A 288,358-nucleotide genomic window follows, 5' to 3' on the forward strand; every position below is an offset into this window, starting at 1 on the left:
ATCTCTGTTGATTATCTGTTCTCCTAAAAATTGGGCCACGTTCTCCTGTTTTGTTGTGTAATTTTGGATTTTACCCTGGATGTTGTGAATGTTATATCATGGAGACTCTGGATTCTGCTATGGTCTCCTGAAGAGTTGATTTTGATATTTTGCTTGTTTGTTTGTTTTTAAGTCGGGTATGTCATTTGGTTGGTTTCAGACTTCATGGTCTGAATCTCCTGAGGTGGCACCATCTCAGATTTCAGCTCTCTTAGATTTAGCTCTTTTAATTTGAGCCTACCCTAGCACCTGTGCAGTTCAGGGGTCAGCCACAGAACTGAGCAAAATTTGTAGAGAGAAATCGATGCACCCCCCCCTTGTCTCCTTTATTTTTTATTTTATTTTTTTTAACATCTTTATTGGAGTATAATTGCTTTACAATGGTGTGCCAGTTTCTGCTTTATAACAAAGTGAATCAGTTATACATATACATATGTTCCCATATCTCTTCCCCCTTGCATCTCCCTCCCTCCCACCCTCCCTATCCCACCCCTCTAGGTGGTCACAAAGCACCGAGCTGATCTCCCTGTGCTATGCGGCTGCTTCCCACTAGCTATCTATTTTACGTTTGGTAGTGTATATATGTCCATGACACTCTCTCACCCTGTCACATCTCACCCCTCCCCCTCCCCATATCCTCAAGTCCATTCTCTAGCAGGTCTGTGTCTTTATTCCCGTCTTGCCACTAGATTCTTCATGACCTTTTTTTTCCCCTTAGATTCCATATATATGTGTTAGCATACTGTATTTGTTTTTCTCTTTCTGACTTACTTCACTCTGTAGGACAGACTCTGACTCCATCCACCTCACTACAAATAACTCAATTTCGTTTCTTTTTCTCCTTTACATTGTCACCCCCTTGCTTTCCAGTGGCTGTGGTTGCCCTGGATTCTATCCTCTATTTCTTCAGGCCAGAAATTCTGCAGATTTTCTGAGTTTTAGCCACTCCAGGTAGAGATATCTTTGTTTTTGCCTCAGTCTAACGGATGGAAAACTGGTACTGTGCTCTGTTCCTTCTTCCGAGTTTCGAATTCCCTCCAAGATCTACTGTTTTTGTTTATTCTCCTATGCCTCCCAGTCACTGTTTGTTTTATATTATTTTTGGTATTTTTTTTCCAGCATCTTAAATTGTTTCCTGTGGCAGGGTTGGATCTAGTAGAGCTACTCAGCTGTACTAATAGCAAAACTGATAGCTCTATGTGATTTCAAATATGACAACTATAAAATGAACTTTGTGACTGTAAAAGTTTCTATGGTGTTTTCGCTAGTGGGATATTATAATAAAAATAATCGGCCTGGCTATTAAAAGTGAGCCTACCAAATATAACTTTTCCATAAGCTATTTAAATATTTTAAAAAGAGAATTTTCAAAAGACAGTAAAATAAAAATAAGAAGTAAATAGATCAATAATTACTTGGAAATTCATATTATAAATTAAGGATATTTGAAGGAAGAATAAGTGACATTACAGAAGACATAAGGTGAGAAGTAAACACAAAGGCTGTGACCTTGATTCTAAGTCATTATAGATAAAGACATTGGACTTCAGTATAGGTTTTCTCCCTCAAAGTCTGATGTGGGTTGGCAGGGGCTCTCGTCCATTTAGTGACTCAGGGATCCGGGTTCCCACCATCTTGTGATGTTGCCATGTAAACACGTGGCTTGCATGACCTCTGCTATAGGGAGAGAAAGAGCCAGAGAGTCGCTTGCACACAGGCTTTTTATGGCCGGACTTGGAAATGGCGTGCCATTTTTGTCTACATTCCATTGGCAAGAACTCAGTGAAATGCTCCCAATCCATCTGCAAGGGAGGTTGGGAATGTTGTCTTTCTGTGTGTCCAAGAAGAGGAAATGGTACGGTGAACACATGGCACCGTACGTGCAACGCTCTCCTTCTAATCTAGGCTACAAGAGGGAAAAAAACGATATGGTTTTTAGTCCACATTTCTCTTCTTAATGGGGAAGAAAGTTGCTACTTCTTGCATATTACAAGAATACTGATAGGATCAAGATTACCTCAGAAAAGTATTTATGCAGTTGATCCAAAAGGAGCAAAGGGGCCCACTTACAGTAAAGAGTGATACCTTTAGTTATAGACAGACTGGTATTTGCGTGCGGGGGCGGTGTTTTATAAGATGTTCTCTCTGCTCCCTTTTCTCAGTAGTTTTAGCAACCTGCTCTATATTATAAGGGCAATACGGAGTCTGTAGTTCTTGTACAATAAGAGATATAGGATATGTAGCTTTTATATACAAGAAGGTAGTCTACAGCCTATATGGAGGGTAGGAGCACTGAGAGCTTGCCACTGAGGGTTGGCGCAGCTGGGGCTACCCTCATGCTGATTGTCCTTCAACCCCAGGGAGGCTGGTGGGCTGGGCTTTGACCTTTCTCTCGTGGGGCTCTCTGCCCTGACATGTGGGAGTGGCCTACATGTAACCCATTCAGGAATCCCAAAGCTTGAAAAGTTCTCCATTGATTACTGATTGTCCCTTCAAAAGTATTCCCTACGTCAGATTTGGGACTTACTGTGCATGGTTTGTTTTATTGTTACAGTTGGGTTTTAATTTTTTTTTTAACTTAGACTATCTTAGCTGATCTTTCATAGTTTCTCTGGTGGGGTTCTTTGTATTATTGTAACGAACTTTAACCTCTTTCCTCAGTTTTACTGAGTAAATGTTTGACACAGTTTTTTTTAGCTCCTTTCATACCTATATACAGACAGGGAGAGAAGTGGAGCGAGAAGCCAAAAGATATAGGAATAGATGGCAATTTCTGTATACGATACAGGATTTTTGTGCAGAAATGATCAAAAACTATTTTCTGAAAGAGCCAATATCTCTGTCACAATCACTTCGTGAAGAAATTATTTTATTATTTTAATACAGTACATAATATTTTCTGGAATTTATAATATATATTATAATAATATATTTCTAGAATTATAATACGTTAATATATTATTGTATATTAGTATATTATATATCATATTTTCTAGAATTTATACAATATAAAGTATACGGAAAATGCCCCAAAAGATCAAAAAGAAAAACACTGCTCACAGTCCCATCATTCAGTCACTGTTTACAATTTAGAAAATGCATGCACTGAAAACTTGATGATATTTGTAAGGAGATAGGGGGCAAACCCGTTACAAAATCATGAACAGCTGGTTAACTGAGGAGGCAGTCTGTAGACATGGAGAGAATGGAAGATTTGAGACAGTGATATTAGAAGAGCATGAAGCAACTAAATGAATGAAGAGGCGTCAGAGAGGAAAAATTTTTCCTCTACCCTTCTGAGTTCTTCTGGCTGGTCTAAGAATTATCTGACATGAGACAGGTTAGCAGCAGAAAATCAAACAAAAATTGAGTAACATGTAGACATGGGAGAGACCCAGGAAAATTGAGTAACTTGCCGAAATGTTTGAAGCCCTCACCTTAACTACCATCTTCAGCTAAAGACAAAAGAGGATGTTGGGGGCAGTGGTTTGGAACTTCAACGGGGAGGAAGGCAATTCACACAGGGATGCAGAAGCAAATGTTTGCTCAACAAATGTTTGCTGGGCCTTGCAGAGATGATGCAGAAACAGAGTGGACCCTGATCTCTAGGCCCTGCTGAGTTTCCCCACTACATCTAGCCTGTGTTCTTTAGATATCTCTAGTGATAGCTCTATTCTGGGAACAGGACTTCTGTCTAAATTCTTTTAGGCAGTGAGGTGGAAGGTCAAAGATTCTTCCAGAGTCTTTTGGGTCTTGATGGTTTTCAGCTTGAAATAATCCGCATGTCAAAGAGACACATTTTGGTGTGGTGGATTTTGTTCCCCTATAGAGTAAAAGTGTTAAAAAGGTATAGTGTTAATATTTTTAAGGGAAAGAAAGCAAGTGATAAGCCATAAGCAAAAATCTCTTAGATCAAGAAAAATCCCTAATGCTAGTTCCCTGATAGAAAAAAAAGCTAGAGATAGCTCATAAGCCCCCAATGTAGAAAAACTAATGTCACCCCAAAGACTGATAACATTAGCCCTAAAAGCCCTGTGGGACTTCAGAGTAGCCAAAATGCTCCAGAAATAAACAGGATGAGGTCAAACTAATTAATCTAATGTATGGCCCACGTTGGGAAAGAGCAATCTGGCAACTTCCTCACTGGATGCAAGAAAAATAAATTATTCTGTTTATATTTATTTTGGTTATATATTTTATATGTAAGTCTAGCATCTTTTTTCAAGTAAGTACTGCCCTTCCATTTAGGACTGATAACAGAGAAAGTCAAGCTGGGGCTTTATTTCTTATTGAGTTCAAAACTGAACAAGAAATGACTATAAAAGCTCAAGAACTTACAGTATAGACTCATGAAATAAGTTACAGAGGCGTGTAACTGAGAAAAGGAAGGGGAGAAGAGTGAGAAGAAGATAAGAGCAAGGAGGGAAAGAGGGAAGGCAGAAGAGAGGGAGGATTTTTTTCTTAGGTTTAAATAGATTTTGTTTTTAAAAGAAATGAGCCACATATGCTACAAGTTCTCGAGTTCAATCTGAGAGTCTCCATTACCAAAATTCTTAAATTGCTTTTAAAAGTTAAATTAACTGTTTAATTCTTCACAGTTTAGGCGTTCTAGGCATCCCTGTGGAGAACATTGACCTGATTAGTTCTTCAGTTTACTTTTGGAAATTAGTTCTTTAGTCTGTAATTAAGCCACGTGTCGTAGACTGAATAATGAACCCCAAAGATATTCACGTCGCAATCCCTGGAACCCGTGAACATATGACCTAACATAGTGAAAGGGTCTTCGCAGATGTGATTACTTTCAGGGCCTTGAGGAGGGGACGTGAGCCTGCGTTATTTAAGTGGGGCCTTAAATGTGATCGCAAGGGTTCTTACGGGGGAGAGGCGGCGGGAGATGTGGCAACAGAAGAGGGAAGGCAACAATGGAAGCAAAAGGTTGGAGTGATGTGAGGAAGGGGATGAAAGGGACCACTAGCCAAGTGATACAGGAGACGTCTGAAGATTGGAGAAGGCAAGGAGACAAATTCTCCCCTGAAGTCTCCAGAAAGAACACACCCTTGCCAACACCTTGAGTTTAGACTTTTGCAGATTTTAGACATTTCTGATCTCCAGAACTATAAGAAAATAAGTATATGTTGTTTTCAGTCAGTAAATTGTGGTACTTTGTTACAGCAACAATAGGAAACTAATATAGCAAGCTGGTTTGAATGGATCTGAAAGTAAAAAACAAAACAAAAAAAAACAAGGCTCTATATAATGTATATATATGTGTGTGCGTGTATACATGCATATATATGTTCATATTCATATATACGTATATAAACTTACATATTAAAAAGCTATTGATATATATCCATATATAAAAGGCTATTCATACACACACACACACACACACACACACACACACATATATGTATGAAATCAAGTATCTGACATGTTAGACTTTTAATAAAAATGGAAAATACAACACATTCCTCTGGAATCATGTGAAGGTGATGTGCATAATCACTGTACCACTTTTACTACACTTCATCTCAGCCAAACAACCGAGAAGCAATGACTATACTGCTTGTGACTGTAGTGAAACACAGATGAGATTTAAATATGGCAGAAACTCTCTTCACTGACCTCCTCCCGAAGGAGTTGTGGATGAATTGATGACCATTTTAACTGTAAAACGTACTAACCCATGTCCACAGCACAATGAATACTCTTGGGCAATAATACTCATGCCTACTTCTATCCCACCAGTTAAGTGGTCTGCTCTTCGTTGGGTTTGTTCCCAAACCTATTTATTTCAAGTACAGATCCGTAACTTGATCCCAAGTATTGTAATTCTGTATGTACAATTTAAATTCCAGAATTTGACTAAACATTTCATAAAACGGATGAAATATAAATTGGAATTCATGAAATTCCAATTGTTGTTTTCATGAAAATACTTTGGAAAGATTTAATGCAGATGAAGAGCTCATAAAATTGCTGTTAAAATATGCATGGGGGAGACAACTTAAAAGTTTTGGATAAAAATCATAAACGTCTAGGATTCTGTACTTAGACTGCTTCACAAATGCCTTTAGTTTCTTAAAAGCTCTTCTCTAAGGACACCCAGAAGTGGAAATTAGAGATGATGTTGTGCTGGTTAAGAGTGTAAACTTGGAAGACAGACAACATGTGTTTTAATCTCATCTCCACCGTTTACTGACTGCGTAATCTTAGGCAAGTTTCTTAACCTCAAATGTAAAATGAGGATGATAATAATTGCTACCTCAAAAAGATACTGGGAGGACTAAAAGTACATGACACGTTGTAAGTGCTCAAATGTTATTATTAATACTGTTACTGCTACTATGTATATGGTCTATTCAAAAATGACTACGGGGACCATCTATTGATGGAGCCATACTCAAAGAAGACCCCTGGGCTTTAAGTCAAAAGACTGATAAATAAATGTACATATAGCTGTATGTTAAAATGAAGTTTTCGGTTCTCCACTTTAGCCAGCTTTGCCAATTACCAAACCAATTCCAATCCTGATTGCTTTTGATGAGGGAATTCTCCTACAAGTTGGTTTCTTTGTCTGCAAGTTATTAGCTTAAAAACACAAAAATAAGACCCAAATCCTATGAAAATACAAAGCTCCCATGACAGATAAGTATCACTTCACTCAACCCTTCCTTCCATAGTTTTTTAAAGATTAAGAGTTTAAAACAGTAAAGCCGTGTGCCTGTGGCCCGTGGCATCCTGTACCAGTCCGGCTCCACCCTTCTGTCCCTATGCAACATTCATCTTATAAAACAAGGGCCAAGGTCTTTTCAAGCTGAGGTTGCCTTCTGTAGCTGGTGCAGGATTCCCGTTGCACCTTGCTTTCAAACATTTCAATGTTGCATCTCTCTTGTTATCTTACCTTAAAAACTCATATTGAAGTAAATGGTGTCGGAACTATCCTGAGACCTAGCCTGTTGTATTGCCCTAGGTCACCCAGAGGGGTCTACCCACGAGAAATGAGGGAAATTAATCACTACCTCCCGGCAAAATAGACAGAATTTCCTTTTTCTCGTTCAAGATCATAATAATAACTACTTCTGGTTAGACTATAAAGGGCTCAAGTGAAGAGGGCAATGGAATCCCAGGTTGCTTCTGATAGAATCATCTCAATGTTTTAGTAATTAGCAATTGGGCTTTTCTCAAATGTCTTGTATGGAAAATTTGTAATTATTTGGGGGAAAAATGTTCCCTATTTTGGGGGTCAGATTGGGAAAAGATACCCCAAAGTCTACAGCTATTGATCCAAAGGGAAGACAAATAAGAAGGAAGCAAATATCATCCAGTAATATTTATTAAGGTAGGGCTCTGTTGGGCTTCTTCCCAAAGGTAAAAAGAGACTCGGCCCCTCTTCTCCCGGTGATAATAGATTTAAGAAAATCAACTCAGATTGTGATGAATTAAAAGACGTATTAGAGCTGAAGACAAAATGGCCAGCAAACACTCAGACCAAACAGAGAGCAAATACAGAATCACTGAATGTTGTATGGATTTTTCTGTCTGAAAGCTGGATATATGTTTGACTATAGGGTTTCAGAATTCAATCAAACGTCTTAGATTAAGAATCGTAACTTTTAGCCTTAAAAGGGATACTCATGATTTAGAGGCAAGAGCACAAAATGAGGTTTCAGAAGACCTGAATTCTAGTCCCAAGTCCATTCTGTATTTAGGTGAAGACACTTAACCTCTCAGAGCTGAGTGAATTAAGATCAGACACTTATTGGATTCTAGTCTAGTCCTTGACCCTTAGCAGCCATGACCTTGGGCACAGTGCTTAACCTTCCCTAGCCTTGGATGGGCTATTTGCAAAACAGGGATAATAATAGAACTACACTGTAGTAGGTAGAAGTGATGATTATGTGGAATAAACATATGTAAAGAGCATAGCACTGTGGCCAGCATAAAAGTGCTCAACAAGTATTAGCTGGGATTTACTTATTCACTTGTCTGGGAGGTGGTTAGAGAGACTGGCAGGAAGGAATGAGTGTCAGAATCGGGGGCGTTAGCTCATTGAAAGGGAGCTGTTTTTTTTTTTTAATTATTTACAATTTTTCAGCCTCTAAAGAAATGCTGGTACCCTAAGGCATAGTCCTGGGTGACCACACCCTAGTCACATCTCTCATAACAGATCTTGCTCTTTTGCATGAAGATCCAGGGTCTGTGAATGCCTTCTGTGCAGTACTCATTCTGTTTAACCAGAAACTAGACAATTAGCCTGGGGAATAAAAGAGTATGCAGAAGTACAATTTATATTTATAGTAATTATTTTAGCTCTTATTCCAGTATTGACAATGCCATATTAATAGTATCCTTTTCCAACAATTGAGAACTGTTTAGCCACCAAAAAGATGATCCAAATTTAATGCACTTAGGGCTTAGAGAGTGCCTGTTTGAGACCTCCAGGAAGTCAACTCTGAGACAATCAGGATTAAAAGAGGTATGGGGGAAGGATGGAGAAGTAACATCTCTGAAAGGCAAATGGCGGGGGAAGGCTTGGGCAGAGAAAACCTTGATCCTGAGATGCTGATTTGACACTTCTGAAAGGAAAGCGAGGAGCTTCAGACCAAAATGCAGATGTGATCAAGTTTCAGCCAACCCAAGAGGGAGCTCCAGAACAAAGATTGCTCCTTAGAGGAGTCCCACGTTGGGCAGGAAGGGCCAGGTACCAGTGACCCACCATGCTCATTCACATGGTGGGGATTGCCCATCAAGCATGCATAGCCTCTGCCCCCACCTCCAAAGTTGAGGCGCATCCTGAAGGTGATATAGCTGGAGGCTGCCCGCTAAGCCTACTGTTTGTAGCTGAGCAACAATTTTCTTTCTTGAAGGAAGATCTGAGAGGCATACCTGAATGGCTGCCAAAGAGAGTTCCCATAATATACACTCCCTCAATATATTTTATTAGAATACAAATTTTTCCTATTTTTATACCTTACATCATTTAATGTTTTGTAATTTAAATCTTTATATTTTTTCTTGAAAAATTTTTACCAAATTCTTGAGTAGTTAAATTGAAATAGCAAATTACAAATTATAGTAAAGGACTTTAAAATACATATTTAAAAATTGATTTATTTTATTTTTAGAGGCAACTAAGTCCATATTCATTCCTGTGTTCCCAAGTATACCGATAAAGTTGGCATTTAAAATGCTGAGGTACCTAACCATAAAATTCCATTTATATTTTGTATTGAATTAAAATGTATACTTTTGAAGTCATATTTTTGATATTGCAAGCACATGTTAGATGCAAAAACAGCATTCTCTTTTAGTTTTCAGGTTCTTTGAGGATAGGCATTGTATCCATATTGCCAAGTATTTTCCAAGAGGTTCTGTAGCCCAATTATAATGAACAGAGAATCACCTCATTTCTTGAATGGGATGAAGGATTATTTAAAATAGACCTTTAACATTAGTGAGATATATAAAACATTCATTGAAAATGAAATATGTTTTTTACGTAACCTTACCTTTTACTGAATTCAGGAGGATGATAGACTATGCTTTTGGATTACTCTGTGATATAATGAAAGTTGTAAACAAAATGAGCCATGGACATTAGAAATGAAAAGCTGTACTCTCTCCATCATGACAGTAAACCAGAGGATATTCTTTCACATATATTTTTACAGGCATGTATGGACAGACAGATTGAATTCTGTAGATATACATTGGAATTTCCAATGTACGTTAAGACCTTTTAAAAAATGTGAATATTGGCTCCCTGGATTATCTAAAGATTTAAATAAGTTACCCTGCACATACATGGCAGTCATAGTTATTATGTAACTAACTTTTGTATTCTGCAGCCAAAAGAAATTCCTGTATTCTGATGAGACTCAGTCAATATGGATAGAAAAAAATGTTTATTTAACATCTCCTAATTATATCACATTTTGCTGAGTATTTTTCCAATATTTTACTATAAAAATTTTCAATGATACAGAAAAGTGGGAAGGATTGTACAGTGAACACTCACCAAATAGATTCTACAAATAACATTTAACTTTACTTGCGTTTATCTGTCCATCTATCCATTACTTCATCCTTGCATCAGTCCAAATGATTTTCAACACATTTGAAAGTAGATCGTACACATCAGTATATTCCCCCTAAAATAAATTAGAATTCATTAGAGTTTAATATTTGGTTGTATTTTTTTCTTTTGAGGTAAAATTTCGATACAATGTAATGCAAATGTCTTGAGTGTGCCATTCAGTGAGGTTCCACAGATGCACAGATCTGTGCACCCAGAATACAGAATGTTAATATCATCCCATAAAGTTTTCTCATGCCCGCGTACCACTTCCCAGTCAATCTCCCAACACCCCACAGGGAAATACCATTGCCTTTTTTTTCCACCATAGATGAGTTTTGCCTGCTCTAGAAATTCATGTAAATGGTATCATACACATTCTTTCTTTTCTTTTCTTTTCTTTTTCTTTTTTTGGTTTGGTTTTGGTTTTGGTTTTGTATTTTTTAAATTAATTTTTATTGGAGTATAGTTGATTTACAATGTTGTGTTTGTTTCTGCTGTACAGCAAAGTGAATCAGTTATACATACACATGTATTCACTCTATTTTTAGATTTTATTCCCCTATAGGTCATTACAGAGTATTGAGTAGAGTTCCCTGTGCTATACAATAGGTTCTTATTAGTTTTCTATTTTATATATAGTAGTGTATATATGTCAATCCCAGTCTCCCAATTGATCCACCCCCCCCCTTCCCCCTTGGTAACCATAAGTTTGTTTTCTACATCTGTGACTATTTCTGTTTTGTAAATAAGTACGTTTGTACCGTGTTTTTAGATTCCACATGTAAGCAATATCATATGATATTTGTCTTTCTCTGTCTGACTTACTTCACTCAGTATGATAATCTCCAGGTCCATCCATGTTGCTGCAAATGGCATTATTTCATTCTTTTTAATGGCTGAGTAATATTCCATTGTATATATGTATATATGAGGAGTACAGGGTGGCAGTGCTGACCTTCTGTGCAGGTTACTCTCTGTTTTGCCTTCCGCAAACCAGTTGCTGTACTCTCCTCCTAGGCTCTGAAGCTCCCCCTCTGTCTAGGCTGATCTCTCTGCTGGTGAGGAGACTTCCCAGAGTGCAGGAACCTTTCCTCCTTCACAGCTCCCTCCCTGGGGCACAGGGCCCATCCCAATTCCTTTATTTTTCTTTTTCCTTTGTCCTACCCAGTTACGTGGAGGTTTTCTTGCCCTTTCAGAAGTCTGAGGTCTTCTGTCGGCATTCAGTAGATGTTCTGTGTGAATCGTTCTACTTGTAGATGTATTTTTAATGTTTTTGTAGGAGAAGGTGAGTTCCACATCCTACTCCTCCACCATCTTGATCCCCTTCAGCATTAATTTTTTAAATGTCTGGTAAAATTCAAATGTGAAGCCATCTCATCCTGGGCTTTTCTTCTTTGGGAGATTTTTGATTACTGATCCAGTCTCCTTACTAGTAATTGGATTGTTCAGTTTCTATTTTCTTCCTGATTCAGTCATGGTAGATTTTATTTTTCCAAGAATTTTTCCGTTTCTTCTAGGTTGTCCTGTTTGTTGGCATAAGTTACAGTAGCTTCTTAACATTCTTTGTATTTCTGTGGTATCTGTTGTAATGTCTCCATTTTCATTTATAATTTTGTTGATTTGGATCTCCTCTCTTTTTTCCTTGTTTAGTCCAGCTAAAGGTATGCCAATTTTGTTTATACTTTAAAAAAAACTACTCTTAGTTTGCTTAATTGTTTGTATTGTTTTCCTGTTCTTAATTTCATTTATTTCTGCTCTAATATTATTTTCCATTGTCTGCAAACTTTGGGCTTAGCTTTCTTCTTTTTCTAGTTCCTTAAGGCATAGAGTTAGGTTGTTTATTTGAAATTTTTCTAGTTTCTTAATGTAGGTATTTATTGCTATGAACATCCTCTTAGAACTGCTTTTGCTATATTCTGCAAATTTTGATATGCTGTGTTTCCATTTTCATTTGTCTCAAGTTACTTTTTATTTCCTCTGCAATTTCTTTGATCCGTTGGATGTTCAGGAAAGTGTTTTTAAATTTCCATGTATTTGTGAATTTTCCAGTTTTCCTCCTGTTATTAATTTCTAGTTTCGTACAGTTGTGGTCAGAGAAGATATTTGGTATGATTTCAATCTTCTTGAATTTTCTAAGACAGCTAAACATATGGTATGTCCTAGAAAATGTTCCATGCATGCTTGAGAAGAATGTGTATTCTGCTGTTGTCAGATAGAATGTTCTGTTTTTATCTGTTAGGTTCATTTGCTGTATGCTGTTCTCATCCACTGGTTCCTTATTGATTCTCTGTTTGGACGATCTATCCATTGTTGAGAGTGGATAATTAAAGTCGCAATTATTATATTGTTGTTTATTTCTTCTTTTAACTCTGTTAGTTCTTGCTTTACATACTTGGGTACACCAATGTTGGATGTATAAATATTTAAAATTGTTATATGTTCTTTGTGTCTTTTTACCATTTTTAGTGTAAAGTCAATTAGGTATTCCTGCTTTTTCTGGATACCATTTGCTGAAATATCTTCTTCTATCCCTTCACTCTTTGTTTGTAAGGCTAAACTGAGTCTCTTGTAAGCAGCATATCACTGGATCTTGTTTTTCTTTTTATCGTTCTATGTATTTTTTTTTAATTTTAACATCTTTATTAGAGTATAATTGCTTTACAATGGTGTGTCAGTTTCTACTTTATAAAAAAGTGAATCAGTTATACATATACATATGTGGCCATATCTCTTCCCTCTTGCATCGCCCTCCCTCCCACCCTCCCTATCCCACCCCTCTAGGTGGTCACAAAGCACCGAGCTGATCTCCCTGTGCTATGCGGCTGCTTCCCACTAGCTACCTGTTTTACGTTTGGTAGTGTGTATATGTCCATGCCACTCTCTCACTTTGTGCCTGCTTACCCTTCCCCCTCCCCGTATCCTCAAGTCCATTCTCTAGTAGGTCTGCATCTTTATTCCCGTCTTGCCCCTACGTTCTTCTGACCATTTGCTTTTTTTCTTTCTTTTTTTTTTTTTTTTAGATTCCATATATATGTGTTAGCATACGGTATTTGTTTTTCTCTTTGTGACTTACTTCACTCTGTATGATAGTCTCTAGGTCCATCCACCTCACTACAAATAACTCAGTTTTGTTCCTTTTTATGGCTAATATTCCATTGTATATATGTGCCACATCTTCTTTATCCATTCATCTGTCGATGGACACTTAGGTTGCTTCCATGTCCTGGCTATTGTAAATAGAGCTGCAATGAACATTGTGGTACATGACTCTGTTTGAATTATGGTTTTCTCAGGGTATATGCCCAGTAATGGGATTGCTGGGTCCTATGGTAGTTCTATTTTTAGTTTTCTAAGGAACCTCCATACTGTTCTCCATAGTGGCTGTATCCGTTTACATTCCCACCAACAGTGCAAGAGGGTTCCCTTTTCTCCACACCCTCTCCAGCATTTATTGTTTGTAGATTTTTTGATGCTGGCCATTCTGACTGGTGTGAGATAATATCTATAATATTAATAATGTCTATTTAGGTCTTCTGCCCATTTTTGGATTGGGTTGTTTGTTTTTTTGATATTGAGCTGCATGAGTTGCTTGTATGTTTTGGAGATTAATCCTTTGTCAGTTGCTTCATTTGCAAATATTTTCTCCCATTCTGAGGGTTGTCTTTTCGTCTTGTTTATGGTTTCCTTTGCTGTGCAAAAGCTTTTAAGTTTCATTAGGTCCCATTTGTTTATTTTTGTTTTTATTTCCATTTCTCTAGGAGGTGGGTCAAAAACAATCTTGCTGTGATTTATGTCATAGAGTGTTCTGCCTATGTTTTCCTCTAACAGTTTGATGGTGTCTGGACTTACATTTAGGTCTTTAATCCACTCTGAGTTTATTTTTGTGTATGGTGTTAGGGAGTGTTCTAATTTCATTCTTTTACATGTAGCTGTCCAGTTTTCCCAGCACCACTTATTGAAGAGGCTGTCTTTTCTCCACTGTATATTCTTGCCTCCTTTATCAAAGATGAGGTGATCATAGGTGCGTGGGTTTATCTCTGGGCTTTCTATCCTGTTCCATTGATCTATATTTCTTTTTCTGTGCCAGTACCATATTGTCTTGATTACTGTAGCTCTGTAGTATAGTCTGAAGTCAGGGAGCCTGATGCCTCGAGCTCCATTTTTCTTTTTCAAGATTGCTTTGGCTATTTGGGGTCTTTTGTGTTTCCATACAAATTGTGAAATTTTTTGTTCTAGTTCTGTGAAAAATGCCATTAGTAGTTTGATAGGGATTGCATTGAATCTATAGATTGCTTTGGATAGTAGAGTCATTTTCACAATGTTGATTCTTCCAATCCAAGAACATGGTATATCTCTCCATCTATTTGTATCATCTTTAATTTCTTTCATCAGTGTCTTATAATTTTCTGCATAGAGGTCTTTTGTCTCCTTAGGTAGGTTTATTCCTAGATATTTTATTCTTTTTGTTGCAGTGGTAAATGGGAGTGTTTCCTTAATTTCTCTTTCAGATTTTTCATCATTAGTGTGTAGGAATGCAAGAGATTTCTGTGCATTAATTTTGTATCCTGCTACTTTACCAAATTCATTGATTAGCTCTAGTAGTTTTCTGGTAGCATCTTTAGGATTCTCTGTGTATAGCATCATGTCATCTGCAAACAGTGACAGCTTTACTTCTTCTTTTCCGATTGGGATTCCTTTTATTTCTTTTTCTTCTCTGATTGCTGTGGCTAAAACTTCCAAAACTAGGTTGAATAATAGTGGTGAGAGTGGGGAACCTTGTCTTGTTCCTGATCTTAGTGGAAATGGTTTCAGTTTTACACCATTGAGGACCATGTTGGCTGTGGGTTTGTCATATATGGCCTTTATTATGTTGAGGAAAGTTCCCTCTCTGCCTACTTTCTGGAGGGTTTTTATCATAAATGGGTGTTGAATTTTGTCGAAAGCTTTCTCTGCATCTATTGAGATGATCATATGGTTTTTATTCTTCAATTTATTAATATGGTGTATCACGTTGATTGATTTGCGTATATTGAAGAATCCTTGCATTCCTGGAATAAACCCCACTTGATCATGGTGTATGATCGTTTTAATGTGCTGTTGGATTCTGTTTGCTAGTATTTTGTTGAGGATCTTTGCATCTATGTTCATCAGTGATATTGGCCTGTAGTTTTCTTTCTTTGTGACATCTTTGTCTGGTTTTGGTATCAGAGTGATGGTGGCCTGGTAGAATGAGTTTTGGAGTGTTCCTCCCTCTGCTATATTGTGGAAGAGTTTGAGAAGGATAGGTGTTAGCTCTTCTCTAAATGTTTGATAGAATTCGCCTGTGAAGCCATCTGGTCCTGGGCTTTTGTTTGTTGGAAGATTTTTAATCACAGTTTCAATGTCAGTGTTTGTGATTGGTCTGTTCATATTTTCTATTTCTTCCTGGTTCAGTCTCGGAAGGTTGTGCATTTCTAAGAATTTGTCCATTTCTTCCAGGTTGTCCATTTTATTGGCATATAGTTGCTTGTAGTAATCTCTCATGATCCTTTGTATTTCTGCAGTGTCAGTTGTTACTTCTCCTTTTTCATTTCTAATTCTATTGATTTGAGTCTTCTCCCTTTTTTTCTTGATAAGTCTGGCCAGTGGTTTTTCAATTTTGTTTATCTTCTCAAAGAACCAGCTTTTAGTTTTATTTATCTTTGCTATCGTTCCTTCATTTCTTTTTCATTTATTTCTGATCTGATCTTTATGATTTCTTTCCTTCTGCTAACTTTAGGTTTTTTTTTGTTCTTCTTTCTCTAATTGCTTTAGGTGTAAGGTTAGGTTGTTTATTGGAGATGTTTCTTGCTTCTTAAGGTAGGCTTGTATAGCTATAAACTTCCCTCTTAGAACTGCTTTTGCTGCATCCCATAGGTTTTGGGTCATTGTGTTTTCATTGTCATTTGTTTCTAGGTATTTTTTGATTTACTCTTTGATTTCTTCAGTGATCTCTTGGTTATTAAGTAGTGTGTTGTTTAGCCTCCATGTGTTTGTATTTCTTACCGATTTTTTCCTGTAATTGATATCTAGTCTCATAGCGTTGTGGTCGGAAAAGACACTTGATAAGATTTCAGTTTTCTTAAGTTTACCAAGGCTTGATTTGTGACCCAAGATATGCTCTGTCCTGGAGAATGTTCCATGAGCACTTGGGAAGAAAGTGTATTATGTTATTTTTGCATGGAATGCCCTATAAATATCCATTAAGTCCGTCTTGTTTAATGTATCATTTAAAGCTTGTGTTTCCTTATTTATTTTCATTTTGGATGATCTGTCCATTGGTGAAAGTGGGGTGTTAAAGTCCCCTACTATGATTGTGTTACTGTCAATTTCCCCTTTTATGGCTGTTAATATTTGCCTTATGTATTGAGGTGCTCCTATGTTGGGTGCATAAATATTTACAATTGTTATATCTTCTTCTTGGATTGATCCCTTGATCATTATGCAGTGTCCTTCTTTGTCTCTTGTAATAGTCTTTGTTTTAAAGTCTATTTCGTCTGTTATGAGAATTGCTGCTCCAGCTTTCTTTGATTTCCATTTGCATGGAATATCTTTTTCCATCCCCTGACTTTCAGTCTGTATGTGTCCCTAGGTCTGAAGTGGGTCTCTCCTAGACCGCATATATACGGGTCTTGTTTTTGTATCCATTCAGCCAGTCTGTGTCTTTTGGTTGGAGCATTTAATCCATTTACATTTAAGGTAGTTATCGATATGTATGTTCCTATTCCCATTTTCTTAATTGTTTTGGGTTTGTTATTGTACGTCTTTTCCTTCTCCTGTGTTTCCTGCCTAGAGAAGTTCCTTTAGCATTTGTTGTAAAGCTGGTTTGGTGGTGCTGAACTCTCTCAGCTTTTGCTTGTCTGTAAAGGTTTTAATTTCTCCATCAAATCTGAATGAGATCCTTGCTGGGTAGAGTAATCTTGGTTGTAGGTTTTTCTCTTTCATCACTTTAAATATGTCCTGCCACTTCCTTCTGGCTTGCAGAGTTTCTGCTGAAAGATCAGCTGTTAATCTTATGGGGATTCCCTTGTGTGTTATTTGTTGTTTTTCCCTTGCTGCTTTTAATATGTTTTCTTTATATTTAATTTTTGATAGTTTGATTAATATGTGTCTTGTTGTGTTTCTCCTTGGATTTATCCTGTATGGAACTCTCTGTGCTTCCAGGACTTGATTAACTATTTCCTTTCCCATATTAGGGAAGTTTTCAACTATAATCTCTTGAAATATTTTTTCAGTCCCTTTCTTTTTCTCTCCTTCTTCTGGGACCCCTATAATTCGAATGTTGGTGCGTTTAATGTTGTCCCAGAGGTCTCTGAGACTGTCCTCAATTCTTTTCATTCTTTTTTCTTTATTCTGCTCTGCAGTAGTTATTTCCACTATTTTATCTTCCAGGTCACTTATCCGTTCTTCTACCTCAGTTATTCTGCTATTGATCCCTTCTAGAGAATTTTTAATTTCATTTATTGTGTTGTTCATCTGTGTTTGTTTGCTCTTTAGTTCTTCTAGGTCCTTGTTAAACGTTTGTTGTATTTTCTCCATTCTATTTCCAAGATTTTGGATCATCTTTACTATCATTTTTCTGAATTCTTTTTCAGGTAGACTGCCTATTTCCTCTTCATTTGTTAGGTCTGGTGGGTTTTTGCCTTGCTTCTTCATCTGCTGTGTGTTTCTCTGTCTTCTCATTTTGCTTAACTTACTGTGTTTGGGGTATCCTTTTCGTAGGCTGCAGGTTCATAGTTTCCATTGTTTTTGGTGTCTGTCCCCAGGGGCTAAGGTTGGCTCAGTGGGTTGTGTAGGCTTCCTGGTGGAGGGGGCTAGTGCCTGTGTTCTGGTGGATGAGGCTGGATCTTGTCTTTCTGGTGGGCAGGTCCACTTCTGGTGGTGTGTTTTGGGGTGTCTGTGGCTTTATTATGATTTTAGGCAGCCTCTGTGCTAATGGATGGGGTTGTGTTCCTGTCTTGTTAGTTGTTTGGCATAGGGTGTCCTTCCCTGTAGCTTGCTGGTCGTTGAGTAGAGCTGGGTCTTGGCATTGAGATGGACATCTCTGGGAGATTTTCACCATTTGATATTACATGGAGCTGGGAGGTCTCTTGTGGACCAGTGTCCTGAACTTGGCTCTCCCACCTCAGTGGCACAGCCCTGACACCTGGCTGGAGCACCAAGAGCCTGTCCTCCACACGGCTCAGAATAAAAGGGAGAAAAAAAAGAAAGAAAGAAAGAGGAAGATAAAGTAAAATAAAGTAAAATAAAATAAAGTTATAAAAATAAAAAATAATTATTAAGAAAAAATTTTTTTCAAGTAATAAAAAAAAAAAAAACAGAACCCTAGGACAAATGGTAAAAGCAAAGCTATACAGGCAAAATCACACACGGAAGCATACACATACACACTCACAAAAAGAAAAGAAGGGGAAAATATATATATATCGTTGCTCCCAAAGTTCACCTCCTCAATTTGCGATGATTCGTTGTCTATTCAGGTATTCCACAGATGCAGGGTACATCAAGTCGATTGTGGAGATTTAATCCGCTGCTCCTGGGGCTGCTGGGAGAGATTTTCCTTTCTCTTCTTTGTTCACACAGCTCCTGGGGTTCACCTTTGGATTTGGACCCGCCTCTGCGTGTAGGTCGCCTGAGGGCATCTGTTCTTCACTCAGACAGGACGGGGTTAAAGGAGCAGCTGATTGGGGGGCTCTGGCTCACTCAGGCTGGGGGGGAGGGAGGGGTACGGATTCGGGGCGAGCCTGCGGTGGCAGAGGCCGGCATGACGTTGCACCAGCCTGAGGCGCGCCGTGCGTTCTCCCGGGGAAGTTGTCCCTGGATCACAGGACCCTGGCAGTGGCGGCCTGCACAGGCTCCCAGGAGGGGAGGTGTGGATAGTGACCTGTGCTTGCACACAGGCTTCTTGGTGGCGGCAGCAGCAGCCTTAGCGTCTCATGCCTGTCTCCGGGGTCCACGCTGATAGCCGTGGCTCACGCCCATCTCTGGAGCTCCTTTAAGCGGCACTCTTAATCCCCTCTCCTCATGCACCAGGAAACAACGAGGCAAGAAAAAGTCTGTTGTCTCTTTGGCAGTTCCAGACTTTTTCCCGGACTTCCTTCCGGTTAGCTGTGGTGCACTAGCCCCCTTCAGGCTGTGTTCACGCAGCCAACCCCAGTCCTCTCCCTGGGATCCGACTGCAGCCCGAGCCTCAGCTCCCAGCCCCCGCCCGCCCCGGCCGGGGAGCAGACAAGCCTCTCGGGCTGGTGAGTGCTGGTCGGCACCGATCCTCTGTGCGGGAATCTCTCCACTTTGCCCTCCGCATCCCTGTTGCTGCACTCTCCTCCGTGGCTCTGAAGCTCCCCTCTCCACCCCCCGCAGTTTCCGCCCGTGAAGGGGGTTCCTTGTTTGTGGAAACCTTTCCTCCTTCACGGCTCCCTCCCACTGATGCACATCACGTCCCTATTCTTTGCCTCTGTTTTTTCTTTTTTCTTTTACCCTACCGGGGTACGTGGGGAGTTTCTTGCCTTTTGGGAGGTCTGAGGTCTTCTGCCAGCGTTCAGTAGGTGTTCTGTAGGAGTTGTTCCACATGTAGATGTACTTCTGATGTATTTGTGGGGAGGAAGGTGATCTCCACGTCTTACTCTTCTGCTATCTTGAAGCTCCTCTCTGGATCTTGTTTTTTAATCCATTCATTTATTTTATGTCTTGTGATTGGAGAATTTAATCCATTTACATTTAAAGTAATTATTGATAGGTAAAGACTTGCTATTGTCATTTTTTTTAATTGTTTTCTGGCTGTTATGTAGATCCATTGTTCCTGCTGTCTTTGTGCGTGTGTGTGTTTTGATGTCTTTTGGTATCTGTATGCTTTGAATTCTTTATCATGTTCTTTTGTATAACTCTAAAGGTTTTTTCCTTGTCACCATGAGGCTCACATGAAATAGCTTAAAATTATAACACCCTGTGTTACACTGATAACAACTTAACTTCAACTGAATTTCTAAGCTTTACATTTTTACTTCTCCTTCCTCTCACATTTTTGGTTATTGATATTACAGTTTACATATTATTGTATAAGTAATAACAGAGTATTATAGTTATGGTAATTTTTACATTTGTTTTTTAACTTTTAAACTAGAGTTGTAAGTGAATTATGCACCACCATTATCATATTAAAGGGTCTAACTTTGACTATATATTTACCATGATCAGTGAGTTTTACTCTACCTTCTTACGTTTTTATGATGTTTATTATTGTCCTTTTACTTTCACTCAGAGAACTCCCTTTAGCATTTCTTGTAAGGCAGGTCTAGTGGTGATGAACTCCCTCAGCTTTTGTTTGTTTGAGAAAGTCTTTATCCCTCCTTCATTTCTGAAGGACAGCTTTGCTGGGTATAGGAATCTTGGTTAACAGGTATTTTTTTTCCTTACAATATTTTGAATATATCATGCTATTCTCTCCTGACCTGAAACGTTTCTGTTGAGAAATCCATTGATAGTGTTATGGGGGTTCCCTTGTACATAACTTCTCTTCTTTTGCTGCTTTCAAAATTCCGCCTTTGTGTTTGACGTTTGACAATTTAATTATAAGGTATTTTGGAGTAGCTCTCTTTGAGTTCAACCTGTTTGGGATCCTTTAAAGACTCATGGATCTGGATGTCCATTTCTCTCCCCTGGTTTGGGAATTTTTTCAGCCATTATTGCTTTAAATATACTTTCTGGCCCTTTGTCTTTTTCTTCCCCTTCTGGAATTCCTATAATGTGGATATTGTTTCTTTTCATTGTGTCCCATATGTCCCATCAACTTTCTTTACTCTTTTTATTCTTTTTTCTCCTCTGACTGGATAATTTCAATACTCCTGTCTTCTCAGTCACTGATTCCTTCTTTGGTATGGTTGAGTCTGCTTTTGAAGCTCCCTACTGAATTCTTCAGTTTATTCATTATATTTTTATATCTTTTTGCTCTAGGATTTGTTTTTATTTTTTGTTTTTGATGGTTTTTATTTCTTTGAAGTTTTATTTTTGTTCATGTATTGTTTTACTGATTTCATTGAGTTGTCTGTGTGTTCTTGTAGTTCACTAAACTTCTTTGAAAGGATTATTCTGAATTCTTTGTCTGACAGTTCGTAATTTATATTTCTTTAGGGTTAGTAATTGGAGTTTTCTTAGTTTCCTTTGGTTTCATATTTACTTGGTTTTTTATGATCTTTGATTCCTTACATTGGTTTCTGCACATTTGAGTAAGTGGTTTCCTCTTCCAGACTTAACAGGTTTACTTTGTCAGAGACAGTTCTTCACCAGTCAGCTGTTGGGTTCCTGTACATGTGTGCTGGTAACATCCTTGGGCCACTGGGGCTTGCTGGGTCTATTTTGGGGTGAGGCCACTACATGAGCTCCAAGGTTGGGGGTGTGTGTTGCTGGCTGAGAACTGTTGGATAGGACTGTTGGCTTTGTACCCTGCCCACATGAGGCTGTAGGATGGGCTCCACAGTTGCCTGAGTTTTCTCGTCAGGCTTCCTAGATGGTGGGGACTGGGTACTATACTGAGCAGTAAGGTGGAGCTATGAATTAATATTAAAGGATAGCAACTCTGGAAATCAGATTCTTCCCCCTCCTCAGGGTTTGTTTTTGCTACTTGTTTTAGTTGTTGTTTGTTGTTTTAGTAACATTTTAAACTCATTTTGTAAAGTCTGTATTCTTTGTCATATGTGGTTGAAGTCGTATGTGGCTGAAGTCTGTACTCTTTGTCATGTGATAGAAGTCTCATTTCTGTTATTGTAGTGGTCAGCTAGTGACTTGACAGAGTTCCCTAAATGCCTAGAATGCCCCCCCACCAAAAAAAAGTGTCCTAGTTTTGGCAGATGGGCTCTTTGTGTTGGAGGAAACCTTCAACTGTCAGCCAAATAATATACAACTCTATCATAACCTTCACTTCTTGCTTATGGAGAACCTGAAGATCAGACAAAGGTGAGAGTTTAAAGCCTCTCAGATTTTGTTTTAATTGATTGATTGATTGATTGATTTTTGGCTGTGTTGGGTCTTTGTTGCTGTGCGCGGGCTTTCTTTAGTTGTGGTGAGTGGGGGCCACTCTGTTGCAGTGCGCGGGCTTCTCATTGCGGTGGCTTCTCTTGTTGCGGAGCACAGGCTCTAGGTGCGCGGGCTTCAGTAGTTGTGGCATGTGGGCTCAGTAGTGGTGGCTCGCGGGCTCTAGAGCACAGGCTCAGTAGTTGTGGCACATGGGCTTAGTTGCTCTGCGGCATGTGGGATCTTCCTGGACCAGGGCTCGAACCCGTGTCCCCTGCATTGGCAGGCGGATTCTTAACCACTGAGCCACCAGGGAAGCCCTAGCCTCTCAGATTTTTTAGAGCATGTACCCAGCTTTGGATATGTGCTTGGCCTTCTATTAATAGATTCCTAAGACTATGTGGGAGTTTTTCAAAGTCCTTATTCTCTTCATTCCCTAGCCTTTCCTCCCAAGTTTTTCAGTTTGTCTCTTGTTTATCCCAACTGTTACTCCTTGTCCAGCAGGTAGCAGCTAATGCTTTTACCTTTTAAGTATTTTTGAATGTCCCCACCCCACCCTGGTAGCTGCCTCCATCTTGGGAAAGTTCCAAATGAGGTGAAATAAACATAAGCCCTTTGAGCTGGTACTTCAGGAAGCCAAAATAAAGGGCTAAACAACCAACCTCAATTCTTTGAGAATAAGGTTCATTTTTCTCCTTCTGGTACTAGGAACCTATACCTGGAATGTGAGCTGTTGTCTTCCAAGATGCCACTGAGAAGGGAAGCAGGGGATAAGGGCAGGGTAAGTTAAAGTTTTTTTCTTGATTGGTTGCTATAAACTTATTTCCAGAGTTCTAATGAAGTTGATTCTGACAGTTTTTGGCAGTTTATTTGCTGCTTTTGTGGAAGAACAGGCTTTTGGAGTACCCTGTCCATACTATTTTCATTGACATTACTCTATGCTTATTTTAAAATATGGTCTGTGGATACAATCAAACTGTCATTTCCACAAATGCAAAAGGACTGAGTATTGAAAATGTAGCAAAAAGTATGGTGATGATGGAAATGATGTAACCAAAGAATCAGAACTATTAACATTACATGGTGCTCTCCTCTGACAAAATTTTGATAGTGTTTGTTGGTGGCCAGTGCAGTATGCTAGGAACAGTTGGACCAGAAAGAACATTTTGAACCCTAAGCACTGTGTTAGTGGAGGAGATTCTGTAGATTGCTTTTTTGCGTGTGTGGAAAAATGAGGGACTAAGAAATTGGACATCAATAGGAGACGTTATAGTGGTTTTCCAAGGAGATGTTATAGTGGTTTTCCAGTTATGTTCATCAAATTCTAATGTTTGCAGAGGGAACTTGGACTGACTTGAAGTAAGGGGGATTGACAAGGAAGGTCACAGATGGTGAGGTTCCAAGCTTCCCACTTCTGTAGTCAACCACAATAGTCTCATCTGTTTAATATATTAGGGCTCTATGAAAAAAAATTTCAAACTTAGTTTCCATTGTTAAAAACTTATAAAAATCACAACATAGCCTGATATAAAGGAATACATGATAAAGATGACTGATTATAAATACCATAGAACTTTGGGCAAAAAGAACCTCTGTGAGATGGGGTAGAATTAGGGTTGCACTAAATTAGAAGATTAGAAAGTTATCCCAGTCTAATCCCCAGGGAGAAGGGCTATAGGCACCATTGCCTTCTAATCCCATTAGTGTCTAACACAAGGTAGGTACTTTTGTAAATATCTATCATCTGAGCTATGGAAGGAAATAAGGTTGGATAAGCCTGTGGGGCCAGTTTATAGCAGGTTTTGATCTAAAGGAAAAAAAAGTAGTAGATAAAGTAAATAAAATTCCTGAGAACAAAATGTCATCATACAAAGTTTAAGGAAATGGCATGTGATAAGAATTTTAGGACGAAGACAAGCATTAAGGGGACCAGCCAGAAAGGTACTGATGGTTTGGTCAATTTATAGTGTTAGAAGAGTCCTCACTTTTAGGTATTTGGTGTATTTGTGGAAGGGAGTTAAAAGCATTAAACATAATTTTGGCCCTCAAAGAGCTTCAGGGATGTAGAAAAGGCTTAGAATGAGTAGGTGATTTCAAGGAGGGCCGAGAGATGGAAGAGCAGCTCTGGAACTTCTAGCTTGAAGTTTTTGGAAATTCTTTAAAAAAGGAAAAGGGGCAAGTCCATATGGCCACAGACAAGTATGAAATTTTAAAAACTGATCTTTTATGATCAAAGTGAGAATAGTGTTCTCTTTGAGGAGGGGGCGGGGTAAGAGGGAGCCTTCTGGGTTGCTGGAAATGTCTTGATCCAGGTGTTGGGTTTCATGGATGTGTTAAGATGTAAGTTATGTAATTTTTAGAAATTGCTATATGTTTTTAAAAGTACCTTTCTATGACATTTTGGACAATTCTCTGAAAACTTATGCTTATAAAATGTATATTTAGGCATAATTTATACTTAAAATTCTTCCTTGGATATAAGTAAATAGTTAAAATTTTTTTATACCATAAAGCTCAAGTCATATTTACATTTGCTTGGTTAATGACATGGCACATCAGCTTTTAGTCTTTGAGGTAACTGCACTTAGGGAGATGCCCTGTGGTCACATATGTTTCTATCCTTTGCTTTCCTTTCTCATTTTCTCCTGTCAAATGCAAGCTAGTCTGCTAAGGAGGAAAAACCCAGCTCCTTTGTATCTGCAGACAACACTATTCCCAGTAATTGACAAACTACACTATAGCAGGGAACTCAGTGTATCCCTTTGGAGCAAGTGTTCCCATTTTGTATCATTCCAGCATCATTCACAACTAGTACAGATGGTTCTTTCTTATGCTGAGAACAGCCTGAAGTTTTCACCAGGTAATTTTTGATTTCTTTACTGACCAATATTCCCTAAATTCATAAGAAAAAATGTAATAATTTTACCATGTTAAAAAGATCACAATTAATAAGAGCTTGTACAGCATGTTTATCACCTAACCATAATATAGTTAACACATGGCAGAAGAAATTGCTTGGGTTTAAAAATAGCTTTATTTAGCATACCAAAAACACAGAAACATAAGAAAAACCTTACCTAGAATAAACATAAAAATAGTTAAATACCATAATTTAATGTAAACCAAGTGTGTAAAAATGTGTAATATTATAAAATACATGCTATTTACACAGAACCAAGTTAAAGCTACCTCCACAGTTAATCCTATCAGATCATCAATCTTGAAGTCATCAGTAACAATGAATCAAACACAGCATCTGTATTTGTACTGGTCAATAGGAAAACAAGAAATCATTTAATTTACTTTAAACAGATACAGTTCATTGTAACATTCAAAGCAGGGAGGCAGAAAAGTGCCAGTTCTAGGATTCCAGACACAAGCAGTGCATGTGGAGGCCTGGAAACGGGTCCACTGGAAGACCCGGAAGCCCATTCTTTCATTTAAATGCACATTGGTTGATTCAGTTTAGTTACTGCTTAAGGAAGGTACTAAATATATCTGTAAAAATAAACCTTTATTAAAAATAATCAAAGGTGAATGTAATAATCAGTCAGGTAAGAAAGGCCAAAGCATAAAAAATATGTTATTCCAGATAAGCCCCTTTAATTATAACAAATGTTAAGAAACGCAGTTTATAAAACCAGATGGGGTAGCAAAAGGGTTTCTAAAAATGTCAAACCCAAACCAATATCAAACAAAACAAAGTAACCGAAGAGACTGTTTCTTGAAGAAAGTATTTATTTTGTTTATCTTAAAAATTATCCTGTCATTATCACCTGAATGCTGCCAGGAGACCTGTGGCTGATGCCAATTATCACTGTGGAGTAGTGTGGTCTGTGACCAACAGTCTAAAAAGCTGTAGTCATTGATCAGTTTAATCATTTGGCTTTTCCTTCAAGGATCAACATTCATTCTTATACTGAAATTCGGGTATCTCTAAGAGGCAGCATTAAGTCCAATACCAGGAGTTTAGAATGTAAAATAAAATTGCAAGAATACATACTTAGTAATAGAACATCCTGCTTCTTTGTCTAATCCTGTAATTCTCAAACTTTTGGTCTCCAGACCCTTTTATACTCAACATTTGTTGGGGATCCGGACACCAAAGAGCTTTTGTTTATGGAGTTTATATCTACCAGTATTTGCCATCTAAGAAAGTAAAACTGAAAAAATTTTTAAGTATTTATTCATTTAAAAAGTAAAAAGTCCATTACATGCTAACATAAATAACACTTTAAAGAAAATAGTTATATTTTCTAAAACAAAAAAAAATTCATGGGAAGATGGCTTTTACATTTTTAACTACTTTTTGAGAGAGAGAGAGTGGAAAGACAACTAATGTCTTGGTTATTATTATGAGAATACTTTTGATCCCACAGATGCCCTCAAAGGTTCTCAAGGACACCCAGGGGTTCATTGGCCACACTTTGAAACTGCTGGTTTAATCTAAGGCCTGTTATTAATGACAAAAAAGAAGTCCACACAAAAGAAGCCTTACTTTTGCTTTAAAAATAAACCAAAATACATACCTACACACATGCACACAAATCACTGGCTCAAACACTCCCACTCTCAGCTTTAAATAGAAGCCACAGATCACCATGTACTCATGACCAAATTCAAAATAATATTGTCATTTCTGCTGAGACCAGGTTCAAGATTTATTCATTTTTAGTCCATGAAAGCTATAAAACCTATTATCTAAACATAGACATCTTAGTTCCCTTTCCAACGTTTGCTTAATCCTGTTTGTGCTGAGCTGGCAGTCGTCATTAAGTAGACCCAGCATTGGTAGAGACCAGAGAATGACAGGTGTTTAACTAAGAGCCCACACACTCAGATTAGGAGCACGTTAGCCATTTATGGAGCCGCCTACTCTACTTCCTCACTATGTGAAAACTCAGATACATTTTAGGGAAACCGGGAGAAAATTCTCCCTTCATAGGAGCAATGGGAACAATGCTATGACCTTTCACCTAGAGAGCTCTTCACGTCTTACAAATGACTTTCAGGCACACCATCTCATTAGATACTTTTAAAGCCCCAGGAGAAAGGCAGGGCACACCATACTATTGCTGTTTCAGAGGGGAGGAATTTGAGGGTCAGATGTGGGTCTTTGCCAAGGTAGCCTGGCAAGTGTATGGCAGAGCGGAATTCGAATTCAGGTCATCTGACTCCTTAGTTCAGGGTCCTCCTTCCTTTGGTTTGGGGGAGTCTGGGTGGGCTGGAGATGGAGGCAGCAGGGTATGACACTTCCGAAACCTGCATTCCTTCTGCCTGCTCAACCATTTTATCCAACACTACGCAGTCATGGGAGTGGCACAGACATTTCCCTGACCGATATAATGAATTTTCCATCAGTGCATGTATAACTTTTATTTTTCCTTTCTGAGCCAGTTTATGTTGGCAGTTCATTCACAGCCTGTTCCCCCTGCTCCAAGGGAAAAGTAAAAATCCTGAAGTTAAAAAAAAAATCTGATGAAAATACAAAATGAAATAGCAACAATGAGGTCTGTGTGCAGGCATAACTAGATTTATTGTGCACCTGGCACAGCACAGACTTTGCAATCTTCCTCCACCAACTGGAGAACAATATAAAAATCACAGTTCTTAATTTAATGGAAAATTGCCTCCTAATCATCTTGAGACAAAGGCTTCACTCTATATAAAAACATTAAGAAAATAATTTCAGGAATTTTAACTAAATTCTTAGGTGCTTGAAGATTCTGTGGTGGTAGGAGAAGGAGTAGAGTAAAGGGCAATGAAACAACGAGAAAAAAATACTGTCGCCAATGGGCAAAGGAGAAATCTGCATCTGTTCCCTGTCATTAATACGTGTATCTACTTGAGAAATTATTCTTTTGCCAGGAAATCCACTCCATCAAGATGTTAATACAAATAGCATGAGACATGCAAAGATACTGAGCAAATACTGTTTAATTTTTGCAAGGGAGGCAGTCAATAACAGCAACAAAAATCCCTCCTACGAAACCAGCCAAATGCCACTAAGGACCCATGATTTTCTTGCTGTCCACTGTTAATAAGCAAGGTATTGTTTATTGTGCCTTCCTTCTCTGTCGCCTTCTGAGATGTTCCTAAAGTCAAGATTGACTACATGCATTTTTTTTTTCCTTTTAAGGTAGTTGAAGAAGGTTAACAAAAGCCTGTAAGAATTAGAAAACATGCTAAAAGTTCATCTTATTTTCAAAATTCAACAACATGTTGCTACCTGTTACACAACTTGTTGGTGCCTTCTCCCCCACCCCGATTTTGGTGAGTAATGTTCTAACTTTACAGGTGATTTAGGTAGATGTTAATGACTTTTTAAGACAGTTGCCCATATACTGGGCTGATGTACAAACACATATATGTGCATGTACATATATACATAAACATATATGTGTACACACATGTACATCTCCTCACATGAAGACCTCCACTAGTATTTTTCCCTCAACATATTTCCATTAGCAAAAATGAGCATGGATAATGAATTTATGGTAGGAAACAAAACTAATGAAAATCAAATCAGAGGATGTGAAGTGGTATGCTGTCAGAATCCAATAAGTCAAATGCACATTTATGTAGTGGTAAAGTGCTAGAAAGTTCTTTCATTAGTATTTTAAAAATGATTATAATAAAAAGAAGTGTGCAGTTTCATTTGATGGTGGTGACCACAGGCACCATAGCAATGGCACTGGCTGAGTTGGAGTTGATGATGTCCTCATACTCCGGGGGTGGATCTAAATGAGGTTCTGTTTCACTCCTCCGCAGGTTCACCTGACCAGTGGCTTCCTCGTAGGTCGGTGGGGGATCGCAGTTGGACAGGCGAGTGGAGACGGAATCTGAGCGCCCAACTACATATTCCAGAAAGCCTGGCGACAATCCGCTGCTATCAAAGACTTCATCTGGTGGGGGAGGCGGAGTGATAATATTGAGGTGCTGAGGGAAAGGAATATGGCCTTCAGTCACCGTCTGTCTGCGAGTTTTGTTTCTTAGGAAGCATCTCCAGATGAGGAAAATGACAAGGAGGATAATGAAGAGGCCAAAGATTAATGGAAAGGTAAGGTAAAACTGAAACCAGTCACTTCCTCTGTTACTCTCTCCTTGTTGTGCTTTTGTGTAAGTGTTCCAAAACTCCTTCTGAAAATACAAGACGAAATGAATTGAAAATCAGTGTAATCAAAAGATAGGCGATAGATAGCAAATGAACACATATCTGGGTTCTATTAACATGATGAAAACAAAACCCAAAACCAGACTCGCTAGTTCAGATGACCTACAGCCTATATTTTCCCTGACAAGAAATTACAAATCATGGTGCTCACTCTGGATCCTCCCCTAAAATGGTCAGTCAGAACCAAAAGTCTTCAAGACTTGGTGTTATTTGTATTTTCAGTTATGACATATTAGAAGGGGAAAAAAAGCATAAGGGATTTTCCTTTTTCCAAATATACCACATAATCTTCCCTTTAAAATATAAGTTAAATACCATTTTCCATGTCCAATTACGAGGTTCTCATTCACGGATCCCATCATCATTGTGCTATTTCAGGCTGTTGTAGGCTCTTAGTGTTCAAATGCTTCACAGATGAATGCCTTGTTTTCTAATGGTTCTGTTTGTTTGGGATCCTCTTCTACCAGATATTCCTCCCCAGCCCCAAAGTACACAGCTCTAATGCATCTAAGTAAGTCCCTAGCGTATAAACATTCAATAAGTAGTAGTGATTATAATGAATTCTTGTATATCATAATCAAGCCTCTGCTTCAAATTGACTGATTGATTAATCTATATCCCAAACCTTGGTACAAACACCACCCCCAGTGCTACTGACTTTGTTTTCAAGGCTTAAACTTAGCCAGTAATAGCTTTTTTTTTTGTTAAACAATATTTGCAGGCACTACAGGTCACTGATACTATTTAAATATCTGGCAGAAAGTAAGACGGTGGCCACTATAAAGCTGCTTGTTTTATAGTACTATATTTTATTAGTCATAAAGGCTTTTAAAATACTCTGTGGGTATAACAAATGACCCACAGTCATCAATGTTCCACCCCTAAACTCAGTCTCCTATAAGGTACATTATTATTCCAACATTCTGTGATTCTAAGATAAAATATGCTATAAGAAATATGGTATTTACTAAAGGCTATGTACAGATGAAAATACACAAGGTGCAATATTAAAACAAGCCAAGAGTAGAGGCAGTATAATCCCAAATCATACAGCATTTATTTTTATTAGTGAAACAATCACTTGATAATCACAGGTTGAAAACTCATGAAACACAGATACATGAAGCTTTTTTAAACAATAAAACTGTACACTATTAACTTTTTGTATAACTGTTACTTTTAGGATTGCCAACTTTATTACAGAAAATATATATTACGTAAAAATTTACTAATGCAGAAACATCTAAAAAAGAAAACCAGTCATCTGCAATTAATTACATTGCAAAGATATAATCACTATTAACATTTTTGGTTTACATCTACTCTTACTTCCAACTCACATTCGAATCCTTACACACACACTTTAGAAATTTGGAATCAAACTGTACTAAACCACAATAAACTTTTTAATAATGTACTTATAGAGACCTACCAAGTATCTGATCTGTAGTCGATTTTCTTTACCTATATAGATGAGGATTTCTCCTCTCTTCCTAATCTCTCAGATAACCATCTCCTTCCCCCCCCACCCCCGTGCCCTGCATTTAATCTTAACCACAAAACACAATAAATATGTGATTTCAGATAATTATCTAATGCTAATCTTAGATAAACACAATAAAATGTGGCTTTTTAATCTTGTCCAGTCACTTTGGGATAATCAAGCATCAATGATGCACATGAAAATGATTCTTTTTTTTCATGCTTGGCTTGTGTGATTCAATTTCTGTGGTTTCTTTGGCATGCTCAGAAATCTACAGACTAGTAATTTTTTTTCTTTGGGAGAAAAAAACTTTAAAACAAAGTCACACTTTTATTTTCCAGGGTTAAAAATAAAGCTTAGTCAAAAATGGAATTACAACAACACTGATTTTTACTTTACCTATAGCAACTCAGTTCTTAAGCCACACCCAATAATGAAGGTATAATTATCATCCCTACTTGCAGATGAGGAAATGGAGGCTCAGAGATGTTACCGAATAATAAAACCAAGGTCATTTAACACACAAATGTTGGGGCTGGGATTTGAATGCCACAGGCCTGGTGACAGAGCAAACCAAAAAGCAATCTGCCCTGATGTATAAGGTATTTTAAACCTGGACACTTTCCTAGTAAATTCAATCTTCGCATCATGTTAAATGTGGAGTTGAAAGCAAGTAACATTGATCTGAATAAAAGGTACTGACAGATTTATTTCTTGGGAAACTAGCCTTACTTTGTCTTTGAGGCAAGAGAATTGGAGAAATAGTCACATGGAATCAAGTAAAATACTATAACTGCCATTCAAACAAATAAACCCAGTTTATGTCTTTCTAAGCTCTTTAGATTAGATTATTCTCTATCTTACTGAAAACAGCCAGAAGATATTCAGAAAGAGCAAATAAATGATTTCAAGACTTGGTAAAAACCCTTAATCTTTACTGCAGAAGGTATTCACATGGATTAAGACTTGCCCACCAGGTGAGTGGCAAACAGCCTGCTTTACGAAGAAGATATTATTGATCTCCAACGTGAGGTAACACAGGTTTTGTTGTTACTGATGCTTCTGTTTTGTTTTGTTCCTTCTTTCCATGATGGCTTTTACTTTTGTCATGTCTTAACCCTGGGTCTGGATCGTTCAGATTACATGTAAGGATCAAATTTAACTTGCATGGAAAATAATTTATAACTAAATGTAATATAATAATAATGATATAATATATTACAATGTGATATTATAACTAATAAAAATATTATAATATAAAAAAGACTTGGTAAAACAGTGCTTTAGAGGGAATGAAAATTTGTTTGTTTAATGAAGAAAAAATTTTAATGAAAAAGATTAAAGGGATTCAGTAGTTTTAGATAAGGCTAAAATTACACAGATGATAATAAATGTAATCTGAAGGGACCAGACAGGTCTGACAATCATTTCAGATATGGAAAAACCCTTGCATCCCTGGGATAAATCCCACTTGATGGTGGTGTATGATCCTTTTAATGTATTGTTGGACTCAGTTTGCCAGTATTTTGTTGAGGATTTTTGCATCTATGTTCATCAGTGACACTGGCCTGTAATTTTCTTTTTTTGTAGTATCTTTGTCTGGTTTTGGTATCAGGGTGATGGTGGCCTCATAGAATGAGTTTGGGAGTGTTCCTTCCTCTGCAATTTTTGGGAACAGTTTCAGAAGGATAGGTGTTAACTCTTCTCTAAATGTTTGATTGATAGAAGTTGACTGTGAAGCCATCTGGTCCTGGACTTTTGTTTCTTGGGAGTTTTAAAATCACAGTTTCAATTTCAGTACTTATGATTGATTGGTCTGTTCGTATTTTCTACTTCTTCCTGGTTCAGTCATGGGAGATTGTGCCTTTCTAAGAATCTGTCCATCTTATTGGCATAGAGTTGCTTGTAGTAATCTTTCATGATCCTTTGTATTTCTGTGGCATGTGCTGTAACTTCTCCTTTTTCATTTCTAATTTTATTGATTTGAGCCCTCTCCCTTTTTTTCTTGATGAATCTGGCTAAAGGTTTATCAGTTTTGTTTGTCTTCTCAAAGAACCAGTTTTAGTTTCATTGATCTTTTCTTGTTTTCTTCATCTCTATTTCATTTATTTCTACTCTGATATCTATGATTTCTTTCCTTCCAATAACTTTGGGTTTTGTTTCTTCTTTCTCTATTTGCTTTAGGCACAAGGTTAGGTTGTTTATTCGAGATTTTTTCCTGTTTCCTGAGGTAAGATTGTATTGCTATAAACTTCCCTCTTAGAACTGCTTTTGCTGCATCCCATAGGTTTTGGATTGTCATGCTTTCATTTGTCTCTAGGTATTGATTTCTTCAGTGATCCATTGGTTATTTAGTAGCATATTTTTTAGCCTCCATGTGCTTGTGTTTTTTTACACATTTTTCCTTGTAGTTGAGTTCTAATCTCATAGCATTGTGGTTGGAAAAGATACTTGATATGATTTCAATTTTCTTAATTTTAAACCGAGGTTTGCTTTGTGGCCCAGCACGTGATCTATTCTGGAGAATGTTCCATGTGCACTTGAGAAGAATGTGTATTCTGCTGCTTTTGGATGGAATGCTCTATAAATTTCAATTAAGTCCATCTGGTCTAGTGTGTCATTTAAGGCCTGTGTTTCCTTATTGATTTTTCTATCATCTGGATGATGTCTATTGATGAAAGTGGGGTGTTAATTTCCCCTTTTATGGCTGTTAGCATTTGCCTTATATATGGAGATGCTCCTATGTTGGATGCATATATATTTACAATTGTTATATCTTCTTCTTGGATCGATCCCTTGATCATTATGTAGTGTCCTTCTTTGTCTCTTGTAACAGTCTTTATTTTAAAGTCTATTTTGTCTGATATGAGTATTGCTACTGCAGCTGTCTTTTGACTTCCACCCCCCTCACTTTCAGTCTGAATGTGTCCCTAGATCTGAGGTGGGTCTCTTGTAGACAGCATATATACAGGTCTTGTTTTTGGATCCATTCAGCTAGTCTGTGTCTTTTGGTTGGAGCATTTAGTCCTTTACATTTAAGGTAATTATAGATCTGTATGTTCTTATTGCCATTTTGTTAATTGTTTTGGATTTTGTGGTGAAGGTCTTTTTTTCTTCCCTTCCTCTTTTGGTCTCTCCTCTTGTGATTTGATGACTATCTATCTATCTGTCTTCAGTGTTGTGTTAGGATTCCTTTTTCTTTTTTTGTGTGTGTATCTGTCTATCTCTATTGTACATTTTTGGCTTGTGGTTCCCATGAGGTTTTGATATAGCAGTCTATATATAAACAAGATTGTTTTAAAAGTTACTGGTCTTTAATTTCAAATGCATTTCCAATATCCTGCATTTGTACTCTCCTCATGATTGCTGGTTGTGATATCACATTTGTGTGGTTTGAGAGACAACCAAGAGCTAGGGCAGGGTTGAATGATAAGGTTCATCTCCTACATGAGGCTACTCCTTTCTTCAAGACTGAGAGAGGTGGTTGTTTCACCTACTATATAGAAACCAATACAAAGAGTCAAGGAAAATGAAGAAACAAACAAACAGAGGAATGTGTTGCAAATGAAACAAGATAAAACCTCAGGAAAAAAATCCTTAATGAAACTGAGGTAAGTGATGACTTACTTATCTGATAAAGAGTTCAAAATAAATAATGGTCATAAAGATGTTGCTGTAGTCAGGAACATCAGGAAAGGAATGGATAAACTCAGTGATGATAACTTCAAAAGGAAGTCAGTCACAGAGCTGCAGGATACAGTAACTGCACTGAAGAATACACTAGTGGGGTTCAACAGCAGACTAGATGAAGCAAAAAAGGTCAATGAACTCGAAGACAGGGCAGTGGAACTCAGCCAGTCAGAGCAGCAAAAAGAAAAAAAAGAATGAAGATGATAGCTTAAGGGACTGTGGGGACAACATCAAGCTGACTTAACATTCACATTTTAGGGAGGTGCCAGGAGGAGGAAAGAGAGAGAAAGGGATGGAAAGATATTTTGAAGAAATAAAGGCTCAAACTTCCCTAACCTGGGGAAGGAAACAGACATCCAGATTGGGAAGCCTAGGGAGTTCCAAACTAACAAGATGAACCCAAAGAGATGCACAACAAGACACATTATAATTAAAAAGTTAGTTAGTTAAGGAGAGACTTTTAAAAGCAGCAAGAGAGAGAAAAACAATTTGTAACATACAAGGGAACCCCCATAAGACCATCAGTAGGTTTTTTTAGCTGAAATGCTGCAGGCCAGAAGGGAGTGGCATGATATAGTCAAAGCACTGAAAGAAAAACTTCCAACCAAGAATACTCGCCCCATCTAAGTATTGATTGATAGTTATTCAGAGTTGGAGACAGAAAGAGTTTTCTGGACAAGCAAAAGGTAAAGGAGTTCATCATCAGCCTTACAAGAAATGTTAAAGGAATTTCTTTAAGCTGAAAAAAAAAAAAGGGTACTAATTAGTAACAAGAGAACATATGAAAGGATAAATCTCACTGGTAAAATATATAGTAAAATGGTGGATTAAAGCTAGTATGAATGTTAAAGGACAAAAGTAGTAAAAATAACTAACTGCAGACAGACATTATAGTTGACCCTTGAACAACACAGGGGTTAAGTGTGCTGACCCTCCTCCCACTTGAAAATTCGCATATACCAGTTCCACATCTGTGGAGTCAACCAACTGTACATTGTGTAGTACTATAGTACATATTTAGTGAAAAAAAAAATCCATGTGTAAGTAAGTGGACCTGGGCAGTTCAAACCCATGTTATTCAAGGGTCAACGGTATGTAAGGGATATACAAGATAAAGAGATGTAAAATGTGATATGAAAAACTAACGTGGAGGGGCGAGGAGTAAGAATGTAGAACTTCAGAATGTGTTCAAAGTTAAAATATAGACTGTTAAGATATTATAAGTTGATAAGTTGCTATATGTAAGCCTCATGGTAGACACAAAGCAAAAACCTATAGTAGACACACAAGATAGAGAAAAATCATCAAATCACAAAGGAAAAGAACAACAGAAGAAATGAATAGAGAACTATAAAATGGTATGAAAACAAACAATTAACAAAACAGCAATAAGTATATACCTATAATTCATTACTTTAAATGTAAATGGACTAAAGTCTGTAATCAAAAGACACAGAGTGGCTGCATGCATTAAAAAAAAAAAAAAAAGACCTATCTATATGCTGCCTTCAAGAGACTCACCTTGCATGTAAGGACACACAGACTGGTGAAGGGATGGAAAAAGATGATACTTCATGCAAATAGGAACCAAAAGAAAGCTGGGGTAGCTATACTTAAACCAGACAAAATAGACTTTAAAACAAAGACTGTAATGAGAGAGAAAGAAGGGCATTACATAAAGGGGTCAGTCCAACAAGAGTATATACCATTTGTAAATATTTATGCACCCAACATAGGAGCACCTCAATATATAAAGCAAAGATTAACAGCCCCAAAGGGAGAAATAGCAGTACAATGATAGTAGGGGACTTTTATACCTCACTTTCATCAATGGATAGATCAACCAGACAGAACATCAATAAGGAAACATCAGCCTTAAATGATACATTAGAACAGATGGACTTAAGAGATATATACATACAGATCATTCCATCCAAAAGCAATAGACTACACATTCTTGTTAAATGCACATATAATTAATTTCTTCCAGAATAGTTCATAGGTTAGGCCACAAAACAAACCTTAATATATTAAGAAGATTGAAAGCTGCTATCAAGCATCTTTTCCAACCACAGTGGGATGAAACTAGAAGTCCGTTACAAGAAGAAAACTGGAAAATTCAGAAATAGGTAGAGATTAAACATATGAACAACCAATGGGTCAATGAAGAAATCAAAGAGAAAAAAAATTCCTGGGACAAATGAAATGGTAATAAAACATACCAAAACATATGGGATGCAGCAAAAGCAGTTCTAAAGGGAAGTTCATTGCAATAAATTCCTAAATCAAGAAACAAAAATTGTAAACAATCTAATTTTATACCTCAGTGAACTAGAAAAAGAAGGAAAAACTAAGGCCAAAGTTAGTAGAAGGAAGGAAATAACAAAGATCAGAGTGGAAATATATGAAATAGGGACTAAAAAGACAATAGAAGAATCAGTGAAACTGAGAGCTGGTTCTTTGAAAAGATAAAGTTGACAAGCCTTTAGACTCACCAAGAAAAAGGGAGGACTAAAATAAAATCAGAAATGAAACAGGAAACATAACAACTGATACCACAGAAACACAAAGTATGTAAGAGACTACTATGAACAATTACCTGCCAACAAATTTGACAACCTAGAAGAAATGGATAAATTCCTAGAAACGTACAACCACCAAGACAGGATCATAAAGAAATAGAAAATCTGAACAGACCAATTACTAGTTATTAAATTAGAGATTATTAAACAAAAAACCTCCCAGCAAAAGACAAGGACCAGACAGTTTCACTGGTGACGTATACAAAACATTCAAAGAAGAGTTAGTACCAATCCTTCTCAAAGGCTTCCAAAAAAAGGAGAGGGAACACTTTCAAACTCATTTTACAAGGTGAGCGTAACCCTGACTCCAAAACCAGACAAGGATGCTACAAGAAAAGAAAGTTACAGGCCAATATCCCTGATGAACACAGATGCAAAAATCCTCAACAAAATACGAGCAAACTGATTTCAACAATATATTAAAAGGATCACACACCATGATCTAACCAACTCAGGTGGGTAACCCCATCTGAGAAAGGGCACTGCTTACCTGAGGTCTGTTGAGCTGCTATGTGCTTTCACATACTGCCTCTGTTGCATGTTGCTTGCGTATCATGGCTGCTATAATAACTCAACAATATACCCAGAGCAGTGTGATCAAGGGCATATGGTCTAATAAGGTGATTAGACCACTAATTGTAGAGCCTTTAATTGACTATGAATGTGTGTGAGGGTACTCCATACCTCAAGGCCAAGGAGAACTTAGGAAGGTGGACTGGATCACCCGGCTATTGTCACTGACCAAGGAGAGGCTCTGGGTTAAAGGCAGGATGAAAGGTTTCCTATAGGTAAGGAAGATAGGAGACTTCTTGTGAAAATTGAGTTGGTGGGTCATGCTTGGACTGTGAGCCTTAACCCAGAACAGTGAAATAGCCTCCTGACAGGAAACTGATGGCACCACAAAAGGGAAAATACAACAGAGGCCTACAGTCTCTGTGTCACTGCTTCACTCACTACTATTGCTCTTTGCCTCCCAGACCTGATGAGATAATCATCCCTGCCATGATGTTGCTAAACAATTAATGGACAAATATTTATAAATGTCCTGTCCTGAACACCTGGTGCCAGCACCTCCTAACAACTCTAAGGAGGTGTACCAGCTCCTTGATAAATGTAAAACCCCATGGAAGCTTCCAGGGCGTTACTCAGTGCCAGCATACCAACACGCCAAGATTGTGGTATTTTGCTCCAGAGGCTTTTTCCAAAGACCTTGTGCATATATTGCTAGTGGAGGCACACCCTGGAAAGGAAAGCAGCTGCCCACAAAAAGGGCTCACAGTGATGTCATTCAAAATTTTCCAATAATAATACTTAAGACTGAGGCAATAGGAAAAAATCAAGAAGTACAATAGAAACAGATCAGAAACTATACCTTAACTAAATTCAAACCTTTCTTAAAGATTTTATGCAGCAGGAAGAAGGGGAAGCTAACTGGCCATTGCAGGTTTTCGTGTTTTTTGGGGGGGAAAAGCTCTGAATTGTTACTCATGGCTGCCAAAACGTGTTAACTGGTTGGTATCTCTGAAGATCCTAAAATCTATAACCTGCTCCTCTCCTCTATGATACCACAGATCCTGAGCCCCTCAGCTTTCCCCTGAATGAGGCAGAATGGAGAAACATGCCTCATGAGACATTGCTGCCACCAAAAGAAAAGCTGACGAGATTATCAGGGCCTCTATTGAGGAGGAGGAGGGAGAAGAGAAGGCAAAGGTTCCTAGAGCCACCGATACCTGTACCAGGGCCATCCCTCTCCTTACTTGGATATTTACTGCCTAGCACCATCCCCATCCTTCCACCACAGTGATCACTGCTAAGCATCACAGTGAATGGAAAACATTAAGACGAGAACCATCTCCTGCTGCACAAAATTGGCACAGTCCAATGGGTTGATGGTTTCCATGACCACAGTGACCCAAATGACCCCTTCTTCATTTCCAACCCTGAATGGGCCCCCTTTGATCCTGAGTCCAGAGAATTCTTTTTACAGGGTGCAGCCCCCTAATTATCGGGGGGGGGGTGCCACTACCTTTTATTGGGATTCCTGAAATGATCCAAAGGGCACTAAAACTCCTAGGAGAAAACTTACAATCTTTCTCTATCCCTTGAAGATGTAAATCTTAGCTCCTGGGGAGATTATATTTCAAAGACATGGTAACTAAAACACTGCTCATAATCCCCTAAGCCAGAAAAAAAAAGAGGGTGGGGGGGATGCTTTTAATAATGCAACTGCCTTAAAAGCTCCGTTGCACAAAATCTAGTCCATAGCCTCCATAATATTACTTGTCAAGGACAAATACAAACCTTTAAAGTCTTCTCCAAAAATATTAGTAAAAAGCTTTAGCCACTGGAGCACGTAATCCTAACTTGCTCCATCTGCCAGACACAATTTGAGTTTTGTATTGTTGTATCTTATTCATGGCTAAAATTTGGGGTCTCTGTGGGTATATGTATGTCTATGGATGCATGTTATGTATATGTGACCTTTTTTCTACCTCTGGACTATATTGCCAAAATTAATTTGTTTAAAAAAGCTCTATAACATCACCTCACACTGGTCAGAATGGCCATCAAAAATCTTACAAACAGAAAAGACGAACCAAGATGGCGGAGTAGAAGGACATGCTCTCACTCCCTCTTGTGAGAACGCCAGAGTCACGGCTAGCTGCTGGACAATCATCGACAGGAAGACACCACTGGAGCCCACCAGAAAGGGTACCCCACATCCAAAGACAAAGGAGAAGCCACAATGAGATGGTAGGAGGGGCGCAGTCACAGTAAGATCAAATCCCATAGCTGCTGGGTGGGTGACACACAGACTGGAGAACACTTACACCACAGAAGTCCACCCACTGGAGTGAAGGTTCTGAGCCCCACGTCAAGCTTCCCAACCTGGGGGTCTGGCAACAGGAGGAGGAAGTCCTAGAGAATCAGACTTTGAAGCCTAGTGGGATTTGATTGCAGGACTTCGACAGGACTGGGGGAAACAGAGACTCCACTCTTGGAGGGCACACACAAAGTAGTGTGCACATCGGGACCCAGGGGAAGGAGCAGTGACCCCAGGGGAGACTGAGCCAGACCTACCTGCTAGTGTCAGAGGGTCTCCTGCAGAGGCGGGGGGTGGCTGTGGCTCACCGTGGGGACAAGGACACTGGCAGCAGAAGTTCTGGGAAGTACTCCTTGGCATGAGCCCTCCCGGAGTCGGTCATTGGCCCCACCAAAGAGCCCAGGTAGGCTCCAGTGTTGGGTCGCCTCAGGCCAAACAACCGACAGGGAGGGAACCCAGCCCCACCCATCAGCAGTCAAGTGGATTAAAGTTTTACTGAGCTCTGCCCACCAAAGCAACAGTCAGCTCTACCCACCACCAGTCCCTCCCATCAGGAAGCTTGCACAAGCCTCTTAGATAGCCTCATCCACCAGAGGGCAGACAGCAGAAGCAAGAAGAACTACAATCCTGCAGCCTGTGGAACAAAAACCACATTCACAGAAAGACAAGATGAAAAGGCAGAGGGCTATGTACCAGATGAAGGAACAAGATAAAACCCCAGAAAAACAACTAAATGAAGTGGAGATAGGCAACCTTCCAGAAAAAGAATTCAGAATAATGATAGTGAAGATGATCCAGGAACTTGGAAAAAGAATGGAGGCAAAGATTGAGAAGATGCAAGAAATGTTTAACAAAGACCTAGAAGAATTAAGGAACAAACAAACAGAGATGACCAATACAATAACTGAAATGAAAACTACACTAGAAGTAATCAATAGCAGAATAACTGAGGCAGAAGAACAGATAAGTGACCTGGAAGACAGAATGGTGGAATTCACTGCTGTGGAACAGAAGAAAGAAAAAAGAATGAAAAGAAATGAAGACAGCCTAAGAGACCACTGGGACAACATGAAACACAACAACATTCACATTATAGGGGTCCCAGGAGGAGAAGAGAGAGAGAAAGGACCAGAGAAAATATTTGAAGAGATTATAGTCGAAAACTTCCAAACATGGGAAAGGAAACAGCCACCCAAGTCCAGGAAGAGCAGCGAGTCCCATACAGGATAAACCCAAGGAGAAACACACCGAGACACACAGTAATCAAATTGGCAAACATTAAAGACAAAGAAAAATTATTGAAAGCAGCAAGGGAAAAACGACAAATAACATACAAGGGAACTCCCATAAGGTTAACAGCTGATTTCTCAGCAGAAACTCTACAAGCCAGAAGGGAGTGGCATGATATACTTAAAGTGCTGAAAGGGAAGAACCTACAACTAAGATTACTCTACCCAGCAAGGATCTCATTCAGATTCGATGGAGAAATCAAAAGCTTTACAGACAAGCAAAACCTAAGAGAATTCAGCACCACCAAACTGGCTCTACAACAAATGCTACAGGAACTTCTCTAAGTGGGAAACACAAGAGAAGAAAAGGACCTATAAAAACAAACCCAAAACAATTAAGAAAATGGTCATAGGAACATACATATTGATAATTACCTTAAACGTGAATGGATTAAATGCTCCAACCAAAAGACACAGGCTGCTGAATGGATACAAAAACAAGACCTGTATATATGCTGTTTACAAGAGACCCACTTCAGACCTAGGGACACATACAGACTGAAAGTGAGGGGATGGAAAAAGATATTCCATGCAAATGGAAATCAAAAGCTGGAGTAGCAATACTCATATCAGATAAAATAGACTTTAAAATAAAGAATGTTACAAGACACAAGGAAGGACACTACATAATGAGCAAGGGATCAATCCAAGAAGAAGATATAACAATTATAAATATATACGCACTCAACATAGGAGCACCTCAATACATAAGGCAACTGCTACCAGCTATAAAAGAGGAAATCGACAGTAACACAATAATACTGGGGGACTTGAACACCTCACTTACACCAATGGACAGATCATCCACAATGAAAAAACATAAGGAAACAGAAGCTTTAAATGACACAATAGACCAGATAGATTTAATTGCTATTTATAGGACATTCCATCCCAAAACAGCAGATTACACTTTCTTCTCAAGTGCGCACAGAACATTCTCCAGGATAGATCACATCTTGGGTCACAAATCAAGCCTCAGTAAATTTAAGAAAATTGAAATCATATCAAGCATCTTTTCTGACCACAACACTATGAGATGAGAAATGAATTACAGGGAAAAAATGTAAAAAACAAAAATATATGGAGGCTAAACAATATGTTACTAGATAACCAAGAGATCACTGAAGAAATCAAAGAGGAAATCAAAAAATACCTAGAGACAAATGACAATGAAAACACGATGATCCAAAACCTGTGGGATGCAGCAAAAGCAGTTCTAAGAGGGAAGTTTATTGCTATACAAGCCTACCTCAAGAAACAAGAAAAATCTCAAATAAACAATCTAACCTTACACCTAAAGGAACTAGAGAAAGAAGAACAAACAAAACCCAAAGTTAGCAGAAGGAAAGAAATCATAAAGATCAGAGCAGAAATAAATGAAACAGATTTAAAAAAAATAGAAAAGATTGATGAAACTAAAAGCTGGTTCTTTGAAAAGATAAACAAAATTGATAAACCTCTAGCCAGACTCATCAAGAATAACAGGGAGAGGACTCAAATCAATAAAATTAGAAATGAAAAAGGAGAAGTTACAAGAGACACCACAGAAATACAAAGCATCCTAAGAGACTACTACAAGCAACTCTATGCCAATAATGCCAATAAAATGGACAACAACGTGGAAGAAATGGACACATTCCTGGAAAGGTATAACCTTCCAAGACTGAACCAGGAAGAAATAGAAAATATGAACAGACCAATCACAAGTAATGAAATTGAAACTGTGATTAAAAATCTTCCAACAAACAAAAGTCCAGGACCAGATTTCTTCACAGGTGAATTCTATCAAACATTTAGAGACGAGCTAACACCCATCCTTCTCAAACTCTTCCAGAAAACTGCAGAGGAAGGAACACTCCCAAACTCATTCTATGAGGCCACCATCACCCTGATACCAAAACCAGACAAAGATACTACAAAAAAAGAAAATTACAGACGAATATCACTGATGAATACAGATGCAAAAACCCTCAACAAAATACTAGCAAACAAATTCCAACAACACATTAAAAGGATCATACACCATGATCAAGTGGGATTTATCCCAGGGATGCAATATATGCAATATATGCAAATATGCATATGCAATTGCAGGGATGCAATATATGCAAATCAATCAATGTGATACACCATATTAACAAATTGAAGAATAAAAACCATATGATCATCTCAATAGATGCAGAAAAAGCTTTTGACAAAAGTCAGCACCCATTTATGATAAAAACTCTCCAGAAAGTGGGCATAGAGGGAACCTACTTCAACATAATAAAGGCCATATACGACAAACCCACAGCAAACATCATTCTCAATGGTGAAAAACTGAAACCATTTCCTCTAAGATCAGGAACAAGACAAGGATGTCCACTCTCACCACTATGATTCAACATAGTTTTGGAAGTCCTAGCCACAGCAATCAGAGAAGAAAAAGAAATAAAAGGAATACAAATTGGAAAAGAAGAAGTAAAACTGTCACTGTTTGCAGATGACATGATACTATACATAGAGAATCCTAAAACTGCCACCAGAAAACTGCTAGAGCTAATTAATGAATTTGGTAAAGTTGCAGGATACAAAATTAATGCACAGAAATCTCTTGCATTCCTATACACTAATGATGAAAAATCTGAAAGAGAAATTAAGGAAACACTCCCATTTACCATTGCAACAAAAAGAACAAAATACCTAGGAATAAACCTACCTAGGGAGACAAAAGACCTGTATGCAGAAAACTATAAGACACTGATGAAAGAAATTAAAGATGATACCAACAGATGGAGAGATATACCATGTTCCTGGATTGGAAGAGTCAATATTGTGAAAATGACTATACTACCCAAAGCAATCTACAGATTCAATGCAATCCCTATCAAATTACCAATGGCATTTTTTACAGAAGTAGAACAAAAAATCTTAAAATTTGTATGGAGACACAAAAGACCCCGAATAGGCAAAGCAGTTTTGAGGGAAAAAAACGGAGCTGGAGGAATCAGACTCCCTGACTTCAGACTATACTACAAAGCTACAGTAATCAAGACAATATAGTACTGGCACAAAAACAGAAACATAGATCAATGGAACAAGATAGAAAGCCCAGAGATAAACCCACGCACCTATGGTCAACTCATCTATGACAAAGGAGGCAAGGATATACAATGGAGAAAAGACAGTCTCTTCAATAAGTGGTGCTGGGAAAAGTGGACAGCTACATGTAAAAGAATGAAATTAGAACACTCTCTAACACCAAACACAGAAATAAACTCAAAATGGATTAGAGACCTAAATGTAAGACATGTAAGACAGGACACTATAAAACTCTTAGAGGAAAACATGGGAAGAACACTCTTTGACATAAATCACAGCAAGATCTTTTTTGATTCACCTCATAGAGTAGTGGAAATAAAAACAAAAATAAACAAATGGGACCTAATGAAACTTCAAAGCTTTTGCACAGCAAAGGAAACCATAAACAAGATGAAAAGACAACCCTCAGAATGGGAGAAAATATTTGCAAACGAATCAACGGACAAAGGATTAATCTCCAAAATATATAAACAGCTCATGCAACTCAATATTAAAGAAACAAACAACCCAATCAAAAAATGCGTGGAAGACCTAAATAGACATTTCTCCAAAGAAGACATACAGATGGCCAAGAAGCACATGAAAAGCTGCTCAACATCACTAATTATTAGAGAAATGCAAATCAGAACTACAATTAGGTACCACCTCACACCAGTTAGAATGGGCATCATCAGAAAATCTACAAACAACAAATGCTGGAGAGGGTGTGGAGAAAAGGGAACCCTCTTGCACTGTTGGTGGGAATGTAAATTGATACAGCCACTATGGAGAACAGTATGGAGGTTCCTTAAAAAACTAAAAATAGAATTACCATATGATCCAGCAATCCCACTCCTGGGCATATACCCAGAGAAAACCATAATTCAAAAAGACACATGCACCCCAATGTTCATTGCAGCACTATTTACAATAGCCAGGTCATGGAAGCAACCTAAATGCCCGTCGGCAGAGAAATGGATAAAGAAGATGTGGTACATATATACAATGGAATATTACTCAGCCATAAAAAGGAACGAAATTGGGTCATTTGTTGAGACGTGGATGGATCTAGAGTCTGTCATACAGAGTGAAGTAAGTCAGAAAGAGAAAAACAAATATCGTATATTAACGCATGTATGTGGAACCTAGAAAAATGGTACAGGTGAACCGGTTTGCAGGGCAGAAGTTGAGACACGGATGTAGAGAACAAACGTATGGACACCAAGGGGGGAAAGCTGTGGTGGGGTGGGGGTGGTGGTGGTGTGATGAACTGGGCAATTGGGATCGACATGTATACACTGATGTGTATAAAACTGATGACTAATAAGAACCTACTGTATAAAAAAGTAAATACAATAAAATTCAAAAATTCAAAAAAAGAAAAATAAAAAAATCATACAAACAATAAATGCTGGAGAGGGTGTGGAGAAAAGGGAACCCTTTTACACTGTTGGTGGGAATGTAAATTGGTACAGCCACTATGGAGAAGAGTATGGAGGTTCCTTAAAAAACTAAAAGTAGAACTACCATGTGACCCAGCAATCCCACTACTGGGCATATACCCTGAGAAAACTGTAATTCAAAAAGACACATGTACCACAATGTTCACTGCAGCACTATTTACAATAGCCAGGACATGGAAGCAACCTAGGTGTCCATGGACAGAGGAACGGATAAAGAAGATGTGGTACATACATGTAACAGAATATTACTCAGCCATTAAATAGAATGAAATAACGCCATTTGCAGCAACGTGGGTGGACCTAGAGATTATCATACTAAGTGAAGTCAGTCAGACAGGGAAAGACAAATACCATATGATATATCACTCATACGTGGAGTCTAAAAAAAATGGTACAAATGAACTTATGTACAAAACAGAAACAGACTCACAGACTTTGAAAACAAAATTATGGTTACCAAAGGGGAAAGGTGGGGGGAGGGATAAATTAGGGGTCTGGGATAAATGTATACATACTGCTATATATAAAATAATTGACAACAACCTACTGTATAGCACAGGGAACTCTACTCAGTATTCTGTAATAACCTATATGGGAAAATAATCTGAAAAAGGATGGATACCTGTATATGTATAACTGATTCACTTTGCTGTACACCTGAAACTAAGACAACATTGTAAATCAACTCTACTCCAATATAAAAAAAAATTTTTTAAAGCTCACATTCTCTCTCTTAAAAATCTGTCATTATGGCTAGCTTTTTAAATGTTTCATGAAATTTTCATGAGTAATCTGAATATGATTGTTAAGAAGAGGTAAATTAGGACTTCCCTGGTGGTGCAGTGGTTAGGAATCTGCCCGCCAATGCAGGGGACGTGAGTTAGAGCCCTGGTCCGGGAAGATCCCACATGCCGTGGAGCAACTAAGCACATGTGCCACAACTACTGAGCCTGCGCTCTAGAGCCTGCTAGCCACAACTACTGAAGCCCGTGTGCCTAGAGCCCGTGCTCTGCAACAAGAGAAGCCACCGCAATGAGAAGCCCGTGCACCACAACAAAGAGTAGCCCCCGCTCACCACAACTAGAGAAAGCCCGCATGCAGCAACAAAGACCCAATGCAGCCAAAAACAAATAAATAAATAAATAAATTTATTTTAAAAAAAGAAAATAGAAAAAAATAAAAATAAATTTTAAAAAGTAAATTAAATAGACATAAGTGGGATAAACATTAAGTGAACTTTTTCTACAGTAATTATGTTTTATGGTATGTCTACTTAAAAAGTTACTCAAATCCTTTTGGAACCTGAAACCTTAGAGTTTTTCTAAGTTAAGATAAATGATGGAAATTCAATGAATATCTGCATCATTTCCAAATAAGATAAAATACTGAAAGATTAATTACCAAACATAGGTTTATTCACCCTTGACTTCTCACTACAGAGAAACTAAAGATACTTGGATCTGTCAGCAGACATGTACCACATTAAAAAAATTATACTACGAGAAAGCATATGCTTCTAGAAATTATGAAATGTATTCAGAAATTTTCCAACCTACAGAATACTTGTATAACAATTCACAATTGCTTACATCTTAGTTTTCACTAGAAGTTTAGGTTTTTAAGGGTTAAGAATTATAATTAATATATGTAATTAAAACTACTTAGAAAAACTAAGGGAAACATCACTATGCAAGGCAAGCTGGATGTTTTGGCTAAGAAAAGGTATGATGTATGGAGATGCATTTTTTAAAAGGGAAATGAAAGTAATTTTGTCCTAGAGTAGAACTGTTTTGTTTCATAATGAAACAAGAAGAATAAAGGTCAAAATGAATGGATATAGAAAGTTGGGGGCAGGGAGAGAGAACTTTACCTTGGGTAGTCAAGTTAGCTAAAAATGGGATAAATTTATCATAAGGTTTTTTTTTTTAAATAAGCTTTAGTAAGTAGTGTATGTACGTGAATCTAAAACTTAATTTTCTTTCATCTGCTAAAAGGACAAAATTTTCGTGGGCTATTAGTCTGCTCCTGATAAGACTGTAAAAGGTTTTTCTTTACCTTTTAATAAATTTGCCTAGAAAACAAAGATTGTGTGTTTTATCAAAATAATTTCCTGTGCTTCATGTTGTCTTTATCATGTCTTTGGCAACTTAAGAAAACTGAGTCTTCTCTATTAAAAGAGCTAAGTTGTTGTTTTTACAATTCTGTAACTTTCTCTATTTGCCTGCTAAGTCTTTGTCACTTTGATTAAATGGATAACTAAGTATTGTTTCAGAGAGACCTATGATCCTATTTGTTCTAATATTTTTGATATTTTTTAACAAACTTTCCAAAAATCAAATTCTAAATGACATCTTTTTGACCTTGAACTAATTTTGGGACTTTCCAGAAGGTCCCTGGAACATGTCAAAAGATTTGTTGTCTCTCCTTACAAAAAGAGAGACTTTACTTAGGTTTACTTGATATGCTAAATTACGTGGTAGACATTAATAAATAAGTAGTAATGCTTAAACCTTCCTTAGGTTATATTTGATACATATATGTTACTAATATAATAGTAACATATAAAACTTGCAGAAGTTTTATAAAATTCCTAAAAATCTGATATGTCCTAGTAGAATGTTATTAGTTGCAAATCTAATTATTATCTTAAAATGTTCTATGTGACAGGAATAACCAACTATCCATGTGAACTGCATTATAATGAACTCTCATCACATTTTTAATGATGGACATTTCTGTCTTTTTGTCATTACAGATAGTTATTGCTTATTGCTTTTGCCAGAGTATTCCTATACAAAGTGCTTCATCTTCAAGGACACTCATGGAAAGCACTCTAACTAGTAGAGGTTTCTGATAACTTTCAGGTCTTTAAAAAAAAACGGGAGGGAGGAAATCAAGATGGCAGAGTAGGAAGAGGCTGAGCTCACCTCCCCCCATGAACACCTCAAAAATACATCCATATGTGGAGCAATTCTCACTGAAAACAAACTGGAAACTGGCAGAAAGGCTCTTCTACAACCAAGGCTGTAAAAAAAGATCCACACAGAGTTGGTTAGGAACAGAGGAGAAGCAATCAGGTTGGGACCCACGTCCCTAGGAGGGAACACAGAAGGGGAGTGGAATATCATGGGATTGGAGATTCTCCCTGGGAGTGAGGGGTTTGAATCACTTATTGGGCACCCCAGCCCTGGGGTCCAACACCAGGAAGATGAGTCCCGTTAGCTGGTTTGAAAACCAGTGGGCTGTAAGAAATTGAGACTTCACTCCTGAAGAACACACGCACAAGCTTGCTTACTCCTGAAACAAGGAAGAGGAAGCAGATTGAAACTGCCTGGGGCTCTGGTCGGTTTCCTGTGACTGCCTTGGCCTGTGATGAATGCCTGCTGCAGCCGCTCTAACTCTGGTACAGCTCCCCACTAGGGCAAAGGCTGCCATTGCCGAGAAGAGTGCATACTTGTGGAGGATGGAGCCGGCTTGGACCCAGCACCGCATGTGAATGGGGTGAAAGCAGCCATTGCTGGTGCTTGGTGGAGGCAGTGGATTGGTAGCTGTCTGGAGCTCTGACTGGCATGTGGGGACCATGCCATTATGCACCCCAGCCTTCACAGAGCACCCACTCCAGCCCCTCTTGCTTCAGTGCTGCTCCCCTCTGGGGTGAAGGTGCCATTGCCAGGAGCAGGGAGAATATATACTTAGAGGGAATAGAACTAGCTTGGACCCGACCCTCAGGGCTTCTGTTCCAGCACCTCGGGACCTGCCCCCACCCCCAACAGGGCAGTTATGGCCACTGAGCTTAGGAGAAGCCCTGGCTCACACCTGGCACTGGCTCTAGCCCCTCCATCTCCAGCCCATCTCCCACCAACGTGATAACTGCCAGCACTCCATAGGCAAAGATTTGACCTGTGCTCACTTTAGATCCAGCTCTCCCACCAAAGCCACTGGGCACATGCAGACTGCATAGGGACACTGCCACACAAGGACACCCCTTTAAGACTGGGATAGGTAACTATTTCACCTAATTTCATAGAGACAGAGAAAGTTACTTCAAATGAAAGAAGGAAAAAACCATGAAAAAACAACTAGTGATAGAGAACTAATTTACAAGATAAAGAGTTCAAAGCATTAGTAATAAGACTTGCCAACTGAAATTAGGAAAGGAATAGATGACCACAGTGAGAATTTTAACAAGGAACTAGAAAATATAAAAAAGAACCAGTCCAGCTGAAGAATACAATAACTGAAATGAAAAACACTCTAGAGGAATTAACAGCAGACTGGGTGATACAGAAGAACACAGAAGTGATCTGGAAGATAGAATAATGGAAATTACTCAATTAGAACAGCAAAAAGAAAAACAAATTTTAAAAAATGAGAGTTTACGGGACCTCTTAGATAACATCAAATGTCCTAACATTGTCCTAACATTCACATTATAAGGGTCACAGGAGAAGGGAGAGAGAAAGGGGTCAGAAATGTATTTGATGATTTCATGGCTGGAAATTTCCTGAACCTGAAGATGGAAACAGATATCCAGGTATAGGAAGCACAGGGGGTTGCAAACAAGAGGAATCCAAAGAGACCCATTCCAAGACATATCATAATTAAAATGGCCAAAGTTAAAGATGAAGAGAGAATTCTAAAGGCAACAAGAGAAAAATAGGGTCATATACCCTAAGGCTATAAGCCGATTTTGGGTGGAATGACATAAGGCTATAAGCTGATTTGGGGTGGAATGACAATGTGCCCAGTTACTGGTGATAAGTCATAATTATTCTACATCAATCATGGCCGTTATGTTCTCCTTACAATAAATGGTTCTGGGAAAACTGGACCACTATCTTACACCATGCAAAAATTATCTCAAAATGGGTTAAAGACTTGAAGTATGACCTGAAACCATAAAACTCTTAGAAGAAAACATAGGTGGTAAGCTCCTTGACATCAGTTTTGGTGATGATTTTTTGGATTTGACACCAAACAATGGGCAACAAAAGCAAAAATAAACAAGTGGGACTACATCAAACTAAAAAGCTTCTGTACAACAAAGCAAGCTATCAACAAAATGAAAAGGTAACCCTACTGAATGGGAGAAAATATTTGCAAATCATATATCTGATAAGGGGTTAATATCCAAAATATTTAAGGAACTCATACAATTCAATAGCAAAAAACTACAAATCTGAAAAACCATCCAGTTAAAACATGGACGGAGGATCTGAATAGACATTATTAAAAGAAGACATAGATGCCCAACAGGTACATGAAAAGGTGCTCACCATCACTCATCAGGGAAACACAAAGCAAAACCATAAAGAGATATCACCTCACACCTGTTAGAATGGCTATTACCAAAAGGATAAGAAATAACAAGTGTTGGCAAGGATATGGAGAAAAGAGAACACTTGTGCACTGTTGGTGAGAATGTAAATTGGTGTAGCCACTATGGAAAACAGTGTGGAGGATCCTCAAAATATTAAAATTATAACTACCATATGACCCAGCAATCCCTCCACTGGGTATTTATCTAAAAGAAATGAAAACAGGATCTCAGAGAGGTATCTGCACCCCCATGTTCATCTGCAACATTATTCACAATAACTCAGATATGGAAACAGTCTAAGTGTCCATCAACAGATGAATAGATAAAGAAGATGTGGTATATATACACAATGGAACATTATCCAGCCATAGAAAAGAAGGAAATCTTGCCATTTGCGACAACATGGATGCACCTTGAGGGCATTATGCTAAGTGAAATAAGTCAGACAGAGAAAGACAAATATATGATCTCACTTATATGTGGAACCTAAACAATCAAAATAAAACAACAAATAACTGAGCTCAGAGATACAGAGAACAGATTGCTGGTTACCACAGTTGGGGAGTAGGGTGGGCAGAATGCTTAAAGGGGGTTAAATGGTACAAACTTCCAGTTATAAAATAAGTCATGGGGATGTAATGTACAACATGGTTACTATAGTTAATAATACTGTATTGTGTATTTGTAAGAGAAAAGATCTTAAAAGGTCTCATCACAGGAAAAAATATTTTGTAACTATGTATGGTGATGGATTTTTTTAAACATCTTTATTGGAGTATAATTGCTTTCATTGTTGTGTTAGTTTCTGTTGTATAACAAAGTGAATCAGCTATACGTATACATATATCCCCATATCCCCTCCCTCCCACCCTCCCTATCCCACCCCTCTAGGTGGACACAAAGCACGGAGCTGATCTCCCTGTGCTATGCGGCTGCTTCCCACTAGCTATCTATTTTACATTTGGTAGTATATATATGTCCATGCAACTCTCTCACTTCTTCCCAGCTTACCCTTCCCCCTCCCCGTGTCCTCAAGTCCATTCACTATATCTGTGTCTTTATTCCTGTCCCCTAGCGGTGGTCTTAGCTCTACTTTTTATCTCTTTTATCAATGGGAGGTAAGGAGCAGAAGTCTGTATATATACTTATAATTGTTATATCTTCTTCTTGGATTGATCCCTTGATCATTATGTAGTGTCCTTCTTTGTCTCTTGTAATAGTCTTTATTTTAAAGTCTATTTTTTCTGATATGAGAATTGTTACTCCAGCTTTCTTTTGATTTCCATTTGCATGGAATATCTTTCCCCCCCCCTCACTTTCAGTCTGTATGTGTCCCTAGGTCTGAAGTGGGTCTCTTGTAGACTGCATATATACGGGTCTTGTTTTTGTATCCATTCAGCCACTCTATGTCTTTTGGTTGGAGCATTTAATCAACTTACATTTAAGGTAATTATCAATATGTATGTTCCTATTCCCATTATTCTTAATTGTTTTGGGTTTGTTATTTTTGGTCTTTTCCTTTCTTGTGTTTCCTGCCTAGAGAAGTTCCTTTAGCATTTGTTGTAAAGCTGGTTTGGTGGTGCTGAACTCTCTTAGCTTTTGCTTGTCTGTAAAGGTTTTAATTTCTCCGTCGAATCTGAATGAGATCCTTGCTGGGTAGAGTAATCTTGGTTGTAAGTTTTCCCCTTTCATCACTGTAAATATGTCCTGCCACTCCCTTCTGGCTTGCAGAGTTTCTGCTGAAATATCAGCTGTTAACCTTATGGGGATTCCCTTGTATGTTATTTGTTGCTTTTCCCTTGCTGCTTTTAATATTTTTTCTTTGAATTTAATTTTTGATAGTTTGAATAATATGTGTCTTGGTGTGTTTCTCCTTGGATTTATCCTGTATGGGACTCTCTGTGCTTCCTGGACTTGATTGACTATTTCCTTTCCCATATTACGGAAGTGTTCAACTATAATCTCTTCAAATATTTTCTCAGTCCCTTTCTTTTTCTCTTCTTCTTCTGGGACCCCTATAATTCGAATGTTGGTGCGTTTAATGTTGTCCCAGAGGTCTCTGAGACTGTCCTCAATTCTTTTCATTCTGTTTTCTTTATTCTGCTCTGCAGTAGTTATTTCCACTATTTTATCTTCCAGGTCACTTATCCGTTCTTCTGCCTCAGTTATCCTGCTATTGATTCCTTCTAGAGAAATTTTAATTTCATTTATTGTGTTGTTCATCAGTTTGTTTGCTCTTTAGTTCTTCTAGATCCTTGTTAAACGTTTCTTGTATTTTCTCCATTCTATTTCCAAGATTTTGGATCATCTTTACTATCATTACTCTGAATTCTTTTTCAGGTAGACTGCCTATTTCCTCTTCATTTGTTTGGTCTGGTGGGTTTTTACCTTGCTCCTTCATCTGCTGTGTGTTTCTCTGTTTTCTCATTTTGCTTAACTTACTGTGTTTGGGGTACCTTTTCACAGGCGTCAGGTTCGTAGTTCCTGTTGATTTTGGCATCTGCCCCCAGTGGCTAAGATTGTTTCAGTGGGTTGTGTAGGCTTCCTGGTGGAGGGGACTAATGCCTGTGTTCTGGTGGATGAGGCTGGATCTTGTATTGCTGGTGGTATGTTTTGGGGTGTCTGTGAACTTAGTATGATTTTAGGCAGCCTCTCTGCTAGTGGGTGGGGCTGTGTTCCTGTCTTGCTAGTGGTTTGGCATAGGGTGTCCAGCACTGGAGCTTGCTGGTTGTTGAATGGAGCTGGGTCTTAGCGTTGAAACGGAGATCTCTGGGAGAGCTTCGCCAATTGATATTATGCGGGGCCAGGAAGTTTCTGGTGGTCCGATGCCCTGAACTCAGCTCTCCCACCTCAGGGGCTCAGGCCTGACACCCAGCCAGAGCACCAAGACCCTGTCAGCCACACGACTCAGAAGAAAAGCGAGAAAAAAAAGAAATAAATAAAATAAAAGTTATTAAAATAAAAAATTTAAAAAAATTGTTAAAACAAAAAAATTTTTAAAAAAAGAGCAACCAAACCAATTAACAAATCCACCAATGATAACAAGCACTAAAAACTATACTAAGATAAACATAAAAATCAGAAACTAGTCAGTCGCAGACAGCAAACCCCAAGTCTACAGTTGCTCCCAATGTCCACCGCCTAAACTTTGGGATGATTCATTGTCTATTCAGGTATTCCAGAGATGCAGGGTACATCAAGTTGATTGTGGAGATTTAATCCGCTGCTCCTGAGGCTGCTGGGAGAGATTTCCTTTCTCTCCTTTGTTCACACAGCTCCCAGGGTTCAGCTTTGGATTTGGCCCCACCTCTGCTTATAGATCGCCTGAGGGCATCTGTTCCCGCCCAGACAGGACGGGGTTAAAGGAGCAGCTGATTAGAGGTCTCTGGCTCACTCAGGCCAGGGGGAGGGAGGGGTGCGGAATGCCGGGCAAGCCTGCAGGGGCAGAGGCCGGCATGACGTTGCACCAGCCTGAGGCGCCGTGTGTTCTCCCGGGGAGGTTGTCCCTGGATCACAGGACCCTGGCAGTGGCGGTCTGCACGGGCTCCCAGGAGGGGAGTTGTGGATAGTGACCTGTGCTTGCACACAGGCTTCTTGGTGGCAGCAGCAGCAGCCTTGGCGTCCCATGCCCGTCTCTGGGGTCCGCACTGATAGCCACGGCTCGCCCGTCTCTGGAGCTCGTTTAGGCAGTGCTCTGAATCTCCTCTCCTCATACACCCCAAAACAATGGTCTCTTGCCTCTTCGGCAGCTCCAGACTTTTTCCCGGACTCCCTCCTGGCTAGCTGTGGCGCACTGCCCCCTTCAGGCTGTGTTCACGCTGCCAACCCCAGTCCTCTCCCTGGGATCCGACCTCCGAAGCCCAAGCCTCAGCTCCCAGCCCCCGCCCGCCCCCGCAGGTGAGCAGACAAGCCTCTCGGGCTGGTGAGTGCAGGTCGGCACCAGTCCTCTGTGCGGGAATCTCTCCCGCTTTGCCCTGTGCACCCCTGTTGCTGCGCTCTCCTCCGTGGCTCTGAAGCTTCCCCCCCGCCACCCCCCCGCCCGTCTCCGCCCATGAAGGGGCTTCCTGGTGTGTGGAAACCTTTCCTCCTTCACACCTCCCTCCCAGTGGTGCAGGTCCCGTCCCTATTCTTTTGTCTCTGTGTTTTCTTTTTTCTTTTGCCCTACCCAGGTACGTGGGGAGTTTCTTGCCTTTTGGGAGGTCTGAGGTCTTCTGCCAGCATTCAGCAGGTGTTCTGTAGGAGTTGTTCCACATGTAGATGTATTTCTGATGTATCTGTGGGGAGGAAGGTGATCTCCACGTCTTACTCTTCCGCCATCTTTGGTGATGGATGTTAAATAGACTTATTGTGGTGATCATTTTGCAATATATATAAATATCAAATCATATTGTATACCTGAAACTAATGAAATGTTATGCCAATTATATCTCAAATAAAAAATTCATTCTTTTATATTGTTAAGGATGGGGAAAAAATCAAGATGCAGGATCCTTTGAATTATGCTACTATTTAGGTTGGAGGGGAGGTATAAATCCTTATATGCTGAAATATACATAAAACAAATGTAAATAAGGATATTACAGAAAACTCCCAGGAAAAGCTTACCTTCAGGGGGCAGGGGAGGAACAATTGAGAGCCTAGGGATAGGAACAGGAGGAAGGCTTTCACATAAATCATTTTATATGTTTTATTTCTAAATCTTGTGGAAGTAATACTAAGAAATTCCTCCTTTTAAGAAAGTCAACAGATACAGGTAAACCTTTCTAGAAGCCTGGCTATGACTTAAAGGTTGAGGTAGCAGTTAGTTTGAGATGCAGATGAGGTTTAGGGACCTGTGTTTTTAATGAATATTGAACATTGAGGGAGAGAGAGGTCATTCAGGGCTGGGTGTGACAAGGAGAGAATGAACTCTAGGTCTGAACGCCTAGAAGGGATATGCAAACACTGCCCATAAACCAAACTGCATTACTTTTTATTTAAAAATAGAGGTAAAGCGACTCATTTCACAGGGCTACTGCTTAAATAAAATCACCTGTGTAATAAGGATCGTATAGCACAAGGAACTGAGATGATAGCAAAGTAGAAGTGATGCAAAGACATTACCCTCCCTTGAAACCAGATGATTCTGGCTCTATCACTTTGTAGGTGTGTGGTTTTAGAAAATGACATCACTCTGAACCCATTTTCTCATCAAATAAGATCCATACCAAACAGAATTGTTGTTAACAACAACACAGAAAATGTCTGGAGAGCACCTGAAACAGGTGCTGTATCTGAAACCTCACATATAACACACACTTACAATACTGCTTATTTAAAAAGGGAAGGAAAAGGTAGATTTAATTTTGAGTGAGGCTAAACAATGCCTTGCCCCTATAGTCATCTTACGTCTGTTAGATTAGCCGCAAGTAACAGAATACACACAAAGTACTTAAACAATAATGTCAATTGTGTTTTCTTATCAAGAAGCCTGGGTGATAGAAAATGCTAGGGTTGATGACTCTGGTGAAAGTATGACATGGTCTACACTGGTGTCCTGCAATTCTCTCAGCCTTTCCTCATGGTTACAAGGTGGCTCTCTCTGCTTCTGGCATAACATCCTCATACAAGCATCCCAACAAGGATGATCGGAATGGTGGCGAAATGCTTTCTTTTCTCAAAACTCTGTCTCTTTTATCAGGGGAGCAAACTTTTCCCAGGCGGCCAGAAATCATTCACATGGCTGGCCCTAGCAGCAGGAGAGAACAAAAAGCAAATACCTTGTAAGGAGAACATAAGTGCCATGATTGATATAGACTAATTATGACATCACCAGTAAATGGGGACATTGTCATTCCCCCCAAATTAGTGTCGCCTTAGCAGGGAAGGAGGAGTGAAATGGCCATTGGGTAGGTAACCAGCAATGTCTGCCATATTTCTCTTGGCTGGAGATGCTATATTAAATCATTACCCTCCTAGATTCAACGTATACAGTACATGGCTTTCCTTTCTGCCAGAGGGTGACGATTAGACTGCAATGTGAGTATGCTGGAGGTATAAAGACAGTTGAAAGTTTAAAAATATTTAGCATTTTAAATATTTTAAATATTCAGGGCCTGTGACAAGTTAGTATAAAACGGGTTGGCGAAATTTTCTGTTAAGAATGAGATAGTATTTTAGACTTTGTGGGACATACAGTCTTTGTCGTATCTACTAATTGTGTAAGCAGCTTTTGGCAGAAAAGAGCACTTTGCAGGAAAGAGCTGTCTACAGGAGGCACCTTTTGTCTTGTCACTTTAGCAAAGCTATATTTTAACTAACCTCCGGCTCAAGCACACCCTTCAAATCTTTTGATCACACAAAGCCTTGCCTAACCTGTTGGTTCCTTCCTTAGATCAAAGAAGTAGAAATGAAGAATAAGTAAATTAACAGATGACCAGGTCTCTTCCCCAGCTTCCCCTTCATTAATCTCTCAAACAAGCTGTGTGAATGAGATAGCATCTAAAGAAAGATCACAAGGAATTGACAAGCCTGCATGCAGTGGGAGATGGCGATGAGTCTGACCCCCTATCTCAATGATTAACTGAGATTACTTCCCTTTTTACCCTTTAGAAAGTTTCATGGCCGAGCAGAATCTTTAGAGTTGGTTTTGGGACACTAGTCAGCCTTCTCCCCAGATTGATGGCAACTTTTTTAAAGCAACTTTTCCGTTCCTACCAACACTTGTCTCTCATACCGACGTTCCAGTGGCAAGCAGCCGGACCTGAGTTTGCTAACAATTGTACCACTGTAGCACGAACCCAGTAACAAGCAATATGTAATCAAATGGTCATGCATTTGTTCCAATAAAACTTTATTACAAAAGTAGATGGTGGGCTGGATCTGGCTTGTATGCCACAGTTTCCAATCCATGTTTGTGATAAAACATATGGGTTGCCAACCCATTTATAAAACAGAATGCTTAAAGGTGTGTGTGTATGTGCATGTGCAAGTATGCAACATCAATGGAAATGAGAGGTTTCAAAGTCTTTTTTAATATTTGTCAATTCAACAATTGTTGAAATTACAGTAAGTTTTTAGCGTGTTTGGTCTCGTACGTGCATAAGGATATACCTGGATGAGTTGTTTAAATCTGAGCATCAGTAGATTTTCCAGCATCCCAGATTATCCCAAGGTACAGCCATCATTGAGAACTAGGATGCTAAAACAGTGCTTCAAAAACTTCAGTGTGCATATGCATTACCTGGACTCTTATTTAAATGTAGATTCTGGGACTTCCCTGGTAGCACAGTGGTTAAGAATCTGCCTGCCAATAGAGGGGACACCGGTTGGATCCCTGGTCGGGGAAGATCCCACATGCTGCGGAGCAACTAAGCCCATGCACCACAACTACTGAGCCTGCGCTCTAAAGCCCGTGCACCACAACTACTGAGCCTGTGCTCTAGAGCCCACGAGCCACAACTGCTGAAGCCCGTGCGCCCTAGAGCCCGTGCTCCGCAACGAGAAGCCACCGCAATGAGAAGCCCGCGCACTGCAACGAAGGGTAGCCCTCGCTCGCCACAACTAGAGAAAGCCCACACACAGCGACGAAGACCCAACGCAGCCAAAAATTAAAAAAAATAAAATGCAGATTGTGATTCAGTAAGTCTGGGGTAGTGCTTAAGACTACTGAGTTTCTAACAAGCTCTCAGGTGAGGTTGCTGCTGCTGCTCGACAGACCACACTTGAAGTAGCAAGGTGCTCATGCTGGTTTGACTGCCTGGGATGCCTAGGTCCCGCCCCCAGAGACTGATATAATTGGTCTGGGATGTACCCTGGAGGTAATTCTAATGTGCAACAAAGCTTGAGAACCCCCATGGCAAAGTGTGTGGTGATTTATCAATTTTAGTTATTATTTTGTTAGTAGCTCTAATGTGATCCTGTTTGCCTACTCCTCAGCCCCCCATCTGCGCCCACCCATTCCTCTCCTTTTCAGATCCCAACCTCCAGATGACAGTGGGGACTACGATTAACGATTAGCACTTCATCCTTTTGCTGTTTTCCATCTCTGAGAAGTGAGAGGTAGTTCAGGATGGAAAAAACAGACTTGGGCAACCTGGAATTGGGAAGAATAAGCAAAAAGTGTTCTACGGGGTGATTTAAAAGGGAAGCTCATTGAGACAGAATGGGGAGGATTACCAGGGAAAACTGTCATAGCAAAATTCGCCTGTAGTCTTGGGCCTGAGTTTGGGGCAGTGAAACTAGCAATCTACCCTCCTGAATCCTGGCAACACCTGACAACTAAGCAGCTACAAAGAGTTTTTCCTTCTAAATATGCAGGGTAATGAATGTTGGTCAAAATGCAAGAGACCCACCAGTGGCAAAGTACAGACATGAAATCCTCTCCCCAAAGCATAAACAGCACAAAAAAACTTAGAAGTGGGTGGACGATGAGGATGGTGATGATAAATGATGACTAACACATAATGCACCTACTATATACCAGACACTGTTCAAAATGATTTACATATAACTCATTTAATTGCAAAACCCCAATGGGATTGACACTTTTATTATCTCTATTTTACATGTGAGGAAACTGAGGCACAGAGAAGTTAAATAACTTGGCCAAGTTCACCCAAGATAAGTAAGTGGATAAACTGGGATTTGAAGCCAGGTAATCTGAGCTTAAGAAATCAGTACAGCAAACTGCCTCTCCAAATCAGGAAAATAAGGATCCTCAGTCAATTTACAGTTATAAACACAAACAGCTGCTTACACTGTGCTTCCTCATATCTAGAGGAGTACAGTTAATAGGTAGGATCTGAGTCGAGGTCAGAGAGAGGAGAGGTCCTCCAAGCAAGCAGAGAAAGAAAAGTAAAAAGACCAACTTTGACTAAGAAGAGGTAAATGACAATAGCATTTTCTGGAAACTGAACTCACAGGGCCATAATTTTCATTTTTAAAAAAAGTGTTAAAATGCAGTGATGAATTGTGGATGGTAATTACTATGTAGATAAACTTATTCACATTTTATTAGATGTTCAAAGCAATCTGCTAGCTTTAAAAAGACTCACACTATTCCTGTAACCTTGAATACTGCATACAAAAACCTGTAATTTTTAATTTTTATCTTTGTAACACACAGGCGGCTCAGAAGAAACAAAATATTTTGAGAATTTTTTTCCCAGACATGGACAACCTTAGAGTTTACATGGGTACAGATTTCATCTGGTCAAACACAGCAGACTGAGTGAGAGACTGAGGTTTTGTAAGGGAACAGAAAAAAAGATATGGAAAAGGAGATCATTTCCTTGGGGAATCTTCTTTTAACTGGGAAATAATTTCTTTCTATCCATAGCCCTGAAGACAACGTAAAGAGCTAACTCTTTTTCACATCCTGAAAGGAGAAACCAGAAGCCAGGCTGATTTGGGGACACTGGGTGTGGACACAGGTGGTCACAGTCTGGAATGAGGTTATGGTCCAGGTGGGGCCAGCAGCTCTCTAATGTTAGCTGCCCTGGGTGTGCGGCAGGCTGCACCATACTCTCTCTCCACTCTCTTTCTGGTAAGCTTCTCCAGTCCCTTGACCTCAACATCATCTCTAGCTGATGCCTCCCATATGTATATTTCAAAACAAGACCTCCTCCTGAGCTCCAGATTCATTTTTCTGGCTACCTGCATGACAATTCCACTTGGATGTCTAAATATGCATCTCAGATTTTTTTTAGATGACATGCCTTCCCCACCCTTCCACCTCCAATGTATCCCCAGCAAAAGTCCCCAGATTAATAAACAGCACTACCATCAACCCAGGTGCTCAAGTCCAAATCTCTGAATCTAGATTTTCTCCATTTCTTATTTCTCACTTCCAAATCCATGAACAAATCCTATCAGCTTATCCAAAATCCATGTGAATCTGTCTATATCTCATTTCCTTAGCCACCCCTGTTGTTCCAACTACCATGGTCTTTCACCTGGACCTCTGCAATACCTCTTACCTGGTCCTCTTGCTTCAACTCTTCCCCAAACCCAACATCCTTCACAACAGCCAGAATCATTTGCCTGCTTAAACCCCTTTACAGCCTTGCCGTTGCACTTGGAATATAATTTGGACTACTCTAATAATGCTTACAAGACCCTACATCTCCACCTTACCTTGTACAAATCCACCTCAATTCATTATGGTTCAGTGACATACACCTCCTCCTTTCTGATACCCTAACACCTAAAATGCCTTCCCTTGGCTATTATATGCTGCCTCTCACTTATCCTTTGGCCTTCAATATAACATCAACCCACAGAAGTATCCCTGATCACCTTATTCAAAATAATGTCTCCTCCAGCAATAGCTATTCTCTATCACAGTAAACTGAATATTTATCTATGGTTTTAATCCCAATTGAAATTAATCATATTTATTTACTTATTTATTTTTAGGTTTTAAGTTCCTTGAAGACAAGGGCCATTGTCTGACCATGCTATATCCTCATTGATGAGTATAGTGCGTGATACACAGTAGGCATGCAATAAATACTTGTTGAATGAATAATGAACAAAGAAATGAATGAAATTAGGGCAATTATATTCTCACTCCATATCATATACAATTAGAAATTAGCAAAAAGTGGTAATCCCAAACATCTGTTTTAAATTTTATAAACATCTTTCTAAATTTCTTGAGTTAAAGGGAAAATAAAATTTGACGTTCTAAGCTATTTAGAAATTAAAAGCAGTAAGAGAATTACATATTAAAATATGTTAGGATGGCCAAAATGGTATGTAGTGGCAATTAATATCTTGAAATCTAAGTTAGGAAGAATCTTGATAGATTGCTAAGTATAATAAATAAGATTATCTATTTTTACTTTTCATTTATTCAACAGATATTTACAAGGCATCTATTACAAGTGATTTATTATTGTGGTAGAAAACATGTAACACGATATCTACCCTCTTAATTAAAATTTAAGTGTACAATACAGTATCTTTAACTGTAATCACAATACTGTATAGCAGGATATCTAGAACTTTTTTATTGTGCATAACTGAAACTCTATACACATTGAACAGCAAATTCCCAGTTTTCCCTGCCCCCCAGCCCCTGGAAATCTCCATCCAACCTTCTTTTTATGAGCTTGACTACTTTGTATATCTTCTATTAGTGGAATAATGCAGTATGTGTCCTTCTGTGATTGGCTTATTTCACTTATCATAGTGTCCTCAAGGTTCATACATATTGTAGCATATGAGAGGATTTCTTTCTTTCCTATTTGTATTTTCTTCACTGCTTCTTCCTTATCCATTCATCCATCAAGGGACACTTGGATCATTTCCACCTCTTGGCTACTGTGAATAATGCTGCAGTGAACATGGCAGTGCAATTCTCTCTTTGAGATCCTAATTTCAGTTCTTTTGGATAAATAGAAGTGATATTCCTGGATCATATGGTAGTCCTATTTTTAAGTTTTTGAGGAATGTCCCCACAGTTTTCAATAGTGGCTGCACTATTTTACATTCCCCAAAACAGTGCACTAGGGTTCCAATTTCTCCACATTCTTACAAACACTTGTTATTTTCTGATTTTTGGATAATGGCCATCCTAACAGGTGTGAGGTGATACCTCATTGTGGTTTTGGTTTGCACTTCCCTGATGATTAGTGATATTAAACAACTTTTCATGTACCTGTTAGCCATTTGTATGTCTTCTTTGGGGAAATGTCAGTCAGTCCTTTCCACATTTTTTTAATTGGGTTATTTCTTTTTCTGCTATTGAGTTATATATGTTCCTCCTATATTTTAGATATTAACCCTTTATCTGATATATGGTTTGCAAATATTTTCTCCCATTCCATAGGTTACCTTTCCATTTTGTCGATTGTTTCTTTTGCTGTGCAGAAGCTTTTTAGTTTGATGTAGTCCCACTTGTCTATTTTTGCCTTTGTTGCCTCTGTTTTTGGTATCCAAGAAACAATTGACAAGACCAATGTCATGAAGTCTTTCCCCTATATTTTCTTCTGCAAATTTTATAGTTTCATGTCTTATGTTAAAGTCTTTAATCCATTTTGAGTTGATTTTTGCATTTTGTGTAATGTAAGGTTCCAGATTCATTCTTATGCACGTAGATATCTGCCTTTCCCAACACCATTTGGTGAACAGACTATCCATTTCCCATTTTTGGCACCCTTGTTGAAGATTATTTGACCATATATGTGTGGGCTTATTTCTGTTCAGTCCTAATGGTCTATATGTCTGTCTTTATGCCAGTACCATACTCCTTTTATTACTGTAGCTTTGTAATATTTTTCAAAATCAGGAAGTGTGAGGCCTCCAGCTCTGTTCTTTTTACTCAAGATTGTTTTGGCTATTGGAGTCCTTTGTGGTTCCATGTGAATTTAAGAAAAATTAATACTAATCCTTCTCAAACTCTTCCAAGAAACTGAAGAGGAGGAAACACTTCTAAACTCATTTTATGTGGCCAGTATTACACTACCTCCAAAGTCAGAAAAATAAATTACAAGAAAAGGAAACTACAGGCCAATATCTCTGATGAATATAGATGCAAAAAACCTCAACAAAATACTAGGCAAACGAAATTCAACAGCACATTAAAGGGATCATATATCATGACCAAGTGGGATTTATCCCTGGGATACAAGGATAGTTGAATGTATGAAAATCAATCAATGTGACACAAAACATTGCTGAAAGAAATTTAAAAAGAAACAAATAAATGAAAAGACATACCATTTCATGGATTAGAAGACTTAATATTGTTAAAATATCCATACTACCCAAAGCAATCCACAGATTCAATGCAATCCCTATCAAAATCCCAAAGGCATTTTTTTTCACAGAAATAAACGTATCTATTGTAACAAAAAAGAGAGCAAATCCAGATAATGTTAATGGGAATTCTACTAAACCTTCTAAGAACAAAAAACCTATGATACGAAAACTATTCCAAAGCATATAAAAATGGAGAAAATTTCCCAATTTGTTTTACAAGGGCAGAATAATCCTAACACCAAAGCAGGACAGGGATGTTACTCACACATATTTTTTAAAAATCTACATGTTAAAGTATGAACACAGATGAAAAATCATAAGTAGAAATATTAGCAAGAGTAATGTCAGCATCATGGTGAAATAAGAGATTTATTGTTTTCGTCCCCCCTCAACAACAATTTGGCATCCATTCACGGACAACAGTGCCTTTGTGGGAGCTGTGGGATGATGCAGCTCCATATGCTAAATGTCCCAGAAGGAGTCTCAACCACCCACACACTGGGTAAAGGGCATATTGACTTGGTCCCAGGTATGGCTCCTGGGGTAGCCTGTGAACCAGTTCCAGCTTCTCTTGGCCACAGTCCAGGAGCCCCTGGAAAACACTGTCTTAGACAATCACCCACAGATGTGAGAACCTTTGTGGAAGTCCAGGTTTCCAGAGGAAAAGTTCCAACACACCACTGGAAAAAATAATACAAATTTCAGACACATTGGAGAGGAATACTGAATTGTGAACTTCATGACTGGGGGTCAAGAAGAAGCTGAGAGAGTGGCAGATAGGCCTCTTAGAGGTATTAAAGGGACATGGATCCTAATAATTGTGTCTTGGACTCCATCAAGAAGCCTGCCCACAAGCACTGGTTATGCCTTGCTCATGGATGACCCCAATTGACCCGTGGGTACCCTCAGTACTCAGCATGTCTCCTCTACACACACACCCCCCACACTTTGGTCAGCTCCCTGTGTGTGCTCCCAGTGGTGGTGGCAGGGTGAGCTTTGGAAAATGGCTAGTGAGCACGTGTAGAAAATCGCCCAAATCTGCAGGCTAGGGAAACACCACAAACTTGAGATTTAGTGCCACTTCTTGGAAAACAAAAGTGAGACTGTCAACAACTGGACTGGTGCAGTGCAGGAACAAGAGAAGGCATAAGAGAAAGCTTAAGACTTCTGCCACAAGAGGGAGGAAGAAGTGTGGAGCAGCTATATCCATAGAAGCTATATCTGAGAAAGCCTCAGAATCACTACCAGGGCTCACAGCAGGTATATCTCTCCTGAAGGCAATTAGTAAAGACTGTAGGAGGTGACTACTGCTTCAAATGAAAAGACAGCAATGCAAAACTTCAAGGAACATGAAAAACATCAAGGAAACATGACATGACCAAAGGATCACAATAATCATCAGTAACCAACCCCAAAGACGCAAGGGAAAAACCTGTGTTAGATACAAAAAAAGATTATAATAAAGGAATCAAAGCATACCACTACAAAAAGTCATCAAATCACAAAGGAAGATGGCAAGAGAGAAAAAAAAGGAACAAAGGATGTACAAAACAGTCAGAAAACAATGAACAAAATGGCAATAGTAAGTCCTTACCTATCAATAATTATTTTAAACATAAAAGGATTAAATTCTCCAATCAAAAGACATAGGATGGCTGAATGGATAAAAAAACAAGATCCAATTAGAAGTTGCCTACAAGAGAATTACTTTAGCTTTAAGGACATACACATAGAGTGTAGGGGTGGAAAAAGGTATTTCTAGCAATTATAACCAAAAGAAAGCAGAGGTAGCTATGCATCTATCACACAAAATAGACTTAAAGCTAAATATGGCAAAAGACACAAAGTCATTATGATAAAGGAGTCAATTCATCAAGAAGATATAACAAGTGTAAATATTTAGGCACCCAACACAGAATGCCTAAGTAATATAAAGCAAATACTAAGAGAAGTAAAAGGAGAAATAAATAGCAATACAATAATAGTTGGGGCCTTTAATACTCCACTCTCAACACAGATCATCCAGACAGAAAATCAATGAGGAAAGGTTGGACTTTACTGTACTTTAGGTCAAAGGGGTCAAATAGATATATACAGATCATCCCATCCAACAGCAGGAGAATACACACATTCTTCTCAAGCACACGAGAAACATTCTCCAGGATAGATCACATGATAAGTCTCAGAAAAAGTCTTAGCAAATTTAAGAAGACTGAAATCATACCAAGTAGCTTTCCTGAGCACAATGGTATGAAACTAGAAGTCAGTAATGGAAGGAAAGCTGGAAAAATCACCAATATGTGGAAATTAAAAAAAACATACTCCTGAACAACCAAAGGGTCACAGAACAATTCAAAAGGGAAATAGAATATTATCTTGAGGCAAACAAAAATGGAAACACAGCATATGAAAACAAATGGGATGCACAAACAACAGTTCTAAGAGGGAAATGCATAGTGACAGATGCATACATCAAGAAAAAAATTAATGAAATTGACAACCTTTGGCTAGACTAAGAAAAAAAAAGACTCAAAATCAGAAATGAAAGAGGAGACATTACAACTGATACCACAGAAATACAAAGGATCATAAGAGATACTATAAACAACTATACACCAACAAATTGGAACCTAGAAGAAATGGATAAATTCTGAGAAACATGCAACTACCAAGACTTTATCAGGAAGAAACAGAAAATCTGAACAGAACAAAATGAGTAGGGTAATTGAATCACTAATGAAAAAGCTCTCCCAAAGAAAAGCCAGGACCAGATGGTTTCCCTGAATTCTACCAAACATTTAAAAAAGAATTAATACCAATCCTTCTCAAACACTTCCAAAAAATTAGAGAGGAGGGAACACTCCAAAAATCATCTTACAAGGCTAGCATTACCCTAATACCAAAGCCAGATAAGGACACTACAAGAAAAAAAACTACAGGTCAATATCCCTGTTCAGTATAGATGCAAATATCCTCAACATAACCTTTGCAAACTGAACTGAGCAGCACATTAAAAAGGTCATGTTCTATGATCAAGTGGGATTTATCACTGGGATGGAAGGATAGTTTAACATATGCAAATCAAAAAATGATCCACTACATTAATAGAATGGAAGATAAAAATCATATCACCTTGATGAAGAAAAATAATTTAATAAAATACAACATTCTTTCATCTTAAAAATTCTTAAATTGGGTATAGAGAGAAGACACCTCAACATAATACAAGCCATATAGAGCAAGTCCACAGCTAACATCATTCACAATGATGAAAAGTTGAAAGCTTTTCCTCTAAGATCAGGAACAAGACAAGAATCCCACTCTCACCACTCCTATTCAACATAGTACTGGAAGTCCCAGCCATAGCAATCAGGCAAGAAAGAGAAATAAAAGGCATCCATATTGGAAAGGAAGAAGTCAGAATGTCTTTGCAGATGATATGATTTTATATACAGTAAGTCCTAAAGACTCCACCAAAAACCTGTTATAACTAATCGAGGAATTCAGGAAAGTTGCAGGATACAAAATTAACGTAGAGTAAACAGTTGTATTTTCTGTATACTAACAAGACATCTGAAAAATAAAGAAAATAATCTTATTCACAATAAAATCAAAAGCAATAAAATACTTAAGAATAAACTGAACCAAGAAGGTGAAAGATATGTACACTGAAAATTTTAAAACTTTGATAAAAAAATGGAAGACCCAATAAAATGAAAGATATACTATGTTCACTGAGGAAAAGAATTGATATGGTTAAAAGGTCCATACTAGCCAAAGCCACCTATAGATGGAGTGCAATTCCTATCAAAATTTCAATGGGATTTTTTACAGAAATAGAAAAACAATCCTAAAATTCCTAAGGAGGCACAAAACACCCCAAATAACCAAAGGAATCTTGAGAAATAAGAACAAAGCTGGAGGCATCATACTTCCTGATTTTGAACTATAATACAAAGCTTTAGTAATCAAAACAGTATGGTACTGGCATAAAAATCACACATAGTCTGATGGAACATGATCAAGAGCTCCGATATAAACCCATACATATAGGGCAAACTAATATTTGACAAGGGAGCCAAGAATATTCAATGAGGAAAGGATAATCTCTTTGTTAAATGGTGTTGGGAAAACTAGATAACCACATTCAGAAGAATGAAACTGGACTCCTATCTTACACCCCTCAAAAAATTAACTCAAAAAGGATTAAAGACTTAAACATAAGGTCTGAAGTCATACAACTCCTAGACGATAACATAGGAGCAAACTTCTTTGACTTTGGTCCTGGCAACAATTTTGTGGATATGACACTAAACGTACAAGCAGCAAAAGCAAAAATAAGTAAGTAGGACTACATCAAACTAAAAAAAGGTCTGTATGGCAAAAGAAACGATCAATAAAGCAAACAGGTAAATCATATATCTGATAAAAATATCCTAAATATATAAAGAACTCACACAATTCACTAGCAAAAAAGCCAAATAACCTAATTAAAAAGTGGTCAAGGCACCTGAATAGACATTTTTCCAAAAAAGACATACAAATGGCCAACAGGCACATACAAAGGTGTTCAACATCACTAATTATCTGGGAAATGCGAATCAAAACCACAACGAGATATCACCTCACACCTATTAGAATGGCTATCATTAAAAATAAAAGAGATAACAAGTGTTGGTGAGGATGTAGAGAAAACAGATCCCTTGTGTACTGTTGTTGGGAATGTAAATTGATACAGCCAGTATGAAAAACAGTATGGGTGCTCCTCAAAAAATTAAAAGTAGAACTACCATATGATCTTGCAATCCCTTCTCTGGGTATTTATCTAAAAGAAATGAAAACAGGATCTCAAAGAGGTATCTGCATCTCCATGTTCAATGCAACATTATTCACAAGAGCCCACATATGAAAATAACCTAAGTGTCTATCAGTGGATGAATGGATAAAGATGATGTGATATATATATATATATATATATATATATATATAAACACACACACATACACAATGGAGTATTATTCAGCCATGGGAAAGAAGGAAATCCTGATGTTTTTAACAACTAGAATGAACCTTGAGGGTATTATGCTAAGTAAAATAAGTTAGACAAATATTGTATTCTATCACTTATATGTGGAATTTAAAAAAGCAAAACTCACAGAGTAAAATGGTGGTTACCAGAGGCTTGGGGTGGGGGAAAGGGGGTGACGTTAATTAAAGGGTACAAACTTTGGGGATCTAATGTACAGCATGGTCATTATAGTTAACAATATTGTATTATATACTTGGATGTCGCTAAGATTGTAAATCTTAAATATGCTGACTACCAAAAAGAAATGGTAATTATGTGAAGTGATGGAGGTTTCAGCTTAGGCTTTGGTGGCAATCATTTCACAATATATGTGTATCTAATCAACACATTGTACATCTTAATATTATACAATGTTATAGCTCAAAAAAATTATACTAAAACAAATCAAGCGACCAAATATCATTCCAGGAATAATAATTCCACATAGGGAGATCAATTAATGTAATTTAGAGTGTTGGTATAATTAAAGGAGAAAAATATATGATAATAGTATTTGGATGTAGTTAGCATTTTAAAAATACTTCTTGCTTATTGTGTCCTCTTCTACACAACCCTCTATTTTCTCCTTCTGAAATTTCTATTGGTGGCTATTAGTTATTGTACAAGGTTCTTCTATGACTCTTAATTATTTCTCTGACGGAGATTCAATCTACTATATATTCATTATCAAAAATTTGATGTTCAGCAACTGTGTTAAATTTTCAACCCTTGTACTGAGTAGGATTTTCTTTTTGTACTAAATTATTAGTAGAAATTGTACAAAGAAAAGAAAACAAAGGCAGAGGTTTTATAACAGCAGCATGCATGCCTGGCACTGCTAACTATATGAAGTCATACCTGTGTCTATGGAGAAGCCAGCCTAAGGCACAGTTCCCATAATCACTGACAAGGGCAAGCCTGCCACATAGGTACTCCACTATGCCAGTTTTCAAGGCCCCAGATTGTTACTGAGAAGTAATAAACATTAACACTTGCATAATTTAATAAGCTAAAATACTTCGGATAAAGTTGAAGACTCCATTTATTTAATCCCTGCCCAATCCCATTTTTCACTTCTTCCTGGGAGGCAACCGCTATGATGCATTACAGAACATGTTTTTATCCACATTTTTACCATATACATGCACCCACAGACACCAGAGCCCCAAACCACCCCTCTCACCTCACCCCACATAACCACACTGTTTATAAGGGGAAAGTAGAGGTTTTCTAAGGACAACTGCATATCCTGCATAGGGGACCAGAGGAAGTCACCCTCACATCTATGGGGAAGACAGACTAAGGCTCAGTTTCCCTTAACACTGTAGCGCAGGGTGGGCTTTTCAAAGAGGGACTCTGCCGTGTTGGCTTCCAGGGCCCCCATCTTGCTAACCCAGAATTAACCATTAACATTTCAAATAAAGTGAAGACCCCCTTTATTTCAACCCCTGCCCAATCCCATTCCCTTCACTCTTTCCCCTGATCAACCCCAATCATGATTTTCAGGCCATGTTTTTATACTTTAACTATTTAGAGACATCCACATTCACCAGGGCCCCAGGCCACCCCCACATTGTTTATTAGGGGAAGACGGATTTTGTGTTTTCCAGGGTCCCATGGAACACCTTCTCCCTCCCTCTGTGGAGATCCTGAGCTACATGTGGACCGGGCATGGGTAGCTGGAGAGACTCCTGGATACTTGTTTTAAAACTTTAAAGGTAAAAGAGTTGCACACACGAATCAACCAGGCAATTATTCTTATTTGATCCCTTCCACCCTTGATCCTTTTTCCTTTCAGTGGACTCTGTAGTAGGGATAAAGAGAAAAATGTCATTTACTACCCTAGAAGGGCTATTTACTCTACTGTAAATACAGTGGAGGCTGGTAAAAGTGTGTTGATAATAAGACATATTAGCTTAGGTTCTCTGGGTAGCAAATAACAAAAACTAAATCAAAGTTGTATATATGAAACCCAAGGGCAGAAATACAGCCAGGCTCAGGAAAGGTCTAGGAAGCAGCTATATCATTTCCAGTAATGTGATTGCCAAACTGCTTTTCAACAAAGGGCGTCTTCCTAAGCAAACATTCAGAATCTAGTTTAGAGATTCAAAATGAACTCTGCTGCTGGTTGGAATTAAAATATATATATATATATACACACACACACATACGCATGCATATATACATATGATACAAAGGAAAGAAAACATATATAAGTGGATGTTTTGTTATTACAACATGCATGCCAGGCATTGGTGACCATGGGAAGTCACCCCCGTGTTTCTGAGCAAGACAGCCTAACACTCATTTTTCCATTATCACTGTTGCCCACAGTGAACTTGTCAAAGAGATACTCCACCATTCAGACTTCCAAACCTCTCCACCCCCCATCTCGCTACTCATACTTAACCATTAGTATCTGCATAATTAATGAACATAAACGTTTCAGGTGAAACTGAAGACTCCCTTTATTTTAAACCCTGCCCAATCCCATTCCCTTCACTTCTTCCCCAGAGGCAACTGCAATCATGATTTTCAGGCTATGGTTCTATGCTTTTACTATGCACATGCACCCACATTCACCAGGGACCACTACCTCACCCCACCCCACCCCAGTCTACCCCCATATACCCACATTATTTATAAGGGGAAGATTGATTTTGTGTTTTCCAGGGCCCCATGGAACGCCTTCTCCCTCCCACTGTGGAGATCCTGAGCTGCATATGGTTGGGGTATGGCTGTGTTCAGAGACTCCTGGATACCTGTTTTAAAACTTAAAAAATGAGAGATTTGCCCACATGAACCAACCAGAGACCTTTATTTATTTATGAACCAATAACTTTATTGGAAGAAACAGAAAAACTGGAAGAAAAAAACTTAAGTGATAAAATAAAATCCAGGAAAAGAGAGTCCTGCACTTGTTGCAAAAAAAACAAACAAAAAAACTTAAGTGAACTTCTTCTGCAAGGGCACTATTGCCGTCTGCATGGCTGGCACGGTGACCAGGGCTCTGGTCACCCCGTGGCTCTGGGGAAGTCCAGGCTCAGTTCTTTTTGTCGCTGTCGCCCAGGGTGAGCTTGTCAAAGAGGTACCCTGCCAGGTCGACGTCCGGGGCCCCCATCATGCTCAGGGTGGCGACATGACCCTCCAGCTCTCTGATGAACGCCGCCTGCTGGCCGAGGCAGTGAGTTGCCAGGAAGAGACGCAGGTGGGGGTCGCTCTTGTCGGTGGCCAGCTGGTGCAGGTCGAGCAGGCTCCGGTTCACGCGCTTCTCCAGGCACAAGGTGTACCACATGGCCTTGAGGCCGCTCTTCCACTCGTCACTGACTGGCTTCCTGATGTCTTGGAAGTGGAGGCGGCCCCCGCGCTGGTTCTGCAGGCGCATCAGGCCCTGGGCCCGCTCGCTGTGCTCGTGGGAGCGGCGCAGGAAGAACCCGGTGAAGTGCTTCAAGGCGACGTCGTCGCGGTCGAAGTAAAAGGCCACGGCCAGGCACACGGAGGAGGCGTGGAGCTCCAGGGTGAAATGGCTGTTGACGGCGGCCTCGCAGTCGGGCTGGTAGTTCTGGCGCACCTGCGAGGGCGGCGCGGGCAGCATGGCGGGCGGCGCGGGCAGCATGGCGGGCAGCATGGCGGGCGGCGTGGGCAGCCTGGCGGGCGGCGCGGGCAGCCTGGCGGGCGGCGCGGGCAGCCTGGCGGGCCTGAAGGCCAAGGTGAAGGTGAAGGCGAAGCTGCAGGGCCCGCGGTAGCTGCCTCGGAGGGCTCCCATGTGGTCGAAGAGGGCGGCCGCTCTGGGATGGACCGGAAGGTGGGTCCATTACCCGGGTTTGGGAGGGGGGAGAGGAGGTTCCGGTTCCGTTACAGGGGGGATGGGAGGGTGGATGTGCACGGGGGGCGGGGCACGGACGCTGTGTCCCAGGTTCCATCCAGGCCTGGGTGAGGCAGGCCGCCTGCGCTGAGCTTCTGGCATCTATTAATCTTTAAATTTTGCAATAATATTTCTATCTTCCAAGGACTTTCTCTTGTTCTCCAATTGCTCCTTCTTATAGCACCCTCTCATTTTATAAACCCACTATCTTCCTTAAAATTCTGAGAATATGAATTTGGATTTATTCTGTTTCCTGTATTATATTTGCTTTTTCTTCAGAAATAGTTGTGTTTGTTCATCATGATCTTCTCTTTTACTTTCCTCAATGTCTGGCAAGCCTTTCTGTTCATTTAAACTTAGGAAGAAAGGACTCATTTGATTAGCCTCGGTAATTAGCATGGATCAGCTCTAGAGTTGTGACATCCATTTCACTTACAGTCTCCTCCTTGGAATGGGAGGGCAGAGCGTGTCAATTATTCAGTGGCCTCCTTTGCGGGAACATGGCATGGAGCTTTCAGGTAGGCTAGAGACCCTCACTGTTGCCAAAAGAAAGATGTAATTTCTCACATCAGAAGACAAATGTTTTTCCCTTCGAGGTAGCTGTGTCCTGATGTTTCCCTTCTGTGCAGGTCTACAGGTATCTTAAGCTCATTCACTGTCTTTGGAGTGCAGTTTTGGGAGATTAAAGGTGGTCAAGTGGCACAGGTGCTTATGCCCAATGGAAGCAGGGGTGGGGGAGGCTCAGGGCAGGATGAAACATGTACTGTTCACAGATCAGCTCTTTCATCTCACTGCTGACCTAGGACTCTGTACAATGCTTGTTTTGGTGAGTGTTCTGAAGTGTGTCTGAATGGCCTCAGTTTTCTACTGCAGATGTTTCAAATTCTCTGAATTAACTAATTTGACTGCATCTGCCGTTTCCTATCTTCCAAGAATTCCTCATATTTCTGGTGTGCTAATGATACCCTTTAGTGTGTGTGTGTGTGTGTGTGCGCGCGCACGCACGCACGTAGATGTTTTTGGTGTGTTTAACCACTACCATGATTCAATTATCATTTTTTTAAAATTTCTAAAACTGTAAATAATTTTCTGAATAGGTAATATAGTCACATGGTTCAAAGCCACACTGGTGTCCTTTCTGCAGGCAACCAGTACGGTATTACTTCTTATAAATCAGGAGGAGAAAAGGAAAAGAGGAAGAAATAATACTCATGAAACAGAAGAGAAGAAACTTTTAAATATATTCTTTAGAAGCACATTCTTCTCAAGTACACATAGAATATTTACCAAGATAAATCATATTCTGGGCCATAACCAAGTCTCAATAAATTTCAAAGGATTCAAATCACACAAGATTAGAAAAGAAAAAACATGTAAAATCAAAAATCTAACCATCTCCCTTAAGGAACAAGAAAAAGAGCAATAAATACCCAAATCAAGCAGAAGTCAGGAACAATCAAGAAAGGAAAATTCAGTGAAATAGAAAATAAACAAAAAATAGAGAAAATAAATAAAACCAAACACAGACTCTTTAGGATTAAAGAAAAGATAAATTTCTAGACTGACTGATCAGGAAAAAAGAGAGGAGGCAAATTACCAATATCAAGAATGAGGGAGAAGACATTACTACAGATTATGAAAAGGGAACAATATTGCTGTGATTAGTCATGGCAATGACTAGACTAGACCAGAATCATGATTAGACTTAATTATGATTCACCTCTAGCACCTGGGTATGTTATTACTCCCCCAAATTGGGGTTCTCTTAGCAAGGAAGAAGGGGGTAAAATGGTTCTTAGATCAACTATCTGCCACACAGATTGCAACTTAGAATACATTAATTCAGGCAATTACTTTCTTTTCTCACCAAGAATGTTGGTGGTAGGACAATTCAGACCAAACTGCAATGAGCACAGGAGTTCTAGTATAATGGAAATGAGTAATACAAGAGGTGGTAGAGTGGAGAAGGCAAATAGAATGGCATACACTGGAACAAAGTATCTCTTTATAGTAAGTTGAAGAGATATTACAATTCCTAGTAAATAATTATTTATCTCTGTTTCGTCTAAAGTTTACCCTGGGTTTTTTTTCTTTTTTTTTTTTTGAAGTATAGTTGATTTACAGTGTTGTGTTAGTTTCTGGATTTTAATACTTTAAAATACAAAACAGCAAAATGGAACAGTTTTAATGAAAAACTAATATAAATTCTAGATTTGTGGGGAATTATTGTTCTTACTACTTTATCTCATTTTAGTTATTAGTATGTACCTGGATCTTTACAATGTAATCTGTCTTTCAAAGTAATAAAAATGAATCTCTATAGAACTGAAAAGTTTCACTAACTTTAAATAGAATTCTTTATCATCTCTTCTACCTCTTCAGACATTACTCTAGAATTATAATGAAACCTCATCAGTTTATTTAGCTTAAAGACAGCTCCCTTGAAAATGATCTCACCATTAAACCAAACAAGTTCAAAACTGTCTAAGAGTTCAGGTTGCCACTTCTCAGATAGTAACAGGAAATTTCAGCCAACCTCTGTATTCTTTCCCAATTGGCCCTATTATATTGCAAGTTCTATTAGGTTTTCTTTTTCTTTTCTTCCTGCCTTGTGCTCCAACTGTGTCAGCTACATGGTATGATGCTCAGGAGTACTTGATTAGGAATCAAAAGCCACGAGTTCCAACTCCAGTCAGAAATCAGGTGCATCATTGGTCTTTTTGGCACTCACAATATTGGTCTACAGATGCAAAGAATGTCACCCGCTTTGCCTGTTCTAACGCATTTTAAAACAGTAAAAATAAAAATACAGCTAAGAGTATGAACCAGCCACCAGTTTTTCCATTTCAATCATATCTGGGCTTGAATAAGCATATTGTGATGTGCCTTTACTAATGGCCTAATAAGAACTGGCATAAGAAGCCTAGAGGTAAATTGTTCCATTGTGAAACCCCAGCATAACCATCACCCATGAAATTAGGAGGGAATTGTGTTCAACGCAGAGGGAGGGGAGGGCAGGGAGACCTGGGTCCTACTTGGGGCTGCACCAATCAATATCTTGCTGTGGGGAAATGAGCAAACTGACAACTTCTCTGAGGCTGTTATTTCCTTGTGAAATGAAGAGCTTGACCTATTTGGTTTTCCTGGACCCTATCAGTTATAACAATGATTGGAGCCTATTCCATGAGTCTTTCTTCAATAATAGAATGGAAAGAAAAATCAGGCTTTAGTCTATTCATGATGAGCAGTGATTGGTATCAAATATTAGCTTTGGGAATGGGGTAATATTTTAACATTCAAATAATAATGCTATGTTAAGTTATGTCATTAGTGCAACCCTCTGAAGCATACAATTCAAGAAAAGGTGGAGCCCTCTTTGCTCTGCAGGTGGCTGTGTGTGCACTAGGGGAAGAGATGCCCTGTTTCAGCTTGATGGTACTTAAGACCTATGGCTGACAATATAGGGCTATTGCAAAGTTCTAATTTCCTTTGCCACTGATTTTATTGTACCTTGGAAGTGGCTAAACTGAATCTTTTTTTAATCAATAGTTACTTTATTTATTTATTTATTTATTTATTTCTTACATCTTTATTGGAGTATAATTGCTTTACAATGGTGTGTTAGTTTCTGCTGTATAACAAAGTGAATCAGCTATACGTATACATATATCCCCATATCCCCTCCCTCTTGAGCCTCCCTCCCACCCTCCCTATCCCACTAAACTGAATCTTATTTCTACAGTTGCTGATATTCCAACCATGAGAACCATGGTCAGAAGTCTTGCCCTGGGGGAGCTTCACCCTAACACTAGAGGAACTGTGCCCTCACACTGGGGGAAGGAACCAGTTGCCACCCCCAATATTAAATCAGCAGCCATCCGCTGTAACAGAAATTGATTTACAGCAGTGGCCCCATCCAGATGGGGATCCCTGAGGAGTGGGCAGGGGTGGTGATTGGCTGCTGTATTTTATCAAATATACCATGAACTGAAAAGCACGCTTTTTTTCTGTATTAAAGAAGAAAAAAACATGCTTTCAACCACATGTCATTGATTGTAAGCTGCACCTCAATTTCACAGAAGTTAAAATGTGAATAAATGATTAGAGAATTGATGAAATATGGTAAAAACATATTGGGTTTTGTCATCCACTTGCCTTAGTATATTTATCAAAGTAGCTACTTTTTTAAACTATTCATAATTGTTTAAACTTTTTGGTAATTTATTTGTGGCCCTAATGGTCCACAGTATTATGTATAAAGATAGAAAACATTAATTTAAAAAAAACTGGCATTTTCTGTTGGATATTGTATCATTTTACAACACTTCAGCCTCATCCTAGAATGGGTGGTTTCTGACTTTTTTCTTCTTTCTTTTACTTCTTTGGAGAGAGAGGTTTAATGTATTAGGCTAAGGAATATAATTCCTTGGGTAACAGGTAAACCCCTGTTCTCTGAACTCATAGCTAACCTCCTCCTAGCATGCCATGGGAGGCATGTGACACCATCTTTCAGATGAAATAATAGGTGCGTTAAACATTTACCAAGCAAAGTTGCTGATTTAGGGTTCTACTCAAATCCCAATTTGAATGTGAAAGTTTCATTCTCATCAGTTCCACTGACTGAATGCCACTCACTATTGGATAATGTGAGCCGTTTCTAACAGTGACAGTACTGCCTAGCAAGCAATCAGGCACTCCAAAGCAGTGGCACGGTGGCTGACGGGGCCACTAGGATCACCACTGCACATGCTAGGTTGGTTTGTCACACTTTCATAAATTCAAAGTTACTGTTTAGACCCTAAGATCCTGAACTACTAAGGGGAGCTCCAAGAAAGCCACATGGAGGGTACCTGCAAGAGGAGAACACTAACAACCATTCCCCAAGTGGACATCCGCTTAAGCAGTGGAATGGCCGATGTGCCCCACTCCTGCCCCCTGTGCCCATAGGAAGGGCAGGGTGGATATGAGGAAACGCAAAGTGGGGAACAGGGGCAGCAACAGAGCAGGGTCCTTCCAAGGATTAAAATGAGGGTGTAAGTACTCCCCATAAGTTAGGTGGATACTGTGGAAAACTTGAGCTTGTTGCTGCTACTCTGCCCCAGAGGGCTGTTTGCCAGGCAGAGGGCCTCAATGAAGAAGTGAGGTGTGCATACCAGGATAGGAGCCAGCTGGGGAAGGGGGCAAAAGAGGCCAGTGCAGAGTCATGACTCCTATTCTTGGAACTGTGTTGTGGGGAGGCTTCTTCTAGGAGCCCTTGAAGAACACTGTGCATCTCCCACCCAACTTATAATTAGGCCCACCAAAGAATTAGTGACAGCCAAGAGGGGGTGACAGCAATACCAGTTAAGTTACAGACATCTGTCCCCTTTCCCCTTCCTTCTCCCAGGTCCTCAAAATACCAGGGGAGAGAGAAATGGGAAGGGGCAAGGGTTAAAGAGCAGATCATGACCCTCTCCTTACTCCACGATCTTCAGGTCAAGGTCTAGCAGAAGCTGAAGGAGCAGAGGAGGAAAAGGTGAGCCTAAAGCGAATCCAACACTCAAGTTTCAAGTGGAAGAGAATGGATAGGAATTTTTATGCCCCAAAGTGCCTAGAAAGGTATGAGATCTGCCTGTCTTCAAGGAACAAGAGTCTAGACTGTCAAACTAGAGTGGTCATGCAAGGCAGGGTCTTTTCAGACACCTGATTCATCACTTATGTGACCTTAAACTCTGGTGGGATATTCCCATGGAGCCCTTGAATTTCCACCAGCTCTATTAGGAGAACTCCTTCTGGCAAACTAATGCTAATGAGTACTGATGAGTTCTGAAATTCCACATGTGTCTTGAGGGTAATCATGGGTAAATAGCAGCATATTTGGAAGTTAAACAGGGCATCACTAACTGGACATTGCTGCCTAAGATACACAGAGTTATATTAAATCTATGGTGCAGATGATTCTACAAATGACAAAAAAAAATGGACCCCTCAGCTCCACCAGTACCCAGTCTCTGAGGGGAGGTCTGAAAAAAGATTAATTGGCATTAAGACAGGAATCGTGCTGAGGTAACTTCAGGTCAAGGTTAACAGACTGCTGGCATGGGCAGGAGAGACCCACACTGGAGCAAGTCCACTGCTTTGTTAATATGCAGGCTGAAACCCTCCAAATTAAGTTACTACCATAACCTGAAAAGAATAACTGAGACTACATAGGATTTATAATCTACAAAAGGGCCCAACTGCCAGAGAATAAAGTTCACCACAAATTTAAAGACAACATCGACACTATAATCAATAAAAACTTACCTTAAATGATCATATAATGGACAACGTGCTGTCAGACCTTCCTGATCTTTCTGGTAGCTCAGAATACCAATTCCACAAAATAACAGACTTCGGTCCTGTTTAACTTATTCTCAAGAGATCCCAAAAGAAACAGTGACAAAGCCCATGGGAGCCCCAGGAAACTACCCTTTGTAGCTGCAAGGGAACTTCATATTTGGCTCCTCCAAGAGGGTCTGGGATGGGTCCAGGGAAGGTGTGGAAAGATTTGGATGGAAATGCATAGAGTATGACTGGGAGACAGCCACAGTGATGCCCCCTGTTTGCCCCCTATATGTCTATGCCCAGACTCGACTCCCTACCTTCCTAAATTCCCTCAGCTCTCAAAGGGCAAAGCTCTGAATCAGTGGCTCAAGTGCCATCAGTGGATCATGAGAAGCTAAGTGAAATAGGAGTTCCCCTAACAATGTCAAAGAATCCAAGTTTCTGCCTGCAGGTGTGACAAGTAATCTCCAGGGAACTAGTGACCAACTGTTAAATACCTCAGACACTGAGCACTTCTTGTTAATCACCATCTTCACCCACAAGTGTCTACATGCTGCGTACGTCCTGCCGTGGCCTCTGAATTCAGAGATCCCCTATGTAGCTTTTGTAGCATACCCTAGTATGAAGGGGCACTGCATATCTCTTTCTTCAATTTCTCTTTTAATAATTTCCACACAAGACAAATTTAAGGCAACACTTTGGAATGAGAGGTATTATCCAAAAAGTAATAGCTGGACTTAGACTAAAATCCTTGGACTCAGTTTCTAAATTGCAGACCAGCTTGGGGGAGGAGTGGCGCATGGAGTGCACAGGGCATGGGATAGCCCCAGACAGGACAATCGTCCACACCCCCAGAAATACTACCCACTGCAAAGCTTTCTGAGTATTCCAACTAAGCAGTTTTAGTTAAACCATTTGCTTTACAATCTAACAAAATGTAATCTGCTGATCACCTACATTAGAATCCCCAGGACTGCTCATTAAAGCAGATTCCCTGGCCCTATGGAGACCTGTGGACCCTGGACTGTGCATTCTTAAAATAAATTTTTTTTTAAATTTTGGAGTAATTTTAGATTTACAGCAAAATCGCAAAGATAGTACAGAGCATCCCTCTGTACCCCTCACCCAGTATCCCCTCATGTTAGCATCTTACATTAGGATGGCACATTTGTTATAATTAATTAACTAATATTGGTCCATTACTATTAACAATGGATTTGGATTTCACTGGTTTTCCCACTAATGACCTTTCTGTTCCAGAATCCAATCCACATTGCACTTAATCGTCATATATCTTTAGTCTCATCTGTTCTGTGACAGTTTCTCAGTCTTTTCTTCTTTTTCATGACCTTGACAGTTTTGAGGGGTCAGGTATTTTGTAGAATATATCTCAATTTGGATGTCTTTGGTAATTTTCTCATAATTCATTGGGGTTATTGGTTTGGGGGGAAAATATCACAGAGGTGAAGTCCCTTCTCATAACATGCTATATATGACTTATCACTGATGATGCTAACTTTGATCACCCTGTCAAGGTAGTGGTTTGCCAGGTTTCTCCACTGGCAAAGTAAGTGGAGAAGTAAGGTATTTCCCCCCACTTTCCATACGCTAATCTTTGGAAGCAGATCATTAAGACCAAGCAACCCTCAAGAGAGGCAGAGAATTAAGCTCTGCCTCCTGGAGAGGGGGGTATTTACATACACAGTTTGGAATTCTTGCGTACTGTAGATTTGTCTCTTCTCACCTATTTATTCATTTATTTGTATCATTACGGACTCAAGCATTTATTATATGCTTTAGGTTATAATCCAACACTACATCACTTATTTTGTTATTCAAATTGTTCTGGCTTTGGCCACTGAGAGCTCCTTCAGGTTGGCTCCTGTGCCCCTTGGACATGCTCTCATCTGCTCTTTGAGTACTTCCTTACTTTCTGTTACTACAGTACACTTCAGCTCATCTTGTATTCTCCCTGCTTCAGCCCTCGAATCAGCCATTTCCCCCAAAGAGTCCTGATTTCTTTTGCTGTGGTATAGTATGAGAGACCCAGATCTGGGCATTGAGGGGGACTGTGCAGTTTTGAGAAGCAACCAAGCCGATTCTTAATGTACTCTCAAGTTTGAGGACAGCCATTTTGGAAAGTCAAGCACAAATAAACTAGAAATAATTTGTCAAGAAAAGTTCTGAAGTAGTTGTTTTAAAGAATTACTACTATTTTCCTCATGTTAGTTCAAGATTAAAACTTCCAAAATGCAAAGTACCCTGGGGGACCTGTAGAGAGGAAAAGAGAGAAAACAATGGTAGAGATCGAATAATGATTCTGAAATAAAGTGATTATAATTCAGCACCTAAAAACTAGAATAAAATATATTTATCAAAGGCTTTCTCTGTGCCAGGCACTAAGCTAAGTGCACAGCTCCAAACCTAATTTCTCCTTTTTTAAAGGTACAGAAATTGAGGCCTAGAAAGGTGAAATGTTTGCACAAAGCAATACAGTCAGTAGGTGGCAGAGCTGAGACACCAAATCAGGTCCATGTGATCTTCCAAGCAGAGGATTTGCGCACGGCATTCTGTTAACTACTGCTTATGTGAGTATGCAGGCTGTTTCTCCCAGATCTCAAATGCCAGGAGGGAGGGTCAGCTTATTCACTGTTGTATGTCCTGTGTCTGTTATACAGTAGGCACTCAGCAGATAACATCCGAATAAATCTGACCAAATTTCTACATTGGTGAAGAGGAGGACCATGAAGTATAACACATGTTCTTCTATTGTATCTTATAATTAGACTTATGTTCCAAATTAGGTAAGAAATTACCAAAAAAGAATTTTTACTGAAAGCATACTTCTAACTTCACACAGTTCAGATTTGGGGATGATGAAAATTAAGTATGAGTAAAACTGTCCTGAGTGATAAATTTTAGTAAACAAAAAGATAGTATGTAGTCTAAGACTAGAAAGCAAATGCCAAAAGTCAATAATTTTCTTCTCTGCCTGGATTAATCAAGTGAACTTCAAAGATGATACTCTGTGATTCAAATGCTTAACACAGAGCAGATCCTTCTTAACATATAACAAACAATATTCTGAAATAGATGTTCTGAAATAGATCAAGGATCAGAATACCATTTCTATTACACTTACTAGACCAAAATCCCCTGATTACACCTTTTTGTAAATGGTATGGTTTCAATGGCATAAGCAAACTCAGATGACAGGCCTTAAACCATAAAGAAGGAAAGGAACCTAACACCAACATAATAAAAAATACATTTTAAATTAAGTCCACATCTATCAGCTAACTTGTGAACAAGTTTCAGATCACTACTTCCTATGAATTAAATGTACTTCATAATATGCCAATCCATTCGTTCATTCCTTCATCAAATATTTAATTCCCATTATGTGCCAGCACTGTCTCATATGCTAAAGACCATAGCTATGAACAAAACAGAAGAGAAACACTGCTGTCATAGAGCTAACAGTTCTGGGGGGAGAGCAACAATAAACAAATACAACAAATAGATGTCAAATGGTGGTAAGTGCTGGGAAGAAAAATAATTCCCAGAAGGGGCAAGAGGTTGCAACTTAAAGTAGGATACTTCCTCACTGAGAAAGTGAACTTGACGGGGAGTGATGAGGGAGCTCAGAAACATCCATGTGGAAGAGGAAAGAGCAAGTGCCAAAGCCCTGAGGCAGGACACGTGCTATGTGTGTGTAAGGAGCCACAAGGAATCCACAGGAAAGTGATTAAGGGGTGATGTGTCATAGGAGATGAGATAAAGAAGTACCTGCAGCCATAGTGGAGGTGTGGAGTGGAGAGGGATGAGGACTGATCGTTTAGTGCCTTGTGGGTGATTCTGAGCACTTGGATGTGTACTGAGGAAGACAGGAAGCCGTTACAGAGAAGACACTTTAGAGGATCACTCTAGCCTGCTCTTTTGAGAATGACCTATGAGGAGGGGGCCAAGAAATCATACGAATGAGAGAGTGATGGTGGCTTGGATGTAAAGTGGTAACAAGCAGAGAGGCTGAGAGGTGGCTCTATTCTGAATATACTTTCATGTTAGAACCGACACTGTTGGCAGATGGAGTGGGGATATGAAAAAGAGAGAAGAGTCAGGGATGGCAACAAGGTTTGGGGCTTAGCAAAGAGATGGATGGATGCGTTACTACCGCATACTGAGATCAGAAAGGCTGTGGCAGAAGCAGATTTGGAGGGAAGGGACACAAATTTGTCTATGTTTAGTTTGAGAAATGTATCCAATTCCAAGAGGAGATGTTGAGTAGGCAGTTAGTCACTCAGGTCTGCAGTTCAAGGTAACCCTCCAGCATATAAATTTGGGAGTTACTAGCATTTCAAGCCACAAACTAGGAAAGCTCACCAGGGGAGTGAGTACAGACAGAGCAGAGTTTCAAGAAATGAGGTGATTGCTGAAGGGAGATGTAGGGTGAAGAGAGTTTTTTTTCCTAAGAGGTGTGTAGGCTAATGAGAACGATTCTATAGAGAGGAAGAGGTGATGCTGGAGAGTGCGGAGAATTGCTTGAGCAATTGCTGAAAGAGTTTCTTCTTCTATTTGCTTCGAAGATTGCTGAAATGCAGCATCCAAAGGATACAGAGAAGCACTGACACGCATAAGGGCCAGAGAGGGAAGCAATAAAAACATCATCATTCACCTTGAAAGCAATAAAAGAGGTCAGTAAGGTAGTAAGGTATACAATTAACACATAAAAATCAATAGCCTACAAAACACATATCTGACAATGGATTTGTATCTAGAATATACAGAAAACTCTCAAAACTCAAAAATACAAGACAACAAACAATCCAATTAGAAAAAACCCGAAAGACAGGAAAGGAGATTTCACAGAAGAGAATATATAAATGGAAAGCATATGAAAAGATGTTCAACATTACTGGCCATTAAGGAAATGGAAATTAAAACCACAATGTGGTATCACTACACATCTATCAGAATGACTAAAAAAGGAAACACAGTAACAGCACCAAGTGCTGGCAAGTATGAAGAGAAACTGGATCACTCAAACACTGCTGGTGGGAATTTAAAACGGTAATTTATACAATGACAACTTAGTCTGTCAGTATCCTAAAGAACTATACTTATACTTAGCATACAACAATTATACCCCAGAGAAATAAAAACTTATGTTCACACAAAAACCTGTACACAAATACTCATAGCAGCTTTATTTAAAATAGCCCCAAACTGGAAACAACCCAGATGTCCCTCAACGAGTGAATGGTTCAACAAACTGTGATACATCCATACCATGGAATACTACTCAGCAACAAAAAAGAATGAACTATTGATATACACACAACTTGGGTGAACTCAAGAGCATTACGTTGAGTGTAAACAGGCAATATTAAAAGCTTCCATATATATGATTCCATTTATATAACATTCTTGCAATGACAGAATTACAGAGGTGGGGAACAGATTAGTGATTACCACAGGTTAGGGATGGTGGTGGTGGTGGTGGGGGGGTGCGACTATTAAGGGAGATTTTGTGCAAATGAAAGAATTCTGCATCTTAACTGTAGTGGTGGTTACAGGAGTCTACACAAGTGATAAAATGGCACAGAACTATACACACGGATTGTACCAATGTCAGTTTCCTGGTTTTGATACTGTACTACAATTATGTAAGATGTAATGACTGGGGGAAACTGGGTAAAGGCTACATGGAACCTCTCTGTATTATCTTTGCAATTTTCTGAGAATCTATAATTATCTCAAAAGTTTTTAAAAACCTAATGCATCCTTCCAAGTATAACTTGGACCACAGGATTTCTTAGAACTCAAGTCAAAATAAATATATGGTTTATTAATTTAAAAAAATCAATAACCTAGTACATGAGTGTTCATAGCAGCTTCATTTGTAATAGCCCCGCACTGGAAACAACCCAAATGTCCATATATGTATAATGATATACTACTCAGCAATAAAAATGAATAACTATTGATATGTGCACTATGGACATCTGAACATTATCATGCTGAGTAAAAGAAGTCAGACAAAAGAGTGCATAATGTATGATTTCACTTATAGAAAACTCTAGAAAATATAAACTAATCTACAGTGACAGAAGTCAGATGAATAATTGCCTTGGGGTGCTCTTGATCATGGGGAGAGGTGGGAAGGAGGAATTACAATGGGGCAAGAAGGACCTTTTGGGAATGATGAATCTGTTCACTATCTTGACTGTGGTAATGGTTTCATAGGTGTATGCATATGTTAAAACTTACCAAGTTGTATACTTTATATATGTGTGGTTAATTGTATGTCAATTATAACTCAATAAGGTTTAAAAAAATCAATAGCTTACACATTCACAAATAATAACCAGTTAGAATATATCATGGAAAAGAACCCATGTACAATAGCAACAAAGAAATAGTTAGGGACCAACCTAAGAACCATGCAAAACTTATATGATGAAAACAATAAAACATTCCTGAAAGAGAGAAATACTGATTTCAACAAATAGAAAGAAATCTCTTCTTGTAGAGGGTGATTTAATATCTTAAAGATGTTAGTTCTCCCTAAATTAATTTACAAACTGAAAGAAATCCCAATAAAAATACTGACAAATGATTTTTTTCTGTGCTAGACAAATTAATACTAAAATTTATATGGAAAAATAGGCATGTAAGAATAGCTCACAAAACACTGAAAAAGAAGAGCTTATAAGGAGAACTAGTTCTAATTTATACTAAGTATACTAAAAATCTTCTATAAATAAAACAGTGTGGCACTGGCATTTGAGCAGAAGGATGGACCAATGGACTAGAATATAAAATCCTGAAATTGACTAGGCACATACTGAAATTAGGTATATGATAAAGCGTAATTAAATCACTGGGGCAAAGAGGGATTTCATAATAAATTGTGTTTGGACAACTGGATAGCTATGTGAAAAAAATCAGATCCATAACTCACACCACACCCAAGAATAAACTGTAAGTGAATCAGAGATCTAAATGTAAAAACTCAAATATGTTAGAAGAAATTGGGTGAATTCCTCTATAACCAGGGCATAAGAGGATGGTTTTCTACTATGATTAAAAATCTGGATTTAATAAAATATTTCTTTAATTTATGGCTACAATGAAAATGAAAAAAATGGCATGAGAAAAATCCATAAGCAAAGTCAAAATATAAATGACAACTGTAAGCAAATATTTGAAATATGTCACCAATAAAAGCTAGTATCTCTAATATACTTACTAAAAATTCAGGGGAAAAAAGACCATAAATCTGATACAAAAATGGGCAAAAGGCAAAGACAATTCACAAGACAGATATAAAAATGGCCCATAAACACATGGCAAAATACACAACTTCACTCATAAGAGAAATGTAAATTGAAACACCACCAAGATACCACGTCACACCCAAAAGATTGAAAAGAATGTCAACACTTTTAAAATACACTCTGCTGGTCAGACTGTGAGGAAATAGGCACTCTCAAATATCTGGTGGGAATGTAAAATAGTACAAGCTTTACAGAGGGTACTCTCGCAATATCTAACAAAAGTACATATGCACCAATCCTTGACGAGCAATCCACTTCTAAGAATTTACCCTGAAGATATACTTCCAATAATGCAAAATTATTTACTACAGCATTATCTGTAATTGCAAAAATACTGGAAACTACTTAATGCCTAAATACAGTAGACTGGTTGAATAAACTGTGACACATCCTTACAAGGAAGTACTATACAGATTTTTAAAAATAGGATAATCCCTGTGAATACATATGGAGTGACTTCCAGAATGGATAGATGGATGGATGAATATAAATGTTTTTCCCCTCCCTATTACGATATGGGTATTAAAATTCTGAAACCACTGTAGGTGTGTTGTAGAACTGGGCAAATGAGTCAATATATTGATGTTATTGGAAGTCAGGGCCCTCGTTGTGGAAGAATATCTACAAAGAATATCTACATCGCACCTACAAATACAGAATGGGGAAAACGAAGAACCCTGAGGGGTACTGGAATCGGAGATCAGCAGGATGAATATGCAAGTCCATACACCACACACACGCACACACACACATTTATATGCATATATGTGTGTAATTATTTTCCTAGCTCTGTTGCTGGAAGGCCCAGAAGCAATGATACTCTGATAGCAATGAGAACACTCTAGCTCCCAGATCTTGGTTTCTAAATATTATTCCTAACTATAAGTAAGAAAGGCTCCTCAGAGAAACAGCCAATTCCAAGACTGGGGCAGAGAAAGTACAAGATTATCCTGGAACACCTTGTTGGGCCAAAAAGTAAAAAAGTGCTAGAAAAACTGATAGGGACATGTCAAAGAGACAGAGAAGCCAGTTTGAAGAAACTTCCATTAACCAAATTTGAGACATTTTGATCAAAACACTGACAGCAATGAATTATAACTCACTGAATAAAATGATCTATGAAAGATAGATAAAGGGCAAGTTCCTGCCCATAGTGGAATGCCAACTAACAAACGTACACAGAATGATGGAGTCAGAAATCCACCATTTAGCGTTATATTAAACTAGAATTTAATTGATTCAGTCAAGAACTATCAACAGCAGACATTAAAACTAGTGGGTAAGGTTGGAACTCATTTGAAAATACAAAATAAGGGAAACAACATATAAAAAAGCTGTGGACTGACTGCACTCCAGATCAAGTCTAGGAAAGAGTGGAAGGAGAAATTCTACTGAAAAGGAAAAATAAAGTTGATTTCTACTTGTATCTCACAAATCTTAGGACTTTTAATAAACCCGTTATACATATTTCTATGATAATCTGAACTTAAACTTAGCTGAGGGGGGAAATGTATGTGAGAGCAAAATGCCATGTAAGGTGGGCAGAAATCATGTCTGATTAATGTGTACGATCCACAGCCAGTGTATATTTACAAAGTTTATTTAAGTCCTGACATATTCCATAGTTCAATCTCAAAGTATTATACTTCATGTAGTACTAAGAATGCTGTTTGATGATTATAAAAATACTAGTACCTGGAGAAAAGCCTAATGACATTTAAAGATGCTTGTTTTTAATAATGTTCTGGATTCAGAAGGGAAATTCAGGCTCAAAATTCTATATGCAATCAAAAGATTAAACACTAAAAAAAAAAAACACAAAAACTAGTAGGTAGAAGTTTGGTGGAGAACAGAAATATTTACATAGTTTCAAAGTATCTTCCCACTAAAGTTCTTACCTTTCCTTTAAATGAGAATGATAAAGCAGGATGAAAAGTCATTAGCTTTATGAAAACCACAGTAGAATATCTAAAATTTGTATTTTTTGAAAAATCACAATATCAAAAACTAAGTTCCATTTAAGTACATGAGCTAGTTTTTTATTAAAAACTGCATGCTACAAAGCACCATTTATACTATAATCCTATTGTCCTTATTAAAAATTATATACTAAAAATAGGCTAGAATGATAAATACCAAAATTATAAAACTGACGGTGCTAAGAATTCAAGTGATTTTATTCATTTTATGTTTTACTACATTTTCAATTTCTCTACAATTTACATATATTAATAAGAAGAAAAAATATGTAAAAAAACCCTGCAAGAAGTAAGCAGATACAGAAGAAAAAAGCTGGAAAGAAATTAAAAAGCCAACAGTGCTTTGTGATTGCATAATGGCATCATGGGTGATGTATTCTTTTCCCTGTTTTTAACTGTGGGACTTAAGATTTAAAAACCATGATGCTCACAGCTTATCACTTTATAAACTGATTTTACCTTTGCTGTGCACACTGGAATCTAGCAATGCTGCCTCTCTGATAACCTCTCCTTGAACTCCTTCCTCTTATGCCCTGGATCCTTCTCTACCTAACAAGAGAACAAATCCTCTTTCTTTAAAACTTCTGCATCCACTGCTCCTGAGATTATTTGATGTCCCTTTATCACATCTAACATCACTTGTTTCGCATGTAGTGTTATTTTCATGGTGAGCGTACAGGAATGGATCTTTATATAATGGCAACCACTGGTAATGTCATTTCCTACCATAAAGCAGTTCCAGAGAATGTATACCACTGCCTTGTGCTTTCTAATCCCTGTTCTCCTTGCATAGCAATTGGTCTAGAGTAAGGAGAGGTGAAGAGGTATCTTGTCAGAGGGAGGAGGGGAGTTCTGATATGTCTCTTCTTTTGTAGAAGTAAAACGTTTTATTATTTTTTATATCATCTTTATTGGAGTATAATTGCTTTACAATGGTGTGTTAGTTTCTGCTTTATAACAAATTGAATCAGCTATAGGTATACATATATCTATCCCCATATCTCCTCCCTCTTGTGCGTGCCTCCCTCCCACCCCTCTAGGTGGTCACAAAGCACCGAGCTGATCTCCCTGTGCTATGTGGCTGCTTCCCACTAGTTACCTATTTTACATTTGGTAGTGTATATATGTCAATGCCACTCTCTCACTTCGTCCCAGCTTACCCTTCCCCCTCCCAGAGTCCTCAAGTCCATTCTCTACATCTGCGTCTTTATTCCTGTCCTGCTCCTAGGTTCTTCAGAACCATTTTTTTTTAGATTCCATATATATATGTTAGCATACGGTATTTGTTTTTCTCTTTCTGACTTACTTCACTCCGTATGACAGACTCTAGGCCCATCCACCTCACTACAAATAACTCAATTTTGTTTCTTTTTATGGCTGAGTAATATTCCATTGTATATATGTGCCACATCTTCTTTATCCATTCATTTGTTGATGGACACTTAGGTTGCTTCCATGTCGTGGCTATTGTAAATAGAGCTGCAACAAACATTGTGGTACATGACTCTTTTTGAGTTATGGTTTTCTCAGGGTATATGCCCAGTAGTGGGATTGCTGGGTCGTATGGTAGTTCTATTTTCAGTTTTTAAGGGACCTCCATACTGTTCTCCATAGTGGCTGTATCAATTTACATTCCCACCAACAGGGCAAGAGGGTCCCCTTTTCTCCATACCCTCTCCAGCATTTATTGTTTGTAGATTTTTTGATGATGGCCATTCTGACTGGTGTGAGCTGATACCTCATTGTAGTTTTGATTTGCATTTCTCTAATGATTAGTGATGCTGAGAATCCTTTCATGTGTTTGTTGGCAATCTGTATATCTTCTTTGGAGAAATGTCTATTTAGGTCTTCTGCCCATTTTTGGATTGGGTTGTTTGTTTTTTTGATATTGAGCTGCATGAGCTGTTTGTAAATTTTGGAGATTAATCCTTTGTCAGTTGCTTCATTTGCAAATATTTGCTCCCATTCTGAGGGTTGTCTTTTTGTCGTTTATGGTTTCCTTTGCTGTGCAAAAGCTTTTAAGTTTCATTAGGTCCCATTTGTTTTTTTTGTTTTTATTTCCATTTCTCTAGGAGGTGGGTCAAAAAGGATCTTGCTGTGATTTATGTCATAGTGTTCTGCCTATGTTTTCCTCTAAGACTTTTATAGTGTCTGGCCTTACATTTAGGCCTTTAATCCATTTTGAGTTTATTTTTGTGTATGGTGTTAGGGAGTGTTCTAATTTCTTTCCTTCACATGTAGCTGTCCAGTTTTCCCAGCACCACTTATTGAAGAGGCTGTCTTTTCTCCATTGTATATCCTTGCCTCCTTCATCATAGATTAGTTGACCATAGGTACGTGGGTTTATCTCTGGGCTTTCTATCCTGTTCCATTGATCTATATTTCTGTTTTTGTGCCAGTACCATACTGTCTTGATTACGTAGCTTTGTAGTATAGTGTGAAGTCCAGGAGCCTGATTCCTCCATCTCCATTTTTCTTTCTCAAGATTGCTTTGGCTATTCGGGGTCTTTTGTGTTTCCATACAAATTGTGAAATTTTTTGTTCTAGTTCTGTGAAAAATGCCATTGGTAGTTTGATAGGGATTGCACTGAATCTGTAGATTGCTTTGGGTAGTATAGTCATTTTCACAATGTTGATCCTTCCAATCCAAGAACATGGTATGTCTCTCCATCTGTTTGTACCATTTTTAATTTCTTTCATCAGTGTCTTATAGTTTTCTGCATAGAGGTCTTTTATTCAACATAGTTTTGGAAGTGTTAGCCACAGCAATCAGAGAAGAAAAAGAAATAAAAGAAATCCAAATCGGAAAAGAAGAAGTAAAGCTGTCACTGTTTGCAGATGACATGATACTATACATAGAGAATCCTAAAGAGGCTACCAGAAAACTACTACAGCTAATCAATGAATGTGGTAAAGTAGCAGGATACAAAATTAATGCACAGAAATCTCTTGCATTCCTATACACTAATGATGAACAATCTGAAAGAGAAATTAAGGAAACACTCCCATTTACCATTGCAACAGAAAGAATAAAATACCTAGGAATAAACCTACCTAAGGAGTAAAACATTTTAAAACAGCATCACTATATGTTAGCTTCCTCTGCACTTTCTCCATGATTTAGCACGGTATGGTCATAATGGTATCTATAACTTTCCTGAACAAAGCCTTGTGTAAAACGTGCTTCCCCCTTGCTCAGATGATCGATCTCAACTCAGCAGGGTCCTATGGCAATGGAGCCCTCAAAGACAGACCAGCACACAGGGAAGTGAAACTAGACCTCCGACCCGCAGAGTCGGGTGGCTTAGTTAGAGGCCCCGTTCAGAGTTAGTTCTTTGGGAGGGTAGTTTTTAAATGATAGCAATGCACACAATTTGGGAATGCAGGTTTCAAATATACATCACAAAGGTAGGCAAATCTGTGAACATTTAAAAAAGATTGCCAGTATACTTACAGTTTTTTCATTATTTTCAAAAGCTTCTCTTGCTTCTTCAAATGTGCAGACTTCTTCTTTGCATTCACGTTCAATATTGCCCTGCCTTATCTCTTCAAAAAGTCCATTAGCTCTTGGGTAGCGTTTTAATACTGAATTGGCTTTTTCTCCTGTGAGGAAAACTAAAAAGAGATATAATAATAAGCATAAAATTGTAATTAAAAAAATGTGGAAAGTTAATATACAAGATGAAATCTGCTAGATACTCTTTAGAAAACATAGCCAACACCCTAAACCTCTTTCTCTAGGTCAGCAATGAAGTGACTTTCAGCTCTCAACCACCAATCTGCTGTCTTCCTCATCATGTGAATGTGTCCTTTCAGTAGCAGTTGCCCTGGGCAGGGACAGCAACATGATTAACGATGTTATATCCAGACTTTAGCACATTCCTGCCAACCATGGGTGTTTAAATATAGCAATAATGTGCTCATTACTGTAAGAGGATGCCCCCAGGCGTTCTGCTGTTGGACAGCAGCAGTGAAATCAAAATCCAGTCTGTGGACTATCAGTCTTTGTCCCCCTAACTAAAAAAAAAATAAAATTCCAACTGACCTAATATAAACCCAGAGAACACTTACTTGTATGAAAGGAAGAGTTGACAAAATAATATCAAGAAATTACGACAAATTTGGCCATAATTCATTCCAAGGGATATTAGTAATAATTTTGTTCTAAATGCACTTAAATATATTTTGATACTTTAATATATTTAACCCCATTTCAATGTCCTTCAGAAAAAGAAAATTGTTCCGCATGACTTATAGGGGCATTTCATATAAACATTCAAAATGCATATTTATGATACCCAGTAAAATAAGGCAATGGTTATATGCATACTCATGGGGAATTATTTTTTTTTATGTACAGATTCATTTTAAACTATACTTCAATTACATTTTTCTAAAACTGTCCTGCTTGTTTGGAGAGATAAATAGAATGCTACCAGAATTTAATCTCTGCTAATGCAAAGAAATTAGAAAATTCCCTAATCTTAAAGACCTCTGACATGAGAGAAGGCACATTACAGATCCTTCAAGATGTATTTTAAAAAAAAAAAAGGTCTACATTTTGCAAAAAACATTTTGAAGTAAAATGAAAAACAGTAAATGCTCTTTTAAAAATGGCCACAATAGCAATGAATTTAAGGTTTACCTCATTTTAGAAATGTGTATTTCACTTCATAGAAGATACGGATTCATTACTTAGGATTCTTTAAAGTATCCAAATTGATACCAATTAGATGGCTACATTGAAAACTACAGCAGGCCTTCCATAAGTGTTTCCTTCCTTCTGTACTTCAGAAGGGTAACCATCGATAAAAATTAATCACACAGTCATAAAATATTGTTAGAAGAAATCTTAAAAAATAAAAAAATAAAAGGATGCTGTTGAGTTGGAGAGTAATAGGAGAATTTTCTATCAGTGCTTTTCACAGTTTAGCAGCATCAGAATCCCATGCTGGACTTATTATCACACATATTGCTGGGCCTACCTCCCAGATTCTCTGATTCCATAGGTCTGGGGTAGGGCCAAGAAGCTGCATTTCTAGTAAGATCCCAGGTAACGCTGGTGCTGCTGGTGCCACTCCCACAGTTTGAAACCACTATTCAAATGGGAGCTCCTTAGAAAACTAGTTCTGAGGAAGGTGTTTATGGAACGCTGGGATTAACAAATTTAAAAAAGATCTTTTACTGCATGACTTTTCAGGACCCTTAATATGCATTTAATATATATTTTAAATCTCCAGAAAACGAACATGACACAGGCATGTGTCATATTTATTTGACTGTGGAGCCCTTTTTCAAGGAACATTTCACTGAATTAACAACTTCCTAGCCATTGGTTTTATTTATGCCATGACAAACAATTGTCTTCCATATAATAGGCCAACTAATTCATGAAGACAGTAACTGATTTCTCTCGAGGCTTCTCTTTTCTAGGATAAACATGTCTAGTTCCTTCATCTGTTGGTCATATAAAATAGACAGAAGTCTCCATACCGTCTTTACCTCATAAAATATTGTATTCTACACTGAGTGTGGTCTGACAAGTACAAAACTGATCAGGGCTATTGGCTTCCTTGTTTCTAAACACAATAGATATGTCAATAAAGTCTAACGCATCTTTGGCTTTTGGGACAGTTTTCTTGAAAATAAACCAATCAGTAATAATGTATTTTAAGCTTTTAAGAGGAAAAAAGAAACCTAAATTCTCCTAAGAGAAAATGTTATATACACTATCTCCATAAAGGTGTCAAGGAAAGCAGCTAACTCTTGAAACCAGAAAGCAGGCTAATTCAGAAGGTTAAGCAACTATAAGGTAATGTACAGCAAGACACAGCCCTTCTTATTCCAGCCTAATCAAATTACCAAGAGCACTCCACCAACACCTTCTGTGTATTTTCTTGTACTGGGAGGCAACACGATATAATACTGAGAACTCTAGATGGAATAAGCTGGCAAGTAGATTTTATCTCACCTGCCAAATGTGCTCAATTAGAAGATACCACCTAGAGTAAGAGTCCGACCAGTAGGAAAGATATTGTTACAGATTAGTTCCGTCTGCCATATATTAGGGAATAGGAAGTTGTGGCAGAGTATTTGCTGTTCCTCATCAAGGTAATTTGGAAATGTCATGGGTGATACCAGAATTGGGATTCTTTCTATGTGGAAACAAAATAAAGGGGAAGGTGGCAGCTTGGACCTATAGGATAAGATCAGACTATTTCTTCCTAAAACACTGGGCAATTTCCACGATGCTAGGGCTTATGTTTGGACTTAATGTTTGAAACTAAAGATGATTACTTCCCTCTACCTCCTTCTCATCAAAATGTGTGAGTTACCCCACAGCTGTCCAGAATCATGTGTATGCCTTCATCAGAGATTACATGATGTGGCAAGTATACAGAATGTAAATTTACTTTGAGAACACAACACTGAGGTATTAATCAAACATGTTCTTTTCTCATTAAAGGACATAAAGAAAAACCTAAGCTGTTTTCTTTAGATTCAGTTAGGAAACACCCTTACTAAAGAAAATATTTAAACTCTAAGACTGGTAAACACATAAATGACCACAAAATAAGTATATTAATTCAAAAAACGTAACTACTTTTTCATAATTTCAAAATAAATAGCTCTCACCCATGCTTTCTCTTCAAAAGAAAAGAATAAAAATAAATGAAATAAGATAGCTTCTCAAGTAACTCTCTAAATTACTGCCTTAAACCGAAATATGTAGTCATGTTATATATTTTTAATGCATTGCAGCATACTAAAACTGACATTCTAATGCCAAAAATCTTTATCTAGGCAAAATCATGTCCGTACATTTGCTGAAAAACAGCAGATGGTAAGGCCTGAAAATTAACAGCCCACGTGGAAAATCTCTACTCCACTTATCTAATCAGTTCTCTAATCTTGGGTCTGGATTCATTGAAACAGCCATTATTTAAAGTTGCAAATGTTTACATTTTTCTTTTAAGTGAACAAAATTCCTTCTTTAGGACATATTTACTGAACACAGACTATGTACAATGAGATCATGACAAGTCACAAAGATGAGTAGGAGACTGCCTTTGACCTCAAGGTTCTTCAGTGCAAGAGATAATGAAGATAAAAGAGATACACAAACAGCTCTAACGCAAGATGAACAAGGTAGATGCTCTTTGAGGTCAGCAGGCAGGCGTACTTCTACTGGGTAGGTGTGTTTCGGGATGGGAGAGGGACCTGGAGAAGGGCAAGTGAAAAGTATATTTGGGCTGGCCTTTTAAAAACTGGCAGGATTGGGGCATGCAAAGATGGTGAGGAAAGACATCCTAGGAAAACAAAATAGTGAGTTGAGGGCCTGAAATCGAATAAACCTATGGCCACAAACGAGGAATATGAGCTGGTCAGTAGGGCCAGAGTACACGATTCAAAAGAGGAAGAGAGGGAAATGAAACCGCAAAGGGGCCTGATAGCCATGTCATGGAGGCATTTAATGTTAGGCTAAGATATTTAAACTATTCGACAGCATTCAAGAGTTTAGACCGATACTTCGTGGAGAATAACCTAGAAAAATGTACAAGTACAACAGATTTGGGGGTAGGATGAAGAGAAAATGGAGGGATAAAGACCAGGAAAAAGGCTACTTACAATAGACCAGGTTAAGAAATAATGAGATCATGCATTAGAATGGTGGCAATAGGAAGGGAAAGAAAGGGACAGATGTGAAATATGGGTGATCTCTTTGGCCACTACACCCATCATGTACCTTATTCCTCAGTCAAACCAAATCTTACCATCCTTCATATAGGTTCTTTTATGCCTCCATAATTCTGTACCTAATATTTCCTCTGCCTAGCAAACTCCTATTCCATTCAGATGTAACATCCTCTAAAAACCTTCCCCAGATTCTACTCCCCACTTCGTTAGACAGAGCTGCTACAGACTCTCAGTATTTACGTATACTTCAATTATAGCAATTAACTAAAGTATATTGTAATTTTATTATAATTTTTGGTATGCCTGTCTGGTTCCCCCTCAAGACTTGAGGGCAGGGCCCATGTATTATTAATATTTTGATCCAACATCTGTCTTTAATAATACCTAGTAAAGACCTTGGTACAGAACATGATTCAATAAGCGTGGAATAAAGGAAATGGCAGAATGGGAGAAACTTGATATCTGAATGACTAGAAGCTGGGAAGCCATGGACCATGCCTCTAATTATGAGGCAGCATCGTAAACTTAATATATGATTATGAAATCAGTACATTTACTGCAAAGTTTCTAGTGAGACAGCACTTGAATATCCTTCTGCAAGAGAAACTACCTTTTGAAATTTGTACAGTACTTCTGTTTGGGCTCCGCTTGGAGCACAATTTTTGTTGTTCTGAAAGAACCATTGATTTGTCGTAATACTTATGTAGAGGGAGAGTAGCTGGGCAACTACTGTTGTGGGAAGAGGGCACAGCCAGATGCTTTTTGGCTTGGCAAGGAACTAGCACCTTGGCTCCCCAGGGTGCTGCAGTGAATTCATGAAGAATGTGCAGGATAGTTTACATTTTTGGAGAAATGCATTGATACTTAACATCTGTTGGACACCACACAAACTATGAGCTTAAGGTAATTCACAGTTTCATTATTAGATAGTTCTACATTCCTTTCCTTTGTGAAACTGGATTTTCGGCTATGATTAAAAAAAAAAAAAGTGCTGTGTTTGACAAGAAGTGAGAAGGTTTGAAAAGTTGTGCAGTGCCCAACAGGTACACACATCCAATTAGTAAGTAACTGCATGACTATTTAAGATAGAAATATTGAAACAAAGCGAGTCACATGAGTTTTTTGGTTTCCTAGTGCATTTATAAAAGTTATGTTTACACTATACTATAGACTATTAAGTATGCAATAGCATTATGTCTTTAAAAAGCAATGTACATACCTTAATTAGAAAATACTTTATTGCTAAAAATGCTATTACCTGACAACACAGGGTTGCCACAAACCTTCAATTTGTAAAAAACCACAATATTTGCAAAGTGCAATAAAAGGAGGTATGCCTGTATTATTTTTTCAAATGGCTACCAAGCTGTCAGGATATAAATACCTATTAAGTTGTTTGGACCTAATTACTTAATAAATGGAACTATTAGGCATTTCTTTTGGCCTATGGCTGCTGTGAAAAAGTCACTGCAATAACTAAGGGCGCCTTAAACTCAGAAAGTTTGGGAACCTCTGACCTAGGGGTTCTAGAGGCTGATGGAGTCCTGCCACTGCTCTCCCAAATACATCTGGCACACCATGCTTGAATGGGCTGGGAAGTTCCTTCTCTGAGGAAGGAAACTGAGATCCCTTCTGAAAGTTTACAGTTACTGAAACCTGTCACATGGGTTACTGTGGCCCTGATAAGAGCCAGCAGGAAAAGAATATAGTATAGTACCCCCCCCATCCAGTCACACCCCTCAATTGTAGGTTATCCTAAGGTCTCCCTCAATTAGCCACTCTGGTTCTGTGAGCTTGCCTGGGAAAGAGGCCAGGGAGATGAAAATGAAACAACAGGGTCACTAGGTAGCCGGAACACTGGGCAATCGGGCCTCCTGTGTTATGGAGCGAGCACAGGTGAGTGAAATGCTGGGTAGAAAGGTGCCCTCCTCTTTTCCCAGCGCTGCTGGTAATTACTACCAGCCCAGCAAAGGCAACCTGTGCCACAGTTCACAAAGTGACTCCTCTATTGTCCTTGGAATTGTCCTGGGTACCAGAAAGCCTGGTTTTTCGTTTTTTTTAAAAAATAAAGCCATTTCTTTAGTTTTAATTTATTCATTTATGGCTGTGTTGGGTCTTCGTTTCTGTGCGAGGGCTTTCTCCAGTTGTGGCAAGCGGGGGCCACTCTTCATCGCGGTGCGCGGGCCTCTCACCATCGCGGCCTCTCTTGTTGCGGAGCACAGGCTCCAGACGCGCAGGCTCAGTAGTTGTGGCTCACTGGCCCTGTTGCTCCGCGGCATGTGGGATCCTCCCAGACCAGGGCTCGAACCCATGTCCCCTGCATCGGCAGGCAGATTCCCAACCACTGCGCCACCAGGGAAGCCCCAGAAAGCCTGGTTTGAGTGCCCTGGTTTTAATGTAAGACTATACGCCGGCAACAACAGCAAGAACATGAAGAGCAAGAGAGAATGGGGACCTCCTACAAATGCACCTAGCATTCCATTATCTTTCTTCAGTGCAGAAGGCGGGGCATACTCCTCTATCTGTGGGAGAAGGCGAGCTTCATGTCCTACTACTCCGCCATCTTGATTGCTCCTCCCAGGGCGTACTCCTCTAGACCTAAGGTGCAACCCTAGAGTTCTTCAATTTCCCATGGGACTAGGGTTGGTCAGGGAAGGAAGACAGACATTCTCATATTTCCAGGGGCTGTGGCTGTTTAATCTGAGTAACGAATGTGATCTCATTGGTATTCCAAGCTTGTTAAATGGTACACATCAGTTACGCATTTAGAAAGTAAGAAAAAGTTGTTAAAGCAAACAGCTATGAGAGGAAAGCAAAAACCCTACGCTTCCCTTCCTCATCCGTAAAATTGGAATAACAGCACCGACGTCATAGTTATAAATGAGGTAATGGACATAAAGTGCTTTGCTCAGAGCTTGGCAAAAAATGGAGCTCAATAAACAAGAGTGTGATTTGTTGTCACCATGACAGCTGTCATCGTGGCAGTTATTCCATTAAAGGAAGAACAAGAGATTTACCAAGATGATAAAAAAAAATACACTTAGAAAATAAAAGAATAGATGATCAAGGATAGGGTTAACTTTCAGTGAGTCTGTATGTTTAACTCCAGGGATGCCTAGAAGTTTGGTCCCCTTGGTCAAGATTGGGATGAAATGTACTAGCTTTATAAAGTGCTGTTTAAAGCCCTTGGAGGCACTCTGTACTAGCTTGTCTACACTGTTTATTGAAAAGGTATAGATTGATGGTTTGCACTGATGGTATGCAGCCTAATTTCATCTGTATGACCATTGGGTATCAAAGATTCTCAGTAAACATGTGCCTTGGCTCCCCTGAGACCAAGGTTATCTTGCATGTATCTCGACTGTTCACAATTAGAAGAAAAAGCATGCCCTGTGTGACTAAAAATGGCCTTAGGAGCCATCTTTCTCCGGCTGCACCATACCTTTAGCCATTATTAAAGCCTTATGAGAGTCTCATAGGTCCTTTCAATTAGCTAATGTTGAGTAGTGCCTACTTTGATGATTCATAACTAGTTTGAGGATATCATGAGATTTAAAAATTTCAGAAATTCTTCAGAATGTAAATTAAGGACTATTTCTGGTCCTTATTTAGAAGGACTTGATTCTGTAAGAAACTCATAAGCAAGTATCCTTTACCATACCTTATATGTTTACTTTTATTAACTTCAATTTTGATCAAATGTATGCTGATAGTCTATCATCAGCATTTTAATAATAGATCACAAAGAAGCTCTTAAGAAGGACAGATTAAGAAATGAAAATCATACACATGACAGATATATATGTTCAGCAAATCATGAATGAGTAGCTACAACAAAATATACTAAATAAATTATTTTCCATTGATACTTGGGTTATTTGATAGTTCAGGTAGCTATTCAATATTTGACATAATCACTGTGGATATTAAGGACAGTAAGACATTATTTATGCAGAAGTCACTCAAATAAATCCAGTCTCATAAACTTAGAAACAAAAGATGACCAAGGTCATGCATTATAACTTATCTTATGTTTTACCTACAGGGGAGCCTCAGCTCCCTTAGATTAATCAAGGATCAATTTACTCAACCCTCATCCACGAGCCTGGCTATAAGACTTGAAAGCCTCATTGCACATTAAAGCTGAGAAGCAGAAGGGACTAGGGGTGGGCTGAACTGGATCAACACACTGACAGCAACAAGAAGTGAAAGCTGATGAATCTGAAGACAAGAGGACAGACAGACAGAAGGCTCTTTGAGGGTTATTTAGAGTAGGTCCTAACCCTGCTCACACTAACAGCTCCCAAAGCTGGGATTATGTTTATGATGGTGAACCTGAGTCACCAAGAAAGGACCACATGATGTTCACGATATTGTTTAAGAAGGCAGTAAGGTATATGATCTATTTTAGAACTATTTCCATAAAAATAGTTTTTAAAAAGTTTTTTTAACAATTTAAAAAGGTGAGCATGAGCAATCTGCAAAATGTATTTATTCAAATGGAAAGTTCATTCCTAGACAGTGTTGTGTAAATGTTGGTGTGCCACAGACTGAAACTATAATGAGTCCACATGCTAACCAGGAAGCTATGTTTCTTTTCTGAATAAATCTCTAATATCTTGTTTAGTTGTGAATTTCTCATAAAAGACTGCATAAGATGCTAAGCTATCCACTTATTTGAGCCTTCTGTTAGTCATATGAAAACTGCCTTTTGAGGCTATCTTGTTGAAGTCTGAGAAAGCCAATATCCGTTCACCACTTTCACTAACCCTTTATTGAAACAAATGAAACTGCAGGCAAAGAGAAGAGTATGGTAGGGTGAAAAGGTCCCGAATTTGTAGTCAGGTATGCGGATTCCTGTCCAGCTCTGGCACTAACCTGGCTGCATGATTCTGCATTTGTTGCTTAATTTATCTGGGCCTGTCTCCTAATTTGTGAACCTAAGATGTTGTATATATATGATTTCTTAGGTCCTTTGAGTTGTGACTGTGAGGTTTTATACTTGGAAAGATTTTTGTTACGTGGGAGTAGTGTATCACATCCAAATTCTTTGGGGATATGAATACACTATTTTTCAGCCAAGCAACCACCATCCCCCAAACCAACAACAACAACAAAAAACAAACAAGAAGCAAAAATCAACAAGGAGCACACCAAATCCTGCACTCAGATTTATATACTATAAAAGAAAATCTTATGAAGTGTCATACTCATAATTCTTTGTTTTCTTGCTTCTAAGCCATTTTGATACCATCATTTACTCAGTTGTGCGTGCATACGATGCCTTCAAGGTTTTTTTCTGCTGAAATGGGTATTAAATAGGCATTTCTTATCACAGACTGATGGATATAACTTTCCCTAGAAAAACAAAGTCTCACTAGAATTCTAAAGTGACATTTCACCTCCTAAAAACCAATATTATGCAAAATAAAAAGATCCTATTTGGATTATCTTCCTATTAGTTAGGGAGGTGGAAAAACCAGATTATTTCCCAATTGTATTTCACCACTGTAACCTATTTGTGGAAATTAAAGGTTAATTTTTTCATAGCAGGTAGGTTTATAATTCAGAATTTGTTGTACAGTGGTGCTCATGTGCCCAAACAGGTTGTCACAAACTTATAGCTTAGTTAGAATGGCATGTAGTATATGTATTCACAGGAACTAGGAAGCTGAAACCCACTCAAGGACTGAGATATTTGAAAAATAATGTGAAGTTACAGGACTGAGCTAGTGAGAGTGGGGGGTCTCAGGGTTTGAGAGAAGAAGTAATTAATATCTTTAATATCCTGAACCTGCTTCTTAAGGACAATGTAGTGGTTATGATCACTACCTAAGACTTTAAAAAAAGATATCTTTGTGCTACCGGAGGTATGTAATGAAACGCCAGATGATAACAGGCAGGTTTCCTGGAATAAGTGGAGAAAGTGGAGAAAATGACAGAAATGGATTTCTGTAAGAGAGAAGACAAAACCGGTAACGTACGTCTATAAAGTCAATATTTTTTAAAAACAAAACAAATATGGTTCCCCCCTGCCGAGTGAGTCTTGCTAACTCAATATGGTTTTCTTAAAAGCCAAATTTTACATCAAATATTCAGATGTCTCTTGTCTAACGATTTTACGCTTTGTAAAGAATAACGAGATACAGAGAAAAGATCTAATAGATTCTCCCACAAAGGAAGGTAAAAGGCCAAATTTTCTTTGAAGGAGTTTTACAATTCATAATGCCTTATCAAAAAGAATGCTTCATGAAATAAGGATGACAGCAATCAAGTTACTAGCAATTGCAATAATTGGTTTAAACGTATGGTATGTGGTACTCTAACACATGATATTTATAGACTAGGGGCTGTGCCTTACCCACAGGAAACAAACAAATATGGAATTAGAAAATGGTCTAATTTGCACAAAATTAAGCACACAATCAGGTGGAATCATGAAAACACGGGAATTCCAAAGATAGGTATTTCTCCTATCACTAGGGCCTCAACTATTATTAACAAGAATATCATTAGTCTTAGAGTTTATAGTTGTCACGGCCATAAAACTTTGTTTTTAGCTTATGGATCTGATTTACACTGATTACAGTTCTGTCCCATATGGAAGGAAATGGAAACAACTATAACAATCACCATTTAATGGGGGGAAAGGCATGTAGAGAGACTCAGCAAATATGAAATATAGTTTTAAATACATAACTCTATGTTATAATGAATGCTTCACAATCTGTCAACATAGACAGTATGGTATTATCTATGTGACAGTTAGCTGTAATCTAGATGTTAGGAGTGAACAATTGTCCTAATAGAACACATACTACATTTAATCAAAAAGCCACATTTCAGAGGTGGTTGTTTAGACAGCACTCAAAGATAGTATTCAGCTAGCTTTCTCTTCTGTGCACAAACAGCAGAGCATGATGGATTTCAGAAATGGAGTCTCATTGACAAATTAGTGCCTTTGTTAATTAGCACATGCATTTCAGAAATGACTTTTCGCTGGTGAAATCAATGTTATTTACATGTGAATTTGCTCTAGAAATGATAGAATTCAAACTTTCGCTTGCTCTGTCTGAAGGGGAGGTACTACATACCAGGAGTGCTCTCTTTTCCTCCCCTTCTCTCATAGTGGCTCCTCAGGGACCCCTTTAGAAAACCTGGAGCTTCACTGAGCAACACTGGAAACCACTGATCCATCTCAATCCCTTCATTTTACTGACAAGAAAACTGAAATCCAGAGGTTAAGTGACTTATCCAAGGACACAGCTGCTTGATTATAGGACCAGGACTACACCTTGGTTTCTAGAACCATAATGGAAGAAAATTTCACATACTGCGGTATGGGAAAGTCATTCTGGCTTATATATGATTTAACTCGAACTTTATGCTAACTAAAACAGCCTGTTTGTGGCCTATCAAACATGCATCGTACATCTGCCTTAATCCTTAAAGAAAAGGGTGCATTGGCCAGAAGTAAAAAATGTCCATGTTAAAAATAAAGATGAAATGCCTCCCTTCCTGGGTCACCAATGCTGGTATGCCTTCAATGATAAGACTCCCTTCCCAGGTGCGAAGGCCATACTGAGTCCCTGTGTGTATGCTGATTTGTTGTGGCTGTTGTTTTGAAATCTTGAAGGAATGGATCCCTGACTTCTTTGATGTTCTTTGTTCTGACAAGATATAAAACTGTGCTGAAAACCATGCTTCTCCAGACTAGTTCCTCAGAGTTATCTGAGCTGCTGTCTACTGGGCTACAGTTCTTAGTTTGGCTCAAATAAAACTTCTTTCTATTCCTATCATAGATCAGTTTATTGATTATTTCTGTTGACAACCATATACATTTGTCCCTCGGTAGCCATGGGGGATTCATTCCAGGACCCCCTATGGATACCAAGTTCTGCAGATGCTCAAGTCCCTTATGTGAAACGGCATAGTATTTGCATATAACCTATGCACATCCTCTCATATACTATAAATCATCTCTACATTACTTATAATAACTAATACAATGTAAGTGATACATAAATAGTTGGAAACACAATGTAAAGTCTATGTAAATAGTTGCTGGCATGCAGCAAATTCAAGTTTCACTTTTTTGAACTTTCTGGAATTTTTACTTTTTTCCAATATTTTTGATCCATGGTTGGTTGAATCCATGGATGTGGAACCCGTGGATACCTGCAGACACAGAGGGCCAACTCTAGTGCTCTCCTTTAGACTTGAATTACTTCTATGAAAATCATAATATGTTAATTATGGCTTATCTCTAAAGATTTCCTTCCCTTTATTCTAAATCAGTGGTTTTCAATCTTGGGAGACATTGCACCCCAGGGAACATTGGCAGTGTCTGGATACATTTTTGATTCTCACAACTTGGGGGGGTAGGTGCCACTGGCATGTAGTGGGGAGAGGCCCCACGACAAAGACTTACCTGGCCCCAAATGTCAATAGTCACTCCTACATGTATGCCCCAAAGAACTGAGAACAGATACTCAAAAACTTGTACATCGAGGTTCACAGTAGCACTATTTAGAATAGCCAAAGGGTGGAAACAACACAAATGTCCACCAACTGATGAATGACTAATCACATTGTAGTATATTCATACAATGGGATATTATTCAGCCATAAAAAGGAATAAGGTACTTATACAACATGGATAAACCTAAAAACCATTATGCTAAGTGAAAAAAGCCAGACACAACAAAAGGGCACATACTGTATTATTCCATTTAAATGAAATATCTAGGATAGGTAAATCCATAGAGCTAGAAATCAGATCACAGGTTGCCAGGGCCTGGGAAGGGAGAAATAGAGACTGACTGTTTAATGGGTAGAGGGTCTCCCTTGGAGGTGATGGAAATGTTTTGGTACAAGATAGTTGTACAACATTGTGACTGTACAAATGCCACTAAACTGTACACTTTAAAATGGTCAATTCTATGTTATGTGAATTGTTTTGCCTACATTATGTGTTTTGCCTCAATTTTTTAAAAAAATGTCAGTAGTGCTAAGGTTGAGAAACCATTCTAAACTTACGTACCAAAGTTATTTTCTTCTTGAATAGGTAAAAGGCAGAGAGGATTGCATCAAAGACAAAAAGCATCAAGCACTATAATGTTTAAAAAAAAAAAAAAAAAAGCAGCCTGACCCTTAAATAGTAAGCTCATTTTTTTTCTGATGGGAAAACTTGCCAGGAAAAAATAATGGCTGTTGTCAGCCCCAAGCAGATTTGTTTTACTGTTATAAAATTATGAAGCTAGACAAGGGTTTACGATAAATTGGTGACATCATCTGAACTGCAGAGGCATGAATATGCTACCATAATAGAGAGACTCTCAGATTTAATATAGGCCAGAAAATGAAATAATTGTCTTTAAATGTGTGCCTTCACTTGAACTGTAAACCTGGGAGCTGTCAAATAAAATTAGGCACTACATTACGAGACAGTCACTTTACAAGGCTTGTCAGTTTGAACACTCATTCCCTGTTTGAAAACATGGAGCTGTATGCTCAGAATGAAAGTTTAGGATTGGCCTCAACTGAACAGTAGTTTAGCAGTGACTCAAAGAGCTTAGAAATTTACTGTGGTAGCTATAAACCATCTTCCTTCCGTTAAGTCTTAGTAAGTGGAGGGGACATGTTTGGGTTCTTTGAACTAAAGGAGCCAAGTACATCCAGTGACCCAAAGGAATGATGCTGCTATGTTTTAATAATAATAAAAAAAGAGTGTAACTGGTAGCACTGTCTCTGTTTCTCTACAGCACAACAATATGTTCATGTATACTAGGACATCAAGGGCATGTTACCATTAAGCATGGAAAATGAAGATGGAAACTGACTTTGCAGATTAAGAATTTATAGACCTAGGGTTACCTCCTAGGCTAGGTAAAAGCTATCTCCAAAGATTAAATACTGAAAGAGGAGAAACAGAAAAAATGCTAAGGTATCTTTATATTTTTATGTTAATTATTCTTCACAAATAAGACCTGTCTGCCTGCTATCATTCAGCTATTCCAGATATTGTTTTCTACACAACAAAGCAAAATTAATCAGTTTGAAGATTCATGGCTAAATATTATTCCTATTTTGTAAAAGACGAGTAGGAACATCTTGTGGTTTGCTATTATTGAGGAAACATGATGAATTTCTTCCAGAAGCTTTGTTATTAAGGTAAAGACAGTGAAATTAGCCATCATAACTGCATATTAGAGTAATAAATACCATAAATTGCTGCTATAGCACTTAAAATATGCAGTAAGAGAAGTGTGTTCTGACAGAAAAAAATCAGATGGAAAATAGGTGTGATTCAAAGTCAAATTCTACTCAAACATTGTAACAAAAACAACCCCCAAATTTTTTAGCAAGACAACTCCCAAGAAATTGCTTTGTGGAATACTGAGACTTTTGTCATTTTATCGTGAATGTACCAGTTATTCAGGGGGGTAGGGGGAGGGGCGGGGATGAAAAGGTAGGATAAAGTTTTACTTTCCATCTGAAGATGATTACTGATAAATACTCTCTAGTATTATGTACATAATATTTGGTAAGCCTATATATACATATTTGCAAAATCCTTACATTCTCTTCTTTGTGAAAATGTTAATTCTCTACTAAAATCTTACACATAATTTTATCTATACATGCTGTTGTTTTTTTGTAACAGCATCTCCCCTTGTTATCTACATGCTGTTCTGGTATTCCATGCTGTATTTTATTCTTTGTGTTATGAAGAACCACAAATATAAAAACCTATCAATCAAGAAGGGTGACTTTCACCACAGAAGTGGTGTCTTAGGCCCCTTACTTTGGGCACCTCCCACTGTGGGCTGTGTACAGCAAGCTTCTGAGTTGAATTATCTTGTTATCTAGCTTGGTGACTGCCAATCACTGCTGCTGCCTCTGAATTACTGCAGCCATGGACCACCACTGCTCAGAGGATTTTGATATTTGAGGCACCCCACTATCTGACACAAGTGTTTTAGCTGTTACCATAAATGTTGATGAACACTGAGCCACTTCTCTTTTCCTATCTGCTCACTCCCCCATGCTGTGAGAAACATGAATATCATCGTAGTTCTAAGAAAATATTTTCTTCCATACCTTTCACAGCATCAGATAGCTCCTAAGTTTTTAATCAACTTCATACACTGCTGATGACTAGGGTGTTCAGAATACAATTTGTTGGAAGAAAATAAAAACTGGATATGACATAGGGAGACCTAGGTTTGTCTTCTGACTCTTCATTTATAAACTGTGGACTTTAGATAAGACTCTCTCATGACCCTCAGTTTTATAATAAATAAAATGAAGATAATAATCCCTATTTACATTATAGGGTTCTCTTACAACTCAAATAAGATAATGAAGGAGAAATATGTACGAGTTATGAAATGCTCTACAGATACTTGTTAATATCAAAATAATTATATATTCATAAAAGTCCTAAATACTAAATTCTAGCTAAATACTAAATCCCTATATAGTAAATGGGATTTCAATGCCACATACAATGGACACAATTTGTAAGAATTTGTTTATGAATTTTTTCATATCACATAAATAAAAGAATGATTCCTCTAACACATATTTATAAATAATTTCTTCATCCAGTATCAAAGAATACTAAAAGAAATTCACCTCAATTTCATTTTAATTTTTCATCTATACTGTATGGTTTCCCAGCTGTGTTCTTTGTTTTCATGGCTCCTTAATTAATGAGGCTAGTGCCATGTCTTTGTGATATTTTCCTCTGCTGTCCCTTTGTATGACACATTGAGCTATGTTTGTGAGAATCTTTGCCAAATCCACTAAAAACTCCATTGTACACTGCCAGAAAAGGAAAAAAAGAGCCCACAGAAGCACCTTTTTTTTCACTAAGCATCCTTTTTTTCAGCAATTAACAAGTATAATCAGACAAACTAAGTAAAGCTTAGAGTGTAAAGGATAGATTCTTTGAGATTCAGGATTTTAAGGATGTTTTTAAAGTGCTTAACACAGTCAACATGCTGCTATTACAGGCTTCCATGTGTTTGTAAAAGTAGTATTTCTTTTGAAGCACTTCCCTTATCTCATCTCCAGGTTGGAAACATGCCCATCTTTGCAGATTACAGTACCATGCCCTGTCCTTTAGCAAGAACTCTATTAATTACCTGACCATTTAAACAAATACTGGGTGGGGCGCCTTTTAAAGCAAGCACCGAATGATCTCCCTGCTAATAACCTGATGACCATTCTGAAAAGGAAGAATGAAAACAAGAAGGAATGTGTTGCCCTGTCTCAGCGCAGCTTTCTTCGCCATATGGCCATGATGAAATCCAATCATCACAACATTCTCCAAATTCACTTGAAGCTTGGAGAAAGTGAGGATCAAACCATGATGAGTCACTCTGGAAGGTTCTGTTGACAGCTGACTTGGAGTTAGGATGTGGTATGGATTAGTCCCAGAACTTTGACCAGTTTTTTTTACTTAGTCATTTTTTAAAAATTTCTAAACTATCAGAGATTGGTATCTTTTGTGAAGGTTGGGAAAGAACCAGAATACCCAGGGAAGCACTGGAGAAAACACACAAAAGCTGGCTCATCAAGGTTCAGGAAGATATTTTCTATCTATAATCCTTGGGGCTGCCTACCAGGGCCCATACTGACATGGGGCGAGAAAGATGCCTAGAGCATAAACATAAGGAAGCACTCTCTGTCACTTGCACAACCCTAGTCCCAGCCCTGCTGCCTACAGAGGCATCTGATCAAATAACTTCATTTTAACTACTGAAAGACATAACCAATGAAGATATACTTATTCAGTAAGGACAGCAATGAGCATATCACTGCACTCTTCCATTGTACTTCAGAGTTCTCAACATGCTTTCATATATATTATCACATTATGACAACCACAGTCTCCTGAGGCTAATAGTGCAGAATGTTATTAATCCCACCTCAGAGATGAACAAACAAGTTTAGGGGAACGGTAGGATTTGATCAAGATAGTAGAGGTAGAACTTGAATTCAGGTCTTTGACCTATGTCCAGTACTCTTCTCATTATACTTACCCAACACCAAGTCTTCCTCTGAGGTCCTTTATAGCATCAGATTTTTATGGTCTACATTGATTAGAATTATTTATGAAGTCACTGCAGTGGCTGGTTATTAACAACTTAACAAAGAAATGACCTTAAATTTGTCTATTGTTCACTGCCCATATAATAGCCTTATGACAAAGGAAAAATAAAAAGAATTCATCTAATGCTTCTTAATGCCAGGCTTAAACATTTTAGGGGCAACCAAAGCCATTTATAAGTCAAGCTCACAGATGAATTTTTTACTACTATCATTTGGTTGCATACTACCATCATATTTTTGTTTATGTTATTATCAGCAAGGCTCAGAAACCATTAGCAGCATATGGGTTACTTTGCTAAGAGTTGTAAAGAAGCTGGGATTAGGGCAGGTTTATATAATATCATGTTTGAGCCTTCTCTCCCTGTACTGGAAGATGTCCAGAAAAGAGCAGGGGAAAAAAAAGACCCTTTCCAGTGAGCAACATGTGATCTGTTGTCTTTTTCTGCACAGCCCTGCTTCAAACGAAACCTTTCTAACACTAACCAGAAATACGATTTAGGTGCCCACAAAAAACAAACAAACAAAAAAAAAACCCAAATACAAGCTTTGAGTTGCAAATCTAATTTCCTGGATAGTGGATTAATGTGGAGAGAATCTAAGTTATTTAAAAGTAAAGAGAAACTTACTTCTCCCCATGTTTTCTTGTGGTCTCTGGTAGGTCCTTGGATGATGATTCACTGTAAAAAACACAGCACACACACAGTCAGATTCAAGTTCCATTAAAACTTATGTTGTCAACATGAGCATTTCATTTCAGTGCATTCCAATCTTGCCCCCTTACCTAAATAAAACAGATATCTAACCTCAGAGGACAGAAACAAAGTATTCTGGAAGCATGGGCTCTACATCAGCTTACTATGAACTTGTTTATCTGGCATTAGTTTCTGCCCTTGCCAAATAGAAGTCATCAAATTGGTCACATAGCTTATCTCTTAGGAAGGCACTGATACCAACAAAAAATGGTGGACAAAAATGCCAAAAGGCCCAATTTTAATAACAAGGCTAGCATGTTATTAGTTTGCCTATCCCTGGTTTCTCTTCAATGTCACTCTGTGACAAATCCAATACCATTTATAGTGTAACATTTTCCTGAATGGTGTCAAACAGCAGTACCTCTAATCAAATTATCCCTGCAGCAAAGCAGCCCACAGAGTTACTACCAATAAACAGTATGAATCAATAACTATGAGCTACTGACAACAGAAACTCTGGAGGAAAAAAATACATATTGCAAATGCAGGTGTGCATGGAGGAGCAGCAATTCTGTTTCTTTATGAAAATACATACACCGAAGCTAATTTATACTATAATGCTTTATTTTCTCACAGGCTTTAATCACAGAACTACCACACATCTGTTGTTCACCTGCCACATTCCCAGTATGGAGCTAAGCACCAGAGAGGCAAAATTATAAGACATAATTTATCGCTACATTAAGGAATATATAATCTACTTGAAGTCAAGCATATAGAGGAGAGTGATGTCGTCAAGATGGTCACACAGATCATTCCCAACTTCAGTCCCCCTCACAAGAAGACCACCTAACAACTATGCATAGAGAAGACTCCATTGTGAAGATGTTAGAACCTGAGGGTAAGGCTGAAGCACCCTGCTGGACAACAGAGACTGAGAAGGAGCACATTAGAAGGGTGAGAGGACTGGATATACCCTGACCACATCACCCTCCTCCCTGTGGGGAGAAGTGGGAATATGGATTCCATAATGGGAAAAGAGAGCCCGAGGTGGACATCCAGCTCCCCCAGCATATGGGACACTTCCCAGGAGGCCCACTCAGGTCTTGCCTCATGGAGATCACCAGAGGAATCTGCTGGGCTTGACTACTGGGGATCAGAGAGAGGTGGAGAAGGGGGGCGGGGCTTATAGCAAACAGTGCTCAGGCCCTGGCAAACGGCATTCCTGCTCATATCAGTGTCTGAGCAAAGATCCCAGCCAGCAACTCTGGCCATCGGCAGAGCTGAGCCAGTGGCCCCTTCTGGCTAGGGAGCTCAGTTGGTAGTTCTACCTGATTTGGACCCACAATCAATGGGCCAGACTGGAAATGAAGCCTGTTCTACCATCCAGCCCATGAAGGCAAGCAAATACTCAGCCTCGCCCAAGTGCTGAGCATAGCCTCCATTCTCTCCTTCCAGGAAGCCTGGCCAGGGAACTAGAGCAGCCACAAGCCCATCGTATAGCCCCACTTGGTCAGGCAGCCAAGCCAGCAGCCCTGACCAACTGCTGAGCATAGCCACTGGCCCTGCAAAACCAGAGAGCTGGAACAGTGACCCTGGGCGACAAGGGAACCCAGCCTATGGGACTGCTCGAGAGGGAGAGCCCAGCCTACAATCCCACTCAGCCATGGATCCCAGCCTTACAACCCTGATAAGCAGAGGAGCCCAGTCTACGGCCCTGCCCAATTGCTGAACACAGTCTGCGGCCTTGCCCAGGCAGGAAGCCCAGCCAGTAATCCTGTCCAACCAAGAAGCACAGCCTGTGATCCCACCCAACAAGGAAGCTCAGCCTAGCAGCAGAGCACAGTCTACTGATCAGGAACACCAGAATGCAGCCCTGCTCAACTTCAGGGCACAGTCTGCGGCCCCACCTAATCGCAGAGCACAGCCTGAGGCCACGTTGAACCAATACGTCCTGCCTGGGGCCCTACTTAAACATAAAATCCAGCCAGCGGTACCACTTGGTGGTGGAGCACAGTCTGAGACTCCACACAACCAGGGGTGATTGCTAAACCCAACCCACAGCCCTGCTCAATCATGGAATCCAACCAGTGGCACCACCCTACCAGTGAACACAGCCTGGGACTTTACCCAACTGGAGGTGACTGCAGAAGCCAGCTAGTGGCCCCATCTGACTGCTGAGCAAAACCAGTAGCCCCACCCAAACAAGGAGATGGTCACCCAGTGGTCCTGCTTGAACATGGAGCCCAGCCAATAGGCCTACCCAACTGTGGAGCCCAGCCAGTGGCATCCCCCCAACCTCAGAGCACAAGCAATGGCCTCATCCAACTAGAGACCCCAACAGCAAGCCCTGCTGACTGTGAAGGCTACCAGCTGACCTGTCCAGTAGCCTCAAGCTATCATGACTGGTGAAGGTCTTTCCCTACAGAAGTGAACCTGTAAAGTCTGGAGAAGGAGACTGTTTAAACAACACAAGGAATCAAGGATCATGAAGAAAAGAGGTAAACATAACATAACACCACCAAAAGAAACTAATAAATCTCCAATAACTGACCCTAAAGTAACAGAGGTCTATAAGCTGTCTGAGAAAGAATTCAGAATAATCCTCTTAAAGAACTTCAGTGAACTACAAGAACACATAGACATCTAAAGAAAATTAGGAAAACAGTACACAAACAAAACAAAAAGTTCAAGAAAGAAATGGAAACTATCAAAAAAAAAAAAAACAAACAAACCAGAAATCGTAGAGCTGAAGAATACAATGGCTGAAGAATTCAATAGAACAAAATGGCAATATCTATCAAAAATTACTTTAAACATAAATGGATTAAATTCTCCAGTCAAAAAACAGAATGGCTGAATGGATAAAAAACAAGATCCCAATGATATGCTGTCTACAAGAGACTCAACTTTAGTTTAAAGGACACATATAGGATGAAGTGATAGATATTCCAAGCAAGTGGTAACCGAAAGAAAGCAGGGATAGCTATACTAATATCAGACAAGGTAGACTTTAAGCTAAATATAGTCATGAGAGACAAAGAAGATCATTATATAATGAAAATGGGGTCAATTCATCAAGAAGATATAACAATTGTAAATGTTTTTGCACCCAACACTGGAGCACCTAAATATATAAAGCAAATACTAATACAAATAAAACGGGAAACAGCAATACAATAACACCTGTTGACTTTAATATCCCACTCTCAGCAATGGATAGATCATCCAGACAGAGAATCAATCAGGAAACAGTGGATTTCAATAACACTATAGACTAAATGGATCAAACAGACATATATAGAACATTCCATCCAACAGCAACAGAATACACATTCTTCTCAAGCACAGAGAAAATTTTTCTAGGATTGATCATATGGTAGGCCACAAAATAAGTCTCAACAAATTCAAGAAGACAGAAATTTTATCAAGCATCTTTTACAAACACTATGTTATGAAGGCAGAAATCAATAACTGGAGGAAAGCCAGAAAAATTTCAAATACATGGAAATTAAACAACACACTCCTGACCAAACAATGGACCAAAGAAGAAATCAAAAGGTAAATAAAACAAATTTTGAGACATACAAAAATAGAGAAGACCTTCAAGATGGCAGAAGAGTAAGACGTGGAGATCACCTTCCTCCCCACAAATACATCAGAAATACATCTACACGTGGAACAACTCCTACAGAACACCTACTGAACGCTGGCAGAAGACCTCAGACCTCCCAAAAGGCAAGAAACTCCCCACATACCCAGGTAGGGCAAAAGAATAAAGAAAAAACAGAGACAAAACAATAGGGACAGGACCTGCACCAGTGGGAGGGAGCTGTGAAGGAGGAAGGGTTTCCACACACTAGGAAGCCCCTTCACTGGCGGAGACGGGGGATGGTGGGAAGGGGGGGGAGGAGGTTCAGAGCCACGGAGAAGAGCGCAGCCACAGGGGTGCGGAGGGCAAAGCAGAGAAGTTCCCGCACAGAGGAGCGGTGCCGACCAGCACTCACCAGCCTGAGAGGGCTGTCTGCTCACCCGCCGGGGCGGGCGGGGGCTGGGAACTGAGGCTCCGGCTTCAGAGGTCGGATCCCAGGGAGAGGACTGGGGTTGGCTGCGTGAACACAGCCTGAAGGGGGCTAGAGCGCCACGGCTAGCTGGGAGGGAGTCCGGGAAAAGGTCTGGAGCTGCCGAACAGGCAAGAGACTTTTTCTTGCCTCTTTGTTTCCTGGTGCGCGAGGAAAGGGGATTCAGAGCGCCGCCTAAACGAGCTGCAGAGACGGGCGCGAGCCGCGGCTATCAGTGCGGACCCCAGAAACGGGCATGAGACGCTAAGGCTGCTGCTGCCGCCACCAAGAAGCCTGTGTGCAAACACAGCTCACTCTCCACACCGCCCCTCCTGGGAGCCTGTGCAGCCCGCCACTGCCAGGCTCCAGTGATCCAGGGACAACTTCCCCGGGAGAACGCACAGCGCGCCTCAGGCTGGTGCAACGTCTTGCCGGCCTCTGCCGCCGCCGGCTCAACCCGCACTCCGTACCGCTCCCTGCCCCCGGCCTGAGTGAGGCAGAGCCCCCGAAGAAGCTGCTCCTTTAACCCCGTCCTGTCTGAGCGAAGAACAGACGCCCTCAGGCGACCTACCTGCAGAGGCGGGGCCAAATCCAAAGAAGACCCCCAGGAGCTGTGCAAACAAAGAAGAGAAAGGGAAATCTCTCTCAGCAGCCTCAGAAGCAGCGGATTAAAACTCCACAATCAACTTGATGTACCCTGCAGCTGTGGAATACCTGAATAGACAACGAATCATCCCAAATTGAGACGGTGGACTTTGGGAGCAACGATATATATATATTTTTTCCTTTTTCTCTTTCTGTGAGTGTGTATGTATATGCTTCTGTGTGTGACTTTGTCTGTATTGCTGTGCTCTTACCATCTGTCCTAGGGTTCTTTCTGTCCGTTTTTTTTTTTTTTTTTTTTTTTAGTATAGTTTCTAGCACTTGTTATCATTGGTGGATTTGTTTTTTGGTTTGGTTGCTCTCTTTCTTTCTTTCTTTTTTTCTCCCTTTTATTCTGAGCCTTGTGGATGACAGGGTCTTGGTGCTCCGGCTGGGCGTCAGGCCTGTGCCTCTGAGGTGAGAGAGCCAAGTTCAGGACATTGGTCCACCAGAGACCTCCCAGGTGCACGTAATATCAGACAGCAAAAATCTCCCAGAGATGTCCATTTCAACGCCAAGACCCAGCTCCATTCAACGACCAGCAAGCTACAGTGCTGGACACGCTATGCCAAACAACTGTCAAGACAGGAACACAACCCCACCGATTAGCAGAGAGGCTACCTAAAATCATAATAAGGTCACAGACACCCCAAACCACACCACCAGACGTGGACCTGCCCACCAGAAAGACAAGATCCAGCCTCATCCACCAGAACACAGGCACCAGTCCCCTCCACCAGGAAGCCTACACAACCCACTGAACCAACCTTACCCACTGGGGGCAGACACTAAAAACAATGGGAACTACGAACCTGCAGCCTGCAAAAAGGAGACCGCGAACACAGTAAGTTAAGCAAAATGAGAAGACAGAAAAACACACAGCAGATGAAGGAGCAAGGTAAAAACCCACCAGACCAAACAAATGAAGAGGAAATAGGCAGTCTAGCTGAAAAAGAATTCAGAGTAATGATAGTAAAGATGATCCAAAATCTTGGAAATAGAATGGAGAAAATACAAGAAACGTTTAACAAGGACCTAGAAGAACTAAAGAGCAAACAAACAGTGATGAACGACACAATAAATGAAATTAAAATTTCTCTAGAAGGAATCAATAGCAGGATAACTGAGGCAGAAGAACGGATAAGTGACCTGGAAGATAAAATAGTGGAAATAACTACTGCAGAGCAGAATAAAGAAAACAGAATGAAAAGAATTGAGGACAGTCTCAGAGACCTCTAGAACAACATTAAACGCACCAACATTCGAATTATAGGGGTCCCAGAAGAAGAAGAGAAAAAGAAAGGGACTGAGAAAATATTTGAAGAGATTATAGTTGAAAACTTCCCTAATACTGGAAAGGAAATAGTTAATCAAGTCCAGGAAGCGTGGAGAGTCCCATACAGGATAAACCCAAGGAGAAACATGACAAGACACATACTAATCAAACTATCAAAAATTAAATACAAAGAAAAAATATTAAAAGCAGCAAGGGAAAAACAACAAATGACATACAAGGGAAGCCCCATAAGGTTAAGAGCTGATCTTTCAGCAGAAACTCTGCAAGCCAGAAGGGAGCGGCAGGACATATGTAAAGCGATCAAAGTGAAAAACCTACAACCAAGATTACTCTACCCAGCAAGGATCTCATTCAGATTCAATGGAGACATTAAAACCTTTAGAGACAAGCAAAAGCTAAGAGAATTCAGCACCACCAAACCAGCTTTACAACAAATGCTAAAGGAACTTCTCTAGGCAGGAAACACAAGAGAAGGAAAAGACCTACAATAACAAACCCAAAACAATGAAGAAAATGGTAATAGGAACATACATATCGATAACTACCTTAAATGTAAATGGATTAAATGCTCCCACCAAAAGACACAGACTGGCTGAATGGATACAAAAACAAGACCCGTATGTATGCTGTCTACAACAGACCCACTTCAGACCTAGGGACACATACAGACTGAAAGTGAGGGGATGGAAAAAGATATTCCATGCAAATGGAAATCAAAAGAAAGCTGGAGTAGCAATTCTCATATCAGATAAAATAGACTTTAAAACAAAGACTATAACAAGAGACAAAGAAGGACTTTACATAATGATCAAAGGATCAATCCAAGAAGAAGATGTAAATATTTATGCACCCAACATAGGAGCACCTCAATACATAAGGCAAATGCTAACAGCCATAAAAGGGGAAATGGACAGTAACACAATCATAGTAGGGGACTTTAACACCCCACTTTCACCAATGGACAGATCATCCAAAGGAAAATAAATAAGGAAACACAAGCTTTAAATGATACATTAAAGAAAATGGACTTAATTGCTATTTATAGGACATTCCATCCAAAAACAACAGAATACACTTTCTTCTCAGGTGCTCATGGAACATTCTCCAGGACAGATCATATCTTGGGTCACAAATCAAGCCTTTATAAATTTAAGAAAACTGAAATCGTATCAAGTATCTTTTCCGACCACAGTGCTATGAGACTAAATATCAAGTACAGGAAAAAATCTGTAAAAAATACAAACACATGGAGGCTAAACAATACACTACATAATAACCAAGAGATCACTGAAGAAATCAAAGAGGAAATAAAAAAATACCTAGAAGCAAATGACAATGAAAACACAACGACCCAAAACCTATGGGATGCAGCAAAAGCAGTTCTAAGAGGGAAGTTTATAGCAATACAATCCTACCTCAAGAAACAAGAAACATCTCAAATAAACAGTCTAACCTTACACCTAAAGCAATTAGAGAAAGAAGAACAAAAAAACCCAAAGTTAGCAGAAGAAAAGAAATCATAAAGATCAGATCAGAAATAAATGAAAAAGAAATGAAGGAAACAATAGCAAAGATCAATAAAACTAAAAGCTGGTTCTTTGAGAAGATAAACAAAATTGATAAACTATTAGCCAGACTCATCAAGAAAAAAAGGGAGAAGACTCAAATCAACAGAATTAGAAATGAAAAAGAAGTAACAACTGACATTGCAGAAATACAAAGGATCATGAGAGATTACTACAAGCAACTATATGCCAATAAAATGGACAACCTGGAAGAAACAGACAAATTCTTAGAAAAGGACAACCTTCTGAGACTGAACCAGGAAGAAACAGAAAACATAAACAGACCAATCACAAGCACTGACATTGAAACTGTGATTAAAAACCTTCCAAAAAACAAAAGCCCAGGACCAGATGGCTTCACAGGGGAATTCTATCAAACATTTAGAGAAGAGCTAACACCTATCCTTCTCAAACTCTTCCAAAATATGCAGAGGGAGGAACACGCCCAAACTCATTCTACAAGGCCACCATCACCCTGATACCAAAACCAGACAAAGATGTCACAAAGAAAGAAAACTACAGGCCAATATCACTGATGAACACACATGCAAAGATCCTCAACAAAATACTAGCAAGCAGAATCCAACAGCACATTAAAAGGATCATACACCATGAACAAGTGGGGTTTATCCCAGGAATGCAAGGATTCTTCAATATACGCAAATCAATCAATCTGATACACGACAGTAACAAACTGAAGGACAAAAACCATATGATCATCTCAATAGATGCAGAAAAAGCTTTTGACAAAAATCAACACCCATTTATGATAAAAACTCTCCAGAAAGTAGGCATAGAGGGAACTTACCTCAACATAATAAAGGCCATATATGACAAACCCACAGCCAACACTGTCCTCAACAGTGAAAACCTGAAACCATTTCCACTAAGATCAGGAAAAAGGCAAGGTTGCCCACTCTCACCACTATTGTTCAACATAGTTTTGGAAGTTTTAGCCACAGCAATCAGAGAAGAAGAAGAAATAAAAGGAAACCGAATTGGAAAAGTAGAAGTAAAACTGTAAGTGTTTGCAGATGACATGATACTATACATAAAGAATCCTAAAGATGCTACCAGAAAACTACTAGAGCTAATCAATGAATTTGGTAAAGTAGCAGGATACAAAATTAAGGCACAGAAATCTCTTGCATTCCTATACATTAATGATGAAAATTCTGAAAGTGAAATTAAGGAAACACTCCCATTTACCACTGCAACAAAAAGAATAAAATACCAAGGAATAAACCTACCAAAGGAGACAAAAGACCTGTATGAAAAAAACTATAAGACACTGATGAAAGAAATTAAAGATGATACAAGCAGATGGAGAGATACACCATGTTCTTGGATTAGAAGAATCAACACTGTGAAAATGACTACCGTATGCAAAGCAAACTACAGATTCAGTGCAATCCCTTTCAAACAACCAATGGCATTTTCCACAGAACTAGAACAAAAAATTTCACAATTTGTATGGAAACACAAAAGACCCCGAATAGCCAAAGCAATCTTGAGAAAGAAAAATGGAGCTGGAGGAATCAGGCTCCTGGACCTCCGACTATACTACAAAGCTACAGTAATCAAGACAGTATGGTACTGGCACAAAAACAGAAATATAGATCAATGGAACAGGATAGAAAGCCCAGAGATAAACCCACGCACATATGGTCACCTTATTTTGATAAAGGAGACAAGAATATACAATGGAGAAAAGACAGCCTCTTCAATAAGTGGTGCTGGGAAAATTGGACAGATACATGTAAAAGTATGAAATTAGAACACTCCCTAACACCACATACAAAAATAAACTCAAAATGGATTAAAGACCTAAATGTAAGTCCAGACACTATAACACCCTTAGAGGAAAACATATGCAGAACACTCTATGACATACATCACAGCAAGATCCTTTTTGACCCAGCTCCTACAGAAATGGAAATAAAAACAAAAATAAACAAATGGGACCTAATGAGACTTAAAAGCTTTTGCACAGCAAAGGAAACCATAAACAAGATGAAAAGACAACCCTCAGAATGGGAGAAAATATTTGCAAATGAAGCAACTGACAAAGGATAAATTTCCAAAATTTACAAGCAGCTCATGCAGCTCAGTATCAAAAAAACAAACAACCCAATCCAAAAATGGGCAGAAGACCTAAATAGACATTTCTCCAAAGAAGATATACAGATTGCCAACAGACACATGAAAGGATGCTCAACATCACTAATCATTAGAGAAATGCAAATCAAAACTGCAATGAGGTACCACCTCACACCGGTCAGAATGGCCATCATCAAAAAATCTACAAACAATAAATGCTGGAGAGGGTGTGGAGAAAAGGGAACCCTCTTGCACTGTTGGTGGGAATGCACATTGATACAGCCACTATGGACAACAGTATGGAGGTTCCTTAAAAAACTAAAAATAGAACTACCATATGACCCAGCAATCCCACTACTGGGCATATACCCTGAGAAAACCATAATTCAAAAAGAGTCATGTACCACAATGTTCACTGCAGCTCTATTTACAACAGCCAGGACATGGAAGCAACCTAAGTGTCCATCGACAGATGAATGGATAAAGAAGATGTGGCACAAATATACAATGGAATATTACTCAGCCATAAAAAGAATCAAAATTGAGTCATTTGTAGTGAGGTGGATGGACCTAGAGTCTGTCATACAGAGTGAAGTAAGTCAGAAAGAGAAAAACAAATACTGTATGCTAACATATATATATGGAATCTAAAAAAGAAAAAAAAATGGTCATGAAGAACCTAGGGAGGAAGGGAATAAAGATGCACACCTACTACAGAACGGACTTGAGGACACCGGGAGGGGGAAGGGTAAGCTGGGACAAAGTGAGAGAGTGGCATGGACATATATACACTACCAAATGTAAAACCGATAGCTCGTGGGAAGCAGCCCCATAGCACAGGGAGATCAGCTCGGTGCTTTGTGACCACCTAGAGGGGTGGGATAGGGAGGGTGGGAGGGAGGGAGATGCAAGAGGGAAGAGATATGGGGATATATGTATATGTATAGCTGATTCACTCTGTTATAAAGCAGAAACTAACACACCATTGTAAAGCAATTATACTCCAATAAAGATGTTAAAAAAAAGGTACTAAAAATAAATGAAACAAAAAAAAAAACAAGAAAAAAGAAAACAAAAAGAGCAACACAACACAAGAAAACCAATGTGATGCAACAAAGCATCTCATTGCTTTTGAGAGGAATGAGTTCTAAGAGGAAGTTTATAGCAGTAAACCTTTAAGAGAAAAGAAGGATCTCAAAAGAAAAATGGAACTTTACCTCTCAAGGAATTAGTAAAAGAAGAACAAACTATGCCCAAAGTTCGTAGAGGAAGGAAATACTAAATATCAGAGCAGAAATAAATGAAATAAAGAATAGGAAAACAATAGAAAAGATTAACGAAACTAAAAGTTGGTTCATTGAGAAGATGAACAAAATTTACAAAGTTTTAGCTAGACCAAGAAAAAAAAAGGACCCAAATAAATAAGATCAGAAATGAAAGAGGAGGGATTACAACTAATACCACAAAAATACAAAGGATCATGAGACTACTATGAACAATTATACACCAACAAATTAAACAACCTAGAAGTACTAGCATAGGAAAAAAAACAAAACAAAACAAAACAAAACGGATAGACCAAAAGAACAGAATCCAGAATCCGGAAATAAACCCAAGCATATAAGGTCAACTAATATTTGACAAGGGAGCCAAGAAAACTCAATGGGGAAAAGACAGTCTCTTCAATAAACGATTCTGGGAAAACTAGATATTCACATGCAAAAAAATGAAAGTGGACCACCTACCTTACGCCATCGACAAAAATTAACTTGAAATGAATTAAAGACTTAAATGTAAGATGAACTCATAAAAGTCCTAGAAGAAAACAAAGGGAAACAACACGGGCAAGAGAAAGCACAAATAAATGAGACTACACCAAACTAAAAAGCTTCTGCATAGCAAAAGAAATGATCAACAAAATGAAGAGGTAACCAAAGGAATGGGAGAGTTTATTTGCAAACCACATATCCAATAAAGGGTTAATATCCAAAATATACAATGAACTTACACAACTCAACAGCCAAAAAACAACCAAATTTAAAAATGGGCAATGAATCCAAGTAAACATTTTTCAAAAGAAAACATACAAATGGCCAACAGGTATATGAAAAGGTGCTCAACATCACTAATCATGAGAGAAATGCAAATCAAAACCACAACGATACATCACATCTCACACCTGTTACTATGTCTATTATCAAAGACAAGAGATAATAAATGTTAGTGAGAACATGGAGAAAGGGGAACCCTTGGACACTGTTGGTGGGAATGTAACCCAGTACAGCCACTGTGGAAAGGAGTACGCAAGTTCCTCAAGAAAATAAAAAAACAGAAATACCATGTGATCCAGCAATTCCTCTTTGGGCTATATAGCTGAAGGAAATGAAATCACTATCTGGAAGAGATTTCTGTACCACTATGTTCACTGCAGCATCATTTACAATAGTCAAGACATGGAAACACCTAAATGCCTACCAACAGAAAATGGATAAACACACACACACACACACACACACACACACACAGGAATATTATTCAGCCATAAAACAGGAAATTCTGCCACTTGTGACAAGATGGATGAATCTTAAAGCATTAGGCTAAGTGAAATAAGTCAGATACTGAAAGACAAATACTGTATAATCTCACTTATATGTGGAATCTGAAGAGAACCAAACTCATAAAAATAGAGAGTAGCCTGGTGGTTGCCAGGAGTGGGGGCAGGGAGTGGTGGTGAGAATGGGTGAAGATGGTCAAAAGGTACAAACTTCCAATTTTAAGATGAGTAAGTTCTGGGGATGTAATATAGAGCATGATGATTATAGTTATCAATAGTTACTGTATATTTGAAAGATGCTAAGCAAGTAGACCTTAAAAGTTCTCAACACACCACACAAAAAATTATAACTATGTGAGGTGATGGATCTGCTAACTAACCTTATTGTGGTGATGGATATATTAAGTAACATTATTGTGGCAATCATTTCACAATATATCTATGTATCAAATCATCACATTGTACACCTTAAACTTATACAATGTTATATATCAATTATATCTCAAATAAAGCTGGGAAAGAAAGAAATTAAGCATATATGAAATAGAGACAATCAGGGAATAAATATGCGACTGAAACCTGAGAACTAGTTGTGTAACACTGGAAAATTTTCTATCTCAAGTTCTTTGCAAAAGGAGGGAGCAGAACTAGATGAGTGTTTCCCAAATTGATGTCCACAGGATGTTAAAAGGTGCATTATTCAGAAATAGGGCTCTGATCAAATAAATGTAAGACATGCTGTCTTAAGGTTAAACAGGTTTCTTCATTATAAAACTTTTCAGAGCCTTAAAAATGCTAATAAGCAATGTGACAAAAGTATAGTCTCTCAATGTATTTGGCTAGACAATCCTTTTTGTGAGCAATCAGTATTTCTTAGGAGTTCTATTCTTGGGAGCTCAGTTTGGGAAACCGGACAAGATAACTGCTAAAACCTCTTGCAGCTCTGAAATTTCATTACTTTCTAACAAGGCATTAATTGTATGGAACAAAATTAACATAAGGTGAATCAAGAAAGAAGTCAAGGGGGCTTGATTCTCAGAGAATTTTGGAGCCAAAAGGAACTTGAGAAATCATCTAATGATTTCTCATCACCTCACCTTTTATTTAAAGCAGCAGACCTATTCTCAAAAAATCTTATGCAGAACACTAATATACAAAATGGGTTAGGGCCAAAGTTTTCAGGTTGAATTGAAGTGGAGGGCTGTAGTCCCACTCACTGGGATCTCTCCTTGAGGCAGTCTAGAAATACCTCGTCGGAAAGCAAGAGTTTAGTGAGCCCTGACCCTTCAGATGAAGCTATTCTGGGAAGGCTTTAGGAAAGAGCTGGAACTCTCATACATATTCACGGGAAGGTCCTTCACCCTTCCCAGTATCATCTCAATTTTCACTGTCACCCCTCCAAATCAGATAAGTAAAATAAGCATTATGTAAAGAGAATTATACAACCTCTTTGACTCCAAGAAAAACCAAAAGAAAGTCAATACACTAAAATGCAATCCCTATACAAACGAGACGCTATGAAAGAGTTAAGCCAGGGAGTCCACATGGCTAAATTTGGATTTTAAGAAGTTCTCTGTGGTGGCAGCAGGGAAAGGAGATTTGGCTGGCAAGGCTTCTTGTATTTTATTTCTTGTTTATTCTTTAATATTTAATAGTCTTTTTGAAAAGAATCAAGCCATTCTCAGTTGTGTTAGGGGAACCACAAAGGAAAGGGTTGTCAGGCATAGGCCAGGAGTTTCAAGAGGACTTGCCTCTCCAGAGGTCAACAAGGTGGAGAGAACAGGCTTCAGAGGCAGCTCTCTTCCAGGCGAAGACAAAACCAAGGAGGTAAAGATCAATATTACCCGTCAGCTGACTCACCTAGTGTTCCAGTAGTAAACTTGCAAAGATCCGAATCTTGTTTTAAAGAAGACAGTTTCCTTACAGAGGTATGGAGTTTAAGGCCTACTGCCAATATTGCCCCCAAAACTCTGTATTCCCCCAGTCCCAGGTTACTACCCTGCTTCTTCTCCTGTTGCCAGGGTTTAGCTTTTTCTTTCTACTCTGATCCCCTCTTGCTTTATTCTCTTCTTTCAGCTGCTGTGTGTGTGTGTGTGTGTGTATTTAAGTCTGTATACCTCTCTAAGCAGCAGTATTCATCAATCTTGACTCTTAGTCAGATCCTCATCCCAAACTAAATATCACTTCTAAAGTAATGGCAACACACTTAAAAACAACAACAAAGCAGCTTTTAGCCAGACATTAGGAAATCTAAATAAAAATCACTGTTCCATGGACTTACCCAGCCTGGCATTAAACATTCTCGACAAGCAGCTTCCACCTTCATCAGCAGTCACCCTACATTGCAGCCAAAGTGGCCTCTACTCATCCCTTAAGTATGCTTTAAATTGTTCCAGCTCTATTCCTCTGCACTTTTTCTCTGCAATGTCCATACCTACTAAGATTCCATTCATCCTTCACTATCAGTAGTGTAGCCTTTCCTCATCACATGAACAGGAAGTAATCTTTGTTTCCTTTGAACTCTCATACAATATGGAACTTAGGTGCTATGTCATACAGATGTGCATACCTTACAGTATCCATCAGACTGTCCAGTTTTCAGAGGGTAATCAATTTGTCTTCAACATCTGTGTCTAGGTTGTACAGGACACCAGATCATTCCCAATGAGGGCTCTAGTGGCCGGACTTAGAGGAGGCTCTCATACCTGGTATATTCAGGACACACCGTTTGCCTAAGTTTCCCTTAGTATAGAGCAATGCATCAAACTCCAGTTATTTACCTACCACCATAATCAATTTTATGATTTTTGCTAAATGCATTTATTGTCTACACTTAATGTTTCCTTCAATTAAGCCATTTTTTTTTAACTTCAGTATCCACTTTAGCTTTGTCCTGTAAAATACTATGTGAAATCATGGGTTCAAAACGTTATCTTTTTCTAATGCATATAAAAATGCATAACTATTAAAGTTCTAGAACTTTTTCAAGGTTCCCTCTAGTTATCTTGCATATCACAAGCAGTATACTTTGTGGAACACCGTTCACTCCTGTCTTCAGTCAATTAAAAAAATACTGGGGGTCTTTTACTTGCCAGGCACCGTTCTATTCTTTAAAAGGGCATTTGTTCTCAACTGGAGGCAATTTTCTCCCCAAAAGACGTTTAACAATGTCTAGAGATATTTTTGCTTGTCACAGCTGGGGAGGGGTGTTACTAACCTCTAGTGGGTTGAGGCCAGAGATACTGGTAAACATCCTACAATTCACAGAACAGTCCCCCACAACAAAGAATTACCTGGTCCAAAATGTCAACAGTGTCAAAGTTGAGAAACCCTGCTTCAGAGAAACATGGCAAACAAAAGAGAGACAAATTCTCTGCTTTTTTGGAGCTTACAATCCAGTAACAACGTTACGGATGCTACTGTCTTCCAGTACATTCAAGTAACATTCATCAGTCTACAGTTTTTAGGATTTCTTCTCTGTGGTGTGTATTTCTTATATACGGAAGGCATGCTGGTACTGAGCAAATTTCCAGAACTGTGGCCTCTTAAATAATGGCAGGTTACGTACATCCCGACAAGAGTTCCCCCACCAGGTCAGAGTGTGGGCTTCGCCACCACATGTACCAGGGTTTGAGGCCTGCCTTGCCAATCACTAGCTATGTGGCCTTGGGCAAGTTATTTAACTCTCTAAGTCTCAGTTTCTCCATCCATAATGGAGTTATTATTGGTAGCCCTGATTTCACAGACTTTGAGGGAAGATTAAATGAGAACAGCTAGAACAGTTCTTGATAACAATAAATAAACAGTGAGCAGGACCTGTGAGGATCACAACAAAGACTTCCTTTTCCCAAAATGTCTTGGTTCAATGTAGTGCTGGTGGTCAATCTGGTTCACTACATTAAGTGTAAATATTACTACTTAAGACAGAGGGTAGAATAATATATATTTTATGACCTGAATTTTTAAAAATAAAATTTGATTTTAAAGTTTTAGCTTCAGTTGCATGTCCTATTTAAGTTTGAAATGTGTGCCCTCAGTTCTTTAAGAGCCTCCTTTGCCGGTTTTGATGTCCTTACACACGCTTGCCTCTCTCTTCCCAGCCTTCCAGTGACAATCACAGCCTGGAGACTCCTAATCCCAGTAGTGATTCTTCTTCCAGTAATCCTCTGAGATTCAATTATATCTAGCTCTTTATTAGTTCTGAAACACTGCAGGGTACATTTTAATTTGTAGAGAAGCACTTCAATGATGGTTTTATTTTTTAGCCACATGGCTCTCTCATGGTTGATTAGGTAGGTCAATCACTTCACTGTCCTCCACTGTGGAGGACACAGATATGCACTTGCATTAGTTTCTGGCCACCTTACTAAAGGCTTTGCCAGTCCTAGTCTCCTGCTCTTCCCCAAGCCCCAAAGTCCTTCCAGTTTTTAAGAGTAAGAGGGCCTAAGGGCCCTGTGGCATACTCCAGAGACAGATGAAGTCCACTGTCTCCTAATGGTGTCTCTTAAAGCCCCAGCTCTCTTCAGCTGCCTAAGGGCCCTTCTGTAAGAGATGGGTTTATTCTACTAGGTTTCTCAGAGCTTCCTCTCTGTACCTTCTCCACTTCCACATTCTTCAAATAATAAAGATTCAACTGGTATACGATGAATATCTACAACAGTAAGACCGTTTCACATACATCATCTTATCAGTGCTCACGACAACCTTATGAGATAGGTACAACGATACGTCTTGATAACTGATAAAACTAAATTTCAAAGAAATTGACTCACTCATGTTCACATCATCAGTAAGCAGGGGCATCCCAGGATTGTTGTTTTTAACTCATCAACACATCTGCATCAAAACTGCTCGTAAGTGTACAGCTCAATGACTTCACAAACACACTTGTCTAACTGGCATCCAGATTAAGATTCAGAACACATTCCAAAGGATTTTAACCTAGGGGTTCTGACACCAAGTCTAGCGCTCTTTAAATCATATATGTAGTCATTCAACAAATATTTACTTACTGCTTACTAAACGTCAGAAATTTGGTAAGCACTGCGGACTTGATGGTGAATAAGACAGACTTGATCCCTGCCTTAATAGAGCTTAGAGTCTATAGGGGGCCATAATAATTAAAAAACAAAACAAACAAACAAAAACCTATACATCGGGACTTCCCTGGTGGTGCAGTGGATAAGAGTTCACATGCCACAACTAAGGAGCCCTCGAGCCACAACTAAGGAGCCCACCTGCTGCAACTAAGACCCAGCACAACCAAATAAATAAATAATAAAATAAATAAATATTACCAAAAAAAAAACTATACATAAAGGAACTTATGTTATTAAAGGAATTTAAAGAAGCTCAGTATGGCTTCAGCATGGCAAGCAAGAGAGAAGAGGTTGGAGAAAGAGATAAAGTCAAATCATACAAGGATTTACTGGTTGAAAAATAGTTTGGATTCTAAATGTAGTGGAAGACCGCTAAAGAATACCCCTGCATTCATAAAACCACCTATTCCTAAAGAGCTTGCTTAATTCTTCAATTACTCTAACCTTTGGGTATTTACTCCACGCCATTCACTTCACTAGGCCCATCAACCTCAATGTATAAATATAATAACTGACATAAAGGCTTTGTTTTGGTCTGTTCTCCAGTTATCCTCAGATTTGGGTAGAGTAATAAGTAGCCAATTCAGCACAATCATTTCTTCAATTCTGCAAATATATCCTATGTGACTACTCAAATACATATTGTGTTTCTACCACATGCCTAGGTACTGGGGAGACAGCAGTAAATAAAAAAGGCAAAAATCCCTGCCCTCATGAAAGTTACAACCTAGATGGGAACCTGTGCTTGTTTATTGAAACAAGCAAAACATATAGCATACTAAATCGTGATAAATAGCGGTGCATACAAAGGATAAAAAAATAAAGCAGGAAAGGAAGACGGGGATTATTAAAATGACTATCTGTGTAAACAAGCACTTCTTTTTGAATACTTGTCTTTTAGTAGCTTATCAATGACACAACTGTTGGTGGTGTATACCAGGGGTCAGCAAACTTTTTCCGTAAAGGGCCAGAGAGTAAATATTTCGAGCTTTGCGGGCCAATTGGTCTCTGCTACAACGATTCGACTTTGTTGTAGCACAAAAGCAAGCACAGAAATACATTTGTGTGTGGCTGTGTTCTAATAAAACTTCATCTATGGATACTGAAATTAGAACTCTATATCATTTTCATGTGTCATGAAATTTCCTTTTAAAATTTTTCAACCGTTTAAAAATGTAAAAACGATTCTCAGTTCACGGGCCACACAAAACAGGAAGCAAGCCATTATTTGCCAACCCCAGGAGGATACCGTGAAATGGCTTACTGAATTTCCATAAATCAACAAGTCAAAAGAAATACAAGTAGGCCCAGGATAAATATTATTGAAACATAAAGATCTAGCGGTATCAATAACAACAGTTAGAAAATTCTCTAATAACTTTTAAGTTAGAGATATTAATTTTATATGATAGTGGGACTTATATTTCAAGTACAGAATAAAATATTAAAGACAATGGTGTAACTATCTAAATAAATCATGCTAATGCTATAGAAGTACCTCAGTGAATAAAAAGAAGTCATCACAACTTACATCAAATAATCTAGATGCCCTATAAATCACTTGATGAAGTCATCGGTATTTCCTAACAGAAACCATTTATTTCATCCACAGTAATGTTTCAATTATCACTTCCACCCCAATAAAATACAAAGCCATATATCCAGCCTTGACCTTTCCCCTAACTTCCATAATTCCAAATGCCTCAGAGAAATCTACACCTGGATATCGTGCCACCACCTGAAACATCACGGATCTAAAACCAAGTATTTTCTCCACCATATATATAAAGTAGCTTCCCCTCTAAATTCCATAACTACATTATTGACATCGTCATTATCTCATTCAACCCAAGTGTTGTGGGATTGACATTTTAAGATATTTAAAGTTTTATTTCTCCCAAGAGTTCATTTTTTTCCTTTTCTTTCACCCTTACTTACTACTGCCTCCACAAGTAGCTAAGCCATTCTGTGCTCACTGCTTCAAATGGAAGATAAGCTTGGGTCAGAAAAAGAGAAAAAAAAATTCCTAACTTTGTCTTCCAAAGTACAGCAGAGACAATATGACTGAAGAATGTAACGAGAGCATGGGTTCCCCCTTCAATCCCATCCATTCATTCCCCCATCCCAGGCTAGAAAGGCTCCCTTAGGCTAAAGGGAGGAGAAAAGTCAGTGGGCCATAGGACAGAAGGGCCAGATCTGCAGGGACCAAACAGGTGAGTAACGCTGGGCCATTTTAGTGAGGGGCATTACTTGAGTGCCCAAGAGTCCCTTAGGAGTGGTTTTAGCATCAACAGACCACAAGTGCAAGCATATGGACAGAATCTTTCCTGGTGGTGCACGGTGAGGGCTTCTCTCGGATGGTGCTCATCCCCTTGCTGATGACCCCCCTGCTAGAAGGATGCCTACCTATGCCTGAGGCTTTATTCAGTCCCCATCCAATCTGCCATGTAGATAGCCCACTCTGCAACTTCCCTGGACCATAAATCCTGAAGAAGAACAGACCCCCGATCACTCCTTGGAGGCGATGGTGGTAATGGTGGTTACGGTGATCAGGGCAAGCCCTGTACTCTGAATTAGCAAGGTGAGGAAAGTGGGGGTGGAGGGGTAGGCACCTGTAACTGCTAACCTGATTTCTTACACCATAAATGAGTTTTGCGTGTTTTCTGATCTTCATTTAAATGGAATCATAGTGTATACTTTGGGAGTTAGCTTCTTCCACTCAACTTCATGTTTGTGAACATCTATACTGTTGCATGTGGTTGTAGTACATTCATCCTCACTACCCACTCCCTATTAGTTATACATTCCTATTTATTTATTCATTCTATCACTGATGGAAATTTGGGTTGTTTCCAGTTTAGGGGAAGTAGTAAAACACACCCCTGTTACATGGTTTACAGCAGTGGCAGTATCCTTGGCTCAATCTAACATAAACAATCAGTAAGACCTACTCACTCTTCCTTTGCTGTATCTCTAATACCTGATCCCAGTCTTTCCACACTCACTACTTCAAAATATAATCTTATTTCTTCAAGTTGATAGTAAGCTTCCCAAGGACAAAAAATATCTTAATTCTTTGGATCTTTCACAGGATATATACTTAGTATATATTCAAGGAATAATTATTGTACATGTATAACCACTACTCTCAAAGTGACCACTAACAACTTTTAATGTAGAAATGCAAGTGGCATTCTGACATCTTGACTCATAAGGTCTTGGGATTTTTAAAGCATCCTATTTTGGGTATCTCTCAGCAAATTAAATGTCCCTAAGACATCACCTAAATACCAAAAGAGCCTGGCATTAAATACATACCTTTCCTCATCTTTAGTAAGGAGGTCAGAGGGAGGTGATACAGAAGAAATAGGAGTGAAAGGAAGAAGTAGTTGCCAGTAATATATTTGAAGGTAGGACACTATCAACTCACAGCTTTAATATCATCAGGAGAAACTGAGAACCCAGGCTTTTAGCATAGCAACCCACGAGAACAATAACAGCAGAAGACAATAACATAGTGCTTTGTCATCAGATCATTATGTATATTAATTCCTTTAATCTTTGTAATCTTATGAGTTAGGTATAGTACTAGCACTAGCACGAGAGGTACAGATAAGGAATCTGATGCAGAATAATTAAGCAATTTGTCCAAGGTCATACAGTGTGCAAAGTGGCAGAGCTCAAATTCTAACCCAGGCAATCTGGCTTACATGTTCTTGACTGTGAGAGGGGGACTTCTTCCTCCAAATGGGGTGAGAGTTGTACAATTTAAACAAAAAATCAGATTGAGCTACCTGTGAGCATACCTAAGTGTGGATTTTAAAGATGCTTTACATATGTAAATAAAACTTTTCAGCCATTAAAAAGAATGAGAGGAGGGATTATGATAAAGAGACAGGAGGAAACTTTTTGGGGTGAGAAGTTACTCATTATCTTGATTGTGATGACAATTTCATGGGTGTATACATGCACAAAAAATTATCCAGTTGTACACTTTAATTATGTGCATGTATGTCAACCGTATGTCGATTATACCTCAGTAAAACTATATGCAAAAATGATGAAATAGATCTATAGATGAGCCAGTCATAAAAAAAAAAATGGATGCCCACAATGTATTGAGTGGAGAAAAAAATTATGACAGTATTCATTATAATTCATTAAATACATTTAAACGTGTAAAAACATTATACACACATATATGTATATAAATAAATAAATGAGCAAATAAATGTTATCTGTGGGGTTTTTCTTTTTTCTCGTCTGTGGTAATATAAGGAGCTTTCAGTGAGGCCTCTGTCAACAGGTAGGTGACTGAGCCACCTTGAAGCAGATCCTCCAGCCCCATTCGAGCTGTCACATGACTGCAGGCCCCAGCTGACATGTTGTTAGCAACCTTGTGAGAGACCCTGAGCTAAAACCGCCCAGCTTAGCTACTGCTGGATCACTAACTCTCAGAAACTGTGGGAGATAATTATTATTTTAAACTGCTAAGTTTTGAGGTAATTTGTTATGCAGCAGTAGATAAATAATACAGTACTTATTATTCGTTTATATAAAATATTATTAAAATAAAGCATACATACATAAAAGTGTACAAATCATAAGTATATTCCTTGTTGAATTTTCATAAAGTGAGCACAACCCATGTAACCAGTACCCAGACCAGAACACCGAACAGAATACTGGCACCCCAGAAGCCTCCCCCACCCCCCCCCTCCTGTCTAGTCACTACCTCACAGCAAGGGTAGCCACCAGCCTGATTTCTTACATCATAGATGAAGTTTGAGTGTTTTTGAACTTCATATAAGTAGAATCACAGTGTATACTCTTCTGGATCTAGCTTCTTCTGCTCAACATAATGTTTATAAGATTCATCCATATTGTTCCATGTAGTTATGGTTCATTCATTCTCACTACCAATTCCATGTTAGGTATATATCCCCATTAATGTATTCATTTTACTACTGATGGACATTTGGGTTTTCTCAAGTTTAGGTCTACTACAAATAGTGCTATGAACATTCTTGTACATGTTTTTTTATGAATGTATGTAACTGTTTCTGCATCTATGCCTAAAAATGGAATTAATGGGTTCATAGGCATGCCTATATTCAGCTCTACTCATTACTTGATCAACACTTTTCCAGTGTGGTTGGACCAATACACACTATCAGCAGCACTAGAGCAGAGTTCCAGTTGCTCCACATTTTCACAGACTCTTTTTGGTATTGTCTTTTTCATCTTTCCTACTCTGGTGGGTGTTAATGGTATCATATCATATATTTTCCTGATGAGTGATGAAGCTGAACACCTTTTTGAACATTAATTGGCCATTTGGACATCTTATGTGAAGTGCCTGATTCAAATCTTTTGCCCATTTAAGCAAATATTACTTTTAAGATGAGCAAAATGCCATAATTTTCTAAACTAATAGGTTCTCTGTGGTATTGTGAAAACAAGTACCTTTGAGCAGAAGAGAGCCATCAAAAATAAAAGGAAAGTTAGAACTAACAGCAGGAATATGGTTAGGTACCTCTTCTAAATCTAGAAATGTTTTGAAAAGAGAAACAAGAAAAGCAGTAAGTCAGAAAGAACCTTCAACGTGGAAATGAGACAAAAAGGGAGAGGCTATTATGAAGATGATGCATGTGGGTAGGATTTGCTTCGTTTTGGCGGATGGGAAGTGCAGCACACACAGGACATAACTCAAGAACCATGTTAGCCATAGTCACTGTCCAGAAAGGCTTTTCTGAGGAAAACAAGGGGCACAGATGGGCTTTACCCCTATTATATAGCTATATAATTCAGAGCAGTTCAGTGCTAGTAGGGAAAACAGTAAATATCTGCAAGTGGAAAAGTGTATCACCTACAAGTGTGGTCCCATTACATCACACTTCTCAGAGAGAAAAAATCGTAATTTATATATATCCTTGAATAGCCAATAAATACATACTCACCTTCCTTTAACCTCACAAGCCCACTTTAGGTTTTACTTTCTTTTTCTCTTTTATGAGTTACCAGAATGCACTATGGCATTAGCTGCTTATTTTTAGTTTACCGATTAAATTTTAATAAGACTCTTCAGATAGAAGAACAATCAGTTAAAGAAAGTTAATACTGCTGGACAAGATCAATGCATAATGGACACCACGTGTGAGTGAAAAAGTAGAAGAATAAACAACGTGGCTTTGGTTGTATTACCTTAGGCAAACCACAGCACAAAATCTTAGCCCTAAATGCAACAATACTGCTGCTTTAAATGTGATCATATAAGTAATTCAGGTTTATAATTTTTTTAAATAAATGAGGTCAGATATACTAAATAACTTCAAGAGCTCAACATTTACAATTCAACCAGAAAAAAAATCCATTCTCACATTTTTAACATTCCCACTATCCTACTGTGTACGCACATGACAAAAATGGCATTGAAATATCATAACAAATAGTATATCGAACAAATCTGATATACCTCTAAGGCTTTAGAAGGAAGAGCTCTTTCTATGACATGTAATAAGTTGCATCACTATTTAACAAAGCGTATCATTGTAGTGAATATGTTCAAGGATATTACAGTAAAGCTACTGGGAGAACCAAAATTTAATGGTTTGACATGGACCATTAAACATTAAATTAAAACATTAACCTCAATTCTAAAGAAGGTTTATTTTGCAGGATGACTTTCCTAAATAAATAAGATTTATAGCTTCTTCAATAAAAACTATTTCTGAGTAAGGGTCCATTTCCTATTAAGCATCATTCAAATTTTTTTAAAGGAAATTTGTCTCAAGAACAAAATTAAGTTCATAATGCTACCCAACGATAAGAATCACATTCTATAAAGGCTCGTGTCAGGTAAAACTAAAAAAATGTTTTTTTCCTTTGCAAACTAGTATCTTCTCCTGCAGAAGTAGCCCACACAAACTCACAAGGATAGATTTCTAGGAGAAGCTATTATACTGATGTCATTGGGCAACACTGACCACATAGGTTAAAAAAAATAAAAATCTCAAGATGATGGGGAATGTTAGGCTTGAATTGTCTGTTGCTATTATTTTTAAATTCTACCACTCAATCTAATTGAACTGGAGAGCTATGCATTCCCAGACAAAAAGCAGAAGAGAAATGAAACCAAGGTCCTGGAGAATCCACAAACTAGAAAATGAGCTTAATCACATTTGACTACAAATCACCAATCCCCAAAGGGAGATTTAATTTCATAATCATGCCCTATTTTGTTTAATGCTGGCAGGGATCATGCATATCTTGTTTGATTCTATATCCGCACACTCATCACTCTACTTGACACACACTAGACATGCAAAATTTATTGAATAAAAAATTTATTGAATAAATAAAATTGTATTTTAACAAGTTGAGCTCATATGATACTCCATTTTGTGTCCAACTTTTTTCATTCATACATCATAATAATCTTCCTATGAAATTAAATATTTCATAAACATGATTCTTGACGGCTACATTATATTCATGTACCATAATTTAATCATTCCCTAAATGTTCTACCATTCAGAAATAAACTTTGTTACATTCATACAATAAAAATTTATGCAGCCATTAAGAACTGATTCTATTCTTTGCTGTCATAAATAATGTAGCAGTATATATTTTTAAATATAAACTGTTATTCTCATTTCTGATTATTGCCTTGGGACAGATAAATGGGAGAACCTGGATTTAGATATCTAGAGACAGAGCTATCTTATCCTTTGGGGCAAACCAGCATATATTACTAGGAAAATCAGAGGGAGTTATCAACTCTTCACCCATGTGTAAATTAATTTAATCAGCTTGCTTCTTAATACCTAGCTGAAATAGACTACAAAAATTGGAGTTTTCCCATGGTAAAATAGAGATGGTATGGCAATGAAAGAGTTGGATCATATAGGGTGGGCATGGGAGAACTGATCCTGATCAAGGAACGTGCACTGTGCTAGTCCTTTGTTCTTGTTAGTGAGTTGGGAGAAATATCTGGGACTCGGTTTCCTCTTCTATAAAAGGCTTCCTGGTGAAATGAACTGAGACTTGAGAAGCTTGACAGGAAAGGGCAGATATAACTTGTGCATACCTTGAGGTATTCACTGCAGGGGTTATTGTAGGCATATGATCATTTGTTGCTTTACCTCTCATGCTATCTTATCTAAAAGTTCAATTGTTATATACTTCAGTATATCACCTACGTTGGCACCCTACATCACCACCAAGTCATAATAAATAACAAAAGCAAAACAGACACCATTTCAACACATTAAACTTAAAATTTCAGTATCAAATTAATTTTATTTCCTCATACCCTACCTAGTTCTGGAAAGAATTAAAGATGATCTATATAAAATCAGATAATAAAAGAAGATAAAATAAAATTAAAAAACAAAAAGCATTTGAGGAAAATGTGACAAAGGGGAAAATCAAGAATAGAAGAGTTTCAGGATAATATAGCCTCAAGAGAGAGAACTGAGATTTGTATACAAAAAACTTGCTGAAAGGTTCTGTATCTTTGTTAAAGAAAGAGATAAACCTCTTAGTAGCCAATGCCAAGAGAAAAACACTATTAGTTACATAAGCCATGGCATCCCTACGATAAAAACAAACCAATTGCCTAGAAGCCTTATCACTTATGATTTTGAGATTAGAGAGAAAAATTATCCCTAGTGTCATATTGTAATGAACAATATCTTCAACATCCATATAGTAAATACTATAAGGCTTTTTTTTTTTTTTTAACTTTTTGGCTGCACCACATGGCATGTGGGATCTTAGTTTCCCAACCAGGGATTGAACCGGTGCCCCCTTGCAACAGAAGCACAGAGTCTCAACTGCTGGAGCGCCAGGGAAGTCCCTACCATAAGGCATTTTACAACACAATTTCAATAGTTTCTTTGTTATAAGTAGGCCAATGGCAAGATAGCACAGAAGCAGTGTACTCTACATTTGTATAATATATTTAGAAATGGACCCACTCAAATGGCTTCCTAAAACTTCCTAGATACAATCAAAAACACACCAGGCCCAGAGGAATGCCCATGCCAAAGGAAACTCACTGCACCTGGCTGATTCTGACAAATATCCTGATGGCCACTCTATAAACAAATCCTAAATGATCTGACTCACTCTGCTGGCCCTTAGCCAAAAAAGAGTGGCAGCCCTGAAAAAAATGCCAATAAGCAAACCCATGGGCCAAGAGAATTCAGAATATCATTCTACACTAAATAATTAAGGATGAGGGACTATAGTTCATCTGGGGGTAGCCTTGGGTCCCTAAGAATTACTACACCTCGGAAATACATTGTGAATGCCTGTCAAGTGAGTTTACCAAATCAGTACAGCCCTGGGATCAACTGGCCAAAACAAAAGAGGATGTTTGTTACAATATGATCATGGCTAAAAAGCAACCCCCAAATCTATACTGGAGTCCAACTGTCTGGGGACAACGTACTAAAGATTCTGGTATTGGGTGGGGGAACATTTTTCTGGACTATTGTCATGTCAGTACTCAATTTTCAGGTGGGTTGAAATTTCTCTATAAATCCTTTATTTCCCTTAGTTACATACCTTTTCATCAGAGTTGAGGCAGAGGGAGCAGAGGGTACAGAGGGAGTTCTGTCTGAAGATTTTTTTTGCCCCTCCAACACTGCGTCAAGAAGAATCTTTATATCATTTTACTTGATCTGCACATTAGAAACCCTATGAATTCAGTAAGGCAAATAATATCATACTTGTCTTACAGATGAGGAAACCAAGGCTTGGTTTGGTTGTAACCAAACTCTGCAGAGTTGCTGCTTGGTAGACCCTGTAGCACATCCTAGATCTGCTTCTCACTCTAATGCTGTCCCCACTATAGTAGTGAACCAAGAATGGAAAATTCTCAGCTCTCAGCTTAATTTCATATGTCCTACAGTGGATTTTCTAATACTAAAATGGACATTTTTGTGACTTGCAATTAAAAGCAACAAACACAACTACATGCAAAGCTGAATCAGAGGTCTGAAGACAAGGGTGACATTCTAGGCTGAGTACTGATCCCTGTTAATTGTTTTTCCACTCCAACAAGAATCCTACAAATCAAGTCAAGCCAGCTCTCTACAAATGCTATATACTTTCCCACTTCCAAGCCTTTGTTCATACCATTCCCCTTCATTTAAATATGATGTCCCTTCCTTTTGGCATATTTGAATCCAAACGCCATTATTAATGACAGTATAATTTCCTGCCTCCTTAGAAATGCATCTCTATCAGCCCAGCAGGACATAATCTCTCTGTCCTCTGAATTTCTATAGCATTCAAATCTGTAGTACTCATTTGTCAAATATTACTGTCTCTTGTTTGTTCACCAATTTTCTGTGTATTATCTCCCCCAGATCACAAGCTGCTTGAGGGATGAGGCCATCACTTGGCCTTTCTGCACCCAGGTGACACAGAGAAAAAACACTCAATAACTGATGGCTAAGACACCAAGTCCCCTGAACAGCCTAAACAAACCAGCTGCCGACTTCACTTTCTTTCATTATAAACTCAACCGATCTTTTAATTTTCCATTTTCCCCTTTACCTTTCTTTTTCTACTTTAACTGTTCATAACACAAGACCAAATTATATGTTTTACCATTGCACTGACTACCGATTCTTGCATGACATGTATGGGAAATATTTTCTACTCAATGATATATACATAGGGCAGACAACTTGGAACACACATAAATTTTCATCACTACTTCATAATCCATTATATGAATATTTATCATTTATGTAACCAGTGCTTTAGTGGTGTTCATTTAGGATGGTTCTGTTTCTTTATTACAAATAATGTTGATATGTACCCACCTATATTTTTATGCACATCTCATTGTTTTCTGAGATTAAATTCCTAGGTTGATTGATACATATTGCTAACTTGCCCTCCAGAAAGTTTGAAGCAATTTCATTTTTACCACCAGTATACGAGAATGCTTGTTTACAGAAAGTGGCTGCCTCAGGTTGGCTTTAGGGAGGTTGACAGTGAAGGAAGGAGGGAGGAAGAAAAGGGAACCAGATTAGGGAGGATTAGGCCTTTAAAAAAAGATCCAAAATAAATAAAATAGTAGACACAGAAGTTTTCATCATATTGGCTTCTCTACTTTTCAGTATGCCTAACCTTTTATAATTAAAAAAAAACTTTTAAAGACTATTTCTCACACTTGTCAGCAATGAGTACGAGCATTTTGTTTTTCAAATTTGTGAATTCGATAGATTAAAAATGGTATCTCATTAGTTTACAATTCCTTGATCACAATCAGGTTGAATAGATTATATATAATGTATATATGAGCTAGCTGTATTTCTTCTTTTATAAACCTATAGCTTTTGGTTAAACTTTTGTGCTCTCTGCTCTTTTGGGGCATTTACGCTCTGTTTTTAATTGCAAAAGCATGCATGAAGAACATTTTCTCTCAAAAATAAAACTTCTACCCAAAAGAACTACCTTCTAAGTAGGATCTTTACATGTGTGGCCCTTATTTGATCTCTTCCTCCTTATATATGTGGCCTTCGAAGGAAAAAAATTTGTCCACTACCAAAACGGATATAAATTTCCTAGAAGCAACTTAAAAACTGCTTCAGAAAACCTCCAGAAAACCGCCTGCCTTTCCTAGAACAACTAAAGGGAAGGACTGTGGAGGACAGCTTGGTCTCTGAGGAAGGGGATTTGTCTAATAGATATGACTGTAGTGTTTCCCTATTGCTGCCGTAAGTAAGGACAAGGGAATTTCTGGCTGAAAAAAATATTATGTATTTGGATAAAGAAAGAGACATTACAATTCACAACTATCTAGAGAACACAGTAAGGAATGCAAATAAAGTCACGAATCACAGAAAGGAGTGCCCTAAGAAGGCAGTAGAGAATAGGAGTGGGGGCAGCAGCAGCAAGAAGTAGAGGGTCCTAAGGGTTCCCAGATGCCCTCAGCTTCATTCCAACCAGTTTAAAGAAGAGGACACCCAGAAACTATTTGTTGATACAGAAATTAAATATACTCACACTACAAATAAGGGGACCCATCAAGTGCTGCAGCCCCTCCCTCTGTCAAATGCAATTCATAAAAGGAGAAAGGAATTGAAGGACATCTAGAAATCACAGAACCCTAGGAAGCAGATAGACTATTTATGGAGTCCATCACTTACAGGGAAATGGTTTCCATACTGCTGGGGCCAAGTTCCTAGAACCCCATTCTCTTGTACTACTGCTTATTTCCATCTCTGACCATAACCTTCATCTTGAAAATGGCCAAAGAAAGTTTAATTTGAAACCAAGAGCCAGACCACACTTTTAAAATAGATGCAAAGAATCTGAAGAAATAGCAAAGAAAGGGATTTTGTTCTTGAGATTTAAGATGGTAAGCCTACTACTAAAATATGTTCAATATGTGACATAATTGATTGGACATGTGCCAGGACATTTTTGAGGGAGACCCCAATCATCAGCAGGAAATTGTAGACTACCTACACAAATGCCATCCACAATGCCTTTGCCCCCCAGCCTTTCTGTAGGAGGAGGGCTGGAAAAGTTCTCAGACTCCCTTGTAACTAAGGGTGTACATGTGACCCAGTTCTAGCCAATGTGATGTAAGCAGAGAGTCTTGTTTTCAAGAGGACTTACCTCTGCAAACCCTTCTGCCATTTGCCCTCTTTCTTCCTGCATGGAATACGGATGTGAGGTGTGGAGTATAGCCATGGTACAATCATGCGAATGAGAACCACATGCTAAACTTAATGGGTTGGAAAAACAGAAAGGTATGTGTCCTTGAAGACATCCACCCTGAATTGCCTACTTCCAAACTAATTATGTGAGGTAACTACACCCTTATCTAAGCCTCTATTAATTGCATTTCTGCTAATTGCAGCCAAACTCATTCCTACTAATATACCAAGGGTAAACAAACAAACTGTAATTGAGCTCCCTACTGTGGTATAAAGAGGCAGATACACATCAAAAATGAAATTAAAATGTCATAGATGCTATAAAAGAAGTAAAGGATACATTAAGGGAAGAATGGTCAGGTTAGTGGTAACCAGAAAAGATATGAATGAAGGCTTCACAGACCAGGCAACACTTGAGAGTCCTGAAAAATGACCTGTTTGCCAGGGGCAGGAGGGAAAGTCTACACGTCAAGCAACCTAGGACATTGCAACACAACAGACTTCCCATTCTTCTAACAAAAATGTATCAGGATCTACCACAGCCAAGTGTCGTGCCAGGAGTCTCATTACCAAAATAACATAAAACCTGCCTTCATGTTGCTTAGTCTAATTGACTTTTTTCAAGGCTATCTCAATAAAACAAGTAGTCACAACTCCGTGGCTGCATAACTGTATCACAGATATACTGCTGTGTTTGGCCTATAAGAAGTCTGGTTTTCCAAATCTTCCAAACTAAAACCTACACTTTGTTCCTTATCACCGAGGAATCGCCTCCCTCCTAGAACAAAGGGAAAGACAAAAGGGAAAGACATCGTGTTGTCATTTGTTTTCATTAAAAATCTCGGTGCAATTATGAAGCTGGCAAATATCCCCAGGAGATCAAATCAGTCTATTTTGTAACTCACAGCTTCAAAGCCTCTGGAGATAATCAGGATCCAAGTACTTAAGAAAATTACCTCACCATCTATTCACCTCCTTGGAAACTGCTTCTGAAATGTCTGCAATGTCTTGCTTTAGCTACCAAGGAACACCAATCTTAAGGAAGGTTCCTCCCACAAACCAATTTGATAGCTACTAATTTGAGGAGAAAATTCTCTTTGGAAAAGCATTTCACCAAACTTCATAATAAGCGTCATAGGATTCTAACACCTCATGCACTTTATTCTAAAACAGATTTTCCTCCTGTCCTTCTTATCACACAGACACTGTGAAACACAAGGAAAGTCCCGGGAAAATACAGCCCCTCACTACCCGTTGAACTGAAGCATTCATCTACCTCAGAGATGGGTAAGACAAAGGGACATAAAATGATGTGGTCTGATACAGAACCAATAGGAATGTAACTGGGTGCTCCGAAGAATCAAATATAAATTCATTAAATTATAAGCAAATCTTTCAGAATCATCTGGAAAAAAATTGAATCCTGCTGGCAACATGCATGAATATCCATAAAAACATTCTTTGGCCTTACCTTGTTATTCTGGTCTATAATTGTTTTCACATTTTGAGTGCTCACTCATGCAATTCAGGCCTCAAAGCAGCTTTGGGGCACTGGATTTCAACCCCAGAAAAGGGGTGCATACAGGGGGATCCATAGCTACAGGTCATTAGAGCCAACAGCAAGATAGCTACCACAGCCCCTTCAAAGTCCTAAGCCTTCTCAGGGTTCACCAATCTGCCTACAGCACTGAGTAAATGGAGACCTAGGGCAGAGAATTGAATGAGTTTCTGAGTTATGATGCTGAATACTTGGATTAATCTTAGGAAATAGCTCCATACTGCATCTCTTTTACAATAACCACACTGACAAGTCAATGCCAAATCTCTCATTTTAGTGACAGGCCAACATGGCTGCTTTGATCTCATTCCCATTCAATAGTGAGTAGCACCTACAGCACAGCCTGTGATTTACCATAATGCTATCAAGACCCCACATAATCTCTTACATGTGAATTTACAAGAGGGTAATGAGCCAAAAGTATTGAGTTGTATTTTGATGAATTTTATACTTTGTATGTGTGCAGACATACATGCAGAACACTTTAACCCCATCATTAGAGAAACCTTAATTCTTTGCTCTTCTATCATTGTAAATTCCTTGATGATTTCTATAAGCCTTCTAATTACTGTATGCATTCTTAAGGTGTTCAAGTTAATAATCTCATTTACTCTGGCTGTCATATAAGGTAGAAACTACAAAACGAACTTTATTTAATTATCTAGCTCACTATTCCCTACAGTCCTTCAGCAAATGAGTTAGAAGAAATAACCATTACAGGGACTTCCTCCCAAACGCTTCATTTATATAGCACTATATAACAAAGTATATCATGGACAAAGTAATCTTATTTAAAATGGCTTGAAATATATCAGCTGCGTATCTACATGAGTACAAGAAGAAAAATATACAAACATATTTCTTTAATTTTCTTATTTCTGAGATAATCAAAATGCTCACTCTTAGTTAATTTATTAATGGTGAGTAATTTATTATGGTGAAATAACATTTACTGAATACCTACTACAAGCATTGTACTAAGCAGAGTAGAATCTAGCATTTGACTTAAAATAGCTCTAAATAGGTTTTTTAAAAATCTCCAGGCTTGGTGAAAAGTTATTCTATTTTCAATACAACTTAGTGAGGTGGGATTATATAGGTTGCTCATAGCCCTTAAAGGATTCTGCTTATCTCTAAAATGTCTCTGCCCCCTACTCCCTTTTGTATGGAAAACAAGAGGCTAGGATATCACAGGATTCTGTCTTACCAACATTCATTAAAGGAACACATGGTCTTGGTTTCTAAGAGGTTATTCAGTAAAGTAAATTGGTTTTTTGCCCTCATGGACATATTCCTCAAAACTTTCCATTTCTGGATATGATAAACTCAGAACTCTCTCCGTCCCCCGCACACATACACACAAAAAACAACCACAAAAGCTAGGTATCATAGAAAGAGAAATGAACTGAAGGTACTGGACAGTGAGCAAAAGCACACAGACTCTCACGGGGAACTCACAACTGCTGGCAGGAATAGAGACAGGGAACTATATAAATAAGCTTCAGTCACCATGGCTTTCAGCCTGGGGCTAAGTGCAGCATTTGCGATGAGCAGCAGCTAGTGAAGGCCAGGGCACACATAGAAAAAACCCGACATTATCCTGGCGTAGGGAACCAGAAAAGGTGAGTTGGGAAAATGCTGAAGAAGTGAGGGAATCCCAGAAGGAAGACAGCCAGAGAGGGAACCCCCAAACTCTGTATTCAATTACATCTGTGATTGAATCCTAACTATGGTGGTATGGAATAAATGCAAAGCAAAAGAACAAATTTTGAACTGAGACTGTAACTGCCACCCAGAAGGTGCTGATGAGTGAAGAGAAGCAGACAGACACTGGCAGATTGTGCACTCAGTTGAAGGAGAGGAGATGATGTGCCTTTTAGTCTGGATTTAGGTGAAGTCCAAGTGCTCACAGCAGAAGTATAAGCATGTGTGAAAAACCCAGTCATTCAGACCTGAAAAACCAGATAAAAAGAATCCAGGAAATCATGAGCATTGAAGAGAAAGACCCAAAGAGGAGATCCCTAATCCCTGATTACCCACATCTCTGACTAAACCCTGAACAACACTTGCCCAGGCTAGACTATTAACAGCCCATCCAAAAACAGCAGATCTGAACAAAGACAAGAGCTACTACACAAGAGTTAGCTGTTCAAGCCCAGCCAAGAAAACTGGCTGCTAAAATAAATAGTACTTATTGGATAAAAATAACATAGTCCAGAATCTCCTCAACTTAACATTCATAACATCCAAGATATAATCCCAAAGTACCCAGCACACAAACAATCAAGAAAATATCGCACACACACACACAAACACACAAAATATAACACATTATCAGGAGAAAAGAAAATCATTCTAGTCCAACTCCAAGATGAACCAGAACTAACAGACAAGGATGTTAAAGTGGCTATCCTCAATGAAATACAAGAAGACATGTTTTCAATTCATAAAAACCTGACTTCCGACCTTGGTATAGAAGGACTTTGGAATTTATCACTCCCATTCTCACAACAAGAAAAAAGGTGAACAAACTGAAAATCAACAACTCTTTCTAGATCCAGCAGAGCACTGAGCTCACAGGGCAAAACACTGCCCCCAAAACTGTAGAGACAGACAGGTGCATACAGAAAATCCAACTTACCAAAGCAGAGGCCCAGAACAGAAAACTCCAGAACCAGTACCAGAGTAGAAAACCTAAACTGTAGTTGATTGCTAGAAGCTCAGTGTGGACAAGTTTGAGAGTTAAAAACTTCAGGGGGGCTTGATCTTAGGGACACCCTCATACTTTTGTGAGTTTTACCACCAGGAGCCCTGCCAAGTTCTCACAGTGAAGATCAGAGAAAAATTCCCTCAGGCTTCCAGAAGTGGGAGGGGGAAAGTAGCCACTTTGTAATATACCCAGAACATTCTCTACCTCTTAACAAGATCTGCCCTCAAGAGAAACTATTTAATAGAGCCTAATCAACCTTGGGGAAGTGAAATACTCAAATTGGCTCAAAATACCCAAATACCCAGTTGGTTCTAACCCCCTTTAGCCTTCCACATGGGGGAAGGAAATCACCCAATTCCAGCCCCCATCTAGCCTTCCTATTTCACCTAAGGGGGAAAAACAAATGCTGAGAAGCAGTCGTGAAGGTCACAGCCCAGGGGTACAGGCTCACTAAAAGACTGAGACCCAGTCTTAGGATTATAAAACACTTCCTCTCTCCCCACAGCTTTCCACTACATCAGTAGAACTCTTGTATAATGACAGGGGAATAAAACTGAACGCATAGCTCATCCCAGACCTTATTTAAGAACAAGTCCCTAGGAGAACCTGAAGACAATAGGGGAGTGAAAAACAAAGACACCAGCAGAAGGTCTATCCTCTGTCACCTACAGCTACAGTACATACTACACACAGTCTAACTTCTAGCCAGATAAACATCAAACTTCACACTAAAGGCCTATTTACCTCAGTTCCTATTACTCAGTACATGATGTCCAGTTTTCAACAAAAAATTTCAAAGCATAATAAAACAAAACAACCTAGTTAGATGAGACAAAGAAAGCATGAGAACTAGACTCAATTATGGCAGAGATGTTGGAATGATCAATTGATGAAAACTTCAGCAGAGAAATTGGAAGTCTCAGCAGAGAAACAGAAACAATAAAAATGAAATTTTAGAACAACAAAGAAATATAATTTCTGAAAAAAATCACTAGATTGACTAACATCCAAATGGATATGACAGAGGAATGAGTAAGTGAACTTAAAGACAAATCAATAGAAATTACAGAAGGTGAAGAATAGAGAGAAAAAATTAAACAAAATGAACAGAAGCTAAGAGACCTGTTAAATGATATTATACAGTCATAAATAAATGTAAATAGAATAGATGAAGAGGAGAGAGAAAAAATATTTGAAGAAATAATGGATAAAAATTTCCCAAAATTGATGAAAGAAATTCGCAGATATAAAATACATGAATCAAAGCAGGATAAACACAGAGAAACCCAGCCAAAGTACATAATAAACCATTGTAAGGCAAAGATACAGAGCAAACCTTGAAAGCAGCCAGAGAAAAATGACATATCACCATCAAGAGAACAATGATCTGATTAATGCTTAACTTCTCATCAGAAACCATGGAAGGCAGAAAGACTGGACCATCTTTAAAGTCTTGGGGGGAAAAAAAAAGAAATGTTAACCCAGAATTCTGTATCCAGAAAACATATCCCTGAAGAGTGAAAACAAAATAAAGATACTTTCAGATAAAAGAAAACTAAAAGCATTTGTCACTGGCAGATCACTATAAGAAGTGCATTTGCTAGCAGCAGACTTGCACTGTAAGAAATGCTAGAAGTTATTTGGATGTAAGGCAAATGATACTAGATGGAATTGGGACACTCAAAAATGAATAAAGAGCATCAGAAGTGATAAATGGAGGAATAAATACAGAGGACTATATTTTGCTTTTTTCCTCTGAATTTCTTTATAAATCAAATAACTGTCTAAAACTAAAATGGCAAGTGTCTTGTGGAGTGTGTGTGTGTGTGTATGTGTGTATGTTTACATGTAACAACTATAACAAAAAGGACAGAGGTGTGGACCTATAAGTTTGTAAGATTTCGATGTTTTACTTGAAGTAGTACATTATTAACTAATGTACTAAGTAGTACATTATTAACTAATTAAGTGGACTGTGAAAAGTTATTTTTGTATATTATAATCCCTAGGGCAGCCGCTATAAAAATAGTACGAAAAAGAATAGCTAAAATATCAAAAGACAAAATAAAAGAGAATTCTGAAAACATATTCAAATCCTCTACAAACAAGGCAGGATGAAGAGAGGAAGGAAAAACAGAGATGTGTAGAAAATAAAAAATATTAGGCCTAAGCCCAATCATGTCAATAATTACATTAAAGATTATTGAACTAAACACTCCAATTAAGAAGCAGAAATTGTCAGAAGGCAAAAATAAAACAAACTACACAAGTCTACACTGTTTACAAGACACTCATTTTAAATATAAATACACAGACAGGTTAAAAATGAGCAGATGAAAAACATACCTTGCAAAGAGTAATAAGCAAAAGGCTGGAATGGCCATTAACATCACAAGACAAATTTCAAAACCAAATGAATTACCAGAGATAAAGGAGAATGATAAAAGAGTCAATAATGATAAAAGAGTCAATTGAACAGGAAGGGATCAACCCAAATGTGTATGCATCCCATAACAGAGTTTCAAAATATATGCAACAAGAATTGACAGAATTAAAGAGAGAAATAGACAATTCTCCAATCATAGTTGATGACTTTAACACTCCTGTCTCAGCAATGGATTGAACTAGAAAAAAAAAAGATCAACAAAGCCATAGAAGACATGTACAACATTATCAGCCACTTTGACCTAATATATATTTATAGAATGATATACCCCAAAATGGCAGAATACACATTCTTTTCAGATTTACATGGGATAGTTACCAGGAGAGATCATATTCTAGGTTATAAAACAAGCCTCAATAATTTTTTTCTTAAAAAAATCAAACCTGAAATCATATGGAGTATGTTCTCTGACCACAAAAGAATCAAATGAGAATACCAATTTAGGGCACGCAGGACCACCCTCAAGTTTGTGATTCACCACGAAAGAGTCAACAGTAGGTTGTACTCATGGCTAAGATTTATCACAGTCTAGGGTACAGAGTAAAAGCAGGAGGAAAAAGATATGCATTGGGTAGAACCCAGAGAGGTCACAAACCTTTTTATACATACTCTCTCTAGAAGCAAAATATAGGGATATATGCAAAATACCTCTGCCCAGGGAAGAGCAGAAAGAGCAATTGAGTCTCAGCTTTCATGGCTTGTACGAAAGGCTGGTCATACAGGCATATCCTGCTACTTGACCGCCATGGTAATTGAAACTCAGGACCCCAACAATGAAACTAGGTACACTTCATCAATCTGGATGTTTGTACAAAGCAGTTCTGACAAACAGGTACAGCACGGTCTATTGCTCCTGGTGTTCAAAACTAAATCAACCATTAACATAAAAACATGTAGAAGGCCACATTCCCAGGGGTTAACCAAGAGTCAATCATGGTTCCAGGTTCCCTTAGAGACATGAAGGAGTCAGCAACCAGATGCCCTGTGTTAACATTTTCCTCACAAATACCAATATGTAAACCAGGAAAACACTACATATTTGGAAAGTAAACAATAAAACTCTAAATAATCACTGGATCAAAAAATAAATTACATATATGCTAACTTCTCTTATGAAAGGGATCTGATAAATTGAAGGAGTATTACTGTATTAGAATAAAAATTATAGTAGTATGTAGTGAAATGTATGTGACTGCATTTGGATGAAAAGCTTTCAACAAAGGGAAACACACAAAAAACAAATAAATTACAAGAGAAATTAGACAATATTTTGAACTAAATGGTAATGAAAATACAACATAAAATCTGTGGAATGCAGTTAAAGTTGTGCTTAGAAGGAAAGTTATAGCCTTAAATGTCTATATTAAAAAAGATCATAATGCAAAATCAACAAGTACTAGATAGAAAAATTTTCAAAAATATGTAAGTAGAAATTACCCTCCATGTTGTCTTCCATTTTTCCCAGATCTAATGCCAGAATAGAAATGTTTGTAGGTGCTTGTAGGGTGCAACATTTGGTTTCTTTGGAAACCAAAATATCACAAAATCTATGAGCAAGAGGGAACCACCTCCTGAGTAGGAATGTACCATTTAAAGTACACCCTAACCCTAACCCTGGTGGTCCAGTGGTAGAGAATCCACCTTCCAATGCAGGGGACGCGGGTTCAATCCCTCATCGGGGAACTAAGGTCCCACATGCCACGGGGCAACTAAGGCCACGCGCCACAACTACTGAGCTCGCGCACCTCAACTAGAGCCCACGTGCCGCAAACTACAGAGCCCACGCACCCTGGAACCCGCGTGCCACAACTAGAGAGAGAGAACCTGCATGCCACAACTAGAGAGAAGCCTGCATGCTGCAATGAAGAGCCTGCTCGCTGCAATGAAAAGATCCCCTGTGCCGCAACAAAGATCCCACGTGCCGCAACTAAGACCCGACGCAGCCAAAAAAAATAAAAATAAAAAAATAAAGTACACCATTCTGAGTAGGCCCAAACACTGTGATTATTCTGTTTCCTACCACACTTAGAGAGATGTAGAGGCTGGGGGGGGGGGAGGGAGGGAGGGAGGGAGGCGGGGGGCAGGTGTTAGGGGTCAGCTTCAGAATTTGTGTGTATAAAAAGACTTTCTGATGAGCATATTTTAGTATTTTTGTTGGCCTGGCAATGTGAGAATAGGGTAATTCCAATAGGGGCCTCACTCTGCCCAGAGACAAGTACAAAGGCTCAAAGGGTAACCCATGGTACATATAGGAGCCGAGTGTTTGGCCAATGAGAGCCCCACTGCCCCACTGCGTCACACAGTCAAACATTCCCAAAGCAGCAACTCAGTGGCTCACAGGGCCACAAGTATTACTAGTACAGCTATTAGGTTGGCTTGCCACACTTCCACAGATTAGTCTGGTAAGGAGACAATGAGCTCAAATGGATTCAGACAATTTATTACTTAAACACACAGCAAAAGCAAAATCAGCACGGTGCCAGTGTACCAAGCCCTTAATCCCACATGCTGACATCAAACAGGAAGGGCCAGATGACAGATATTCAAGCGATGTGTCACGCTGCTGTCAAGGAGCCACCTCTAAACTAAATCCAAGCAGTTTTGCAGACTTACAGAGACACCTGAAGGGTACAAGGTACAAGGTGGAGACCCCTGCACTCAGCTGAACGAGGAGACGGATGAGAAATGGACTTAGGACAGTTTCCCACAAGGTACGTCAGGAGAAACCACCCAGTGACAGCTCCTCACCAAGCCGCTGATCTCCCCTTGCTCCGGGAGGAGCCACAGGGCATTTCGCCAAGACTTGAGTCAGACTGTGGTGAAGCACTGCCCACGTGGCCTGAATGAAGACGTGCAAGGTGGGCAGGGTGCTGCATAGAGAAGCTTTTCTACAATATGCTGATTTTATGTGCTTTTACTAGAGTGATATTCAATGCCAAGATTTCTGAAGCACTCACTAAGAGGTGATACTGAGCATTTCAGCTGGGCCCTGAATTAACTGAAAGAAAGTCATGGAGGAGGACAGTAAGTGTGAAGTTTTTAACAGAATATCCTCTGTCACCTACCCATACAGGCTAATGGAATTAACCACTCCAAATACAAGCACCCTTGAAGCAGGGGGCCTATTTGTGGGAGATATGTGTAGTGTACAATGAAGAAAGCTGTGTACCAGCTATATGACTTCCCTAACCACTCACTCTTGGTCCTACAGAAGGATACTCCCAGGGTCTTGTAATACTCTGTGGAATTAATGCTGCTACTTCTGGTCAAACAGAATAAGGTCAGACCAAAGGCTGTGGTTCTAAAACAACCAGCGCACTATAATCAGCAACATCTACCCCAGACAGCGTTAGAACCTTAGGCTGTAAACAAACCCATCTCAGAGCTCTCTGAGACAGTCTGCCTTAGTCCTGGCTAGCTGGGGAACCTACAACAAAATGAGTTTTGTTTTTTTTTTGAGCCAATGAATTAGACAAGCTTTATGTTGATTAAAGACAAGATAAGATGCTAAGCGGTGAACCAAAATCAAAACAAACACTGATGCACAGTTTTGCTAAGAGAGCTCTCTCTCTAGTAAGTTTAGAAAATGAACACTACGGTTATAAACCCTTAAAATAAACAGTGAACTTAATCATTATAGGTAGCTTAAAAATATTGATTGTGATCAGTGATCACACACTGTATGAAACAACTAACAAATTATTTAATATTCTCATTTTTTCAAAAAATGTAGAAAACAAAGGTATTTAATTATGTTTGTGTCCCAACCGCTTACTGACAAATTCTCATCTTACAGTGAAATAACATATACTATAAAAATGATAATAACATCAAACAACTTTCACCTCTCACCAGACAATCTGACACTACTTTTAACCTTTTTTTTAAATGTTTTTATTGGAGTATAATTGCTTTACAATGGTGTGTTAGTTTCTGCTTTATAACAAAGTGAATCAGCTATACATATACATATATCCCCATATCCCCTCCCTCTTGCATCTCCCTCCTACCCTCCCTATCCCACCCCTCTAGGTGGACACAAAGCACCGAGCTGATCTCCCTGTGCTATGCAACTGCTTCCCACTAGCTATCTATTTTACATTTGGTAGTGTATATATGTCCACATATACACTACCACTCTCTCACTTCAACAAAATGAGTGTGAATTACATTTCTTCAAATACAGATATGGACAGACAGACAGTAGATGGTCACATAGCAACTAAGATTTACCTATGCCAAAGTGGAGGCTAGATGTGCATTAACTTTTGGTCATCTTATAGTAAATATTTTGTAATAAAAAGAATAAAATACTCCTTATAAATTTCTCTTTAATATAACTAAATGTAGGAAGGAAATGCTTAAGATCTCTTTGCCAACATTATACACAGACAGTGTCTGACTTGATTAAGGCTGTTTGAAGACATTTCATATACAGTTTTAGACAAATGGGTCCCACACAAATGTGATGAAGGAAAAAAGAGAAGCAAAACCACATGCCATTGTAGTAATGTAACAGGAAAAAACATAACACTATCAGCTGAAGTCCAGTGACTCTAGCATAAGAAGGGGAAACCATGAATAGGCCCAGAGAAATAGGTAAGAGTTAACCGCACCGTGTCACTGGGCAGGCCTCCTGTGAGGACTGCAAGTAACAGGAAAAATAACTCACAAAACAACTTATGGTCTATTATCCAGCCAGGAAAGAAACAGACAATGGGGAAAAATCTACACAAACCTTGAGAGAGTTCTGTGGATGTGATAATCAGAGTACATTCTCTCACACATCATGCTTGAGAAAGGAATGTAATGAGAAAGAGGCCTCACACTCCTGTCATCCCTGCTTGCATCGGCAAGGAGGAATAGAAGGTCAGTGGCACAGAAAAGTACCAAAAGACAAAACTTGTTTGGAGGGGGTGATGTAGACCACTGTTAGCCCCTTAAGTTAGGGGGTCTTAACTCTAGGTCAAGACTGATTTCTCCAAAGCAGTGGCTAAGGGAACCCCATGTGGTCACATTCGTGATTATACTGAGGCTGCTTCTTACCCAGAGGTCTCTGTCCTGAACACAGAGTTTCCTCCCCTTTAACAATATGAGACACAAAGGAGAAGCAGCAGATATATACACGGGGTAGTGGGCAGGGGGGAAAGTTCTAAGACATTTTAGTTTAAGGTAGACAGTCATTTACATGACCCTGGATCGTCAAGGAAAAATTCTGCCTAAAAAATTCTGATATAGCTTTGGGAATTGTCAGTGTGCAGAATGTAGCTGGTTATGAGAATTAATGGCATTATCCAAGGGCAAGGGCCAAAGTCAAGGAAGGAGTTTTAAGGAGTGAATAAGTGAGAGGTCGAGTAAGATGAAGTAGGTAAATGAAGCCTTCTACTGGAAGTGGAGCTCATCATAGGATATCAACTACTCTTTGAGGGCTACAAAGGAAAAAAACATCCATTAAAACCCATCTTTTCTTCACCAGAAGACTAGATCTATCACTCAAATACTTATATTCATCATCATGTTTTAATAGAAGGGTGCACTGGATAATCTCATTAATTCAACAATATTTGAATGAATAATCTCATTAATTCAAATATTTTTGAGCACCTACCGCATGCCTGCCACTGTGTTAAGCACAAAGAGATTACCCTTTCTAACAACTTTACATAGTATCCTCTCATTCATTCATTCAACAATTCATTCAACAATCATTAAGCACCTAATGCTTGCTAGACCATAATGTTTGATGCTTGAAATGCATGCATAGTAAGTGTTCAATATATTATTTTCTCTTCCTGAACACAAGAGTTTTACTGTATAAAGCTGAGAATGGAAAGAGGCAGCCCAAAAGCATGCTTCATGCACTGGGGCCTCCTGAAAAAAGCTCCAAGATTTAGTGTCAGAGAGCTGGACTGGAATTCCAGCTCTACCACATACCCCAAAGTGACCTTGAGCTCTTAACCTCTCTGAACTGCAGCGTCCTCAGTATATAGTGGGGGTAAATGTCATATCCCCTACAAGGCAACAAAAATAATAAAAGTAAAATGTCTGGTACAACACAGAGGGGTTGTCATTGCTGCTATTATCATTATTAAGGAAGATAATCTGTGCGGTCAGGAGTTGCTTGAGAGATGAGAAGAAAAAATAATGTGGGCAACCTTCTGAATAATGAACTCACTATACTCCTGTGAAGGACAGGGTTGCTAAGAGTGTGTTTGGGTCCCAGAGGAAAAAACAAAATCCCATTCTAAGCAGGATTTACCCCAGTGCCCTTCCTGGTCTTCTGAAGGCCCTGATTATCTTCTTCCTCTTATCAGCCCCGATGAAGTACACTAGAGGCCACCCACTCTAGTGGCAAGGAGTCGCGGGGTGTTCAGAATCCTGATTCCCAACCCTAACCAGGCAGAGACCAAGTAGTCAAAGACAACAGAGATGCTCTGACCCCTGGCTAATGAGGCTGAGATTCTGGCAGAGAACTAGTACCAGTTCATTAGTTAAGAACTGAAATGCAAATGAGGAATTCAGACAGAAAAAGCAGAAGCCAACTCAGAAAGGTTAGGCATACACAACCTTTTAAGAAAGTAAAGAAGTCAGACTTTAGGGGTGGGTGGGGCTTTCTAGAAGCACTGTGAAGGGTGGTACCTGTAGGCTGGAGGCTTTCAGTATCTGTGGATGGGCAGATCTGCGTTAAGCACTGGTAAGAAATGACTGAGGAGACCAGTAAAAAGGATATGATTATAGTGTTAGGAAAGAAGTAATGAACCCTGAACAAGGACAACAGAATGGGGATGGATTATTGAAAACTTTGCAAAGGTCAATTCTGTAAACTAGGTGAACATTCAGAGTTGAGAGAAAGAAATATAAAGAAGATGCTAATAATAAATATTAACGTTTACCATTTGCATTTTAAGTTAAAGGAACTTTAAAATACAAGGAACACTAAATTTTGTATGGTTCGTATTAATGCAACAAAAACATTTGTATTTTCAGACTAACTGCTTATGAGCCTAAAGAAAGAATTTTATTTTTACTCCTCTATATAATAATATTTTCTTGATAAATCCTAGGGAAAATATGAGTGAGATACTGAAGTATGATAAAATTACACAGGAAAGTAAATATACTCTGCCAAAATCATTATTCTGGTCCCATGAGTAATACTAACACAGAGGAAAAAACTAGGACTATATTCCATTAACTTTTTTTCTGCAGTGACAGCAAATTTTAAACTAGGCATGTGTTTCTAACTTTGCCAGCTTTCTCCCTGAAGCAAACGTGTCAGAGAGGATTACTGTGGCAAGTTAGTCATATGGATTTTTTTTTTGTTGTTTACAAAATGGTAATGCATAACATTAGAAACCAAACCACAAAGAACAGGCTCTCTAGAGCAAGACTGGAGCACATACACAGAACATACAGTGCTTTGAGTAACAAGGTTTTGTCACTCAAAAAGGAGGAGTTTGGTTACCTAGGATTCCAGGAAATAACACATATCTTCTAGGACACAAAGGAGGGAAAAAACAGAATGCAAGGAACTTATTCCAAGGCAGGAATATAAAATAGAATACATTTTCCTAAAGAAATCCTAGATTCTAAATTCTGAGGCACTGAAAAAAACGTACCTAAGAAGCTCAAATTGTTATTTAAATTCTGGCCCATTTAACTGCCAAGACTTTCAAGAAGATAATGAATGCTATCAAAAATTCATCATAAGTATGTGAATGAGCTTGAAAAGAATTATACCAGCTATTTCCATGCAATAATAGAGAAAGCAAAGCAACCACTGAGCATTTTTAAGAGCTCTGATTATCTCTGCCTTGTGGAACTTTATTCGACTCTCACTTCATTATGCTCAATAACATTCTTGAGAAATATTTATGTTTCTGTTTTACAAAGGGTAAAGCATACCCCTTTCACAGCAAAGGTGTTCAATAATTGCTAAATAAAAGTTTGACATACGTTGTATAAAGCCATTTCTTTAAGAGACTCTGAAAGTCAACTTGCACTGACAATATTATTTCAAGGTTTTCAGGATAACCCAATCACTTTGCCATTGTAGGAAAGGTATTGCAATACCAAGAGGTTGTCTTCTAAACCCTGTGAAAAGGGAGAAAAATCAAAACAAAACCAGAGTCAGATATGGCAGGAATGTTGGAATTATCAGACCAGGAATTTTAAAATACTAAGAATAACATGCTATAGGCTTTAATGGAAAAAGTAAACAACATGCAAGAAAAGATGGATAATGTAAGCAGAGAGATGGACATTCTAAGAAAGTATCAAAAAGAAATGCTACCAATCAAAAACGCTGTAACTGAAATAAAGAATGCCTTTGATGGGCTCATTAGTAGAATGGACACAGCTGAGTAAAGAATCTCTAAGCTTGAAAATATGACAATAAAAACTTACCAAAACTGAAAAGAATATCCAAGAACTCTGAGACAACTACAAAAGATGTAACATATGTGTAATGAGAATACCAGAAAGAGGAAACAGAGAAAAGAACAGAAGCAATATCTGAAGCAATAGTGAGTGAGAATTTCCCCAATAAGTGTCAGATACCAAACCAGAGATCCAGGAAGCTCAGAGAACACCAAGCAGGATAAATGCTTAAAAACAAAACAAAACAAAGAAACAGGGCTTCCCTGGTGGCACAGTGGCTAAGAATCCGCCTGCCAATGCAGGGTACATGGGTTCGAGCCCTGGTCCAGGAAGATCCCACATGCCGCGGAGCAACTAAGCCCATGCGCCACAGCTACTGAGCCTGCGCTCTAGAGCCTGCGAGCCACAACTACTGAGCCCACGTGCCTACAGCCCATGCTCCGCAACAAGAGGAGCCACCGCAATGAGAAGCCCACGCACAGCAACGAAGAGTAGCCTCCACTTGCTGCAACTAGAGAAAGCCCATGTGCAGCAACAAAGACCCAACGCAGCCAAAAAATAAACAAATTAATTAATTAAAAAAACCAAAAACAAAAAGTTAAAAAAAAACAAAAAGAAACAAACAAAAAGCTATGTCTAGTCATGTTATATTCAAATTGCAGAAAATCAAAGACAAAAATATCTGGAAAGAAGCTGAAGAGGGAGAAAAAAAACTTACCTATAGAGGAACAAAGGTAAGTTGATCCTTGAACAACCTGGGTTTGAACTGCCCGGGCTCACTTATATGCAGATATTTTTCAATAGTAAATACTGAAGTACTACACGGCCCATGGTTGGTTGATTTTGCAGATGCAGAGGATGCAGATGCAGAGGGATGACTGTAAGCTATACTCACTTGGATTAACCCCCACATTGTGCAAGGCTTAACTGTACATCTGACTTTCCCTCAGAAACCAAGCAAGCAAGAAGGGAGTGAAGAGAAGTATTTACAGTGTTGAGATTAAAAAAATCCACCAATTCAGAATTTTGTACCCTGAGAAATTATCTTTCAAAAGGGAAGGAGAAATAAAGACTTTCTCAGACAAACAAAAACTGAGGAAACTTTTAGCCAGATCTGCCTGACAAGATATGTTAAAAGAAGTTCTTCAGAGAGAAGGAAAATAATATAGGTCAGAAATAAGGATCTACATAAAGAAAGGAAGAGCATCAAAAAATGAATAACTAAACGTAATATAAAAACTTTTATTTTTCTTATTCTTAAATGATCTAAAAGATAACAATTTGTTGAAAATAATAGCAACAATGTATTCAATTATGAATGCTTATATATGTAATATGCTTTTGTATAAGTGAAATGAATGATAACAATCATACAAGGAATAGGAGGGATGAATTTGGAATATTTTGTTATTATACGGTACTTGTATTACCCACGAAGTGGTACAGTATTATTTGAAAGTGGAATTGGATTAGTTGGAAATGTATATTTAGCAAATGCTAGGGCAACCATTAAAACTTTTTAAAAAAAGCATAATTGATACACTAACAAATGAAAGAAAATGGAATCATATAAAGTACTCAAAACCACAAAAAGGCAGAAAAAGTATGAAAGACAAAAACAGGAACAAAGAACAAGGGCAACAAATAGAAAACAGTAACAAATATGGTAGTTATTAATCCAACTATATCAATAATCCCTTTAAAATGTCAATGATCTAAATATACCAATGAAAAGACAGATTGTCAGAGAGGATGAAAAAAACAAAACCCAAATATATGTTGTCTACAACAGGGGTCCCCAACTCCCAGGCCGCAGACCAGAACCGGTCCGTGGCCTGTTAGGAACCGGGCCGCACAGCAGGAGGTGAGTGGTGGGCAAGTGAGCGAAGCTGCATCTGCCGCTCCCTGTCACTCGCATTACCACCTGAACCGTCATCCTCCTCCCACCCCTGTCCGTGGAAAAATTGTCTTCTACGAAACCAGTCCCTGATACCAAAAAGGTTGGGGACCGCTGGTCTACAAGAAACTCATTTTATTATTTTTTTTTACTTTTTACTTTATATTGGAGTATAGCTGATTAACAATGTTGTGATAGTTTGAGGTGCACAGCAAAGCAACTCAGCCATACATATGCATGTATCCATTCTCCCCCAAACTCCCCTCCCATCCAGGCTGCAACATTGAGCAGAGTTCCCTGTGCTATACAGAAGGTCCTTGTTGGTTATCTACTTTAAAGATAGCAGTGTGTACCTGTCAATCCCAAACTCCCTAACTAACCCTTCCCCCCACTCTTCCCCCCGGGGAACCATACTTCTTTCTCTAAGTCTGTGAGTCTGTTTCTGTTTTGTAAATAAGTTCATTTGTATCATTTCTTTTTAGATTCCACCTATATGCGGTATCATACGATGTTTCTCTTTCTCTGTCTGACTTACTTCACTCAGTATGACAATCTCTAGGTCCATCCACGTTGCTGCAAATATTCAGAAACCCATTTTAAATATAAAGACACATATAGATGAAAAGTAAAGACATAGAGAAAGATACACCATGCTAGTAATTAATCAAAAGAAAGCAGAAGCAGCTGTATCAATTTCAGACAGAGCTACTTCAGGGCAAGGAAAGTTGTCAGAGATAAGAGGATAATACCATAACATAATGATAAAGGGGTCGATCCTCCAAGAAGACATAACAATCCTCAATGTGCATGCACATAACAACAAAGTGTTAAAATATATTTGGCAAAACCCGAAAGAACTGCAAGGAAAAGTAGATGAATCCCCTATTATAGTTGCAGACTTTAACACTCCTCTAACAGAAATGGACAGATCCAGCAGGCAGAAATTCAGTAAGTACATAGTCAAACCCTACAGCACCATCAATCAATTGGATATAATTGGTATCTAAAGACTACTTCATCCAACAACAGCAGAATTCACAATTTTCTCTAGCTTGATGGAATATGCACCAAAATAAACCACATTCTGGAACATAAAACACAACCTTAACAAATTTAAAAGAATAGAAATCATACAATGTCTGCTCTCAGACCACAATGGAATTACACTAGAAATCAGTTAACAGTAAGATAACTGCAAGATCCCAAAATATATGCTGATTAAACAACTCACTTCTAAACACCACATGGGTCAATGAAGAACTCTCAAAATAAATTTTAAAATATTTTGAACTAAATGAAAATGAAAATGCAACTTACCAGACACTATGGGATGCAGTGAAAGCAGTGCTTAGAGGGAAATTTATAGCATTGAATGCATATATTAAAAAAGAAGAAAGATCTAAAATTAACAATCTAAGGTTCCACCTTAGGAAGCCAGAAAAGAGCAAATTAAATTCAAAGTAAGCAAAAGAAGAGAAATAATAAAAATTAGAGCAGATATCAATGAAACTGAAAACAAGAAATCAACAGAGAAAGTAAATCCTAAACCTGATTCTTTGAAAAGATCTTTAAAATTGGTAAACTTCTAGCCAAGCTAAGAAAAAAAAAGATGAATTACAATATGAGAAATGAAATAAAAGACATCACAACAGATCGCATGGAGACATTAAAAGGTTAATAAAAGATTATTATGAACAAATCCATGCCCACAAATTTTATAACCTAGATTAAACAAACCACTTCTCTGAAAGAGTCAATCTGCCAAAACTTACACAAGAATAGACAGTATGAAGAGGCCTATATATATTAAAGAAATTAAATCAAAAATTAATAATCTTCCAAAACAGAAAGCAACAGGCCCAGATGGGCTCACTTGAGAATTCTATCAAACCCCTAAGGAGAAATTATACCAATTTTCTACAATCTCTTCCAGAAGATAGAAACCAAACCAAGGGAATACTTCCTAACTCATGAAGCCAGAATTATCCTAATACCAAAACCAAAGACATTACAGGAAAAGAAAACTACAGACTAGTATCTCTCATGAACATACACGCAAAAATCCTCAAGAAAAGATTAGCAAATCAAATGCAACAATGTATAAAAAAGATTACACACCATAACCAAGAGAGATTTATCCCATGTATGCAAGGCTGTTTCAACATTTGAAAATCAATTAATGTAATCCATCACATCAATAGGCTAAAGAAGAAAAATAACATGATCTTATCAGTAGATGCAGAAAAAGGACTTGACAAAATCCAACACCTATTCATGATTAAGAACTCTCAGAAAATTAAGAATAGAGGGGAACTTCCTCAATGTGTTAAGGATATCTACAAACAACCTACAGCTAACATCATACTTAATAAGGAGAAACTCAAAGCTTTCCAACTAAGATAAGGAACAAAGAAATAATGTCCCCTTTCACCACTCCTTTCCAAGTTATACAGACTGGTAAGTAAGAAATCAAATGTTCACAGATGGCATTATCATCAATGTAGAAAATCCAAAAGAATCAACAACAACAACAACAACAAAAAACCTCCTGGAACTAATAAGCAATGATAGAAATGTTGCAAGATACAACATTAATATGCAAAAGTTAATCAATTTCCTATATACCAGCAATAAATACGTGGAATTTGAAATTAAAAATATATTACCATTTATATTAGCACTCCCCCCCAAAATGAATTACTTATATGTAAATCTAAAAAATTTGTACAAAATCTATATGAGGAAAATTCCTCATAACTGTGACAAAAGATATCAAAGAACTAAATAAATGGAGAATTATTCCATGTTCATGGACAGAAAGATTCAATAGTGTCAAGATGTCAGTTTTTCCCAAGTTGATCAATAGATTCAACACAATCTCCGTCAAAATCTAGCAAGTTATTTTGTAGATATCAACAAACTCATTCCAAAATTTATATGGAGAGGCAAAAGACCTAAAAGAGTCAACTCAATACTGAAGGAGAAGAACAAAGTCAGAAGACTGACTCGACCCCATTTACAGAATTACAATAAAGGTACAGTAATCAAGAGAGTGTGGTATTGAGGAAGAACACAAATAGATCAATGAAATAAAACAGAGAGCCCAGAAAAAAGACCCAAATAAATATAGTCAACTGATTGTTAACAAAGGAGCAAAGGCAACATAATGGGGCAAAGATAGTCTTTTCACCAAATGGTGCTATAACAACTGAACATCCACCTACAAAGAAAAAAAATGAATCTAGACACAGAGTTTACACCCTTCACAAAATTTAACTCAAAATGGATCAAAGACCAAATGTAAAATACAAAACTATAAAACTCCTGGAAGATAACATAGGAGAAAACCTAATTGGCCTTGGATATGGCAATGACTTTTAGATAAAACACTAAGGGCATGATCTGTGGAAGAAATAAATTGATAAGCTGGATTTCATTAAAATTAAAAACTTCTGCTCTGTGAAAGACAATGTTAAAAGGATGAGAAGACAAGCCACAGTCTGAGAGGAAATACTTGCAAAATAGACATCTGATAAAGGAGTGTTATCCAAAGTATACCAAAAAACTCTTAAAACTCAATAAGAAAATTAACAACCAGATTTAAAAAATGGGCAAAAGATCTGAACAGACACCTCAAGAAAGAAAATATACAGATGGCAAGTAAGCATATAAAAAGATGTTTAATATCTTATATCATTGGTGAATTCCAAATTAAAGCAATGAGATATTACTACACACCTATTTGAATGACCAAAATCCAAAACACTGACAAAACCAAATGCTAGTGAAGATGTGGAGCAACAGGAATTCTCATCCACTGTAGGTGGAGATGCAGAATGGTACAGCCACTTTGGAATACAAACTGGCAGTTTCTTACAAAGTTAAACATACTCTTATCATATGATCCAGCAATTGTGTCCACAAAAAAACCTACACATAGATGTTTACAGCAGCTTTATTCACAATTGCCAAAACATGGAAGCAACCAAGATGTCCTTCAGTAAGTTAACGGATAAATAAATTGTGATATATCCAGAAAAATTGAATATTATTCAGCACTGAAAAGAAATGAGCTATCAAGCCATGAAAAGACATGGATGAAAAGTAACGCATATTGCTACATGAAAGAAGCCAATGTAAAAAGTTCACATACTGTGGAATTCCAACGATATGACATTCTAGAAAAGGTAAATCTATGGAAACAGTAAGAAGACCAGGGTTGCCAGGGATCAATAGGCAGAGCACAGAGGATTTTTAGGGCAGCAAAACTATTCTGTATGATGTTACAATGGTAGATGCATGTCATTAAACATTTATCCAAACCCACACAATGTACAACACCAAGAGTGAACTCTAATGTAAACTATGGACTTTAGGGGATAATGATGTGTCAGTGCAGGTTCACTGCTTATAACAGAGGTACCACTATGTTGCAGGATGTTCATAGTGGAAGAGTTCGTGTGTGTTTGGGGGTATATGGGAACTCTGTATTTTCTGCTCAATTTTGCTGTGAACCTAAAATGCTCTAAAAAACAGTTTACTAATGTTTTTAAAGCAAAGGAGTAACCCCTTCTCTTTCCTTGTAATGATTTGCTCCATTCCCAGAGCTTCCTGTTCACCCATGCCACTCTCCTGAATTCCACCTGGATATCAAACAGTCATCTCAGACTCCGCGTGCCTAGTACTGAATTCTTGGTCTTCCTTCTCTCAAATTTTCTTCTCCAACAATCTTCCATATCTCACTAAATGGCTACTCCATCCTTCTAGTTGTTCAGATCAAAATCCTTGGCATCATCCCTGACTCTCATGCTTCGTCACACTCCCCTTCCAATTCCACTTCCAATAAGTGAGCAGGAAATCTGATCACTTATCATACCTCCAGCATTATACTGTCTTGGTCCGAGCCACCACAACCTCTCCTCGAATTGGTCTCTTCTGTTCTTGCTCCCCTTACAATCTATTCTCCACAAAGCACTCAGATTGATCCTTGCAAAAAAGAAATCAGATCACATCATTTCACTCTTCAAACGCTTCATGGCTTTCCTTCTCACTCAATAACCTTACAATGTCCTCTCACAATGAGCTGGATAGCCCTACATGCTCTTCCCACCCTCCAACACACCTTCTTACTTATCTGACCCTGTTTCTTATTATTCATCCCCACTCATTCATGCTACTCTAACCACAAGGACTGTTTTGTGATTCCTAGCAAAAAGGTCTCAAAAAGGTACCACCTCAGGACCTCTATACTTGCTGTTCTCTGTGCCCAGAAAGCTCTTCCTCCAAATAAATGGTTTTCTCATCTCTTACAAGTCTTTGCTGACAGCGAAGTCTTCCCTGATCACCACCCTCCAACAGACTCTATTCACCTATTGGTGAATACCTATAGATGCTCCACTATTCACTTTCCCTACTTTGTATTTCTCCAAAGAATGCAACACTTTATAACTTTACATACATACACACATATACATATGCGTGTATGTATATCTATATATATATACACACACACAGAGATCGCACATGCACGCTTATATTTTACTTATTTATTTTGTTTATTATCTTCCTCCATCAAATAGGATGTGAGCTCCTTGAGGACAGAAATTTCCAATAAAATACAAATATTTTATTCACTGCTGTATCCTTAGTTCTTAGAACAATGCCTGGCAATTGAGAGGCACACAAACATTTGTTGAATAATAATCATATAAATACTTATGATATGTCATCTTATGGCAAGGGCTGGGGCAACAGCATTACAGCACAGCATGTCTAAACTTAATTTCAAAAAATTCTTCTAAATGAGAAAAGTTGTGAAAAAACACAACTGTGTAACCAATAGAGGTAGCTGGAGTAGCTGAACTGACTAGTTTATTGACCAGCATTACTAACCTTGAAAAAATCCATAGAGTTCATGGACTATTTATGTTCCACTGAACAGCAGTGTGCAAACAACCTCCCTTAAGGAGTGTTCCTTCAACTTCTCCCCTCTCTACCTTTAGATTTATTTTTCTTCACTCATTCTTTTCCCCTCTATTCTCTTGGTGCCCGATTCTATTCCCTCCTGCCCTCTGGATCCAGTTCTCTATTTCATCAATTCATATTCCCTTAGCATTACACCTTCAAACACTCAAGCAGGCTTTCTACCTCTTTTTACAAATTCCTATTTTCTTGATCCCTTAAAATTCTCAAACTCCAGTTTTTTTCTTCCCTTCTCACTTCATCAACAATTTACCAAAAACTTGGTTTATTTTCACTGCTTCTACTTCCTGACCATCATTGTTCAAAGAAGTGGTTCTTAACCAGGGTGTACATAAAAATCTCCTGGAATTTTTTCATGCCCAGGTTCCATACTCTGAAATTCTGACTTGATGAGTTTGCATTGGGGGGAAGGGCACTAAACATAAGTATGCTGGTGAAAACAACTCCCTAACAGAGTCTAATGCACACCCCAGATTAAGAACCATTACCTCAAATACCTGACATATGTTTTTTCTGGTCGTAATAATGATAATATTCCACCAACTGAGGAGTATAATTAAATCAACCCTCTGTATCTGACACACATGAAAAACAAACAAAAAGGCTCCTGGTCACCAAATCCAACTGTGTTCTCTTAGTTTTATCCTTTCCAAACTTTACAAGATATTTGATACCACCAGCTTTAAGCACGCTCCTCTCTTCGACGACTTTTTGGTCTTTTTTTTTTTGGTCTCCTTTCCTCCCTGCCAATTTGTCTTAATCCATCTAGATCAGTGCCTCTCAATGTGATCCAAGGGTCAGCAGCATCACTATCATTTGGAAACTTGTAAGGAATGAAAACTCCTCAGGCCCCATCCCAGACATCAGAAACTCTACGGATGGGGCCCAGAAATCTACGCATTCTTGTGATTATTATGCATGCTGATGTTTGGGAACCACTGTGCTAAGCCACCTGTTTTGGAAATATGGGAGGAATCTACAATCACAGGACTGAAGCTCGAACAGAGTAGATGTCAATATATCCATATTTTGACGTTAACTGCTAGTGAAATTATAGTACTTGTCATAAGAAATGGCAATTAGAAATAACGATAGCTACCATTATTAGGGCAATTAGTATGTGCTAGATATGATAAGCTGTTAATACACTTGATCTCACTTATCAGGTGTTATAATTATCATTTTTACAGATGAGGAAACTGACAGAGAAAGATTTTTAACATCTTGCCTCCAAATTTCACGCCCTTGACCACCATATTATTGTCTCCTGCAAAGAGTGGGAAAGAAGGAGTCTTGGACAGAATCCTAAGAAGAAGACTCAGTGGAAGTGACTGAGGTTGACTGGTCAAAGAATGAGAGGAAAAACCAGAAATAAGGGAGGAAGTCTAGGTGAGGAAAGTTTTAAGTAGGAAGCCTTAATCACAGTAGTTGGGATTTTTTTTTTTTTTTCAGTGAATCTACAGAACACAGAGGATGTAGAACTTTTTTAGAAAATGTTTTATGGCGGCTACTCATTCTCTCTGATTCCCAAGTTTTACTGACAAAAACCAGACACTAACTTGGAGTGTTTTGGGGGGAACAGTGGTTAATATTACATATATTTTTAAAAAGTGACATGAAGAAAACGAGCTTTTACATATAGGTGGAGAGGGGATAAATTAAGTGAGCGGAGAAACCTTACAAGTTTACTAAGAGCCAGAATAGGTTTTCTGCTTTGCAGGCACAGAAGCCTGGAGTAACCAAGTAGTCAATCCTGACTCATTTTTAAAACTAAAGTATCAATTTTCTTCACTTATAAATTGAGTAAACATTTGCTCACGGTATTCTCTCCAATGGGTAAATCCATCTAGCAGACGAAAGCTAGGTGTAGGGGTGATGAGCTTGAGTGGTAAGGAGCAAGAGGAAGATAATCCCTGTTATGAGCCAGAGGTGACTAGAAGGCCAGTGATGCTGGTGGAGTTAAGAGAACTGGCTGGCAGAAACAGGACAAGCCTATTGAGGGCACTCTAAAGTGAAGAGACTCATTAGCCAAATACTCAAATCACCTTACAGTTTAGGAGTATAATGCAATTGACTAGTCTCTCTAATTGGTCTAATAGGTTACAGCTTCTTTAGTTACATTAGCTTTCATAAGATACCATCTGGCCAGCTTAATCCGCTTACAAATTTCCTAAATTCCAGCAGCACCCTATTTGTGCCTTTCTACAAATGATTAATCTTCATTTCATGTTGACTTTTCACTTGTTTCAGTGTCAGAAGTTGACCTTTTAAAAGAATTGGCGTTTTTCTGATGTCTATTTTGTCTATATCCGCAAAGCTTTTGCACCTCTTTTAGAAGGATAATCCACAGACTAATACATGGGAACATATTTCCATACTTGTTTCTTATCCATATTCCAAATAATGTTGTTCAAATACTAAATATAATTTCAGCATTCTGAATTTCTTCCATTACCCCATGAACTTCACGTGATACGAATTACTATCTTTCCAACAGCACTTATTAACATCTAACTGTATTCATTAGGCACTTAGTACCTACCCAGCAGCCCTAGGTACTGGGATAACACAGAAGACTGAGGTTCCAGTAGCAAGAGAGAAATAAGGCCAGTAGTATCAGTTTAGCAGAAAAGGGGGGTGACTAATTCATTCTGATGGATCTGGCAATTTTTCCAAGTGGTGAATTGGGCTGAGTCTGAAGGGATGAATAGGAGTTCATTAGCCACTGGAAAAGGGAAGTATCCCTAACACCTCCCTCCCCAAATCTGGTACTGTTAGTAGCATTTAACTTAAAATAACAGTAAAAGAAAGAATAAAATGACAATAACACAAGAAGAAATCGTGCTCACTTCATGATTTGGGGGTTGGAGAGGGGACTGAGCCTTTAAACACACTTCAGATCTGAAAGTAAATGTTTATAAAACAGGATTCACAATCGAGGGAAAGGGGTGGAGGAGGAAGAAGTTCAGTTTGTTTTATTGTATTAAGTTAAACAAATGAGTAAAAATATCAACATCTATGCTTGGGAACACATACTACTTTCCATAAAGATCCTAAGCTTGAAAATGAAAGCCTCAGAACCTTATCTAAAATTACAATATTTCCCCTGGTGTTTTATATCCCCAATATCATTTTTAAGGGTTCTAAAGTGAATCTGCTGAAGAACTTAGCAGCATCTACACACACACACACACACACACACACACACACACACACAATAATCCACTCTTGATTGAAACAATCAACCACACCCTAACCAACTTCCACTTACTCTGACTTTCACACCTCCACATCCTTCAAAGTTTGGCTTAATTTATACTATGACTATCTCAAAGCATTAATTTAGCTCTAAGTTTTGACACTCCACCTCTTCATCCTTCCGTTCAATTATTTCCTCTTAAATTCCATTAGTTTCGCCTTTCTCCTTAAGGGACACTTAGAAAATACATCAACAGCACAATTACAAAACCAATGGCTGCAGCCAGTCTGAACACACACACTAATTTCCACTCATATCCCTCTCGAGGCTGTTTCTACCACTGATCAAAATCAGCGGACCAGGAAGGAGGAAAAAGCTGAGCCAGGAGGGTTGTTCCCTTCCTTCCACTCCCCCCAAGCCTGCCCCCCCCGCTCCCCCTTCCCCCAGGGCCGCATCGCGACCTCGTGCGCGCCCCCTCCACCGACCCGCCCCCGCTGTTACCAGCCACTGCCTAGAAAACAGTCATAGCCTTTGTTAAAACGTCCATGAGCACAATGTACCAGGAGACGGACACATTCCCGGGGGCGGGGTGAAGAAAGTCACACGAATGCCACGCCCTCCTTGGCACAAGCTTGGGGCGACAGCCCACCGCCTCCAAATCCTCTCCCCCCGCGATGCGGAATGTTCCTGGCAACTCTGCACTCCGAGACGGCAGCGCGGGGGAAGGGACAGGCCCGGGACGCCCGCCGCTCAGGGGCACCAAGCGGGGGTACTGAACTTGAAGCTGGGACACCCTCCAGCGCCCTTGGCGAGGCTCCCGGTTCTGCCAAGCCTGAGTCCGGACTTCCAGCCTCTGGAGCCCTTTCCTTCAATTTCTCCTCACACATACCCTCTCCCGCTCCCGCCACCAAGCACTCAGCTCCCCACGCGGCCGGGGCCGGACACTGTCCGGCAGCGCGGCCAGCCCCGCTGCCGCACGTCTGGCAGGTTTCTCCAGATGGGGCCGACGTCTCCCCGGGCCGCCACCCGCACACGTTCCGAACCCTCCCCGGACGCCCGCCCAAACCACGTTCCCCGGCTGCGAGCCCCGCGCCGCCACCGCACTCACCGCGCGCCCCGCGCCACTACTCCGCGCTCTGCCGGCCGCCAACCGCGCCTGCGCCTTCCTACCGCCGCCGAGCCCAGGAGGAGCCAGGAGCCGACGGGAAGGGCGGTGGGAAGCGGCGGGGGCGGGGCCCGGGCGGAGTTAGGAAGGGGAGGGGAGGGGCCAGGCAGGGTGGGAAACAGAGGGGCGGGGCCTCCGCCGCCTAGGTTCGGAAGACAGCGCTCAGAGCACCAAGTTAGAGCTTTCCACTCTTGAGATCTGTTATAAATAACACTGGCAAGAGAAGTCGTCGAGGCCCCTGGGTGCACCCCACGCACATTCACACTCCAGAAACCCCAGCTTGGCGCGGGGCCAAACTAGCCAGCCCCCTGCGTCAGCACGCCTCTCCCTGGACCCACCCTAGATCCTCGCGAGCCTTTCACCCTTTTACATGCCTACCTCCCCACACACTATTCCGCCCACTGGCCTCTCTCCTCATCGCGCGCTGTCCTCAGCCCATGGTAAGCGGCATGGAAATTTCTCATCCACAAACCGCCTGTGCAGGGCACCCTAGTTAACATGTCTCTGCTGTGTGAGCTCAGAACGTGGTTGGTGACTTTCCAACCGTTGCCCACTGTTACAGTTCAGCCCTTTCCCTGAGAACAAACTCTTCTGCTGTTCTGGCCTTTTGCTGACATCATCTGCTTTTTCTTAAAAAAAAAAAAAAGTCTTGAACAAATCTACCCGAATATCTTGGGGAGAAGAACACATGTTGTCAAATAAGACCCATTATTGACCCTGCTTTTTAGGGAGCTACCTCAGAATTTGAGCCTTCTTAAAAGCCCCTCTGAGAAACAGAATATTCAGCCTGTGTTGTCCTGTGAATTTTGCTCTATTGGTCTCAGGTTTTCTGGCAGTTAGCATTTTAAGAAGCCTAACTTGATTATTATTCCATGCTGCATGCGTGCTTAGTTTTAAGTTCTGTACTTTTCTGTTTAAAATCTGGTAAGCTGTGGTATCTCACATGCCTTCAGATCAGCTATTAAAATAAACACACCTGAGTGAATCCAAAGTGAATTGGCCTGTGGGCCTGAAGTGATTTATTCCAAATTACTTTTCCTTTCTTCTTTTTACTTTAGTTATGATGGAACTAAGAAACATTTGGCTTATTAAGAATAATAGAATTGCCACAGGGCCACACCAATAGTCCTTCCCAGCAAGTATTTTGACCGAAAAGGGAAAGGAACATTTTTGGGGAGAGACTGGTCATTGCCCTTAGAGATGTGAATATCCTGAAATTCTTCCCATTAACCTTTGTGATTCTTCCATTTGTGTATTTTACAAATCAGACTTTCTGAACTCATTTCTGTTTTGCTCTTGTCAAATAAGCATAGAGGGACTGCAGTAAGAACAGACTGCAAGAGGGTATGTATACTGGTAAATGTAGACACAGACTCTGTAGGCTGAATAAATCTGGAAGTGCCTGAAGTAGGACCTTGTCCTAGTTACTTCACTGGTAAAATGTTTTACATACAGAAGGTGCTAAAAGAAAAAACAACAATAACACTGTGTTAATAAAGATAATTTTTGCATCTTTAATAGATGCAGATATATGTTTGTTCACTTTCATTTGATTACGGATTTATTTTCTTGTTTTATGTCTGAATTTGTCTGAATATTTTGATTGAAGTGACGAAAACTAAAATGAAGTAGCTTAGGCAAAAAGAGAAAGTTATTGTGTAACCCGAGTTGCGAAAGGGTAAGTCTATGATTGGCCTTAAGAATAAATGGAACCAGTAACTGAATGCTTCAAATTCCAGATTAGGCTCTCAACCCTGCCTCTCTTGGAAGGGGTCACTCTTCAGAACCTCCAAGTCATGTTCTGTACACTTGGAACCATGGCTTTGGACAAATTGTGGGCTCACATCTACCAAGCTGTCAGCAGACAGAAAGTACCTCTCTTCCCGAAGTTTCAATTTTTAGAACACCAGATAAAGAGCATGATTGGATGAGGCTGAGTCATATAACCATTCTTGGAGAGAAAGCGCAGGTGGGACATAAGAATGGTACCCCCCAGTAGAACCTCAGAGTTGGAGGAAAAAAATGAAGAGAAAATTTCTAAATGAAAACAAAAGGTAGAAGGAGATGCTGTCTTCAGAAGAGAAGTGCTAGAGAGACCAAAAAAAAAAAAAAGTTCAATATTCACCATGGAACAACTGTATTTAAGGAATACAGCCTTGGAATTATCTTTGATCTCTCTCTTCTATTCAAGTAGTAACCAGTCTTCTCAATAATGTCTCTGTATTGGTTTTCTATGGCTGCTGTTAAAAAAATCACCACAAACTTCATGGCTTAAAACAACACAAATGTATTACAGCTCTAGAGGTCAGAAGTCTGAAAAGCGTCACACTGGGCTAAAATCAAGGTGCCAGATGGGTTGAGTTCCTTTATGGAGGTTCTAAGGGAGAATGATTTTTCTTGACTTTTCCACTTTCCAGACACCACCCACATGCCCTGGATCATGGCCCTTTCCTTTCCATTGCTGTAAAGCCAGCAATGACATTACTCTCTCACACTGACAGTTCTGCTTACCTCTTCCACATTTAAGGACCCTTGTGATTATATCAGTCCCACCCAGATAATCCAAAACAATCTCCTGATTTTAAGGTCAGTTTTTTAGCAACCTCAATTCCATCTGAAACTTTAATTCCCCTTTGCCATTTAACATAATATTTCCACAGGTTCTGGCTACTAGCACATGGACATGGTGGGGGCATTATTAACCCTACCATAGTCTTTATTTTCATAAAAATAACAGAGCCTAAGGCATTGGTTCCCAAACTGGGACACTTCTAACAGATACTGATGTCTGGATACCACCCCCAGATCTTATGATTAACTGGCCTGGAGTCCATTGGCCCTTAAACACACACACACACACACATGCACACACACACACACAGACACACACAGACACACACACACACGATTAGATCAGGATGGACCCTCTCACCCATGCTGGCCCAATCAGAGAACTTGCCTGGGGATTTAGAATGGGGAGGGGAAATTAGTAACACTGGGTGTCTGGAGCTATAGTATCAATTTAGGACCTATGGCATCCGGAGAAAGATAAAAAACAAGTCAAGAAAGGGAAGAGACACAAAGAGAAAGGAGGTAAACAGAGTGGAGCCAAGCCTGGATTCTCAGTGGCTGTCCGCCTCCTGGTTACGTGGCATTCTTACCCTTGGCTGCTATGAGGCACCCCTGCATTCTCATAAGAAAATCTTATTTTGCTGAAGCTAGCTCAAATTGGTTTCTCTTGCATAAACCCCCAAATGTTCTCATTAATACATGATGTGAGCTTAATTTCCCCCAATTGCTTATTTATGAGATGCCTCTTGTTTAAGAAATGAAGCAAATTTCAGAACCAAACTGTCAGAGTTGGTATTCCAGAGCTGTCTACTTCACTAGTACCCCACCTCCTGGTTACCCTCCTTCCTCTTAATAGTTACTCAAAGGCCCAGAAGGGGACTCACAAGTTATCTCAGCCTTTTTCTCATTCATAGTCCAGTCTCCACAAGACACACCAGGTGGATGTAGTTCTAGTTCTCCGCTTGACTGCTGGCAAGTAAATATTAATGACTTGTAAATCAAATCTCTGGCCTCCCCTTCTCCTAATCTTCAGTTCTATAGTTAAAACTGACTAATGGATCTTTTCTCCTCAATTGATAAGAAATGAAACTCAGTTTTTCTTCCAAATTCTGCTTTTGTCCTGCAATTTCTTTCCTTGTTAATGAAACCCCTACGCACCCCATCACACATTAGAAATGGGAAAGTCACCCATGACCCCTTCTTTTCCAGCCTCAGTTGTCTACTCATTCTACCTCCTGCATGTCTCACATACTAATGCCTCTTTCCTGCATCACTTCAGGTTAATCATCAATCACCTGACCTAAGATGCTCTCCCAACTCGTTTCCCTGTCTTTAGTTTCTCCCAAATCCAATCCACCCTGCTCAATTCTGCCAGATATGTTAATAAACACAAACATGATCAAGCCATTGTACTTCTTAAAAACATTTTGACTCCCAGGCACTTTAACAAAAAATACAAACTCCTTAAGCACAATCAAATTTTCTAATTACTGGCACTAGTGCTCCTTTGCAAACTCATTCCCTCTACCCTCTACCTAAGCTGCTCTCTGTATTTGTCTTATACTTTCAAGCTGCTAGGACTTCTCTATTCTCTCTATATGGTAGACACATTCTTAAAGACCCAGCTCCAAAGACACCCACAGTGTAAGGTCTTCCTGGTGCCACTCCATGCAAAGTAAATTAGTTATTGCTACTCCCCTTGCTCTCCTAGTACCTGCATCCCCCTCTTCTTTATGCCTGAATCTTTCTCTTCACCCAGACCTCTGAGGCAGGGGAACAATGTAGCTCTGGCATTAATTACAAAGCCTGACACATACAAGGTTAGAAAAAATTCTTGTGGGAAAAAAAGAAGGAACACAAGGAAATAAGATTCCATGCTGTCTTCTGCTCATGACTTGCCAGATCCTTTTTTCATCCCTTAATCATTTCACTCATTAGTTCTCCAACTTCCAATCTAATAGTTTGCACCCAGCACTTGTTTCAAGAATTGGCTTAAACACTCATGTCCAGAAAGAGTGGAGGGGTGCATACCCTGTTGTGCCCCTACTCTGATAAATCCTTTCCTTTAGGACTTTTCATCACTTAAGTGGTTAATCCCTACTGATGATATAATTTAGTTTTTCCTGACTTTGTCGTATTGTTCCATGTATTTACATTTCTAACTCCCATGTGGTCGGGAAACTGCAAGAAAGCAGAGTTTAATTTTTGTATTTCTTTTGTATCATCTCAAACAATCTTGGTAAATATACAGGTAGCATGGAAGACCATAGGATGGGCCATAAAACTAAGGTCAATAAACTTAAAAGGACTGAAATGAAACAGAGTATGCACTCTGACTACAATGAGATTGAATTAGAAATAAGTACAATAGGGACTTCCCTGGTGGTCCAGTGACTAAGACTGGCACTCCCAATGCAGGGGGCACGGGTTCAGTCCCTGGTCAGGGAACTAGATCCCACATGCTGCAACTAAGAGTTCACATGCCGCAACTAAAAGGTCCCGCATGCCACAACGAAGATCCTACACAGGGCAACTAACCGCAACTAAGACCTGGCACAGCCAAATAAGTAAATTAATTAATTAAAAATAATAAAAAATAAAATTATCAAAACATTAAAAAAAGAAATAAGTACAATAAATATTTAGACAAAATCCATATATTTGGAAATAAAATAATATAAAAGTCAATCATGTTTTATATGCTAGCATACAATTAGAAAATAAAATTGGAAACAGTTTAATTTATGATAACATCAGAAACTATAAAGTGGTTAGGAATAAATTTCACAAAGGATATGCAAGACCTCTTTATTATTAACTACAAAAAACTGCTGATAGAAATTCAGAAAGACCTAACTAAATGGAAAGATACACCATGTTCATGTATTGGAAAACTCAATGTTAAGATATATTTCTCCCAGTTTTGATTTTAGACTCATCACATTCCCAATCATAATCCCATCAGACCTAAAAAATAATCACACTGATTATAAAAGGCATATAGGAAAATAAAGCCATATAGGAATGTAAAGGAAGAATCCAAATTATCCAAAGCAATTTTGAAAAAGAAAAACAAACTTAGAGGACTTACAATAACTGACTTTTAAGACCTACTATAACGTCATAGACAGCCTGGCATACAGACCAATAGAAATATCAATAGATTAAATAGAGAGCCCAGAAGTGTCCCACTTATATGGTCATTTGATTTCTGACAAAGTAGCCAAGGCAATCTGTTAGGGACAGGAGAGCCTTTTCCATGAATAATGCTGGAATAACGGGTACCCATATGCAAAGAAATTGAAACTTGATTCCTACCTCACACAATAAAAACTTAATTTGAGATAGAACATAGACCTAAATGTACAAAGTAAAACTATAAATCTTTTATGTGGGGGACTTCCCTGGTGGCACAGTGGTTAAGAATCCACCTGCCAATGCAGGGGACACGGGTTTGAGCCCTGCTCCAGGAAGATCCCACATGCCGCGGAGCAACTAAGCCCGTGCACCATAACTACTGAGCCTTCGCTCTAGAGCCCGCGAGCAACAACTACTGAGCCCGCAAGCCACTACTACTGAAGCCCACGCACCTAGAGCCCGTGCCCCGCAACAAGAGAAGCCACCGCAATAAGAAGCCCGCGCACCACAACGAAGAGTAGCCCCTGCTCGCCGCAACTAGAGAAAGCCTGCGCGCAGCAACGAAGACCCAATGCAGCCAAAAATTAATTAATTAATTAATTTTAAAAAATAAAGTAAAATAAAATAAATCATTTATGTGGAAACATAGAATATTTTTGTGACTTGGAGGTAGGCAAAGATTTCTAAGACAGAACAAAGAAAGCAATAACCATAAACGAAAATAATGATGAATTAGACTTCATGAAAATTTAAAACTTTTGTTCATCAAATGATATCATTTAGAAAATTAATGAAAAACCTTCAGACTGGGAGAAAACTCTGCATAACATATATCTCACAAAATACTGGCATCAATATACAAACAGAATTTCTGAAACTCAATAATAAAAAGAAAAAAGCAATTTAAAAATGAACAAAAAAGTTGAGTAGAAGTCTCACAAAGGAAGAGATACGAATGGTCAATGAGCACATGACAATGTGCCCAACATCATCAATCATCAGGGAAATGCAAAATAAAATCACAATTAGCTCACAAAACATACTCACCAGTTTGGCTAAAATTGAAAAGATCAACACCACCAAATGTTAGTGAAGCTATGGAGCCATCGGAACATTCATACATTGTTGGTGGGAGTGAAACACCATACAACTACTTTGGAGAAAGATCTGGCAGTTTCTTCTAAAATTAGACATATGCCTACTCTATAACCAAACAATTCCCCTCATCAATATTTACTCAAGAGAAATGATAACAAATGTATACAAAAAAGACTAGTATGAAAAGGTTCTTAACAGCTTTATTTACAGTAGTCTGAAATTGGAAACAGAGTTGCCCATCAGAAGACAATGGATAAACAAACTGAGATCTTCACACAACGAGGTATAACTCAGCAAAAAAAAAAATAAAAAGAAATGAACTACTGAAACAAGTAACAATGTGGATGAATCTAAAAAAAAGTGCTGAGTGAAGAAACCCTTACATGAAAGAGTATGTAGGAACAAAATGAAAACACAACCCACAGAATGGGAGAAAATATTTGCAAACGATGTGACCAACAAGGGATTAATCTCCAAAATATACAAACAGCTCATGCAGCTCATTATCAAAAAAACAAACAACCCAATCAAAAAATGGGCAGAAGACCTAAATAGGCATTTCTCCAAAGAAGACATACAGATGGCCAACAAACACATGAAAAGATGCTCAACATCACTAATCGTTAGAGAAATGCAAATCAAAACTACAATGAGGTATCACCTCACACAAGTCAGAATGGCCATCATCAAAAAATCTACAAACAATAAATGCTGGAGAGGGTGTGGAGAAAAGGGAACCCTCTTGCACTGTTGGTGGGAGTGTAAATTGATACAGCCACTATGGAGAACAGTATGGAGGTTCCTTAAAAAACTAAAAATAGAACTACCATATGACCCAGCAATCCCACTACTGGGCATATACCCTGAGAAAACCATAATTCAAAAAGAGTCATGTACCACAATGTTCATTGCAGCTCTATTTACAATAGCCAGGACATGGAAGCAACCTAAGTGTCCATCAACAGATGAATGGATAAAGAAGATGTGGCACATATATATAATGGAATATTACTCAGCCATAAAAAGAAACGAAATTGAGTTATTTGTAGTGAGGTGGATGGACCTAGAGTCTGTCATACAGAGTGAAGTAAATCAGAAAGAGAAAAATACAGTATGCTAACATATATATATGGAATCTAACAAAAAAAAAAAGGTCATGAAGAACCTAGGGGCAAGATGGGAATAAAGATGCAGACCTACTAGAGAATGGACTTGAGGACATGGGGAGGGGGAAGGGTAAGCTGGGACAAAATGAGAGAGTGGCATGGACATATATACACTACCAAATGTAAAACCAATAGCTAGTGGGAAGCAGCCGCATAGCACAGGGAGATCAGCTCGGTGCTTTGTGACCACCTAGAGGGGTGGGATAGGGAGGGTGGGAGGGAGGGAGACGCAAGAGGGAAGAGATATGGGGATATATGTATACGTATAGCTGATTCACTTTGTTATAAAGCAGAAACTAACACACCATTGTAAAGCAATTATACTCCAATAAAGGTGTTAAAAAAAAAAAAACTAAAAATAGAGCTACCATATGATCCAGTAATCCCACTCCTGGGCATATATCCAGAGAAAAACATGGTTTGAAAGGATACATGCACACCAATTTTCATTGCAGCACTGTTTACAATAGCCAAGACATGGAAGCAACCTAAATGTCCATCGACAGATGAATGGATAAAGAAGATGTGGTACATATATACAATGGAATATTACTCAGCCATTAAAAAGAATGAAATAATGCCATTTGCAGCAACATGGATGGACCTGGAGATTATCATACTGAGTGAAGTAAGTCAGACAGAGAAAGACAAATATCACATGATATTGCTTACATGTGGAATCTAAAAACACGGTACAAACGTACCTATTTACAAAACAGAAATAGTCACAGATGTAGAAAACAAACGTATGGTTACCAAGGGGGAAGGGGGGGGTGGATCAATTGGGAGACTGGGATTGACATATATACACTACTATATATAAAATAGAAAACTAATAAGAACCTATTGTATAGCACAGGGAACTCTACTCAGTACTCTGTAATGACCTATAGGGGAATAAAATCTAAAAATAGAGTGAATACATGTGTATGTATAACTGATTCACTTTGCTGTACAGCAGAAACAAACACAACATTGTAAATCAACTATACTCCAATAAAAATTAATTTAAAAAATACAAAACCAAAACCAAAACCAAACCAAAAAAAGAAAAAGAAAAGAAAAGAAAAGAAAGAATGTGTATGATACCATTTACATGAATTTCTAGAGCAGGCAAAACTCATCTATGGTGGGAAAAAAAAGACAATGGTATTTCCCTGTGGGGTGTTGGGAGATAGACTGGGAAGTGGTACGCGGGCATGAGAAAACTTTATGGGATGATATTAACATTCTGTATTCTGGGTGCACAGATCTGTGCATCTGTGGAACCTCACTGAATGGCACACTCAAGACATTTGCATTACATTGTATCGAAATTTTACCTCAAAAGAAAAAAATACAACCAAATATTAAACTCTAATGAATTCTAATTTATTTTAGGGGGAATATACTGATGTGTACGATCTACTTTCAAATGTGTTGAAAATCATTTGGACTGATGCAAGGATGAAGTAATGGATAGATGGACAGATAAACGCAAGTAAAGTTAAATGTTATTTGTAGAATCTATTCGGTGAGTGTTCACTGTACAATCCTTCCCACTTTTCTGTATCATTGAAAATTTTTATAGTAAAATATTGGAAAAATACTCAGCAAAATGTGATATAATTAGGAGATGTTAAATAAACATTTTTTTCTATCCATATTGACTGAGTCTCATCAGAATACAGGAATTTCTTTTGGCTGCAGAATACAAAAGTTAGTTACACAATAACTATGACTGCCATATATGTGCAGGGTAACTTATTTAAATCTTTAGATAATCCAGGGAGCCAATATTCACATTTTTTAAAAGGTCTTAAAGTACATTGGAAATTCCAATGTATATCTACAGAATTCAATCTGTCTGTCCATACATGTCTGTAAAAATATATATGAAAGAATATCCTCTGGTTTACTGTCATGATGGAGAGAGTACGGCTTTTCATTTCTAATGTCCATGGCTCATTTTGTTTACAACTTTCATTATATCACAGAGTAATCCAAAAGCATCATCCTCCTGAATTCAGTAAAAGGTAAGGTTACGTAAAAAACATATTTCATTTTCAATGAATGTTTTATATATCTCACTAATGTTAAAGGTCTATTTTAAATAATCCTTCATCCCATTCAAGAAATGAGGTGATTCTCTGTTCATTATAATTGGGCTACAGAACCTCTTGGAAAATACTTGGCAATATGGATACAATGCCTATCCTCAAAGAACCTGAAAACTAAAAGAGAATGCTGTTTTTGCATCTAACATGTGCTTGCAATATCAAAAATATGACTTCAAAAGTATACATTTTAATTCAATACAAAATATAAATGGAATTTTATGGTTAGGTACCTCAGCATTTTAAATGCCAACTTTATCGGTATACTTGGGAACACAGGAATGAATATGGACTTAGTTGCCTCTAAAAATAAAATAAATCAATTTTTAAATATGTATTTTAAAGTCCTTTACTATAATTTGTAATTTGCTATTTCAATTTAACTACTCAAGAATTTGGTAAAAATTTTTCAAGAAAAAATATAAAGATTTAAATTACAAAACATTAAATGATGTAAGGTATAAAAATAGGAAAAATTTGTATTCTAATAAAATATATTGAGGGAGTGTATATTATGGGAACTCTCTTTGGCAGCCATTCAGGTATGCCTCTCAGATCTTCCTTCAAGAAAGAAAATTGTTGCTCAGCTACAAACAGTAGGCTTAGCGGGCAGCCTCCAGCTATATCACCTTCAGGATGCGCCTCAACTTTGGAGGTGGGGGCAGAGGCTATGCATGCTTGATGGGCAATCCCCACCATGTGAATGAGCATGGTGGGTCACTGGTACCTGGCCCTTCCTGCCCAACGTGGGACTCCTCTAAGGAGCAATCTTTGTTCTGGAGCTCCCTCTTGGGTTGGCTGAAACTTGATCACATCTGCATTTTGGTCTGAAGCTCCTCGCTTTCCTTTCAGAAGTGTCAAATCAGCATCTCAGGATCAAGGTTTTCTCTGCCCAAGCCTTCCCCCGCCATTTGCCTTTCAGAGATGTTACTTCTCCATCCTTCCCCCATACCTCTTTTAATCCTGATTGTCTCAGAGTTGACTTCCTGGAGGTCTCAAACAGGCACTCTCTAAGCCCTAAGTGCATTAAATTTGGATCATCTTTTTGGTGGCTAAACAGTTCTCAATTGTTGGAAAAGGATACTATTAATATGGCATTGTCAATACTGGAATAAGAGCTAAAATAATTACTATAAATATAAATTGTACTTCTGCATACTCTTTTATTCCCCAGGCTAATTGTCTAGTTTCTGGTTAAACAGAATGAGTACTGCACAGAAGGCATTCACAGACCCTGGATCTTCATGCAAAAGAGCAAGATCTGTTATGAGAGATGTGACTAGGGTGTGGTCACCCAGGACTATGCCTTAGGGTACCAGCATTTCTTTAGAGGCTGAAAAATTGTAAATAATTAAAAAAAAAAACAGCTCCCTTTCAATGAGCTAACGCCCCCGATTCTGACACTCATTCCTTCCTGCCAGTCTCTCTAACCACCTCCCAGACAAGTGAATAAGTAAATCCCAGCTAATACTTGTTGAGCACTTTTATGCTGGCCACAGTGCTATGCTCTTTACATATGTTTATTCCACATAATCATCACTTCTACCTACTACAGTGTAGTTCTATTATTATCCCTGTTTTGCAAATAGCCCATCCAAGGCTAGGGAAGGTTAAGCACTGTGCCCAAGGTCATGGCTGCTAAGGGTCAAGGACTAGACTAGAATCCAATAAGTGTCTGATCTTAATTCACTCAGCTCTGAGAGGTTAAGTGTCTTCACCTAAATACAGAATGGACTTGGGACTAGAATTCAGGTCTTCTGAAACCTCATTTTGTGCTCTTGCCTCTAAATCATGAGTATCCCTTTTAAGGCTAAAAGTTACGATTCTTAATCTAAGACGTTTGATTGAATTCTGAAACCCTATAGTCAAACATATATCCAGCTTTCAGACAGAAAAATCCATACAACATTCAGTGATTCTGTATTTGCTCTCTGTTTGGTCTGAGTGTTTGCTGGCCATTTTGTCTTCAGCTCTAATACGTCTTTTAATTCATCACAATCTGAGTTGATTTTCTTAAATCTATTATCACCGGGAGAAGAGGGGCCGAGTCTCTTTTTACCTTTGGGAAGAAGCCCAACAGAGCCCTACCTTAATAAATATTACTGGATGATATTTGCTTCCTTCTTATTTGTCTTCCCTTTGGATCAATAGCTGTAGACTTTGGGGTATCTTTTCCCAATCTGACCCCCAAAATAGGGAACATTTTTCCCCCAAATAATTACAAATTTTCCATACAAGACATTTGAGAAAAGCCCAATTGCTAATTACTAAAACATTGAGATGATTCTATCAGAAGCAACCTGGGATTCCATTGCCCTCTTCACTTGAGCCCTTTATAGTCTAACCAGAAGTAGTTATTATTATGATCTTGAACGAGAAAAAGGAAATTCTGTCTATTTTGCCGGGAGGTAGTGATTAATTTCCCTCATTTCTCGTGGGTAGACCCCTCTGGGTGACCTAGGGCAATACAACAGGCTAGGTCTCAGGATAGTTCCGACACCATTTACTTCAATATGAGTTTTTAAGGTAAGATAACAAGAGAGATGCAACATTGAAATGTTTGAAAGCAAGGTGCAACGGGAATCCTGCACCAGCTACAGAAGGCAACCTCAGCTTGAAAAGACCTTGGCCCTTGTTTTATAAGATGAATGTTGCATAGGGACAGAAGGGTGGAGCCGGACTGGTACAGGATGCCACGGGCCACAGGCACACGGCTTTACTGTTTTAAACTCTTAATCTTTAAAAAACTATGGAAGGAAGGGTTGAGTGAAGTGATACTTATCTGTCATGGGAGCTTTGTATTTTCATAGGATTTGGGTCTTATTTTTGTGTTTTTAAGCTAATAACTTGCAGACAAAGAAACCAACTTGTAGGAGAATTCCCTCATCAAAAGCAATCAGGATTGGAATTGGTTTGGTAATTGGCAAAGCTGGCTAAAGTGGAGAACCGAAAACTTCATTTTAACATACAGCTATATGTACATTTATTTATCAGTCTTTTGACTTAAAGCCCAGGGGTCTTCTTTGAGTATGGCTCCATCAATAGATGGTCCCCGTAGTCATTTTTGAATAGACCATATACATAGTAGCAGTAACAGTATTAATAATAACATTTGAGCACTTACAACGTGTCATGTACTTTTAGTCCTCCCAGTATCTTTTTGAGGTAGCAATTATTATCATCCTCATTTTACATTTGAGGTTAAGAAACTTGCCTAAGATTACGCAGTCAGTAAACGGTGGAGATGAGATTAAAACACATGTTGTCTGTCTTCCAAGTTTACACTCTTAACCAGCACAACATCATCTCTAATTTCCACTTCTGGGTGTCCTTAGAGAAGAGCTTTTAAGAAACTAAAGGCATTTGTGAAGCAGTCTAAGTACAGAATCCTAGACGTTTATGATTTTTATCCAAAACTTTTAAGTTGTCTCCCCCATGCATATTTTAACAGCAATTTTATGAGCTCTTCATCTGCATTAAATCTTTCCAAAGTATTTTCATGAAAACAACAATTGGAATTTCATGAATTCCAATTTATATTTCATCCGTTTTATGAAATGTTTAGTCAAATTCTGGAATTTAAATTGTACATACAGAATTACAATACTTGGGATCAAGTTACGGATCTGTACTTGAAATAAATAGGTTTGGGAACAAACCCAACGAAGAGCAGACCACTTAACTGGTGGGATAGAAGTAGGCATGAGTATTATTGCCCAAGAGTATTCATTGTGCTGTGGACATGGGTTAGTACGTTTTACAGTTAAAATGGTCATCAATTCATCCACAACTCCTTCGGGAGGAGGTCAGTGAAGAGAGTTTCTGCCATATTTAAATCTCATCTGTGTTTCACTACAGTCACAAGCAGTATAGTCATTGCTTCTCGGTTGTTTGGCTGAGATGAAGTGTAGTAAAAGTGGTACAGTGATTATGCACATCACCTTCACATGATTCCAGAGGAATGTGTTGTATTTTCCATTTTTATTAAAAGTCTAACATGTCAGATACTTGATTTCATACATATATGTGTGTGTGTGTGTGTGTGTGTGTGTGTGTGTATGAATAGCCTTTTATATATGGATATATATCAATAGCTTTTTAATATGTAAGTTTATATACGTATATATGAATATGAACATATATATGCATGTATACACGCACACACATATATATACATTATATAGAGCCTTGTTTTTTTTTGTTTTGTTTTTTACTTTCAGATCCATTCAAACCAGCTTGCTATATTAGTTTCCTATTGTTGCTGTAACAAAGTACCACAATTTACTGACTGAAAACAACATATACTTATTTTCTTATAGTTCTGGAGATCAGAAATGTCTAAAATCTGCAAAAGTCTAAACTCAAGGTGTTGGCAAGGGTGTGTTCTTTCTGGAGACTTCAGGGGAGAATTTGTCTCCTTGCCTTCTCCAATCTTCAGACGTCTCCTGTATCACTTGGCTAGTGGTCCCTTTCATCCCCTTCCTCACATCACTCCAACCTTTTGCTTCCATTGTTGCCTTCCCTCTTCTGTTGCCACATCTCCCGCCGCCTCTCCCCCGTAAGAACCCTTGCGATCACATTTAAGGCCCCACTTAAATAACGCAGGCTCACGTCCCCTCCTCAAGGCCCTGAAAGTAATCACATCTGCGAAGACCCTTTCACTATGTTAGGTCATATGTTCACGGGTTCCAGGGATTGCGACGTGAATATCTTTGGGGTTCATTATTCAGTCTACGACACGTGGCTTAATTACAGACTAAAGAACTAATTTCCAAAAGTAAACTGAAGAACTAATCAGGTCAATGTTCTCCACAGGGATGCCTAGAACGCCTAAACTGTGAAGAATTAAACAGTTAATTTAACTTTTAAAAGCAATTTAAGAATTTTGGTAATGGAGACTCTCAGATTGAACTCGAGAACTTGTAGCATATGTGGCTCATTTCTTTTAAAAACAAAATCTATTTAAACCTAAGAAAAAAATCCTCCCTCTCTTCTGCCTTCCCTCTTTCCCTCCTTGCTCTTATCTTCTTCTCACTCTTCTCCCCTTCCTTTTCTCAGTTACACGCCTCTGTAACTTATTTCATGAGTCTATACTGTAAGTTCTTGAGCTTTTATAGTCATTTCTTGTTCAGTTTTGAACTCAATAAGAAATAAAGCCCCAGCTTGACTTTCTCTGTTATCAGTCCTAAATGGAAGGGCAGTACTTACTTGAAAAAAGATGCTAGACTTACATATAAAATATATAACCAAAATAAATATAAACAGAATAATTTATTTTTCTTGCATCCAGTGAGGAAGTTGCCAGATTGCTCTTTCCCAACGTGGGCCATACATTAGATTAATTAGTTTGACCTCATCCTGTTTATTTCTGGAGCATTTTGGCTACTCTGAAGTCCCACAGGGCTTTTAGGGCTAATGTTATCAGTCTTTGGGGTGACATTAGTTTTTCTACATTGGGGGCTTATGAGCTATCTCTAGCTTTTTTTTCTATCAGGGAACTAGCATTAGGGATTTTTCTTGATCTAAGAGATTTTTGCTTATGGCTTATCACTTGCTTTCTTTCCCTTAAAAATATTAACACTATACCTTTTTAACACTTTTACTCTATAGGGGAACAAAATCCACCACACCAAAATGTGTCTCTTTGACATGCGGATTATTTCAAGCTGAAAACCATCAAGACCCAAAAGACTCTGGAAGAATCTTTGACCTTCCACCTCACTGCCTAAAAGAATTTAGACAGAAGTCCTGTTCCCAGAATAGAGCTATCACTAGAGATATCTAAAGAACACAGGCTAGATGTAGTGGGGAAACTCAGCAGGGCCTAGAGATCAGGGTCCACTCTGTTTCTGCATCATCTCTGCAAGGCCCAGCAAACATTTGTTGAGCAAACATTTGCTTCTGCATCCCTGTGTGAATTGCCTTCCTCCCCGTTGAAGTTCCAAACCACTGCCCCCAACATCCTCTTTTGTCTTTAGCTGAAGATGGTAGTTAAGGTGAGGGCTTCAAACATTTCGGCAAGTTACTCAATTTTCCTGGGTCTCTCCCATGTCTACATGTTACTCAATTTTTGTTTGATTTTCTGCTGCTAACCTGTCTCATGTCAGATAATTCTTAGACCAGCCAGAAGAACTCAGAAGGGTAGAGGAAAAATTTTTCCTCTCTGACGCCTCTTCATTCATTTAGTTGCTTCATGCTCTTCTAATATCACTGTCTCAAATCTTCCATTCTCTCCATGTCTACAGACTGCCTCCTCAGTTAACCAGCTGTTCATGATTTTGTAACGGGTTTGCCCCCTATCTCCTTACAAATATCATCAAGTTTTCAGTGCATGCATTTTCTAAATTGTAAACAGTGACTGAATGATGGGACTGTGAGCAGTGTTTTTCTTTTTGATCTTTTGGGGCATTTTCCGTATACTTTATATTGTATAAATTCTAGAAAATATGATATATAATATACTAATATACAATAATATATTAACGTATTATAATTCTAGAAATATATTATTATAATATATATTATAAATTCCAGAAAATATTATGTACTGTATTAAAATAATAAAATAATTTCTTCACGAAGTGATTGTGACAGAGATATTGGCTCTTTCAGAAAATAGTTTTTGATCATTTCTGCACAAAAATCCTGTATCGTATACAGAAATTGCCATCTATTCCTATATCTTTTGGCTTCTCGCTCCACTTCTCTCCCTGTCTGTATATAGGTATGAAAGGAGCTAAAAAAAACTGTGTCAAACATTTACTCAGTAAAACTGAGGAAAGAGGTTAAAGTTCGTTACAATAATACAAAGAACCCCACCAGAGAAACTATGAAAGATCAGCTAAGATAGTCTAAGTTAAAAAAAAAATTAAAACCCAACTGTAACAATAAAACAAACCATGCACAGTAAGTCCCAAATCTGACGTAGGGAATACTTTTGAAGGGACAATCAGTAATCAATGGAGAACTTTTCAAGCTTTGGGATTCCTGAATGGGTTACATGTAGGCCACTCCCACATGTCAGGGCAGAGAGCCCCACGAGAGAAAGGTCAAAGCCCAGCCCACCAGCCTCCCTGGGGTTGAAGGACAATCAGCATGAGGGTAGCCCCAGCTGCGCCAACCCTCAGTGGCAAGCTCTCAGTGCTCCTACCCTCCATATAGGCTGTAGACTACCTTCTTGTATATAAAAGCTACATATCCTATATCTCTTATTGTACAAGAACTACAGACTCCGTATTGCCCTTATAATATAGAGCAGGTTGCTAAAACTACTGAGAAAAGGGAGCAGAGAGAACATCTTATAAAACACCGCCCCCGCACGCAAATACCAGTCTGTCTATAACTAAAGGTATCACTCTTTACTGTAAGTGGGCCCCTTTGCTCCTTTTGGATCAACTGCATAAATACTTTTCTGAGGTAATCTTGATCCTATCAGTATTCTTGTAATATGCAAGAAGTAGCAACTTTCTTCCCCATTAAGAAGAGAAATGTGGACTAAAAACCATATCGTTTTTTTCCCTCTTGTAGCCTAGATTAGAAGGAGAGCGTTGCACGTACGGTGCCATGTGTTCACCGTACCATTTCCTCTTCTTGGACACACAGAAAGACAACATTCCCAACCTCCCTTGCAGATGGATTGGGAGCATTTCACTGAGTTCTTGCCAATGGAATGTAGACAAAAATGGCACGCCATTTCCAAGTCCGGCCATAAAAAGCCTGTGTGCAAGCGACTCTCTGGCTCTTTCTCTCCCTATAGCAGAGGTCATGCAAGCCACGTGTTTACATGGCAACATCACAAGATGGTGGGAACCCGGATCCCTGAGTCACTAAATGGACGAGAGCCCCTGCCAACCCACATCAGACTTTGAGGGAGAAAACCTATACTGAAGTCCAATGTCTTTATCTATAATGACTTAGAATCAAGGTCACAGCCTTTGTGTTTACTTCTCACCTTATGTCTTCTGTAATGTCACTTATTCTTCCTTCAAATATCCTTAATTTATAATATGAATTTCCAAGTAATTATTGATCTATTTACTTCTTATTTTTATTTTACTGTCTTTTGAAAATTCTCTTTTTAAAATATTTAAATAGCTTATGGAAAAGTTATATTTGGTAGGCTCACTTTTAATAGCCAGGCCGATTATTTTTATTATAATATCCCACTAGCGAAAACACCATAGAAACTTTTACAGTCACAAAGTTCATTTTATAGTTGTCATATTTGAAATCACATAGAGCTATCAGTTTTGCTATTAGTACAGCTGAGTAGCTCTACTAGATCCAACCCTGCCACAGGAAACAATTTAAGATGCTGGAAAAAAAATACCAAAAATAATATAAAACAAACAGTGACTGGGAGGCATAGGAGAATAAACAAAAACAGTAGATCTTGGAGGGAATTCGAAACTCGGAAGAAGGAACAGAGCACAGTACCAGTTTTCCATCCGTTAGACTGAGGCAAAAACAAAGATATCTCTACCTGGAGTGGCTAAAACTCAGAAAATCTGCAGAATTTCTGGCCTGAAGAAATAGAGGATAGAATCCAGGGCAACCACAGCCACTGGAAAGCAAGGGGGTGACAATGTAAAGGAGAAAAAGAAACGAAATTGAGTTATTTGTAGTGAGGTGGATGGAGTCAGAGTCTGTCCTACAGAGTGAAGTAAGTCAGAAAGAGAAAAACAAATACAGTATGCTAACACATATATATGGAATCTAAGGGGAAAAAAAAGGTCATGAAGAATCTAGTGGCAAGACGGGAATAAAGACACAGACCTGCTAGAGAATGGACTTGAGGATATGGGGAGGGGGAGGGGTGAGATGTGACAGGGTGAGAGAGTGTCATGGACATATATACACTACCAAACGTAAAATAGATAGCTAGTGGGAAGCAGCCGCATAGCACAGGGAGATCAGCTCGGTGCTTTGTGACCACCTAGAGGGGTGGGATAGGGAGGGTGGGAGGGAGGGAGATGCAAGGGGGAAGAGATATGGGAACATATGTATATGTATAACTGATTCACTTTGTTATAAAGCAGAAACTGGCACACCATTGTAAAGCAATTATACTCCAATAAAGATGTTAAAAAAAATAAAATAAAAAATAAAGGAGACAAGGGGGGGGTGCATCGATTTCTCTCTACAAATTTTGCTCAGTTCTGTGGCTGACCCCTGAACTGCACAGGTGCTAGGGTAGGCTCAAATTAAAAGAGCTAAATCTAAGAGAGCTGAAATCTGAGATGGTGCCACCTCAGGAGATTCAGACCATGAAGTCTGAAACCAACCAAATGACATACCCGACTTAAAAACAAACAAACAAGCAAAATATCAAAATCAACTCTTCAGGAGACCATAGCAGAATCCAGAGTCTCCATGATATAACATTCACAACATCCAGGGTAAAATCCAAAATTACACAACAAAACAGGAGAACGTGGCCCAATTTTTAGGAGAACAGATAATCAACAGAGATCAACCCTAAGATGACTCAGTTGTCCAAATTATTAGGCAAGGATATTAAAGGAGCTATTTTAATTATGCTCAGGGAAGTAAATAAAAATACCCTCACAATGAATATACAGACAGGGACTCTCAGCAAAGAAGTACGAACTATAAATAGAACCCAGTGGAAATTCTAGAACTGAAATCAGATAGAGTTGCAGTCCACCTCTCCATTACGAATTACAAAGTAAAATTAATTTTTTATAACACAGCTGTAGACAAAGAAGAACAAAGAGCATTGCTCAGCACCCAGCTCTACGTCGTTACTGACTGACAGTGTACCCTGAGAAGAATTCAGGATGAAAAAACAGGATGAGGCACTCTGTGCTTTGGAGAAAACCAAGCCCCTTAGATAGTTAGACCCATACATAGAAAAGCACTAAAATCATTAACCTGAGATACCTGTTCTTTGTGAATAGCAGTCATCTCTTACCAAGATGCATGCTTGACTGCACAGATTCCCTAGCCAAAAATCATATATAAACTAGGCTTCTTCCTCTTCCTCTTCAGAGCAGTTCCCTCAGAACTACTGAGAGGCTGTCTCCTGGGCAACAGTCCCCAGTAAGGTCTTGACGTGTACACACTGCTATATTTAAAATGGATAACCAACAAGGACCTGCTCTGTAGCACAGGGAACTCTGCTCAATATTTTGTAACAACCTAATTGGGAAGAAAAATTTGAAAAAGAACAGATACATGTAATATCTATAACTGAATCACTCTGTTGTACACCTGAAACTAACACAACATTGTTAATCAACTATACCCCAGTATAAAATAAAAAGTTAAAAACAAACACCAAACTCACAACCCTTACATGGTGCATTTTTCTTCAAGTCGGCCTATCAACAAAAGGAGCAAAGTGCCCCCATCACCCCCTCCACTTTTCTCCAAATTCCTTTTCTGAAGTAAGCATTGAGAAGAGCCTGAGGGTGTGGGGAGAAAACTATAAGTAAGGAATAATGGATTCACTTCCCTTCCTTAAACGAGTTTATAGTCTTAGAAATAATTTTGTGAAGCCAAACCTACTCACCTTTATTATGAGGAATGTAACAGAAATAAAAATATCTTTGTTACAAATGATTTATATATTCTAACTGGACTGAGAGTATTGCAAAATAATCCTTTTTGAGACAATATTAAAGTTCTTTGATAGACATAGTTACTTGTCACATCACTTCTATTTTAACGACAGATCATTTCAATAGGCTTCACATTGCAATTAGAGTAACTCCATGCCATCTCTAGTCCTCAAACGATTCATTACTCTCACTATCTTTCTTCTTTTTAACCTTATCCTCTTGCAACTTTCTGGCAAAACCCATTGCCCCTTAAGGCCAGTCTTTTACCATTTCTTCCATTAAGAAATCTTCAGTTTGTGGAGAAAAAAAATAAAGTTAATTACAAAGTAGTCAGTGGGTGGCAAGCGGAAAAACAAGGGAGGCCGATGCTAAAGATGCATAAATGTTACAGGAATCGTAGAGGAAAGGAAGAGCGTTTCAAACCATACTCTCAATAGATGAAATATCTTTCTTAAATTATTACTCATATTCTGGAAATACCCTGTGAAACTATATGAAACGTGTTAAACGCTGTCTTAACATTGTATTTTATGCATTCTGAAAAATCACACTGCTTTAAAGGATGAGGAAAAAAAACTACAGTGATGCTTAGAAGATGTACATTGCACTGCATTGTCGTTTTCCAACATTTCATACTGTGTTACAGGATCTCTTCATGACATATTTATTATGAAATTGACATTTTAATTTTACCTGATGCCAGGCATTGGCATTTTAATCCTGTCAGGCATCTTTTCTTTTCATGTGATGATCTCAGTGAACGCTCTGCTTTGTTCTTTTCTTTTGTTTTCAATTCCATTTCAAAACATACTGTGTGAATGTTTTTTCTTCCTTTGTTCACAAATATTTAACAGCCCTCCAGTACCTGAAAAGAAGAGTAGATAAAACACATACTGTTATTGTAGTGAAGGTAATGTTACTGTAATTTTAAAAGACAACATTCACAAAACACAAGGCGCAAAAAATTTTTAAAAGAAGAAAAAAACATTAAAAAATAACAAACAAACAAAAAAGACAACATTTGTTAATAACATGATCCCTCTATCTCTGCCCACTTTCTCCCTTGGCTGATATTTTTTAAAGTCCACAGGAGATCTTCATACGGCTTCTTGGATTTTTTTTTCTTTTTTTCACAATTCTCAGAACAAAGAATAATTGTGCCCCAAGGCTAAAGGAACAATGACATTTCTGCTTACTTTTCTTTAAAAGTGAACTATTGTTTCTGCTGTGTGTGTTCACTGCCTTCCTGATTCTCTTCCAGAGCTTCTTACTGTGTAAAATGTTTGTTGCGGGCTGATGTATTGAAATCAAAGATTGCAAATATATTTGGAGTTTTATTTATCTGGTCAGAACAGGGGCAAGACATCATCTTTCTACAACCTTCTGATGAAACACATGTACTTAGTACTGCTTTTCAAACTAAAGCCTGTGGATGTAAAATGCCTGTAGAAAGTAGCTGTGCTGAAGGGTTTCCAAGACCATCCCCACATTCAGAGATTCACTAGAAGAGCTCACGGGACTCAGCATATAGTGGCACACGTGGCTAAGATTTATTACGGTGATACAGTATGGATATACAGCCAGATCACGAGGGGAAAAGACACAAGCAGAATCTAGAGGAATCCACATGCAGGCTTCCTTTTCCTCTCTTCCTGTTACTAAACCAAATTTGGGTCCGCGTGCCCACTGAGCAGCAAAGCCAGTCTACTGACACCAGCTGTGGTAAAGGAGAGTACAGCATTTATTTGCAGGACACCAAGCAAGGAGAATGGGCAGCTCATGCTCAAAAGACCAGAACTCCTTGGTGGCTTTCAGGGGAGGGTTTTTGAAGGCAACATTTGGGGTGAGGGCTGCAGGATGCAAGACTTTCTTCTGATTGGTTGGTGGTGAGGTAACAGGGTGATGTTTCGGTAACCTTAATCAATCCTCAAACTTCTGGTTCCAATCAGTCTGAGGTCTACTTGCTTGTGGTCAGCGTGTAGTCACCATCCTCCGCCTGGGTGGGGAGTCTTAGTTTTTGCAGAACAACTCAAACATATACGTCAGATTATTATTATGTGGATCTCTTGAGGAGGAACTAAGACTCTGTTTTATTGCTGAACTATTGCTTAAGCTGTCATTACTTTTCTTGCTTGACTACTTTTCCTTTGTTTCTGCATTCCCTCACTTCCCTAATTAGCAAATGTTTGAGTCTGCTCTTTGGAACTCAAGAAGGGTCTAGGAGGCTAAAGCCTTTTTCTACAGACAAGAAACGGGGGACACAGAGAGGCTTTTCTACCAGGGAGCGCCCACAGGGTCCTACTTGGTTTCATTCCTCCCATGAGGGGTCACTCAGAGCGCACTCTTCCCCCAGCAACAAAAATGCAGCAACACGTGTGTGATGTTACTGCCCTGGGACGCCCATTAGAGACTTAGCATTTGGGCTTTTCATTGGGGGCTGGTCACGTAGGTACCCTCTGTCAATCATATATCAAAATTCCCCCCAGAAGGAAAGCAGAGTTCAGCAGGAACTACACTGCACAAACCACTTAGACACAGTGAGTCACCCTCATCAGTTCTGGGACTGGTGGGAACCCTCCCAAAATCCACGTTCCCAGATGCCAGGCAAGGTCCAACCTTACTAACAGACCATTCTTAGGAAAGCAGTCTCAGGCATGTTATCTTAACTCTTTTCTGCATAGTGGCTAACCAAGCTAGCCTTGCAAATAGAACATTTTTGAACACCAGCAACCTACCTAAAAATAAATGCCCTTTACGCTGTAGCCTACCTACCGCAGCAAAGCAATTTATTTTCTGGTTACAAATATAGATTTTCCAATGTAATTTATCAGCTTTTCTTTACGAAGGAAATGTAAACTGAAAAGCCACAATAAGAAACAAGTGATCTTACATTCTCCCGTCCACGGTCTCATCAACCAGCTTGTCAAGGTATTCAATTAACAGGATGTTGGAATTAATCGGAGTTAAAATGGGATTTCTCTCTGATCCTGTTGAAAACTAAAAGCCTATTATGACACATTTGGCCACTCTAAGTCTCTCGGCAGGCCTGGAGGTTCATGTGTTAATAGGTGAGTTGAAGCTATTGCACATTCCTTGCTGTTCATCTCTACTTTTACTAAAGAAGCCTTTGACATACCTACCAGTTTAACCCAATTTTTTAAATAGTTGTTTTTCCTTTAATATTAAGAATTCAGCTGCTTATCTATAAGCACAACTGTTTTTTTCATCCGTTTAGCCTACAAAAGCCTGCTACTCCCTACTTATATACTTTAAACATAGATATCGTTGTATTGGACTCATTCTACTAGTGTGGGTAGGTGATCATTATGCTTTTGGGTAAATTATACCTACTCTTAACTCATTGGGATGTATTTTTATCTGGCCCTAAGTAATCCTGTTTTTGTTTTATATATTCAGGGATTCCATGTGGATAGGTTCAGTTCGATAATCAAAATGGTCTTATTTCACTTTGGGGGGGCTTGGTCAGCACCTGAGCATAGAGTGGTATTAGGAGCACCGACCCTGGTGCCCAGGGAGACTAGGATTTGCATGCTCTCTCTGCCACTTACTGTGTGACCCTGGTTAAGTCTCTTAGCCTCTCCTCAATCTCTAAAATTGTAAAATGGGGGGAGGGGGATAATAGCACCTCCTTCTGAGCATTGAAAGGATTAAATAAGTATACAAAACTTAGTAATTTAAGATATTGTTTATTATTATTCTCATTTCATGGCTGTGGATAATTCAGAGTTGGCTTTAAATGCAAACACTGAATTATACAGCTGGAATTACCAAGGTTAACTTAAAAGAAAAACGACTGTAGTCCATGCTTACCACCTAGTAAACTTGATAGACTTTCTCAAAAATATATTTCCTTAGTTAAATTTTAAGTAGTTACTTTGAATTAAAGCAATTGGAATACATATATCCATACACTGAACACCAGGAACAAAAGACATTACAGAAAAATACACTTTAGGAATTATATATCTACAAATGTAGGATAATACAAATAACTCAGGGAGAAAAATTCCACTTATCTCTCTATTGTCCTAAACTCAGAATGAGACTGATTTTTTTTTTTTTTTTTTGGCTGTGTTGGGTCTTCGTTTCCGCGCAAGGGCTTTCTCTAGTTGCGGCGAGCGGGGGCCACTCTTCATCGCGGTGCGTGGGCCTCTCACTATCGCGGCCTCTCTTGTTGCGGAGCACTGGCTCCAGACGCACAGGCTCAGTAGTTGTGGCTCACGGGCCCAGTTGCTCCGCGGCATGTGGGATCTTCCCAGACCAGGGCTCGAATCCGTGTCCCCTGCATTGGCAGGCAGATTCTCAACCACTGCGCCACCAGGGGAGCCCAAGACTGATCTTTCTATGCAGTTCTTTCTTAGACAATTGAAGTGTTTGAAAATTGTATCATTCTGCTTATGGTGACAGTTTTGAAAAAGTATACTAATCATGTAAATATTACATGAGGGACTTCCCTGGCGGTCCAGTGGTTAAGACTCCATGCTCCCAATGCAGGGGCACGAGTTTGATCCCTGGTCGAAGAACTGAGATCCCGCATGCCACACAGTGCAGCCAAAAAAAAAGGGAGTTAAGACTGAAAAAACTGACTTGATATAACTTGCACTTGGGGTTGAGATGATTCACTTCGGGTTGATTTGTGTTCTTATACTGTTAAATATGAAACATTTTTCATTATTTCTTTTGAAGCAATAGTTTACAATGTTTATAGTTTTTAGGATATTACTTCAAAGATTAAATGTACCCTGTGGAAGTTAAACATAGACAGCTGACTTGCTTTAGCCAAAGGAATGTGAGGAGAAGTGGCTGATTTCTGGGCTGCAGCTTTAAGAGCGAGTACATGATTTGCCTCTTGACCTTTTTCTTTATTTTGTTTATCCTATTTTTAAGCTTTACTTTTCTTTTTTTTCTTTTAATATTTATTTTATCTATTTATTTATTTGGCTGTGCCAGGTCTTAGCGCGGCACATGGGATCTTCGTTGCGGCAGGAGGGATCTTTAGTTGCAGCATGTGTGCGGGCTCTTAGTTGCAGCATGTGGGATCTAGTTCCCAGCATGTGGGATCAAACCCAGGCCCCCTGCATTGGGAGCCCGGAGTCTTAACCACTGGACCCCCAGGGAAGTCCCTCGTGACCTTCTTCATGTGCCATAGTGACAATACAGCAACCCTCCAGATGCTGGCTGCCCTCACAGCCCAAGTCGGCCAGAGAAGAGAGCTATGGAGGAGGGACCCAGCTTCCCCAGGACAGACTGGTTATGTGAGCAAGGAATAAGGCCTTGTTGTCATACATTCTTACAATGCTGGGCTTCCCTGCACAAGACGTTGCCTATTCTGACTGACACGGTCTGTACGTTATGTTGGAATGATTTAAAATTTGTTTGTGCTGGTTTCTACTGTTTACATTTCTAGATGCTAAAAGGCCACATTTTCAGGTCATTAAAGTAATTCTTTGCTATTCTTTCACTCTCCTACCATTTCATTAAGGAACTCACGGTCAGTCAGAGAAGACAAGGAGGTACTATGAATGCAGATGGGATGTGGCCTCTGGGGAACTACTTCACCTCCGATCCATGGCGTCTGTCTTCTCCCCTAGTTATGGCCACCAGGCATGTGGTACATACTGGGTGAAGGACGGGAAGTGTGAGAAGTAAGAGATCCAGGGCAGGGCAAACAGCCACCACAACAGCAATAAGAATTTTCATATCTGCTGTGCGCCTATTCTAGGTGGGGCGCGGCTGTAAGCACTTGCCATTTACGAACTCATTCAGCCCTTAGAGCCACCCAGTGAGGTAAGGACTATTATATCTGTATGTTGCAGATGAGACGCTGAGGTGCTAAGCGACCTGCCCAAGCTTACAGAGTCTGGAAACGGCAGAGCTGGGGGGCAGGCAGCTCTCAAGGAACAAGTTTCAGGAGTTGCTACTTGGGTATGTCAAAACTTGAAGACAAAACATCAAGAAAAGCCATTTCTTTTGGTCACGGGGCTTCCAGGCCAACCAAAGAACAAAACAAAGGAAAACAAAAGCCAAAGCATACCGTCTCCGTGAAAAGGGAGTCAATCAGCATTTAGCAAAGAAAGAAAAAGAGGACAAAGCCTCAATTCCTTTAACAGGGCCCACACCTCTCCTTGTGAAGCCCAGCCAATGTCCGAGTTCAACCGTGTCCTTGACCTTTTCCACTCCCTCCGCCTCAAGTATTTACTCACAATAAATTCTTTCACTCTCTGATGGTCTGGGCCACTTGCCAGCCCCACATCCAAGTTCAATCAAAGGAGAAGCTCACTGTAGAGAGACAGGGCTCACTGTGGCTGTTTAGACCCTTATTTTTATTCAGCACCAGCCATTTAGCAGCCAAATTGGTAACTCGGCCCTCCACACCCTGGGCCATGAGTGAAACGCTGACAGACCTGAAGGGCTTCAGCTGAACGACTTAGGAATACATTCAGCTCAGGCTGGAACCGTGAAGTGAACGCTCTTTCCTCCGTGGCTTTCACCAGGACCAGAGAAACGCTGAACTTGATCAGAATCTCTTGGGGAATGCTTTTCAAATTTTAAATATTCTTGCCCCTGGGCACTAAGTATAGCCCTAGATTACTGAAGTTGGAAAATGTTCCCAGAGGTTCCGGGCAACAAAAACTCCCGTTCTAGAGGAAATGTTCAAATATGATGTGTCAAGGAACTGCGTCTTGCGTATAAATTTCCAGAGGAAATAATTCTGTGCTCACGTCTTCTTAGAAAATCACTAACACGGTGTTATGCGTGAAAGGTAATTGAGAACGTCCGTGATATTTTAACCTTACGCCCTTACCTCCTGCAGATAATGTGTCTCTTTGCGTTTCTTGTGCAGTGTGATGGCTAAACAGAAGGGGACCCCAACCAGGGAGCAAGCCCGTTTCCCTTCTCTCCATTATCTTGAGAGCAGCCTAATCTTCAGAAAGGGGAACCACTTGGAATCCCTTTGAAATCACTTTTGGACTCCTTCCAGCCTGCATCAGAATCACCTGGAGGGCATGTTCAAACACGGACACACCTGGGCCCTATCCCTAGCGTTTCTGATTCAACAGGTCGGGAATGGGGCCCAAGAACGGACACTTCTAACAAGTTCCCAGGTGACGCTGATTGGTCTAGGACTCACACTTGGAGAACCACCGCCTTTGACCTATCCTAGCTCCAGAGCGGAGTTACTGCGGCAGTTTCAGAATCATCACCCACATGTCCCTTGTCACAATTCACATCTATCTGGGGGGCCTCAGTTACGTGGGATCCTCCCACCTCCACTTCCCGGGTGCACCGTTTTGATAATTATGCTCCCGTGCGGGAGTTTTCTAAGCCCTGTGCACGTCCTCCTACCCATTTCCCCCGCCTTGCAAATCAGAGACTTGGAGACATACTGTTGACACTGAATTTTGCTATTTACTAAACACTCTGCTGGTAGGAAGGAATGAAGCTACTGAGTACCAGCCAGAAGCCGCAGGACTCTCACAAATCAGTTCTCACCAAATGAGTTTACTTTTTAAGTCCAGCCCAAGGTTCTGCCCACCCATTCTACCACCTTCGCAGGCATCATTTGGGGAGCTGCAGGGCAGGCAGGCCCTCATACTCACAAGTAAAAACACCTCAAGTGCCTGACAGTAAACATTTTGAAGAGAGATTCAAATATACACTTTCAAAAGCAGGAGGAGTGTGACAGGCAGAATTCTTAAAGGTGACTCCCCCAAGAGTCCCCTTTCCTGGTTATTCAACCCAATACTAATCCAGGCGCTGCTGTGAAGGGGCTTTGCAGATGTAATTAATCTGCTTATTACAGTTATTACAGTTTATTACAATTACCACTTCATCAATAACTGATTAACAGCGATTACAATAGGGAGAATATTCTGGGTTATCTACGTGGGCCCATTATAAACAAATGAATCCAGAGAAACAAAAGGGGAAGGCTGAAAAGTCAGTCAGACAGATGCAGCAGCAGGGGAGAATGGAGGAGAGATGCTAGGGAGGGACAGGTCAGGGAGATTCCAATTGGGAGAGGAAGTCGACCCACTCTTGCTGGCTTTGAAGGTAAAAAGGGACCACAAACCAAGGAATGTGGGCAGCTTCCAGGAGCTGTAAACGACTCCCAGACAACAGCCGGCAAGGAAATGGGGGCGTCAGTCCTAAAGCAGCATGGAACTGAATCCCTCTAAAAACCTGAATGTGCCTAGCAGGGGAATAGCTCTCAGAGCCTCCACCTAAGTGCCCAGGCCAGCCAATACTTTGATTTCAGCTTTGTGGGACCCAGAGTAGAAAAACCCGCTGATCCAACCCATACTTTTGACCTGCAGACCCGTGAGATGATAAATTTGTGTTGTTTTGAGCTGCTACGCTTGTGGCCAGCTGCTAGGTCAGCAATAGAAAACTAATACAGGGAATAAGAGAAATCAAAGTGAAAGATATATTTAAAAAGATATTCAAGAATATATTTTGAAACAAGGGAAAGTCACAGATTAACAAGGCAAAGAGAAGGGGAGCCACAGTCTTCATTAAGAAAAGGATGATTCTGAATATATCAAAAGGCTTTAAAGGGTTTATTCAAGAGAGTAAAAGCATTAAGGATCCTTTTCTTTTTTTTTTTTTTTTTTTTTTTTTGATGTGGACCATTTTAAAAGTCTTTATTGACGGCTTCCCTGGTGGCACAGTGGTTACGAATCTGCCTGCCAGTGCAGGGGACACGGGTTCGAGCCATGGTCCGGGAAGATCCCACATGCCGTGAAGCAACCAAGCCCGTGCGCCACAACTACTGAGCCTGTGCTCTAGAGCCCACGAACCACAACCACTGAGCCCGCGTGCCACAGCTACTGAGCCCACGTGCCACGGCTACTGAAGCCCACGTGCCAAGAGCCCGTGCTCCGCAACGAGAGATGCCACCGCAGTGAGAAGCCCGCGCACCGCAACGAAGAGTAGCCCCCGCTCGTCGCAACTAGAGAAGAGCCCACGTGCAGCAACGAAGACCCAACGCGGCCAAAAATAAATAAAATTAAATAAGTAAATAAATACTAAAAAAACAAAATAAAGTCTTTATTGAATTTGTTACAATATTGATTCTGTTTTATGTTTTTTGACCACGAGGCATGTGGGATCTTAGCTCCCCGATCAGGGATCGAAGCCGCACCCCCGGCGTGGGAAGACGAAGTCTTAACCGCTGGACCGCCAGGGAAGTCCCAAGGATCCTTTTCATTAGCTGAGTTTTTAACTGAACGTGTGATTACCTGGCTGCTACCCCAGTTTCTAAAGCTAGATTTCTGTTTTGGATGCTATTCTACATTTCTGCTCTGGTCAACTTTCTAGTCCCCAAGGCTTCTTGCAGGAGCAGTGACTCCACTGTGCTCTTTGTAGGAAACTGGTACCCTGCTCCTGAATATCAGAGACTGATGGACTGTAGCCCAAAGACTGACCTTCCAGCTGCCAGCTGCTCTTCTATACCACCATTTCTGAGCCTCAGCTGCTTTATCCTGGTGAGCGCTCTGATTTTTTCCCCAGTCCTGACGATTTGCCTGAACCACAACTAGAAAAGGTTCTACCCGTGAGGGAGCAGCCTCTCAATTAAGATATAGTTACTGAGCCTCTCCTCTGTGCACAGTGACCATAAATCTAATCATCTAACACTTTGCACAGTGAAGGGAGTGCCGTTAATAATCACACCAGGACCTCAGGCATAACTGGGACGGTCCTGGCAAACCAGTAATGGATGCTCAACCTGGCTATATTCCAAGTGCTATTCCAGGGGCTTGGACTAGTGCAGTGAACAGCATATCAAGGTAAAACTCAATGCCTTCTTGGAGCTTACGTTGTACACAGTAGGAAAGACAGACGATACGACAATCAAGAAAGATAATCTAGAATGTTAAATGATGACAGAGGGCTATGGGACAATGAAAGCAGAGAAGAGAAAAGTTAGGTATATAGGTATATATGTGTGAGTGCATATATATAGGTATATATGTGTGAGTGCAGTGTCTGGAGGGTGCTAATTAAAATGTAGCAGTCAGGGTAAGCCTCCGTGAGAAGGTGACTTCTAAGCAGAGATTTGTGGAAGACGAGGGAGGGTGCCTTGAGGAAATCTGGGGGAAGAGAATTCCAGGCAGAAGAGACAGCCAATGCAAGGGACAGCCAATGCAAGGAGGGTATGGGCTTGGTGTGTCCTAGGCCCAGCAAGAAGACCAGTGTGGTCCAAGTGGATGGAGCGAGGGGGGTGGAGAATAATAGAAGGGGCTGGAGAGGTAAGAGGCGGGCATGGGTCCGGTCGAGGAGGGCTTTGGGGGCCATTGTGAAGACTCTGTCTTTCCTCTGAGTGAAATGAGAACCCAACGGAACGTGCGAAGCCATGGAGTGACATGATCTGATTCCGGTTTCAACAGGGTCCCTCGGCCTGCTGTGTGGGCGCCAGGACGAAGGCAGTAAGACTAGTGTCTTATTCACTTGGATAACAAAGTAACAAACCTCATAAGCCCTCATAGGCCCTGGCACGTGTGGCCCCTCCCTCGGCCCCCACAAGCCATCAGCGCCCATTGGAGGCCCCCTCCTGCCAGTTCAGCACGCTGTGAAGAGAAAGCTACAGCTCTCTGGCAACTGGCAAGGCTCAGTATCAGACATGAACCAAAGCTACAAATAGGTCTGTAAAATACAAATGAAGAACAAACATGGTTAACCACCCCGACAGCTGATCCTCATAGGGGATACCTGCTCTGGACATTAAAATTTCCCTAGAATTGCCATGCAAAATATGTAAGCATCCCAGGGTACGTGCTAAGCCAAGCAGAAAGCATCATGACTGAATCTTTCTTTTGTTTCAGCAAGAAGGAGAAGCGTGACCTCTCATCCAGCCTCTCACACAGTGACAGAAGTTGCTCGAAGCCACCCACAGCCAGGGGAAGACACAAGAAACATAGCTATTAACTCTAACTTAATTTGCTGTTGACAAGGAGGAAGATTTTTCCTGAAACGTGAAGTTCTGAGACAGAAGCGAAATTAACATCTGTCAGGATCCTGCCGCCATCCTCTCCTGCACTGTGATGGAAATGGAGCCCTGGATGCTACCCTATCATGCAGGTGTGGAAAAATGATCCTCACTTCTCAGGCGAGAAAAGAAGAAAAAGAAAAGAAAAGCTAAACAAATTCAGGCAGAAAAGAAGTTAATAAACAATCATTTCAAACGTTTGGCTTGTATCCAATGCTCACAGCATTCCACATTTTCTGCTGTACTCATTTTCCTCACTGTTCTAAATAATGACCACCATAGAATTCTCTGGTTTCCTGAACCGAGAGCCATGCGTCTGAGAAGCTTTATTTCAAAGGCAGCTTTTGTCTTTCGTCCTGCAGTCATTCAACTATAAAAATCATCCTGTCCTTTTTCTGTAGGAAGAACCTGCAACCTCTGGGCAGGGGGTATATGGGAAAAGTCTGTACCTTTCTCAATTTTTCTGTGAACCTAAAACTGCTCTAAAAAAATCGTCTTAAAAGAAAAATCCTCACACAATCCAAAAAGAAGAATATGCGTCCACCAACTACAACTAGACCCTACAATATTTCCCTGGGCCTTTTCAATCAAAGAGTCACATTTTCTCCACACTTTCACATTTTGGGGCACAGAGTATCATGTTGATATTACACTTCTACAAGGCACAGTAAAGGGTGTCAACCAAAAAAAGTAATAATAATAATGCAGGAGGCTGCAGATAAGAAAAGTGTTTATCTGGGGTCTTAAGAGTTGCAATTTGGGAGACCCCCACATTCGGGTAACCCCTAAAGAATGTTCTGGGGAAGAGAAAGAGTCAGGGGCTTATAGAGACAAAAAGCCACACGATGGTTGGTTAAAAGTTGCCTGGAGAGAACGGTGACTGACTCTGACTTGAGTCAGAAAATATTTGTCCTTAAGGAGCACAAGTTGTTTTAGGGTAGGGGTCCGATAACAGATAGACTGTCACGAGTTATTTTAGGGTCACGGTCGGATAAGAATCTTGAGTTTCTGGCAGGCGTTCTGGGAGGCTTCATCAGGTCAAAAGATCAGATTCCATCCAGGCTGAGACATGCATAAGTCACACCTCCTTAATGGCCTCCCGGCTCCATTATAGAGAGCTCTCTTAGCAATAGTGACTCCATCTTGATTTTCATTTCACTTAAGGTCCTAGAAGTTGTTATCATTTGGGTTTAGAAGAGCATTGTGTGTGTGTGTGTGTGTGTGTGTGTGTGTGTTACCTAAGTAAATGATTCACAGGTTTTGATATAAGGAGTATTTCATTCATTTAACAAATATTTATTGAGTACATTCTTGTGGAGGGGCAGGCAATTAGCTTGAAGCATAATAACCTGATTGTTTGTTGATAGTGTCTATCATCTATCTATTGCTTGATCAATCATTATCAATCTATCTACTTTAGAGTGTGAAAGATGCTACAGAAAGGAGACAACGAAAGTGGAATAAGAAGTCTCAGGAGTGTGTATAGATATGGACTTCATATCCAAAAGGAGAGGAGGACAGGACAGGGAGGGCCTTACGGAGAAGGTGAATATTTTTTCTTTCTTCTTCACTGAAGTATAGTTGATTTACAATGTTTTGTTAGTTTCTGCTGTACAGCAAAGTGATTCAGTTATACACATACATTTTAAAAATACTCTTTTCCATTACAGTTTACCTCAGGATATTGAATATAGTTCCCTGTGAATGTGAATTTTGAGAAAAGACTTCTGAAAGGGGAAGAAGCAAGCAATGTGGATGTTTGGAGGAAGAGGGCTCCAGGCAGGGGGACCAGTGCAGAGACCAGGGAATGACAGAATTGTCTGAGGAATGGTGAGAAGGCCAGCATGGCAGGAGCTCAGGGCAAGTGTGTGGGGACTGGGGCCCAAGGGTAATGGTATAGATGTCAGAGCACGGACAGATCTAGGTTTCGTGGGGCCTGAATCTTGCACAATTAAAAGAAAGAATTGGGAGGGACCTTCAAGATGGTGGAGGAGTAAGATGTGGAGATCACCTTCCTCCCCACAAATACATCAAAAATACATCTATGTGTGGAACAACTCCTACAGAACACCTACTGAATGTGGGCAGAAGACCTCAGACTTCCCGAAAGATGCCCGCAGGTGACCTACACGCACAGGCGGGGCTAATCCAAAGCTGAACCCCAGGAGCTGTGCGAACAAAGACGAGAAAGGGAAATGTCTCCCAGCAGCCTCAGCAGCAGCAGATTAAATCTCCACAATCACCTTGATGCACCCTGCATCTGTGGAATACCTGAATAGACAACGAATCATCCCCAAATTGAGGCAGTAGACTTTGGGAGCAACTGTACACTTGGGGTTTGCTTTCTACATCTAATTTGTTTCTGGTTTTATGTTTATTTTAGTTTAGTATTTAGAGCTTATTATCATTGGTACATTCGTTTATTGCTTTGGTTGCTCTCTTCCTTTTATATATATATATTTTTTTTCTCCTTTTTCTCTTTTGTGAGTGTGTAAGTTTATGCTTCTTTGTGTGATTTTGTCTGGATAGCTTTGCTTTTACCATTTGTCCTAGGGTTCTGTCTGTCCTTTTTTCTTTTCTTTTTTTTTCTTAGTATAGTTTTTAGCGCTTGTTATCATTGGTGGATTTCTTTTTTGGTTTGGTTGTTCACATCAAGTATCTTTTCCGACCACAACGCTACGAGACTAGATATCAATTCCAGGAAAAATACCGTAAAAATACAAACACATGGAGGCTAAACAATACGCTACTAAATAACCAAGAGATCATGAAGAAATCAAAGAGGAAATCAAAAAATACCTAGAAACAAATGACAATGAAAACACGACGACCCAAAACCTATGGGATGCAGCAAAAGCAGTTCTAAGAGGGAAGTTTATACCAATACAATCCTACCTCAGAAACAAGAAACATCTCAAATAAACAACCTAACCTTACACCTAAAACAATTAGAGAAAGAAGAACAAAAAAACCCCAAAGTTAGCAGAAGGAAAGAAATCATAAAGATCAGATCAGAAATCAATGAAAAAGAAATGAAAGAAACAATAGCAAAGATCAGTAAAACTAAAAGCTGGTTCTTTGAGAAGGTAAACAAAATTGATAAACCATTAGCCAGACTCAACAAGAGAAAAAGGGAGAAGACTCAAATCAATGGAATTAGAAATGAAAAAGGAGAAGTAACAACTGACAGTACAGAAATACAAAGGATCATGAGAGATTACTACAAGCAACTATATGCCAATAAAATGGACAACCTGGAAGAAATGGACAAATTCTTAGAAAAGCACAACCTTCTGAGACGGAACCAGGAAGAAACAGAAAATATAAACAGACCAATCAGAAGCAACTGAAATTGAAACTGTGATTAAAAATCTTCCAAGAAACAGAAGCCCAGGACCGGATGGCTTCACAGGCAAATTCTATCAAACATTTAGAGAAGAGCTAACACCTATCCTTCTCAAACTCTTCCAAAATATGCAGAGGGAGGAACACGCCTAAACTCATTCTACGAGGCCAACATCACCCTGATACCAAAACCAGACAAAGATGTCACAAAGAAAGAAAACTACAGGCCAATATCACTGATGAACATACATGCAAAGATCCTCAACAAAATACTAGCAAACAGAATCCAACAGCACATTAAAAGGATCATACACCATGAACAAGTGGGGTTTATCCCAGGAATGCAAGGATTCTTCAATATACGCAAATCAATCAATCTGATACACGATAGTAACAAACTGAAGGATAAAAACCAAATGATCATCTCAATAGATGCAGAAAAAGCTTTCGACAAAATTCAACACCCATTTATGATAAAAGCCCTGCAGAAAGTAGGCAGAGAGGGAACTTACCTCAACAATAATAAAGGCCATGTATGACAAACCCACAGCCAACATCGTGCCCAATGGTGAAAAACTGAAACCATTTCCTCTAAGATCAGGAACAAGACAAGGTTGCCCACTCTCACCACTATTATTCAACATAGTTTTGGAAGTTTTAGCCACAGCAATCAGAGAAGAAAAAGAAATAAAAGGAATCCAAATTGGAAAAGAAGAAGTAAAGCTGTCACTGTTTGCAGATGACATGATGCTATACACAGAGAATCCTAAAGATGCAGACCTACTAGAGAATGGACTTGAGGACACAGGGAGTGGGAAGGGTAAGCTGGGACAAAGTGAGAGAGTGGCATGGACTTATATATACTACCAAATGTAAAATAGATAGCTAGTGGGAAGCAGCCGCATAGCACAGGGAGATCAGCTCGGTGCTTTGTGACCACCTAGAGGGGTGGGATAGGGAGGGTGGGAGGGAGACGCAAGATGGAGGGGATATGGGGATATATGTGTATGTATGTATAGCTGATTCACTTTGTTATACAGCAGAAACTAACACAACATTGTAAAGCAATTATACTCCAATAAAGGTGTTAGAAAAAAAAAAAGAATTCAAAGGCAGAAATACAAAATTAGGCACAAAATCAAAGATTTATGTAGAATGAAAAAGGAAACTGCAATATATTACAGACCTTAAAAAGCCAACCAACACCACACACATTGAGAATCCTGAAGTATGTGGTGGCGTTTATGGCTGCAGTTTCATGTACGCTCCTGGTAGGAGAGAACTTCTGTTTCGACAAGCATTGATGTGAGTAAACCACTCTGCCTACAATTTTATATGCTAGTGATTAGAAGAGTTTCCCACGGTCTAGCTTCTGGCACCGTCCATTTCAATAATTGTTTCTCTGCCAGTCCGTCCCTTGTTCCAGGTGCCAGGAGCCAGAGCACGTGGTTAGGTTACCCAACAGCCTTTGGCCTTGCATCCTCATGTCCCAACACAGGTGAGTCAGCACAGTGCACATGAGGAGAATTTCTGGAAGCCGTTCCGTACGTGGGAAAGCTAGCAGTAGCTTACCTCTAGGTAGGACTGTGAACCACTGAAATACAGCTCAGAAATCCAAACTAAATATATCCTCAACTCAGTATCCTCGTGGCTAGATTCCCAACACCCACCTGGTTACTCTAATGACAAACCCCCTCTAGGGCAAAGACCCAGGTGCTTGTGGCGGGGGCCAGGGAGCTCACGCATAACACCCTGTAGGGTACGGTACGGATGCTGGTAAATGCAATGGACAGCCTTTGATAGTTCTGAGTATAGGAGGGACATGATCTGACGTACTGAATTTTATCACCTTTTCCCTACGTTTTATCACTGGGGTTATCGGGATTATCCTTGTAGAAATTGTATTAGAATACTTGTCTGGCAAGTATTGTCTGGCAGTTCAGGCATAGTTGTCATTGCCTGCACAGAGGAACTTGTTCAGGAAAGTTCTCATTTTCCTCCCTTTAGGCGAGTTCTGTGCATTATCCGTACTACCCATGTTGAGTCTAATTGCTTTTTCAAGTGCCTTCCAAAAGATTACATGATGATTTGGTACTGAAACAAAAAGTTAAGGTGCAACAGAAAGTCAGGGAAACACAGCAGCAGCGTAAAAACTGGACACTAGTGAAATGAATGTTCATCGTTGGAGGAATGATTGAAAGTCCATAATTTCTCGCAAAGCAATTACCAAGTAAGTGCTTTAAAAATGTATCAATGAGTAGATGGACTTGGGTTTTCTTTTGTTCATGATATACATCCGAAAGGATTGCCTACCATTCCATCAAGCAATGAATGAATCTGGATGCGGTAAAGAGTGTCAAATATCCTGGAATTGTGAAGTATCTTCAAAGCAGACAGATTCTGGTGAGACTAAGTGATGTTCTGCACAAGATTATTATTAAGGCAAAGCGTCATAGTTTAGTTCATGGCAATGTCCCTTACTTCACTTACTTACACATAAAATAAGGCTGCTTCCTACAATTGATGGCATCTTAGATTCAATAACATATGGTAAGTTTAATAAGATCACTCTCACTGCTTAGTTTTAAATAGACCCTAATGGGGCAAGGTTAGAAGCAGGGAGGCCATTTACCAGATGATTATGGTGATCCAGATATCCTGGAGGGGGTGGTAACGGTACAGGGAGTGAGAAGTGGTCAGACTATGGATGTATTTTGAAGGTAAAGCAAATAGGACTGGATACAGGGTATGAAGGAAAGAAACATGAGGAAGGATTACTTCAAGGCTTTTGATTTCAGCAACGGGAGAAATGACAAGGACATCAGCAGAGATGGGTGCCTGGAACTTGGTAGAAGAGACAGTAGGGACAACATCAGAAGTTCACTCTTGAGCAAGGCATGTCTGAGATGTCTGTTAACAGACGGGAAGGCAGAAGGTGTGGGTCCAGGTGCTGGCAGGTCAGTAGGTGAGGTGACGGAGTCTGTGATGCCCTCTTCTGATCCCTACCCCTTTCTCGGTACGGTAAGAAGCAGGTCACTAGCTGGTTGTAGGGGTCGGGGAGCAAGTGTTAGAAGCTTGAAGAGAGATAATAAAGTATGAAATAGTCATCTAGGACTTTGCTACTCGAGGGGCACCAGTGTTGCACCTTACCTGGAGGCCTGTTAGAAACACAGGCTCTCATACTCAATGGCAAGATCAGAAAGTGTATTTATCAAGGCCCCCGGGTGACTGACAGCACACTCAAGTTTGAGATATACTTTCGGGAGAGTGACTAGGTTGGGGAAGAAGAGTCTGAAGGCCCGGCTGCATTAAGGGCCCACGTGAGGTTTGCACTCTGAATTTCAAGAGAGACCCGTCTGCATGGCGGTGAGTTTTACTCCAGACAAAGGTACTAGCAGGGTACAGCTGCAGGGCAGGCAGAGAGCTGGCTGTGACTAGGGTTCTGCTTGTTTCAAGGAAGTATGTTTGAATGAGACTGAGTCCAGGGAGTCAAGTATATGAGGAAATAAAATAGATATAGGCATGGTGGGGACACAATTTTTTTTTTTTTTTTTTTTTACTGATACAACTGAATTTTTCCTGATAGAAATCAATATTTTTTACATAATACGAAACATTTAGAGAACCCCGATTTACATGAGATTAGCTAAAGCACTACTTCACCCAGGGGTATTTATTTTTAGTGGGTGTTTTGTGAAAGTTGACATATTAGTAAGATGCAGAAAAATGAATGTTTAATGGTATAACGTGAGGCGCTCTGGTCAGTTGGGACTAAGGAACTCCCTGGTGTATATTGAAATTGCGTCTAAAATTTAACAGAGTCCTTCACTGAGGTAGTGCCTTGATGTCTGTCACAGAATCCTTAAAAGATTAATTCTAGAGGTGAAATTTCAAGCATGAATCTTGCCAGTGAAAAGTTTTGTCTCCAAATTTAGGGCCTGCCTGTATGAGGCAATGTTATGAAATGAGCCCCCAGGGCTTGGGAGCATCCCCGGGGTTCCTGCAGCAACACTCAAAATGAGATTGAGACACCGGGCAAAGGTCATGACTCCTGTTCTTCCTTTGACCGTCCATCCAGCAGCCTCTGAGCCACGGGCACAGTGGAAACGTCTAAATTAATAGGACCGCAGGGTCAAGCACTGTAGAGTAGAAAGAGACTCTACAGATCTTCAGTTTCAGTGTCTCATCCAGTCTAGAGACACATGTTCATCCAGCTGTGTGTATGCTTCCATTACTGGGGAAGACATTCTTGCCCAAGTCAGCTAATTCCGTAGCTGGGCTGTTCTCATTCCTTTTTATATTGTCTCCGTATCTGTCTCCTAAAGCTGCCTCCACTGGTCTCAATTCTGCCAAATGGAGCAAAAGAGAATCTCCCAGACTCATTTCAAAATTTTCAAAACCTCATTTCAAAAATGATAAGGCTGCTCATATATCAGTGTCACTCTAGCAGCCCGCACTACCTACTGCACATCTTTTATTTATTCATCCATGTATTAGAATAAAAGCCTTAGAAGTGCATACATTTTCCAATTGATGTTTGGTCGTTTCAGAATACCATGGGAGTTCTACATCCATTGATCTGGACATGACACGCCCATTAATTTAGAATAAGTTTCAATTAGTTTTTCCAATGGCTCAGTTAACACTGTTAATTGATATTGAGCAGCAAACCCCCCTGGGGGTTTTTCACATTAATTGCTGTCAAGCTGGGTCTCCTCCAGCCAGTACTCGGAATTGATCTTTTGGACTTTAAGGCAAAGCTCTTGTTTTCCCTTAATAGGCTTCACCTTGTTGGTTTCACCCCATCATTCTAATCCTGTAGGGTTCCTTAATACTACCGATGGTAGTATCTGAGTTTTCCGCCAACTGTCCTCTGCAGAAACAAGAACATAGCAGTCCTGAGACTGGTACCCTCAGAAAGGCCTGTTTGCAAACTTGGCCCTTGGCTGGTGTCTGGGAGCTTCGATTTCGGGGGGGAGGGTACTTAATACTCCCTAATTGATACGAATTTTTACTGTGCCTGGACTGTATACAAACAACGTCTTTTATTCTGACACCTACTTTCCTTCTGGAAGTCTGGACTTCTGCTACATGATAGGCAGAGGGTGCCTATGGGACCAGCCTTCAGTAAAAAAACAAAAAACAACCCTAAACTGAGTCTCAAAGGGCTTCCCTGGGCAAAAGCATTGCACACATGATGCTGCATTTTAATTTCTGGGGGAAGAGGATGTTGTGTGTGGCCCCTCATGGGAGGCGTACACATGGATTCCTCCAGACTCCGCCTGTGTTTGTCCCCTTAGGATCTGGCTCTGTATCCTTAACGACATGGCTGTGGTAAATCTCAGCCCCGACTGCAACTATATGCTGATTCCCAAGAATCCTTTTCCAAGAATCCTAGTGAATCTCTGAACGTGGGTGCAATACTGAGGACCCGTGACCTACCTCCTGACTCTGAACTACTTGCAGATCTAAATTGCCGGATTCCTGCCGTCAAGCAGGGGTGGGAGCTCAAGGATGACTATGACAGTCCATCCTTTACAAGCTTAAGTCTGTGTCTTCACTCATTGGGGGTGACATATAATGACACCGAATGTTGGATGATGGTGCCCACCGTTCAATAAAGCAGTGCTTCCCAAATGTGTTCTGACAGCTCTCATCCTACAAGACTCTCCTTGAATAAAAGGGCCCCATGTCAAGTACTTTTGAGACTTCTCAGTGCAATAGATTCCCCTCTGTCTTCTTCAGTACCACACAGCAGGGTCCACAACTGACACACTCCCTGAACATAGAAGATGTAGCTTCCCTTTCTATGACTTGCAAATACACAACAGAAATGTATATAACGATATAAAAATTACTCATCTAACTCCCACCTAGACGTATTAGATGTTAACATTTTGTCACACTTGCTCCCGTTCTTTTTTTAAAAGTAACTAAATATTTTTGCACCAGAAGTTTCTTTTGTATGCCGCTTCAATGGCATCCTCCAAGCCCCTTCCTAACAAGAGGTGAATATTACCTTGGGGGTGTAGGTTATGTTTCCTGTCCAAGTTCTCACACTTTTACCATCTATGTATGTGGAATTGTCTGAAATGTGTTTGATCCTTACAGAAGTATTATTGGGTTATAATGTGATTATTTCCTGTTGCTTTTTTGAGGGTTTATTTCTCCATGTAGATGCATGTAGCCTCGGCTTATATATTTTCACTGATCTATATACCATGTACTGTTATAACTACACCAACCGCTTTCTTAAAATGCCTCTTCCCAAGCTAACCCTATACTTAATACGTTAGAGTCTCTGGGGATGGGTACCAGCCATCGGTATTTTTTCGAGTCTCCTTGGTGATTCTAGCGTGCTGTGGGGTTTGAAGATCAGTGCCTTACCCTAGAACTTAACATTTTACTCGAAAGAATCAAGGGGCTGTCCTTCTTATATGAAAAAAAAACAGGGATATGTCACAGAGTAGAATGCAAAATTCACAGAGCAGTCAAGTACCTAGGCCAAGGTCATACAATTGGTGAATGGTAGATACAGGATTCACACATGCAGCCCGTGGTTGCCTGCTCTCCTCTGCTATCAGGAGTAGTTAGTTTGGAAAGAGTAAGCAGCATTGCTCTGGTCCAAAAGTTCTTAAAGGGTGGTCCCCACACCTGCATCATCAGCATTACCTGGAAACTTGATAAAAATGCAGATGATCAGGCCTCACCTCAGACCTTCTGAATCAGAGACTTTCAGGGTGAGGACTTGTGATCTGTGTTTTAACAATCCCTCCAGGTGATAGAGATGCACACTGAAGTTGCAGGACCACTTTTAGTCTCCTAACTTTAAAACTTTCTATCCATTTTACATTTGCTTTCAGTTTCAGGGAATATGATGATAACTTCCCTGTCTCTCCCCTCCCTTTTTACCAATTGTAGACATGCTTTTCATCTTATTTTTTCTATTCTTTTCTTTTTCTTTTTCTCACTAGAGGTGCTTTTAGTATTCATCTTAGTTGAGGTCTTTTACTACATGACAGCTATGGCCATACTTAAAATGTTTACAGAATCGTAGGAAAAAGATCTGGGTTGCCAAAACAAGACACACCTCTTTTGAACGAGGAAGACCCTGAGCCTGTTCAATGCTGAAATCTTTCTATGAGACCAAAACTACCTTTACATCTTATGCAATCACCTCACTTTTCAAAAGGTGTTAAATAGTTTTTAGGGGTTAGAAAAGGTGATCTTATATAACAATCAAACTATGGTAATTAATTATTCTACAATATGGTGATGCTTGTGAACGCTGTTTCAGTGTTGTTGTTTTTTGTTTTTTTTTTAATATTGTGTCAAAGTGCTAGGAAGAAGGCTTGAATGATTACTTGAGCTTCTTTATCAATGTGTATGGAGTAAGTTTTCTTTTCGAGCAATTCTATATGACGATCCGTCACATGGTTCATAGTCTTTGTTTGCAGCACAGCTGACAAACTGAACAAGGGAGCATTCCGCAGGCTCAGCTGACACAGAAAACTCTGGCTCCTGTGATAGCAGCAATCTGGAAGCATTCTGCATATTGTTAGCTGTAAATAAACTGCTCAAGATGAGGAGAAAGGACACACTGGGGAACAAAGGCAGCCATGGGAAACTTGTGACACACTCGTTCATTTCAACCCTATCCTTTCATATTTTTCTCATGCAACTCTCTCTTCTCATGACTTTTTTTCTTTTTTTTTTTTTTTCCCAAATTTTTAATAGCCACTTCAAGTTCCCGTCTCATGAGCTGTTTGTTCACATACACTTCTTTTTTTCTTTTTTAACGTCTTTATTGGAGTATAATTGCTTTACAATGGTGTGTAGTTTCTGCTTTATAACAAAGTGAATCAGCTATATGTATACATATATCCCCATATCCCCTCCCTCTTGCGTCTCCCTCCCTCCCACCCTCCCTATCCCACCCCTCTAGGTGGTCACAAAGCACCGAGCGGATCTCCCTGTGCCATGTGGCTGCTTCCCACTAGCTATCTATTTTACATTTGGTAGTGTATACATGTCCATGCCACTCTCTCACTTCGTCCCAGGTTACGCTTCCCCCTCCCCGTGTCCTCAAGTCCGTTCTCTACGTCTGCGTCTTTATTCCTGTCCTGCCCCTAGGTCCTTCAGAACCATTTCTTCTCATGACTTTACGCACCCTCTTTCCTGAGGTTCCTCACATCGCCTTCTCCACCCTACTCACTCCCTGCACCCAGTCCCGAATCCCCCCGAATCTGGCCCCCTTCTGTGGCCTTGGATAAGTTATTTCGCCTCTCAGAAACTCCATTGCCTCATCTTTCAAATATAAATAAAGCATTTAACACATAATTTCTGGCACATGGTAGACAGTCAATGAATGGTAATTCTCCACTTCTATCATTATTCTTTCTGTTATGAATGGCAGAATTTCAGGTGTTTTATGGTAGACTTGTCTGAGGCTTTCCTACAGCCCTCCAATGATACCATGTGGGCAAACATCATGTAGGCTGGCCCCATGTGGCATTCCAAGGATGGGCCAGTGGATGCGGTCTGCCCCTTGGTGCAGGCAATGAGTACAGCCAACAATAGGGTTCACTGACTACAGACAATTTCAAGAATAATAAAAAACCTGACTAAAATCTGTCTGCATTTTATTATCACTATGCACAGCAAAACAGTGCAAGTCATAAGCCTTCCCATGTGGGCAGACACTCCCACTGCCTGGTCATTGTACGCCACTGGGCTGGCTCTGAGACATGATATTGCCTTCTTTCCAAAACAACTGGAAAATATCCTGTGCGATTTTGAAAGTAAATTGAGCTCACTTTAGAGTGCAGAAACAAGATTCGTATCAACTTAATTGTGGCTGAGCATTAAAGGTTTGGGTAACTATTAATGGCTTTACCCATTTGTTTTTAAAAAACTAGTTCCCCAATTTTTTTCTTTGAAAATATCACAAAGTCCATAAGTAACTTTTATTGGAACACAGTCACACACATATATTGTCTGTGGCTACTTTTGTACTACCATGAGAGAATTTACTATTCGTGACAGAGATCATGTGGCCTGCAAGCCTAAAATATTTACTATCTGAACCTTTACAGAAAAATTTTGCTGGCCCCGATCTAGAGCAAAATGTATATTGAATTAGTGATGCCATTCTTAATTTAATTTAATTTTTAAAAATAATTGTTATTCTCTTGTTTGTTTGTTTGTTTTGCTAAGTGTTTTAATTATCTGCTGTTTTAGCCTAAGGTTTTGTTTTTTTTTTTTTTTGACCGCATCACGCAGCATGTGGGATCTTAGTTCTCTGATCAGGGATAAAACGTGTACCCCCTGCAGGGGGAGCATGGAGTCTTAACCACTGGACCTCCAGGGAAGTCCCATTCTTAATTCTAAAGAAAGATTATACATGTTCATATACAAAATAAGTTTTAAAGTAAAAATGACTATTTATTTAGACCTTTTTGGAACCCTGATTTTTTTAATCTGCCTCTTGATTTTAAGATTCTAGGGGTCAGAAATTCCTGAGGCATAGCATCATGTCTTACAGTCAGTCACTGCGTACTGTAAAATCTCCCCATATGATGAGTCCATATTCAGAGATTCCACATGACTCCAAAACGAGAAAGTTACAGGTGAGGTAAAGGCACCCTGAACGTGATAAAGACAGGCTAGTTTTCTTCTCCATTGAAATGGCTAAGTAATTTAACTGGAGGTCGCACAAAGGTGGCTTGGCCAGGAGACATGTTTTGTATGTCCTTCATAATATTTTTTAAATGTTTTAAATGGAATGCCTTTATATGGGGCGTGCGCTTGCTACTTTACCACAGTCCTCAACATTCCTTGGTAAACCCTTCACCCATTTCACACATTTAAATGACCTCCCTGACCCAGGTGGGCGGTGGAGTTTGTAACCCTTGAACTAAAAGCAAAATGTTCCCTGATGTAACCATAGTCTACATGTTACTAAAACACTTCTGCGAAAATTATTAATTCTCATCAATGAGGCTATTGTTTTATGAGCCAACAGAAATCCCTATATTTTGCTATTATTAATACATGAGGGCTGTACACCTGAAACTAACACAGCATTGTAAATCAACTATACTCCAAAAAAAATTTATATATATATATATATATATATATATATATGAGGGGCAATGTTAGCATTGACATTAAATTAGGGAGTAAGAATATTTGATTTGTTGCAGAGAATGGGTATGAATTGGCAATGAAAGGAGTTTTCACTTGCTTCTTCCCACCTACTCCCCTCCTTCACCACAGTTCTTCATCCTCTAACAATCTTACGTTACTTCACCCAAGAAGTTCTCATGTCAAATACACTCTAGTTTGTATTTTCTTAAATTTAGATTTCCCAGATTTCAGAATTCGAGACTATGACTCTCTGATATAATATTTCCCTTTGATGGAATTAAAAATAAAGTTTTAAATCTTTTACATAAGCATTTTTATGTGTAGCAACCAAACATCAATATGCCTTCCTAAAGTAAACTAAGGATGAGATTTTTCAAAATGTAAAGTCTCATTTCTTTCATGGATTTTACACTTTAAGTTTACCATTAACAGGTAAGAGAGATAAACAACAAGCACACGGAACTATATTCAACATCCTGTGATAAACCATAATGGAAATGAATATGAAAAAGAATGTGTATATATATGTATAACTGAATCACTACGCTGTACACCAGAAACTAACACAACATTGTAAATCAACTGCACTTCAATGAAAGAAAACCAGGTAATAGAGCACAGCGAATTTAAAAATAGTACTATACTGAACTCTAGTCACCAAAATTTGCCTGTCTTCCATATGGGGGATCAAAGATATAAGAAACTGCTGCTATAATCGCATTCACATACATAAGAAACTGCTTCTATAATCACATTCGAACACGTACATAAGACAAAATGTGATAAACTGCTATACTGTAAGTACAAATAAAGTACAATGGGAAAACAGGAGATTGAGAGGTTATGAACAGGAAGGAAGAGCAGAATAAAGAATAATTAAAATTTCCCCAAACCCAAATACATGCTGTCTACAAGAAATTCACTTCAAATAGAATGATATAGGTAGGTTAAAAATAAAAGGATGCAAAATGATATATCATACAAACACCATTCAAAAGAAAGCAGAAGTGACCTACTAATATCAGACAAAGTAGACTTCAGAGGAAAAAAAATCACCAGGGATAAAGTGGGACATTATATAATGATAAAAAGATCAGTCTACCAGGAGGACATACAATCCTACATATATGTATACCCCAAACAACAGAGCTGCAAAATACACAAAACCAAAACTGACATGACTGAAAGAGAAATAGGCAAATCCACATTATAGCTGACAATTTCAACACCTCTCTTTCAGTAACTGATAGAACTACTAGATAAAAAATCAGCCAGTACATAAAAGAACCGAACAACATCAACAAGTGGGATCCACCTGACATCTACAGAACATTCTACCCAATAACAACAGAATACCCATTCCTCTCAAGCACACAGGGAATATTCACTAAGATAGGCCACATCCGGGGTCATAAATAAAACATGAACAAATTTAAAAGAATTAAAATCTCTGACCGTAATGGAATTGAACTAGAAATCATTAACAGAAAGGAAAATCTCCAATCATTTGGAAGTTAAACACCACACTGCTAAACAATCCAGTGAAAGAGGAAGTCTCAAGAGAAATTTTAGAAAATGTATTTATGAAATGTATTTATGCAGAGGGAAATGAAAAATTTAAGTGCATTCCATCTCTCCCAGGCTTGCCTCCTTCCTTGCTAACCCTTTCCAATGATTACTTGGGCACAGTTTCGGATGTGTGCATGAAACCACCTGAAGTGATTGGTCCAAATCACTGAAGCAACAAATTCCTTACCATTTGCAAAATCGACCCAGGTAAAGATACACACGTTATTCAGCCCTGGCCCTGGTGCATAGGATGGATGGGGATTCACAGAGAGAGCATGAGAAATAGCAAGACGAAAGCATACTGTCCAGATCTCTAGGGGAGTATCACTAGTCATGGAATTACAGCCAGTAAAATATGGAGACAAAGTGCAGAGACATTAAAGCATCCCTATTTAAACCCCCTCGCAGATTCTGAGCATGTCTCAGTCATATTCGCCAAAACTTACTGAGGACTAGGAGGAAGTCAGGGAAAAGAAGGGACAGATTAGGTACTTCATCTGAGTATTCAACAATCATTTACTAAGCTCCTACCAAACACTGTATTAAGCGCTGAAGAGGCCAAAAAGGAAAGAGCAAACATATCCTTCACAAGCTTTATGGCCTAACTGAAATTAAACGGTAGGGGAGAGGAAATAAAGATGGTGGTAATCCACTATACAATCTACCAAAATTAGTCACAATTCCTTCTGAGAAGATTATGGTTATAAAGTTATTAATCTGGCAAGTCCCAAGCATGAAGCTAACAGCAGGGATTGAAAATAAAGTTGACGGCTTCCCTGGTGGCGCAGTGGTTACGAATCTGCCTGCCAGTGCAGGGGACACGGGTTCGAGCCATGGTCCGGGAAGATCCCACATGCCGTGGAGCAACTAAGCCCGTGCGCCACAACTACTGAGCCTGCGTTCTAGAGCCCGCGAGCCACAACTACTGCAGCCCGCGCGCCGAGAGCCCGTGCTCCGCAACAAGAGAAGCCACCAACCGCAATGTGAAGCCCGCGCACCGCAACGAAGAGTAGCCCCTGCTCGCCGCAACTAGAGAAAGCCTGCGTGCAGCAACGAAGACCCAACGCAGCCAAAAATAAATAAATAAATAAAAATAAAGTTCCATATATACACTACCAAATGTAAAATAGATAGCTAGTGGGAAGCAGCCACATAGCACAGGGAGATCGGCTCGGTGCTTTGTGTCCACCTAGAGGGGTGGGATGGGGGAGGTGGGAGGGAGGCTCAAGAGGGAGGGGACATGGGGATATATGTATGCGTAGAGCTGATTCACTTTGTTATAGAGCAGAAACTAACACACCATTGTAAAGCAATTATACTCCAATAAAGATGTTTATAAATAAATAAATAAATAAAGTTCCCTTAAAAAAAAAGAAAATGAAGTTGAGGACTTAAAAGGGAGTGAAAGAGTTGGTTTTATGAAATATCAGTAAAAGTTACAATTATTTGTTACACGTGTGATGATTAAGTGGCATAAGATGCAGGTCTTTTTCTTACTGTTCTTGTATCCCATGCATATTTCTGGCCATATGTAACTTTTACTAAGAACCAACAATTAATGATGTTAAAATGATTCCATATTTTTTGTTTTTCTTCCCTTTCCCAGTTTACAAGTACAGAAGCTAAGTAAATCATGTATTGCTGTTTAGAATTATTCACATCTGTAGTAGTAACTAGATCTCTTGGGATAGAAATAAATGTGTTAAGATATTGCCAAGTATAGGACTTCTTCACTCGAGATTCTATTCCAAGACATTAAGAGTTAAAAGAAACTTGGAACCAGCTAATTGAAGCCATCATCTGGCCCTAATTTTAAGAGTGCTCATCTTGTAGACACTTGCATGCTCACTGTGATAAAAGAAATTGTTCAGATTCACGCATATTTAAATTCTTTATAGCATGATCCTGTGTTTTTATTAAAGAATAAATAAAGTATCTCAAATTTAAGTTAATTTTGGGCCATCGTTTTACTACAGCGTCAAATGCTGAATACAGTTTATCACATGAGTATTACACACATGACTGTGCCAGGTGGCCACTTGATCAAAGGTTATCTACCAGGATCTTTTAGTGCAGGCATTATACATAACTATTATCCTCCTGAGGAGGGTCTTGTTACACGTCTGACACCAGCCCACCTGATTTGAGAGGCAGCTCCTGGCTTGACATTGGGCACTGGTTGGCACAGAGAGACTTGCTGGCTAACTCCTATTAGGCTTCAGATCTTATCTTAAATTTTCTTTCTCTGGTTAGTTCCAGATGGCCCCCTTCACGTGTCTGATTGTTGGCTCTATGTCAGGTGAGGCAGGGGATGACTTGGCCATGTGTCCCTCATCATCCAGCAGGCTAGTCTGGGCCTGTTCCATGGTGGTGATTACAGGGTTCCCAAGAGCAGCAAAAGAGGGCAAGCACTTTTCAAGTCTCCGTTTAGGTCACATTTGCTACTGTCCCCTTAACCAAAGTAAGTCACGCGGGCAAGCACAGAGCCAGTGTGGGAGGGAAGTGCTCATGGGTATGGACAGTGGGAGGATATTACTGCAGTCTTTTTTACAAACACAGGCATACCTCGAAGATGTTGCAGGTTCAGTTCCCGACCTCTGCAATGAAGCCAATATTGCAATAGAGTCAGTCAGACAAACTTTTTGGTTTCCTCATGCATACGAAAGTTATGTTTACACTATGCTGGAGTCTATTAAGTATGCAACAGCATTATGTCTAAAAAGCAGTGTACATACCTTAATTAAAAATACTTTACTGCTAAAAACTGCCAACCATCAACTGAACCCTCAGCAGGTCACAGGAGCAACATCAAAGATCACTGATCACAGATCAGTATCACAAATATAATAATAATAATGAAAAAGTATGAAAGATTCTCAGAATTACCAAGAGATGACACAGAGACAGGAAGTGAGCAAACGCTGTTGGAAAAATGGTGCCGACAGACGTGCTCGATGCAGGGTTGTCACATCACTTCGATTTGTAAAAAATGCAGTATCTGAGAAGCCCCGTAAAAAGAGAACACAAGAAAATGAGGTATGCCTGTAATCTTCCATAACTATTATGGTATTTCTAATTATAGGAACTCATCTTCTGAGTTGCTCATGTTACAAACCTCAAAGTTATTTTCTACCTCTCTTTTCTTCTCTTAGTATAACATGGGAAATTATTTAATTACTTAAATAAAAATTTTATTTTGCGGGAAATCATTCTCTTTCAGTACTTTAGTGATTTTGCTATTAATCAAAACAATGATCACAAACCTATGATTGTTTTAAATAATCATATTTGAAAACTGAAGAGAAACAACATAATTGATACACTAAAATATCCAATTTATTTTAAAACCCTTATAACACAATCCCATTTAATAGCTCAGTAACACATCTGATTGTGTGTTTTCTTACAAACATGACAAAGAGGTCATCACCACTCAGTGGTGATATTTACACACTTGGAAAACATATTAAGCGGTACTCCTGTCTTAGGTGATTGTGTACATGCGCTTATCTGAAGTTAGCAGCAAGTGAAATGAAATGGCTTTCCAAATGACTGCATTGCCAAGCCACCTCCTTTCAGCTAATTGACTGATTCCCGTCACTGCTGCCTCCCAAGGGGTCACTTGCAATGACAAGGAGCATGACAATCCCATACGTCACCAAAGCTTCCTACAACCGTGGGTTGGTGCAATCCAATAAGGGGCCTCTTAGACAACGCTGAACAGGGATCATTTCCTGCCAGGAGAGGCAGAATGTGGTATAAGCACAGCACTGCAGAGACACACGCTGTTGGTCTGCACTCAAATTAGCTTTGTAACAATTCTGGGCCTCAGTTTATTCACGTGGAAAACGGGAGATTTGCCTTTAAGGTCTTCTCTCAACCTGTGGCTCTGGGTCCATGTGAGCTCTGCCGGTACCACAGAATCCACACTTTATTGACCGTAGAAACGGAGGAGGGACCCTGAACACCCCCAATTCTGGTTAAAACAGGAGGCAGGAGCAATCCTAACCGGCACCTAGTTAACACGTTTACCACCCTGCAGACACAAATCCCAAGTTCAAGTGACACAGGTATAATAGCAGGGTAGGAATCCACCAAAGCTTCACGTACACCAAAAGGTTACAGTCGTCTGCGACTGGTGGCAGTTCCATAATTGAGCCTTGATTGTGTTTTCTGGGCAGCATCCCCTTGTGGCTGAAATGACCGCGCCCCTGCTTTCTGTACTCCGTCGGGCTGACCAGATCAGGAGTCTGCACCACGTTTTGGGTCCCAGATCCCTTTGAAAATCTGTGCGGTTCCAGGGGGAGCCAGTCCTCAGCGCGATGCGCACGCGCACGTGGACACACCTCACGCGTACACATGATGAAGCCGGCTTCCTGGGGCTCAGGCGCCGAGGGACACCAGCTCGTCTGGCTCACCGCTCGCACTCCTTCCTGTTTCTGACCGGCATTGGGCCATCACCCCTCACTGTCTCAACCCCCGATGGCGCCCACGCCAATCAAGCCACTCAGCTGGAGAGTAAATTCCTCATCTCCAGGCAAATTCCACATCCCCTTGTACGTACCTCCCTCACGTCTCTTTTTCTCCGTACTCCTCCGGGTTCTGTGTTGAGTCAACACTTGGTCAATCTAGCGCTGCATTGGAGATTTTGGAACACACCTGCGAGTTTTACGTCTCAGTCTTTAGAGATGAGTCCTAAACTTTGATCTAGAATATCTCCATCCCTTCCTTCCTCCCTGCCTCCTGATCTTAAAAGCACACAGAGCAAGGAGCCCTCTAGTTCCCTACCTGTCACGTGAAACCATTTTGTCCTGACCACGTAGGAACGGTACGGTTGTTCCAAGCCAGTGCTCCAGACTCCTTCTCTCCGTGTGAGCAGCTAAACGAGCGAGAGCTGCGGCTCGCCTGGGGAAAGGCGAGTCCATCGGTACGTCAAGCTGCAAGCAGCATAAAACCTGTCTTACAGTGGCTCAAACAAAGATGAAGTTTATTTTTCTCCCATAACAGAGAGTCTGAAGGTATGTAACTGCTGGCCTTGATCCAGAAACTTGACAATTTCAGAACCAGCCTCCCGTACTCATTTGACTTTTTTCTCCTGGTTGACTCCTGTGATGATAAGATGGCTGCCCCAGCTCCATATATTTTGCTGACCCAAGGTGGTATAAAGAGAGGATCCAAAAGTTAATGGTTCCCAAGACAAGGTTTCTCAAAGCTAAGTGATGTAGGGGAGGAAATTAATTTCCCCTCTACCCTTTTAGGTTCTTGGCTGAGAACCTCCATATAATAAAAGACAGATTAACAGGAGACAAACAAAACAGAAGTTCAATAACATGGATACCTCCTGTATACATGGGAGAGACCCAGGAGAACTGAATAGCTCCCTGAAATGGCCCAAGCCACCACCTTAAATACCATCTCCAGCTAGAGACAAAAGAAGTTATTGGAGGGGCAGGGGAGCCAGTTTCTGGAGGCTATCAGGAAAAGCACAGTAAACAAGGGTAAGGTGGTTATGCAGACTTCAGTCCATGCCGTCTCCTCTCATGAGAGTTTCTAGAGGTTTAGTTACCCTCCTCTTCCTGGTACAGTGAGGGAGACACCCCTAGAAATGGACATTTCCCTTACAAACGGAAATGTCTGTTACAAAAGGATAACTTCTACTCTGTTTTCTGAGATTCTCCTGTGCCTGCCATGTCAAAAATAATCAGCTCAAGACAATCCTTATGCTAAAGAGGCACATGTTGGGGTGGCAAATTCGGGTCCACTTCAATGACGATGAGCACTTTACTTGATTCTCTGAGTCTCGTTCACTCAGTAAGTATTTATTGCTATGCGCTGAGTACGTAGATTAGCAAAACAGTAATAGCCGCTGTTCTCAAGAAGCATATATTAGCAATCTTTTTCTTACAGTGTATTTTATTCTGATGAAGAGACCATGAACAACAAAAAAGAACAAAGAGTGTAGCTCATCGTCCATTATACCAGGTTTAAGACACAACGCACTGCAGTCGCCCACCGACAGCGCACCCTGAGGGGAATTCAGGATGAGAAAACAGGATGAGGCATTGTGCGCTTTGGAAAAATGGGCCCTAGATAGTTAAGACGCACATCTCGGGAAGAACAGACCTAAATAGACATTTCTCCAAACAAGACATACAGATGACCAACAGGCACATGAAAAGATGATCAACATCGCTAATTATTAGAGAAATGCAAATCAAAACTACAATGAGGTACCACCTCACACCAGTCAGAACGGCCATCATTAAAAAGTGTACAAATAACAAATGCTGGAGAGGATGTGTGGAAAAGGGAACCCTCTTGCACTGTGGGTGGGAACGTAAATTGGTGCAGCCACTATGGAAAACAGTATGGAGGTTCCTCAAAAAAACTGAAAATAGAGTTGCCATATGATCCAGCAATCCCACTCCTGGGCATATATCCAGGCAAAACCCTAATTTGAAAAGATACATGCACCCCAATGTTCAGAGCTGCACTATTTACAACAGCCAAGACATGGAAGCAAACTAAATGTTCATCGACAGAGGAATGGATAAAGAAGATGTGGTACGTGTGTATGTGTGTATGTATATATATACATACACACACACACAATGGAACACCACTCAGCCACAAAAGAGAACGAAATGATGCCATTTGCAGCAACATGGATGGACCTAGAGATTATCATATTAAGTAAGTCAGACAAAGAAAGACAACTATCATATGATATCACTTATACGTGGAATCTACAAAAATGATACAAATGAACTTATTTACAAAAGAGAAATAAACTCACAGACATAGAAAACAAACTTATGGTTAGCAAAGGGGATGGGGGGGTGGGGGGGCGGGATAAATTAGGAGGTTGGGATTAACATACATACACTACTATGTATCAAACAGATAACGAACAAGGACCGACTGTACAGCACAGGGAACTATACTCAATATCTTGTAATAACCTATAAGGGAAAAGAATCTGAAAAAGTATATGTATATATATATGAATAACTGAATCACTCTGCTGTACACTTGAAACTAGCACAACATTGTAAATTAACTATACTTCAATTAAAAATGGTTTAAAAAGTTTAAAAAAGAACATTTAAAGATATTTTCGATGGCAAACAAGGCTTACTATTTCTGATGTAGACCAAATATGCAATGTTGTTCTATAACAAGTGTCTATCCCACTGGTAATCCATTTGGATTTATGGAATATTCATTTGGCATAGAATTTGATAATGAGAAAAACCTCAAGTGAATTTCAATGCACTTGCTTCAGTAAAATTACTGCCACCTCATGTAATGTCCCTATTACTGTTGGAAGACTTTTACGCCCTGGGTACATCAAAATATAATGCAAAACATAGAAAGACTGAAAACAGAGGATGATTATTTTCCCTGTTTGCCAGAACTGAACCGTAGCAGAAATCAAATCTGCTCACTGAACTGAATGTTCGGGAGGAAATAAATGTCCCTGTCTGAAGGTGTTCAGTGTTTGGTGTTGTCAAAAGATAAACTGAGGTATATGAAAAATTTTAAGAGCTTATCTGAGCAAAAATTGATTCCAGTGGCACAGTGCCAAACCGGAAGTCGTTAGGGGTGCTCTGCTGAAAGATTATACAGAGAAGTGTGGAAGCAAAGAAAGGAAATGCTTCGATGGGTTACAGCTTAAAGCCTAGCTGGCTTGTTGTGATTGGTTGCCCTTAGGTCTCAATTTAGTAGCCTTGAGGCATATGCAGGCTTAGACTTTAGTTCACTTCCTTAGAAGTGAACCTTAGAGTGGCCTTAGAGCCCCCTCAGCCCAGTGGGCTCCTGGTTTAATTTACCGTCCAGGCCAGGACTTCTCCGGCTGGGCTTCCACACGGAGAGGCAGGAGCAGCGGCACCGCTACTGAGGCTGCTTGGAGACAAATTCCTAGGACTTACACTCTTTGGGCCTGATTTGTTTCTGCTAATGAGGCAGTGAGGTTATGATTAAGAAGCTCCACTTCTAGTTTAACCTCACCACTCAGAGAGATGGCCAGGAGAATAATAAGGAAAACTCAACAGTGCTTGTTCGGAAAACTTAAAATCACCAGTAGAATTGTCCCTGTGGCCTCTGCCATACTAGAAAAACTTTCCCTTTGCTGTCATGAAAGTCACGGTGAGCGCAGATTTGCTTTTCTAGGGTAACTAGGAAGTTACCTGAGCGAGGACTCTACAAGTCTAACGTGAAACACTTCGTGAGCTAGCAGCCCTGCAAAACCTCCAGATTTATTCACAGTCTGAAGAAGAGTAAGATACGTTTGGCTGCCAAAACAAACACTGTAGCACAAGGAATTGCCCATGTTCAAACAAAGATCCACGATGGCATCATTATCCACAAGTTTTTGATTTTCTTCTAAAGGCCTGAAGATTAAAGCACCATAGATTAACTGCACAATGTAGCAAGCACTATCCACCCCATGAGTGTGATTAGGTACAAGGAGCAAAGATCACAGGTACTGAGAATAGAGGACTTCTGATTTGAAGGGGGCCGGGGAGTGTGAGTTGGGGAACAAGAAACTCTGGCTTAGGGCACTGGGAGATACATGGAAAGTGAGACAGGAGTCAAAGACAGACGCATTTCTTGCGACTCCTCCAAGTTTGGCTCCTTAGCCAAGTCAGGAAGATGTCATCCTCTCCCATTCTCTCCACTTCCAGTTTTCGTCCTACTCTTGGTTCCGTGGCCTTGAATGCAAACAAGTAACGTTAATATCAGTGTTTTGGTGTACCTGGTGATAATGTACTTATTAAAAATCATAAAGGACATTATAAGTGTCAAATTACTAACAAACCTTTGATTTGTGTCTAACTAGGAATGAATCTGTCTTTGGGATATTATGACGTGTCGTTTGAAGCTTAGTCATGAGGAGAGAGAGGATTTCTATTCTGAAAAGACATGGAGAAAAGTGAGGACCCTTGTGTTTGAGAATTCCGGAAATATTAGAAATGAAGATGAAAATGCAACGCTAGTTGAAAAATATAAGTTAATTTCTTCTGGAAAAATAAAGGTAATTAACAAGGTTTATTTAAAGTTGAGAGGCAGTAACATTCTTTTTTTAGTTATTTTTTATTTTTTGGCCACGCCACACAGCATACAGGATCCTAGTTCCCCAACCAGGGAGCGAACCCGCGCCCCCTGCGTTGGAAGGGCGGAGTGTTAACCACTGGACCGCCAGCGAAGTCCCGAAAGGCAGTAACATTCTAAACAGTATCCACACACTCGCTTTCTTGCTCCTAAGTGACCAATGGAACCCTACAGAACGGCTGACAGGGAACCTTGGATTAGCTTCAACATTCATCGTGGAATGTTTCAGGTAGGGCTTTTCTCTTTTTTCACAATTGATAACCCACTCTTTACCTCCACAAATAATGATATAAGTTAGATGAAAAGTTTTTCCTTTAAAGTCCATATGTATTTGAGAATTTATTAAAATTGAGTTATTAAAAATGGAGTTTTCTAAACAACCGTTTTCTTTATAGTCTAGTGGGATAATAAAAATAAATAACAAAAAATACTATCAAATCGAATCTTCACCAAAGCCACCAAGGAGGTCCGTGAGTGAATACAAAAATCACAGCTCTCAAATAGAGAACGTAGGGGAATTTAAAGCTTCTTCTGTCTGGCACATCTTCCAGTACACTTGCTGTGCCTCAATATATTCGAAACAGTTAGCTGGAGTTTACCAAGTCCTAGGACCCAAATGAAAAGTAGGTGTTCTCTTATTAAAGGGGAAGATCCTTTTCATCTCAACTGAAATAAAGTAAATTGGCTCTGGATACAAAAAACAGTTAAAAAAGAAGAACCCTCCTATGAGGGCTCAATTCAGCCTTTTTATATTACCAACATGAAGGAAGATATTTTACTTATTCTTCTTCTATAAATAAACACTTTAGCTGTGCTATGAGTTTTGCACACCTTCATGACTTTTACTGTGGTTTTCCTTAATTTATCTTTACTGGGATAAAGCTTGTGGACTCCCACACTACAACATGAATGAAAATAGTAGCTTTGACGCTATGACAAGCTATTGTTTGACAAACTATGTTTGTGATAATTTTTTGGAAGATTTTTTTTCTTAACCAAACTCTTCATATGTTAAAATTAATTTGAGTGAGGCATTTCAAAATAAAAATCTATAAGATGATCCTTAGAAGACGTAAAAGATAGCATTTCTGATATATACATATATGCCCTCCTAACAATTCAGATAGGTTCATATTGATACAAATCTCAAATAAAGATTATAAAATAAAAAAGGAATTTTAGGAAAAAATTTTGGTTGCTCCTACACCATACATGCCATAGGATGATTATTAGAGGGAAGAGATATGGGAACATATGTATATGTATAACTGATTCACTTTGTTATAAAGCAGAAACTAACACACCATTGTAAAGCAATTATACTCCAATAAAGATGTTAAAAAAAAATGGCAAGCATGGATTTTTTTTTAAGATAGATACGTAGAGAGATAGAGATAAATAGGTAGATTCTTATCTATAAAAGCACTGCCATACAAACTTGAAAGTAAAATACAAAATAATACAAATGTTCTAAATGTTAAGAAAACCTAAAAATGTCTCTTTTTAATGTCTAAATTGAAGTGCAATAAAAACCTATCTGATTGTGTGACTGCATTGTTAGGAAATTTGCTTTGGAAACTTTTGGAAACTAATAAATTACTGGCCGAAATGCTCATTATCCATTATGTTGTCACCTGAAACAGAGTCAATCAATTTCTTCAGCAAAGGAACAATGGGTAAACTAATAAAGTACAGGTTAGTCACCACGTATTACAACCAAGTGTGATCTTGTGAAATAACAGGTCTTAGAGCACGTCAAAGTTAGCTATGCTCTTCAGTTCTTGCTTTGAAGCCAACCTACCTTGGGAATACTTTTATCAGTAAACACAGACAATGGGTGTCTTTGTTTTCTCAAAGTCTGTATCACCAGTTGTATTAGCTAGGGCTGCCAGGACACAAAGTACCACAAACCAGGTGGCTTAGCAAAACAGAAATGCATCGTCTCACAATTCTGGAGGCTGGAAGTTCAAAATCGAGGTATGGGCCGGGTTGGTTCCTTCTGAGAGCTGTGAGGGAAGGATCTGTTATGGCTTCCCTCCTGGACTTGTAGACACATCACCCTGTTCTCTGTCTTCAAGTCCACAGGATAGTCTCCCTTTGTGCACGTCTATATGTCCAAATTTCCCCTTTATGTGACACGAGTCGTATTGGACTAGGACCCGTCCTAATGACCTCATCTTAACTCAATTACATCTGCAAGTACCCTATTTTCAAATAAGGTCACATTCTGAGGTACTGGGGGTTAGGACTGCAACATATGATTTTGCGGGGGGCGGGGGGGGATGCGATTCAACCTCTAACACAAGTCTAGGACAGATTAACAATAAGGTAACTCTAGCAGTACATGAAGCAAGAGGGTAACTGTGTTAAAGAAATCTGTCTTTCAATGCAAGCTTCTCAATGAATTGCTGAAGTGGTGCCAACTCTCATCTATCAATCAAATTGAACTCTTGAACCAATAAAATAAAGTACTTAAAGGACACGTTATGGTGGGCCTTTTCTGGCAGCTGCATCACAGAATCACAGTGCTGGTAAGAAAGATGGGTAGTAAACTTTGAACAGATGCTTTAGAATAGTCTTTACCACCGATATAAGACTTGGGGGAAATGCGACACCAATCTTAGAAGGAAAAAGAGCTGCACAATCAAGTTCATCCTGAACTCAAATCATCAAAGGGTCGATATATTTTGGAGCAGAACGTGTGCCTGGTGTCAAAATTAGTACCATCTTCCTAATGACATTCCGATCTTGGACCTGCAGCCGTGACTAGACAGCTTGTTTCAGTGCAGAGTTCTGATCTGGTTGAAGAAATCCACAGTGTTAACTGTCATCCACTGACTCAGGTCCTCTTCCTGAGGACAACATGACAGCTCCCTTCATGTTCCCACTTCCTACGGTGCTTCTGCAGGTTTTAAGTGTTCGTACCGATGAGCTCCTTCAGGGACATTCTTCTTGGACTTGAACGTATGAGAAGAATGGCTGCTGAAGAGGAAGCTCTTCTGTTCTTCTTGAGGGTGAGGGTAGAGGCGGGGGAGGGAGAGGCCATTAGACTGCAGTGCAGTTAGTATTCAGAGGCAGCACTTGGGAACCGGGAGGGGTAGACAGTCCTCAGTCTGCGGACAGCAAAACCCAGGCTAGTGCTGCTCTGAGCAGGGGTCAAACTTGGTGCAAACACCTGTGTTGCTTCCCCCCAACTCCCCAGCCAGGAAAATGGACCCAGCTACATGGCACACGAAAAGGCTTCACTTACATCGCCGTTATAATGTTGGACGCCAATCAAATACCCAAACAAATAAATATATAGTTATGAACTGTGCTAAATTATATGAAGGGAAAGAAAGACATTCTCTAAAGAACCCCAGTATCCACATCTGTAAAATATGAAAATGTGCTCTAGGTCTCAAGGAGTAAATGAGATGATGCATGGAAAGCACTTGGCACAGCATCCGGTGTTCAGTAAATGCTCAATAATATGAGCTCTTCTGATACCATTATGATTCTGCCCTGTAATTCCAGCCTCTAATATCGTCTATATTGAAATGTTTGCTGATTTACAGTGATGGATTCTTCTTAGGAACTCATACTCCATTATTGTTGTTTACTACAGTCAATCCACCAACTTGTTAGTCTACCCTTCCATAAAGAAGAATGAAGTATATGTGGGTTCTATGTCACAATACAAGCACGTATAGTTTCTCCCTCTGCACACTAATCACAGCGTTCTATTACCGCTATTGCCATCAGACAGAACTGACAAATTATGTGACATTATTGGTATTGTTTTCTGCCAAGACACTAGAAGTTATAATGTTTATATCATGCAAAGATCAGATTGACATCTAAATCATCCTTGCCAGTTTGTTTCTACTATCAGTTATTTACTTAGGTCTCTTCGTTTTTCCAGTCATCCTGCAAAGTCTTACTATTTTGATTTACTTCAGCCTGATGCCCATCTTTCCTCCACTTGGAAAGCATGCTTGGCGCGTGACGCTGGGAGGGGGGCTGCTGTCACGGGCATCCTCTGTGCCATTGCAGGAGCATCCCTGTGTGCCTGGGAGGGACCGGAGTGCCCGTCTCTGAGGAGGAAAGAATGGAGTTTCCCTCCAGAGTGGAGGGCGGGGTCAACCATGGGCTTATGCGGAGACGTGTCTCTTGGTCTCCTCTGCTGTCTACCTCCGCTCATGAATTTGCAGGCAATAAGCAGGTCAGAGAGTCATGTGATTTAAAATTTTAGGCCTGCAAGGGCTTTGAAGTCCATTTTGTCAACCCCCTCAAAGTCCACTTAGATCCCTTCTGTAGTATCTTCATATCAAGAGGCCATTCAAGTACATCTTTCCCCTTAGAAGAAGGAGCATTCCATCTATTTGAGGAGAACGTTATGAGGAATTTTAGGCGCTGCCTTAATTAAGTGGGATCAACATGTACTTGAAGACCTGTATAAACTGTCAAGCAGAATTTCAATTTAGGGAAAGATTCTCCCGGTCTGTCATAAAACTGAAGATGGGACTGTATCTCCTAGAGAATAATAAGACTAAAACAGTAAAATAATGATAATAGCTAAATTTATTAGAACTTTAATAAGTGTCACTCGTGCACAGTGAAAGGTAAAGTAAGCCCTTCACGTTCTGACTCGTGTCATCTCGGCAACGCATACACGCGGGATGGACCGTCATTCCCAGATGGGCAAGCTGAAGCTCGGAGAAGTTGCAAAGGTTGCTCAAGAAACTATTACGGAGGCCACATGATCACTGAGTTTTCCCAAAAATAATGCTGTCTATGTATATCCTCCTTGAGAGTTTACACACTTGTTTGCTTTACGTTATTTCCATTTGATTTTCCTCCTCACATGCTCACGAGTCTGCTCCAAACCTATCTTACCTGCCATCTACTTTTGCACCTTTCACCACAGAAACTGGAAAGCACTATCTTTAGAATATTATCTACATCTTAGAAACAAGGAATTCGAGTCTGGGCCTAAATGCTGCCTCCATAATCTGTTCTGGGCCAAAGCAAGTTTGTTATCCAGGTAAATGGGGGTTTGGATAAAGAAGCCAATAGTCTCCAGTATTCCCAAGAAGGCCCCCACGTGGTTAGTAAGTAAGACCCTTAGCATAAACCCCTGTCCACATCCCCCCCCCCCTCCTCGCTGAAGTCACAGTGAAGCCAGGCGGAGCCGGGAGCGGCGAGGTTCCTTCCTGGCCACTAGAGGCCAGCAAGCCACAGCCGAGAACCTCCGAGCTGGAGTGCGCTGCTTCTGACATCACGAGGCCGGTTCGTTCAAAAGGAGGAAGACGCTGCTAGAATGTTTCTAGAAGGAAAACGTCCCATGTATTTTCAGTGCATACTACTGAGAGGCCTCTAGTTTTTAAGGCTTCGCGAGACTTCCCAGAATGTAAGTCTTAAGGAAATTAAACAAGCAGAGAAAGTGTGTCTCTGGGGTGTCCCTCCACCTCTTCCAAAAGCCCTATGCTTGCCGTTTTATCATAATGCTTTATTTCTCCCACCCCCTTACCCACCTGGAACAAAACACAACTTGAACTGTTCTCTTTTTTCCTCTAATAATTTATTTTCTTAAAAGCAATAACGTCCCTCCTCTTCTTCCCTTCTCCTCAGGCTCACACCCTTTCTCTCCCCCTTTTTCTTTCTATTGCTCACTCCTCTCTTCTCCTCTCTGTTGCATTTCTAGGAGGAAATAAACACTCCGTGACTAGATGATCCACTCGCACAGTTTCAACTACCACCTGTGAGCTGATGACTTGTAAATCTGTTATCTCTGGCTGACACCTCTCCTGCAAGCCTCGAAGGTCTATTTCTCACTAACTGTTAGACATCTGCACATGGGTGGGTCCCCAGGACCGCAGCTCGACCAGACTGAACACTAGACGGCACTGTGTGAAATAATCCCAACAACCACAAACATATTTGCAAATATTTGCAAACTGTGAGCCTCGGGCCCAGTCGTAACATCACTGACAAGGGAAAGCAAGAGGATCATGATCTCCAGCTAGTTTAATTCAGTGGTATAAGTAACCGATCTAGAATTTCTTTGAAAACAACATTAACCATCTTGCATGACCACTGGAAGAAATGAAAAGGAGCAAGAGACAACTCGAGTTTAGGCTGCATCATGTCTGGTCACCCAACCGCAAGACACATGAAAGGTACTGAGTAGGTGCTAAGACTCCATAGAGTCCCCTGTTGTCATATAACATCTACCAACGACTTTAATTAACTTCACACTTCGCAGTGAATCATCTACCTTCAGCATTTACCCTGCTTTTAGACTTGGGAACAAGCTAATGAATTTGATGTGCAGGCAGCAGAATGAAGATGTGTTTTTGCCTCTCATAAAGGCTCCTTTTACATTCCTAGGGTCATATCTTGAGTTTCAGGGCAAGTCTGAGCTCACTTAGTGCAGAGAAGAATATGTCAGGATCTGGATATTACAGATTTAAGTCATAAAACAAAAGCACCTTGAGTCTTGGGGTAAGGCTGCAGTGATAAAGATGCATAGTGGGGAAATTCCCAACATCCAAGGGGTCCCGATCAAATAAAACTGGGGCTGAATCATCTGTGGTGATGAGGGAGAGATATGCAGATCAGAAGCATTTGAGATTTTTACATCTCACTAATGTCACTAAGTAGCCCAACCTTATCAGAGACACTATCAGGAAAATTCAGAGTCTGGGTTAGCTTTTGCCTCACCTTTGTGGCACATGCCAAGAACCAGAGAATGGACAACAGGAGAATATTAACCACAAAGAGTACCTGTGTGCCACAGTTAAACTCAGTTTCATTTCAACTCGTTCATTCATTCATTCAACAATATTTATTGAATGCTATGTGCAAGAATTTGGAGTAAGATCACTCTAAAGAGAGGGATGACATATCCGTGAAACACTTCTAAATTAGCCAGTCTCTATTTTCCAAGGGAATCTGTGGAGAGGTGTTGCGAATTAGAAGAAATAACAGAATTAAATCGCATATCTAGTCAGGAATGGGGGTATCCAAGTCCCTCTCCTCTGCTCTCACGTGAAGGTAAGTTACAGCTACAGAATAAAGGAACACAAAGTATACATAGATAGGTATGGTGCCATACATCCAAAGGATTTGGGACCATCTCAATTTTAATATCCTTTTCCCTTATCTCGAAGAGCACGCTTGTATTTGTCAACCCACACAGCCCAATTTTGACTTGGGAAATACAGCTAGGTTGGCAGACACACAGAGAGGGCATCTAATGACCTGCTGGTCCCGTCAGGAGAAGAACAAAAAGAGAGAAATACTGAATTTGAGGCTCATGAAGGCAAAGATATGGATGGCTCTGAATACAGGAGAAGACGGAGCAAAAGGACCTGGACAGGCTGTTCTCAAGAGTGGAGCTCCTTAGGGACATTTCTTTGGAATTGAGAACAAGGTGAGAATGTAAAATAATAGAAAGAGAGAATGAAGGAAGCTCCTTCTGAACTTTTCTTGAAGGTCAAGACAATTTGATAATTTACAAAAAAAAAGACTTGCATTAACCCCATCTTCCCCATTTTGGGGCTCTAATAAGCTCTGGTATAATTTTTTCTTTCTTTCAGAGAACAAACCACACTAATCTTGGAAAATGGTCACAGATATTTTTTAGTGTAATACAGGTATTGCTGAAACACAAATAGATAAGCTTGGTTATACAGGGAAATCTAGTCATTACAAGGACTTTTTCGAGGTTAGATATATTCTGGGAATATTGGCTGGGCCTGGGGATGGACTGCAAATGATATTTCTATAGACCAACTCTTCTTCGTTCTCTCGTCCAAGGTCGAGTAGGCTATCCCGAGTCAGAAAATCTGGACCGGAACCTGGTTCTGCCATTTGCTGACTGTTAGATCTGAGACAAGAAATTTTAAGCTCTTTGAGCCTAATATTCATCATTCATAGAAAGGAAACAAGTCCTTCCTTGAAGAGATTTTAGAAAGTTTAAGTAACCTAAAATACAGTAAAGTGCTCAGAACATGATAAAAAGATATATAAGTGATAGTTATCAGTACTCTTTACGAACTCTCTCTGGTCTGTTTGCCACGGAACGTGGGAGGGAGAGGGTTCTAAAAACAAACAAGGAAGAACACTTGACCAATGAGCTAAAAAATATATTACACAATGGCAGGAGAACTGACTTTCAATAATCATATACTAGAAATTTTCGTTACACCTGGGTAACACCAAATTCTATTTAAAATGCCAATCTCAACTGTTTCTGCTATTTGACTTTGACCCCTCTAACAAAGATTTAGCACAAATAGATAGAATGACAATCTTCAGTAAAGGGGATAGAAATGTTTTATCTACCAAGTTCTTTATTGCCTAACAGTCTTTACAAATAGGGCCAGAGATAAAGTTACCATTAAAACTAACAGGATGTTCAGTATTACCTCCTGGATATTACTTGTGTGATATTCTTGCTGTAATCTTATCTTAGGTTGTCACCAAATGTTTCCTGAATGCCCAACAAATATTCATACTGTAATCTTATCTTAGGTTGTCACCAAATGTTTCCTGAATGCCCATCAAATATTCATACCGTGCTAGGTACCATCAGGGACACAATGATGATTAGAGCACAGGCTTTGCCCCAAAGGCGCTCATCATCTAGCGAGAGGGAGGCAGTGGTAGTAACTGACAAAAAGGCCAGCTGTTGAAGAGTTTTCTGAAAAAGGTGCAAAGTGTTCTGGGAATATAAGCAAAAGGTAGGTTGCTTCCAACTGCAGACATCTAGGAGGGTTCTCTAGGGAATTATCTGAACAAGGTCATGGAGGACGGGTAGGACTCCATTGTCAGAATGGCAGTAAAGGGATGGGGTTAGCAGCAAGGCTGAGAAGCAAGCTTGAGCTTGACCCAGAAAGTGGATGAGGGCAGGATGCATTCAGAAACAGTAGCTACAACAGCATGGAGTTGTACAGAACGCAGGGAGTAAAGAAGACAAAGTAGAAAAGGCAGGTCAGGAGAAGACTGGGGAAGGTTTTAAATGGCCAGCTGAGAAGCTGGGTTTTTTTCTAGCTGCAGAAACCCAATGAAGGAAGAATGCCATGCTGGGTCTTGGTTCTGGAAAGATGCACAATTAGAGTCAGTATGGAGGATTTATTGGAGGGGTGAGAGAGAGACTAAAGGGAAGTCAACCAGATAAGGAGCCCTGGCCATAGGCCAAAGGTATTAAGACCTAGAAGGTGGGCAGTGGCACAGAAAGCAATGGATGAATGGCACTCTGCTTTTTTGTCTTGAGATGACACACTCCTTGAGTGCACCAGTCTCAGATATACTTTGTTGCTGAGATTAAGAGCCTTGGGCTAAACCGAAGAAATGAAAAGTCCTTGAATGTAACTAATTTGTGCAACTGCTCCTTTAAAGACTTGCCTGGGGGTCACTGTCTGAAGAACGCACACTGAGATAGAAGTGACCGTGTGCAAAGATTTTCTTAACCAAGGGACCTGTGATAAAATAAATGGGATACAAAAGTCCAGTGATTTGCATTGTCCCAACATCACACAATACCCCAGTTTTTTACATCTTTGTCCCCTCCGCAGTCACTGTGTATTTTCTTTAGGCTTTTCCCTCTTCTACAATTTCTGCTTTTTTTTTTTTTTTTTTCCGGCCTTGCTGTGTGTGCCTCGTGGGATCTTAGTTCCCCGACCAGGGACTGAACTCACGCCCTCGGTAGTGAAAGCACTGAGTCCTAACCACTGGGGCGCCAGGGAGTTCCCAATTTTTGCTATTTTTATGTGAACATCTTTTGCAGGTGATGGTTGACAACTGGTTGTCCCTAATTCGTTTCCCAATATGAATGAGCCAATGAACCTACTTTTTAAAATGCTTTGAGGGACTTCCCTGGTGGTCCAGTGGTTAAGACTCCGTGCTTCCAATGCAAGGGGCGTAGGTTGGATCCCTGGTCGGGGAGCTAAGACTGCACATGCTGAGCGGCGCAGCGGCCAAGAAAATATATTTTAAAAAATGCTTTGAGATTCTTAATGTAGATGTCCAAACCCATGTAAAAATCACATAATTATGAAATGAAATGACCAACCTTATTATTTAAACTCTATTCCCAGAAATAAAATCAAACATTCTCCAACACATGCAACAAATCAAATATCACCATCGGCACTTTTTCTTTTCATACCTAACATGTGAGCTCTTAATTGCACTACTGCATTCATTTTCTCCTTTCAGATAACAAAAAAGTGAATCTGTGAATGTCGCTACACAGATTCCTTTAGAAAGCAATCAGACATAGAATGACTCTAAGTGAAGACTCTGGGCACTTTTCTATGTGTATAAATGCATGCACTCTGCATACCAGTGGCAAAACCAGAAAGAACATTCACTGGTTTTCTTCCTCAGGATCTGTTAGGATTCCTTCTAGCCCCCATCTTTACTCACTCTCTAAGGAAATCAAGATCTGGGCAGCAATGCCAGGCTAGGGGGTCAGCGGGGACCAGGAACCGAGGAGTGTATTTAAAAACAGAAACATCGGGACTTCCCTGGTGGTGCAGTGGTTAACAATCCGCCTGTCAATGCAGGGGACATGGGTTCCAGCCCTGGTCCGGGAAGATCCCACATGCCGCAGAGCAACCAAGCCCATGTGCCACAACTACTGAGCCTGCGCTCTAGAGACCGTGAGCCACAACTACTGAGCCTGCGTGCCACAACTACTGAAGCCCGCGTGCCTAGAGCCTGTGCTCCACAACAAGAGAAGCCACGGCAATGAGAAGCCTGCGCACCGCAACAAAGAGTAGGCCCCCGCTCGCCGCAACTAGAGAAAGCCCACACACAGCAACAAAGACTCAACGCAGCCAAAAATAAATAAACAAATTTATTTTTGAAAAAACCAGAAACATTTATTAGTGATTGACAATTAATTAGATCTTCTTTTCTTGCTTTTAAAGACAGTTTCATAATGTTAAAATGTAGTCTACCATTCTACTGGTGATAATTCAAAGTCCTTCTTGCTCACACTCTCTGACATAAATCATAGCAATATTTTTTGATCTGTCTCTTAAACCTAAGGAAATAAAATTAAAAAAAAAAACAAATGGGACCTAATTAAACTTAAAAGCTTTTGCATAGCAAAGGAAACCATCGACAAAACAAACAGACAACCTACTGAATGAGAAAATATTTGCAAATCATATGACTGATAAGGGGTTAATATCTAAAATATATAAATAGCTCATACAACTCAACATTAAAAAAACCCAACTAAAAAACAGACAGAAGGGACTTCCCTGGCGGTCCAGTGGTTAACACTCTGCGCTTCCAATGCAGGGGACGCGCGTTCGATCCCTGGTCGGGGAACTAAGATCCCACATGCCGCACAGACAAAAAATTGAAAAACAAAAACAAAATAAACAAACAAACAAAAAAAACAGGCAGAAGACCTGAATAGGCATTTTTCCAAAGAGGAAATGCAGATGGCCAACAGGAGAAGATGCTCAACAGCACTAATCATCAGGGAAATACAAATCAAAACCACAATGAGATATCACCTCATGCCTGTCAGAATGGCTATCATCAAAAAGAACACAAATAACAAATGTTGTCAAGGATATGGAGACAAGGGAACTCTTGTACACTGTGGGAGGGAATGTAAATTGGTGCAGCTACTGTGGGAAATAGTATGGAGGTTTCTCAGAAAACTAAAACTAGAACTACCATATGACCCAGCAATTCCACTGGGAATTGCTGGGACATATGGTTAAAAAAAAAAAAAAAAACAGAACCACTAATTCGAAAAGATACATGCATCTCAATGTTCATAGCAGCGCTATTTACAATTGCCAAGATATGGAAGCAACCTAAGTGTCCATCAACAGATGAACGGATAAAGAAGATGTAGTGTGTGTGTGTGTGTTTGTGTGTGTGTGTGTGTGTATACACATACATATATACACTCATACAATGGAATGTTACTCAGCCATAAAAAAGAATGAAAGTTTGCCATTTGGGGCAACATGGATGGACTCAGAGGGTATTATGCTAAGTGAAATAAGTCAGACAAAGACACATACTGTATGATATTACTTATATGTAGAGTCTAAAGAATACAACAAATTAGTGAACATAACAAAACAGAAGCAGACTCACAGATATAGAGAACACACTAGTGACACGAGTGTTTACCAGTGGGGACAGGGAAGGGGGGAAGGAGTAACATAGGGATAGGGGAGTAGGAGGTACAAACTATTATGTATAAAAGAAGCTACAAGGATATATTGTACAGAGGGAATATAGCCAATATTCTATAATAACTATAGATGGAGTATAACCTTTAAAAATTGTGAATCACTATATTGTACACCTGTAACTTAAATAATATTGTACATCAATTATATTTCAATAAAAAGTGCTTTCTGTTCAAATTTTCCGTTGAATTTGGTTGGTCCGTTTACATGGGTAAGTGAAAGAATCACAGAGATACTGGGACACAACATTGACAAGCAATAGTTGATAAATATTAAAATATATATTAAGGGCTGTATAATACTTTTGCTATCAAGCCTATCGAGGTGTCCACTGATCCATGCCATTCTTGCTGTTGACTAGGAAAAAAAACTCCAGCCAGTCCTTAATACATAGAGTTGATATGTTCTGAGAGGGAGGGGGCAGTCAATGTACCCTTTTTCCCTAACAGAAAGTGCTGTTTCAGTAACCCATTTGAACATTGAAAACTCTTGGAGGCAAGATGGTAATGACAATTAAACTGCAGATAAATGAGTGCCTCATTCAACTACTGTTTGGATCGAAAAAAAAAAAAGAAAGAAAGAAACAATAAGGTGACTGTTTAAAAGGAGAGCAAACAACTCTTTCCTTAGAGCACTAATCTTGGGTGACAATGGGGCAAAAGGCTTATACTTTGGGAGGCAGCTGCACCCCTGCCTGGAAACCAGGAACTCTTTAATACAGAGGAGTAAATTATTTTCTAAATGCATTGATCCAATTCCTAAAAAGTCTGCTTATCTCCAAGGTAGAAGAACTTCATTTTGTTCTGAATGAAAGGATAAAGCTCTTTGTTTCTGGTTAGAGATCACTAAGATGATACTTTTATATTCTCCTCACACCGAGATTTTTCAGATATTTATGAAAAAATCTTCCTTTAAATTATCTTGGTCCATTAAAAATTGTGAATCACTATATTGTACAACTATAACATATGTAATATTGTACAGCAACTATATTTCAATTTAAAAAAGAAAAACCCAAATGAAAAGAAGAAATTATCTTGGTCCACAAAGCCAGATAATCTGCTTCAACCACTTCATTTTACACATGAGAAAAGGACCCCAAAGGTTAAGGAAACAGTTCTAGATTGTCTATTATTTTTTAAATGTATATGCTTAAAAGGGAGCACAGAAAGCATTTCTTATCAGTATATACAAGCTGTTTTTTGAAATCTTTTGGATCGTGAGCTTGTTTGGAGTGCTACAAGCTCTGATAGCTAAGTAAGGAGGGCCTACGTAGGACAATGCCCAGATACCAAATCTTGAACTGAATTCTGAGCTGATCCACTGATAGCCACCCAAAAATACTGCGATAAATCCACACTCATATCTCCTCTGATAGCCTCGTTTTTTTCCTCCTCCATTTTTTATTTTTTGGCATTGCACGTCCTTCCTCCTGTTAGATTCTGTGGCATACATGAGCCGTATGGATTCACAGGTGCAGGTCAACATATTAGTAAAATAATAAAAACAAAAAAAAACCCCAGAAAAGCCTATTAGCTTCTCAAGCCTCCTTAGCATGAAACTCACGTATTAGCTTTTGCTCATGTCAACTTATTACTCCCACAAGAGTTGGTTGATATGGATATGTATTTATTGGACATATGTTTAGGGTGCTATAGGAGAAAAAAAAAGAGTCAATTCTAGGCACTGGCTTTTTTTTTTTTTTTCACGTGATGCTGGCACCAGGTGGAGTGTAGTAGGAGCATGCAGAGTGCCAAGTTCCTGTCCTTGACCCTGGTGGAGCAGCACCATAGTTTTAAAAGGTGGGGTTACAGGGTGGGCCCTCAAAGGGATGCTCTCATATTAGCCCTGTCCAGCTTGGCTCAGCCTCTCCAGCCTGGTAAGGGTAACTACACTTATATCAGACAAAATAGACTTTGAGTCTAAAACTGTCTTTGGAGACAAAGAAGGTCATTGCATAAAGATAAAAGGGTCAATTCAACAGGGTGATATAACATTTATAAATATAGACACACCTAAATACATAAAGCAGATATTGATAGATCTTCATGTTGTATGTCTTAAATATACAAAATTTTTATTTGTCAATCATACATCAATTAAGTTGGAAAAAATATTGACAGATCTAAAGGCAGAAACTGACAGCAGTACAATAATAGTAGGAGACTTCTACTTATGATAGTAGATAGAACATCCAGACAGAAAATCCAGAAGGAAACAGCTGATTTGAGAACACTATAGACCAAACTGACATAACAGACATATACAGTAGTTAGCATCCAAGAGTAGAAGAACACACATTCTTCTCGAGTGTATACAGAACCTTCTCCAGGATAGAACACGTTAGGTCGCAAAACAAATCTTAACAAATTTAAGACCCCAAATAGCCAAAGCAATCCTGAGAAATAAGAATCACACTTCCTGATTTCAAAATATATTGCAAGGCTACAGTAATCAAAACAGCATGATACTGGCATTAAAAACAGACATAGAGACCAAAGGAACAGAACAGAGAGCCCAGAAATAAATCCATACATCTATGGTCGATTGATCTTTGACAAGGCTGCTAAGAACACCCAACGGGGAAAAGATACTCTCTTCAATAAATGGTGCTGGGATAACTGGATATCTACATGCAGAAGAATGAAATTATCTCACCCCATATTAAAAAAAACAACTCAAGATGGATTAAGATTTAAACATTAAACCTGAAACTGTAAAACTACTAGAAGAAAACATGGGGAAAAAGCTTCTTGACGTTGATCTGGGCAATTATTTTGTGGATAGGTCAGCAAAAGCACAGGCAACAAAAGCAAAAGCAGACAAGTGAAATTGTATCAAAAGCAAAAGCTTCTGCAAAGCAAAGGGAACAATCAACAGGGTGAAAAGGCGATCTGCAGAATGGGGGGAAATATTTTCAAACCGTATATCTCATAAGGCTTAATACCCAATATTTATAAGTAAGTCATACAACTCAACAGCCAAAAAAAAAAGCTCTCAATTAAAAAATGGGCAAAAGACCTAAATTTCTACAAAGAAGAGATACAAATGGCCAAAAGGTAGGAAAGGGTGCTTGACCTCACTAATCATCAGGGAAATGCAAATCAAAACCACAATGAGATATCATCTCACACCTTTCAGAATAGCTAGTATCAAAAAGACAAAAGATAACGTGTTGTTGAGGATGTAGAGAAATGGAACCCCTTGTGCATTGTTGGTGGCAATGTAAATTGGGGTAGCCATTCTTTTTTTTTTTTAACATCTTTATTGGAGTATAATTGCTTTACAATGGTGTGTTAGTTTCTGCTTTATAACAAAGTGAATCAGCTATACATATACATATATCCCCATATCTCTTCCCTCTTGCATCTCCCTCCCTATCCCACCCCTCTAGGTGGTCACAAAGCACCGAACTGATCTCCCTGTGCTATGCGGCTGCTTCCCACTAGCTATCTATTTTACATTTGGTAGTATATATAAGTCCATGCCACTCTCTCACTTCATCCCAGCTTACCCTTCCCCCTCCCCGTGTCCTCAGGTCCATTCTCTACATCTGCGTCTTTATTCCGGTCCTGACCCTAGGTTCTTCAGAACCTTTTCTGTTTTTTTTAGATCCCATATATATGTGTTAGCATACGGTATTTTTTCTTCTCTTTCTGACTTACTTCACTCTGTATGACAGACACTAGGTCCATCCACCTCACTACAAGTAACTCAATTTCGTTTCCTTTTATGGCTCCGTAATATTCCATTGTATACATGGGCCACATCTTCTTTATCCATTCATCTGTCGATGGACACTTAGGTTGCTTCCATGTCCTGGCTATTGTAAATAGAGCTGCAATGAACACTGTGGTACATGACTCTTTTGGAATTATGGTTTTCTCAGGGTATATGCCCAGTAGTGGGATTGCTGGGTCGTATGGTAGTTCTATTTTTAGTTTTTTAAGGAACCTCCATACTGTTCTCCATAGTGGCTGTATCCATTTACATTCCCACCAACAGTGCAAGAGGGTTCCCTTTTCTCCACACCCTCTCCAGCATTTATTGTTTGTAGATTTTTTGATGATGGCCATTCTGTCCGGTGTGAGGTGATACCTCATTGTAGTTTTGATTTGCATTTCTCTAATGATTAGTGATGTTGAGCATTCTTTCATGTGTTTGTTGGCAATCTGTATATCTTCCTTGGAGAAATGTCTATTTAGGTCATCTGCCCATTTTTGGACTGGGTTGTTTGTTTATTTGATATGGAGCTGCATGAGCTGCTTGTAAATTTTGGAGATTAATCCTTTGTCAGTTGCTTCATTTGCAAATATTTGCTCCCATTATGAGGGTTGTCTTTTCGTCTTGTTTATGGTTTCTTTTGCTATGCAAAAGCTTTTAAGTTTCATTAGGTCCCATTTGTTTATTTTGGTTTTTATTTCCATTTCTCTAGGAGGTGGATCAAAAAGGATCTTGCTGTGATTTATGTCATAGAGTGTTCTGCCTATGTTTTCCTCTAAGAGCTTTATAGTGTCTGGCATTACATTTAGGCCTTTAATCCATTATGAGTTTATTTTTGTGTATGGTGTTAGGAAGTGTTCTAATTTCATTCTTTTACATGTAGCTGTCCAGTTTTCCCAGCACCACTTATTGAAGAGGCTGTCTCTTCTCCATTGTATATTCTTGCCTCCTTTATCAAAGATAAGGTGACCATATGTGCGTGGGTTTATCTCAGGGCTTTCTATCCTGTTCCATTGATCTATATTTCTGTTTTTGTGCCAGTACCATACTGTCTTGATGACTGTAGCTTTGTAGAATAGTCTGAAGTCAGGGAGCCTGATTCCTCCAGCTCCGTTTTTCTTTCTCAAGATTGCTTTGGCTATTCGGGGTCTTTTGTGTTTCCCTACAAATTGTGAAATTTTTTGTTTTAGTTCTGTGAAAAGTGCCATTGGTAGTTTGATAGGGATTGCACTGAATCTGTAGATTGCTTTGGATAGTAGAGTCATTTTCACAATGTTGATTCTTACAATCCAAGAACATGGGATAGCCATTCTTTAAAACAGTATGGAGATCCCTCAAAATATTAAAAATAGAACTACCTTATGATCCAGCAATCTTATTTTGGGGTATACATCCAAAGGAAATGAAATCAGGATATTGAGATATACTCACTCCAACGTTCACTGCAGCATTATTCACAATAGCCAAGATATGGAAAAAAATTAAATATCTGTTCAGAGATGAACAGATAAAGAAAATATGAGGTACACACACACACACACACGCGCGCACACACACACACACACACGAATATTATTCAGCCTTGAAAAGGAAGAAAATCCTGCCTTTAACAACATGGATGAATCTGGAAGGCATCATGCTAAGTGAAATAATCCAGATGCAGAAAAACAAATACTGCATGATTTCATTTATATGTTGAATCTAAAAGAGTCAAACTCCTAGAAGCAGAGAATAGTAGTAGTAGAGTTGGTTGTCAGAGACTGGGGGGAGGGGGAGATGGGAAGGTTGTTGGTCAAGGGGTACAAATTTTCAGTCATTTAAGATAAATAAATTCTGGAGATCTAATGTACACCACAGTGAATATAGTTAACAATACTGTATATTTGAAATTTTCTGAGAGGGTAGATCTTAAGTGTTCTCAATACCCACAACAAAAGATGGTAACTATCTGAGGTGATGAATATGTTAATTAGCTTGATTGTGGTGATTGTTTCACTATGTATTTGTTTATCAGATTATCAAGTTGTATACCTTAAAAATATGAAATTTTAAATTATCAATTATACCTCACTAAAGCGGGGGAAAAAGATTAATAAATTTCAAAAGACTGAATAGAAAAAAACTCTGTACATGAAGGTTCATAGCAACATTATTCATAACAACAAAAAAGTGGAAAAACCCAAATGTCCATTAACGGACGAATGGATAAGTTAAATATGGTATATCTACATAATTGATTAGTATTTGGCAATAAAAAGAAATGAAGTACATATACATGCTTCACCATGGATGAAACTTGAAAACAGTATGCTAAATGAAAGAAGCCAGTCAAAAATGACCACATAGTCTATGATTCCATTCATATAAAATGTCCAGAATAGGTCAATCTAAAGAGACAGAAAGTAGATTAGTGGCTGTCAAGGGCTGAGGTGGCTGGGGGATGGACGAGGTGACTGCTAATGGGTATGGCGTTCCTTTGAGGTTCATGACTATGTGTCAAAACTGATTGTTTTGATGGTTGCACAATCCTGTTAATACACTAAAATCCATTAACTTGTACACTTTAAATGAGAGAATTGTTAATATGTAAATTATATCTCAATAAAGCTGTTATTTAAAAAAGGAAGAATCTACATCAGTGTGGAGCAGAGGAGACGAGCTAGAAAGAATAGAGTCCATAAGAAGAATACGGTCGTCTGTCCTCCAGTAACTGAAGGAGGTTGGTTCCGGGACCCCCGCAGATACCAAAATCCGTGGATGCTCAAGTCCTTTATATAAAATGGCGTAGTACAGTCGGCCCTCCATATCTTTGGGTTCTGCATCCATGGACTCAACCAACTGCAGATGGAAAATATTTGGAAAAAGAAAATTCCAAAAAATCCCCAAAGGCAAAACATGAATTTGCGGCACGCTGGCAAGTATTTACGTAGCATTTACTTTGCAAGAGGTATTATAAGTAATCTAGAGATGATTTAAAGTACACAGGAATGTACATAAGTTATATGTAAATACTGCACCATTTTATATAAGGGACTTGAACATCTGTGGATTTTGGTATCCGAGGGGAGTCCTGGAACTAACCCCAGGCGGATACCAAGGTACCATTGTGAAATGTTTCTCCTTCATGAAATCAGGAATGATAGTTTATCCTTTGACATTTTTCCCTATACCAAATATTATTGCATTATTATAGGAAATAATTTGTGCCTCTCCTGAAAGTTTAAAGCTGAGTTTCAACGATGTAATTCTTTAACTCCTAAAACTCATAAAACTTTTGGTTTGTCATTATTCTAGTATGCTTCCAATTATAAGTTATAGTGGTTGATTTGTTTCTTTTATTAAAGTCGTACGTACTTTACACAACACATCATCTTGGTGGTGGTTTCTTTTGCAAGTCTGGAAATAATATAAATGTTCACTGCCATGCTCTTTCCATTTAATTATTTAAGTAATAAAATAAGAGCTTTCTTGATAGTTCAGCAAGAACAAACTTTATATCTTTCCATAGTAGAAATTAAAGGCAAAAAGAGATGAAACAGAAGTTCAGAGAGGCTGAACACAAAAAAGATGTGAAAGACCTATACACTGACAACTACAAAATATTGCTCAGATAAATGAAAGAATACATACATAAATGAAGAGATGTACCTTTGTCATGGGTCAGGAAACTCAATATTGTTAAGCTGTCAATTATCTCAAAATTTATTTGTAGATTCCATAAAATCCTAATCAAAATCCCCACAGGTTTTTTTTTAAGACATTGACAAATTGATTCTAAAATTCCTATAGAAATTCAAAAGACCTACAAGAGTCAAGACAACTTTGTAAAAGAATAAAGAAGTTGGAGGACGAATACAGCCTAATTTTAAACTTACTGTAAAATATAATCAACACAGAGCAGAACTGGTGTAAAGACAGAAGATTCAATGAAACAGAAACGTGTGTCTAGAAATGGACCCACAAAAATAGGGACAACTTACACTCACAAAGCTACAAAAGTAATTCAGTGGAGAAAAGCTCCTCTTTTCAAAAAAAATTCTGGAACTATTGGATATCCACAGGCAAAAAATAAAACTAAAAAGAATAACTTTGATCCATATCATTCATCATCTAAAAAGTTAAATTGAAATAGATGACAGATCTCAATGTAAAACCTAAGATTATACAAATTTTAGCAGAATGAAAAAAAGTCTTCATGACCTATGGATAGGCAGTTTTCTTACATACAACACAAAAAGACAATCCATAAAAGAACAAACTGATATACTGGACTTCATCAAATGTAAAACCTGCCCTTTGAAAGACGGTGTTAAGACAACGGAAAGACAAACCACAGATGGAGAAAAAGATTTACAAATCATAGTGCATCCAGAATACACAAAGAGTCCTCAAAACGAGATGTCAAGCAGAACAATTTTAAAAAGTGCAAAAGTTTGAACAGATTCTTCAGCAAAGAAGAGATATGAATGGCAAGTAAGCACATGAACAGATGTTCAACACCAGTAGTCCTCAGGGAAATGCAAATTAAAACCACAATGAGATGCCACTACACACCTATTAGAGCAGCCACAATGAAAATGACTAACCTTACCGAGTGTTAGGGAGTATGTAGACAAAGCGCCATTCTCATACACAACTAGAAGGAATATTAATTAGTACAACCACTTTGGAAAAGTTTGGTGGTGGTCTAAACCATAAAACATCACCTGCTCCCACCATGCCACTCATAGCTAAAGTTTACCCAAGAGAAATGAAAGTATGTACATGGACATACAAAAACAGGAACACAAATATTTGTGGCAGCTTTATTTATAATAGCCTCAAACCGTAAACAACCCAAATGTCCATCAAAAGGTGAATGGATAAATAAATGGCACTACGTCCATACAACGGAACAGTAACGACAACAAAAAGGAATGTGCTTTCACCCACCGCCCATCCTGGGAGAAATGCAGGCTTCACAGGGCGCCTGCGTTGACCCGCCTCCGGGAAGAACCTGGCTGCACCTGGCTACACGGTCTCCTAGCAACCGGAGAGGCCGGAACAGCAAACTATTGAAGCGGTGGTCCCCCCAGGGGCCAGGGGAACCATGGCGGACAAGAAGTGGCTGCTAGGACCGGGGCCACTGGAACCGATGCCCCTGGGCATGACCTGCAAGCCCTGGTACAAAGACAAGTTACCCTCCAAGTGTTTCGCAAAGCACAAGAAGATGCTCCTGAAGTTCCCCACCTCCCTGGACAGCCGGCGGTGGATATTTGTGAAAGAGCGGCTGGACGACTTCCGGAAGGGTTGCCCACCTTGTGAAGATCTGATCACTCGCAGCCCTAAGGAGGGCTTTCTCCCCGTGATTGCTCACAGAGTTCCCCAGCATGCCCCCAAAAAGAGTCAGAAAAAGCTGCCCGGGGAAGCAGACCTGTTTTCCACGCTCTCGCCAGCCCAGCTAGCACAGAAGGCATTCGTGGAGGACATCGAAGCCCACCTGACCAAGCATCCCTTGGCTCTCTACCCGAATCTGGAGGAAGATCTACCTGCAGACCTCTTATTAAAGGTGCTGGAAGTGCTCGATCCTGACGGGAAGCTGGAGGACACATGGGCTTACTGTCAGGGCCCCAGGAAAAGAACGAAGTCCCCCACAAAGCTTCGTAAAAAACGTCCTGCCAAGGTCTACCTGGAACCTCCAAAGAAGCCTCCTGTGTCACATCCAGCCAGTTTGCATCACGAAGACAAGAAGTCAAGCAGAAAGGATTCACTCACTGATCCTCCTGTTCACAGAGAAGTACCGAAAGCCATTCGTAAATCCTTCAAATGGGTTGCTGCTTTTGGAAACTTGGGCATTGATGAAGCGCTCATCACGAAACCGTGTGAGGCTGGCTGTGAGTGGCCACCAGCCCAGGATACAGTCTACATGAAGAAAGTAACCCAGGTCCCTTCAAAGGTAAAGTACAGCATCGGGCTAGAGAAAATGGAGAAGATAAAATTATCCAGAGAGGAAGGAAACTGGGAGAGGAAACCCCAGAAACCACAGAATCCTTATAAACCCAACTCGGTGGAGATGAGGTATGGTGCATCGTACCTGAAGCCCAAGTTGTGGAAAAAGCTAGTAAATGACGAACCTTCAATTGACCCCAACGTCTTACTTGAAGATGGGAGTTTTAGAAAGAAGCTTCCTGAACACGACATTCTTGAAGATCTTTATGGAACAATAGCATTTAAAGAGTTCATTCTAAGCAAGGGCTACAGGATACCAGACATCCCTGAGAGGCTGTTCCTCAGGAAGGGATGGAAAGATGATTCTGTTAAGACTCCTATACACAAAGTAATAAAAATCAGCCAAAATGGAGATGATGCACGGGAAGATGTTTAGACAGTTTTCTATTTACTACTTACTTGGCTATTTCTCTCTCTCATTTTAATATCAATCAGAATTCATGGTGAGTGTCCATCCCACCATGTATGTACAACTTTGATTCTACATCTGTTAATTTAACACCTAATGCTTATAAATATTTCTCAGTGACCTTCTGCTTGGGTTCATCAATATTATAGAAATTTTATCAATGATGAAATCAATATTCACATATACTCTTCTCACATTTTATAATGCTGTGAATACTACATTGTTGTATCAATTATTTGTAAAAATAAAACCATAAATAAAGAAGAATTACTTTTTAAAAGTATGATCTAGTTAGGTCAGCTACAAAACGGGATAAATTTCAAAATAACTGTGCAGAGAAAAAGGAGTCAGAGAGTTCTATTTGTATTAAAATTATAATGAATTCATCATGACAATTACTTTCTTAAGCACAACTTGAAATCTGCAGCCAAAGTAATGTTAGCCCCATTTAATAATGAAATTGTTATCCCCCTTATAAGGATTGCATCAAGCCCCCAAAACAGATTGAAAACTATTTACCAAAATTAGGTGAAACTTTAGTTATGCTCTTTTGTCATGCTTCCCAATTGAACATACTTAAAATTTTTACCATATTCATAAAAATTCACTGTGAAAGAGTGTTTCCATATCATATAACACAGGTGCAGAATAGCAGGGAGCTTCAAGTTCTTGGCAAATCTAGTGTGCAAAATAGGTCTGTGCGAGCAAAACTACACAGCGCCATCAAATATCCACACACATCTATTCAAGTAAGATTAATCTTTGCATTTCATGAATAGCGATTTAAAACTCACTCATAAATGTAAAATAAGAAATCAAGCAACTTCTTTACATTTCCAAAATAACAGGTAAAATTGCCTGGGACAGGAAATTTGTAGCTAGAAAGATTTGTAGCACAGATTTGCAGCACACTTCTCTTTCCAGTAATGAAGGAATTTATCCGTAAATGGAAGTATGTGTATATACTTCACCCTCGTGAGAAGGGAACACAGCCATCAGGGTGTAGTATTCACCAACATCCTCATTGCAATCAACTACTCCCTTTTCACTCACTTCCCCATTTTCACTGAGGTTACTTAGTGTCTGAATTCCTGACTTGCTCCCTGTGACTACTCTCATCAACGTTCTTGATTTAAATATTCACAAAGACTATCCATTCAAATCCTGGCATTAGCTCCATTCGTCTTGTCCTCATCTCACTACAGACACCAATCCCTACAGTCAGACTCTAGACTTTGTTTTGGGCAACAATTACACCAACTTCAAATCTCAATTTCAATTATTCCACCTTCCGATCCCTGCTTTTTACCTAGTTGATCACCCCTTTTAATATTCCCAAACCGCCAATTCTTCAATTCCAACACGTTTCCAATCCAGTGACCCTTACCACTCTTTCAAGGCACTTAATTGTGCCTTGCTTTCAGTTCCTTACTTTCCCAGCTTAGACTCCACCGTCCACTACTATCCCTTATTTGAGTCTACTTTTAACTCCTTTTCCTCTCTCTCCCGCTCTAATATTCTTCTGAGAAAACCCCAGTCCTGGTTAAATCTTAATCTCTGCCATTCTTGTACTTGCACCCCAACAGTTAAATATGGCTAGAGAAAAACACATACCACACTGACTGGTTACATGTGGCATGAATCTTAAATGAGCCTTCAACACTAGCTGAAAGTTCTGCCCCATTTCCCTCATCAATATATTTTCCCATGTTCCAATGATCATCTTATTTCTGTCATCAATTGTCCAACACTCTGTTTCCATTTCTCCTTCTCAAAGCATTGCTTTGTACTTCACTGATAAAATAAAAAAATTTAGAAGAGAACCGTCTTTTCCTCCCATCACCACATCTACCAGGCCAGTGACATCTGTACCCATATTCTCCATCCCCTTGGAGACAAAGGATGAACTCTTTATTCTACTGAGGCAAAGCCTTTCCTTTGTGCATTGGATCCCAACACTTTGCCCAATTAAATATTTGTCCTGTATTTGCCTCCTTATTCTCCTATATTATTGTTCTGTCTTTTGGGGGATAATTCCTGTCATTAAAAAGCAAACAAACAAACCAAAACCAAAAAAGGCTCTCATAACTCACATCATCTGAAATAACCAAACAAAACAAAATAAAAATTCTCTTGACGTAATTTTTCTCTCCAGCTACCACTCTATATTTTCTGCTCCACTTTGTAGAAAAATTACCAAAAAGAGTCGTTTAAAAATCATTGTTTCCATGTCTTCATGTCCCAGGGTCTCTTGAATTCATTCCAACCAGAATTTTGTTCTGCTTTGCTAGTGAAACTTTCTTGTCGAGGTCACCAATAAGGTGTCATGGCAAAATCCAGTTAATAGTTTCATCGTATTCAAGAGCATTGGACCTGATAAGTAACTCATCGCTTTTTGGAATCCCCCATTTTTCTGTTCTTCTAACACCACAATTCCTGTTGTTCTGCTCCTTCTCAGTTGGAAACTTGAATTTCAAAGTCTCCTGTTTCTGACCTCAGAGCTGGATTCACCCAGGGCTCAGTCTTGGGACTAACTCCCCAGGTAATTCAATAGAATAGCATGATTTTATCTACTATCTCTATGCATCTATTGACCCCCCAAGTTTTAAAAATTTTTTGTAGATACTTTTATTTTTTTTTAACATCTTTATTGGAGTATAATTGCTTTATAATGTTGTGTTAGTTTCTGCTGTATAACAAAGTGAATCAGCTATATGTATACATATATTCCCATATCCCCTCCCTCTTACGTCTCCCTCCCACCCTCCCTATCCCACCCCTCTAGGTGTGACCCCCCCCCCCCAATTTTTATCTTCAGTGGTGAACTCCAGATTGCTATGATCAGTTGCCCATAGGACACCTCTACTAGCATGTATAATAGGAATTAAAAATAAAGCATTATCTTCCACATATAAGCAATATCATATGATATTTGTCTTTCTCTGTTTGACTTACTTCACTCAGTATGATAATCTCTAGTTCCATCCATGTTGCTGCAAATGGCATTATTTCATTCATTTTTATGGCAGAGTAATATTCCAGTGTGTGTGTGTGTGTGTGTGTGTGTGTGTGTGTGAGTATATATATATATTCATTCCACATCTTCTTTATCACTTATATGTGAAATCTAAAATATGACATAAATTAACTTATTTACAAAACAGAAGTAGATTCACAGACATAGAAAGCAAATTTATGGTTACCAAAGGGGAAAGGTGGGGGGAGGGATTAATTAGGAGTTAGGGATTAACAGATATACACTACTAAAAATAAGAAATAGATAAACAACAAGGACCCACGGTATAGCACAGGGAACTATATTCAATATCTTGTACTAACCTATAATGGAAAAGAATCTGAAAAAGAATATATGTATGCATAACTGAATCACTTTGCCGTACACCTGAAACTAACACAACATTGTAAATCAACTATACTTCAACGAAAGAAAGAAAGAAAGGGCATTATCACAAGAACACATAATTTCCTACTTCTAAATTTGCTCTTCTTGCCATATTCCCCATTTTGGTAAATGGCATCACCACTCAGCCAATTGCTCAGGCTAGCCTTGACTTCTCTCATTCCATGCTGAAGTTTGATATAACTTCACGATATATTCCCAAAGGGAGCGCCTCTCACCATCTCTATCCTTACTGCTCTTCTCTGAGCCACCATATCTTGCCACACAATAGCAAGAGCCTCTTACCTTGCTTTCCCACTGCAATTCTTTTCACACTGTAGAATATTTTCCACACAGTAAACCAGAGTCATCTTTTAAACATCAAAATCAGGTCACATTCCTCCCCAGTTACAATGCTCAGAAGGCTCCCCATTACACGTGGAAGAGAACCTAAAGTCTCCATTGAGAATGAGAAATACCCCATTTCAGAGCTTTTTGAATTTGCTCTTCCTTCTGTCTGCAATGTTCTTTTCCTAGATGTTCATACGGTTCACTTTATTCAGGTATCGCTCAAATGTCACTTCTTTGGAGAGTCCTTCTCAGACTACCACACCCCAATTATCACCGTCTATCACTCTCTACCACCTTCCCCTGCTTTATCTTTAAATTTATCTCTACGAGATGTGGTATGTATATCTATTTGTTTATGTCTTTATTTCCTCTCTTCCCTAGGCTTAACCCTCTGTGAAAACAGAGACATTTTAAATTAGCCTCTAAGTTCTCACTACACAGAAAATGCAGAGCACAAAGTAGATGCTCAGTAACTATTTGCTGAATGAATGAATAGAGGAGATGCTTTTTTAAATAATAGGATTTATTAAGAGTCTACAATTTTTCCCTCACATTTTAACAATGAAAACCCGTTCTACCCTCATCTCCTTCTTTTCCCATAATGTGAAACAATCCCTACCAGAAGTGGTCTCTTCCTCTTCAGAAGATCTCATTCGTTTTCCTTCTTTTTTTAATGATCAAATACAATTTATCAGAGTTTCTTGTATTATAATACATGCCTTTCTCAGAGTTTCCACTGCAGTCACATCCAAAACAAGGGCTATGTGTCATTTCCTTTGTATATAAGGTTAACACTGTATGTCCCAGTCAATGTGCTCATGATCTACTTTATCCCATTGTATTCTAACACAAATCGCCTCCTTGTAAATAACAGGCCCTCAAATACTCAACTGCATGAATGAATGAGTTTATCTTTGAAATAAATAAATCAGGTAAATCAAACTGTAGTGTGAAATGACTCCATGGGCAGTAGTTCATTAGAAGAGCTGTGATGTGCCAGACAGGTAAGAAAGGAGATTTAAGTCTCCCATTTAACCAAAAGTAGAATCAATTATCTACAATTTCCTCAATTTTAAAAGTGCATTAAAGAATATGCACATGTCACAGAAATAGCGACACATTTATAGTCAGAAGACACACACTAGAATATCTTCTTTTCCATATTTTGGTTATGTGACCTTGTACTTCAAGAAGCATGTCTCCTCATCTATACAACGGAGGCCATATTAGCGAACTCAAACTTGGCTGAAAATTAAAGGATTACTTTATATAAGTGCCTAATACTACCAACATCACAGAACAGATACTCAGCATACATTTGGGAAAGAGGAGGGAGTAAGGAAGAAGGGTCCTAAAAAGGTACCCAGGAAAGAAGCCAAGGGAAAAAAAAAACCACTTTTTGATGGTGTTTATCCAGGGTGATAGCCTTCAACGAAACCTCACTCAATCCTAGCTTTTGCTTAAGATGAAAATGTGCATTTGCAAAATAAGAGTCACTAATAAGGCCTCCTATCGCTTATTGGTGAAAATAAAATTTTCCTTGGAGAAATTATATGGGTTCCTTCACTGCAGCAATTATCCACATTGGTATTAGCTGTCATACAGATATAAACAGACGCAAACAGAATTTAGACTTCTTCACACCAGGGAGACTTCAAAATCCATAGTTTTTAGAAGGAGAAGGAATTAGGGAGAGCCTGATGTATAACTGTGTTAGTGTAGCTACTTAAGGTTTTCAAAATGCCCATTCACGATCTTTGTGGGGCTTTTTGTTTGTTTTGAGGTTTACAACACAGAGAAACCCCAAAGAATTATTATCTCCATTTTATAACTGAGAAAACTCCAGGTAACTGAATTATCTAAGGTCAAGTGTGAGGTCAAAGTCTTCTAGTTGTGTGTATTATTTCCACACTGACACTCAGCAATATCATGGACAATGAAATATTCACCTTGAAACCTTGGACCCCAACCACTGAAACTAGAGGAAGAACATTCCCAGCACCAGGGCCTCTAAGAAAGGAAACATAAAGATGGACTTTCATTTTCTGGAACCAGTTGTACCCTGCTCTTCCATCTCGCCTGTTACAGCCACCACAGCTTTGTCAGTTGTGTGGCAGGAGCAGGGATAAATTAAATTCAACTCTGGAAGGATGTAAAAATCACAAACCAAGTAGAATTGGATATCATGGCCAGCGATACCCATGTCATGCTCTCCTGACCTCTTACCATTTAAGCAGAGGATAAGGATGTTGTTCTCTTTTCAATCTATCATTAGAGCAACTAAAGAATCTTTAGTATGTATAATAGAAACCATGCCTTTGAGTAAGGAAAATATTTATAGCACTGTTTATAATATTTATAGCATACCCAACAAATCTTTGCATTGTGAGGAAGAAACTGAGAGCACATGGAAGAATTGAAAGATAATGAAATAGCTACTCTTGTAGTTCAATAGCTTACATAATGGGAAATCGGCTCAGCCACCCAGGGGGCTGGATGCTGGGCTCCAAAGCCAGGCGAGTCTGTGCACGGGGTTCCAAGATTTTGCAGAGTCACTCTTTGGGTTCCTGGTTGGGCAAGCCTAGAGGCTGCGCTCTGCAGTTGGATGGGGCTGCTGGCTTGCGACCCTGCCTAAGCAGGGATAGAGGACGAGTTCCATGGCTGGGCCAGACTGCTGGCTGGGGACCCGATCTGGCTAGAGCTGCCCACGTGCTCTCTGGCCAGATGAGATTACTGGCTCCACACCACAGATGGAAGGAACTGCTGGCTGTGCTCTCTGATTGGGCACCACTGCCGTCAGGTACACAGTCCATCACAATCTCCATGCTGGAAGCTGGAAGCCGGAAGCCCTGCCCCTGCCCCCTTTATTTCAAGCTGATACCAGGTGGTTGAGCTCTCCCTTTTCTCCCAGTGTTGCTCGTGAAGGATAGATGTGGACATCATGGGAAGCTTCCCAGAATGTTGTGGAACCCGGATGCTCACGCTGGGGTCTCTTTTCCGCACTGGAGAAACCTCTTGGTGCGGCTGCGTGCTGGCCTGCAGGAAGGGCTACGTGGTCAAAGTGAAGCTGCCTTGTGGTCCACAGGGGGGTGCTTCAGCCTCACTTCTGGATTCTGGGATTTTTTTTTTTTTTCCCCACAGAGGCCTTCTTGTCTGTGGAGAGTTGCTAGTTTGTATTTCCTTGAGGAAAACTAAAGCCGGGAACCTCTGATTCCACCATCTTGCTGATTTCACACCCCTCTTCCCCAATCAGACTTTCTTTCTAGCATGTGGGGAAAGTAACTAACTTCTAAAAATCACTCAAGGGACTTCCCTGGTGATCCAGTGGTTAAGACTCTGCGCTTCCACTGCAGGGGGTGCGGGTTCGATCACTGGTCAGGGAACTGAGATCCCACACGTGCCATGTGGTGTGGCAAAAAAAAAAAAAAAAAATGACAATAAAATTTTTAAAAAACACTCAAATCTACTATACACTGCATATTTGCATTCTTTCCTTCATATCCTTAAATAAAAACATATTCAGCTTTGTGAGCTATCATATTTTTCATAATACAGTACAGAATACCAGTACCAGTATTTAATGGATCTGTATTCAATAGACTAAAGGTCTATACCCTTGAAGTAATTTTAAGTAATATCTATTACTTTACTACTACACTAAAATAATTTAAAATAAAAGCATTAAAATTAAGATCTACTACTCTTTGCACCATTATTATTATTACGCCCCAAGTAGAGAAAGCTCTGCAATAGAAATAAATAGACATGATCTAATGTCCCTGACCTTAGGAAGTTTACAATTTTCTTAGAATGAAAAGACAGATACACTTGAAATTAAACAGCAGCTCAGGACTAATAATATTACAAATGTCTAAAGGCTATATAAATTTATATTTTTTATAAGCTACTTTTTGAAGATTAATTCCTCTTTCTCATACTAATCTTTGGGATTTATTGATTCCAAAAGCTATTCATATTTTGGAACTGCATTACCTGCTAACCTTTCCACCAGAAGTAACATAAAATAGATTTCAGTGACTAGCTAAAATAGAAAAAGAACAAAATAAGAGGGAAGGAGAAATTATATTAGCCTTCCAGGATTTTAACAGAAAGAGTCTAAAATTTAAAAATGAAGGTGAGCTTTTATATAGTGAGTAGACTACCTTCTCAGGGTCAGTCTAGTTCCTAAAATAATAGCTACTGTGTATTCACTGCAATCAATGAGCTGTGTAATATTAGCATCATCATAAATGCATCGTCTAATTTAATCTTCATAACATCTCCTATCATTAGTACCATTTTTCTGATGAGTAGATCACTATAGGTAAGTTCACACAGCTTGGAAGGCATGGAGTCAGGCTTTCAATGGACAACTATCTGGCACAAAACCCCACACCTTGCACCTCCTCCTAAGAAGGGAGTAAAGAATGCATATTGCACTCATTTCTGCACCTATGTACCTTAAGCAATGCAGCAGTATACTGAGAATATAGATCATGAATAATCTAAATTCCCAAGATTGAATTGCTCATTACACAGAACTTACTGAGAGATTACATTTAAATATCTTAGCTTACTTTTTTAGTAGCTAGCAAAAAACTTCCTGAATCACTTCCTATTACAGATATGAAAAATGCAGAATAATCAATAACCTTAGCTTTCTACTAGTGCTGACTTGATCCACGGCATCTAGTACAACATTTATATTTTTTTAAAAATTAAAACTTCACAGAATGCACACACACACAAGCAGCTACGATGCATGTTCCCATTAATGTCTACATTACCTGGCTAATATATATCCATACCACAATCCACATGAAGGTCCAAATTTTAGCAAAATTAACATTAGCAATCAAAGGCTAATATGCACATACAAATGTATGCATTCCATACACGCATACACATACTGCGGTTTTCTAACATGTTATTGAACCTATCACAAAACGGGAATTGAGATGTTATTTTGTAAAAAGAGTTCTAACATTATATTATTACCTGTTTTCTCTTGTTCATTTGACCCAACAGCACTCTTTCGCAAGAAGTGTCCCATAAAGACATTTACTACAATGAACTGCTTTAATTCAAAATGTAATCTAACCAAACATGCTTAAGAGCCTGGCTAGGAAAATCAATACCATGGTTTATAGAACAGTGTCTCTGGAAAGACAGGAAGTGGACTCTTGGTTCTGCATAAAATCTTGTTACTCCTATTTCCATTTCCCCTTCCTACATTTGTAACAACTGAATAAACTGATTATGTTTTTTCATCTTGTAGCTGCAGCCTCTGTAGACAAACGGATTAAAATACTTACATTGATGTGATCAATATATTTATCAATCAATAATGACCCAGGAATTGATCTTCATAATTGGAGGAATTCTGCACCTTAATTCATTTATATGCTATTGTCTTTTTTCAAAACTTAGGGATTGTGGATGTGGAAAATTAAAAGAGAATTAAGGGGGAAGGGCCACATAGGGAAAATTGCTGTTCTCTACAGCATAGCTGAGGAATACACATGATTAAGGCAAAAAGTGATGATTTGGGGGGAATAAAAGCATGGATAATTGATAGAGAACTCGTGAAATAGGGAAGCAGTTGTAAATAGATTATTGTGGACACGGAACTGACATTTCCAGTTATTACTACTGTTGTTTTGTCCTTGACAGTTAAGATCTGAGGAATGTTAAGCAATGTTTCAATAGCTGCATGTATAAGAAAATAATATTCCTGCCACCAGAAGCTGCTCTAGTACAGCTTTCCCCTTCTACTCCAGGCCACGGACTCTACCACACAGACACTCAAAGGCAAGAGTGTTATCCCTTAAAATTCTGTCAGTAGTTCTCTTCCCCTCAATTCCCAGTTCCAACAGCCTCTTCCCTTTCTAATGGGCTGCCTTTGGCCTCACCTTCCTTCCCAAATCCAGCAGTTACTCCACAACAGATCTGCATTGCACGTCCTGTAAAGGAATGCGAGGTTTTGTCTTGGCGTTCAGTCTCTCTTCCAAGGGATATATATACACGCAGATATATTTACATGTATACGTGTATACACATATATACATATATATATACACATATGTGTGTATATTTCATGTATATGATATATATATACTCATATTTATATGAGAGATATATGAGATATATATACACATACATTTACAAATTGTTAGCTTTACAGTTATAAAAGCATACTTTAAAGCTACAGAGCTTTATACCTAGTTTTATGTTTGTGCATATTAAAGTAAAATTCTAAGAACAATTTGTCACGATTGGGTGTCTGATTTTTTTCCTTCTAAAGGAAATATAGTTTAAATACATATTCAACATCCACTCCCACTCACTGTTTTAATTTGGACAAATAATGAAACTAAAACTTTAAAAGGCTACTCAGTCTTTAATTCATGTTTTTGAGCCCCTACTATGTGAAATCTAGGCTCAAACGAGTTAAACAGTCTTTGTTCTAATCCTCGTGGTCCAGCCAGACTTTCCAAACTACCTAGAAAGGAATCCAGTTCAGAGTGTCACTCTGCTATTTATAAGATGTGTGCTCGAACATGTTACATACTCTGTAATTCACAATTTCTTTATCTGAAAAATACGGGTAATGATAATAAAAATTAACTCAGAAAGTAACTGTAATTATAAGATAATGTAGAGTGAACAGCACAGGGACAGATAATATTCATTTTAGATTGATATATCACTTTAACTACCCCTCATTAAATGATTCGTTTATATATATGCATGCGCATCAAATATATATATTTGGAGAGGATGATAAGCCACCAACTGCTGCCGTATGGTCCACTTTCTTATGAGTGTATCATCGAGCCTACTGCATTATTAATTTTTAAAGAAGGGATTAACATGAAAGACTGAAGAGCACTGATCTCCAAAACAATGCAAATATGAAGAGTTTATAGAACAAGGTTTTGTGATAGTACCTATAAAAAATACCTGGCATAAAAAGGTACTCAATAGAAATATATTGAATGAATGAATAAGAGGTAATCACCGACACCGAGTAAGAACTTACTAATATAATAATAACTGTTATAATAATAACATAATAATAACAACTGTTATTAATAATAATAACTGTTAGTTCTTTTACATTTTTAAATGATGAAAGGAATTGAAAGTCAAAACAAAGACTTTTCACAGATTATAACACTAGAATTTTTATTTGCTGACTCTGCATTTAATATGAATAATACCGTGATGGTTAATTTCATGTGTCAATTTGACTGGGCCATGGAGTCTCCTGGTATTTGGTCAAACATTATTCTGCGTGTATCCATAAAGGTGTTTTGGGATGAGATTAACATTTGATTTGGACAAGGATGACCACTTTCACCACTTTCATTCAACAAAGTACTGGGACTCCTAGCCAGAGCAATCAGTCAAAAAAAAAAAAAAGAAAAAAGAAAAACGATAAAAGGCAACCAAATCAGATTCCACCCCAAAACGGTTAGAACACATAAACAAATTTAAAGTTGCAGGGTACAAAATCAATATACAAAAATCAGTTGCATATCTATACACTAACAACAAACGATCATAAAGAGAAATTAAGAAAACAATCCCATTTATAATTGCAACAAAAATAATAACTACACAGGAATAAATTTAGCCAAGGAGGTGAATGTTCTGTACATTGAAAACTATAAAACACTGATGAAAGAAATTGCAGAAGACACAAACAAATGGACAGATAGTCTGTGCCCATGGATTGGAAAAGTTAATATTATTAAAATATTCATAATATCCAAAACACTCTACAGATTCAATGCAATCCCTATCAAAGTTCCAATGGCGTCTTTCCCAGATAGAAAAAAACAATCCTAAAATTTGTATGGAACCACAAAAGAACCCAGCTAGCCAAAGAAATCTTGAGAAAGAAGAACAAAGCTGGAGATACCACACTTCCTGATTTCAAACTATATTACAAAGCTACAGTAATCAACACAATATGGTACTGGCATAAAAACAGACAAATAGATCAATGGAACAGAAAATAGAAAGACCAGGAAAAATCCCACACATATATGGTCAATTCATTTATGACAAAAGAGGCAAAAATATACAATAGGGAAAGGATAGTCACATCAATAAATGGTACTGGGAAAACTGGACAGCCACATGCAAAAGAATGACACTGGATCCTTATCTTACACACATACACAAAAATCAACTCAAATTGGATTAAAAACTTGAACATAAGACCTGAAACCATAAAATTAGTAGAAGAAAACATAGGAGGTAAGCTCCTTGACATCACTCTTGGTGATGATTTTTCAGATTTGACACCAAAAGCAGAGTCAACAAAATATAAAATAAACAAGTGGAACTACATCAAACTAAAAAGCTTCTACACAGCAAAGGAAACCATCAACAAAATGAAAAGGCAACCTACAGAATGGGATAAAATATTTGCAAATCATATATCAGATAAGGACTTAATACCTAAAATACATAAAGAAATCATACAACTCAATAGCAAAAACCCAAACAGCAATCTGATTTTAAAATGGGTAGAGGAAGTGAATAGACATTTTTCCAAAGAAGCCATCCAAATGGCCAACAGATACATGTAAAGATGTTCAGCATCACTAATTATCAGGGAAATGCAAATCAAAACCACAAGGAGACATCACCTCACACCTGTTAGAATGTCTATCACCAAAAAGACAAGAAATAACAAGTAATGGTGAGGATGTGGAGAAAAGGGAACCCTTGTGCACTGTTGGTTGCAATGTAATTTGGTTCAGCCACTATGAAAAACAGTATGGAGGTTCCTCAAAAACTTACAAATAAAACTACCATATATTCATAGAAATACTACTGGGAACTACTAAGTACAATATGAACTACTACTGACATAAACAGAAATAACAAATTGGAATCTAGCATTCCACTCCTGGCTATATATCCAAAGGAAATGAAATCACTGTCTCGAAAAGGTATCTGAACCTTCACGTTCACTGCAGATTATTTACAACAGCCAAGACATGGAAACAACCCAAGTGTCCATCGTTGGATGAATGGATAAAGAAAATGCTGTACATATATACGATAGAATATTATTCAGTCATAAAAAAGAAGGAAATCCTGCAACTGCAACAACATGGATGCACCTTGAGGCCGTTATGCTTAGTAAAATAAGTTAGAGGGAGACACATACTGTACGCTATCACTTATAAATGGTATCCAAAAAAAAATCACAGATACAGAGGAGAGATTGGTGGTTGCCAGAGGTGGGGATGGGCAGTGGGGGAAATGGGTGAAGGTGGTCAAAAGGTAAAAATGTCCAATTATAAGTTCCAGGAATGTAATGTACAGCAATGGTGACTATATAGTTAACAATACTGTATCGCATAGTTGAAAGTTGCTAAGAGAGCAGATCTTAAATATCCTCATCACAAGAGAAAAAATTTTATAACTATGTGAGGTAATTAATGTTAACTAAATTTACTGTGGTAATCATTTTGTAATATATACATATATCAAATTATACACCTTGGACTAATACAATGTGATATGCTAATTATAACTCAATAAAACTTGCAAAAGAATCTTGCCTTAAAAAAACTTGAATTGGTAGACTGAGTAAAGTAGATTGCCCTCCTTAGTGTGGATAAGCCTCGTCTAATCAGCTGAAGGCCTCAAAAGAACAAAAAGGCTGACCTTCCTCTGAGTAATAGGGAACGCCTCCTGTCTGACTGCCTTCGATCTGGGACATCAGTTTTTTTCTTGCCTTCAGACTTAAACTGACACATCAGCTCCTCTTGGTTCTCTTTCTATTCAGGCTCTCCTGCATCTCCAGCTTGCTGACTGCAGATCTCGGGTCTTGTCAGCCTCCATAATTGCGCGAGCCTATTCTTATAATCAATCAATCAATCCTATTGGTTCTGTTTCTCTGCAGAACCCTGACTAATACAAATACTGACCACAAACATTTCATTTTATGGTCCTATAATCACATTTTAAAAAAAATACAATCTATCTGCTCTGAAGTTTTCTCACTCTGTGTTTGTACTTAGTTTACATTCTTCATTAACGAAACACTGGATGAAAGGCTTTTGTTTATACATATGCATATTTCCTTTGTGAAAATTTGAGGTCCCAGTCCATGCTTGTCTGTTGATTTTTCCCTTAGAAAAGTTAGTTTTTAAGTTTTAGGATTCTCTTAGCTATAACATATATTTTACTGTTACCTACTTACCTAACAAGTAATGATGAGGTATAAAATATCTGAGAAACACCACTACCAACCCTTAGTGCAAATATAACCATTCAAGAGTATTATTATTTTAAAAATCTGTGGAGTAAAGTTGTAGGGATAATAAATATTCAATAAATATTTGTTGAATGAATGAATGAAAGATAATTTGAGATCAATGGTATTTCCTACCACTGTGGCTCATTCCATACAACATAATTGAGGGGTTAAAAAAAATGCTTGCTGAGTGGCAGTGAAAGGACAAATGAGGTTGGAGAGGATGAATACATCCACACGGTTAAGAGCTTTCTCTAAGACTGCATCGAAGCCTTTTGTTTTCTGACAGAAACAAGAGAAGTCTGCACTTACCCCAGAGGAAGGAATTGGTAAATCAGGTGAAAGGGGCTGTGTTTCTAGGACTGTGCTGAAAGATTAAGAGATGAGAGACAGCAAAGGGAGTGAAGACCAAGTTCAAAACGAGTGAAAGCTGGAGAGGTGGAAAGATTCACTGAGACTTTGGAGGTGGTGCTCTGCTGTCAGACAAGTGTGAACGTGACCAGAAACAGAAAGAGAAAAGTGGAGCTCACTGGAGTTAATAAGGTCCAGGAACCCAGCGAAGAGGCTATCAGAAGTGTCATTAGTATGGGTGTTGAAGTCACTGAGGGGAGCTAACTCCAAATAGAGCTCTGTGATAGTAAATATAACCAATGATACCACAAAAGAACTGTTTAATGAAAGAATCACATTAGGGCACTATTCAAATAAGAAATCACACAAGTGATTAACTCAAAACGGTTGCGCTTATATTCGTAAATAACATTTAAAAAGATTAGGGCTTCCCTGGTGGCGCAGTGGTTGAGAATCTGCCTGCCAATGCAGGGGACACGGGTTCGAGCCCTGGTCTGGGAAGATCCCACGTGCCGCGGAACAACTAGGCCCGTGCGCCACAACTACTGAGCCTGCGCGTCTGGAGCCTGTGCTCCGCAACAAGAGAGGCCGCGATAGTGAGAGGCCCGCGCACCGCGATGAAGAGTGGCCCCCGCTCGCCGCAACTAGAGAAAGCCCTCGCACAGAAACGAAGACCCAACACAGCCATAAATAAATAAATAAATAATTAAAAATAAATAATTAAAAAAAAAAGATTAGGCCAGAAGCTCAGCGCAGTCTCCCTGCCTCACTTGTTGCAGGTGGGGGCTGGGTGCTGAAGCTCAGGCTTCAGAGGTCAGACCCAGAGAGAGGACTGGGGTTGGCTGTGCAGAGACAGCCTGAAGAGGCTGGACTGTGGCAGCTGAGGGTGTACTCCGAAGAAGCCAGGGCTTGCCAGAGAGACAAGGTGCCATTATTGGGGGGCACACAAGAAGAGGGGTGGGACCACTATAAGAGCTTCTTTCCCTGTGAGCACTCCCAGGCAACGAGACACCAACTACAGGAGCTCCCAGGGCAGGTGCGAGTCACCAACGCCATTGTGGGCTCCAGAAGTGGGCACAGGATACTGCTACAAGACCCACAAGCAGGCGCCAAGCGCTGCTCCTGCTGTCCTGGGAGAGCGCAGAGAGCAGCTGCCCCTAGAAGACCCACAGGCAGGCGCCAAGCCCTACCCCTGATGTCCCGGGAGTGCATGGACTGCAGCCGACCCTAGGGACCTGTGAGCAGGTGCCAAGCCCTGCCCCCACCATCCTGGGAGCACGCAAGGGCTGCCGCACCTGCACACCCCATATCAAGGGGATAACGGCCAGTACACACTGAGGAAAGAGGCAGCAAGCATGCAAACTAAAAGCAGCCCCTCGATTCTGGAAAAGACGGCAGAGCAGAAGGGCTTGAGCTCACCTCCTCTCGTGAAAGCACCGAAACCACAGCTAACTGCTGAACAACCATTGACAAAAAGGACTGGAACCTATCAACAGAGACATTTTACATTCAAAGACAAAGAAGAAGCCACAGCGAGACAGTAGGAGGGGCACTTTCGTGACATAATCAAATCCCATACCCACCAGGTGCGGGTGACCCACAAACGGGAAAATAATTATATCACAGATGTTCTCCCACAAGAGTGAGAGTCCTGAGCCCCACGTCAGGCTCCCCAGCCTGAGGGTCTGGCATCGGGAGGAGGAACTCCCAGAGCATTTGCCTTTGAAGGCCAGCTGAGATTGAGTGCAGGACTGGGGGAAACGGAGATGCCACTCCAGAAGGGTGCACACAAGGTTTCATGTGCACTAGGACCCAGCACAAAGCAGTAACTCCATAAGAGCCTGGGCTGGACATACCTATGAGTCTTGGAGGATCACCTAGGGAGGTGGGGGCCAGCTGTGGCTCACTTGGTGGGGGAGCAAGGACACAGGTGGCAAAGGACCCAGAGGATATTGATTGGCGTGAACTCTCACAGAGATCACCATTTTGGCATCAAGACCTAGCCCTACCCAACAGCCTACAGGCTCCAGTGCTGGAACGCCTCAGGCCAAACAACCAGCAGCACAGGAACACAAGCCTGCCCATCAGCAGACAGGCTGCCTAAAGTTGTCCGGAGCTCACAGCCACCTCAAAACACACCCCTTGACACGGCCCTGCCCACCAGAGGGACAAGCTCCACCTGCCAATGGGGAGGCATCAGTCCCCCCCAACCAGGAAGCCTGCACAAGCCTCAGGACCAACCTGACCCACCAGGGGGGCAGACACCAGATGCAAGAGGAGCTATGATCCTGCAGCCAGCAGAAAGGAGACCACAAATACAGAAAGTCAGACAAAATGAGACAGCAGAGAAATATGTTGAAGATGAAGGAAGAAGATAAAAACCCACAATAACAACTAAATGAAGTGGAGATAGGCAACCTACCTGAAAAAGAATTTAGAGTAATGACAGTAAAGACGATGCAAGATCTCGGAAAAAGAATGGAGGCACAGATCGAGAAGATACAAGAGATGTTTAACAAAGAACTAGAAGATTTAAGGAACAAACCAACAGAGATGAAGAACACAATAACTAAAAAGAAAACCACATTAGAAGAAATCGGTAGCAGAAGAACGAATAAGTGAGCTCGAAGACAGAATGGTGGAAATCACTGCCATGGAACAGAATAAAGAAAAAAGAATGAAGAAATGAGGACACTCTCAGAGACCTCTGGGACAACACTAAACACACCAACATTTCCATTGCAGGGGTCCCAGAAGGAGGATAGAGAGACAAAGGGGCTGAGAAAATATTTGAAGAGAATATAGCCCAAAACTTCCCTAACATGAGAAAGGAAACACTCACTCAAGCCCAGGAAGCACAGGGAGTCCCATGCAAGATAAGCACAAGGAGGAGCATGCTGAGACACATATTACTCAAACTGACGAAAAGTAAATACAAAGAAAAAATATTAAAAGCAACAAATAACATACAAGGGAATCCCCATAAAGTTATCTGCTGATTTTTCAGCAGAAACCCTGCAGGCCAGAAAGGAGTGTCACGATACATTTAAAGTGATAAAAGGGGAAAACCTACAGCCAAGAATACTCTACCCAGCAAGGCTCTCGTTCATATTCGACAGAGAAATCAAAAGCTTTACAGACAAGCAAATGCTAAGAGAATTCAGCACCACAAAACCAGCTTTACAATAAACCCTAAAGGAACTTCTCTAGGAGGAGAAGAAAAAGGCCACAACTACGATCAAGAAAATTACGAATGGGAAAGCTCACCGGTAAAGGCAAACATAAAGTAAAGGTAGGAAATCGTCCACACACAAACATGATATCAAAACCAGCAATCGTGAGAACAGGAGAGTACAAATGCAGGATATTGGAAATGCATTTGAAATTGAAAGACCGGCAACTTAAAACAACCTTATTTGTATATAGACTGCTATATCAAAACCTCAGGGTAACCACAAACTGAAAATCTGCAATAGATACAAACACAGAAAAGAGTAAGGAACCCAAACACAACAGTAAAGTTAGTCATGGTTCAAAAGGATACATGCACCCCGATGTTCACTACAGCACTATTTACAATAGCCAAGACATGGAAACGACCTAAATGTATATCAGCAGATGATTGGATAAAGAAGATGTGGTACATATATCTATGATGGAATACTACTCAGCCATTAAAAAGAATGAAATAACGCCACTTGCAGCAACATGGGTGAACCTGGGGATTATCATACTTCATACTTACTTCGTAAGTGAACTAAGTCAGACAGAGAAAGACAAATATCATATGATATCGCTTATATGCGGAATCTAAAAAAAAGATACAAATGAACTTATGCATAAAGCAGAAACAGACTCACAGACGTAGAACACAAACTTGTTGTTACCAAAGGGGAAAGGTGGGGCTCAGGGATAAACTGGGAGTTTGGAGGTCACATATATGCACACTACTGTATTTTTAAAAGATAAGCAACAAGGACCTACTGTATAGCACAGGGAACTCTACTCAATATTCTGCAATAACCTTAACGGGAAAAGAATTTGAAAAAGAATATGTGTCTGTACATGTATAACTGAATCACTTTGCTGTACACCTGAAACTAACACAACATTGTAAATCAACTATATTCCAATAAAATTTTAAGAAATAAAAAAGAAATAAAAATTAAAAATAAAAAATTAATGCCAATATTTCCCAAACTCTTCCAAAAAAAATCAAAGAGGAGGGAACACTCTCAAACTCATTTTACGAGGCCAACATTACCCTGTACCAAAGCCAGAAAAGGACACCACCAATAAAGAAAATTACAGGCCTGATAAATATAGATTCAAAATTCTCAATAAAATACTATCAAATTCAACTCAGCAGCACATTAAGAAGACCATTCACCATGATCATCAAGTGGGATTTATCTTGAGATGTAGGGATGTTTCAACACATACACATTAATCAGTGTGATACCTCACATTAATAGAATGAAAAATAAAAATCATACGGTCAGCTCAATAGATGCAGAAAAAGCATTTGATGAAATTCAACATCTGTTCATGATAAAAAAAAACAAACAAAACTCTTAACACATTAGGTATTGAAAGAATTTACCTCAACATAGTAACAATACATAACATGGTCATAATGTTGACAAGCCAACAGCTAATATAATAATAAAGGTTGAAAGGTTGAAAGCTTTCCTCTAAGATTAGAAATAAGACAAGGGTGTCCACTCTCACCACTTCTATTCAACATAGTACTGGACGCTTTAGCCAGGGCAATCAGGCAAGGAAAACAAATAAAATGCATCAGAATTTTAAAGGAAGAAGTAAAATTATCTCTATTTGCAGATGACATGATTTTATATCTAAAAAAATTCCTAAAGACTCCACCAAAAAACTTACCATCTAATCAATAAATTCCATAAAGTTGTAGGATTCAAATTTAACATGCAAAAATCAGTAGCGTTTCTATACACTAACAAAGAATTATCTGAAAATGAAGCAAAGAAAATGATCCCACTTACAATAGCATCAAAAACAATAAAATACTTAGGAAAAAATACAGCCAAGCAGGCAAAAGATCTCTACACTGAAAACTATAAGACATTGATGAACAAAATCAAAGATGACATAAATAAACGGAAAGAGACTCCTCGTTCATAGATTGGAAGAATTCATATTGTTAAAATTTCCATAATGCCCAAAGCCATCCATAGATTTAATGCAATCCATACCAAGAGTCCAATGGCATTTTTTACAGAAATAGAAGCAACAATCCTAAAATTTAGATGGACCCAAAAAGGACCCTGAATAGTCAAAGCAATCCTGAAAAAGAACAAACCAGGAGGCGTCACACTTCCTGAAGTCAAGCTATGTTGTAAAGCTATTGTCATCAAAACAGCACGGTACTGGCATAAAAAGAGACACATCGACCACTGAAACAGAATCAAGAACCCAGAAATAAACCCAAATATATATGGTCAAGTAATATTTGACAAGGGAGGCAACAATACTCAGTGGAGAAAAGACAGTCTCTTCAATAAATGTGGCTGGGAGAAGTGGATCTTCACATGTAAAAGAATGAAATTAGACCCCTATCTTATACCACTCACAAAAATTAACTGGAAATAGATTGAAGACTTTAATGTAAACCCAGAAACCATAAAACTACTAGAAGTAAACATAGGAAAAAAGCTCCTTAACATGGGTATTGGCAATGATTTTTTTGTACATGACACCTAAAGCACAAGCAAACAAAATTTTAAAAAAATTAAAAAATAAGTGGGATTACATCAAACCAGAAAGCTGCTTAGCAATAGAAACAACCAACAAAATGAAAAGACAACCTATGGAATGGGAAAAAATACTTGCAAACCAAATATCTGATAAGGGGTTAATATCCAAAACATGTAAAGAACCCATACAACTCAATAGCAAACAAACAAACAAACAATCCAACTAAAAAATGGGCAAGGGACTGGAATGGACATTTTTCCAAAGAAGATATATGAATGACCAACAGGTACGTGAAAAGATGTTCAACAGCATTAGGGAAATGCAAATCAAAACCACATGCGATATCACCTCACACCTGTTAGAATGGCTAGCATCAAAAAGACAAGAGATAACGAATGCCACCATGCATGTGGAGAAAAGGGAACCCTTATGCACTGATGGTGAAATTACGAATTGGTACAGCCACTATGGAAAACAGTACGGAGATTCCTCAAAAAAATTAATAACCATATGATCCAGCAATTCCACTTCTGGGAATACATCAGAAGGAAGTGAAAACACTATGTTGAAGAGATATCTGTCCCTACCCCACCCCGCACGTTCAGAGCAGCATTATTTGCAATAGCCAAGACATGGAAACAACCTAAATGTTATCCTTTCATCTGTAGATGGACAAAGACATGGGATACATATATACAAGGGAATATTATTCAGCCATAAAGGAGGAGGAAATTCTGCCATTTGTGACAACATGAATAGACCTTGAGGGCATTGTGCTAAGTGACATCAGTCAGAGAATGACAAATACTGTATAATCTTACTTATATATGGAATCAAAACAAAATAAGTCACAGAAAAAGAGATTAGATTTGTGGTTACCAGAGGTGGGGTATGTGGGGAGAGGAAATTGGATGAAGACGGTCAAAAAGTGAAAACTTCCAGTTTTAAGATAAATAAGTACTGGGGATGTAATATACAACATGATGAATATAATTAACACTGCTGTATAGTATACATGAAAGTTGTTAAGAGTAAATCCTAAGTGTTCTCATCACGAGGAAAAACATTTTTTTTTCCTCGTATCTATATGAGATGATTGATGCTAACTCATACTGGTAATCACTCCATGATCTATGTAAGTCAAACCATTATGCTGTACATCTTAACCTTATCAGTGCTACATGTCAATTATATCTCAGTAAAACTGGAAGAAAAACCACATAGCCGACTTACGCATTTGAAGGACACTTGCTCCCTCAGCCATTTTTGTAACCCATCCTTGCCCTAGAGGATATACAATAAGATAGGGCATCTTTATGTAAATATAGTGTAAGCACCTGACAGTTGGGTTTTGTTTTGTTTTGTTTTGTTTTGTTTTGTTTTTGTAATGCAAGTGCCTGACATTAAGCTTCTGATTGCCTAGGCACCCACTTCAAAGACAGCTATCTTGAATAAACACACTGCCGCCTACAGGACTAGAGGAAGAGCCAGGTGGCCCCGCCCCAGAAGTTTCCTTTCTTTCAGAGATCTCTGGTCGACTTAGGGAACTCACCATTTGACCACTTGTTTTTCCCTTCCTGAGTTTTAATTCCCACCCTTATGTTTTAAATTCGCCAACAAAGAGTGAACCTGTGAAACCCTAGGCACCCCATCCTAGACTCCAATAAAGACAGAACCCCAGGCCCACTATCTTTCTGCCGCAACCTCGCTGAGTGGCCCCAGGTGTACCATGTATCCTTCAGGATTTGTGAGTAATAATCCTTGGTTTTCTTTTTCTTGTTTTCAAAGTTCCCTGATGGTAGCTGCCATCATAAGAACCACAAGGGCGGGTCCAATCACAACGCTGGCTCTGAAAGGGGAAATGTCTGTGAGGGCTCACCTCAGGCCCAGGTGAGTGCCCCTAGGCATTTCTAGCCAATAGATCACTATTGATAGGTTGAGACCAGCACAAAACAATTGGCCTTGTTGGCAGGATTGCATGATTGCCTGTGCAGTTAATCAAGAGGAATACCCGTGGGCTGCGACTGGCTTACTAGCTGACCAACCCAGGTGGGTAACACCATCTGGGAACGGAACAGCGCTTGCCGGAGGTCTGCCATGCCGCTACGTGCTTTTGCATATTGCCTCTGTCGTGTGTTGCCTGCGGTATCCATGCCAAAATGTCACCGCTGCCATAAGAAGTCAATGATCTCCCCAGAGCAGCCGTGACCAAGGCCACACGGTCTAATGAGACAGGCAGACCACTAATTTAAAAGGCCTTAATTGACCATTAATGTACATGAGGGTCCTCCATGCCTCCTGCTGTGCAAAATTGGCATGATCCAATGGCTTTGTCATTTCCATCACCACAGTGACCCAAATGACTCCCTGAATTTCCAACCCTGAATAGGCCCCATTTGACCCTAAGTCCAGAGAATTCTTTACACAGGGCGCCCCCCATAATTACAGGGCAGCGCTACTACATTTTGGGGGGATTCCTGAAACCATCCATCAGGCAACTGGAGGGCACTGACATGGCTGCTAGACACAGACGAGACTGCTGCCCAGATGCCCCAATACGTCACACTCAAGGCCCTCCGTCACCACTGCTCCAGAAAGGTCTCCCTCGAACAAATTCCCCTCAATGGAAAGGGTTCCCCACTCCCTTCCTAATAAACCTCTGATTTAATTTTGTCCCTTATGGGAATACACAGGCAAAACCTCTACTGCGAGTTATGAAAACTTGGGGTTCCTGGCTACTTAACCTCTGGACAGCCACTCTCTAAACTCCAGGCCCCGAAACTCACATTCTCCCAGCTACGGCCCTCTTCTGCCGTCCATCCTCTAGCCCCAAGCCCGTCCCGCTACCCCCTCGGCCCCCTTCCCGAACCTCCAGGGCTGGCAGCCACTTAAGCTCCTACCCTAGGGAATCAGCCGCTCCCAGGGGCTTGTCCAACCACCTGGGGACAATTACCCCTGTACCACTCTGGTGGTCCATTAGGACAATAAAAATGCACAGTCCTTTTTGGCCCTACTAGACATGGGGACCCAAGTCATCGTCATTCTAGGCAATCCCTCTGTATCCCCAAAAGGGAAGACCTTCTACCTACAGGGCATTGCTGGTAAAACAATCAAAGCTTCACAAACCTATTCGCATACCACTATTGGGACCCTTCACCTCAAACGGCTTCCTCTGGTGGTGGTCCCCCAGCTCGTTCTTTCCTATTATAGGCATGGAGGTACTGACACAACACCGTGCCACATGGAATAAGCCCAAGTTCTTGGCCTTCCTGGTGGGACTCTCCAAATGGACGCCAGGGACTCTTCCTCCCCTGGTCAAGACGGTAAACATTCCCCAGTAGCGACTTAAACAGGTCACTGAAGGCCTACGCCCTGTCATTAACGATATGCTTGAGACTGGAGTCATGAAGCCACCATCTCCCCGTTCAGTAGCCCCATTTGGCCCGTACTTAAGCCAGCCACCAACCAAAGGCACCTCACCGTTGACTATCAAAACCAAAAAGTGCTCAGGTTCCCCAGTAAGGCTCCAATTCCTAATAATATAGAACTGACTGAGGATGTACAGTCGGCCCAAGGAGCGTCCTCTGTGTTCACTGACCTACTAACATGTTCCATTCTGTTCCCATCGTGGAGGAATCCCAGGCTCCGTTTGCTTTCACTTTTGAAGGGGGCCGATTATACATTTACGTGCTTCCCAGTGGGATATTTAAACGGCCCTGCAACCACACATAACCTCTGCCACCAAGACTTAAGCACCTTACAGTTGGAAAGGTGCCGTTTCTGGCATTACGCTGATGACATTATGCTCAGGGGTTCCTCTGAGGAAGCAGTACGAGCAGATTTGCATCCCTTCGCACACCACCTGGACCTCAAGAGCCAAGGCCCGGCCTCATCCGTCTTGTTTCTGGGCGTCACCTAGTCCTCTAAGGGCTGAGAAATTTCCCCAACAGCCAAACATCAACTACTCACCATTAAACCACCCACTACACTCAGACAAGCACGACACATATTAGGCCTTTTCATGTCCTGGAGGCAACACATCCCTCATCTCGCCCCATCGTATACGCAGTCGCACACAAGTCACCCACCTTCCACTGGGGCAAAGCCCAACAAGTGGGCTTTGCAAGGTGCCCAGCACGCAGTCCAGCGAGTCTTACCTTTAGTCCCCACTGGCTCCACATTCCATGTCAAGTGGCCTCCTGGAGTCTCGGGACCAAACAGGAGCCTACCTGGCTTCCTATGGGGTTGTGGACTAAGCACCTAGCCCAGCGGCAGGCCCGTGTACTCCCCTTGGGCACCAGCTTTTGGCAGCCTCTTGGGCTCTTTTAGGAACTGAGCCCCTAGCCAGCCCCCACCTGGGATTACTCTGAACACAAGTTCCTAAAGTGCCCTGGGTTCGAGATGCCTCTGAAGAGAAAAGCTCAGCACGGCCACTGATGCCTCCTTGGTAACAGGGAAGTGGTACCTTCAGGGGCGGGCTAAACCTGAGGTCAAAGGCCTTTCCAGATGACAGGAGGATGTGGTCTCCCCCATGCTCAGCCCCTTGCCGGAGAGCCTCGAGGAGTGACAGCCCCCGTCCCCACCCCACCCCGCTTTCTCCTCCTGTGGCTACTTGGGGAGCCCCTTGGGACCAACTGTCTGAAATGGACAGGGGGTCAGTGCTCTTCACCAAGGGCAGGGCCATCACTGCATGCCATGCAGCTCGCTGGAGGGCTGCGTCATCCACCCGGCCTCGGGCACCTTTCTAGTCGAGGAGGACACTCCTGGCTCAGCCCAACGGGCAGAACCTGTAGCTGTTCACCCAGCCCTTAAGGAGGCCACAAAAAGGGGCCTTTCACAGACTCCTGGGCCGCTGCTAACAGCCTTGCAGTTTGGCCTGGCCAGTGGCTAAGGGACAACTTCCTCATGCAAGGCAAGGCCATCTGGGGCTCCAAGACACGGAAGGAACGAGGAGAACCCCCGACCCCCATCATCAGTTCTCACGTTTCTGCCCACGCTAACCGCTCCACACCTGAAGCCATTTTCAAGAATACTGCGGTCAGACCCCCTCACTCAGCCCTCCACTCTCTGCCCCGTAGATGCCTCAGGGTACCGACCCTTCTCCCCAGCTTGCGAAATGGACCCGCACAACCTCAGGTCATCGGGGAATTCGTGCCTTAACAAGTCGTGCTCATGCGAGGGGACGCCCCCCTCCTCAGCGGCAGCCAAGGTGGTGACACATGAGCAACGGCGTTCTCTGCACCCAAAGCAAACAACGGGGGCCGTCCCGACGGGGACCCACTCCCCCGGGGAGCCCGACCATACTCCCGCCCGGCTGGGGCTTCCACATGACCCATCACCATCACTGATGCTTAACACGAGGCTTCTCTTGGTGAACTCCACCCAAAATTCCTCCTCAAAACAGGTAATCTCTTTCCTTCCTACCTTCACTGCTGTTCCCTTCAGATCGCCGCCAAACACTGCTGACTCTGACCAGGGCACCCATTTTACCTCTCAGGAGATTCAACAGTGGGCTCTCCCACCCAACATTCGTCCAAACTTCCATCTAGGTTCCCGCCCCCAGGTGGCTGGCCTCATCAAGCATCTTCATGACCTTCTTAAAGAGACACTACTTAAATTATTTTCAAGCAAGTGGTTCTCGACACGGATGGAACTCTTGCCGCAGGCCGTCATCTTGCTTAATTCTCACCCCCTGAGCCTTTATACCCCTCCTACCAATTATTACACAATTACCATACACCCTCCAAAATGCCACGTTGGGTCATTTCTGGCAGTTCTCAAGCTTTCACACTCCAGCACGATGCCCTTTAAATTTTGACCTCTGACTCCACTTCCCTATGCTGCTATGATTTTCTTTTTAATCATCTGACCATCTGCTTCCCTCTGATATAGGCTGATCGAGGGCAGACAGTCCAATACGGTCCCCTCACCACGGAATGCCCCACAGGCCACAAGCCCACCAAGTCAGTGCGAGATCATCTCTTTGGAAATCCTGCCAACGGTGACGACTCTCCAAAAGGAGCCACCTCCACACCGGCCGCTCTCACCAAACACAGTGGCTACAAGAGCCGGCTAATGAAACTGAACTCCCCAGCTAATTCAGAGGAAGTAGAAGTCATCGCCCCGGGACCAACCAGTGGCGCACTTTGGGTGTCTGAAAGAGGGAAAGGAGCTCTGCTTGGTGGACGCAGGCCACACTTGGGGATGAGAACATGGCGAGCAAGCTACAAGTCGTGGCCTGACCCCACGCCAGACAAGGCGACCCAGCACTTTCCCCCACCAAGCAACCGCGCTCAGCCATTAAGCAACACACAGATAGCTCATCCAGAAGGAACGTGACCCAAGCTCATTCACACGTCAGCGCACCATCTGGTGATGGCTATTCTTACTGCTTTGTACCGCCTGGGTGACAGGGTTACTGGTAGAGCCCTTGGGCCTAATCCTCACCCAGATATAATGCTGTAAAAACACTGCTCCGGCCCACAGTAGCACCACGGGGTGGAAAAGCAGGGAATGTTGGAGAGCCCTGCTGGAAGGGCTCAGGCTAGTGTGCCACCGAGTCTGAGCGGCAAAGGGATCGCATCCCTTTATAGGCAAGGGGCCCTCTGGAAGCAATGTCTAAACGACACTTGCCCAATTTCAACATCAAATCGTGCTACAAGCTAACTGGCCCTATGATTGCTCGTACATAAAACCCACCTGGGTACAGGGACTGTGCTCCCAGGATTTGTCCACTGATTGCCCTCACGGGTTGAGCCCAGGAATGCCTAAGTGGCATCCATAAGATCTCCCGTAGCCTGGGACATAAACGTGCCCAGAATCTTTATGTGCTTGGATGAGCTCCTCCGGGAAGGAAAGGACAGCAACCCACTCTGTTGCTAAATGTGCCCCTGATGACCCCAGAGAGCTCTTAACAATTTGTTCCACTAGCAGCAGGCATCAGATGTGCAGCTCGGTCCTCGGGGAAGCCTCTAAGTTATATCAGGCTAGCCTATGCCCAGCCCATGATCAATACCCCAACTGCATAGCCACATGGGAGGATGCACCCGCCCCTGGGTGGCCACCACTCCAGAGGACCTCACCCCTGAGTGAGACAGACTCACTGCTGGAGAGGATACCATTCCAGACAATACCGCCCCAGCCCAAGAGTTCACCACTGGAGATGCCTATGCGTCCTATACCAGAGAGGACACCCCAGGGCCATGGCACCAGTTGGAGACCTAGCTGCTCACCCAGATGGCCCGACTTCCCAGTTTATATTGCGGAACGCTGCCATGGAGACTAAGACTTTCCAGAAACAATGGACTAAACGCATTGCCCCGACGGCATCGGGGGATGACCTACTATGATATGATTTTGCAGAACTTGCTAGGTCCTTGCTCGCTGACCCTACCCTATACCAAGAGGCTCGTCAGACTGTGAGTTTGTCCCCTGCCGACAGCAGGACAGCACTGTATCATATTTCCCCACGGAAGCAGGCCAAAATGTGCGCTCCCAACCAGACAGCTCCCCGCCTACAAATGACTGAAGGCTGTTAATGTCCTCACCACTAACTCAGATGCTTCAGCATCACGGGGCGGGGGGGTGGGAGGGGGTGAGGGGGTGAGGGGGTGGGGGGGTGGGGGGGTGGGGGGGGATTGTACTGCAAGCAGCTGAGTTAGTATTTTTTTAATTTTTTTTTTTATTGTAACGCAAGTGCCTGACCTTAAGCTTCTGATTGCCTAGGCAGCCACTTCAAAGACAGCTATCTTGAATAAACACACTGCTGGCTACAGGACTAGAGGAAGAGCCAGGCGGCCCCGCCCCAGAAGTTTCCTTTGTTTTGGAGATCTCTGGTCGACTTAGGGAACTGACCATCTGACCACTTGTTTTTCCCTTCTGGCATTTTAATTCCCGCTCATGTTTTAAATGCACCAATAAAGACTGAACCTGTGAAACCCTAGGCATCCCATGCTAGACCCCCAATAAAAGAACCCCACGCCTGCACACGTACTCTCTCTCTTTCTACCCATGACCTCGCTGTGTGGCTCCACGCATGCCATGTATCCTCCAGGACCTGTGAGTAACAAACCATGTTTTTTTTTTTCAAAGTTCCCTGATGGTTGTTACTGAAGTGCATCTTGCAATCATAATAAGAGCCGCAAGGTGAGGTGGGGGGGGGAGGGCGGGTCCAATCACAATACTGGCTCCCAAAGGGGAGAGGTCTGTGAGGGCTGCCTCAAGCAGTATGGCCCAGGTGAGTGCCCCCGGCATTTCTGGACAATACCATCGCTACTGAGAGGCTGAGCCCACCCCCAAGACTTCTGTTGTTTACCTTCCTCCTGTAGCGGTTCTTCCTCACCCCTCCCTGGGTCAAGCTGATCACGTGATAAGCAGTCAGTAATCACAGGACCACAGCTAGACTAGAACTCTCCACAAGAGAGTCACCGTCTCTGGCCACATGTGACAGAGGAATCCTTTGAACTCCTTCTGGGTGAAGCAGCACAACTGAGGTACTGGATTTCTGAACGACACGTGCTCAGTCATAGAATCACGGTCAGCAAAGCACTGAGGACCAGTGATGGTCCCCACGGCTCTCTGCACTCGTCTCCACAAGAAATGGGTCCGAGTCCATTGCTGGCCACGAAAGGCAGAACATGGGTGGTTTTCTGACATACCAGCCCCACCCCTCCCCCCAGATTAAAAAACCAGGTGTGAAGATTTATGGTCCACATTTGAGAAGTGTGGTTTAGTTACGCCAAAGAGGTACACATAACCAGTAAGCAATTTGGGGGGATTTACGTGCACCAGACTGTTGGGAGAGGGAGAGGGGTGGTGATCTTCGTCAGACCTCACAGAGTACAGTCTGCTTGGAAAGACGCATACACACATGTCAATGGTTACTTGGAGAATCGACCAAGGGACAGGAGTTTGGGAGAGAGGTGCTAAATAATTCTCTAGAAAACTGACTTTAGTCTATGTGGAAAGGCAACCCAAGTCTCTGTTCTAACCCTAGGATGAAATATTGATTACCCCCATTGAAAGAGGATGAGAGATCACAAACTTACGAGGAAATGTCACCTATCAATTAGACCAGCAGAATGCAAATCAAGAACAACCCAGCTGGAGGGGTTGGCCAGGAGGCACATGACAGGAGTGACGCCCAACTTCAACCCCCTCGTCCCGGCCATGGTCAGGGGCTTGCCGGCCTGCTGAGGAAAAGTGTTGTTCCATCGCAAACTGTGGTCCTTCATAAATTTTTAAAAATTTACGTAAACTTCTTTCCTAGTAGAAGCTGAGCAAGAAGAGACTGTCCTGTACGGCTGGGTACGGGAAACGTGGCCTTGCTGAAGGTTAGGACTCTGCCGAGAAGGGGGGCAGAGGGGTTACTGAGCTGCTACAGAATCAGAACAGCTGTCTGTCTGCACCTCTTTGTTCTCTCATTATGTAAACCTGGGAGAGGCCTCAAGAAACGACAGGACACAGTGTCCTGTGTGTACCCCATTTTATTGACTGAGGTCACTAGGGGTGTAGCTGAGAGTCAGATCTGACTTCACTGCAGTTTCCACGTCATCCTGCACAAGAAGTTTATATCGCAGACTTCAGTTTCCTCGTGTGGGAGATGATAAAAACAACCCTCCCTCACAGAATTGCGAGGATTGGTGAGAAGGCAGGGAATCGCCGGGTCTGGGGAGGACTCATCAAGTCTTTCACTGGGACTGGCGCCCTGGTCCCCTCGGTTAACCAGTGCTCACCGCGGCCAGGCTCCCGAACCCTGGCCTTCACGGAGAGCACGGCCAGGCCACCCTGCCCCAGGGCCTCCCGAGGCTGCGTCTGGGAGCTGAAGCCATTTCCCACCCCCGCAGATGTCTCAGACTGGTTGTTCCAGGCCTTTCTGAGCCCACTGTGGTTGCTCCTTTCTCTCTCTCTACTCTTTTCCGAAGGCGAAGAACTGCTCAGGGAACGAGGTGCTAAGCGCCCGGCGTGCTGTGTGGTGGAGGAGACACGCACAGGTCTGGGACTCCCTCCAGCCTACAGCCCTCGCACTCCAATAGGGCAGGCTAACAGGTACGATCCCTGGACCATCTCCTTAGCTCCGCTGCCAGTTCTGGACCAGTATCCTCCTCTTCTGGGGAGCTGCCCCACACAAACACATCCTCCAGTTATGTGGTTCCCACATGACCCACATCTCCCTCACCACAGCTGACTGGCTCAGGGGCCAGCCGGTCCCAGTCCCACCCCTTATGCCTCCTGTTGTCGGCTTAAGGCCGGGCACCTGAGGACCAGCCTGGGTTTGTTCCCCAGCACTGAGGGAAATGGAAACACTTACTCCTTGTGCTTCATGGGTCTTTGAGGGATTCTTCATTCCACTCTCCATGAGGGAAAAAGGGAGCAGGACTGGTATATATTATTGATGAATTTTGCAAAAGAAATAAGAGCCTGATGATTCGGCTCTATCTAGACTTTTTAACTTTTGGATCTGCATTTCCACCAAGAGGAAATGCTATAAGCTTACAATGGCTTATAACCTGTAGTCATCCAGAACTTCCTTTGGGTAACTAGTCAGGGTAGGCTAACTGCTGTAACAAATATCCCAAGTCTTGCTGGCCTAAGACAGTACATTTTTATTTTTTGTTCTTACCAAGATCCAGGGCACAGTGGTGGTGCAGGCGATGGGGTGATAGTCTCCTTATGTCATTCAAAGGCTCAGGAAGGGAACCCATATGAGAGCAGGTTTGAGATAACCGCAGACCCGCTCAGCAGAAGGGGAAGAAACAAAACAGAATGACACAATCTATTACAGAAGAGATACACGAAAGTCTTCTAACGTCAGAAAATGCCAAGCTTTTGGCACTTGGGATGGTCCCTATCTTACCTACAAGCTCCACACCATGTATCCCAAATAGAAAAGACTCCCTAACTGACACACTGAGCCCCCCCATTCAGAGGAGAAGACTATTAGTGAAATGGGCGTCCCAACTGTAGATCAGATCCATGCTAGTTACCCAGGCTGATCACATGACTCCTTTACTCCCAAATACGAATGGACAAATGTTTGCCAGATATTGGAGGAAAGTGAAAGAGAAGATCATGATGAACAAACAGAACTATTTCTGGAGGAAAAAACAACTATAATACAGGAAACGGAAGAGAACATTACCAAAAATTACTAATTCATATTCTCAGAATTTTAAGGAAGACAATGGGTTTATAAAATGAGAACAGGGTGCTCTAAGAGGGAGCAATTAGAGAACAAGAGGAAGTCCTTGGAAACCGAAATATTTTTGCAAAGTTAAAAACTTAATAGATACCAGGTGCTCGGGTCACAGTCACCCTGCCTCACCCAGGCTTTGATGGAACGTGGGTGCAGCGTTCGTGCCCCGCCCACCCCACGCGACCTCTTCCGGCAACAGAACCGCAAGCCCACCGCCTAACTCCCATAACGGACCCCATTTCGGGTGCATCCCAGAGCCGGCATCCAGCCATCTGCCGCCCGGCTCGGAGCCCAGCGGCTCCGGCCACCCTCATCGCCCACCCTGGGGATACTCCGAGGCCACCGCCGCCTGCGGCCCCGCAGGGCCCGCTTCCACACCGCCTTCACCTTGGCCTTCAGGCCCGCCAGGATGCCCGCGTCGCCCACCAGGCTGCCCGCGCCGCCCGCCAGGCTGCCCGCCATGCTGCCCGCGCCGCCCGCCATGCTACCCGCGCCGCCCGCCATGCTGCCCGCGCCGCCCTCGCAGGTGCGCCAGAACTACCAGCCCGACTGCGAGGCCGCCGTCAACAGCCATTTCACCCTGGAGCTCCACATCTCCTTCGTGTGCCTGGCCGTGGCCTTTTACCTCGACCGCGACGACGTCGCCTTGAAGAACTTCACCCGGTTCTTCCTGCGCCGCTCCCACGAGCACAGCGAGCGGGCCCAGGGCCTGATGCGCCTGCAGAACCAGCGCGGGGGCCGCCTCCACTTCCAAGACATCAGGAAGCCAGTCAGTGACGAGTGGAAGAGCGGCCTCAAGGCCATGTGGTACACCTTGTGCCTGGAGAAGCGCGTGAACCGGAGCCTGCTCGACCTGCACCAGCTGGCCACCGACAAGAGCGACCCCCACCTGCGTCTCTTCCTGGCAACTCACTGCCTCGGCCAGCAGGCGGCGTTCATCAGAGAGCTGGAGGGTCATGTCGCCACCCTGAGCATGATGGGGGCCCCGGACGTCGACCTGGCAGGGTACCTCTTTGACAAGCTCACCCTGGGCGACAGCGACAAGAAGAACTGAGCCTGGACTTCCCCAGAGCCACGGGGTGACCAGAGCCCTGGTCACCGTGCCTGCCATGCAGACGGCGATAGTGCCCTTGCAGAAGAAGTTCACTTAAGTTTTTTTCTTCCAGTTTTTCTGTTTCTTCCAATAAAGTTATTGGTTCATAAATAAATAAAGGTCTCTGGTTGATTCATGTGGGCAAATCTCTCACTTTTTAAAACAGGTATCCAGGAGGCTCTCCCCCCACCCATGCCCCACCCACATGCAGGTCAGGATCTCCACAGAGGGAGGGAGAAGGCGTTCCATGGGGCCCTGGAAAGTGCAAAATCCATCTTCCCCTTATAAACAACGTGGGTATATGGGGGGGTGGTGAGGTGAGGCCCTGCTGAATGCGGGTGCCTGCGAATAGCAGGAGTATAAAAACATGGTATAAAAATCACAGTAGTGTTGCTTCTGGAGGAAGAATGAAGGGAATGGGATGGGACAGGGATTAAAATAAAGGGTCCTTAAACTTTACCTGAAAACTTTGAGTTCACTAAAATATGTAAATAGTGTTTGTTGATTCTGGGAAGCAAGATGGAGACCCCAGAAGCCAGCTTGGCAGGGTCCCTCTTTGACAAGCTCACCCTGAGCAACAGTGATAATGGTAACTGAGCGAGCCTCAGGCTGGCCTGCACACAAACATAGGGGTGACTCCCTAGTCACCATGCTGGACGTGCATACTGCCCTTACAACACATGCAAATGTAGGTTGTTTTACCGTACTCTTTCTTCCATTAAGGTAACATGGTACCCCAAACCCCAAATTACCTCAATAGAAGGACTGAAAAATACAAGGTCCAGGCTGAAGGTCAATTTGTGATATTGAATATCAAGTAGAATAAAGCTCTCTGAATGTTAAGCCAAGTTACTCTGACTCTGGCTGCTTTGAAGAATGTAGAGGATGAGGAGAGTTGAAGCTGAAAGACCAGTTAAGAGAGAACTGTAGCAGGCCCAGAGAGACAATGGTGGCTTGAACGGCGGTGTTGGTAGAGGAAATGAAGAGATGCAGGCAAATTTCAGATGAACTGGATGAGTCTACAGGAGCTGCTTTATGGACCAGAGGTGAGGAATGGGAAATGACGAAAATCATCTAGGCTCAAGTTTGGATTTGAACACCCTGGCTGATGGTCGTGCTATTTATTAATCTGGGGGTATTTGCAGGGGGACTCGAGGAGCTGGGAAGGCATGTCATGTAAAATCTGAGATGCCTATTAGATACCCAAGTGGAACTGTCATGCAGGTAGCCAGAAAAATGAACCTGGAGCTCAGGGGGCATGTCAGGTTTGGAAAAATACATATGGGACATATTAGCCTATATATACATAGATGGGTTGAGGTCATGGAGTAGATAAGCTCACCAGAAAGGAAGTAGAGAGATTATGGCACAGGCGGCCCCAAACCCAGAGCAGCCAACACTCAGAGGATGGGATGAGACACTGGAACACCTAGAGAGCTGCTGGTCCCACTTGGACCATTGCCTCATTCCAGGCTGTGGCCACCTGTGTCTGCTCAGAGTTTATCTCAAAATCAGCCTGTTCTTAATCTCAGTGTGGTCTCTGGTTTCTCCCTTCTAGATGTGGAGAGGCGTTAGCCTATTACCTTGTCTTCTTGACTATAGGTAGAAAGACAATTATTTCCCAGTAAAAGGATTTCCCAAGGAAACGACAGACCTGCTTTTCTATGTTTGGTTTTGTTTTTTTTTTCTTCTGTTCCCCTTTTAAAACTCTTCCCCTCTCTCAGTCCATTCTCTATTTGAGCAGATGAAATCTGTTCCCATGTAAACCCTAAGGTTGTCTAGGTCTGAGAAAAAATACTCAAAACATATTGTTTCTTCTGTGTCGTGTATAGTTTACAAAGGTCAGAGTTAGAAATTTTCAGACTTTGTATCCTATATTCAAAGACACACGAGTAGCTTGAGTCATTTTAGAGTTACTAGATTGCTTTGAACATTTACTGAAATATGAACAAGTTTAGCTAAGGAGTCATTTCTTTCTAAATTTCCCCATGACTGTGCTTCAATACTTTCTTAAAAATGAGGATTATGGTCCTTTGAGTTTAATTTCCAGAAAAATGGTGTTGAATGGTATTTCCCCCTTTACTCTTTTTAGTCAAACTTGTTTTTTTCGCTCTTTCTCTGTCTGCTTTGAGGTCCCTGCTCTCTCTCTGATACAGTCTCAATACATACATACATACATATATATATATATACATACACACACACACACATATATATATATATATATATATATATAAACTGTTCTCCTCTAGATATGAGGAAGCACAGGCTGAGCAGCTGTTTGTGAGTGTTTATAAATTGTCTGAAGATCCTTCTTACTCTCCTGTTTTGGAGAAGCAGTTTGGTGTCTTGGATCCTTCACCACAGGTTGACTGGATTCAAATCCCAGTTTAGCCACTTGCTAAATTGGGGGAACTTGGGCATGTTATTTCACTTCTCTGCGCCTCAGTTTCCTCATATGTAAAACAGGGATAATAAAAGTGTCAACCCCATTGGAGAAAATATTTGCAAATGATGCGACTGACAAGGGCTTAATATTCAAAATATACAAACAGCTCATACAAGTCAATAACAAAAAAAACAAACAACCCTATCAAAAAATGGGCAGAAGACATTTCTCCAAAGAAGACATACAGATGGCCAAGAAGCACATGAAAAGATGCTCAACATCACTAATTCTTAGAGAAATGCAAATCAAAACTACAATGAGGTATCACCTCCCACCAGTTAGAATGGGCATCATCAGAAAATCTACAAACAACAAATGCTGGAGAGAGTGTGGAGAAAAGGGAACCCTCTTGCACTGTTGGTGGGAATGTAAATTGATGCAGCCACTGTGGAGAACAGTCTGGAGGTTTCTTAAAAAACGAAAAACAGAGCTACAGCATGATCCAGCAATCCCACCCCTGGGCATATATCTGTACAAAACTATAATTCGTAAAGATACATGCACCCCAGTGTTCATAGCAGCGCTATTTACAACAGCCAAGACATGGAAGCAACCTAAGTGGCCATCGACAGATGAGTGGATAAAGAAGATGTGGTATATATATACAATGGACTATTACTCAGCCATAAAAAAAGAATGAAATAATGCCATTTGCAGCAACACGGATGGACCTAGAGATTATCATACTAAGTGAAGTTAAGTCAGACAGAGAAAGGCAAATGTCATATGATATCACTTATATGTGGAACCTAAAATATGATACAAATGAACTTATTTACAAAACAAAAACAGACTCACAGACATAGAAAACAAACTTATGGTTACCAAAGGTGAAGGGGGGAGGCGGTATAAATTAGGAGTTTGGGATTAGCAAATACAAGCTACTCTATACAAAACAGGTAAACAACAACGTCCTACTGCATAGCACAGGGAACTATACTCCATATCTTGTAATAAACAATAAGAAAAAAGAATATGAAAAAGAATATATATGTATAACTGAATCACTCTGCTGTACACCAGAAACATACTGTAAATCAACTAAATTTTTTAAACAGCATCAACCCCATTGGGTTGCTGAGATTAAATGAGTTAATATTTTCTAAATACTTACAACAGTGCCTGGCACATATAGTACATATATTATTTGTAAGCCATCATTTATCATCATTACCATCATTATCATTCACTTACTTCTAAGTTCATTTGTGGTGTTTATGATTTATTATTATCCTTATTTTTTTCTGTAAATCACTGTGTGAATATTCTTCATAGAGATTAGGTTTAGTAGCTCTAACATTTTTATTCCTGGGAAGAAGCACCATCACACTTATTACTGTCTCTCACTTGCTGTCTCAACATAACCTGTTTCTGATCATGTTCATGTTTTTGCAAGATTTTGGTGGGTGGACTTGTTACCGAAAGCTCAGCCTCTCTGTACACCTGGTGCTGAATCAAATCTCAGAGACAGAGTTTTGGGTGAAGTAGAAAAGGATAGCTTTATTACTTTGCCAGGCAAAGGGAGACACACTCAGCTTCTGCCTTGAAAAACTATGTGTCCCCTATGATTTGTTGATGAAAGGATTTCACATTTATACTTTGCCACTAGGGGTCTCTCTTGCATTTCGACCAACTGTGTCACTCTGCATATCAAGAAGGAGAAATCCTTCCTGGCTGCTTGGCTGCCAGTTGCTGCCAGGCTTCAGGAGGGTAGATTGCTGTTTTCAGTGCCCCAAACTCAGGCCCAAGCCTGGAGGTGAGTCTTGCTGTGACAGCCCTCTGTGGTAATTCCCCATTTGTCTCCATCAGCCTCCCCTTTAAATGGGCCCCTAGAACAATTTTTTGCTTATTCTTCCCCAACCCAGGTTGCCTGAGCCTCCCTCCTCTTTCCATCCTGAACTACAGTCCACTCCTCAGAGGTGGGAAAGACTGAAAGGATGAAAAGCTAATCCTGATCCCACCCACCTTCTGGATGTTTGGACCTGAAAAGGAGAGGAATGCGTGGATTGGAAGGGGAGAATGGGCAACAGGGCTACTGATAACATAATAACAAAAATTTATGTCACCACGCACTTGATTTAGCACAGAGGTTCTCAAGCTCTGCTGCACCTTAGAGCCACCTGGGAGTTTTTAGAGCTCTCAATGCCCAGGCCACCTCCCAGACCAATTACATCAGTCTCAGGGGCAGGACCTAGACATCCCAGGCATTGAAAGCCAGTGCAAGCACCTTGCTACTCAAAATGTGGTCCCTGGACCGGCAGGTCAGTGTCATCCGACAGTTTGTTAGAAATGCAAAATCCCAAGCTCTACCTCAGACCTACTGAATCAGAATCTGCATTTTAACAAGACTCCAGGTGATGAATAACATGCACATTGAATTTTGCGTAGCATTCTTCAGCATCCTATTTGTTAAACGTGGCTGCACCTTGGAATCGCCTGGGACGCTGGAAAATAACACTGCTGCCTCGATTGAACCAACTCACTCAGCCATACGCTCATGTAAGTACCGGACCAAGCACAATAAAAACATACCAAGCACAATAAAAACCCGAACAACAATGATTGAACCAACAATTATTGATCACACACACATATTTACATACTAGCTTTTGCGCAATGTGCTGTTTTGTCACAAACTGGTGTTTTTAGAGTACGGGTTGGCAAACTACAGTCTGCAACCCATATCTGGCCCCCAAGGGTTTTGATAAACAAAGTTTTACTGCAACACTGCCGCACCCAATCAATTACCTATTGTCTGTGGCTGCATACTCACTACAACTGCAGAGTCAGTCGTTGCAACAAAGACCGTGTGGCCTGCAAAGCCTAAAACGTTACAGGAAATCTTTGCCACGCCATGTTTTACAGTAATTTGCCACACCTGAAGTCATCTCAAGCCGTCAAATATTTTAAACTTTTCACCTGTCTTTATGCAGCTCTTTGTCTTTTCCTGTTGCCTTCCATTTTTTTGTCACTTTCAATGAATATTCTAGAATGGCTTGGATGTTTATAATATTTTATACACATCCCTAACCCTCACACTCCCCAGAATTGTAGTTGTCACCTTCCAGACTGACATCTTTGCGTATTTCAGCAAGTCAACCTGTCAACTTTCTTTGTGTCTTCAGTTTCCTCGGCTCCACATGTGGCTTTGTTAATTAAGGGCCAGCAGTCATCGCTCTTCTGGGAGCATCAGAGTGGGACTAGCCATTTTGATTCTCCATAATCACATATTCATCACAGAAGCTGTTTAAAGTGTACTCATTTTTAAGTTACTGCAATCTATTCCAATCCTTTTTCTTACTGTGAGGCATTTAAGTTTCATTAATATGCAAAGCGACTGCCTTGCCTGAGGAGGAATAGACTCCTTCCCTTTAATCTGTATTTTAACGTTTATTTTTTGGTAACATTACTTTTGGTTTACAACATGTTATACCTGATATTAACTATGCCACATGCAACAAGGAGATTTATTCTCTTTTTTTTCTGTGCGCTAATTCCCTGGGCATGGTTTTTTTTCTCCCCAAAGTTTAATTCTTCTATAAAGTTGATGGAGAAGTAAAAGTTCCACCTTAAAATATTTTTTAGAACCACAATTCAAGAAATAAACCTAAAATAAAACACTCTAGGAGGGAGCATTCATGCAGCTTTTGAAATTCTTAGCCAAATAGCCCAATTAAAATAGCCAAGAATGTTTAGCCAAATTCTTTCAACAAATTATCCTGGATTCTTTGAAGTTTTCTGCGCTGTGCTTGGCACTAGGAATATAATATGACTAGGGCACAGTTCCTGCTCACAAGCGTGGTGGAAAAGATGGACACACAGAGAGATAGCACCAATCAATCTGAGTAAGATGTAAAAGAGGAGGCTTACAAGGTGCCGTGTGAGTGCAGGAGAAGAAAGGGGTCTAAATCTTACCTGGGTCGTAGGGCAACATCCGCTGTGGAGGTAACGCTGAGTCTTCAAAGAGGAACTGGAGTTCTACAAGTGGAGAAGAGTGGAAAGGGTATTTTAGCTATGTTCATTTCCTGCAGAGGAGCCAATAGAGTGGGAAAGGTTACAAATTCAGGAGTGCACTGGGATACAGTTAATGAAAGAAGACCCAGAGGAGACAGGGGAGAGGCAGTGGATTTACGTGACACAGGAGGAGGGAGAGTTTTTTCCCTTTAAGGAACTCTACCAAAACTCCTCTCTCAAAAGTAATCACTGGCTTACTAATTCACATTACCATTAGTCTCTTTTCAGCACCTGCCCTGCTTGATCATTCTGTAGTTCTTAACAGTGTCCTTCTTTTCTTACCTTCCTTGTCCTTTCGTGGTTTACCTAAGGTGTATCTACAGAGAACTATATAAAGCTAACCATCCTCCTGCATTCTGCTGTTGGCCTCTTCAACCCTTGTTCAATATATATTTCCCCTCCAATTCCGCCACATCCATGGGCCAATCTTACTCTCTCTCTCTCTCTCCCCCCACTCCCAGACGCTTCCCTTGACTATGACATTTGCACAGCCATCTGTGAGACATCTCCTTCTGGATGTCGCCAGAAAACTCAGATTCCACAAGTCCCCAGATGAACTCATTGCCCCTTCACTAAACTCCCCCTAGATTTGCCACACCTTCTGGTAGTCTCACAAGTAAAACATTTCAGAGTCGACCCTAGACTTCTGGCCTTACTCAGTCTGAACATCTCTTTCCTCTCCATTAGCTCTCCTCTCACCTGACACCCCCATCTTTTTCAGGCTCTAATCATCTATGATCTAACAATGTCCATAATCTCTGTACTTGTCAGGGTTCTTGGTGGCAAACCACAAAATTGGACCCTGGCTAATCAAAACAGAAAAGGCATTTTTAGAAGGATGTCTGGTAGCCGATGGGGAAGGCCGCAGAACTTTGCTCAGAAAATGGGAAGCATCATATGGAGTGGAGCCTTGTCTTCCATCTGTCTTTCTTTGCTTTTTTTTAACATCTTTATTGGAGTATAATTGCTTTACATTGTTGTGTTAGTTGCTGCTGCATAACAAAGTGAATCAGCTATACGTATACATACATCCCCATACACCCTCCCTCTTTTTTTTTTTAAATCTTTATTGGAGTATAATTGCTTTTCAATGGTGTCTTAGTTTCTGCTTTATAACAAAGTGAATCTGTTATACGTATACATATATCCCCATATCTCTTCCCTCTTGCGTCTCCCTCCCTCCCACCCTCCCTATCCCACCCCTCTAGGCGGTCACAAAGCACTGAGCTGATCTCCCTGTGCTATGCAGCTGCTTCCCACTGGCAATCTATTCTACATTTGGTAGTGTATATATGTCCATGCCACCCTCTCACTTCGTCTCAGCTTACTCTTCCCACTCCCCGTGTCCTCAAGTCCATTCTCTACATCTGCATCTTTATTCCTGTCCTGCCCCTAGGTTCCTCAGAACCATTTTTTTTTTTTTAGATTCCATATATATGCGTTAGCATACGGTATTTGTTTTTCTCCTTCTGACTTACTTCATTCTGTATGACAGACTCTAGGCCCAACCACCTCACTACAAATAACTCAATTTCGTTCCTTTTTATGAATGAGTAATATTCCATTGTATATATGTGCCACATCTTCTTTATCCATTCATCTGTTGATGGACACTTAGGTTGCTTCCACGTCCTGGCTATTGTAAATAGAGCTGCAGTGAACATTGTGGTCCATGACTCTTTTTGAATTATGGTTTTCTCAGGGTATATGCCCAGTAGTGGGATTGCTGGGTCATATGGTAGTTCTATTTTTAGTTTTTTAAGGAACCTCCATACAGCTCTCCATAGTGGCTGTATCAATTTACATTCCCACCAACAGTGCAAGAGGGTTCCCTTTTCTCCACACCCTCTCCAGCATTTATTGTTTGTAGATTTTTAATGATGCCCATTCTGACTGGTGTGAGGTGATACCTCATTGTAGTTTTGATTTGCATTTCTCTAATGATTAGTGATGTTCAGCATTCTTTCATGTGTTTGTTGGCAATCTGTATATCTTCTTTGGAGAAATGTCTATTTAGGTCCTCTGTCCATTTTTGGATTGGGTTGTTTGTTTTTTTGATATTCAGCTGCATGAGCTGCTTGTAAATTTTGGAGGTTAATCCTTTGTCAGTTGCTTCATTTGCAAATATTTTCTCCCATTCTGAGGGTTGTCTTTTCGTCTTGTTTATGGTTTCCTTTGCTGTGCAAAAGCTTTGAAGTTTCATTAGGTCCCATTTGTTTATTTTTGTTTTTATTTCCATTTCTCTAGGAGGTGGGTCAAAAAGGATCTTGTTGTGATTTATGTCATAGAGTGTTCTGCCTATGTTTTCCTCTAGGAGTTTTAGAGTGTCTGGCCTTACATTTAGGTCTTTAATCCATTTTGAGTTTATTTTTGTGTATGGTGTTAGGGAGTGTTCTAATTTCATTCTTTTACATGTAGTTGTCCAGTTTTCCCAGCACCATTTTTTGAAGAGGCTGCCTTTCCTCCATTTTATATTCTTGCCTCCTTTGTCACAGATTAGTTGACCATAGGTGCATGGGTTTATCTCTGGGCTTTCTATCCTGTTCCATTGATCTATGTTTCTGTTTTTGTGCCAGTACCATATTGTCTTGATTACTGTAGCTTTGTAGTATAGTCTGAAGTCAGGGAGTCTGATTCCTCCAGCTCTGTTTTTTTCCCTCAAGACTGCTTTGGCTCTTCGGGGTCTTTTGTGTCTCCATACAAATTTTAAGACTTTTTGTTCTAGTTCTGTAAAAAAAAAAAAAAAAAGCCACTGGTAATTTGATAGGGATTGCACTGAATCTGTAGATTGCTTTGGGTAGTATAGTCATTTTCACAATATTGATTCTTCCGATCCAAGAACATGGTATATCTCTCCATCTGTTTGTGTCATTTTTGATTTCTTTCATCAGTGTCTTATAGTTTTCTGAGTACAGGTTTTTTACCTCCTCTAGGTAGGTTTATTCCTAGGTATTTTATTCTTTTTGTTGCAATGGGAAATGGGAGTATTTCCTGTCCTGACATTTTTCCCCAAACAGGAAGGGTGCTCAGATGTTGGGCTGCCCAAAGTGATAAACATATCATCTAGTTTTTTCTAACCCTCTTTTTGTAGATGCTATTGGTGCTCTGCCCAGATCAATTTGACCAGCCAGGACAGCCAAACCCCCAGCTGCTTGTGAGTGCTGCAGCTGACAGCTTACATCTGTGATGTTCTCAGGAGTGCCCTTGGCTAACTGGGACGGCCAATGATAGAGGCACAAGAGCCTGAACCCTTTGCCCTGTCTCTGCAGTGAGATTTGTGCTCCAGAATCTGTCTTGTGTCAAGCCAAGGTTAGATTTTGCCTAAGATCACATCCTTGCTTGATTCCTTCTCCTGCCCTATTCGGCTTCCCTTACTTGTGTACAGTTTTCCCCGGAGTATATTCCTTCAATAAACCCCTGTCTCAGGCTCTGTTTCCAGAAAACTCAACCTAAAATCCACCCTTAAACAGAGGCAATACAACTCCTACTTCATTTCTTTCAATCGCACTTACCACTCACTCTGTATGACAATTTTTTTATACACATGCACATTATACATATTCCTTAATAGGCTATAGAATCCTTGAGGGCAGGGAATATGTGGGTTTTTTTCCCCTCTTCTTAAGTACTAGCATACATGTAATAGGAACTTTAAAAAAAAAAAGGTAAGCTGAACCTAACTGAAAATAAAGGCCAGATCACAGTGGATTAAAAAAATGAATAGAAGTGAGCGAGTCGAGACAATAAATGTAGTGATAGGCTATTCTTTCCAATGTCTAAATGTCGTTATTGGCTTACCTATTTTATCCCCCTACTACACTGTGGATGATAGAGCAAAAACAAGTTTTTAGTAAGTAGTCTCTGGCCAAAAGGATTTCATAACAAGACATAGAGTTTATGCAATCTGGTTAATTTCCCAAAGGGGTCAGATTTATTCTTTCTTTTCTAGTTTCATTATTACCTACTCAGGAAGGGCTCAGGTGTAAAATTTTGTGACTTAGCAATTTGTTCCATTCGAATGTCGGAAAATAAGCCCGGATGGTCAGGATGAAGGATTTCACCCACTGTGTTCGCATATTTCAAACCTATATTCCTTATCACTCATCTGTTATGCA

General features: G+C 39.8%; 4 protein-coding genes and 1 pseudogene across 4 annotated transcripts; 2 read left to right on the forward strand and 3 right to left on the reverse strand.

The window, feature by feature from the left end:
• Positions 1-26,366: 26,366 nt before the first annotated feature.
• On the reverse strand, positions 26,367-167,210 carry PRRG1 (proline rich and Gla domain 1). Its single transcript, XM_061178335.1, has 4 exons — positions 167,142-167,210; positions 109,787-109,837; positions 91,795-91,955; positions 26,367-29,290 (listed from the first exon to the last, which is right to left on the reverse strand). Exons 2-4 carry the CDS (start codon positions 109,794-109,796, stop codon positions 28,805-28,807), a joined length of 657 nt encoding a protein of 218 aa, XP_061034318.1. The 5' UTR covers positions 109,797-109,837; positions 167,142-167,210; the 3' UTR covers positions 26,367-28,804.
• Positions 71,894-72,616, reverse strand: LOC133082114 (ferritin heavy chain-like). Its single transcript, XM_061178567.1, has 2 exons — positions 72,564-72,616; positions 71,894-72,449 (listed from the first exon to the last, which is right to left on the reverse strand). Exons 1-2 carry the CDS (start codon positions 72,614-72,616, stop codon positions 71,894-71,896), a joined length of 609 nt encoding a protein of 202 aa, XP_061034550.1.
• Positions 167,211-225,404: 58,194 nt separating the features above from the next.
• On the reverse strand, positions 225,405-228,299 carry LOC133081762 (MOB kinase activator 1A-like; annotated as a pseudogene).
• Positions 228,300-244,068: 15,769 nt separating this feature from the next.
• LOC133081763 (protein FAM47E-like) lies at positions 244,069-245,343 on the forward strand. The gene has a single exon (XM_061178129.1). The coding sequence runs from the start codon at positions 244,069-244,071 to the stop codon at positions 245,341-245,343; it is 1,275 nt and encodes a 424-aa protein (XP_061034112.1).
• A 31,846-nt stretch (positions 245,344-277,189) lies between these two features.
• Positions 277,190-277,741, forward strand: LOC133082176 (ferritin heavy chain-like). The gene has a single exon (XM_061178652.1). The coding sequence runs from the start codon at positions 277,190-277,192 to the stop codon at positions 277,739-277,741; it is 552 nt and encodes a 183-aa protein (XP_061034635.1).
• The last annotated feature ends 10,617 nt before the right edge of the window (positions 277,742-288,358 follow it).

The sequence above is a fragment of the Eubalaena glacialis genome, chromosome X (genome assembly GCF_028564815.1).
Source record: "Eubalaena glacialis isolate mEubGla1 chromosome X, mEubGla1.1.hap2.+ XY, whole genome shotgun sequence".
NCBI lineage: Eukaryota > Metazoa > Chordata > Mammalia > Artiodactyla > Balaenidae > Eubalaena > Eubalaena glacialis.

Excerpts from the sequence above, each read along its gene's own strand:
- LOC133082114 (XM_061178567.1), bottom strand. The coding sequence starts at position 72,616 with ATGGGAGCCCTCCGAGGCAGCTACCGCGGGCCCTGCAGCTTCGCCTTC. Across the intron at positions 72,450-72,563 it reads TGCAGCTTCGCCTTCACCTT|CGCCATGCTGCCCGCGCCGC; the intron begins CACCTTGGCCTT and ends GCCCGCGCCGCC.
- PRRG1 (XM_061178335.1), bottom strand. Across the intron at positions 29,291-91,794 it reads TTGAAAATAATGAAAAAACT|AAGGAGTTTTGGAACACTTA; the intron begins GTAAGTATACTG and ends TTGTATTTTCAG.
- LOC133081763 (XM_061178129.1), top strand. The coding sequence starts at position 244,069 with ATGGCGGACAAGAAGTGGCTGCTAGGACCGGGGCCACTGGAACCGATG.
- LOC133082176 (XM_061178652.1), top strand. The coding sequence starts at position 277,190 with ATGCTGCCCGCGCCGCCCTCGCAGGTGCGCCAGAACTACCAGCCCGAC.